The sequence below is a fragment of the Astatotilapia calliptera genome, chromosome 6 (genome assembly GCF_900246225.1).
Source record: "Astatotilapia calliptera chromosome 6, fAstCal1.2, whole genome shotgun sequence".
Classification (NCBI taxonomy): Eukaryota; Metazoa; Chordata; class Actinopteri; order Cichliformes; family Cichlidae; genus Astatotilapia; species Astatotilapia calliptera.
The window spans coordinates 14,426,615-14,658,426 of NC_039307.1; the positions used below are offsets into that span (position 1 = coordinate 14,426,615).

Genomic DNA, 231,812 nt, shown 5'->3' on the forward strand with positions numbered 1-231,812 from the left:
TGCGAGCCCCACAAGCAACAGAGATGTGCAAACACAACAACACAAACGAGCAAAATACAAGAATGGCCAACCTGAAACTAATAAATATATGTACAATATATAATAGTGTATGCATTTCTGGATGTGTATACTAAATATTTTCCTACGTGTGTGTGTGTGTGTGTGTGTACACATTTTTACAAATTAAATAGTAAAAAAATAAAATAATAATAATAATAATAATAATAAAATATATAAAATATACAGAGTTGAATATGTGCAAAAGAAGTGGCATTTATATACAGTGTGGAGTGCATAATGTTGAATCTCAACTTTTCCTCGCGTTTGTCTCCAAACAGCTCAACCTGAGCTGTTCCCTGATGTACTTTTTAATTTTTTAATTTTCAACTCAGCCCATTCTGCACACTCCCAACAAAAATCTTAACATCTTCAGCTCTGTCACCTATCTTTTAGTTAGTACCACCTTCTCCAAACCCTACATCACAGCAGGTCTCACATCTTGTAAACTTTCCCTTTCACTCTTGCTGTTGTCCTTCTCTCACAATGTTGGGAATATGTAAATCCTAAACACCTTGGAGCCCCATCACACCAACAAAACACATACACGTGATAAATCCCATGTAAATTCCATTAAATAAACACACTGTATCTAAGAATTCAGGCAAAAGAGTTTTAGAAAACAACATATTTCCAGTTACCCAAACATCATGCCAGTAAGAGATCACAGACTTGTTTTTGAATGTGGACCGTTTTAAAGGTTTGCATTATAAACATCTGTATATACTCAATTGCCAGGATCTTCGTTAGGTCTAATGGATGTAAAGGATGTCTAGTTTTTTTGGAAGGAGTGTAGTTTTTTTTTTTTACTTTATTCACTTTGGAGGAGGTAGTTGCACTACTGTTCAATTGTCATACACTTCTCAGAAAAATGCTTTTGAAAAATGCTTTTACTGATGTCAACGGGGCGGATAAAGGAAAGATAGAAAGAAAGCAAAGAAAGCAGGTTTGTATCAACTGTAGAAATAAACGTCACAGTCCTGAACGCGAACATAAAATAGTACCACAGCTAATACGAATGAAAAACGCGCATTGATACAAATGCTATCCGTCCCGTCTGACCTCGTTTCCGTCTCGGTAGACAGACTTTTGTCTGCCGGCATTTTCTTTTTATTTCGCCGGTGCGCTTTCAGCTCGTAGATTTTTTTCGCCTGTTTTATAGGCCGGCAGCTGATATTTCTTCTTATCCCATTTTTTTCACTGCAGTCTACAACACAATGCCAGGTTTTTCAGACAGAGATCGTGGCAGAGACCGAGGGTAAGTGTGGGTTTCCTTAATATTAGCAAAAAATGCCAAGTGTAGCATTCGGCCGTTGGCTGCAGCGTTGTCTTACGTATCAAAACAAATGTCACTGCGAGGGTTTCGTGGTTTATTGTCGCCTTTCTGTTAGTAAGTAAAGGCGTGTATTAGAATGTACGCTTGTTTCTATGCGGGCGGCGCCCTGTCAGTGTAATGTAATCCATTTCCTTGCCGTTTGGAGATAAAATGGCAGCGAACGGCGGCTCCGTGTCGGCGTTTGCACGTCAGCCTTCCCGTTACCGGAGCATGTGACGCAGAAGTGTCTTCTCTTGAGAGTGCAAGATTTATGTCGCTGAGGCCCAATTTATTACTAAAGAGTCGTTTTCTGTCACCGGAGGCAAAACGAAACCTCATAACAGCCCCGTTTAACCGTGTATTAACCGGGTCACGTCAGGCTCGGTGATGTGACATGTTATTGTTTATGCGGAAGCGGTATTCAAAGATGGCTCCGCATAAGCGGTTTGAACCTGTTCAGTCTGTACAGCATTCATAGTTGTATATGGGTTTTTAATGTTAGTAAACCTGGTGTTGTATACATATACTACAATAACATAAAGTTAAATATATACATATAATGTGGGACTGTTTATGAAACATTTTAATTACAATTTTTTTGTCATTATTTAGCGTTTGTTTTGGTTAAATGTACTTGTGAAATTACTGCAAAAGGCAAGTTATAGGCAGTTTCTCGGAAAATGACAATTAAATAAATGCCCATTTAAAAAAAAAAAAAAAAAAAGGAAAAAAAAAGCAGAACGGCAAAGGATTGAATTAAGCGGAAAGAACATAGAATATACTGAAAAGATGCAGCCTGGAGCTTTAGCCTATTCAGTACTAGGTTTCATCAAAAACGAAAGCTACAATGAATAAATATTCCTAAATAAAAAACATATATATATACATAAGTAAAAGCCATCGTTTCATAAAGATGATAATTACAGTTTCAAGTTTTATTTGCATAACACATTTTAAACCAAAGGACTTTAAAATTAAAATATTTTTTAAATGGTTTATGTGAGAGAGACAATCTTAACTGCTTTATCTAATTTTTTTTTAAAGTAAATTTCATATGTAATTATTAGCCTGTTATACGTATGCATTTGACATAACAGCTTCTTGTTGTTTGTTGGTTTCTGGTTGTCCTGACCACGCCTGTCTAAAAGATTAGCTTATTGACAGTTAAGGGTGTAGTTCTTAAATTTCTGCCATGCCCTACTTAAAAAGCTGAATTGTTCATATACCAATTTTTAAAATCAATTATTAAGTATTTAAAAAAGGGATCTAAATCTTATTTTGTTTAAATAGAGGTGCAATCATTAGATCGTAAGGTGGCATCTGGAAAAGTTTGTTTGTTTTTCCAAAGCACTGTATGTGATCTCCTTCGGCAAAAAGTCTGTCTTTGTTTGTTTGTTTTTACGCTGTCTGATTATTTAAGTTAAAAAAGTATATTATAATAATCTAAATTACACCATAAATACCAAAATGAGCTTAAAAAAATAACTTGTATTTCACAGTGCCAGTTTGTATTCTTTGGCTCTGGCTAAAACCTCTAAAAAAAAAAAGAAAGTGAAAGTGAAAAAAATTCAACCTACAAATGTTTGGTCCTAAACTTGTATTTATTCCATTTAATGAATTTCTTTGCTGTCATTTATTTCATCTATGGGTACTTTTTGGTGAATGCTGTTATTTTCAAAAACAAAATACAAAGCATATCTTCGATCATATCACTTTTCCGTTTTCCCGAAATTCCACAGGTGCTGATTTTCTGTAAAGTAAATATTTAAGTTTTACAAACTAAGTGGGCACAAATACCCTCTTCTTCCAGTAAATAAATACATGGAAAATGGATATAATAGAAAGATTGTGTTTTGTGTAACAAATGCCTTTATATTTATTTTACAAAGGCTGTTTCCTTATAGTGCTATAAAACTGTGGAGACAGGAAATACATCTAGCGCTGCGATTGAAGAAATTGACCAAACAGGCGAAAACCTCAGCAGTGATGCTGCGATTAACTTCATTCATAGCTTAAGCCAACCTGAAAAAGTCTAGACTGCAGTTATTTAAACAATTGCAGTGTTTCATTTTGCATCCTTAAGAATATTTCTATAGGAATGGCTGAGCAGTTAATTGTTATTTTAACAAAAGGGTACTTTGTTTTCTTTTTTTTTTTTTTTTATACGTGGCATCTTTTTTTCTTTTTCTTTTTTTTTCACAAGAAGATATGGCGGTGGGCCTCCTCGTTTTGGTGGTGGTGGAGGAGGCAATAGGGGTGGACCTCCTCCTGGAAAGTTCGGCAACCCTGGTGAGAGGCTGCGAAAGAAGCACTGGAACCTCGATGAGCTTCCCAAGTTTCAAAAGAACTTCTACCAGGAGCACCCAGATGTCACCCGCAGACCACTTGTAAGGCCTGATTTTGCATAATTTTCTCTATTTTTTTTTTAACTAGGAAAAAAAAAACATAAAATGTAAAGCTCTTAAAATTATACATGATTTCAGTGGGTATTGCTGCTTTAATGTGAACTTGTGTCTTTTTATTTCTTTTTGGAATTCCAGCAAGAGGTCGAACAGTACCGAAGAAGCAAAGAAGTGACGGTTAAAGGCAGAGATTGCCCCAAACCGATCGTAAAGTTCCACGAAGCTGCATTTCCAAGTGAGTACAAATTCATGCTGCTTAAATAATTAAGAACTGCCTGCCTGCTCTATTACCCTATGCTGATATTTCAACTTGCAGCTACTAAACTTGCATGTCTTGCTTCCTCAGGCTACGTTATGGATGTAATTGTCAAACAAAATTGGACTGAACCAACTCCAATCCAGTCTCAGGGGTGGCCCGTAGCCCTGAGTGGCAAAGACATGGTTGGAATCGCTCAGACTGGCTCTGGGAAGACCCTTGCAGTAAGTGTTATACAGTTAGATTTTTTTTTTTTTAAACCATTTCAGCCAAGATGGGGAATAAAATTAATGGTGCTATGTGGTTACTTTTGCTTTCCAAAGCATTTGAAAACATAATACAGTATAGAATTTTTTGCAGCATGATTGGCTAAATTCACCAAAGAGAAAAACATAATAAATTCTTTATTCTGTCATTTTGTATTATTTAGTACAGCCATTTAAGGCAAGGTAACCTTACTGCACCACTCACTAGGCAAAATTGAAAAAAAAATGTGTATAACACTGTTGATATTTTTTAAGGTGACAACAGTGAGTGTATACAAGTTTAAGAGTGGCTCCGTTGAGACTGACCAGATGCTATGAGTTGTAAAATATCCATTTTGGACAAAATGTTTTGAGTTAAAACTAGGTCTGGGCGATATGGCCTAAAATGCATATTGCGGTATAATTTGAAGCAGGTGCAGTAACGATATATTTCGCGATATATTCTTTTCTTCTGTATAACATATTTTCCACACTATAAGGCACACTTAAAATCCTTTAATTTTCTCAAAAATCGAGAGGGTGCCTTATGTATGAATTCTGGTTGTGCTTACTGACCTCGAACCGAAATTTGTTAAAAAATGTTTTAGTATAACTTTGGTAAGCTGCACTATACGGCTGCCGGAGTGAGGAGCTTTGTGGAGTAATCTGGATCCAAAACTCCGTCCCCTTCAGGTCCCAAAGTCAAACGAACACTGAGAGTTAAAAACGGTCTAAATTCTTTCATCTTTAATAAAATCATCAGCATTGCTGCTTTATCGGGTGTAACAATTAAGTTTAACATCCATGAAAACAGAAGTTATTAAATTTAAAGGAGTTACAAGTTAACAGGAAGTTAGCTCGCTAGTTTACACCTAAACATGACATACCATGTTCTGACTGAGAGATTTTTGAAACTAATTAAAATGCACAGCTCTGCTACCACTTCCAATATAAATGAAGACAGAAAACTAAACAGCAGTGGCGTTTGCAGGGTTACTGAAGTTGGACTAACTGGTATATAATGTTGTGCTACGTGATTGCTAGCGACACAGCTATGTTAGCATAACATTAGCACAGTGAAGCTGGAGGATGAACGCCAACTTTTTTTCCACTCGATAAAAGTTAACGTGAGGGATTCTGGTGGTCAGGGACAAATGCAATCGCATAGCAGGATGCTATACACGGGCCAAACTTCAGTCAGGAGAACAACTGAGATTATTCATCCACAATACGAGGTTAGTTATTAATATACTGCAACAATATGGGAATAGAACAGCTGCGAGAGAATTCAACATTAATGAATCAATGTTACGGAAGTGGAGGAAGCGCAGTTTTTGGCTTTCCCCATATTTCAAAAGTGCTTTATCTCTTTGCTATGACTGTCGCCCGCCATAATTTGCAGATGATAATGGTTTCGACCAAAACAGGCGCAGCTTGATGACATCATCAACATGCGATAGAGCGATGGAGTCAAAATCTCTATCGTTGGCCAAATTTATATCGTTTCTATCGTATATTGTTTATATCGCCCACCCTTAGTTAAAACCATGTTAACACTGCTGTCTTTTGTAAGAAATTCACAGCACTGATGTTATGGAGATATGGCAGACAACTCTTTATTCTTTCAAAACACTGATGTTACACTGTTATGTTAATAGTTGCATTACTTGCAAGATTCACTCCTTTTCGTCCTTTTTAGTACCTTCTGCCTGCAATTGTGCACATCCAACACCAGCCATTCTTGGAGCATGGAGATGGGCCTATTGTAAGTAAAAAATATATTCATGTTGTCTGTGTAAATATACAAATCTTGCTGTGTAAAACAGCCAATTCCATCCTTTTGACTGCCATTTTGAAATCTGAAAATCTTTCCTCCTTTGTGTTTTCAGTGATTCATTTATATATCTTGATGCCTTTTTACATCCTCATAGCCTCTGCAGTCTTTTAGTTTTTCCCATCTATTGACAAGGCACAAGTTTGACTTTAAAATGAAAAAATATTTATATTAAATATTTACATTTTAATTCAAACAGAAAATTAAAAAAAAATACATTTTCTTCCATTTATGACTTTTTGCTGCCCATCTACAGTACTTTCAAGACCCACACTTTTTGATATTTAATCTATAAACATGTGTCATCCATATTTGTTGTCATGTGGAAGAACAGCTGAAATGTTCAGACTTAAAAAGAATGTAAATCGTTTTTTTAGTGCTTGGTGCTGGCACCAACCCGTGAGCTGGCCCAGCAGGTGCAGCAAGTGGCGGCTGAATATGGCAGGGCCTCCCGTCTGAAGAGCACCTGCATCTATGGCGGGGCGCCCAAAGGGCCCCAAATCAGGGACCTTGAAAGAGGTATATATTCTTTAAAGTTTTTGTTTAAGGATTACAGTTTAATTGTATTGGTTTTAAGTTTAAAAACGCTATTTTCTCGGTTTTTGTTTAAGGTGTTGAGATTTGCATCGCCACTCCGGGTCGTCTCATTGATTTCCTGGAGTGCGGTAAGACTAATTTGCGTCGTTGCACCTATCTGGTGCTGGACGAAGCTGACCGCATGCTGGACATGGGGTTTGAACCTCAGATCCGCAAAATAGTGGACCAAATTCGGGTAGGTTGTTTCTGCTTTTGCTTTGCAGACAGTTAACATTATATTTCTAAGAATCTGTGTCAAAACAGGTTTTCATGCCACAAAGATGGCAGCTATTTTAGTGGTTTCTTATGATACGTAATTTGCATAGTCTTTTAAGGGCAAGGGCCTCAAAAATTTGATGAAGACCTAGAACTGAACCAGAATACATCAAGTAAACCTGTGTTGGTAAAATGTATTTTTTTCTGTTTTTTTTTTTTTTTTTTTTTTTTTTTGTTTGTTTGTTTTTCTCTACCAGCCAGACCGTCAGACCCTGATGTGGAGCGCCACCTGGCCTAAGGAAGTTCGTCAGCTGGCCGAGGACTTCCTGAAGGACTATGTCCAGATCAATATTGGAGCACTGCAGCTCAGTGCCAATCATAACATCCTGCAGATAGTTGATGTTTGCAATGACCTTGAGAAGGAGGACAAGTGAGTAAATGCTTTATACCACCCTTAACGAGTGCTTAAACATGAAAATCCATGTTCTATATTTAATTATGTACTGTAGATAAAGAAAAATGTCTTATTAAATCTAAAATGGCTCTAATCCTGTTGTGTTCATACCATCTTCATAGTATTTTACTTTAACCATTTAGACACAAAACGTAAATTTACGTGCTTTAAATTGGTAGAGAACTTTATTCAGCTAGTAGATGAATAATGAGTAGACTTTCTCTGTTGTCTGCTCTCTGTAAGACTGATCCGTTTGCTGGAAGAGATCATGAGTGAAAAGGAGAACAAGACCATTATTTTTGTGGAGACCAAAAGACGTTGTGATGAGCTCACCAGGAGGATGAGGAGAGATGGGTAAGGAGTCCATATCCTTAATTTTTTTTTAAATCGTATTTACAGTAGGGCTGTGCGATATGACCAAAATCTCATATCCCTATATTAAGACATCTATCGTCCGATAACGATATAAATCACAAAAATGTAACATTTTCTGTAAATTCTGTGAATCTTGGGCAGCTCGACTTGCGTGAAATGTTTCCAGCTGGGCGTCGCGTACCTGGAGTCGAGTGCATGAAACTACATTTTTAGACATAGGTTGTAACGGCCGCCGTTTTCTTTGTGAGTACTTATTACACGGCGTGCTGCGGGAAAAAGCCTGTTCTAATGTTTGAGTCTAAGGTTTTGAAAAGTCTCAACAGGATCTTGAGCTTTATTGTGAAAGGTTTATGTGGAACATAAACAAGCAGACACGCGATGGTTTTAACGTCGTTGTTGCTAACGACAATGCATAAAAACAAGCGCTTGTCCGTCTGTAGTGTGGTTATATTAAATATAAGAGAAAGAGAGAACTTTAAGAAATTAATATAGCCACTACAGTGACCATCAAAACGATGGAAAAAATATTGCCGTAAAGAGTTTATTTTGCGACACCACGAAACAAACGATAGCGTAAAATGAAACGATAGACGTTTTAATATCGTCATCAGATATATATCGTTATATCGAACAGCCCTAATTTACAGTCAAGTTCAGCAAATATTTGAAGCAACATGTGTCACATTTGCTGTAAATATACATGCAGGTTTTGACCCAGAAACACATAAAATTAAAGTTACTTTAGATAAAGGTTCATATTAACTGCCTAAGTAAGAGCCTATAGGCATTTCAAGATTGCTGCAACACATGCTCCTCAGTGGACTGACAGTGGACTAATCTAGGCTGACTGTGTGTGTGTGTGCGTGTGTGTGTGTGTGAGACAGGTGGCCTGCAATGGGAATCCATGGAGACAAGAGCCAACAGGAGAGAGACTGGGTCCTTAACGGTAAGATATATGATTTTGTGTTAATAAAATGGATCTGGGTTTTAATATTGAAACAATCATTGTTACTCTATATTTTACTCAATTTAGTCCCTTTCCTTCCAGAATTCAGATATGGCAAAGCGCCAATTCTCATTGCAACAGATGTGGCCTCCCGTGGCTTAGGTCAGTATGGCATTGAATAGTACTACTTTATTATCAGTGTTACACTTATTTTAAAGAAAGTGCTTTTGCTTTCTTTAACTTTTCTATGCATTTTCTGAGTTTTTCTCACCTTAAGGTGGAGTCTTTGTGGCAGGCGCTAGGCATGACAGTCCCAGGCCTCGAGAGGGAGCAGGATGACATATTGGAATTGCTCAACTGGCTTGCCACCCAGTGGGCCTAGAGAGGTGAAAGCTCTTGTGTGCCAGTGATCTTCAAAAGGCTGTGTGGCTAAGCCTTTGTCTCTGATATGTTGTTGAAAAACGCTCACATCTGTTCTCTGTCCATGGATTTCACCTGACAAATGCCATCCAGCTGTTTCCAACTCAAACGTTAAAAAACAGAGATATGCTTGATGCTGTGACTTTTGCCTTGCATGCTGTTGTGTTAGAGAGCGCTGTATTGCAAGTCACTTGTTTGAGATTTGGAACAATTGTTACCTTTCAGAGCTTGTATCACATAGCATGGGTGTGAGCTTGTCAAAGCTTTCAGTTGTTTTCTTTTGCCGTCAAAGTGCTGGATTCCTTGAAAATGGAGAGAGCAGTTTGAAATCATGTCTCTGAAAATTGAGGAGACCTGGCACATGTGTTTAGGGGGTAGTGGGAGCATCTAGTGAGTGGAAAAAGAGAGAGTCAGCTCAAACCAAAGTTCCTCCCTCGCCTGCGTTTTATAGTCATGTCGAGACCTGCCAACAAGAGACATTTTCTCAAGTGAACACTGGCTTCTTGGAAGATCTTGCCTTGATGATACTGATGAAGGGGGTGGGGGTGGTGGTAATTGTTCTGTGTTCGCTCAGGGGTCCCACAGGGTTCAATGTTTGGCTCTTTTTCATGGTTTTTGAAGCGGGCCCCTGTTTAAATTAGTACTCGGTCTATTTTGTCTTGGCAAGACGCGCAGTGCGGCCTTTAATAACAAGTTTCTTTTGAGAGTGTACTGGGAAAAGCCTGGACATGCAAAAATGTACCACTCAATGGTCCTATATTGGCACGAGGAGGCCCCAGTGCATATCGTGGCCCAACTGCGTAGAAGCTCCTGGATGTCACTTGACAATTTGTGGGGGATTTCGCTGCATTGGGAAAGGACTAGTGAATGCATACTCCTTAATGGTAAGACTTAAATTCATTTTTTTTTTCTCCCTTGGTTAACAAAAGGGAGAGTCATGTCTTTTGATTATGGTAAGCAACTGGAGTGTGCATCGTTTCTCTCTTCCCACAGTAGTATTCCCATGGAGTAGACTTGTACGCAATTCTGATGTTTTAACGTGTTTCCTCCACAGGCTAACAGTCGCCTTTCTTCCCCAGCCTTCCCAGTTGCTAATTTTTCCCTTTGATCTGGCTGTTGTGGTGTGCAAAATCTTTTGTGGCCTCCTTGTTTTGTTTTGCCACACTGCAACACTTTCACAGATGTGGAGGATGTGAAATTTGTCATCAATTATGACTACCCTAACTCTTCCGAGGATTATATCCACCGCATTGGACGCACAGCCCGAAGTCAAAAAACGGGCACAGCCTACACCTTCTTCACCCCCAACAACATGAAACAAGCCAGTGACCTGATCTCTGTGCTCCGCGAGGCCAACCAGGCCATTAACCCCAAGCTGATCCAGATGGCAGAGGACAGAGGAGGTAAAATGTCATTCTTATTTACATTAGGATTTAAACGTGAGCTAGACTTACTGACGAGTAGATACTCAGTTTTTGTTATTGATCAGTGATGTTATTAGAGAGGCGATTTAAAGTGAACCAATTAGTCTTTTCCAAAAAATGAGATCCAAGTATCAGGAGTTAGTCTCTAAATAAAAGTTAAATGGTTTAGACTGCTGTAAACACTCAGTTTTCGTTGTTCATGGACCTATACAAGAGACGGATATGCCTAATATGGTTATTTCAGGCATACGCTGGGACAGCTTCGCCAACACCTTAAGTTTTCTCTCTAGCATCTGGTTGGCACGTCTCCATTTTAGTTCTTTTTGACATTTCAGCATCAAAAATAGGTGATCAAGAATATATTTATTGTAATTATTATAATTTTTATTTCATATTTGGCCATTTAAAACTCAGTTATACAACTGAAGGTTAGAAAGTTTTTTGTTTTTTTCTTTTCATATTTTTAATATATTGATTGTAATTGACTTCTCTCATTCTCTCTCTCACCCCACCTTCCGTCACGGGGCTGCACCTACAATTTGTGTGTGTGTTTGTGGATAAGAGAGAAGTGTTATATTCAAGGAAAAGCATAGTAGTTCCACCTTAAATGTTGATACAGCATACAGGTGTAGCTACTCCAGTACAGTCCAAGAATGGATATTAAGAAAGGAAAATAACCATGAAATGTTGCTTATTATAATGTTCAAATCTGATTTTTTGGGGGGAAAATAAACTGACTTCAAAGTAGAGCACTAGATTTTTATTATCCTTACTGAACTTTGCAATTCGTTCTTCTATCAGTTATTAGGTGTTTTTCCTTATATTTAGATCTAATAAAGTAATTGTACTTTTTAATTGTGACTTGTCCATCCATCCATCCATCTTCATCCGCTTTATCCGGGGCCGGGTCGCGGGGGCAGCAGCCTAAGCAAAGAGGCCCAGACCTCCCTCTCCCCAGCCACCTCCTCCAGCTTATCCGGGGGAATACCAAGGCGTTCCCAGGCCAGCCGAGAGATAATCTCTCCAGCGTGTCCTGGGTCTGCCCCGGGGCCTCCTCCCGGTGGGACATACCTGGAACACCTCACCCAGGAGGCGCCCAGGGGGCATCCTTGTCAGATGCCCGAACCACCTCAGCTGGCTCCTTTCGATGTGGAGCAGCAGCTGCTCTACTCTGAGCCCCTCCCAGATGGCCGAACTTCTCACCCTATCTCTAAGGGAGAGGCCAGCCACCCTTCGGAGGAAGCTCATTTCTGCCGCTTGTATCCGCGATCTCGTTCTTTCGGTCACTACCCACAGCTCGTGGCCATAGGTGAGGGTAGGGACGTAGATCGACCGGTAAATTGAGAGCTTCGCTTTTACACTCAGCTCCCTCTTCACCACGACGGACCGGTGCAGCGTCCGCATTACTGCAGCTGCAGCCCCAATCCGTCTGTCGATCTCCGGCTCCCTTCTCCCATCACTCGCGAACAAGACCCCGAGATACTTGAACTCCTCCACTTGGGGCAGGAACCCCTCCCCCGACCCGGAGTGGGCACTCCACCCTTTTCCGGCTGAGAACCATGGCCTCAGATTTGGAGGTGCTGATCCTCATTCCCGCTGCTTCACACTCGGCTGCGAACCGTTCCAGTGCGAGCTGGAGGCCCTCACCCGATGAAGCCAACAGAACCACATCATCTGCAAAAATCAGAGATGAGATTCTGAGGCCCCCAAAGCGAAAGCCCTCCGCCACTTGGCTGCGCCTAGAAATTCTGTCCATAAAAATTATGAACAGAACCGGAGACAAAGGGCAGCCCTGGCGGAGCCCATCACCCACCGGGAACGAGTCCGACTTATTGCCGGCAATGCGAACCAAGCTCTTGCAACGGTTGTATAGGGATCGAATGGCCCATAGCAATGGGCCAGACACCCCATATTCCCGCAACACCTCCCACAGGACACCCCGAGGGACACGGTCGAATGCCTTCTCCAAGTCCACAAAACACATGTAGACTGGTTGGGCAAACTCCCATGCACCCTCAAGTATCCTGGAGAGGATAAAGAGCTGGTCCAGTGTTCCGCGACCAGGACGAAAACCGCATTGTTCCTCCTGTATCCGAGGTTCGACTAACGGACGAACTCTCCTTTCCAGCACCCTGGCATAGACTTTCCCAGGGAGGCTGAGGAGTGTGATCCCCCTGTAGTTGGAACACACCCTCCGGTCCCCCTTCTTAAAGATGGGGACCACCACCCCGGTCTGCCAGTCCACAGGTACTGCCCCTGATCTCCACGCAACATTGCAGAGGCGTGTCAACCAGGACAGCCCTACAACGTCCAGAGCCTTCAGGAACTCGGGGCGGACCTCATCAACACCAGGGGCTCTGTCACCAAGGAGTTGTTTAACTGCCTCAGTGACCTCGCCCCCGGAAATTGGCGGGTCATTCCCCTCATCCCCAGACTCTGCTTCCTCCTCGGAAGACGTGTCAGTGGGATTAAGGAGGTCCTCGAAGTATTCCTTCCACCGCCTGACAATTTTCTCAGTCGACGTCAGCAGCGCTCCGCCAGCACTATACACAGTGCAGGTAGAGCACCGCTTTCCCCTCCTGAGACGTCTGACGGTTTGCCAGAATCTCTTCGAGGCAGTCCGAAAGTCTTTTTCCATGGCCTCTCCGAACTCCTCCCACACCCGAGTTTTTGCTTCAGCCACTGCCCGAGCCGCATTCCGCTTGGCCTGTCGATACCTGTCGGCTGCCTCCGGAGTCCCACAGGCTAACCAAGCCCGATAGGACTCCTTCTTCAGCCTGGTGGCTCCCTTCACCTCTGGTGTCCACCATTTGGTTCGGGGATTACCACCACGGCAGGCACCAACCACCTTGCGGCCGCAGCTCAATGCAGCAGCTTCGGCAATGGAGACGCTGAACATGGTCCATTCGGACTCAATGTCCCCAGTCTCCCTCGGAATGCTGTTGAAGCTCTGCCGGAGGTGTGCGTTGAAGATCTCGCGGACTGGGGCCTCTGCTAGACGTTCCCAGCACACCCTTACTACGCGTTTAGGTGCACCAGGTCTGTCCAGCGTCCTCCCCCGCCACCTGATCCAACTCACCACCAGGTGGTGATCAGTTGACAGCTCAGCCCCTCTCTTTACCCGAGTGTCCAGAACATATGGTCGCAGGTCTGCTGATACGATTACAAAATCGATCATCGACCTACGGCCTAGAGCGTCCTGGTGCCACGTGCACTTATGGACACTCTTATGTTCGAACAGGGTGTTCGTTATGGCCAAACTGTGATTAGCACAGAAGTCCAATAACAAAGCACGGCTCGGGTTCAGATCAGGGAGGCCGTTCCTCCCAATCACGCCCCTCCAGGTCTCGCTGTCGTTACCCACGTGAGCATTGAAGTCTCCCAGCAGGACAACAGAGTCTCCAGGTGGAGCACCCTCCAGCACCCCCCCCCCCCCCAGGGACTCTAAGAAGGCTGGGTACTCTGAACTGCCACTCGGCGCATAAGCGCAGATGACAGTCAGGACCCGTTCCCCGACCCTAAGGCGCAGGGAACAAACCCTCTCGTCCACCGGGAAAAACCCCAACGTACCGGCAGCAAGCCATGGGGATATTAGAATACCCACCCCAGCCCGCCGCCTCTCACCAGGGGCAACTCCAGACTGAGACAGAGTCCAGCCCCTCTCCAGGAGACTGGTTCCAGAGCCCAAGCCATGCGTAGAGGTGAGCCCGACTATATCTAGCCAGTACCTCTCAACCTCACGCACTAACTCAGGCTCCTTCCCCACCAGAGAGGTGACATTCCATGTCCCTATTGCCAGTCTTGGCAGCCGGGGGTTACTCCGCCAGGGCCTCCGCTCCTGGCCGCCACCCGGCACACAATGCACCCGACCCCTATGGCGCCTCCTGCGGGTGGTGGGCCTGCGGGAGGATGGGCCCATGTCTCCTCTTCGGGCTGTGCCCGGCCGGGCCCCATGGACTAAGGCCCGGCCACCAGACGCTCGCCCTCGGGCACCCTCCCCGGGCCTGGCTCCAGGGCGGGGCCCCGGTAACCCTATCCCGGGCAGGGTAAACTGTTCCCTCGGTGTCCTTTTCATAAGGGTCTTATGAATCGCTCTTTGTCTGGTCCCTCACCCAGGGCCAGTTTGCCATGGGAGACCCTACCAGGGGGCAAAAGCCCCCAGACAACATAGCCCCTGGGATCCCTGGGACACACAATCCCCTCCACCACGATAAGGTAGCGATTCAAGGAGGGGAATTGTGACTTGTTTTGTTTGTTTGTTTGTTTTTTGTTGTTTTGGGGGGTTTTACGATCTCATAGCAGCCCTGATGCTGGTTTCTGTGTCTTGGTGCCACAGCCACGGTGTTTTAACCCACCCTTCCTTCTCTCTCCTTTGTCTCACACAGGTCGTGGAAGGGGGGGAAGAGGTGGCTACAAGGATGATCGCCGGGATAGGTATTCTGGGGGTGGGAGGAGTAACTTCAGTGGTAGTAGCTACAGGGACAGCGACAGAGGGTTTGGCAGTGGGCCGAAGAGCTCCTTTGGTGGCAGTAAGGCCCAAAATGGTGGCAACTATGGAGGCAATAGTGGTAACTCTAGTGGTAACTATGGTAGCAGCAATTACAGCAACAGCAATGGACAGGGTAATTTTGGCGCTCCTACAAACCAGGTGGGCGGCTTTGGTAACCAAAGCTTCCAGGGTCCCCCTCAGTTTGGGGGTATGCAGAGGGCCACTCAGAATGGTATGAACCACCCACCATTCCCATTCAACTCCCAGCCGCCGCCCCCACAGGCCCAGCAGCAGCCGCCACCACCACCAATGGTGCCCTACACCATGCCACCACCCTTCCCTCAGTAGATATGATATATGCACAATAAATGGAACCAACATGATTTTTGTTTCGTCCTGAAATCTTACAGTATGATGATCATTACTATTATTATTATTAATATTATTATCCTTTGTACTGTTTAACTTTGTTTTGCTTACAGCAGGGTTGGAATTATTCTGTAAACCCAGAGCATTACATGGAGTCATAAATACGTCTCCTATAGTGCAACCATGATTGCTGCACTTTTCCTTGACTATTTTTGGTTTTTTGTTTTGTTTGTTTGTTTTTTTTGTTACATTCCTCAGTAATTTATTTTTACTAGGTAATACAGTGTTTTCAGTTTGTGGTATGCCTAAAGTGATGTTATGGAGATCATCTATAAAAGGGGTGCGTGTGGCCCTTTTCAATAAAAATAAGAAAAGATGGTAACCTTGTGTGTCTGTGTTCTCTCTCTTTGGGGATTTTGTGGGGGTTTTTTTTTTTTTTTTTTGGTTTTTTTTTGGATGGTTGGGGGGGTAGATTTTGATACCTCTAAGTGGTGTTACAGGGAAGCTGGCAGAGCTCTGTTCTGCTGTTTTGGGGTTTTTTTGTCAATTTTCACCCGTGTGTCCATCCATTTTTCTGTTGATTATCTGGGTCACTGGGACAACACGTAATGCAAAGCTTTAAACCTTTTGCCAACCTGCAGCTCTTTCTAGGGAACACCAAAGAGTTCCCGAGCCAGCTGAGAGATGCAGTCTTTCAAAAATATTCTGGCCCTACCTGCCTTTTTTGTTTTTTGTTTTTTTTTTTTGGGGGGGGGGTATTATTATTATTATTATTTAATTATCGCAGAGAATAATGTCTATGGAAAGTAAAGTTTTATGGTGCAATTGATGATTTTAACTGGTAATACCCCAAAATAATACAGAGAAACCTCAGATATTCAGAAGACACCCTATGAGCAAGCACCTGGCGACATCTATGCAACGCACTTTCAACTGAAATCAAATGAAATACACATATTAAATATTTCACAGTAAAGGTCAAGGATTGGTTAAAGGTAAATCAGAGGTGTAGTCATTTCTATTAACTATATTATAATTTTTACAAGTACCCTTTTTTTTAATTTCATTTTTTGTAGTTTTATAATCATAGTGTACGCTATAATCAGATAAATGAACTTTAAAAAATCTATTTAAATTAAACTGCTATTTTTGTTTTTGTACAGTAATGAATACAGACTCAATCACCACCTCCATTCACTTCCGAATTAAGTTTAATCTGTGAGCCAGAAAAGCACTCATATCACTGAATCGGTGAAGGATGTAGATGTTTCCATTTTATTTTGAAAGTCTCCTTTACCCGGATATAAGGATTTAATTTCCGGATCACCCACCACATGTAACAGATACGTTGCTAACGCTGAAATATGCGTCTCCCATGAGATGTGAAGTGTGAGCAGCGGCTAATTGGACATTAGATGTGTGACAGCAGGGAAACCGTCCGACTCTTAAATGCACCGACAGCCGTCTGTATTTGTAGACGCTGCTTTTAGCAAGGTTCGCTAAAGTTAGCTTTCATTGGGAATTTAACACAGTGAGCCCAGTTCACATGTACTATTCAAACCACCGTATGCACTCATCTTTTCACTGCGGTATGCGGCCACTTAGGACCGTACACTTAGCGAATATTTTAAATCTACAGGATTTAAAGCTTGTTGTTTGCTAATGAAACTTTCTCTGAAGCGGGTTCTTCATCATGTTTACTCGGTGTGTAAGAAACATCCTGTCTAGAAGTGCATTCACTGTGACGCTGAAGCGGCACAGCTGGAGACGCTGCAGCACATCCCAGACTGAGACTGTGGACCAGGTCACTACGTTATTGCAGCTCTGCGTGGACAGGTTCTTCGTTTCTCCTGGTCACGCTAACGTGGAGCTGTTTCAGCGCGGGCTGTGCTGCAGCTATGGACCTCTGGGCATGGAGCTCAGGAGAAACCTGCTGGACCAGTGGTGGCATTCAGTGACTAGGTCCGGAGCTCAGGTTTTTGGGATTAACACCCTGAGCAGCAGTAGCAGCAGCAGCAGGGAAGCACCTACAGGTGGACAGGGCCAGCTGAGGATTGTTGAATGTGAACAGCTGAAACAGAGACTTGGGCAGAAGCAGCTAAGCAAGGGGCGGCTCGCTGAGGAGGTGCACATGCTCCTGCAGAGGTCCCCAAGTATGAGAACAAACTTACTGCAAGGTAAGTTGCCTCACACACCTGTAATAAATAATGATGATAATAGAGCATAACATACACGTTTTTATTTCTATACTGAGAGCTAGCATTAAACATGCACAGTAAAGTAATGACACCACAGATGATTTATAAACTACAAGCAAAGTCACCGTGTATACCAACTGTTTCACGTTATTGCTTTTATGATCTTCCATGTATTTCTTTTAATGGTTTATGAATACTTTTGATACTTGTTTGTCCAGTTTGATGCCAACACTGTGGTACTTTTGTTTGAGTAAGGTGAATGGAAACGAGCTGTTCTTGGAATATTATTTTCACACTGTAGTAAACTCAGTAAGCAAGAAAGATGATGGCAAGAGCTGAAATACCATGTTAAGGATACTGCCAGGACTTCAGTGTTGTGTGAAAGTGCTCATCAGCTTCAGAAACTCAGCTAGTAACATTTCTGTTTAACATGTCTCTGTCTTTTACATTGTTGTAAAACTAAAAAATAATTATTTTTTTCAAATTAGTCTTGATGGTTCACGCGTGTTGTTTTGTTTCCAGGTGCCTTGGAGCAGTTTGTCCCCTCGTTAGAGCTGGTGAACAGGAAGCTGCCGTTTGGTCTGGCTGAGACGGGTCTGTGCTTCCAGCCTGCAGAAGGCTCTGGTTGGTGAGGCTTCGTCTGTTGTTTCTTACCTGTGTGAGTGTCTGTGTGGATACACTTATGAAAAATAAAAATTCAAACAAACTTCACTGGGATTTTGTTTCTTTATATTGTTTATCTGAGCTAGACTTTTAATATTAATACAGTATTTCATGAGTTCACATTAACCTTTTTCAGACCTTATGAGGTAAGTATGTCATATTAACACACTGTATATTCTATTTTCTGTCAGCTCAGCTGAGGTCACGCAAACATCTCTAGTGTGGTTTTGCTCTCCTCGCACATCGTCCCAGTGGCTGGACCACTGGACACGACAGAGGCTGAAGTGGTGGAGAAAAGTGAGTCTTTGAGGAGGGAAACATCTCAGACAAATTTAAAACGGTGTGATGCACCAGTGCATAAATGTATTTTCCTGTAAGAACACTTTCCCAGCCTTATAAACTACAAACATTAATAACTCAGCTTTTCTCTTTGTTTCGTCCTGTTTATCCAGTTTGCCCTCTCCCCGTCCGACTTCAGCAGCAATGAAGTCCAGCAGGAGGAGCTCGAACAGGCGGCATCTCGCGGTGTGAGGATCATCTACAACTTCCCGTGGGGTCAGGAGGTCCTGGAGACACTGTGGAGTCGAGGAGATGCCGAGCTGCTGCACATACACAAAGGAGACCGGTCCAAACTGCAGGTCCGTCTGCTTCTTTTAGAGTGTGCTTTAAGTCGGGATCGAGATTCAGTCATGTTCCTAAGCTGCTATTGCAGAGGCTCTGGTTCTCTGACAATGTCTTAAAACAGGAAGTCAAATTGATATCAAAAATTCCCTTAGCTCCCAGCTGATAGAGGCTTTCAGAAATCTCAGTTGAACTAAACGGCTTTAGGAAGAAGAACCACCAGGTCTCATAAGAAACACGGGCAGCTGCTCGTCTGTTGCTGCTTTTCTTCAGTTTAATCACACGCAGTGTCATTTCTCTTACCTGACCTCTTTCAGCATCAAGATGGACGAAGGTCTATTCCTCATGTCGTCTCCGTTACCGCAAACATGGACCGTGGTGCGATGGCGTTTCTGTCCAACTCACTCCAGCAGCTGAAGAGAGAAGAGAGCAAGAAAAAGCTGCACCAGAGAAAGGTGATTGTGCTTAACAGCTCGCTGCACGTGCAGAAAAACTGTCAGTGGGTTTCCTATTTGTGGCGTGACTTTTATTTATGAGATTTGTTGCACTGTTGATTTCAGGTGCTGAAGCTGCATCCAGTGTTGGTTCCCATTAAAGTGGCTTTAAATATTGGTAGAGGAGCCACTGTGGAGCTGAGGCAGGTAATGATAACATGAAGTACATGTTGCATGCTTTTTCTTTGTGGAGTTTTTCTGTGCAAATACATATTTTTCACCTTAAAAGGATCTGATTGAATGTGTTCCTTCTGTGGACTTGCATCAAATTGCATTAAAAGTGTTTTAAATATATTTCTTCAGATTTGTGAAGGCCTTCTGCAGGAGTTCCTGGAAGCAAAGATCTCTGTGTGGCCTGGATATCTTGAAACTCTGCCAACATCAATGGAGCAGCTGAATGCCAAGTAAATGCCGTTAAATCAGCACATAATGCAAATTGAATTACGTTACCTTTCTTTAAACTCGTGCCTGTGTGTTTCTGTGTGGATGTAATGCAGATACGATGAGATGGGCGTTCTTTTCACCATCATCATCGGTGAGAACACGTTGGAAAGTGGCCTTCTTCAGGTCCGCAGCAGAGACACAACCATCAAAGAGACCATGCACATCTCGGAGATCAAAAACTTTCTATTCAGATACATTTCTGCAGCTGACAACATCTGAATGCCCCTGCTGTTTTTTCGAACACCTGCCTGAGTTTGCATTCCTTTTAAAAACAAAATTATGGTCAGGGATATGCTTGTGAAACATATTTCCTCAGAGCGGTCCAAAAATAAGAGACTTTTTGGGATAGAGGTGCACATGAACCCACTGTGTGTATACATGTACCCCAAGAGTTTGTATTCTTAACTTTGCTAACTCAGCTCTTACTGATCCTACAGTCTCTTCGCAGTACATTCAAGGCACTGACATGGTTATATCAGGTTTATTTATCTGTGCGTAATTGGTGGCTACATAGTGGTCACGGAGGAGGAAGCTTTTGGATTTGTCTCTACATTTCTATTAAAAGATATGGAATCCCTCTTTAATATTTATATTGTATTGTTTTTTCTGGTTGTTGATGGCAATTTTGATTCTTGTTTCCTGAAGGTTCAAAGACTGTTCACAATAATGGAACAAGCAGTTAAGAAAATAGTCTTACCGTATTAGTAAACTGTAGTTTAGTTCAAATATAAAGTTAAAATACAGCATGATACCACACAGGTACAGAGGACTGAAACTGCTATAATAAAACACAAATAAATTGGTCAGTACATTGGTGACTATCCCTTTATAACCTCTGAATATTATTAATGTTACTTGCTCTGTGGGAGGAAGCTAAAGGCAAAGAGGGGTGGTTTAATTTTATGATGATATAATTTATTCTAATTATAATTAATAGCAGTAGCTGTATTGATAATGATAATAAGAAGAATAAAAGTTTTTTTATTTTTAATTTATTTAGATTGTTTTTGTTTATTTGTTGTTCCGGGGGCGGTGGGGCGTATGAATCGACTGAATCATGAGGCACATCAGCAAAGTCTCGCGAAGTTTGCCCCTTTGCCCCTCCCTGCGCACTCATTGGTCCCTGGCTGCACCTCTGACTGGGCATGTGTGTATGTGTGCCGCTTAGCTGTTAGCGTGTAGAGATGGCCGCAGACAAGCAAAACGACGCTAAAGTTTCCCTAATGGAAGAAAATAAAGAAAACTTACCGGATGGAGGACTCGGACTGGAAAGTATCCTTAAGAACACGACACGTGCTCTTTGACGTTTTCCCTCTGCGAGCATGTTTCACGCTCTTAAGCTAACGTTAGCTTTTAGCTAACTCAGTTGGAAGATAAGCTAGCGGTTATTAGGCTACGTGTCATACTGAAGCAGGCTGTCAGTGGTAAATGGGGATTTTTATGTATTCACAATTTATTTTGGGGGTCTGAGGACATATTTTAAGATTGCTAGCTATTATGTGATGTCATCTTTGAGTTTCATTAGCGGTTACAATAGTTAAAACAGCCTGTCTTGGTGCTTGCATACAATAACTGCTATCAAAACTGAAACGTTCATGCTTGAAAATAAATGGTTAACTGCCCCTCAGAGTAACGTGTGTGATGGTTACATAAGGTTTGTACCTTAACGTTTAATCTCAGTCTTGCAAATCATCAAAGAATCCCAGCAGCAGCACGGCCTCAGGCATGGAGACTACCAGAGATACAGGTGAGCTGGCTCAGGTCATACATTACAGGGTGGAGATTTGTGTGTGGTGCAGCAGTTTTCCCACCCAATGTAAAGACACTGACATGAGACTTCTGTTCACAATGCTGGGCTCAGATTTATGGTTTAATGCAGTTAAATGGAACAGGTGTGGATTAAAGTTAAACTCAAAGCTTTTGATGTCCACCTATCTTCGCCACATTTTCATATTTGCGGAGTTTAAGATATAGTGATAGATAATTTATGTTCTTTGATCTTCCTGCATATTAAGTTTCGTGGTGACTTTTTTTGTCTATGTTGTATTTCATTTATTGTAATGTAGAATTTAAAAAATCCTTGTCTGTTTCCAGGGGCTACTGTTCCCGCAGGCTACGGCGCCTCCGCAAGACTCTTGGCTTCAAGATGGGAAACCGACACAAGTTTGTTGGGAAGAAAGTCACTGTGGAAATGCTTTCTGATAACAGGTTAGACTTAGATAATTTTAACTGGTCATTCACGTGTAGTTAACTGGCTGCTGGTTTGGGAACCTTTACATTAAGGAAATTCCAGTTTGAAACACTTAAACAGATCACTTTGCTTTGATGTGGAACAGTTCAGCGGCTTGATGCTTTCACATAAAAAAACAAACTGTTTATACAGCTATGCCACCTTTTTTCAGGTATCTTCTGCTGGTTTTGATGGAAGCAGAGCGTGCATGGAGCTACGCCATGCAGTTGAAGCAGGAGGCCAATACAGAACCACGTAAGCGCTTCCACCTGCTGTCACGACTACGTAAGGCTGCAAAGCACAGTGAGAAGCTGGAGAAGCTCTGCGAAAGCCCCCGTGTGGACGCCAAAACTAAACTGGAGGCACAGGTACACAGGTCAAATTCATCTTAACTGACCCGTGTAGGTGTGTGGAATAACAAGTGGATGTGCAGTGAGGTCCCAGCCTCAGAGATGAATAACTTTAACTTTTCGATTTGTTGTCTTTCAACTGTAAGATTTGAGAACTTCAAACACTGTTAATTAGAAAAACAGTGCAGAATATTTCATGACGATATTTTATCTACACAGGGACACCAAATATTGATATTTTAATCAATAAAATACTTTTGGAATACTTTGAACAAGAGGGCTGAAAGGTTGGAGGAGGCAGCCTTTCTGCAAACAGTTGCAGTGTGCCTTTGGATTGACTGCAGTTATTCAGGGAAATTGGCAGAGGATTGTGAATAGTTGCTTTCTCTAATCTATAAATGCAGACAGATTGTCAGCGGTCTGAATGACTCTGTGTCAGTGAGCACAACTTGAGGGGACTCAACTAAACTGGCTGCCAGCTGATTGTATTCTGGCTATATTCTTGTAGAAAAGAGGGTCATTTCTGTCTGCGTAGACAACAGATTTCCATGTATGTAACTGCCAACTTGACCCTGTTCCATCGCAGACTGATATCAGTTTCAAAGCAGACTGATTCTGTCTTATGGCAACTTCTACAGCAAACTTTAGTGACAGTGTTGTGTACTTATTTTGCAACAAAAGAAAAAAAATGAGTTTAACTGTAACTTTGGAGACATAATTTGGAGTTGAAAGAAGATGATAAATTGTAGTACTTGCTACTGCAGATATCACAAAAATGTTAAATCACAATAATATATCATGAGTGAAATAATGTGATAATATCATGGAGAGTCTTGGTGATTCCCACCTTTACTGTTGATGAAGTGTGGTGAGGGAATGAACAGAGGAGCTCCTCATCATGTGTTGTGGTGTTATTTCAGGCCTACACTGCATACCTGACTGGAATGGTGGAGTTTGAGCTGCAGGAGTGGAAACAAGCCATGGAGGCTTTCAACAAGTGCAAGTGAGCGTTAACATTACTGCACTCTGTTTTTTGTTTTTTAATTCTTCTTTTAATAATGGGAGGTTTTCTTGTTTGTTTTTCTTTCACTTTTTTTAAACCACTGATAAATACTTTTGTCTTGTCAGGACCATTTATGAGAAGCTGGCCAGTGCCTTCACTGAGGACCTGGCAGTTCTGTACCGCCAGCGTGTAGACGAGATATCGCCCAACATTCGCTACTGCGCTTACAATATTGGTCAGCATTGCTGTAGTCGTTCTTCTCAGTGTCATTGTTGATGCACAACACCGATCCTGAGTTCAGTCCTTCCTCTGCACACTGACAAACACACACTCACTCCCTGGTTGTATTTGATTTTAGGTGATCAGAATGCCATCAATGACCTGATGCAGATGAGGCTGACTGGTGGAGGAGGTGGCATGATGGCTGAGAAACTAGAGGTAAACACGAAGGGGTAAAACTTTTGTTAATCAGTCTGTAATTCATGATTAAACTGCTGGGGGGAGCATATACCAAACAAGAATATTACACAGCTGTGTAATCGTGTACTACATCCAGAAGGGTTTGTTTTGTTTCCCTCAAGGCACTGATTACTCAGGCGCGAACCAAGCAGGCGGCCACTATGAGTGAAGTGGAGTGGCGAGGACGCACGGTGCCTGTGAAGATTGACAAGGCTCGTGTCTTCCTGTTGGGTCTGGCAGACAACGAGGCCGCCATCGCTCAGGTCAGCCTCTCACACATTCCTTCTTTTTTAAGCATATAAACAAACTCAGTGGGAAACGCATGTTGTTGCACCTCCTAATGTTGGTTGTCCTTTCTATGTCTCTTGGGCTGCAAACAATGGAAACAACTGCAGAGACATTGACTCAAAGACAATAAGTGAATAGATTCCTTCTGTAGTACAAATATAATCGTGTTCATCACTGGTCATTACCCCTCCCTAGGGCTGCTCACTTAATCGAATTTTAATCACGATTACGATCTGGGCTTTCAACAATCATTAAAAATGACTGAGCCGATTATTAGCCCCTCCCTCGTGCTTTACTCTCCGTGTGGCAAATCAAGCGCACCTCTCTGCATTTCGAACACGTGTCACAACAATTAAGAGCAGCGGTCTCCAGCCCTTTTTTGCGCCACGGACCGGTTTATGCCCGACAATGTTTTTATGGACCGGCCTTTAAGGTGTCACGGATAAATACAACAAAATAAAACTAGTACCGGTACCGAAAAAAAGGCTTATTCATAACACACGTGAAAAGACCCAGGAAAACCGAGTATATGATAAAAACGATAACAAAATAACGCTGAAAACCGATAAAAACCCTGAAAACTATACATTTCACACCTGAGCCTCAACTCTCGCGGCCCGGTACCAAACGACTCACGGACCGGTACCGGTCCGAGGCCCGGGTGTTGGAGACCGCTGATTAAGAGGACCCGAGGGAAGCTCGGAAAGCTCGGAAAGCTAAGCAGAAGTTATTTGGAGAGGAGAGTGACTGCCGTTGGTTGAAAAGAGAGGTAAAAAAAAACTTCAGTGGTGTGGAAACATTATGGGTTCGTGGAGTCAGACGTGGATCAAGTAGACATAGTGTGTAAACTTTGCTACAGTGTCGTAGCTGCACCACAGAGCAACACTGCAAAGTTCACTAAACATAGATGTTTACATTTTTCATTTATTTTTTATATTGCAAACATTTGCACTGTTATCAGTATTTGCACACTATTTTATATTATTTTTGACAATCTTTAAAGTCATTATTCAACACATTGTTATTGTTAAATAAATATCGTCAAATAATCGAGATCTCAATTTCAGTGAAAATAATCGTGATTATCATTTTTGCCATAATCGAGCAGCCCTACCCCTCCTTATGTTTCCTGACTGCCTCATGCAGAGCTACTATCAGAGACTACCCAGTATGTATCACAACACTGATTCTGTGTGCTCATATGACCCATTTAGACTGCTTATAAATGCCAATGTTTTAATGTAATGAATTCAACCTTGTTTCTTATTCTCCGCTGCCACATGCCTTTTATATCCTTAGAAGGCGAGCCTGTTATTTTTGTTTTCACTTCCAAATTCAGGCCCACTTCTATATTTTCATTCTTAAATTGGGCCTTGATTTGAGTTTTAAGCTTATAAGGATTAATTGCATATAGATCAGGTAGTGACAAACATAATTCCTGGGTACAGACACTCCAGTCTTACCTGTTGGACTGACTTGGAAAATGTCTTAAGTGTTTTAACTATATTTTCATAAGTTTGGCAGCTTTTCCATCTGTTTAAGACCTCGTATGTGACCATTCATACTAAAACAACACAATTAAGTGATAGTTAAAGCAATTAAATGACTACTTTCACTATCTATAAGAGAAATAAAAGAAACTATGGTTCTTTTTCAGTGAATTCAGAGTAAAATTAAAATTTCTGTGAATTAACACTTTGTTTTATAACTTTTTGTAATTTTACATATTAATTTTCTGTAATTTAAGCCTAAAGAGTCGTGCTGACAGATTCTTTAATTTACTACAGCGGCATTTCTTTATCATGTACTGAAAACACTTTTTCTTTTATTAAGATGTCTCATTGATTAAATGTGTAGTTCCACTTGTTTACAATGACAGCAAGGGGAGTTTCACTTGTCCGCCTCGCTTAAGATCAAAGTATGTAAACAGATCACAATGTAAAATGAGTTTGACATCCCTGATATAGATGAGCTCGATATCCAAAACCTTTGCATGTTTTCAGTGACTGTCTGGTACAGTAAAAGTAGAGCTGGGCGATATGAGATTTTTTCATATCACGATATGTTTTTTTCATTTCAGGCGATAACGATATCTATCACGATATAAGCCAAATAACTATATTTGTAAGATTTAAATGTGCCGTTGCTCACAAGTAAAATGTGAAATAATCAGCAGCTTGTTTTTAAATATTTATTTCCCATAATAAGTTCAACAGGGTAGATGTACTTAAGGAACATGAGACTTTTTCAGATAAATAAAGGCAAATATTGCAAACTACACAAAAGGCAGCCGCTAAAGCGTTTAAGTTTCAAAATAGAACAAACGAAACAGACTAAATTGTCAATTCCACTTAGAAACAAAATATTAATTCTAAAAATAAATCTTAGTTTGTTTTACAGAAGAACAGACAAAACTGACTAACTTTTGTCAATATCAAATAAACTGAGAACTAAAAGGAAATTCTCAATCTCTCCTTGTTGTATAGCTGAGCTTTTCAAACAGTTTTAACAGTTACTTTAGTCTGACAAAAGCCGAATGACGAATTAGCGCTTCCAGTCAGAGACTGAGGCTACGTCCACACGTACACGGGTATTTTTGAAAACGGAGATTTTCCGTTTTCGTTTTAAAAAATAATCCCGTCCACACATAAAGGCAGAAATGAAGGAAAACGCTGCTATGAACATGCCAAAGCAGCAGGTGGCGCTAGATTCCTAACCGTGCAGAAATGTTGGCCAATCAGAAGTCTAGAAGCCTCGGTGGGAAAAAGTAAACAAAGCTGCGGCATAGAAGCAGAACCGAGTCGTATGTGTGGACGGACAGTAACTGTGTGTATATGTAAGCATTTAAACACTGCAGAGAGTAGAATTAACAGTATTGTAGAAATTCATTTCACCGAAACAATAACGCGGCGCACAGTGTGACGCATGCACCAGTTTATTGTATTTCCAGACTTGCTTTCGGCACAATTTACAGTGCGCGCTACTCTGTTTTTTGTCAGACTTGAAATAGCCGAAATACCTTCAAACTACGGAATTTCTATGGCTCTTCCGTTCGACAATCTCTCCGGCATTGGAACCATCATCTGTTTTCTCTTCGGTCACGCTCGGTTGATTTTTCTAGTCGGCACACTCATTTCCTCCATTATGCGCTGGCTGCTTCCCAAACAAACACACGTGCGGCTTGGCACTTGTGCTGTACGTAGCAAGTCACGCAACGGATCGGCTGACCTTTTTTTTTTTTTTTTTTTTTCTTCTTAAGAGGACAAGAGCGGCGAGGTCTATCGCGATAGCTTAATTTCTCTATCGAGTAAAAGTTATATCGCGATACATATCGTTATCGTTCTATCGCCCAGCTCTAAGTAAAAGTGAATATATGAGAGGAAATAAGTAAAAGCATAAAAGTCTCTTCTTAACTAAATAATCTTTCATCCTGCTGGAGGCTGTCGGGTACTCGTCAAGCATTAAAACGGTTTAATAAAACCATAAAACAACCCTGAGAGCACTCAGTGCAGTTCCATAAAATCTCAGTAGGTGGCACTCTGTTCTTGATAGTATCACATGTCCCCTCGCTGTCGCCACAGCTCATTACTTCTGTTTTGTGCCCGAGTACTCAGCACACCCTGCAGACACACCTGTCACACCCATTGCCACTCAGGTCTCAGGCATGCAGCTGCTCTCATCGCACAACTGCATTCTACGCATTTCACCTCGCACATGAATGCAGGGCTACACCCAGCAGCTCATTTTAGTTTCAGATGGAGCATTTTAGGTCTGACTGTCGCATAAAAGGCGGTTAAAGGTGGCTGTGAGTGACTGTGTGGAGAAGAACTGCAGCGCTGGCAGTTTTTATCACATTTGGCTTTTCTTATTGGTCACAATTAAAGGATTTTTGCATAGTATGCACATTATATTGTGTCACAGCTCTAGCACCTTTAGCTTCACAATGTGCACCTGTTCTTCTGCTTGTGGCCTCAGGGGACAGGAGACACTGTAGGGCCAAATGTCAACCCTAGTTGAAGGGCTGTTTCCTCCTCTAACCAGTGTATCCATCCAGCCCTCCTGCCGAACAGCACAGAATGCTCAACAGGTAGAACTGGCTGTTCTAGGCCTTATTAGGGTGTTGGCACAAGTGTGAAACGCGTAGCAGCATCACCTTTCTGGGTGGGAGAGAGAAGGCTTGTGAACAATCTGTTATCAGGTTTGCCACCACAAGGAATTGTTTTGTAACATTCCTCTACTGTGTTTTCTCAACTTTTCGCAACAACAGAGACACAGTAATGTAATCCACAAAATCTTTTAAATACTTAAAACTGATATTTTTATGAGTGATCAGTCCTTCTGTAATTGTTTTATTGCTCTCACTTTGCTTTTTTCCAGTGTTAGTAAAACCCATCCTGCATCTTTCTGAGACTATCTCAGTTTAACACAGGCCTGTTGTATTAGTGTGGTGATGAAAGACGGCTTAGATGATGAACAATCGTGTCATTCTTAAAGACCTGAACCCTGAAACTATACAGTGTCTTAACTGCTGATGAGTTATGTGCAGGAATGCATCAGCAGCCTGCCGGGCCACATACCTGCGTCTCTCCCCGAGTTTGTCAGTCGCATTCCTGCTTTAACTGTTGCTCTTTGTATCAAAGTACTAAAACTGTTACATGCATCAAATGTTTGCTTGATCGCGTTTTAAATGAGATACGTCTGCACAATCTGGTAGAAACCTTTTATGATCTGATCAAGTTTCAGCCAAATCTCATCAGTCTGGTTAAATGGCTGCTATCGCTGCGTAAATCTGCTTGGAAGTTATTCTACAAAAAGCATAAAAAGGATTTGTGAACATCTCCACTTTCAGTCTGCATGTTAAGAGGCGCGACTGCTTCCTCCCCTTCTCCGCTCTGCCTGTGTGTGCCTAGGATGGCCTCAGAGTATTGAGTGTTCTTTTAGCTGAAAGCAGTCTTTGTAGCTACAAGAAAGCAGAAGAAAAGCAACTGAAAGTGTTAAAGTATGTTCCTAGCTGACCTGTACAGAGAGCTGAATCGAAGTAAGGAGATACATGGAAGCCAAACTGGAGGCTGAAAAACTGCTTCAGTGCGTTCAGTGTGTCGTGTTACTGCTGAACCTGCATTTTTGATAGGTACTCTGTTTTTACTTTCCAGAGTCATCTATTGTACATCATCTCATCTTCAGCATGTGCCATCCTCACACATAGGCTTCACCCCCTGGGTTTTCCTCATTGTTGCCAACTTAGACGTTTAGTTGCATTAAATCTATGATGAAAAAATGTAAAGACCGTGCTGGTACGATCTGAGACGTTTCTCTGCTTAGAATGTGAAACACGCCCGTCTCCCTCCTTCTCTACTATTCAGTAAGTTCTACATTTATTTTTTTTCCTTTATCCTCATCTTTGGATCTGTTTGTGTCATTCAGGCAGCTAATGAGGAAACCAAAGAACATCTGTATGAGACCCTGCTGGCCGAGTGCAGAGACACCATCCAGGCAGTGAAAGAGGAGCTCAAGACTGAGGCGGTAAGATTCAGCAGGATGAAAAGCTGTGATGTTGACAAGAATGAGAGGTGGTGAAGATGTAGCTTGTAAATACCTGAAACTGGGAATACTAGAAGGTTCAACTAAAGAGCTTTTTTTTTTTTTTTTTTTTTTTTTCCTTTTTGTAAATCTATCAATTTTTTTATCACTGTAGAAACAGCGAGAGAGGAGCTCTGATGGTGACACTGGGAAGGTGTCCAACCTGCAGTACCTGCACAGGTAAAAAAGGAAGAAAAATGTACTTCGATTTTACTCCTGGTTCTGTTAAGTTAGTCAGTCATAGGATTATAGCTGCAGCTAAATGCTTTACCACTTATCTCAGTAAGTCAATAACACTTTGATCATTCCCCTCCTCGTCTCTTCATGCAGACAACACTGTAACACACAGATCTTCAGTTTATTGTGAAATTACAAACACATGTTCACTTTTGGGAGGATGAAATCGGAGAACATTTGGCTGTTTGGAAACATTACTAGCAACTTCTAACATCTTTTGATAGACAGACATGTATAAACCTGTCAGGTCGGGGCATCATTAGGCTGAACACGTGTCGGGTGAGTCTGGTTCAACTTGCAGAGCGCCTGTGAGGCATGTTAATGGTTCCTGACGATGTCTGCAGTTGATTCAGCCGAGGTTTACAGACCTGATGAGTTTAAAGGGATCGCATGCCGTAAGTGAATAATCACTGCTGCTCTTCTCTCCCAGCTACCTGACCTACATTAAGCTGTGTACACTGGTGAAGAGGAATGAGAGCATGGCTCATACTCTGCAGGCCAAACTGAAGGAGCCCGAGGCCGACGAGAACAAGAGGGGGCCCCGTCCACAGGATCTCATCCGCCTGTATGACATCATCCTGCAGGTGAATGTCCTGTTATCAAGTTCTGTCTCTAAGGTGTACAGCCTGATGTTTGTGTTACCATAGTTACATGATGTGCATCTTGTGTTTTTGTTTTGTTTTTTGTTTTTGTTTTGTTTTTTTCCCCCACCACCACCTCCTCCAACTATCCAGAGTCTGGCAGAGCTCTCCACCCTGCAGGGTCTGGAGGATGACCACGCCTTCCAAAAGGAGGTGTCCCTGAAGACCCTGGTCTACAAGGCCTACAGGTCAGTGTTTTTGTGCCTGGTTTTCAACATGTTCTGCATCAAACAATGCAGCTGAAATTCAAACAGTGCAACAAGTGTCGTATTTACAATCGCAAATACACCTGCGTCCTGATGTGAAAAGTATCTCTAAGCTTTGTTCCATTTCACATTTCCATGAAAGCTTCTGCAGTTCATAAACCCACATGTTGTTAATGAGCTGCTTTCTTTGGCCTCCTGCAGGTGTTTCTTTATAGCCCAGTCTTATGTGTTAGTGAAGAAGTGGAGTGAGGCGCTGGTGTTGTATGAAAGGGTGCTGAAATATGCCAAGGAAGTCCAATCTAAGGCCAAGAGCCTCAACAACAGCCTCAAGGTTGGTTTAACATGCAAGCAAACACACACACACACCTCAAACATGAGTCATGGCGTTACTCATTGTGGAGGCCTCTTTTCAAAGCCTCATCTTTATCTAGGTTGCCATTTTAGTTATTTACAACACATTATATTTAGACAAATAGATGTTATTAAAAAGCTTTATGGTAAAAAGCTTTATGGATCACAAAGATGCAGATGCCTGCTAATCTGTTCTAAGTAACACTAATAAATTGCTAGATTTTTAGTTAGTATAAGTAACTGTGCAGCAAACCATGTTGTTTGTTAGGGAAATGCAATGAGACCCGAACACACGGTACATCAAAGTTTAACAAAAATATCACTGCGCTACGTTAATTTACATTCATCATGAATTTCTGCAGGATCTCCCCGATGTCCAGGAGCTCATTGCTGAGGTCAACGCTGAAAAATACTCACTTCAAGCTGCTGCCATTTTAGGTGCGAGCCTCGAAGTTGTTAAACAGTTAAACCAGCAGTCGTCTTCTCTGTTGTACAGTCCTGAAGAGATGTGTTTGTGTTTCAGACACCGACGAGATAGTTGAAGTTCCTCAGCAGCTGGTGAAAGACAACACGGTAAGAGGAGGAAGCCTCAGGCTGCTCAACACTACAGCCGTACACAGACACATGGTTCTTGCACGTTTGTGTCTGTACGAATAAAATAAACGAGCTCTGTGGATTAATTACTTATCGGTCATATTACTCCTGAAGAGCCGAGGTGAAGCTTAATTTGTATATTTGCGTCTAACAAACTGCAACATAAAAACTTGAAAAGTGGTTTTGATGATGTCATTTAACGTTTATCTATTTTTGTGATAAAACTTAATTTTTAGGAATTTCAATAATAACTGGAATAAGTTTGAGTGGATCTGTCACAGTCTGCACTGCAGTAGCTTTAGTTGCATGAGTCAAAGTTCGAAATCTTATCTGTCATGCTGGCCTTGGCCTAACGCAAGCAATTTCTGCTCCTCTCGTGTCAGGCCAGCTTTCTTCTGATTGGTTGCCCATCACAGACACAATATTTGAAGAACAAAGGGCGGGGCTTGTGCTCTAACAGACAGAGCTGAGATTAGGGATATCCTCTTTTTGGAAAATGAGTGTTTGGAGCAGCAAGGGATTATTTGCACATATGCTAATCTCATCATTTTAATTTGTGTCCATGCTTAATGTGATCTGCCATTTTAACATTTATGACAAAAAATGCAGTTTGATGAGGTTGTCATCACTCCATTTTCTGCTGCTTTTTTATTTTATTTCTTCATTTAGCTGAACTTTCTGTTCCCTATGATTCCAGTGCTCTCATCTCCTCACTTCTTTTTCACGCAGCCCCTCTGTGACCACCTGGAGACCTTCCGCTTTGACCCCAGTCTCGTCGGAAAACAGCCCAGTCTGGTCCAGTTCCCACCCGACTTCCAGCCAATCCCCTGCAAGCCTCTGTTCTTTGACCTTGCTCTTAACCATGTGGCCTTCCCACCGCTGGATGACAAGGTGGAACAGAAGGGCAAGGGCGGTCTGACTGGCTACATCAAGGGCATTTTTGGCTTCGGCAGCTAAACCTAAACCCACACTTCAACCTCCATGTGAGAGCCACAGGGCCCAGAGTTTACTGCAACCAGCCAGAATTGGGTCAGCTGTTAGTTAGAATCATTTCAGTTTGTCTTTTATGTTTAATTTTTAGTGCCTATGTGCAGAGGGGTTGGAGTTGGCAGTTCTGAGGAAGACGGAGTCAATATAGTCTTCTCGGAAAGATTAATGAAATGGTAGCACTATGACCCAAGTCCACATCCAGCTTCAGTAATCGTATCAGCCTGCATGGCTTCACAGCATACAGGCTCCCTCCTTAAACTGAGCAATGGAGGTGTTGGCAACTTTTAAGACATTAATATGCCGTGGTTTTGATGAGTGAAGTCAAGCTGTCAATCTCACGGTAAAAGATTACATTTTTTCCCTCCTGTGTTTTAAATGCGCCTTCATATTGTGTTTTTTTTTCCTTTTGTAAATGGATTGTTCTGCATTTTTCTTAGCCCTCTAAAAACAAAAAGATATGTTTTGATCTCATCAGCCTCAACATTAATTACAAGACCTATAGCTGACCGAACTGTAATCATCTGTATGATTTCATCTGTCATCACAAACTAAAGTTTGTCCTCTTAATCTTTGCCCCTTGTTGCTTTGACGGCATAAAAATCCTCATAAACACTGTACAGCCACAAGACCTTGTGTTGGGACAAGAAATGTCAGCTTGCTCAGGTGCCTAAGAGTGTACTCGCACTGAGCTGCTCCTCCCAGTGTTCAGTTGTTTTGACCGGTGTGTAACTGTTAGAAGAAAACAGGTGGCCATGGGTCCGTAGCTGAAACGCTGCTTCAACATCTCAGTTATTAACCAATAAATCAGTGGTAAATAAAGAACAAGGTTTCACTGTAAGTGTGCCTGTCTTTAACTTTAAACTCTATAACGTGAACTGTAGCACGTGTCTCTGAGTGGAGAGGAGATGTTTGAATTTGGGTTTAAGGAAAAATTGGAAGAAAATCTTCAGAGCATAACCTCCAGAAACATACTCAGGCCTGAGTGCAAGCACACGAGGACAAGTGTGAGTACACCTTTAGTCCTTTAGTTGTTCCACTTGGTTGTGATTTAGTAGCGGCGAGGATCCGAACATGTACAACATCCAGTTCCTCCTAAGTGCCCTGTGGGTGGGCACCACATCATAACAAACAAAGCTGTCACTGTCAAAGGTGTAGGGCTGTCCCTCATCTGCAGACGTGATGTACTTTTAATAATCGCAAGAAGAAATTTTTCCAGTCTGTGGTTTTCTGTTTTTTTTCTTCTCTGTCGTCCTATGTCATTGCGCCAAAGCCTCTCGAAACCCAGCCTCTGAATTCAGGAAACTGGGACAGGGCTAGCATGACTAATGACAAAGCTATGAGTCACAGTTTGAAATGATCCTTTCTGAATAAAAGAAGCTGGATTGGCCAGTGTTTTTATTTCTTTGGTAGTTAGAGCCTAGACTCACCAGGCAGTTCATTAGATCCACTAACCAGCTAGAACTAAAGCAGTCACATACAACACACACTGTAGTAAGAGGCTGCTTATTTACAGTCATAATAATGGCGGGATTCCCTCCATGACAGTTGTATTATCCTGCTTTAGTTTTAGCTACTTGGTTTATTTGTACTTTGTTGCATTTTTCTTGCCCTCAAACTTGACGTCCTGTCAAAGGTCCAACTGCTTCAATAGCGTCGTCTCGCTGGAAGTAGAAAGCTCTTTAAAGGTCCCTCTGCTACATGTTTTCAAATGGTACCTGCTTGTTGACGGCAGGTTCAGCTCATGAGACTGTAATCTGTTACTGTAAAGCTTTTAATGGTGTGTATTTATCTACAAAGGACAGTGGCAGACATCAGGACACTGAAGGAGCTGTTAGCAACCTTTCATTCATCGCATTGCCAACACCACACCTCTGTCTGTCATGGGAAGGACTACAAAAATGTTTTCATCACCTTTGACATGTCTGTGGATTTTCTGTTTTACATATTTGTCGGGATGTATTGAAACCCCTGATCTTTATGTGATCTGGTTTGCCTGTGAGACTTGGTGAAACACTAGGAAAGGACAGTTTCAGTCTCACTAACATGTTTAACTTTTTTTTTTTTTCTTTTTTTTTGTTGCTTAATTTTGTCTTCACCCCCCCTCTTCCCTACTCATGTGTTTTTACGCTAAGTAAGATGGATGGGCTGGAACAGTTCCAGCACTTTACCTCGATTAGCCTGGAAAACAAAATAGCTATAATCTGTAGATGCTGGAAACGTTTGTGTGTGTGTGATGAGAGTAATGAAATGAGGGGATCGTATGATTTCATGTAGTTTCCAGCCTGGTAATTAAAGTATATTTGCACCAAATGCTGTTTTTGTCATTCTTCATTCACATTTTTCTTTTTGGCAATATTTATTTTGATCGGGCATAGTTTGATTGCTAAAGAACTGCTGTTAAACTGACGTGTTCTGAGGACAGTAGACATGGAGGTGTGTGTGTGTGTGTGTGTGTGTGTGTGTGTGTGTGTGTGTGTTCAGTTGCTCCTGTGTTAGGGTGTGGGAGTGCATTGGATGCCTGAGCAGGGTGTGAATGTTTAGCTTTACTTTGTTTGTGCACTGAAAAGTGAGAATAATGATATAGGTGTGTTTATTAACCTCGATCTGACATTAGTGGGTTTTGGGTTTTTTTGGGGTGGGGGGGTCTCCCCATCTTCTAACCAAGAATATTCCGTGGTAAAAAGTCCCCCCAACCTACACATGCGCACTGTTACTGTGGTATTTCAGAAATGTGTACTATTTAGAATAGACTGAAAATATTTAAGCCTTTATGGGGTGGAGATGAATGCTTATCTGCAGAACAAAACCAAAGGCTAAAACTGTTGAACAACATTCTGTGTTACTGTGTTACGCATTTTCCTCCAAGAGAGGTCCAGAATTTAGAATAACCATCAAAGTATGAGCAGACAGCTGTGCTGTGTGTAAGGTGAATGAAGAGGCTGGCACACCCTTGCAGTGTCTCTGCCTTTGTTGTTTCTTCTCTGTTCAGCTGTTTGGAATTTACAGGTATACAGATACATAGTTGCTACATTAATGTGGCTCAAAATGAGCTGCAGGATGTGTGTGAACTGCAGGTTTGACATCCGGAGAAACGCCTGACCTTTAATCCCGAAGAATCTTAATGATTGCTTTCCACGAGGTCTTGCATTTGTGGTGCAGACATTTGTCTCCCTGCTCAGGGGGCATTTGTCACTAAAAAACATGAGTGTTTTAAGGGGAGGGGTGCACACCAGCATTTTTCTTGTGTTTTTTGTTTGTTTTGTTTTTTCCCATCTTATACAGGTTTAAGTATATGTTTTCAAAAAACATACAAAATCAATAAAAACTTGAATGTAAAACATAAACACGAGTGTTGTCATGCTCTTCAGGCCGGTGTCCTGCAGGTTTCAGATATCACCCTGGGTAAACACACCTGTATCAAATGATTAGTTCATTGCCAGACAACTTCAAGGCAGGTTGAAGAGGTAATTTAGCCATTTAAATCAGCTGCGTTGGATCAAGGACACGTCTAAAACCTGCAGGACGCCGGCCCTTGAGGCCTGGAGTTCCCCACCCCTGATATAGAGGAAAATGACCCCTGTCTATGCGTCATTTTCAGCAGCTCACTTGAGGTTTAAGATGAAAGTATTGCTACAGTTTGTTACCTGGGTGCAACCACAATATATGTGAGCAAGTGAAAAAGTATGTTACTCCAGACACGTAGACCCACCCAGAGAGAAACGTTGTGTGACTGGACCAATGAGCACAGCGTGCTCTCGCTGTTGCAATGAAAGCTGCTTAGCTACATTTTTTCTCGTGATTTCCAATTGTTGCTATGCAGCAGAGAGACGCCCTGATCTGGAATAACTTCCACGTCTTTAGATGCTGCACACTAAACGTTCCAGTGTATGGGGCAACCTGTAATCAGTAGATTTATGGCATGTATGAAAGTGTTATGTAAATTACTTTCTGACCCTTTGGATGTTCCACTGTTGACTGTACACAGTGTCCCTCAGTGTTTGTGGCACAGGTCTGCTCCAAGCTTTGACTCAGGCTTAATAGTGAGGTGTCAGGGTGACATAGCCAAATGAGAACGACTTAATTTCCTTGTTATAAATTCAGGAAAAAAAGGCTCAAGGAAGAAAAAGGAAAAATCAGAAAGGGGAAAAAAAATTGATCTCACTGTGTAAACTATCGTCTCCTGAATATTCTCATTAATTTGGAGCTCTCAGATTGGGAATGCTGTGTTCTTTTTAGTTATGGTAGCAGAGAAATTTCTTGGATATACTAATGCATCAAGTTGCTATTGTCTGGCAGTAGATAGAGTTTTCCAGCATGCAAGACAGAAACCTATAAACGAAATTGTCCCAGCAGATGTCACCTTTAAATAAGTCAGTGCGATTTCTATGAGGTATTTAGTCTCTGTTTATGTTTCCTTCATGGTAGTGTGATTATTCTCCAGCACATTTCTTTCCGGGATAATAAATATATCCTTTATCTCTGATCCTAGGGACTTAACAGGATACAGAGGTAGAGAAATATGGGATAACATAAAGACCATTTGTTCTGCGTCCACTTATCACTCACACATGGAATCACTTCTTTCTTTGATTATTTTACTGCTGCTAATTATTTCTACACACGTCTTCCATATAAATTTTTAATGTTCTAATACTCAAGTAAAATGTAACTATAATAAAGGAAGGTGTGGTTGAAAGCAATTAGCTGTTACACATATATTTAGAATAATGGATGCTCATATAACATGAAGCAGGTTATTAGCAATGAGGTCAGCATGTAAACCAAATGCTCAGTTTCAGACAGATATCAGGCCGAGAGGATCATCTCGGGCACACAGCTCTGATGTGAACTCGTCTTTAGGTTTTAAAACAGGTTGTTTTAGAGGTCCAGTTTCAGTCCAGGGATAAGACAAATAATAACATAATAAAATAACAGTCCAAAAATAAAAACATTGAGCTGGAAATGAGGATAACCTTTTAATAATTATCGCACATTTTCTTTTTCACACAGCATGTCCTCATACTGGCTTCCTCCCCTCACCCCAACCAGTCACAGGACATGGCCGCCTCCCTGAGCCTGATTCTGCCAGAGGTTTAAACGTTTTTCCTTGCCACTGTCGCCAAAGCACTTGCTCAAAGAGGGGTCATATGACTGTTGGGGTTTTCTCTGTATTATTATAGGGTTTTTACCTTACAATAAAAGCACCTTGAGCCACTTGTCATTATGACAAAACCAAATTCAATTAATGACAGTCCAAAAAAGAGATTTAATCTACACTGGGAGAAAAAAAAATGTTAAAAATTGTAATTTTAAAAATGCCTTTCAGACCAATCAACAGTGAGCTGTTGTGCCAAAACTCCTCCTGTGCTACATATTTCAGATATTTCAGAGCTGTAACTGTCCTTCTTCAGAAGTAAAAATGTATTTACAATGCAAATTTTACATGCGATTAAAAAAGGAAACAAATTGCAAAGATTACACAAAAATAATATATTCTTTTTAAAAAATATGGATAAGTAAATAAAAAATATATTAGATGGGATAAAATAAATAAAAGGGGATAATGCTATATTGATTCTACATTAAATGTAATATTCATTAGCCGTATGCGTCACTTTACACAATGTGGATTACACATATGGCAAAACCTTGAAAATATATGTGTGGTTGTGTGTGTGTTTTGCCATGCTCACAAGGTTTCACCAACATAGGTATCAATAAAGGGGAATCTGGTGCCTCATGGGTTTATTATTAGAATATATGTCGGTTTTAAAAAAAAATTATTTCAATAGATATTTGATATCAGCGCTGCGCTGAGTTTGTTGGCAGAAACAGTATAACTGTTTAGCCTCAGTTTATTTATAATATGAATTGCTGTATGACTTTATGATGTAGTCCACAAATGTAACAGAAGTGGATCCAAAACTAAGCCCTGAGGGACCCCATATGATACACAAACTTTAAATAAGACAAGAGCAGCTCAGAAAACGTACCTCTAATGGGGGTGAGTTATGTAATCACCTAGGACAGACCAGATCAGACACTTTAGGGCTGTTTGATCCAATATTAACAATCATTAAGAATCACATGTGTAAAATATGGATACATCAGTGCTTTTTCAAATGGCCAGCAGTGGACAACTCCTCTGGTGGAAAAAAGAAATCAACTTATATAGAAACCTTTTAAAAGGGCAGTTCAGCTTCTCTTACAAACGGCTCAGTATCTTGGTCTCTATTTTTAAGGGTTTTGAGGTGTGCAGGACTTTACGGTGATGTTGCAGTGGTCATTTCAATCTTTTATCTACAGTTTATGCAAACAAGACTGTAAGGCCCAATTTCTGTGCTGCTACCTTTAAAACCAGACTGGTATTATTCTGGTATATTATTGGTATTATTCACTGAAGTCTTGAAAGGCCAGAATTATTATTTCTTTTTTGGGGTAAACGTGAAATCGAGTTGCCTAATATTATGTATCCTCTTATACGAATAACCTTGAGAGAAACCTTGTGACAAAACTCACCTATCCCTTTAAGGAATCAGATTTGCAGTTCAATACCATTTTGGGTTTGTAGCACTGGATCATTTTTCAGCTCTATAATTATCCCAAGGGATATAATCTTCACAATGCGTGTGACACACAGAGCCGAGTGAACAGTGCAGGAATGGAGCGTTTCCCTCTGGCTTTCTGAATTATGCATTCCTGCTTTGTTGGTAATTAAAAGACCTGTGCGAGTTTGGAGAGTGTGTCAGGGGCCCAATGAAAGGAAGGGCTGGCCTGAAGAAGGGAAGAAGAGAGGGAGAGTGCAGAGAACAGGTCGGTCCAGTCGTCCTCTGCAAGGTGGATGTTTGGGCGTTGACACACCTGTTAACCTGTTTGGGAGGAGCCACTGGCATTAAACACCGTGGTGACATGAGTGTGTGTGTGTGTTTGTATACTTCAGTGTGTTTGACAAGAACCAGAGAGAGCGGGAGTCAGAGACGAAGAAGGAGTGAGACAGAGAGAGAGTGAGAGTTTTTACTCAGGATCTCTGCTTGACATCCGCCAAGATGTTTAAGAAAAAGGAGAGCTCCAAGGACACTAAGAATGGTACACTCAAGGTCTCGGGGAAGATCAGCAAGTGAGTTATTCACTGTGGATTTTATGAATGCGTGTATGAGTGTGGTGACACTGTATCTCTGTCATGTTCCTCCTGTTCCTGTTCTTCTAAAGCCAAGAACTGTGTCATGTTTCCTGTGTGTTCTTGCTGCCCTCTTTCTCTGTGTGCGTCTGTTTTGTGGTTTATTATATTACAAGTTTAAATGAGGTTTTAATGCATGTTTTCCTAGGGAATTCCTTCACTGCTTTCAAGTGCTGAGTTATGTGAGAGTTAATCTTTTGGAAAAAGCGAAAGCTAAATACAAGCCAGGGGTCAAGTTTACTTTGTAAACACGATGTGCATCGGTGTCCTGCAAGAGGACGAGTGAAATGAGGGAATTACGACTAAAAGTGAAATTGAAAGATGTTGTCATCCTGATTATCAGGCAGAAATTTACCCTAAACCTAATTTATTGGTGTTACACCCTTGACAGGTGTCAGATCATTTGTATTAGTAATTTTATTGTACTGGAGAAAAAAAAATCATTCACAGAGAAACTTTCTGTCTGTGCAAAATGATTATTGGAGAGCTTTTGTTGCTTGAAGATGTAGGGAGTCCTATCAGGCTAGGCAGCTGTTCAGATCAGATATGGAAATATGACAGTCAGGTGGCACAGGTTTCAAACATTTACATAAAGCTGACAGCAACCTGCTTTAGAGGATTGCGAATAAAAATGAATTCCATTTGATGCATAATGTGGGTGAGGTCATTTTCATGTGCTAAATATAAAGAGAAGGCTCATGAAGAGCCACTGAATCTAACTCATGGCAAATCTGCCAAAAGTCTCCGGATCACAGATCAGAACGCCATTTAAGTCGCTGCATTCAAAGCGGCGAAGTGGGATGATCACCTTTTTAAGTAATGGATAGTATTGAGGATGGGTTTTCTTCAGGTTTCCTCAGGATCAGTTTCTATTCATAGAAAGAGCCCCACATTCAGCTGCAAAGCCGACCACTTCACCTTTTTGTTCCTGGGAGTAACAAAAGACCGCTGACGTGATCTCACCGTCAGGTGGTGTCCGGCTTGTGCCTTCACCTTGGCTCGGCTTCAGACATATTTTCTCTCTGCTGAGGCGTGATGAGGGCTGGGTTGTCCGTTTTGCTCAGCTGGTTTCTGCCTCTCATGCGGGCGTTGGTTTTTAACTGTACATTACAGAGTGACGCACAGGAAGTGCTGTTCATTTCATTCAGTCATTTCTATTGTCTGATAATTGTTTATTTATTAGTTTAAGAAAAATTTGTGAATCGCAATCAAAGATGATTCCTGGGTGTTTGTTGGAAATGACACGGACAGCTGGAGAGCTGCGATGTATGGATTTGTGCATTAGACATGGCACTGGGACGTTTTTTAATGTTTTTAAAATAAAGGTACAAATAAAGGTAAAAGTGGCAGCTAATGCTCGGGTCAGGCTGAGTCTCCAAGAAGTCGAAAAGCCCAAAGACGTCATGGAAAAATTTGTATTTGTGTGTGTTGAGTCTGGGCGGCTCTCAGACATTCATCTTGTTCTGCTGGTGCCTTTGGTTACATCACAGATTAGAGCGCTGGTTACGCAGGGATTTAATAATGACTCTGCTGACTGTAAAGCACAGATTCATTTCGGCATTCAACATCCATTTCTTTGCTCCAGTGGTCATGTTGTAAAATAACAATTCTTGAACCTAATTTTACTATGAAATCAGACCTTTTTTTTTACAATATGAGTTTAGCTTGAGGGGGAAATGAGGGTGTTTGTGCAGAAGATGTGAGATCTTACTATCATCTAAAAAATGCAGGCAAGCCCTTCTAAATTATGCAGATAATCCAGTTTAAACTGGTCTCATAGTAGTGTTTTCTGTAGCAGTCATTCATTTAATAATTTACTAAAAACCACCAACTGTTGAAGAAGAGCAGTTTAACGATTTCTTTAACCATTTTTTTTAAAATTGGCTAAAAGCTCAGCATGACCACACAAGCAGCCCGCACAAATACTTGATTCATGCTGAGGAAAGCATAAAGTTCCCCCAAAACACCTTATGAGAAACTCAAAGTATCACCTTACAAGACACTCCTGGAAAACCCTGCACAGCCACTCCTGCACAGGAATATCACACTGCTGCTTGATTAAAAAAAAAAAAAAAGCACACATTTGATGCAGATACTGTATGTGTCTACATCAATGTATGGGTGTGACCAGTAATTCTTATCTGCTATTAATAAAAGAATAAAGTGAATAAACCAAAGGTGACAGCTTTAAATAAAAGAGATCAGAAATCAGACCTTTATTCATTTCAGTCCCTACACAGTTCACCTTTATCAAGACAAACTCAGAACTAAATATCCGACATGTAGGAAAGTAAAAAAGTAAAATATAAAGATCTGTATATTACAGAAGACAAACTAGAGATTAAAGCCACTTTTAAAATTTACCTTTAAAAATCCAAATTGAGTGCAATTATTGGAAAAATGGCGCCATGCGTAGTATAGCGAGTGTTTGGTATGTTTGGCTCATGCTCCTCTGTCTGATGATCACAGACTCTTTTTTTTCATGTATTTATTTGATCATTTGTTTTTTTAGAGCAAAGAGGATAAATCTCTTCCACAGCCCACTGCACCTACTGTTTCTATAAACAATGGTAACTAAACAGGTTTTTCTTTGACTGCAAAGGTGGGAATGCATACCTGTCCCTCCTGCTGAGTGAGCAGGAACAGGGCAGTCGTTGTGACAGCAGCTGCAGAACCAGATTCTTTGATTTCGTTTTGCACATAAGTGTAATTTCAGCATCAGTGTGACCTTTCTCAGACTGAATCCTCGGCCCACTGGTCATTTCCTCTATAAGCAGTTTTCAAAAGCGCTGACTCTCTTTTAAAAAAGCAGTTTAAAATCGTTTAATTTTCTTGATTTCGTTTATTCTTTGTCTTGATCTTTGAGCTTGTTTTTATTATGTTTTTCACATTTAAATCTATTTTACTCTATTTTATGTGCAACACTTTGTGACTACTTATCTGTTAAAAGGGCTTCATAAGTAAACTTACTTACACTGGTTAATATAACCATGTTATTCTTTATAATAACATGGTTATTACCGGTGGGCAGATAGTGATTTTTCGTTTTTATGTTAACGGTATAAACAATGAAAGGTGGTGGATTGTCCAATGGTTGTGATCGACTCTGGGCTGGACCAATTACAATACATCCATGTTGAGGTGAAAAGCAAGCGATTTGTCCCATACTTCAGCTAGAATGAAAAAAAGACACAAAGCTGGAGTTATTCTGTGTATTTGTGTGTTTATTCTTCCTCTTCTTCTCTCATCCCTCATCGTCATAGAAATCATACATATATACCAACAAGACTGTGCATCACTGTCACAACAGCGTTTGTTTTCATTCAAAGGCTTTATGGTTTTTCCTATAATACTTGGTGGGCCGGTCTCTAGTCAAAATACCTGGGCTGATTTTTTGTCCCAGTCCAGCCCAGTCTGACAGCTTTTCATATCTCTTTTCTTAATGTTGACACTGACAGATACACCAAAAAATTGTGCTGCTAAGATTTTTTCATCTGTATTTTTTGAACTGTAGCTCTACTTTAGCAACATTTTTTAAACTTCAGAGACTGCTGTGCAATGTATCGCACATTTCATTACTAACAAAAGCAAAAGTGTAATATGTTGAAAGTTGCCATATTTAGAATGTGTGTGTGTGTGTGTGTGTGTGTGTGTGTGTGTGTGTGTGTGTGTGTGTGTGTGTGTGTGTGTGTGTGTGTGTGTGTGTGTGTGTGTGTGTGGAGGTGGTATACAGTTTTATACAGCTGTGTAAAATACATAAATCTCAGTTAATGAGGCAAAACCTGGATTTTAAAAAGTCTATTTTTAACACACACACACATTGCTGAACCAATTATACACAAACATATCTCCAAAACCCAGTTTGCAGTTTGCAAAAACTTTGATTTAATCTAATTTAACTTTTAACTGAGCTCTACCCCATGATTTATTCAGGCAGTAGATACAAAGCCTCTTAAATAAAACAAATACAATATTTGTCTCCAATCCCAAAGACTTCACCTTCATGGGTGTAGCTAATCTCTCAATGGAATGTCTTCCTCCTCCTCATTTTGACAATCTTAGTCATTGCTTTGCTTTACTCTGAGCAGCGACACAATCAACACAAACACTGACAGAGGGAGTGACAGTCAAAGTTCAAGAATGGGTAGAATTTAAGGAACGTTTTGGGTGTGGTGCGAAGGGTGGAAAAATCCTACTCCATCCTAAAAGATCTGGAAACTGTGCAGTTTGTGCAAAATAAAAAACACTGAATGGAAAAAATAAAAATAAAAACACCCTCACTGTGCAGATTTTTTTTATATAAAGGATGACCTGGGGATGTGAAGTTTGTCCACAAATATAAATAAGTCTTTGTTGGTAGTGAGAGTGCTCATAAAAATGCACACCATAAGGTTTGACTGTAATCAAGCTGTTAATTATTCAAAACTTCTGCGTGGGAGTACTCGTATACTTACCAATTCTGTATCATCCCTGAAATGATGTGTGCTGCTGTTCAACCTCTGACCTTTGTTGTCTGCTGCAGGTCACAGGCCACCGACTTGGCCTTGCTGATCACCCAGATGCAAAAAGATGCAGACTTGGTGGAGAAAAACGTCCTCAGGGCTGAGGAGCTGCTTGCTGTGGTAAGGACAAAACAAAACCTCTAATTTTATGAACGATTACCCTCATTGCTTTGTAAAAACGTCACCTTATCTGTTGTCTGCCTTTGACAGGATTTTGAAAATGACAAGAAAGAGCTCCCGTACCAGCATCAGAGGGAGATCTCAGATGAGCTGGGTGAAGCTGAGGGCCTGCTGAAGAAGCTCTTCATAGATGTTGACAAAGCCAAGAACCTAAAACATCCACAAGCCACAGACATAGAGAGCGAGTGAGTTCATGCAGAATAAATACAACACAGAAGATTTGCAGTATACCTGGTCCCTCCTCTGAGAACATACTGAGGATTTTAAAACATTTTAGCTGTTTAATATCATTAACTTTGAACTCATTGGAGCTCCACATTAACCACAGTTGTTTGTTTCTTTGTGTCTTTTCTGTCCTTTGATGACTCCAGTGTCCTTCATCTTCATGAGCGCTGGCTGAAGGACTGTACCGTCTACAGAGACATCTACGAGCAGATTGATGATGTGTCGCGGATGCCCTTAATTGACTGGGGGCCTGTTTTAAGTGAGAAGCAAGTAAGTACTGTTACACTGTCTGAACATCCACGTCAGTCTTTCATACTCTATTAAATATTAATGCTCTTATTGTCAACAAAAAGGACAAAAAACTGTTTTAAAACTGCTGCCACCAACAAGTATTTTCCTCTGTAGTCAGACGCTCTGTAACAAAAACTGTTCAAACTTTGAGTCGCACTGTTGCTTATTTGAGCATCGTAGAGAAATCAGACTCCTTTGACATGATGTCAGCAATCTGTAATTTCTATGTAATTCTATCTATAGTTCCCTTTTTGGCTAGCACTAGCCTGGCCACCCTTGCTGTTCTCCCTGCAAGCCACTTTGCAAACCCCCTCGACATCAAGTGTTTTGAAAAAAATCAAACTAAATATTTGCAGTCTTTTAAAAAGATTTAAGTCTCCATTAGGAACTACAGGGTGGGGAAAATGGCAGTCACCCTTTCACAGGATTGCTTAATAATAAATAACATTAACTGTATCCTTTAATCCTAATGTAATCTAAATGCACTTGTTTCTTTGTTTTACCGGCCTCACCCTGTCAGACCTGTCCTTTGATATCTCATCACTACATTTCCATGAACTGCTTTCTTCTGGTGTCTGTGCTTTCAGAAACTGGTGGATGTGGAGCAGTTTGGCCCTAGTATGGCTGATCTGGAGAAGCAGATTGCTGCTCACAACATCGTACACAAAGAGATTGACGCCTACAACACGCAGCTCTGCCTCGCTTCTGCTGGCAGCAAGGTCTGCATGCATGATTACACAAGAACACATGCTTGCATGATGTGTTCTACTTAAAACTGATTGCAGCTTGTGTCCTTTATTAAGCAAAAAGCATTTCAAACAGCCGCTCACATTCGCTGTCTTGTTTTTTAAGGAGAAATACGACGCTCTGAAAAAACAGTACAACAACTTATTGGTGAGTTGCTTCAGTCACTTAATGTTCAAAGATAAACACAAGTCTTATTTCACTTTTGGTTTTGGCAGTGTAAAAAGCTCTGAGGCAATTTTTCTATTTTTTGTTTTTTTCTTTGTTGGAGAAAAAATGAAAAATGTAAATTTCTGCTTAAAATTTCCCCCAAAAAAGTAAAAAAAAATTAAAAGAAATTAAAAAAATCAAAAGAAAGAAAGAAAGAAATAATAATTAATACATGAATAAATGAATAAAAAATTATTTTAGGGGTACTCATTTGTCTTTCCATTTTAATTTATTTCTCCTAAGGACAACTCCAAGTGGCGCCGTCACTACCTTAATAGCCTATACGAGTACATGCAGAGCTGCAACAAGGAGCTGAACTTCCTGGCAGAAGAGCAGAATAAGATCAAAAAGCAAGACTGGAGTGACCACATGTTGGACCCTCCTGACGTTCGGAGGCAGTATGAGGTTAGGATTAATGCGTTTTTAAGTCAGATGAAAAATAGAATTGAAAGGCTCACCAATCACGAGGTGTGGCCTGTCCAGTGTGACAGAAGTTGTTTTGGTTCTGTACCTGGATGAATTCACACATAAATACATCAATTTTGATTTGATCTCATTTAGAATTTCAAGAACAACAGTCTGCTGTCCCACGAGGCCGAGGTGAACAAACTCCAGGACGAAGGCGAGAGACTTGTTGAGATGAAGCACCCCGCAAGCGACACAATACAGGTACTTGAAAAGCCCGTTAACAACATCAGCTTCACTCTTTCATCCTGAATGCTGTTTAAAGGTATGTCAACTCCCTTCATTATATTTCCAGGCTCAAAGAGATGATGTACGAAATGAGTGGCAGAAATTCCTCAATCTCTGCATCTGTCAAGAGACGCACCTGGACAGCGTGGAGGATTTCAAAAGGGTGAGACAGAGTTCATCGCAATGCAGTGCTCAGTTTGCAACCTGTTCTGTCATCACCATTTGCAGATTTTATGCATAAACTCAAAACAAAACAAAAAGTGTGCTTTGTTCCGTTTTTCAGTACCAATATGACAGCGAGCAGCTGTCAGAGTCGCTGACCAAGCTCAACAGCACCCTGGACCCCAAGACTCTCAGCAAGAAGAGCAAAACTGAGAAACTGCTGCAGCTTGAGGTACGTCCAGCCACCAGTACTGCAACTCAGCACACATAAGAAATTCAGCTTGCACCCCTCTTTCAAGCTAGCAGTGAGGATTTTAAAAAAGTGAATGAGAAGGAGATTTGGATAGAAAATGAGGCACTGGGGCAGGCAAAGCTGGAGACAAGGAGACTCCAAAGTTCAAAAGTAAAACAGGGAAAGTCTCCAAAAGTTGATTCTGTTCAGTGGAAGCCTAAAAAGGGAAATTATAAAGTCTTTGAGTTATATTTATTGAATAATTCTCAAAGTTTTTTTATTTATTCATATGTAAATGGACATATATATGAGAAAATATAAGGTGCAAACACAGCAGACTGAAGGAAAACTGTTAATTTGCTGGGCAGGTCACATGAAACTTTACAGTCCTGCCAATATACACCAGAACTAACAAAAACAAATACATAAAATGAGTTAAAGGTGCTCACACACCTGGTTTGCCACCACCCACTGATTGAGATGTGTTATAGAGCAGTCTTTCATTGCCACGGTACTGAAATCAGGAAGAAACAGAGGTTCATTTTGTGGGATATTACACTAAGTTTGTTAAACCCAGCAGAAAAATTATGTGAAAAGATATGTTTGGAATCTTTTTTTAATCTTTGCGTGTTTTTCCTACCAGGCGGAGGAGAAAGATGTGCAGAAATGTGAACAGCTGCTGGCTGACCTGAGGAAACGCAGCACCACCATCGCTCCACTGAAACTGCGACGTACGACCCCCAGCAGAGCCATCACTGTGGAGTCCCTGTGCGACTGGGAAACAGGCACGGTGGGGAACAATTTTTGTCTAAATGTAAAACTCTAACTGCATGTGGCTGCAGTAAAAAACAACAACAACTTTGAAAAGTGACTTGTCTGACTGAATCAATCGTTATTTTTTAGGATTCTCTGCAAAGAGGAGACAAGTTCACCTTAAAATCAAACTCAGACGTTGCGAACTGGAATGTCATTTCCACTGATGGAAAAACTAAAAAATTCCCAGGAGTTTGCTTCCAGATCCCACCACCTGACTCAGAGGCCATTGATAAAGTGGACCTGTAAGTGCTGACAAGCTTTATTATTAAACAGCTCAAATGGCACATCCGACGTCTGCCCTTTCTTTGACTCCGCCCCTTTCTTTTTGTTCATTAGTTTGGGCCAGGAGCTTGCAGACATCAAGAAGAGAAGAGCCGCTCTGGCCGACTCCCTGAAGAATAACAAATCAGAAATCTCCAGGGCCCAGCAGTTAGGTTGTTGTCAATTAATTAAATGCATAAGTGTCCTCATTATATGCAATCACTGCATCTTTAAACCACAACTAAAGTGAGATCAACCATTTAAAAAGCTCTCCTTTTCCTCCTTCAGCCCCAGTGTCTTCTGCCCCCATGGACCCCAAAGTAGCAGCCCTCTCTCAGCAGCTGGACAAGCTGGACAATGACCTGGCCAAAGCTGAGGAGAGCATGCTGAGCCGTCTGCGAGCCCCGCTGAGCCGCAGTGATCCCGCTGGTGATCTGGCCAAAAGGATGAAGGAGCAGGAGGTGAGAAAAAACACAAACTAACATCAGCACCAGCTAAATATCATTCACCATGTGACACCAAGAAACTAAAACAAACCATATAAAAGCCATTATTTTGCTGTTATTATCCTCGTATGTGTGTGTATGCATTCATACCCTATACAGCATAAAGGGATTCTTCACTCCTGCAGACTGTCAGCATGAAATGATTATGCTGTGAATTATACTTATATCTCATGTTTAATGGAGGGTTGTATGGATGCTCTTTACAGCAAACTGCTCAGACACTACAGGCTCTACAGCAGCAGCAACAGGCTGCACAGGCTGGCATGCAGCCCCTGCTGGCTAAAGATCCCAACGGGACCTCTTCGGGACTGCCGCTCAAACTCAGTGCTGCCAGCAACAAGTCTGACAACCTTGCTGCACTTGCTGACCTTTACAATAAGAAGTAAGAGCTTGTTTTATGGCGGGGTTTGATTTTGGAACAACATTTTTAAAAACTTAAATCAGTTTTTCATTCTTCTATCCATCTTTGTTAAGTTGTGTTACTTGAGTAGATGATCTAGATAACAGATAACCTTAGTATATTTAGTAGTTTATTTATCTTCTTTTCTGCAGAGCAAATGCCTCACTTAACCTGGAGAAACAGATCAAGAAGGTGGATGGTCTCGTCTCCGGCTTTGAGAAAAGGCTGAGTGAAGATGGTCCGATCCCTAATGGCCCAAAAGCAATTGAAACCCGTGCTGAGGAAATTCAAGTAAGGAAGTCTTGACCATACAAATTTGAATTCTCTTGCATATCTCTAATGTTCACTTTGAATTGAACATCTCCTTTGTGGTGTTTAGAGCCAGCAAAAGTCTGTGGCAGCTGCTCAGAATGACATGAAGAAGCTCAGCAAGGATCTGGAGACCACAGAGCAGCTGTGCAGCTCTCTGCAGCAGGACTACCAGGAGTACTGCCCGGACATCCAGCGCCAGAAAACAGAGGTCAAGCAGCTACAAGCACGTTATACCAATGTTGCCAACCAGCTGAAGGAGAGGTGAGAGTCAGACTGTGAACACATCATCTCAGTCCCTTCAGCTTTATTAGAAAGACAGACTACAGTGGTTTTCCCTCATCAGCCTTTTAAATCACTTAAATCAAGCAACAAGGAAGTGAGAAGTACCTTTACGATTAGATCGGGTATTTGCAACCTGCAATGGGGTTCATCTGTACTTCATCTATAAATCTATATACATCTATATATAACCTATAAAAATGTGCTACTACACTACTAAAAGGTAAAACAGGTTTCATTACATAAGGCGTTTCTGTTGTCATAATGTACCTAATACACCAATACCTCATAATGTGCCTAATACCTCTCATATTCCTCTCAGAGAAAGCACCTTACTCGAAACTGCAGGAAAGAACCAGGAGTTCCAGAGCACATGTAAATCCCTGAACTCATTCTTGGACAACCTGCCAACAAACAAGATAAGCCCCAATGACGATCTGTCTCAGATTGCTGCTAAGAAGAGCTCTCAAGAGGTGAGACTGTCTTCTGATTATTTACCTTTAAGTATCACATAAGAATAAAATAACAACCTGGCTACCCACTCCACACATAATGTCTTTTTGATTTATGGATGTATAAACATTATTCTCAATATGAACCTGTAGAAATTCACTATGATTATGACAGGACAGTAACTTTAGGTGATTAATATTTCTATACCTACTCATTGCAGAGGGTGATGGACGACCTGACGCGGAAGGAAGCTGACATGGAAAAGGTGACAAGCCTCTCTCAAGACCTGCAGGAACTCCTCAATGTAAGACTCCTAACTTATAATAAATAATATAATACAATAATTTATGGAACCATGGTGTAGCGGTACAACCCTGGGAGGAAATGCTAATCCTGGGGCTAATGGGACTTCCCTCAGGAAGGGCATCCAGTGTAAAGACAAATGTGTTGAAAGTTAAAAAAGCATAGAATGCATAAATGCATTTTAGGCAACACAGAAAGTAAATTAATACATTTTAATTTTAACATTAGCAGACATGGCTCATACTTAAAGATTTTGAAATAGGCAACAAATGACATGAAACAATTCAAAGATTTTAAATCTTCACGTCTCTGCAGGAGTACGAGACCAACGTTGACACGTACAACAGTACGCTTGAGGACGCCGGCGCCACCGTTCCGAAGAAACCACGTATGCCCACACTGTCTGAGGCTATTCAGAAAGAGGTAATGTCTGTGTGTTTTTCAACATGATACACACTTCTCACATTTATTTATAGATCGAGGTGACATGAGGTTTGCTTATTACAGGAAAAGAGTCTGGTGAACCGCTACGCTGAAACAAAAGCTGAAAACACCCAGCGCCAAAAACAGATGGGCCTGGCTAAGAATCTCATATCACGAGTAAGAAAACAGTGAATGAATTTATTATCTTTTGTATGCATTTAGATTATGCTTTCCATAAAACTAAAGCTACATTGCAAATAATATTACTTTGAATAAATTTGCTTTTCCTGCTGCAGAATGAAGAGACAGTTCAAGCAGTGGCACAGCAGCAAGTGCGGTCTGAAAGGAGTGCTTTTGAGTTAGATGGTCTGGTAAAAGAGCTGGAGGAGGAGAAGGAGAGGAGGACTCATGCTGAGACAAACCTGAGAACATTCAAAGACAGGTTTTTGTCTTTGAAGAGTCGCCGTGGAGTTGAACGTGTCGAGGAGAAAGAAGTACTAAAGTACTACCGTGACCCAAAAGTGGAAAGTGATCTGAGGGCTCTGCAGCAGACGCTACATGAGGAAATCATGAAGCGCACCACCATACAAACTGAGGTTGAGGTTACAAACAAAAAAGTCACCACCCTGGCAGAAACCGTAAAGAGCGCTCCACCAAAACTGGTGACTAGAGAGGTGACAGAGTTTGAGAAAGATCCCCAGCTGGATACAGAGGCTGCTAAGCTGAGAGATCAAATAACGAAGATGAGAGAAGAAATTCGGATGAGGGATGGGGAGCATATTCAGATGAAGACAGAAGTAACAATTCTCCAGCAGAAGAGGCCAACAATCAAAGAGAGGGTGGTTAAGAAGGAAGTGGTTAAAGTGGAGAAAGACCCAGAGATGCTGAGAGCAGTGCGAACATTTGAGACAGAAATTTCTGACGAGAGCAAAAGGACCAAGCTCCTCAATGATGACATCTTCCAAACAAGGAGTCAGATAAATGCACTAGAGAGGCTGATTCCTAACATTGCGCCTAAGATAATCACTAAAGAAGTCAAAAAGATTGAACAAGACCAAGACCTAATCAACGAATCCCAGAATATTCGAACAAGCCTGGAGGAAGAGAGAATTGAAAACAACTCTCTGGTCAATGAATTGACGGTGCTCCACAACCGTTACAGAGAAGTTTACGAATGGAAACCCAGAGTTGAGGTGAAGGAAATTGTTAACGAGATCTACAGGATAGACCCAAACACAGAGGTGGAGATAATGCGGCTCCGCAAAGAGATACAAGACTGCAGCAAGCAGCGCTCTGACCTTGAAAGAGGGCTCACCAAGGTGACAACTGAACTCAACATCATTCAGTCAGAGAAGCCAAGAATTGAAACAAAAGAAGTTTTCCAAGAGGTGGTTAAAGAGGAAAGAAGCCCCGAAAATGAGAGAGAAATTCAGAGGCTAAATGACCAGGTGCATAATTTACACAGCAATTACGACTCCCTCCAAGACCAGCTGAGAATGCTCCGGCAAGAGAGAGATGAGTGGAAGGCTGAAAAGTCAAAGGTAGAGACCCAACTTGTCACCAGAGAAGTTATTAAGTATGAGCCCGATCCACTCCAAGAGAAAGAGTTTGACCGCTTGAGAAATAATGTGCGGGAAGAGACACAGATTCGGCGCACCATTGAAGAGATGGTGTTTGACCTGAAAAATAAATACATCCAGTTGGAGAGACAGAAACCAGAAGAGAAGGTGGTTCTCCAAGAGGTTGTTCGTTTGCAGAAAGACCCAAGGCAAATGGTCGAGCATGAAAGGCTTAGCAGGAACCTGGATGAAGAAGTAACGAACCGGCGTCAGTTTGAACTGGAGCTACAACAGTTAAGAACAAAGGTGGAAGAGAAAGAGAGGATCCTCAGAGAGAGTGTTGAACGCCAAAAGAGGATTCAAGCTGAGTCTGAAGTCAGAGAGATTAAACTGCGTATCTCACAGCTGGAAAATGCCCCACCACCTGTTGAGGAAAACATAGTTGTCGAGGAGGTGCTCAAGGTGGAGAGAGACCCGAAACTGGAGAGGCTGACAAGCAGTCTGCGGTCAGACATGGACAAGGAAACCAGTGATATTCTGAGACTGCAGAGAGAAATCCGTAACATCAACATAAAGCTTGAAATCTTGCAGAAAGAGAAGTCCAGTGAGAGGACAGTCTACAAAGAGGTTGTCCGTGTTGAAAAAGACCAGGCAGTTGAGGCTGAGAGGGATCGCCTGAGAGAACAGGTGTCTCAAAGTAAATTTGCCAGACAAGACCTCGAGGATGAACTTAGACGTTTCAATGACAAAATCCATTTCCTAATGAACAGCAAATCTGCTACTTCAAGAGAGGAGACAACCCTGATTATGAACCGAGATGCCTTACAGAGAGAGAAGGAAGACCTCACTCGTGAACTTAGATCCCTTGATGGCAAGAGGCACGATATCAGCCTGTCCTTCCAGCAGCAGAGCCGACTGATGAGTGAAAGAACACAGATGAGCAGACAGAGAAGCATTAAGATGGAGTCTGATGTCATGCGTTTGGAGAGGGATATCTTGGACGAAAAAGACAAGATCCATCAGCGAGATAGCATCATCCGTGAGCTTATACAGAACCTACAGAGAGAGGAGAGTGCAGAAACAAGAACCAAAGAGACCAATGTCTCTACAAAGATCACAATTTTGGACCCAGTTACCGGCAAAGACATGTCTCCTTATGATGCCTACCTTCAGGGCTTGATTGATCGTCCGCAGTACATTCACTTGCAAGAGCTTGAGTGTGACTGGGAGGAGATCACTTCATTGGGACCTGATGGGGAGATATCTTTACTCCAGGATCGCAAGAGTGGAAAGCAGTACTCCATCAAAGATGCGCTGAAGGACGGAAGATTGACAGAATATGATCTGCAACAGTACAAACAAGGAAAAATTCCCATCTCAGAATTTGCCTTGCTCGTCGCTGGTGACAACAAGAAGCAGTCCCAGTTCAATTCAATCACCCCAAAATCCACCACATCACTCAATTCAGCACCTATTAACCTATCTGCTGCCAAAGAAACCTACCCAGTTGCTGGAATAATAGATACAGACACTGACACCTGCTACACAATACGCAATGCCACCGTGAGTAAGCTAATTGATTCCACAACTGCCCAAAGACTTCTGGAGGCTCAGGCATCAACAGGAGGAATCATTGACATCAGCAATAAAGGGAGATACACGGTTCACAAGGCAGCAAACAGAGCCCTCATCGAGGATAGTCAAATCCAGAGACTGCTCAATGCACAGAAGGCTTTCACTGGAGTTGAAGACCCTGTGACCAAAGAGCGTTTGTCTGTGGGAAAGGCTGTTCAGAAAGGCTGGATGCCGAAGGACACTGCCATTCGCTTCATGGAGGCTCAGCACCTGACCGGAGGGCTGGTCGATCCAGATACCGGTCACAGAGTTAGCATCTTGGATGCCGTTGGGTCCAGAATGATTGACAACACAATAATGAGAGACCTGGAAACTGAGTCCGCCTACATCAAAGATATTATAGACCCAATCACAAAGGAGAAAATCAACTACAAGCAAGCTCTGAATCGCTGCAGGAAAGACCCAAATACAGGCTTACCAATGCTGCCTGCCTCTTCCAAAGGGTCTGGTTATAGTCCAGTGTACAATTCGACTAGATATGCAAGATTTTAGATATGTTTACTTTTTGGAGACATCTTTTCTATATGAAATCCATACATTACTTATAATGGACATTTTGACTCAGGAAAAGTCTTCTACTGCAAAGCTTTCTCTCTAGCCAAAATAACTGCTGCTGAGTTTTTTTGTTTACTAAAAATGTTTGATGTGGGCAGATTTTTCTTTTTTGGTTTAATTTAAAAACAGTATAAATGAAGTTTATCTTTAATATTAATGTGTTATTAGGGATACTGGGACATGGTGCAATGGTATTTGCCAAGATTAATTGATTCTGTATTACTCCTGGGTTTTCTTCAAAACTGTTCATTGAATTTTATCTTGTTTGATACCTTATAAAGAAACAAATATCAATAAAATAAATTATAATGGTTAAAGTGTATGGACTCTCATTTTCAATGCTGTGCAGTCTCTAAAGTAAAGAAAAATGCTATGAAAAAGTATTTACTTCATCTTGATTTCTTAGTTTTTTTTATATATGTCAAACTTAAATGTTTCAGATCATCAAACATCTTTTAATATTAGAAAAATATAATATAATCGTGTAATAGAGGTCATGCCAAAGTATCTCAACAAGATTAAATACAAGACTTTGACTTGGGCAGTCCAAAACCTTCTTTTTTATTTGCTTATTGAGATATTCAGAGGTAGACTTGCTGATGTGCTCTTAGTCGTTGTCCAAGTGAGCTTGGGCTTCAGTGAATGAACTGATCGTCCATGTCCTGAAACAGCAGGGGAGCCCCAGACCATCACACTACCACCACCATGTTTGACTGTTGGGTTGATGTTCTTTTTATGAAACAACTAGATGCAACAGGACACAACCCTTCCACCAAGTTTATCTTTTATCTCATCAATCCACAGAATACTTCCCCCAAAGTCTTGGGTATCAGTAAGATGTTTTTTTGGTAAATATGCAATGACTCTCTGTTATTTTTGTTCAGCGGTGGTTTTCATCTTGGAACTCTCCCATCTTTGTCCTGTATTTTTCCCGTTGTTGAATCAATAACACGGACCTTAACTGTTGTTCTGGGTTCTTTTGTGAAATCATGGATGAGTCGATGATGTGTTCTTGGAGTAATTTTGGTTGGCTGGCCACTCCTGGGAAGGATCACCACTGTTTCCTCCATTTGTGAATAAAGGCTCACAGGGTTGTTCACTGGAAACACTGCCTTAGATATATCTTTGTAACCATTTCCAGGTTGATAGATGTCAGTAACTTTGTTTCTCAGCCATTTCTTTAGACAGTGGCATGATGTGTTGCTTTGTGAGTTCTTTTAGGCCGCTTCACTTTATCAAACAGGTTCTATTTAAGTGGGGTTTTTTATTCTACTTGCCTGACAGTGATCAGGCTTGGGTATGGTTAGTGAACTAGAACCCAGCTTTCCAACAAAAAGTTTTCAATCACGGTTAATTCATGACTTAAAAAGTGGGGGGATTAGTTTTTGACATAGGGCCACGTAGGTTTGGATAGTTTTTTTCCTTAATAAATTAAATCATCAAATATTAAATAAATTAATCAATAAAACCTGTATTTTTAAATTTACTTGGGTGATCTTAGACTAATATTAAAATTGTTTTCATGAAACATTTAAGGCAAATGATAGATTCCAAAAAGGGGCTTAAAAGGAAGCCACTGATGACTCAAACAATCCTTTATTTCAATTTGTACAAAAATTTCTACATCTGATCATTTCTTAATATTAACTTCTGCTAAGAACACACTTGGCTGATAAAATTAATGGGACAGACAACATAAACCTGACCTAAACTTTAACAGTCAGATGAGATTTCCCAATATTACGTTTGGAAAGTTTTTAGGACGCAATTCAGTCTCAAAGTAGCAGACAACGCACAGTTACAGAAAGGGGGCACCAGCTTGAGGTGCAATGCATAATATTCACCAAAACTCTGCTGGCTTAACAGCTGCAGAATCCTAACCTCTTCTGGCACTGATGTTTCCATGGCCAAGCTGCTCCTGATGGCCCAGTATGTTTGGACATATAGTGAAGTTTTATCATATTACATGCATACGGATATTTGCTCATATCTTTAAAGCTGTGTCCATGCCGAATCATCACCTTGAGTCTTCAGAATCACAGACAAAACTAAAAATGTGACATATTTATGAGCCATAAACCCAAACCATCTGTTTGTAACTCTTTAATGACCCTACAAGAAAATCTAATAATGCCCCACTAATGCGGGGCTTTAGGTGTTTAAAAGCAATCCCTTGATCAAGTGCAGAAAAATCCCAGATCAGGACAGTCATTTAAACTCTCAGAAGTGAACCCGTGTCTTTTACGCAAATTTAGACAGTTATTAAGTTCACTGTTCAGACAGCACAGCAAGGGGCATCACTGCAGCTCTGATGACCAAAGAAACCACATGAATAAAGTCCCTGATCATGTTGCATCTGCAGGTTGTGCACCCAGTTTGCGCTCCCTCTCTGTGAAGAAGTTTCTTTGTTCAGTGATGGCTTTCTCCAGAAGGGCAATGTTTACACCGTCAACACAGTTCAGCACACGGGCACGGACCATTGCACCGACTCCTGTAGGACAAGAAGTTACAAACACAGGCAGGTGATAGCACTAAAACATCATCCCTGAATTAAATTTTTCAAAAGGCAGCATAAAGCTAAATAGAGTCAAAGAAATTTCACTGGTACTGAACTGCAATTTACATTTGCCCAAAATAATAATAATGGATTGGATTTATATAGTGCTTTTCAAGGCACCCAAAGCGCTTTACAATACCACTATTCATTCACTCTCACATTCACACACTGGTGGAGGCAAGTTGCAGTTGTAGCCACAGCTGCCCTGGGGCAGAAGCGAAGCTGCCATATCGCGCCATCGGCCCCTCTGGCCATCACCTGTAGGCGGAAGGGTAAAGTGTCTTGCCCAAGGACACAACGACCAGGACAGAGAGCCCGTGGATTGAACCAGTGACCTTCCGGTTACAGACGCTTCCCAACACTTCCCAACCCCCTGAGCCACGGTCGCTCCAAAACAAATGCAAACAAACAAACATAGCATTTAAAGCTGGCATCAGGTCAACCACACACAGGACAAACTGACACTTGCTTAATGTTTCCCATTTTTAAGTTATGTGAGGGTAAATTAACATCTGAACAGTCCCCTGCAACATTTTTGCACACTGTCTGTCTGTGTGAAATATTTCTCTTACTCTCATCATTTTCTATCTCACCCAGCACAGTGTACTGGGCTCCAATTATGGGGTTGAAGGGCTCCACAAACAAGGTGTGGACAACCACACGGTGCTCTTTAGAAGCATGCTGTGCTGACAGCGTAGCCCTGGACTCCTCAGGCTGATAGCATACAAGTCTGAAAAAAAATGAGTAAAACATTTTAAAGTGAATTTGGTTCATTTCCAGATCCATGGTTTAGTTATTGAGCTATACAAGAGTAACTTTGTATGATTTACAATTTAAATAATCATTTACACAACCGGTTCACAAAAGCTACCCTTCAATATTTTTTTTTAAAAAGTGTGTAAACAGGGCAGTACGGTCTAAATCTATGTAGAAGATATAATCGCTGCTCTGTGTATGTTTTAGTGGTTTAATGAACAGCCAATGGGGCCATAAAGTGTGAACAACACAGTAGCTTCTGTATGTTTAATCTGCTCCATTTGTTTTTTAAATTGATAGTAATAAGGCGAGGCAAGGCAAGGCAAGGCAAATTTATTTGTATAGCACAATTCAACAACAAGGTGATTCAAAGTGCTTTACAGAGACATTAGAAACAAAAACAAATAAAAAGTATGATTTAAAATTGATTAAAACAAGCAAACAAACAAACTAACTAAACACACACATTTCACACCTGTTCGCGCGATCTGAACCCTTATCGTAAGGGGAGCTACCAGTCCTTCTGTGGACGAGCTACTTTCTATTTTAAATTCCCTGAATTTAAAATACTCTCTAGACCCAGTCTAGACCCAGCTGGGGAGCTACCCAGAGCTCTAAACCCACTTAACAAACAAACAAACAAACAAACAAAACAGTATATTAAATTAAAACAGATAAAATCAGAACAGTAGATAAAATCAGTAGTTAATGTAAGTTTTGAAATTTAAGCTTAACAAACAAACAAAACAGTATATAAAATCAAAACAGATAAGATCAGTAGTTAGTGTAAGTTTTGAAATTTAAGCTTACAAGTGTGGATTTGGTGCTTTATTCAAATGCAGCTGAGAACAGGTGAGTCTTCAACCTGGATTTAAATAAACTGAGTGTTTCAGCTGATCTGAGGCTTTCTGGGAGTTTGTTCCACATATATGGAGCATAAAAGCTGAATGCAGCTTCTCCGTGTCTGGTTCTGACTCTGGGAACTGATAAAATCCAGATGACCTGAGGGATCTGGAAGGTTCATACTGGGTCAGGAGGTCACTGATGTATTTTGGTCCTAAACCATTCAGAGCTTTATAGACCAGCATCAGAACTTTAAAGTCTATCCTCTGACGGACAGGCAGCCAGTGTAAGGACCTCAGAGCTGGACTGATGTGGTCCACTTTTTTGGTCTTAGTGAGGACTCGAGCAGCAGAGTTCTGAATGAGCTGTAGTTGTCTGACTGATTTTTTAGGTAGACCTGTAAAGATGCTGTTACAGTAATCAAGCCTACTAAAAATGAATGCATGGACTAGTTTTTCCAGGTCCTGTTGAGACATCAGATCTTTTATCCTTGATATATTCTTGAGGTGATAGTAAGCTGATTTTGTTATTGTCTTAATGTGTTTTTCTAAGTTTAGGTCTGCATCCATCACTACACCCAAATTTCTCGCCTGGTTTGTGGTTTTTAGATGTATAGATTGAAGTTCTCTGGTGACCTGTAATCGTTTTTCTTTGGCGCCAAAGACTATTACTTCAGTTTTGTTTTTGTTTAGTTGGAGAAAATTGTGGCACAACCAGTCATTAATTTCCTCAATGCATTTACCAAGAGCCTGTACAGGGCCTCGGTCTCCTGGTGACATTGTGATATATATTTGTGTGTCATCTGCATAGCTGTGATAGTTTATTTTGTTGTTCTTTATAATCTGTGCCAGTGGGAGCATGTAAATGTTAAACAGAGGGGGTCCCAAGATGGAACCTTGGGGAACTCCACATGTGATACTTGTCTGCTCAGATGTGAAGTTACCTATTGATACAAAGTATTTCCTGTTTTCTAAGTATGTTTTGAACCAGTTTAGTACAGTTCCTGAAAGACCTGTCCAGTTCTCCAGTCGTTTGAGTAATATGTTGTGGTCAACTGTATCAAATGCTGCACTGAGATCCAGTAAAACTAGGACTGACATTTTTCCACTGTCTGTGTTCTGTCTGTGTTCAGACATATGTTTACTTTTTAATTATAAAAGTAAACTTTATAAATTACTTACGTTTTAGGTGACAAACAGGAGAATAGGGGATAACGATAAATAAAGGTGTATGAGCAGAGAAGCGCTATGAAATCATTAATGTCAGTTACACAGTCATTTCTGCCTGAGTCAACATCTACCACCCTCAGTGCTGCTGCCAGTCAGTGAAGACAGCAAAAATCCTAGAGTGCAGAGAAAGTTCATTTTCAAAGATTTTCATTTTTAAGAGGAAATTTTCAGAAACTGTATGGTTTTAATAACAGTTTTTCAGACTTTAACTATCTTACAAACACCTTTTACTTGTACTGCATCCTATTGCCTTAATTTGTGAAAGTATAATAAGTCTCTAACTGTAACACATGCAGTGAAAAACTAAGTACACCTCATGATTCAGTAACTTGAAGGTGGTTTGACCTTTAACAACAGTAACGTGAAGTAATTGTTTTCTGACAAATGACTTTATCGGTGTCTAATATCATTGTGGAGGAATTATGGCCCATAATGTTCGTGCTGACATGCTGCATTTGATTTGCCAAATGTGGTGCTGTTCATTATAGTCTAATATCTCCGCTTTGGTCTTGTTTTCTAATAGTATGATCATGAACTTTAATATTTAATAGGCTAACTGAAGCCTGTAGAGTTCAAGATACTTTGACAACTAACATTTTTTCTATTTCTCTGGCCATTAGACGGCTGACCTTTAGTTGAATTTGATGGGGCATGGACCTCTGGGAAGACTGTCAACGGTCTTGAATATTTTTCCACTTGTGAATAATTCACTATTGAACGATGGACTTTAGATTGGTTGGTCTTGTAATCCATCTCAGACAGATAAGCAGTGAAGATTGCTTTAATGATCAAAGATCATTGTTGATATTTTTCCTCCTTGGCACCATGTTAAAAGACATCTGAATGCTCCTAGCCAGAAAACTGTCAAAAGTTCACATTTTACCCATGGTCAATAGCTCAACTGCATTTGATTCTCAGCATCTGGTTGCTACTTACCCTCTTAATGCCTATGGAAGAATAAAGGTGTGTGGGCTAAATCAACAAACAGATGCTTTAGAAAATTTAAATTAAATATCGAATTTACTGAAATACAACCAAAAGTCGTAGCTCTACTAATATAAGTCTGATTCTGTCCTCTCTGACCACATTAGATCAGGTATATACAAGATATTATGCTTGTCACAACTGGCTGTTCGTGATCTCATTAACCACACACGGAAGATTTTTTTCTAGTTTGAAACAAAACCCACCTGCCAAATGTTCTGACTGATTGTCCTTCCTCCACGCTTCCAGAGTTTATTTCCCAGGGGAAATGAAAAACTGCAGCTAAGGGCAGCATCCCGATTTCTTAAAAAAAATGTTTGGTTTGTATGATTAAAATTTAAGAGTTGTTTAACTGAAGACGACTTGGTACTTCCGCGCTACATGTCACGTGGCTTACCTCCGCCTCTCTGCGCCTGCGTGGATAAGAGGCCGATTCAGGAGAAGCCGTCAGTTTGCAGGAGTTTTAGGATCTGGGTCGCTTCATAGTTTTAAGTAGTAAGTATTGTTTCCAGTCTGAGACGGAACCATGAATCCTGATATCGTTAAGGAAAGAAAAAATGCCACGTTTGACGTCGAAAAACTGACCTTTATTTTGGACGGTGGCCCAGAAAAGACCAGAAGAAGGCGAGAAATTGGTGAGATTGTAAATGTCTTCCTTGATCAAAACATGTTATTTTAACGCGTTTGGTGCTGCTGACTGTTTTGATTTAATACGATCATGGGACCTGTACTTGTATTTAAGTAAAAAACACTCACGTGAAGGTAAGAGAAGTTTAATGTTAGCACAGCCGTGTTTCCATCGGCTGTTAGCTAAGGTGTTAGCAGCTCTCATAACCTGCAGGTGACTTTTAGTGTCCGGGGTGCAACACACTTTTATATGTTTTAGATATCAGTCTCAGAATTATTAGTTTAAAGTGGCATTTCTGAAGGTGACTGTGCCACAATGATTTTTATGCGATCCGAATCTAAATTCGGCTTTAGTGTCATTTATATTTATGATTACGTTTCATGCGTTTCACTGTACTGAAGCAATGCACTTTAACCCACTTCTTTTTTTTTTATTTTTTATTGTGGACAGCGGTAGATGAACCCAAACTGCTGACACGTCCCGTGTAATGTTAGTTCAGCACGTACAACTTGAGGCGCATACTGATTACTATGGAGGTATATTTATGTACAGTGAAATCTTTCATCCGGTACTCCAATGTCCAAATTCAAGCTGGAATTTGGCATTGTGGAAATCAATAAACGGGCATTTGCAGTGTTTTTTTAGTAAAGGTTAATGTGTCTCTCATGTAAACTGATAAACTGCTAATGCCAAGCTAACGGAAGCTGTTTCTTGTGTCATCAGGGATCACAGGACAGGGGGGAACAATTAATTTTCCCAAGGGGCCACATGGGACTGGAGAATCACACCAATAACTTCATAAAGAGAAAGAATTAGTTATTGATATTAAGCAGAACTGAACTCAGCTTATGTGTAGAGTTACCTTTGCAGCAATCCCAGCTTCCCATGTGACCTCTTTTAGAAATGTAATTACTGTCTTTTACATAGGGGGGGGACACTAAAACCATTCTGCTAAGCGAATGACTTCTTTACAGTTTATTATAGGATGCTGAGTGGTTGTGTCCTACTCAATTCTGGTGAAACAGGCTTACTATGTGTTTGGCCTTGAGGTATTTGTGGGATTCATCCTTTTCAGCGTGCCATACCTGTTCAATTAGTAGCTGCCTTACTAATGCATGAATGTTTGAATTTCCACTGTAGAGTCACTCGTTTTCAGCGACCCAGACTTTAAGGAAGAAGACCCAAACTTCTTGTCCCGCAGTGAGCGCTATGACCAAGCCGTTAGAAAAAGTGCCCAAATGATCCTGAAGCTCAGAGAGTATGGTATTGCTGACCCAGAGGAGATCTACCACTATAAGAGGTATGTGGTAGAGGAATCTGCTCATAAAGCCAACTGTTAAAGTAAATGGGTTTGTTATTAAACAACAGCCTGCAAATGTTTAAATCCACTCGTTTGTGTGTAGATGCTGTTCATCTGTAGAAGTATAAGTGGGGAGGGGGGGCTTATCACACTCAGTGCATTTCAGCGTATACTCATAAAAAGGCTTAACGAAATGTTCTTATGAAGCAAATGATGTGAGGCTCAAAGGTAAAGTATCGTGTATGTGGTGTACGTTAATGTTACTACACCCCGACTGTACTTTGACAGTAATCAAATTATCCACCCACCTTCTCTGTCAGCTCGTGTGCGATATGCAAAGCAACGAAAACCAATGTTTGTTCCCGAGCAATAATCTCAAACAGTGTCACAGATGTTACATGAACGGCCCTAATATAGTTTTCTTAATTAACCTCCTAAGACCCGAACTCTTCCACGGCATGCATTTTTAATTTCTCTTTGATATTTGGGCTGATTGGAACCTGATGAATGTAAAAACAAAGAATTACTTAAAAAAAAAATAAAAAAAGTTTTACCTAATTTTTGTTTCTGAGAAAAATGAGAGCCACTTATGAGGATATTTGTTTAAAATTTCGATAGAACAGTAGCAGTATAATGTCCTCGTAAGTGGATATCAGGCCCTTGTAGAGCAAATTTTAGTATTTTGGTCTAAATAACCCAAAATGTGATGTTCACATATGTGGACGCCAGGTCCTAGGAGGTTAAGAGCCCCCCTCCCCCCTCCAAATTGAACCCAATCAAGTAGATTTTTTTTTTTAAACCAGTCTTGGCAACTAAGTCAACAACAAAAGCAGCTGGAGCAAAGTTCGCAAAAGATTAAAATTGTGTTAGAGGGCAGCAATCTGCCACGTATCGTGCGCTTTCTTCATGAGCTGTGTGCATTTACTTAAACTCAATTCTTCAAAGCTCTACCATGCAGTGCAGCTTCCACTGTAAACTGCACATATTCATACAAATCCTTTGAGTTGTCAAGACACATGTCCAGATTTATTAACAGTCAAAAATCCCCAAATGATCTGTAGCTCGTCACTGAGTTCTCACCCTGCATGTTTAGAGCTGAGCCCCACATTCTTCTGGTCCTCATATTACTGAAGACTATTGTCATATTTTGATGAGGAACAGTGAGCAGATGGGTTTGGAGTGTTTCAGGTTGAATGTCATATTTCTGCATAGAGATTGATCCACAATGAAAACTGCAAAGAGCACAAGAGCAACTCTGTGCCTTTTTCTCAGAGGTGCATACACACAGAGCTCTGCAACATGACACGTTACCTGTTTGTTTTAATTTTTAAATGTTTTAAAATTTCCCCACTACCACATAATGCATGCTGTACTGAAATGTCTGCCAAAATACAGCTTTTAATGGGGCTTTGGCTTGCAACATTGCATAACATACAGGGAAAAATGTTTCCACTTATTAAAAAAGCAGATGGGTCAGGATCTGACTGTAAGCAAAGTTCTTTGTTCATTATCTACACAATCGCTGTAATAGTTTGTCATGTATTTCACTTGAGCTGTTGGATCTGTCTAGAGATCGTACAGATTTATCTGCACACAGTCCCCAGCAATTTCTAAGAGGGTTGCCCCATTTTTAAAAAGAAAAAAGAAAAAAAGAAAACCAAACATTCCCTATTGGTTTTCCTTCCACTGCCTCCAGTTCATCTGAATTGTTAAATGCTTTTGTAGAGAAGCACATGTTTAAAATCTGCATTTCCATGCACACTAGGGCTGCCACGATTAGTCGACTAGTCACGATTACGTCGAATATCAAAATTGTCGACGACTGATTTAATAGTCGACGCGTCGTTTGAAGCTTTGTAAGATCACAAAAGACGCAGGAATATGTAGTAGGATTTAAGAGTGTAATAACGGATTGAAACAGAAGATGGCAGCACTGCATGTACAAGGATGCCAGCTGCCGTTAAACCCCGAAGAAGAAGCTGTGTCCCAGAATTCATAGCACGGCCCAGCTCAGTTTCCAACAATGGCGGCAGCTAGTTAGTTTTAATATTACTCTTATTCTTTCTGGGTCACAAAATAAACGTTTAACATATTTTCAGGCGGGAATGTAGCTGTGTAAACCTCAAATATCTGCTCAGTTTATCAAGACACCACATATTTTCAAAAGCGCTCCGACGTTTTTGGAGACGTCTGTTACCCACTAGCTCGATAGCTAGCCGGGGCTAGGCTAACTAGAGCCGTGAGAACACCGGACTCCCGGCAAATCGTTTTCAAACCCACCGCCGTCTTTCGCTACTCAGGTTAAACATATGAGTCACTTAGATAAATTAAAAATGTTATTGTTTGGCTTTTTTTTTCTTTTAGTATTTTATTTGTTCCTGAGTAAATCTGTTTGGCTGAGATTAAAGTTATAGTTTTTACACAGCTGAATAAACGTCAAGCAGACAACTGATTATCAGAAGTGTGAGATGCTCCAGAATATACTCCAGTGTCCTGTTATATTTTAGATAGCAAGGAGTTTATTAAACTTCACTGAAACGAACTATCATCTTGTCTTTATTTTTAGTTAGCACATACCTTAAACACTTAAAGCTGTAAGCTAATGCTAGTTGTATAAGAGCAGATGCTGCTGGTGCAATAAGCTGTACGTTTTACGTCCAATGGATGATGATCTGATTAGTCGACTAATCGCAAAAATAATCGGTGACTAGTCGACTATCAAAATAATCGTTTGTGGCAGCCCTAATGCACACACTGTTTTGGTTATTTACTGGGTTCATTGGGTATATTTATTTTTGACTGGCTAATTAGCACACTTTGTACATTAAAGTCCATGCATCTTTGTTTTAAAATGAGTACTGTTAGATCTCTTCACTTGCATTTTTGCTTTTTTTTTTGTGTGTGGGGGGGGGGGGGTTGCTCCACTTGGTAAAATCTGGCCAAACTGGTCACAGTCATTCTTGGATTTACTTTAAACTTATTGGCTTGACTATTTAAGACCCTTAGACACAACTTCATGATGCTGTGCTAAAATGCCTCAAATTTGCAACTTTTGAGAGTTTAATCGAAGTTATATTTTGGGGAAGACGAGACTATTTTGGGGTTGTTTTATTTTAGCAAAACTGGGAACTGTTGAACAGAGTGTCTCTCTCTTCTTGTATGTTTGACAGATCCAAACTTAATATCACTATATAGGAAATAAACTTGATGTCATAAAATAATGCAGTCATCTAACATTTGAGTTGATGGTAAATCTGACCTTGTATTCACCCAGTATGGTCAAAGGCAACATCCCTGAGGCTATGGGAATACATTTTGGGGTGTTCCTTCCAACCATGCACAGCCAGTGTGACTCTCAGCAAAAAAAGAAATGGTTGCCTCTGACAGAGTCCTTCCAGGTGGTGGGCACATATGCCCAAACTGAGATGGGTCACGGTCAGTCTTGGATTTAGCTTTTGACACAAATTAACTTAATTTTTCTGGAGTTCCTTAGACAAAACTTAATGATTCTGTGTTGAAACGCTTCAAATTTACAATTTTTATTTTTCCCCAAAAAAGTTTAATAAATGATCTCTAAGGCCAGGCAAAATGCCATTTTAAGCAGGATGGGAAAAGTGTTTAACACCAAGAATACCTCTGATTTCTTGTATGTGTTTGACAGATCCAAACTTGATGTATGTAGAAAACTTCCAATTGGATGTAATCAAATTATCCATGTCTAATATGCGAGTTAACATTGTCTGAACCACACTTGTGTACACTTCCCTTTACCCAGTATGGTCAAAGGCAACAATCAGGAGCCTTTGGGACTACACTTTGCCATGTTCATCCCATTCCTGCACAGCCAATGTGACCATCACCAAAAAAAGAAATGGTTGCCTTTGGCAGAGTCCTACCGGGTGATGGGCACTTATGCCCAAACTGAGATGGGTCACGGTCAGTCCTGGACTTAGCTTTGAACTTACTGAATGTTGATTAAGGCCCTTGGACAAAACTTTATCATCCTCTGCTGATAAATGATCAGCAGTCACATTTGAGCAAAAGAATAAAACATTTAAAACCATAACTCTAATTTCTTGTATGTGTTTGACAGAAGCAAAATATTGAGAAAATCCAAAGTAGTTGCATGTGTGTCCTTATGATTGTGTTTGCAGTTTGCATGCTTTTCTAAAAGACGCTACATGTAGATCTATCCATGCTATTAGCGTAGCTTCAGTAGAAGTTCCCATTTAGACCCTAAATATTAAACTAGTTTTATGTCATCAACACTTTCCCATAAGCAGTTTCTAAGTCTACTTCCTTCCCACTGACTCTTTCATTCCCCTTTCTATGTTGATAATGCCCTGATTATGAAGCTTGTGTATATTTTGATTGCTCCCCTGATTTGCACTTTTTTCTATGCATGATTTTAACAATTAAGACTGAATAACTGATCAGAGATGGCCTGTCTTTGTTTGGCCTGTGGATTTGAAATGATGGGAACTAGAAACATGAAACTAGTTCAGTTGTCTTTTTCATGAAGTCTTGAAAGAGTAAGAGAAGCAGCATTATAAGCTGCAGAAGTTTGTGGCTCACGAGTTCATAATGAGGCCTCTGAATGTCTCTTTGTAATCTGAGAAATTAGCAAATCTATGTGAGAGAGAATGTAGGCCAAGCAGCTATTGTTTGGTGGCTTTCTGTTAAAAAGCCTGGTGGATGTTATTTTGAATTTGTAAATCTGTCACAAAGCTGCACTTAATATTTACCCCTGTATTCACTCACCAGTTCAGTTTGGTTTGAGCCTACACTGGGTCAGTTAGAGAGAACACTTAGTTGTGGTCAAGGGTGCCTTAACACTCTTGTGAGGCTATTCCTAATATCAGACTGCTGGAATTTGCGATTTAGACCCCATATTCACTGAAAATGATGCAAAAAAATAATAAAAACTCTGCACTGTGTGTTGGCAACAGTTGCTCATTTTGAATTTGCTGCCTGCTACACTATTTTATTTAAGTTGGGGGTGGCACATTTTTGCTCCTTTGTTTAGGAACTAACTGCTTCTGTTTTGTTTTGGGTTTTTTTTTTGTTTGTTTGGTTTTGTTTATTTTTTTTCACGACACACTGAATCCTTTCAATGACTGGACTGTTTAATGTTCCTTCTCCTCTTTAGCCTGCAGGACACTCTAACCATGGGTTCCAAAAATCATTAAACAATTTTTGTCCATTGTAAATGATCTCAGGACCAAAGAAAGCACTATCCTTTTTTGTTTTGTTTTTGTAACTACAAAGTCATGTTAATAATTAAATGTTCCACTTTGGCTGCCCCATCCCAACTTGATTTCCCAACATGTGACTAGTATCATATTCAAAACGAGCATATAAATAACACTACCAGTTATCTCTTTAGACTTAATTAATATACATTCTGTCAGCGTTGTAACAAGCAGGTCCAGTTTACATCTATGTATCCGTTCAACTCCCCTAAACATTTTTGGTGGCTTTGAGTTGTTGCCAACTGAGCAACCCAAACTGAGAGTAGGCTAAAGTTCAAGTCTTGGTCATCCCTGTCAGTGGTATGGGTAAATGTGTAGATCCAGCTACTAAAGACAAACTTTTGGAAAATGGCATTTATGAAGTTTGAAGTTAGATTCTCACCACATGATCAAATCAGCAATTCCAATATGCATGTCATGCTGACAAATTGTTTTAATTTGTCTTTGTCACCTCTTTCTCTGCTGCTTGTGCACATGTCTTTTATTCTTGCATCACTATTTCAATTCCTGTAAATAATTCTTCCTGCGGATACAAAACTGCATCATTATCTTCTCATTCATCTCTGCTAACGTTGTCTTAAACTCTTCATAATCATTTCCACCATCTGCGTCCCTTCTCCTCGCCCTTTCTACATTACAACCTGCTTTTTTCCCCATTTCCCACTGCCTTGCGTGGCCAAGATGTGTGCACCCTGACAGGCCAGAGCCCCTGGATCTTCATCTCGGGATGTTCCTGCCCACACTACTCAACCAGGCCACCCCAGAGCAAATGGACCGTTTCTTCATGCCCGCCTGGACCCTAAAGATCATCGGCACCTACGCTCAGACTGAGATGGGCCACGGTAAAATGAAGTCCGAAACAGAGTAGGCCAGTTAGGAACACGATGCCATTTTTAATTTTATTGTCGATATTCCCACAAACTATTGAGTCAGGTTGGTTGCAATTTAAAGTAAGAAAGAACTTAGTGCTGCTTATTTTACACATGGCATTCAACACTGGTTTATTATTCAAATATGTATATTCACCAACCAAAATATGCGCTGGTGTACAAGTGGTTTATTTAAAGACACTTCAAGGAATTTAGGTAAATTTAGTCAACTAGAGAACTGCTGCAAACAAAGTAAGAGTTAAACCACTGTGCTACTTTAAGATTAGATGATGGTAAATGCACCCAGTATATCTCTAACAGTGGAAGTGTTTTCTTTGTTAAAGAGAAAAAAAATCTTGAAACTAATGATTCATTTACATAACATCTGTGTCCACGGGGCCACTGGACAAGTGTAAAGTTTTCCTTTCAGAACTTTAAAAAAAAAATGTAAACACAGAGAAACATTGAGTAGTTTCTCACTGGCTGTTCTACTCCCTGGCCACCCCTCCTGTTCCACAGTAGCTCTTCTTATCTGGTTTGTGTTTTTGTTTTGTTTTCTTGTCTTCACTAATAATCTTTACTATACTTTAACAGCATGGGCTGTTATGTCTTTAACTAAAAACCAGTAAAATCCAGCTTAAACAGCATAGAACTGAATCATCTTAAAATTGTGATTGAAAATTAAGATCTGTCAAACACCTACAAGCTTCTCTCGGAGAGAAGTGGATTCAGCTATTTTACTTAAGTAAATTTATACTGGATACTCCATTTTAAGTCTCAAGGGCCAAATGTGCTGTCAATTTATTATAAGTTTAAACTTAGATTTTTTTTTCCATCTCTGATGCTAAAGTTGTGTTCTGTAAATAAAAATCATCAGATCGACTGCTAATGTCTAACCAGCATTGTGATGCACTACTTTTGCTTTTTAACTGTGTTCTCTGCATGTGTGTCTGGTGGCCTTTGACATATTGAATCACTCCAGGCACACACCTTAGAGGGCTGGAGACCACAGCCACATATGATCCAGCCACTCAAGAGTTTGTCTTGAACAGTCCCACTGTGAGCTCCATCAAGTGGTGGCCCGGAGGACGTAAGTGTTTTGACTCCGTTAGGTCTGGGGTTTCATCATGAATAGCGTTTGTGGGGTTTTCTTGTTTTGCTTTTAACCATTTCACCCTCTCTTTCTAGTTGGGAAAACCTCCAACCATGCCATAGTGTTAGCACAGCTTTACACTCTTGGAAACTGCCATGGTCTGCATGCTTTCATCGTACCCATCAGAGATATGAACACACATTTACCCCTGCCAGGTAACCACAGTCTGTGATGACTTTCTGAATGTGATATTTGTAAAGTAAGTCCTCATCATCCTTTCTGTCCATCTCACTTTTTCTCTTACTAGCTTTGTTTGTCTTTCTCTCTCAGGTATTGTTGTTGGCGACATTGGCCCCAAGTTTGGCTTCAATGAGGTTGACAACGGCTTCCTGAAATTGGAGAACGTACGAATTCCACGGGAAAACATGCTGATGAAATACGCCAAGGTGAAATGAAAGTTTGTCTTTTTAACAGCAGTGATTCGCCATGAGTGGATTAATTTACCTCAGCTCTTTGTTTGTGATGTTTGGGAAGGGAATTGCTGATCTTGAAATTATACCCCGTTACTGCAATAATGCACAGTTATTGGTCATGTTTCAACCATTTCTTGTCCTTTTGCTCCTTGCAGATTATTTTATAATCAAGCGCCAATCTGTGCTAACAGTGGTGGTATAACTGATTAGTGTCAGAAATTGTCCTCATTGGGATTACATTTGCAAATGCCTTGCAAGAATTACTCAAAAAATACTTATTCAATTTGGTAATATGCATTGACACTTGGTGTTGTTGGTGGTTATATGGATACAGAATAAATACATTTCAAGTGGGGCTTCAATATGACTCTGTCCACCAGGTGGAGCCAGATGGAACCTATGTGAAACCACCAAGTACTAAGCTGACCTACGGCACCATGGTGTTCATCCGCTCCATGATTGTCGCCGAGTCAGCTCGAGCCCTTGCAAAGTCCTCCACCATTGCCATCCGCTACAGTGCCGTGCGTCACCAGTCTGAAATACGGCCAGGGTCAGTGGACAGTTGATCGCTGTCAATGCAAACATTTGCACAAACATCTCATGACTCAAAAGTAGTGAGTAAAAACTAATTTGTAGTTGAGCTGAAATAAATCAAGTGAACAGGCTGAACGTTACACTAGTACTTTAAAGTACTTCACTCTACTAGTGGTTCCTAGTTTGCCCGAATATCAGCATAAAGGAAAAATGAATCCCAGCGGTATGTGATGTGAAGTATACTGCAGTGCAAACAGCTAGGATTGACACATCTGCAACTTTTGCATAGGTGACTATAAAAAAAAGACCTGAGACATTAAACTCGGTGGTCTCGCTCGTCTGCGTCACTGTTTCAATCATGAAAAAAAAAAAAAAAAAAAAAAAGTTTTGTGTTTCTATTGCACAGAGAGCCAGAGCCTCAGATCCTCGACTATCAGACACAGCAGTACAAGCTGTTCCCTCTGCTGGCCACAGCCTATGCCTTCACTTTTGTTGGCCAGTACATGAGGCAGACCTACCACCGCATTACTGAAGACATCAACCAGGGAGACTTCAGCGAGATGCCTGAGGTACTGACCAGCCATCCTCATGTGGGGCAGCAAAGCTTAATTGCTCAATGGACAGATTAATCACATAACATTTAAAAACACTTTTTCTTTTTCTTTTTTTTTTTTTAAATAGATTTTTACACTTTACATTTTAAAAAACAAATCTGTTTGGAATTTTGAGCAAAATGTTAGAAAAGCAATTACCAGACATTTCTGAAGCATATCTGTGTGGCATATGGTTTTGTTTGATGGCACGGTTGCTGGTTTTTGGTGGAATGGTGGCCTGTCCTCTTTCTTTGGACAGACTGCTTTTTTTTTTTTTTTTTTCTTTCTTCCACTCACTTTCAGTCCAGCCTGTCTCAGAACCATATATTTGTTCCCATTTCTTAAGTTTAATTCATTCATAGCTATGAATTAATCTGTTTCACTTGCTTTGCTCTCTAATTCACAGCTCCATGCCTTGTCTGCGGGTTTGAAGGCCTTCACCTCATGGGAAGCGACCTCAGCCATCGAGGTGTGCCGCATGTCATGTGGTGGCCACGGTTACTCTCGAAGCAGTGCCTTGCCGGACATTTATGTTGAGTTTACCCCTACCTGCACCTACGAAGGAGAGAATACAGTCATGATGCTGCAGACTGCCAGGTAACGCAAAGTGACATTTAACACCACAAATTAGAGAACTACTGAAGCTGAATTATGTGTCAGTATTGGTGGTGTAACATATAAGCTCCGTTCATAAACTCACCTTCACACCGATGACTAAAACATGCAGTTAGTTGAAAAATGAAGATATGTTAACTTTTATTTCTAATAGGTACAGTAAATATTTCTGTAAAGCTTTCAATTGATAGAAACGCAGCTGCTAGCTATCTCGCGCATCTAACTGTTAAACTGAGCACTCGTGTCTGCAGATACCTGGTGAAGAGCTACAAACAGGCTAAGGCAGGCCAGCAGCTGAGCGGCATTGTGTCATACCTGAACGAAGCAGATGTGCGGAGGGTGCAGCCACAGCCCGTCGCTGCCAGGCCAACAGTGGTTGACATCAATGACCTGACTAGCCTGACGGAGGTCTACAAACTCCGAGCAGCCATGTAAGAAAGCAGTGGGAAAGATGATGACCTTGTTACATGAAATATTACCCGTTTCCTTTTATTTGCCCTTAATATTTATATATCTAGTAGAATTGTACAGGTTTTCTGGGTTCGTACATTAGAAAAGGTGGTGGAACTTGAACATTGGATTGCACACTGGGGAAATTCACGCTCCAGCAGCAAAAGGAAGAAGTCAGGAAGAAAAGTCAATTGGAGATATTAGAAAAATGAAAAACCATAAAAGAAGTTGTGTACAAAAAATTTTAAACTGTGTACAGAGAAGAAATCTGTGTATTTTACTGTGTATAGTAACATTTCTACACAGTAAAGTGCAGTCGGGGTGGTAAAATATGCCCTCTCCATGCTGCCACTTCTTTTTTTTCTTTTTTTTTTTCCTCTAAATGACATCAGAAACGGCAGTATGCGACATTACGTGATGGCAGAGCTTCAGTTCATCCTTTGTCTTTTTTTTTTTTTTTTTTTTAATAAATAGGACAGGGGGAATGAATGAGAGAGAGAGAGGGGGAGAGAAAGAAAGAAAGAAAACCAAAGGGGAGAAGAGACGGTGAGAGGGGGGGGAAGAGAGAGGAAAAAAAAAAAAAAACTCCTGGGTCACCTGTATGGAGAAAAAAAACAAACAAACAAACAAACAAAAACAAACAGAGGAGACAGCAAACAACAAAGAGCAACATAATAATAGAGAAAACAAAGCACCATCACAATAAACTAGCTAGTCATAGATATCAGTATTTACTAAGTAATAAACGATATTGTGCAGCACGCAAGATAGACAGCGCACAGTGTGCTTTGAGGCAGCAGCCAAGAAAGCTTTAGTCCGCGTCTGTGAATACCCATGTGTGCATACCTGTGTGGATCAGCATGCTTGCATTCCAAAGGTTTCTCCATGTAATGATCTGCTAGGGAGTGTGGGGGGGCCACAGCCCCGTCCTCCAGGGTGTGAAGCGGGTATGGAGGAGATCAAAACTCCAGACATCCAGAGGCCCCCAGAACACAAGAGACCATGGAAGACCAACAGAGGGGCAGCCGCGCCACTGTCCCAGTAAGAGCTGAGGAGAGTCCCAGATGAGGGCTCGCCCAGCAGCCGCGGAGCAGAAGTCAGGGGGAGTTGCAGTGACGCGCCCGTGAGCTCCGCCGGCCCCCAGCTGCGCCTGAGTGACCGAGCCCTAGGCCGAGAGGCCGGGGGCACCCCACCTCCAAAGGGGCCCGAGCGAGCCCCAGGCCCCAGGCCCCGACAAGCGGCCGCCAAGGAGTGAGCCGGTGTGTACCCGGACGCCCACCCCCAGACACAAAGAACCACCAACACACCGACACCTGAGGGAGTCCGCCACCGGCAGGGGAAGTGGTGGTGGGTGGAGATAGGCCTCCAAACCTTGGAGGGCCTGAGGTGTCCCCAGAGAGGTGGCGTCTGATACCCAACCTGACATATAGACACAGACATACAGGCACACACAGACACAAACATCCATTCCCACCCTCATGCTCTCATATGCACTTACTCCACACTCAACCAACCTGGAGACAGACATAAAGAGACGTTGTACACACAATCACACTCCCCAAGCATACTCTAAGAATCTAGGTACCCTTGCCCCTGGAGGGGGGAACTGCACCCAGACCCAGGTGGTGTTACCCTTTTCCCTGCGGTGGGGAGAGGCAGACCACCCCGACTCCGCAGCAGCAGGGAGGCCCCACACCCCAGACCGCAGTCGGACGGCCAACTCCTCCTACTAGCCCTCCCGCTCCAGCAGGCCGCAGAGAATGGGGGTGGGAGAAGACTCCAAACCTCCCTCCACCCGCTCATTGTAGTGTTGATGCATATGTGTTCTAAGGTGCAATTAAAACCCAGGAGGGCATGGAGCTACCTGCCAAGGAGCAGCAGGTAAGCGCATAGTCCCTCCTGCTAACCCTCAATGACTAAGCTGCCACTTCACAACTGAGAACCATGATCACGATGGTCTCTGACAAAGTTGCTTTTTGATTCCCATTCATATTTGGGAATGGGTTTCCACTGAGTGTTGTCCTTCCTTAAATGTTATACACCGTATTTTCTTTTTAAAAACAAGTTTTGCAGTCGTCACTACTGATCTCTTTAATAGTTCAGTTTGCTAGTGCAAGTCTGACTTACACCTGCAGTTGTTGGTCATTTCCTGCATGTGACATGATATGCAGCTGTCATTATCGAAACCCATCTGGCAAGGAGTGTCAACTGTGGTGGAAGTGTGGGTTTTTTTTTTAAATGTGGTCCAACTTTAAACATCAGAGGGTTAAAAGGCAAATATGCATTTATAATTGGGTGGTTTTTTTGTTTTTGTTTTTTTGTTTTTTTTTTTAATAGTATTAAGAAAATGATGCTTAAAGTATTGGGACTAAACAGATGAAAAGAAAGTAGTAAAAGGCTAGTTTTTCATAAGAGGAGTTGACATATCTGAAAAAACTAAATGAGTGTTATGGTGTCAAACACTGACTCTGTGTTGGCAGGTAGGTAAGGCTTGGGAGGGGTGAGGCTTTAGTCAAGAACCAGACTAAAAAGCTTGTTTGGTGTTTCTTAAAAATGGACTTGCACAGTCTGACGTTTGCTCAGTCGTACATTTCTGCCTGCTCTAACTAAGGCGATTGCAAGAGGGAGGATTAAAGCGTCTCTAAATTGAAGATTAAATAAATCCATCAGGGAGGCAGGTTTAACTTGGACTCAGCAGTGTTTGTCAGGGAGCGTAGGCAACTTCTCTCATCTCCCCTTTTTATCTTAATCCACGTGTTTCTGATTATTTGAGGCACCTGGAAGTTTCTCGTTTCATCCAAAGGGCGCACATACTGTATCGTTTCGGACTCAAACTAATTCAGTTAATTTGTGTTTAAGGTTGGTGGCTGCTCTGCCTCCCCAAGTTGTAAAATGCTCTCTTTGTACCCCTGCATTTGTTTTGTTTACCACCAAAGAAGAAACCGCTCTTACAGTATCTGTCATAACATCAGCAATGCCACAAAAACGTTTGTTTGTTTGTTTTTTTTATCATTATTTCACAGCATAAAACCTCATTTTTAGCTTACTTGCCTTAATCCAGGACTTCATAATCCCTGTCTAAGCCCAATTTTAGATGTATTCATTGAAGCTTGAATGTTGTAGGTTAACTAGTGTACTATCTTCCTCCAAGTCTTTGGTGTAAACCTGCTATTTATCTATTAAGTCTATTATGCAAACACTAGTTACTGTCATAGGAGGGGCTCATCTTTTTTTGTTTTCCATCACAAAAGGTTAAAAGTCAACTTTAGTGTGACATGAAACACTCTTTGATCTATAATTGTGAACGAAAAGGGAAGACTGATCGTACTCACATTTAGTTGTATTCAGTATGCAACTCTGTAGGTCAGTGCTAATCTTTAATGTTGATCCATTGAAGAGCATTCGGTACACATTTTAGTCTAGACATACTGGGATGGAAAACTGCAGCTTACCTACAACCACAAGGAGGTAATTCTGGCTTTGTTGCTTAATGCTTAATGTTTCTGTGTTTATAGTCTAGTGGAGCTGGCAGCGAAGAGCATCCAGCAGGAGCTGCAACGCAGGAAGAGTCAGGAGGATGCCTGGAACAACAGCGCCATTGACCTGGTCAGAGCCTCAAATGTAAGTTCAATTTTGCTTGATTGTCCTTTTTTATGAATAAATTATAACTAACCTTGGAAGGTTTTACTTGAAAAGAATATCTAAAACATCTGTCACCCTTTGAATATTGCCCTAAAGTTGGAGGTTGTTTGTTACTAGTCAGTATCTTCGGTTCTTCTGTTTCGTGTGTGTGTGTGTGTGTGTGTGTGTGTGTGTGTGTGTATGGTAAATGGCCTGTATTTATATAGCGCTTTTCTAGTCCCTAAGGACCCCAAAGCGCTTTACATATCCAGTCATCCACCCATTCACACACACATTCACACACTGGTGATGGCAAGCTACATTGTAGCCACAGCCACCCTGGGGCGCACTGACAGAGGCGAGGCTGCCGGACACTGGCGCCACCGGGCCCTCTGACCACCACCAGTAGGCAATGAGTGAAGTGTCTTGCCCAAGGACACAACGACCGAGACTGACCAAGCCGGGGCTCGAACCAGCAACCTTCCGATTACAAGGCGAAATCCCAACTCCTGAGCCACGATCGCCCCGTGTATGTGTGTGTATGTATGTATGTATGTATATATGTGTGTATATGTATATTCTTTTTTTTTTTCTCTCTTGTGTTCAGGCCCACTGTCACTATGTTGTAGTGAAACTCTTTACTGACAAGCTTGGGGAGGTTGCTGATACTGCAGTACACTCAGTGCTGTCAACCCTGGCTCTGCTCTACACCCTGTATGGCATCACAAAGAACTCTGGAGACTTCCTACAGGTAAGCAAAATCATCATGTGTGTGGTCAGCAGATAAGCACAACAGTGCTGTTTCAAGGCTCTTTCTACTGCTCAGCTTGGTCTGATCTAAGATCCAAATTTCTACAGCTGCTGGTGTTGTGGGTTTGGTTTTTTTGTTTTTTGTTTTTCTCAAATTCTTTTTCTAGGCCGGACTGCTGAGCGTGCCTCAGGTGATGCAGATTTCTAGTCGAATCAAGGAGCTGCTGGCTCAGCTGAGGCCCAACGCTGTGGCCCTGGCGGATGCCTTTGACATCCACGACAAGAAGCTGAATTCGGTCCTGGGACGATACGATGGGAATGTTTATGAGCACATGTTCGAGTGGGCTCGCAAATCCCCCCTCAATGCTACAGAGGTCAGTCGAGCCCACGAGGTTGTATGGTCACAGTGTTAATGCTAAGCTGCTCTTTGCATTTATCAGCAGCGTGGAACTCGAGTGTGTTTTATATGAAAATGAAGATGTTGGCAAATCCAACCTCACACTAAACCTGTTTGTGTGATCATTGTGTACAATGCAATGCATTATTTCAGCAACTTTTTTTTTCCCCCTCCCTACAGGTACACGAATCTTTCCACAAGTACCTGAAGCCTCTGCGGTCCAAACTGTGAACTGATCCATGAACCTCACCTCCTGGCCGGACCCTTTGACTCTGCAGGCTCAACAGTACTAATCTATCCCATGAGGCTTTTTACTAGCTACCAGCTGGTATATTTCAAATATTAGCCCTCTTAAGGCCATGGTAGATGGCGAACTAACCCTATAAGATAGTAGAGAGTGAGAGAAGGGAATTTAAAGTGAGTAGATGTGTCTTATGAAGGGAAATGGAAATGCAACCAAGACTGAAAATTGATAAAGTGAGCCCACTGAGAGACCTGAAGAATAGCTTTAACACTAACAATCACACATTTACAATTTTAGACTGACCTGCCTTTTGAACAGAACATCTACTGCAAAGTATTATTTGTGGTCAGTTTTTTTTTTTTTTCCCCTCAATTTCTTTGCTGCATGCCTGAAATTTCCTTTTTTCTTCTCCCTCTCTCTTCTAGCAAGTACAGAATGTCTGATTGTTACATAATGTGGGCAATCGGCTAATGGTAAAATCAGGGTGACAAACTGTTGTTCTTAATTATTTGAAGAGGCTTTTGTTTGTCCATAACATTTATCAATCATGGTACTGCTTAAGGAGTAGTTCCACATCAGTGATTCAACCAAGATTCAACCAATAACATGGCAGACTTCCGTTTGTTTCAGATACAATTTTCGATTGAAAAACTTTTTCATAAAGAGAGATTCTTCAGTCACTTATTGTAATAAAATGATCGTAAAAGTCACTGCTAACTGATGGCTCACTTGAAATCTGTGATTTTGTTTTAGTATCAAATGTTCAGCATCTGTACCCCAGAAATGTGGCCGTTTTTAACAGCATCTGCTGCAGTCGGCTGTAAACCCACGTCACCAGCTGTAGTCCCCACAAGCCTTTAACTGCCTAAATCCTCCAGTTGTCTTATTTCAGTCAAAAAGGTGAATCTGTCTGCCTCTTCTCTTATTTCTTATTCCGCATCTGTTCCCACACAATGACCAACATTATGTCACATGGCAAGTCCGCCGTATTGGTGCTCCATAAATAGGAGCTGAGCTCACTGGACAGCTGAGAGGCAGTGTGCACATTTGAGACGGTGGAAAAAATTTGGGGCTGAGAGAAGATCAAGTTCAGCACGCTAGGATTCTCAAAGCTTCAGTTTCTGACAGTATCGGCTCTGTATCTGTAAATGCTCAGCATGATTATGTTAAGGTCTGGATGGATTTTTTTTTTTGTTTTTTCATTTATTCTAACATATTTCAATCTAAGAAATCTAAATGAATTTGTTTACTAAAATGTTCCTTTTATCTCAGAGTGCAATTGTTTAAGTGATGCTGCAAAGCAGTAAAATTACTTTTTTTTTTTTTTTTTTTTTTTTTTTGTAAATGACTTGTTGGGCAGTGAGCTTAAATCTAAAACCTCGCTGTAGACGATGATGATTTGTATAATAATTATGTGCCTGACCATTAATTCAGAATGTTATCACATGACTCCTTCTGTTTCGATCCTGTATTTAATGGTTTGGGTCTGCTGTAAGTTCTGATGACAAAGTTGTTCGTAACACTGGTCTTCTAATTTGTGCAGTCATTGTGGGTGGGGAGGAGTTTTATTTTCTTCTTCTTGACTCTAATTCAGAATATTCTCACAAGTAATTGCATTTCATTTGTTTTGTTTTTTTCACAAAACTATTTTGATTTGTTAAACGGTCACAATGATCACTATATAAGAGTAAGCTGTTTGAGGTTTGTTTTTTGTTTTGTTTTTTTTCTTTTTTAAAAGCTAAAATAAAAACATGTTTCAATGAGTAAGAACAGTTTTTATGGTTGGCAAATAAAGACATGACCTGAAATATCACCATTGTGTGTGGGTTTGTTTGTTTTTTAAACCCACCAAAAAAGTCCACAAAAATCTGGAGAAATAAATTAATGAGTGACATGTATACAGTTCAGAATTTTCTGGCTTTGACCAACAGTATCTTATTTTTACTTCCAACTGTTTGGACACTAAAATCCTGGAGTTCCTTTAAATGAATATTCGCAAGTATTTGCAGAAATATTTTGGGAGAATAAGAAGCTTAACTTTGCTTTAGAGGCAAATTCTGTATTCACACTGATCTTTTGGTTTCTATATATTATTTTTCCCTAAGTGTTGAAAGGAATGTTTTTCGAGCTATATAGTAGGCAATGTTACACGAGTACCTGAAGTACTGCAAACCTACATGGAAAAACATTTACAGTTTACACGAACGAAAATTTAACATAATTGCAAAATAATAAAATAAAACTGATCAGACACATCCAGAAATGCAGGTGCGTCAGCTGCAGAATTACTCCTTACTACTTTGAAATTGGCAACAGCTTGATCTGTTAATGGTTAACAAATTACATAGTAATGAGAAATATTTCAGTAGTAAACTAGTCTTTGAACTTGTTGAATTACTATGCAAATATGACTTTGGTCCAAATACAAAGCAACTACTGCAAAATGTAGTTCACTACTCCTTAAGACTGATTTTTGAATGGGTACAAAGTAATGTACACACATTGCTATTAAAATCACAGGATTGTAATGTAGAATAAGCAGCTTGTTTGCTAATGAATAAGCTACCAGACAGTGCAATGAAGCATGCTGCATATTTGTGTAGGAGTTGGAGTAAATGACCTCTATGCATATGAGTGTGGTGAGGGGGCAATGGACAGCTGCAGTAATAATGTAATTTTACAATTACTCTATTCTGAGTACTTTACTGAAGTACAGTTTTAATGTACTAAAAGTTTTATAAGTGTTTCTAAATTCTGCTTGTAGCCCACTGTTATGTATCCACTATTATGTATTTCTTATTTGGTATTTTGGCTACGGTTAGGGTGCTATTGCACTCCAAAATATTTATTTCAAAGCTTTAGTTATTTATTATTTTTTACTTTATGATAAATAGATTTATGTCTATTTATATAATAAGCTATATTATAACATCCATTATTATGATGCACATGTAAGAGATGGATGTATTTTCTGGTTATAAAAAGTGAAGCTAATTCAGAAATACATTAAACCTGTATTCTTTTAATGGCCTGCAGGGGTCGATGTATGTAAATTAACCTTGAAGTTCATTTTGTAAATAATGGTCAGTCTAAGAGTTAGGAGGATTATTGAGAATTCAGTTGATTTAAACCTTGCTACTCACATCAGGTTTCAAAACACTATGATATTCATGGCTGCATGTGAGCACCACTATATTTATTTCTGATCAAGTAAATGATCTTTGTCACCCTCTGCCACCAAATGGTGATTGTATCACAACAAGCTCTAAATGTAAGCTAAAAGGTATGTTTGTATGGGACAAACATTAAATATGCACACACACAAAGTGTGACGTTTAATGGTTTGGCAGTAATCATGTGACGAACAAGAAAAATGTATTTGATTTGAATGACATCATCCCAACTCCCTTGTAAAGTAAATACAATAAGCATAAATGGAAGCTATTTTTTCTTTTTTGTAGGAGGGAATACCTTTTTCTATACCAGTAAATATCAAAACTCTTATTTAAGCTGTCATTTCATTAGGGACAGCTACATAGATAGTTGCCTCACAACAAGAAGGTCATGAATTCACATCCACCATCTGACTGGGGCTTTTTTCTGTGTGGAGTTAGCATGTCCTCTCCATCTCTATGTGACTATGTTTCAAAATTTAAGAAGTTCAGAAAAGAAACTATGACACAGGCTGAACTTCATAACATCCCAGCCTCAAGAAACACATGCAAAAGAATTGGTACATTGACCAAAGTTACAAGGAGTAAAACTAATTTCCATTTTTAAGGAACCAGTATTATTTCGGTTAGTTTTTGTGTATGTGGAGACTTTGACAAGAACACATATACTGACACCGCCCCTGCTTCTCGGGCTCCTGTTCTTTCAGGCCCGTGTCGGGGGGTCCTAGCTCCGCCCCTGGTTTCTTCAAGGATGTTGGAAGCAGAAAGAGGGAAGTAGTGACACGCTGTTGGACACTAACCCACAGTATCGTTGCATTTCGGATATATTCTCTCTGCTAATGAATTATAATCTAGGCATTTCTTCCTGGAGGTGAGTGGAATAGCACTCTACAGCTCTTTTATTTGTTTTTGTGACGCTGCAATCGCTAAAACTTAACTTAGGGTCGGGGGTCAACGGTCATTATTAATACGCTTTTAATATGAAAGCACCTAATAGCTCAGTATAAGGTGTACTAATGCTGTAATATTTACTGTTTTTTTGTATGCGATCCTAGATGAGTCAAAGCGTTTAAACAGGAACAAACAGCACTGCTAATAATGACATTTCCAGTGTCGGCGTTAGCTTCCAACGGTCGTTTACATCTAATGTTAGAGTAGCGGCTGAAAGCACGCCTCGGCAAGCCCTTTGTTGCTCTGCCTGTTGGGACAAGTGCATATGAATGCAATCAATCCTCTTGGATTTTCTCATGTTCTCCCTCTAAAGTTAATCGTAGTCGCCGTGTGCCGAAAAATTGAATTTGCCGTAAGCCTTACACCCCTCCCATTTATTTTTCGTGGAAGGTAAGAGGTGGGTTTGACACACCATGTTTCCCCGGAATGACAGGAACGGACGGTTTCACATGAAAGTATGACACAACTAACGTGAAACCATTTGTGTGTCACTGCTGATTTTGAAAATGTGTGTTTCCATTTGTTAGTTTTTACCAAAACAGAGGCAGGGCGGTGAGTTATTGAAATGCTGATTAGAAGTTAACCAAGTCACAACAGGTAGGAATAGTTGCGTTCAAGTGTCAGTGTACTTAAAGTTAAAACCAAAGACTGTATATAAAAGACGTTGCACACTGGTTTGGAGTCTTTTTGAAGGCTCAGCATTAAGCTGTGTTAATCTTTTGAAGCCACATGTGACCATATTTGGGAGAGATAGTGGCATGTTGCGGTATCCTCTAGCTAGCGGGCTTGGTTAGCAATCTGCATCTATTAACTGTACCACAGACTTGCAAATCTGCTGCCGCCAGACTAACAAAACTCTACAATTTCACGCACAGAGAAGCAGAAACTTTCTGGACAGTTTGCACAAACACTCAGAGGTTCAGTTTGTTGACCCAAAGCCTGCCAGACAGCAGCCAGCTTCAGTTTCCTGTGTTGGGACACCTGTCATTTAAAGTGGCTACACCTTTAACTCCAGCATTCAGTTGGACATGTTTAAAAGAGAAAAAAAAACACTATGGTTTTGTGTTTAGGTGGGAAACTGTCAGTAGAGGCCAAAACAGGCTTTATACCTCGCAGTAAGCATGGTTTTTAATGCTGTACAGTTGGACATGTTAATGTGGGAGTCTTTTGGGACGCTCTGCTGGAGCCAGCTGGATGTGCCCATTAAAGGAACCACAGTTTTTAGGACTTCCTGTGTTTTGTTTGTTTCCCTCCTTATGCACTGTAGAGCAGGGTCGTATTACAGGAAGCATGTTCAAAAAACTTTTTAAGAATAGACTTGAGAACCTTTGAGAACTTTCAGAAAGGCTAATCACAGATCAATCATCTTTGAGTATGACAAACTTTTTTTTTCCATCCGTGTGACCAAAAACAGCACAACAAATAAATAATCCTTAACCAGTAAGTTATTCTAAAGCTTTGACAGATAAGGTTGTTTTTAAAGAGTGATTGTTACAGTCCAAAAATATTTACAGTGGAGGGAAACTGGCTGACAGCTGCAGTACTGTCCATAGAGTCACATACTTAGAAACATGGAGGCAATTTATTCTGAGCTGATCATAAATCTGCTATGTAATTGCTTTCTCTGTCCATATAGACTGACAACTGAAGTATTGTAAAAGCGATCAGTTAAATATTTTAAAGAACGTTACGAATGAGAAAATGAATCGGAGGGTCAGTCAGCTGATTCGGGTGCAGCAGGAGGGGAGGAGTCAGAGAGAAACTTAGACTATGTTGACAAAAATCTGCCAGTGAGCAGATTTAGTTCGCAGAGTCTGTTACCTTGGTTACTAACTCAGAGTTTAAGTTAACTCTCTAGAACAGAAAATGTGGGTTTTCCATTAACTTATGGTTAACAAATTCAGAGTTGTTTGTTAAACCTACTTCCTGGAATTAAGTCCTGGGTTACCATAGGACACACAAAGCTCAGTGTGATCTCAAGTGGGCTAAAGCTATAATTTAATAACCTATATGGGGGGGGGGAGGAAACATATCCCTCTAAATTTCTTTGAGAACATTGTAAAGAAGTACAGGAACATCAATGGGGGGAAAACAGAGGCAGCTTTAAATAATAGATCTCAGGTTTTGACACATTCATTTACTGTCAATACATTTTTACTATGATATGTACACAGTGGAGCTATACAGGCACAAAATCTTCACATATAGTGGATTTGTAAATATTGAACAATAGCATTTTATGTCTTTATGTTTCAAATAATGTGTCTAGATCCAAAAATACTTTGTTACTTCTTTATAGTAATCCAGGCACCAACACTACGACAGAAATATCAGTTTTACTGAAAAACATGACATAATTAATGACTGAACACAATGCAGAGCCATCCATGGTGCTGAACTGGACCTTCTGGAGGGCTACGTGTTTGACATCGCTCTTGTAGAGAGTTGTCTACTCTGTTTTTGTTACTAAAAAGAGCATTGAACCTTCTCTGATTCACTGGTTGGAGGCAGAAAGCCGTGTAGACGCAAACACATATCAAGCACATGTTGATTAATGTCGAGACAAAAAAGTGTTGCAGATATACTTTAGTTATACTCAGTGGAGGTCTTCTCTTTCACCGCCTCTTACTGCATATTTGTTTAATGATGGTTTGCAAGTAGTTCGAAGCATCACGGTTACTTCAGGAGCTAATTTTAAAATTGAAATTTAGTGTAGCGTCATTGTCACCCACCCCTGATATGTGGGAGGGAGGTGGGTGATATGATCAAAATGATCACTGCAATAAGTATCACATCATCACACAGTTTGACTTTAAAGTCATGTAATGAAATCATTATGTTATATTGCTCACCCCAGCCTCACTGACATCACAGGATGAAACTGAAACCTGTATTATCTCTGCATCTCTGTGTACAACATGAAATAAAAAGAGAATTATTGCGGTATATGCTTATTACATTAACTTTCTACTAACTTTATGCAATCATGAAGGAAATTCAGAAAAAAGAGGAAATTCACTGGCACATAAACAGGCACAGAAGGCACGGTGTTTCCATGTAATGGCTAGCAAACAGCTGTTTCTGTGTGGTTGGAGTCATGTGATGTTTGCACCAGTTTCACATTTGTCACCTCTTTACAAAAGAAAACTGTAGTCTAGTTTCATTCAGAAAGTTCATCTTACTTGTTTGACAGCCTCCCACAGAAAAAAGCCAAAAATGTCACATGTCCCCGTTTTTATCAATCAGCAATAACACAAAAGGATCTAAGCTCAAGTTTAACAAGTCAAAGGTCAGCAAATTCGTTTATTTTACCTTCAGAAGTCATGCCATTAATCTGCTTAGCTTTACTTCTCAAAAAGTACACAGTTTTGTTGGACGTTATGGGATATGCGTTATCTGCGTGTTCTGCTTTTACTTGTTTGTCAAACTGATTTTAAAGGTTCTTAATTGATGACGTATTGATCCTATGTTGGGTGGCATATACTCCAGCCCTGAAAATAACATGTTTTAACACTTCAGACAAGGATCACTGTCAAACCAACTAACCTTAACCTGTTTCCACAGCGAGTAATCCAAACTACGCAGTGGCATTTTAATAACTGTCCTCGTGTTGTGGATGGTCTAATCTCAAAAGTTTTCTTGGTTCAGTTTTGTCTGTTTGGTTTCAGCCAGAGACACAAAAACTCTGCCAGCTCTGCCAAATTAACTTCTTTGTGACAAGGGAGCAATGAAAAGTAACTTCTTCTTTTAGCGTGACTGAGCAGTGTCGGAAGTTTTAACTTTTAGAAATAGTTCAGTTAGAAAATGAGATATCGTCTTTAGATGGAAACAAGCTGTTAGGTTCTACCTCCGTTGAACCTTACGGGGTTTCTTTTCATGTGAAACTGTGATTGTCAGATACATCTGCTCAGAGGTTTAAGTTTTCATTTTTTGTTACTTCCCCATTTGTCAAACCACAGTCCTCTTTTTCTCTCAACAACAAAGGCTGGAAAAGATACCATTCATTTCCATGCATTTATAGTGGTAAGTATGGAAAGCCCTCAGCTTGTCCTTTTGTTTTTTGGGGGTCTTCCATGATGTTATCTGTTTTCAGCTAAGAACACACCCAGAAAATGGTAAGCCCCTTTAAAAAAAAAAAAAAAACCCAAACAAACAAAAAAAAACCACCCACTTAAGTTACGGGAGTATCAAGCTACTGGCTCATATGCTGGGATTTTTTTTCCTCCATGCCAAACCTCATTCCACAATGCATGACATTTTATCTGAAAATATGGGAACGTTCTAGGAATGCATTGAAATCCAAAGACGCGTAAATCTGCAAAAAAGCTTTTTGTTGATAATGTAGAAGTCTTCAAAGTGCAGAGGAGTCCATGTCCACTTTGCATATTTATTGCGGCATTGAAAAGCTCATTTCCTTCCACATTTCATGCCAGTTTCGGAGGGGAGACAAAATGTCCTCACTCATATTCTGTCTCTGGCACTGCAGCAGCAGATTTGCGACTGCTTCATCTGTTTCGCTTTTTTTTTTAAAAAAGGCAAGCTGGGCTAGCTGAGAGGAATTTATCTGGCAAAAGCCTTACGCTAGCAGTTTTCTGAGTGTCGCGTTTCAACATTCACATGTGTCATGTGTTGTTTTGTGTAAGATTAGCTATTCATGTTAAGGATTGTAAGGAACTCATGGCGTGGGCCAAGGCTGTAGCTGCAGCATTGCAAAGCTTGCTGGTATGCAAGTTTGGGCATGAAGACTCTTGGAAAAGGTGCAGCGTTTTAGATGGGTTAGGTCACAGTCAAGGTGCTTCTCAAACATGCTTATCATCTTCTAATGGATCTGAAATGGAACGATTGATCTGTTTTAGCCACCAAAGTGCTATCATCGTCAGCCAAAGAAATGTAATGGTATTAGTAAAGATTTAAGGTTTTGTTTAGAGCCAGTCATCATCAAGAGGTATTGTGGTTGGAAGCGAAGAATGAGGGGGCAGTTTTGATTGTTGCTCTCACTCTTTGGAGACGTACAGACACCACTGAAACTCGCACACTCTCCTACGCCTTCAGTAGCACTCAACTGTTGTGCCTGCTGGCATAATGACTGTCGGCTCAGTCATGATGAGTTTTAACCCTACACACCTAGCAACAGTAACAATCAGACCTCTTCTATAAAAAAAAGCCAAGAGAATCTCACTTCAAAAGAGTCCTCTGCTTTAACATTACATTAAAGGTTTTTGTTAAAGCAGAGTACTCCTTTTTATTTTGACAGGTGCATTTATTAGACATTCAGAAGCACTGGGTGTGCACCATCCACTATGCTGAGCCACTTTAATGCCATCTGACTCTTTCGGTGCTTCTCCTTTTTTGGTTACATTTAGTAAGCTTATTTTATTTGTCTTCATTCCATTAAGTGATTTACTGAGGTCCCTTTTATTTTGTTCTACTTAATTTTCTTTCCCACATTATTCATTTTTATTTAAATTTTTTTTAAGGGTTTTGCACAGACTGCACTTTTCCCTGTCTTATTCCACATGACTGAATACTCTGGACTGGATTCTGGCTTTAACAGTGGAGTTTGGAAGGTCACTCTCTTGCTACATTTATATCTTCTCCCATCCACAGACATGTACGTGCTGCGGGACATAAACAAAACTCGATAATGATGAGGATAGATTGCAGCATGCACTGCAAGATTATGACTTCATTCTTTGCTAAGGATGCTGTAATCTACTATATTCCTTCTAGCATGTAGTTGTTTGTTTCTATATTAATATTCACGCTGTCACATATTATAAAACCTTTAAGGCAGCGGTCCCCAACCTTTTTTGGGCCACGGACCGGTTTATGCCCGACAATATTTTCACGGACCGGCCTTTAAGGTGTCGCGGATAAATACAACAAAATAAAACTAGTACCGGTACCGAAAAAAAAGATTTATTCATAACACACGTGAAAAGACCCAGGAAAACCGAGTTAACGATAAAAACGATAACAAAATAACGCTGAAAACCGATTAAAAACCCTGAAAACTATACATTTCACACCTGAGCCTCAACTCTCGCGGCCCGGTACCAAACGACTCACGGACCGGTCCGAGGCCCGGGGGTTGGAGACCGCTGCTTTAAGGTATGCTGCTGGCTGCTTGCCAGGTTGTTGTGAGTCTTTTTCACAGTCCTTTCGTTATCGTGTCTAGTCATTCGTTTACAGCACGGTGTTTCTTTGCCATCTCTGTTTGACCAGACACAAAGGCTCCATTAACAAGCCTAGATAGGATGGAAATATATTTTCATAAGCAGCATGTTCTTTTTTTATGAGTCCTTTACTTTGGATTCTTGATTGTTTGGAAGAATATTTAAAAACACTCTATATAGACTATAACAAGTCTATATAAATATGTGGCTGTGAATTTAGGAATCTAATCCCAAATAGCGTGTTGTTTAGAGTCATGTTTGCATACATCTGCCCAGCAGTATAGATGTGCTGATTGTGTAACTGAGTGGAGTAAAGAATATGACTGCTGCCGTTGATGTTCAGCACCTTTAACAGACAAAACTTTGTCCCATTTCTCCTTCCAGTTGCCTCAGCTTTCAGAAGTTAAAGGGCTGAAGTAATAACACCCCTGTATTTGCCATAAAATGTTGAATGGAAACCATTAAATGTGAGAATTAGAAGGCAAAGTTTGGACTGATAAAGGTCAGCCAGTGAGTCAGTCTCTTTCTGAGAAGTGAAGAACTGTTCTGACCTGATGAAATAATACTAATAATAACAGATGATGAATATATATACCACTGTACCATTTCTTGACGGTCAGATTATTGTCTGGTTTAGACACCAGGCCTGAGGTAACACTTGGACAGCACATGAATGTTTTTCTAACTATCTAGCCACATATTCTAGTTAACTGATTTCATACACACTGTTCTGTCTGAGCCATCACATATGGCTCAGGTGGTCAAGCGGGTCATATACCAATCAGTGGATTGATCCTTGGCTCCTCCTGTCCATGTGTTGAATTATCATTAGGCAAGATGCTGAACCCCAGGTTAAACCCAAAAGAGGTTTTGGCCATGCCCCAATGGACATTCACCAGATGTCTAAACTTTAAAATTGAGGTTTAATTTGCTAAAACCTAAAATAAATAAATAAAAAAGCCTAGAAATGACAGAAAAATGTTTATACTTCTGTTAAGTAAGGCAACAGAGACCCTGTGCCTTAACTTTATTCAGCTCAGTCATGACAACCCCAGTTGCTGGTTTTTACCAATGAAAAACATGAAATTGTGCTGAAACAAACCAGCCCGACGCCTAATTGCAGCTACCACCAGGCAAACAGTTGTTCTTTTGCGCTGTCAATGTGTATGTAGAAATGTTGGATGATGTCTGATTGCACCATATCAGCTAATGTAATAACATAAGATTCAGATGTAGTGTGCGTCGTTTTCTATCGGCATGTAATTATCTTTTTTACCCTGTTTTCATTTAGAGCTACAGCCAGCATAAATACACAATGTTAATGTTACAGTCCAGGCTTGCAGTGTTGGTGTAGACAAGTCCCACATACAAATTGGCACTTGGCAGAGTTGTCCACGCTCTTAATGATGATGTGAGACGTAGTCTGTGCGAGGGTGTGAACTTTTTTCTTTTTTTCTTCTTTGAGTTCAACCCTCAAAGCTGTTCTCAGCTTAATAATGAAATAAATTACAGTTTGCGTTATTATTCATTTCTCACTCCTCATTGTACCGATGTCTCATAATATGATTCACACTTGTTCTAAGCCTTTTAGTTCTTGCATGTGTGAAATTATGGATTTTAGATTTGTGTCCATGCATATTTATTCTTTTCTGATGTGTGTGGCATGTTGCAGAGGTTAAGGACTGTTCATTAGCAAACTGTAAGAGCTCACATTTCAGTGAACAGTTTTGCACCAGTGCACTCCTGTTTATTTGCAAGTATTCTGAAGACAAATGTGTTTAAGTAGAACAGTAGAATTGCTTTTTGCATGCGTGCCTGTCAAGTTTTACGTGCATGTGTAAGGCTTGATGTTAAAAAAGAACTTATGAGGCAGTAATGTGGGTTAGTTCCTCATTTAGCCTCCAAGTCAGTGCTGGGAACAGCAGCTGTTTCTTCTGCATGCTAATTTGACAATATAAGTGCAAATCATAAAATAACTCAATGTAAAGCATATAAGGCAGTTTTGGAGTAGGGTTTGTAATTAAAAAAAAAAACAGTGTCTTTATATAATAGAAGTAACAGAGAAGTAAATTCACAAGTCTTTATGACAAAAAGTAAAGCGTAATTGTGCATCTTAGGTCTTAACTCATGTTGGAAGCTCAACCATGTGACATGATCACTGGCTCACTCAAGGCTATTATCAAGATTAAATACTTTTCTGAGAATAATCACTCCTCCACTATCGTGCTTAGAGTTTTTCCTGCCTTAAATTGGAACTTGCCGTGTAAGCACCATTAGTCCAAATATAGTGAAGGCAGAGATAGGGAAAAAGACTAGTAGTATAGTTAGTACTTCGAGCCTTCGAGAAGGCTCACCAGCGCCTCTTCTTCTTGAGGACTCTGAGGAAGAACCACCTGTCCTCAGACATCCTGGTGAACTTCTATCGCTGCACCATCGAGAGCATCCTGACCAACTGTATAACAGTCTGGTACGGGAACTGCTCTGCCTCGGACCGGAAGGCGTTGCAGAGGGTCGTGAAAACTGCCCAGCGCATCGCCGGAGCACCACTTCCTGCCATAAAAGACATCTACAGGAAGCGGTGTCTGAAAAGGGCTGGGAAAATCATCAGAGACCCCAGTCACCCATCACATGGACTCTTCACCCTCCTGCCCTCTGGGAGGCGCTACAGGAGCCTCCGGACTAAGACCACCAGGTACCGGAACAGCTTCTTCCCCACAGCTGTCAGACTCCTGAACTCTGCCTCCTGACATCTGACCCACGTTAACTCATGGACTGAACATACACACACACACACAATGGACAACTGTACCCTCAAACACACAATAATAACATGGAGTGAACCACCACTCACAACCACTAGCACTTTATATAGCCTCTGTAGAAATTATCCACACCCTCACTTACCTTAACTGCACTACTGTATAGCTCTGTGTAAACAATCATTCTGTACATACGATAATTTTTAACCCTACAACTGTTTACAACTTGCATAGTTCCCATTTCTGTATAGCTGTATATCTCAGATTCCTGTAAAGTTATTTATTTCATATTCTGTATAGTTTTTCATATTTATATCCTGTCCATATCCTGTACATAGCTTGTACTCACTACAGCCTGTACATACTTATAGTTATAGAATATTCACAACATACTTCATACCGTGTACATTATAACATAATAGACCCATTTCTGTAATATACTTGCATATCTATATTATTGCTAATATATATTGTAATATATCTATATCACTAAGCACTTCTGGATGGATGCAAACTGCATTTCGTTGCCCTGTACCTGTGCATGTGCAATGACAATAAAGTTGAATTCTATTCTATTCTATTCTATTCTTCTTTAGTTCAGGCTACATTCACACATTCATACGGTGCTTTATTCCTTATTCTGGGGGCAACCAAGAACACTTGGAGGAATTGGTGATTGAAAGCCGTCTTCTGATTATTGCCATGCTCTTATGCTTGGTTACCTTACTTAACAAAAGTCAGCTACTGCGGCTGAGTAATCAGTCCTGTTATATTCAAGTAAAGTCAGGTTTAATTGCTGGTGCATTGTCTGTATTGAATTATCTCTACACACAAGTCCACATGGTTGCAAAAAAAATAAAATAAAAAATCAGACACATAGAGGTCAGGATGAAGCTTTACGATCTTTGTTCTGTTCTGTTTGTTTCTTGGACCCAAATGGACTTGAGCAGACCTGTGGACATGGAGACTATGACACGCCTTTTAAAACCATTTTGCACACCTGGTAGATATCACTGAACTGTATGATCAGAGACATTTGGAGGATTTATTGGCCAATAACTCACAAGGCTGAGTCTTTGAGTGGAATACAATTCAGTCAAATGATATATGCCTTGCACAGTCGATCTGAGCAGTGATGACACATATTCATTACAGTCTGCCTATTGTGCAGATAACATTATCAAGCTGTCTGCAGTCAGGAGCCAGCAGTCAACTCAGATTTCACATTTGTCTTTAGCTCATAGCTCCACTACTTGATTGGATGTAGTGGCATGGCACTCTGGTAACTCCTGCTGCTGTCAGTACTCACTATGTGCATCCATGAAGCAAATGTAAGGCTTGTGCAACTACTACTAAGTTCCTCTGGTTAGAATGCTTAAAATGGAAATGTAGAAAAACAATTCTGGGCTTGGTACTTGCAACATTGAAGTCAACCCAGTTCAGCAAGCTTCTGCTTTTTCTCCACACAGTAAACACCAAGAACATTGTTTTTACTGCTGTGGAGGCACACAGAATTGATTTTGTTTTTCCAACCATTCCCCTGCTTCAGATATGCCAAAAATACACACTGAGTTGCTGCCAAAACACGTAGTAGATATTTTGTTTTTGTGGTTTTATATTTTATATTATACATAGACTAATGTTTCCCTTTTGTTGTCCTCTTGTTGGCCAAGTGCAGTTACCTAAACATAATTTTTATATAAGTACACAATCTTCATAGAGAGCAATAGCAATGTTGCATTTTCCATCTTGCAATAATTTGGGTTTTTATTAGCTTGTTAAAACGTGTTTCCATATGTTCACAGTCATCAGGGGATGTAAGTGCATGCACACACATGCATCTTTCAGGGAGACTTGAGCAGACTTGAAATAGTGTAATTGGAAGGACTATTATGCACAGCTGTCCTGTTGCACATCCAAAACCAAGTATAATTCCATTCGAAGTCAGCAGACTAGCTGATGAGCTCCCAAATTACAGCAATAGACTCACAGGAGCAGATGAAGTTGAACTAACTCCTACTTACAGCACATTGAGAATGCTAACAGGTTTGCAAGCATGGGTTTCGGGTTTGACTTTTGGGTCACCTCCAAACCTCAAAATCAGGAAGAAGTACCTGAAAATCTCCTGAGGCTGACTTTAGTGTGGTGGGAACCACAGCCTTTGTGATGCATAGTAATTTGAGACACTGGATCCAGCGTGGGCAATGCCTTAACTAGAAGGTCAGCAGTTTGCTCTCTTTCTCCCTCTCTTATCTGTACCAGTAGTGCAGTCTAGGTTTTTGGGTCTTTGCCATAGTCCGATCATCCTGTCAACCCCCCTGTGCGATTTCCAGTAAATGATACTACAGAATTGCTGCCAGGTCAGAGAATGGGACTGAGGTGGATGCTGCATGGCCCAAATACAGAAAACACAACACTGGTGAGAGAGCACACAGTGGGAGTTTATTTCTCACTTCCAGAGAGAGAACGTAGACTCCACGTGAGAGCGTTGTGTAATAGTAACTATAAGTGGACAGATATAGCCTGAGCAGCTAAAATGGCATTCATTAATAATATTTAACCTGACTCTTAACTTCTGTCTTTTGTCCTGTAGTTATTTTTCAGTCCCCTCCTATATTAAAAAAATGCTTGCCTTCCATCCCACTTTCACCTTCACCAGTTCTATTAAGGTCTAATTTGTAATCAGAATAACAGACAGATACTGGCTCTTTCGGTTTTCTTATGATGGTCATGATAATAGATGACTCATGCATTTCATTTTCAGTGCAGGGGTAATGACATAAACTTGCGTGTGTGGCCAGACAGTTCTGTGTTGCAAGAGTCTTTGCATGCATATGTGCCATGGATGTCAACATGAAACCATAGTGAGGTTAATTCAAATGAATATAAATCTAGTACTGATAGAGTTGCAACATAAATTGGTAGATGATGAATTATATTTTTTATTTATTTAAGTAATAACCAGTATGACTTATTAGTATTAGACTAGTCTAAGAGTCAAGTGGCTTAAAGTCCCATTGGACGCTTAGGAAACCAATCCTTGGTTTCTGTTTAGTTTTTTTGATTTTGTTTGTTTGTTCTGATCATTGGTGGGGAACTCTGGTTAAATATCAATTTGACTTGCCAGCTATTGCTGATTGGTGACCATTGTTGATCACTGAGATCAGTGGAATCGCTAAGTTGCTGTGCAAAGCGAGTGTGGCATAAAATGAAACTCATCATCTTTCCTCATGTGGACCATGAATGAGATCAGTGGGTTTGATCAGTGGTTGTTGATCAATGGTCGTGACAATTTGCATATTAATGATCAAGAAACTGACCTCACAGCCTATTGTTTACTCAGTGGGCTACGTTCAGTCATTGTGCAAATGTAGTGTTTATAAGGTTGGGGAAACCTGCAGTCAGCTGAGAATGAAGAAGTCACTTGGATGACTGACAAAATGTTTCTCCCACTGAAAACGCTACGTCCAGATGAAGAGAATCATCCTTTTGGGATTTACTTACCTGGATGATTGCACATGCATTAAGATGCTGTGAATGAGGTTTAACAGGTAGAGAGAGTGTGCCTTGTGTGCGTCTGCAGCCCATACATGTTGCTAAAACTAGACAGTGTACCAAGAATACGCGGAGGACAGGCCTTACACTGGGGGAAACTGAACCATGATGACACCCCTTCAGAGGACCATGTGACATCACTCACATGCACATTCATCCCTGCTGGTCAATGGTCAAGTAGGGAGCAGTTAGGTGAGGCATTGAATTATTAGACCCTAGAGAGGCAAAGATGTGTCAGTACTTTCCATATCATGTGACAAACTGCTGATTATGTCATTGTGGTCATTGTCCTTTCCTCAGCGAATCTACTCCCCCTCCAGTTGTCTTTCTTGTGGTTTATTCTTGTTGTTCTGTGGAAGCAAACAGTTTTATCTTACATCTTACTTGTTTCTTATTCAGTTCCAACCTGAACAGCTGGCTTTTGATTTGTATCACTGTTTCAATTTTTATAGAAACATATCTGCAACATGAAAGAAGGAATGCACATGGATTTGAAAGGGAGGCTTCTCGGTGCTTTAGAAAATATGCTCTGATGTCATTGCTTCTGGTTAGAGATGGACCGATCCGATATTACGTATCGGTATCGGTCCGATACTGACCTAAATTACTGGATCGGATATCGGAGAAAAATAAAAAATGTAATCCGATCCATTAAATATCACGAAAGCACCTCACAAAACTTGCAACACACCGTAACTCACCTCAGGTTAGCACGTCGGAGCAGTATGCATCACGTGATAGAGCGGCTGTGGCATGCGGGACCTGTCGGTGGTCTGGATAGCATTTGGAGCTTCGCTAGCAACCCGGCATTTCATCTCCGACAAAGTTATCCCGAGAGAAGTAAAGCAAGTGTGTAAGTCCATCTCTGAATGTTTGTAAAGCATTCCTGCGTTAAGCTTAACAAGCGACTGCCTCTTCTTGCTGCTACTTCAATCATGAAACTGCTTAACGATCAGCTGATCGGCTTTTCTGTCGCGAGTCCGTGTCTCTTGTTTGCTTTTGGCCCACTTTGCACCAGAAAGAGGAAACCAGCGGCTGAACAACAGCAGCACGTTTAAGCTTGATAAGCTGTTGTTAGAATGTATTTAATATTACTTTCTACTCGAGGATCTTTTTCTACGTAGCTGACGGCTGGTAACTGTGCAGGGCCGATAGGGCATTAACAGGGAAAAGGGGGCACAAAGACATACTTTTCTTTCTTATTCTCATTTAAAATGTCTAGCTTTTAATAAATAATTATCTGACAGCCAAAGTTTTAATTTGATGCAAAATGAATAGAAGTCCATTACTGTATATAGTAACTATTAAGTCTAATATATATACCCTAGTAAGCTATACTACTTTTTCCTTTGGGAAGGTACCATCTGTGCAGTCTGCAATTTTGTTGAAGAAAGATGTTGAATCTATTTAATATTTCTTGAAAAATAATTGATTTCTGTGCATTTTTCTTTCACACTGCATCAAATTAAGGTTGATTACGGCGATTAAGCATCATGAGGTGGAGCGTGAGGGGTGGTTCCCTATTTTTTATTTATTTATTTTTGTTGTTGCTGGGAGTTGGAACCCTATTAGTTAGGTTGCTTAATATTTATGCTAAGTACTCTTTAAAATACCAGAATAGGGAGGATGGTGTAGGTTTAAGTTTATTAGATTGATCAGTATTGCTGTACTATGAAATATTTTTTTTTGCATACAGGTATAACAGAATAGCTTTAGTGTAGTTGTTGTTTAAAATGCAGCAAGATATTTAAAAAACAGTTTTGTTGATTAAAAAACACCATATCGGATTCATATCGGTATCGGCAGATATCCAAATTTATGATATCGGTATCGGTATCGGACATAAAAAAGTGGTATCGTGCCATCTCTACTTCTGGTTGAGGTAAAGGCTTTCACACAGCTAGAGAAGATCATAGGGTTTCATAACGTGACTAAATTAGTTTCATATATGATCTTTTTTTTTCTCACATGGTCACATTCATATGACTTTGTTAGCGTTCCTGGTGCTCTCTGACAGGCAGAGAGCACAATAACCATGGTGTTAACCAATCTATTTCTAGTAATACACCAGTTAAAATAAATTTTGATAAATCATCAAAAATGGCATATTGGTTGATGTCTTCATAGATAGATCTTTACATTTGACTTTTACTTTCATGCTCATTAACCTTCCTTTTCTATGGGAATAAAGGCAGAATAGAACCAGCTGGCAGCCAGTTGGGTCAAGTCCCCTCGAGTTGTGCTCATTGACAAAGACTCATTCAGACTGATGACAACATGCTGGCAATCTGTTTGCATTTGCATGAAGTTACAGAAGAACAAACAAGAATGCCTTTTGACATTTTGTTGAACAGGATCCGGACTTGTTTTCTTTGTTTTCCAAATTTCTTTAAAAAAAAAAAAATTGACCAACTTGAAAAGTTGGATGCCAGGATCCTTTTCTTGCTGTTGATTTCAGCTGTCATACCAACATTTCTTAACAATTGACACGGCTGTGTTATGTTCTGTTATCATAACAGAAGCTAAAATACATCTTTGTTAAATTAGCTTAAAATGATGCTCAATTGTAAAATAATGCATGTAGAGTTGCAACATAAAGTGGTGGATAATGCATTATACTTGTATTAGAGTTAGACTAGTCTAAGGCTGACGTGGCTTAAAGTCCCACTGAAGTGGCTTAAAGGACGCTTAGGAAACAAATCCTTGGTTTCTGTTTCGTTTTTTCATTTTGGTTTTTTGTGTATTTGTTTGTTTTTATATCACTATTTTTATATCACAGAGACACATCATTATAATTGAAGTTCAAGTAAATCTGCTCTCTCTGTGTGAAAGGTCCAGGGTTCAAAAAATGTTGTCAAGTGAGCTTTCAAAATGAGTGTGAAGGGTGAGTGATAGTTTCAGATTTAAAAAAATACAAATGGAGTAAAAATAAACACAAAAATTAATTGGATAACAGTTATTATTACCTTGGCAGCAAGTAAAGTGTATGTGGGGGGGAAACATTGCAAAAATTAATACAATTCTTGTGTTTCTATTCTTTATATGTCGCTGTTATCCTTCTACAATCTGTACCCATATGTTTTCTAGTATGGACCCTAACAACTGCCTGCATACATTGATAAACTTGGTTAGACCCGAGTACTCCATCCATTAGCTAAATTCCTAGCTATTTCATTATCTGAGTGATTTCCAGCCCCTGCCCACTACTCTACTGAACCAGAGGCTGGATTGCCAGTAACCTCTTCTGTCTCTGGAGGGCTGAACCAGGCATTCTGTCTAAGCTTCAAATATTTAGCACACCTAATTGAGATCCGTGTTGAAATGTACACTCGTAATAACATAAAGGTATTTTAGAAATGGTGTTTTTTGTTTGTATGTGGACAGAGTAAGTGTTGCCTACACTATGGTTAGCCCTGCGCAGCCATTCCTCAGCTCTGTAGTGGAAACTAGGCCGAGCTGGTGTCAGGTTTCCATGTTGCAGCCGTTCCTGTCCCAGACACTCAGGGACTCGCATTGATTTTATAAACCACAACTCCAGGACAGCATTCAGGGCTCTGAACACCATAATGACATAATGGATGTTTTGGCCAAGCCAAGCAAAATGACATTATGTTCAGTGTGGTGTTTTATGTCTGCAATGCCTTGAATTTCTCTGGAAATGCACTGTGTAATGCTATGTGAAACACTCTGAGCTCCAGGAATAGACTGGCTGCTTGCTACACCATTAACTGAGATTTGTAAAGACAGGGAGACAAAGATAAGTAAGTTTGACGGTATAATTCAGTCCCTGTGTAGACAATAATGAGTCCTATTTCACCAGCTCCGTTCCATCAACTTGGCTAACGAAGTTGAGGATATGTCATTTATGTCATCCGCGCAATGCAATTCAATAAATACGATTTGTTGTTAGTAAACACTGACAGTGAGACAAAGTGATATTAAAAGGAGTCATCCTGTTGGTCCTTTGAGTATTTTTCTACAGTGTGGTGTGGAGCTTTATTGATATAAGCACATAATCTCCACAGCTTACATTAACAGAAACTGTAAGTAGTGTAAATGGTTGAAGCGGCAGCTCAAAGTGACTTTCACGTTTGTTTGTTTTTGTCTGAACTAAAGTCAGAAATCAGAAATGATTCACTTTGAGACTGGCAGAAACAGCACTGCATGATTGAAAACTTTATATTGCTATTGCTTAGTCTTAATTCACATTATTTAAATTGTAAAAAAGTGTTAATTGTAGTTTGTTTTGTTTGTTTTTACATATAAAACTGAGATTGACATTTTAGAACTTGAAAATTAACTAAAGTGCATTGATTTGAAAATATCAAGTTTCTAATTATTTAGCTGTGTGTGCTGCTCTTACAACTGACAAAATTGCAATTGCATTATAAAAATATAAATACAGGTATTTGTTTTATTCTTTAATGCATGCATTAGTAGGAGAAGCTTAAGCTATTAGATCACCATTATTACATTCAATCAATAAAATAAGCTGAGAAAACAATAGCGATTACTCACCACCTCGAATGTATCATGATTAACGGAGACTATTGATCACCGTTATGTGACATCATTGTTTATCAGCTGCTTTTTCATTCGAAGTCAAAGATCTTTAATTCTTTTAGAGTCTCCTTATTGAGCAGAGTCACAGTATGACTGATTTTCTTGTGTGGTGGAGCTATCCCTCTAACTGTTTAAAAATCAATGAGCAGGGCTGCCTGTGGTCTCATAATTACATCATTTTTGCATCACTTAGTTAAAATATTTAGGTATTTAATTGTCCAAACTTTTCACTAGTGCTGTATTTCCATTTCTTTTTTCGCATTCAGTTGTTTTTGATAAATAACTCATTCATGATGTTGTATATTTCCAGAAAAGATATACACTCAACAAAAATATAAACGCAACACCTTTGTTACTGCTCCCATTCCCCATGGGATGGACGTAGAGACCTAAAATTCATTCCAGATACACAATATAACCATCCCTCCCAAACAGTGGTCACAAATCAGTCCAAATGTGTGGTAGTGGGCACATCTGCCATATTGAGATAATCCATCCCACCTCACAGGTGTGCCACATCAGGATGCTGATCTGACATCATGAGTAGTGCACAGGTGTACCTCAGACTGCCCACAACAAAAGGCCACCCTGGAATGTGCAGTTTTTTGCGCTATTGGGGGTCTGGGGACCCAGAACCGGTCAGTATCTGGTGTGACCACCATTTGCCTCATGCAGTGCAACACATCGTCGCATGGAGTCTATCAGATTGTCAATTGTGGCCTGTGGAATGTTGGTCCACTCCACTTCAATGGCTGTGCGAGGTTGTTGGATAGTCGTGGGAACTGGTACACGCTGTCGTATACGCCGGTCAAGCACATCCCGAACATGCTCAATGGGTGACATGTCCGGTGAGTATGCTGGCCATGCAAGAACTGGGACATTCTCAGCTGCCATCTGCCCTGAACAATGTGAACCATGATTCATCCGTGAAGCGCACACCTCTCCAACGTGCCAGACGCCATCGGATGTGAGCATTTGCCCACACAAGTCTGTTACGGCGACGAGCTGGAGTCAGGTCAAGACCCCGATGAGGACGACGGGCATGCAGTTGAGCGTCCCTGAGACGGTTTCTGACAGTTTGTGCAGAAATTGTTTGGTTGTGCAAACCAATTGTTCCAGCAGCTGTCTGGGTGGCTGGTCTCAGACGATCTTGGAGGTGAACCTGCTGGATGTGGAGGTCCTGGGCTGGTGTGGTTACACGAGGTCTGCGGTTGTGAGGCCGGTTGGATGTGCTGCCATATTCTCTGAAACGCCTGTGGAGACGGCTTATGGTTGAGAAATGAACATTCAATGCACGGGCGACAGATCTGGTTGACATTCCTGCTGTCAGCATGCCAATTGTACGTTCCCTCATTGCTTGTGGCATCTGTGGCATTTTGCTGTGAGACAAAACTGCACATTCCAGGGTGGCCTTTTGTTGTGGGCAGTCTGAGGTACACCTGTGCACTACTCATGATGTCAGATCAGCATCCTGATGTGGCACACCTGTGAGGTGGGATGGATTATCTCAATATAGCAGATGTGCCCACTACCACACATTTGGACTGATTTGTGACCACTGTTTGGGAGGGATGGTTATATTGTGTATCTGGACTGAATTTTAGGTCTCTACGTCCATCCCATGGGGAATGGGAGCAGTAACAAAGGTGTTGCGTTTATATTTTTGTTGAGTGTAGTATCACATGTATCACCTTCTTACAAAGAGATTTTACTAATAAAATGAATATTTATAACTATAAACTTAAACAAATATATTGCTTTATTTGATGTTTTGGCTAAATACATGTAATTGAAACACCCGGGAGATGTATCATTCTGCCCTGTTTTCCTCATCCTTTAAAATTACATAAGCATAAGTGACCTGAACACTTTGATGTAAGAGAAGGTTTCTCTTCTTAATACAGCACAATTTCTGTGCAAAGCCTTAAAGAATCACTTAAGAAATTGCCTTGAATCAAAAAGCAAGGAAAGCAAAAGCAAAGAAAGTTGGCAGTGTTTTTTTTCCCCTTTTAGTAGCAGATGGAACTGGAAGGGAGCCAGTTGCTGTTAGAGGCTGATTGTTTGGATAGACTGTAATGGTTTCCTTTTTTCGGTTATTGTTGGCTGTAGGAAGGAAGGCATTAGGTCCACTGCCACAGCAGAGACCTGATATAAATGCAAACAAAAGCATTTCATTTTCTAAATATGACATTTTTATTCTCTTTCTTTATGTGTCCTTCTTCTTTCTTTTTCTTCTTGACCTTACCTGGGAGGGAAAAAAAATAAATAAATAAATAAATATATATTATGCATGCTCATAAATCCAGTTTAAATAAAGACTCTGCTAGAGCATTCAATATTCTTTCGATATATTTCAGTACAACATTTTGTAAGTAAGCATTAATCACTATATTTATGAACAGTAATACTGAAGCCTACAGTACTGTGCCACACCTCATTATTTTATATTTTACTTCCAAGGAGCCTGACTTTCTAATTATTTTTATTTTATTTTTTATTTTTGAAGTGTTCCCCAGACTTTCTTGAAGTTTTCAGAGATTTTCTGTGGACTTTGGCTGCTTTTACATTCATTGTCAGTCCAGTCTTGTACTATTTTTGGAGCAACCTGGGTTTGTTTTTTTAATTGCACTACTTAACACTGACCTATGAATAATTCAAACATAAAAAATGAATATGCTGAGGAGGTAAGGAGAGAGGCTAACCATTAATGTCTGCAGCTATCTGTAAAACATGGTGGATACTCTGGCATGGTTTGTGGCTACATTTCAGCCAGTGGTGTTGTGGATGTTGTCAAAATTGATGGAATTATGAACACCTTCATTTTTCAACATGACAATGATCCCAAACACACTGCCAATGCAGTAAAAGCAGACCTGGACAGACAAAAACAGTGGAGCAGTATCAGTCATGGATTAGCCTCTCCCAGAGTCCGGACTTCAACGTGTTTGTCTTACACTGTATTTCCATTTATGTTTTAACCTGCCAGTAAGTCTCTGCACCTACTGGAGGTTTGATGTATGGAGACTCACCGTAGACATGCATATATGCAGATTATCAAATAATAATACAAACTTTGTTTTGTCATGATTTTTTCAGCTCCAGCACTCTGACAGGATGGCATCACACGAAGGGGAGGAGCCTCCTCCGTACCAGGGCCGAACAGATAGTCGTTTAAAGAGCAAGAAGCCACCCAGCCTTGTAATAGCCATCCCTCCACCAGAAGCAGTGATGTCCCAGGTAGGCTGGTTGTGTTTTTTTTTTTACCTGACCCTGTCCTTCACTGCTTGGTATCATGCAACAGTTATTTAAATGTGTTGTCACATAACACGTAGGGTTGACATGGACCCTAACTCTGAAAATATAGACTGACTCATGAGCAGGTCTGTGCTTCTGTTGTCTCTGAAGTTTGCTGCTCTCTGTGGATTTAACACAATGAATTCTACAAGATATTAGTACATGCTAAATGAACTATCATGGATGCCTTCCGGTGGCTAGCCACTAAAAAAACCGAAGTAAAAGTGTAATTTGCTAAGTGATACTGAAGAGCGTTACTGGCTGAAATCCAAATTGATGACTACTACATCTGAGCTGACGTTGATCACGGACACTACAGTCTGTCCTGCACTAGGTTAACATGGTCTACAATACTGCAAACTACCCACAAAGTGTGGTGATTTTCTTATTAGCACAGACTGGCAAACATAATACTGATATACTCTTTATGTTGTCAAAGGGTTTAAAAGGGTTTTTTTTCTCTCAATTATACAATTTTAAAATAACTTGTTTTTTCTCCCCAGAAAAATGTGTGAAAATATTTACAAATGTCTTCTCTACTCTACCATTATTTAGCTTTTGTTTTCTTGTGCTACTACTACTAGTGGCCTGTCAAGCTCCATACTCTCTCACATCACATGTAATGTAGCGAAATCTAAAAAGTGACCTGTAAAATAACTCATTGTGAATCACTCACTCCTGCGTATAGCACAAAGTTCTTCATTTAAACGGAGATAAGCAAAGATCAGCTCAATGAACACAGAATTAAAACAGAGCCAAAAAAAGCCCGAGTGTTGTGATTGTTACTGAACAAATTTCTTCAAAGAAAGGCTTTTTATTCATTTTGTGTTAGTAAAGAGCACATTCCTCTCAATCTGCTTCATAAACATGGTCCAAAAAACATGTCTGGATATTTTGTGGGTAGCTCACATGGAGGTTCAGATCAATTTTCGGTTTCACTCACTGTGCGATTATGAAAATTAATGGATGGATTAATGGGCTGATGGACTACTTCATAAATGGTTTGTAATAATCATTTGACTCAGGATGCACAGTAGAAGAAAATAAACGATTATGGGCAGTACTTTACTTTTAAGAGTTTACAACACATTAAAGCAGCACAGTGTTCCTCGATGCCTCTGTAATTGCCACTTGCTCTCGCAAGCAGGCTGTTGGCACAACTATCTGGCAGTTTGTGTAGCCCATATATTTGTAACGGCGGGCCTCATGCTAGCAACACAAACAAAGGCATTTTAGCTACACAAATTAGTTGGTGCTCAGAGTTCAACTGAGCATGTCACATTTAAACTGTTCTAAAAGGCAAGCAGTGTAATAAACATGTAAATTTGTGCTGTGGCTTTGCACTGCAGGTATTTATGCTACTAGCTTTTCCATTACAAAGACAATTTTAGATCATCCTAAATTTGGTACTGATTTGCTGCATCATGTGCCATAGTTAATACTTAATCAGGATGTGTGAGGCAGTGTTATTATTCTGAACTAAAACTGAAAACAAAAACTACATATGAAAAGCATTTTAGTTAAGTAGAGTAATAACAACTAGATCTTAAGAAAAAATGATTACAGAGGAAGTCTTATACGTTTTTGTCATTGGAGTCAGTCAATGTTACCATTGGAGCCTGCTCAACAAGGCTTTGTTTCAGAAGGTGTGTGTGTGTGTTTTTTTTTGTTTGTTTGTTTTTTTTTGGGGGGGGGGGGGGGGGGGGGTTATTGGAGCTAGAAACGGGGAGTTTAATGCCTTTTTAAATTGTTGATGTTAAAAATTGTCACGTGGGGCACAAACATTTTTGGAGCATTGAACTGAATAACATTTAAGAGCCACTGGTGTAAAAGAGGGCATTTGTCCTCACTCCTCTGGAAGGAGATTGAGCATGGCCTAATTATGAAGGTACTTGCAACCTGATCGTTTGACAGGCTTTCCCCCTGCACAGGCAATATTATTTAGTTTTTATAGCTTATATATTTTATAGCAGCAAAGATTTCTGATGACAACATTTTCTTCGCTTCCTTTCTTCTGGTCAGCCACCACGACAATCCCTGAAAAAAACCCCAAGTGCTCAAGCGACCGGTTCTGTGTCAGAGAGCGTCGATGGACATAGAGATGGAGAATTTTCAGCAAGAGAAAGACGGGAGAAGTTTAGCAGACAAACATCGCTCTCACAAAGCATCCGAAAGTAAGCTCTGCTGCTGCTTCTGCTGTTGTTTTTGTCTCAGAGTCAAGTGTGACTCCACCTACAGTGGAGGCATAAGTAGCTTTGGGAGACAGAAAAAAATCAAATGTATGTAAGCATTCTCCCCTAAAGTGTATTTCAAAGAAGTCTGGGTGTTGTTCCCTGCAGTTCATTCACCTAAAACTATCAAGCACACACAATTCATTCATCCAGAAATCTCCTCTTCATAATCCTAATCCTAATTGCAGTCATTTAATTACTCCCATTTATCAACTACATGTCCTAATAGTCCAGTCATTGAGCGTGCAGCAAGCGTCAAGACATTTAATGTTTGGTAATAAAGTGCACTAATGTCTTTAAGAATGCACAGTACGTGACTTTTGACTTCCCTTATATGAAAGTTATCCAAGCTACATCAGCTTGAACAAAGCTGCATTGTGTAATTTGGTGTCAAAATGTAACTGTTTATTTTTTTCTTTTGTGGTAGTATCTACTCTCTTCATATAAGGTGAAAAACAAGACTCGGATGTTTCGTTTCATTTCTTGTTTATGTAGCTTTTAAGAATAGGTATATGCTAAACATTTCAGGTCATTTTTGTGAATATCTTCTTTTAGCTGAACAATCTTTCTGTCCCTCCAGGAGTACAGCCCAGTGGTTCGGTGTGGGCGAAGACTGTGAGACTAATCAGCAGGTCTGGCACCGGAAGAGCCTGCGCCACTGCAGCCAGCGCTATGGCAAGCTGAAGCCCCAGTACAGAGAGCCCGAGACGGCCACCAGCATCGACCAGAGCCTGGATTCACCAGCTGCCCACAGGATGCCCAGGGTATAATACCGTCATACAAAGACAGCGTCACTTAGTGTGTTATCCTACTGTTAGGATGCTACAGTTTTATTTAAATGTCTACCTTATCGGTAATTTTAACTTGAGTGGAGAACATCATCCAGGAAACATGATGCACTTTCTGTTTAATATTCTGATACTTTTGTAAGAAAAGAAAAACTTTTTGTTCTGAAGGAAACTAAACAGAATGACACACAGCAGGCTCCATGTGTAGCTACTAAGACTTTCCATTTCTAAACTGCCAAGAAGCTCAACTTTTTTTCTTTGTTCTCCACCTGCATTTTTTCACTTGATGAAGTGGAGAGATTTCTCAAGAAGACACTGTATTAAAGTGCTGCATAGTTACAGACGTGGACCATCTGTGCTGCAGCCGAATCATGTCTCTCTTTCAGTCTGTGCCAGACAGTTCTGCTCCACTCATCCAATATTTTGTTCATCTTTTTGTTCTCTGTCCTCATCTACACACACCTACCATCATTCCCTCTTTGCTACATATATGTACGTTTACACAAACACATAAAGCAGTTCTCTCTCTCCCAGTGTCAGCACTGTGAAGTTTGTAAGTTATAAATATGATCCTGTCATGCTCACCCACAGAGTGCTTCTTCTTCAACGTCGGCACAGTAGGAATATGTAAAGATGCTTACCAGTTCAAATTCACGTGACTGTCACAGTGAAGTATTTTTATCAGGCTGACCCTAATCTCTCTTTCTGCTAGATTGTGGACCCCCTGGCACGAGGGCGAGCCTTCCGCTGCCAGGATGAGTTGGACAGCCGCTCTCCAAGAACACCTCAAACAGCTCAAGGGGGTCCGGTCACACCAGGCGTCGCTTCACTCATCTCCTTCACCAGCCAGCGCTCCGGGTACAGTCGCTTCCCCAAACGAAAGCGAGAGTCCGTCGCGCGCATGAGCATCAGAGCTGCGTCCAACCTGTTGAGGGTGGGTGGAAATGAAAAGCAGAGTGGCAAGAGCACTGGTTCGAATCCCGGCCTTTAATGTTTCCTCTGTGTTTGCATGCTTTTTAGCCATCCCTTTGAATAAAATGACAGTAAATGCCAGCATTTATTGTTTTTATCATTATTAGCATCATTAAAATCTCTCCTTTTTTATGCACTTGAAGAACCGCATGTCATGTGGCGTGTTTGTTGTTCAGGGTCGCAGCAGCTTGGCAGGCCCACAGGCTGGTCGCAGTTTCCCCAGGAAGAGCTTTGTCAGGCCCAGCTGGATGGACGAGGACACTGTGGATTCTGCAGATGCATCCGAGTCGCTCTTCTTCAGTAAGGTCAGCAGCAGCTCTCGCAGCCACCCGTTTGGCACCCGGATCTTTGCAGCAGTTTCTTTCCTTGCTTTTACTCTGTTTGACAAAATTCTATGTTTTCATTCGATTGTCATTGTTTACCTGCTTCTTCTCTCAGCCTCCATTTTTTTCTGTGACTGTATTTTTCTTTTTTTGTCCTCCTGTCTTCCTCGCTGTTTGTGTGTCCCATACAGCAACACATAACATGTGACTACACGTTAATTACTGCCCTCTCTTTTTGTCCTCTGTGTCCTGCATTACCTCTGTACAGGGTGATGTCCGTGATGAGTTATATTCCATGGCCGATGATGTCTTTGAGTCGCCTCCCTTGTCTGCCTCTTTTGCTCCCTGCGAGCAACCTTCCAGCCTGTGAGTAAATATAAATACTCAACCAAAGTCTCTGAATTGCACACATTGTGTTTTGTTTTTTTTCCTTTTTAACCCTAATTCTTTCTCTGTCTTGCATACCTGTCTTCCTCTCAGTCCCAGTAAGGATTTATCACAGGCTCCTAAAATGCCAACACTATTCCACGAAATGGCTCAACCACGTCGCGGACGTCGCATTGCCTCCCAAGTGAAGCACTTTGCGTTTGACAAGCAAAAACGTCAGTATGGTTTGGGAGTTGTGGGGAAATGGCTAAACCGACAGTATCGACGAAGCATTAGCAGCAACGTCCAGAAGCAGCTGGACGACTTCCACAGCCACAGGTTGGGAATGAGCACTGTGCATATATACAAGTGAATTATTTGCTTGATTTAAATCAACATAACACAATTCAGAGAGAGATAATTAATTAGGCTGACAAAGTGCTGAAAGTATTTATTGGTTAGTCTTTGTTTTAGCTGTTACTCGATTCACAGCACTGTTTTGTGGTGTGCATGATTTCAGACCCTACTTTACCTACTGGATTACATTTGTCCACATCGTTATCACATTGCTGGCCTGCTGCACGTATGGGTTTGCCCCTGTTGGGTTTGCACAACATTCGACAACTGAGCTGGTAAGTATATATCTCACAGATTAATTTGGAGCAATATTTAAAAATAGAAAATATACTTTTTGACATGACAGGTTTCATATCAGTGTGAAAATTGAAGGTTAACATTTCGTAGTGTAACTCAGTATTGAAATTAGAATTCCTTTTTTTGCTCTTGAACACTCAATGTAAATATATTACCAACTTTTTAGTAGCTGTATTTGTGTCCTAAAACTCACAGAAAGAGATGCGTATTACTGTGCAAGCTAATACTCACAAGTCCTTGATCAGACTCATTTGTAAACTGTGATGCTCTGCTGCCCTCTGTAGGTGCTGAAGAACAAAGGCATTTATGAGAGTGTTAAGTATGTCCAACAACAGAACTTCTGGATTGGTCCAAGCTCTGTAAGTTTAGCTGTATTATTAATGTGCTTAGAACGGCTTTGGATGTTTGTCTAGATGTGCAAAACCTAAGGGAACAGCTCCCAAAAATGGTCGATATGGTAAAATGAACACAGCCAGAATGTATGATACTAGCACAGCTAAAGGGAGCTCACATTTGGTGTGAAGTTTAGGTTTGCTGTGTTTTCAGGTGGGACACTTCTGCCCTCCTCCAGTGCATTTACTTTATTTTCTCACTTCATGTTTTATCAGTGATGATTTACTGCATTTATTAAGTTACAAGCCTAAAAATGTCAATTTATTTTCTGCATTTAAAATTGATCGTTTCAGTTGTGAGAGTAAATTGTTTAAATGGAGGCTGAGCTGACCGGTTTTAGTAATTTATTAAGAAAAATAACGGAACTTCTATGTTTGAATGCATGAGCACATACACTATGTTGCCAAAAGTATCCACTCGTCTGCCTTCACACCCTTATGAACTTGGGTTGAGATTAAGACAGTCAGTCTCTTCTACACTTGCTCATCCATGACTTTATGGACCTTTCTTAGTAATGACAATAACATTATCATCCTTCCAACAGACAAGGATAAGTGCAAGGAAGAATATCATGAGAAAAATTTTGTCACTGCTCAGTGACAAAAATAAGATAAGATAAGACTTTATTGATCCCACAACGGGGAAATTATTGCGTCACCTCAGCTCAGGTACAGATATCAGAAGGAAATGCAAAAATACAAATAAGTGCAATCAATGAAAAAAAGTAAGATAATACACTATATACAATGGTAGCATACACAGTATGTGATTATGGATATAGTTGGAAATATGGAAGACATAAACTATATAGCTTGATATAGCTATTGTACCACTGCTATTCCTATTTATAGACATGTACACACTAAATATACATATGTATACATATACAGACATATATACCTGCACATGTCCATATACATGGAAGGTCCATTATGCATGAAGTGGTGACCGTGGATGTTCACAGTGTCCAGTGACTTATGACATCGTGATATGTAATTTGTAAATACTTACAAACCCCTGAAACGAGACCCAGGAAGTGGTTACAGGAAGAGGGTGATAGATTGTCTGATGCAGTTAGAATGAGACAATGGTATTGACGGGACCTCATACCACAGGTTTTACCCAGGCGAATCTACACAAAGTCTGTATGGTTTACCCAAGATAAATAAACAGGGTTTACCTTTAAGACTAATTGTCTGTATGATCAACTCGGTCACCTATAACATCTCAAAGTTTCTGGCTTTGATCTCCTCAACCCGCTTGTAGACAGCTCTGAACACCACATCCAGAACACCTTGGATTTTGTTGAGAAAGTGAGAGATGTCATTATGGAGGTTTGAGTCAAGGAGGCCATTTACGTAAAAAGGGAAAGACCATCTCTGAATCGAGGAGGGGGGCATCTTCACCTTCTTACAATGCTGTGATTGCAGCCATTTCCCAACTTTCTGTGAATGGTACTCATGGCCTTTGATCAGTGGTCCTTGATCAATGATCAGTGGTCTTTGATCAACAGGATTTGATCAGTGGTTGTTGATCAATGGTCATGACAATTTGCATATTAATGATCAAGGAACTGACCTCACAGCCCATTGTTCCCTCAGTGGTGCTACGTTCAGTCATTGTGCAAATTTGCTGTTTATAAGGTTGAGGGAACCTGCAGTCAGCTGAGACTGAAAAAGTCACTTGGATGAGTGATGAAACGTCTCCCCCACTAAAAACGCTACGTCCAGATGAACAGAGCCAACATCAACATTTGGATACAGGAGTAAATACCTTTGGGGAAAATTGTGTATTTAAAAGATAGACAGGCACCAGTTTATTTCTTTATCATCTTAATCTGTGTTTAGCATGTGTGTTACCACATTTTTTTTGATCTTTAAAATCATTTCCATCAATTTTTAGGAAGACCTCATCCACCTGGGGGCAAAATTCTCCCCCTGCATCCGTCGGGATGCACAAATCGTCAGCCTGATCGAGAAGGCCAGAGAGCTCGAGAAAGATTCTGGCTGCTGCGTTCAGAATGACAACTCCGGATGTGTGCAGACCCTCAGCTCCGGCTGCTCTGTACGTGATAATATACACATACCTGTGCACATGAGTTTATAATCTTTAAGCATATAATCACTTAAACGCTCGTGCTAATCATTCACAGTGTCTTTGCTGTACTCTTGAACTTTTCCCCTTTAGATGCAGATTTTGGGTGTGCAGTAAAAAAGAAACATAATCCGTTTTTCATTTCTTTGCTGTGCTTGGTAAATGAGAAAGAAAACTGTGTCTTAAATATTTATAATAATATAAATGTATAATAACTTCATGCAGGAGACGCTGGCCACCTTTATTAAATGGGACAATGAACAAATGGAAAACATCAGTAGGTCGTCCGGTTCTGTCTGTCACCAGGACCCCAGGTGAGGATATGAAGCTTAATTAAAGTGTGTCATTAAAGACTCAGCAGCGTTTCACCACTTTGATGCTTTTCTTGTTGTGAACAGAATATGTGAGGAGCCTGCCTCTGCAGAGCCTCATTTATGGAAGGATGACATCACCACGTGGCCGGTGAGGGGCCACCGCTGCCTCGTTCATTCTTCATTTTTCTGTTGCTACTCTGTGTTCACTTGCATCTGAACCACATTTTATATTAATTTTCCTTTTTCTTTTTTTTTTCCTTTTTTTTTGGTTTTACCTGTGCTGCTGTCAGATCTGTACATATCCAAAGAAGTGGAGTCACACAGGCTACAGACACATGGACTGTAACATCAAAGGACGGCCCTGCTGCATAGGAACTAAGGGCAGGTGCGAAACATGTGTTTGCTAAAGCGCTTTGCTACTCTGAGGTCATCTGTTTTAAATAAATAAATAAAATTTTATTTATTTATGTATTTATTTGTAGATGTGAAATCGCAACCAGAGAGTATTGCACTTTCATGCATGGTTACTTCCACGAGGAAGCCACCCTCTGCTCACAGGTATTGTGTGTGCATGATGATGAGTGTGTGTGTCTTTTTCTTTAGTATGTTTCTGACTGCAGTGTTGTTACACAGGTCCACTGTCTGGATGATGTGTGCGGCTTGCTGCCCTTCCTTAATCCTGACGTTCCCGATCAAGTCTACCGTCTCTGGCTCTCTCTCTTCCTACATGCTGGGTACGCACTTCCCCCTGCAGCAACGTCCTAAGACAAAGATTTATTTTTCCTGTGGTCATGTTTTATGGCTATGTTGCACAGATCTTTTAATTTCTGACACGTCTATCTATGAATGAGCTATTTCAGCTGAATGTAGCATTGATGATATATTGTGAGACTGTGTAATATGCCATGACAAAGCCTTTTACACAGTCAATGAACTGTTTCATTAATTTGCTATGAGTGATTACTTAATGCAGTTTCACTGTGTCAGCATCCTTGAGGATTCAAAACTAATGAAACATTTCTAATTGAGGACCCAGTGCTCGTGAGACGTTCGCTCACATGAGAACTGTAATATTAATACCAGGCAGGCACAAGGGATTTCCCTCAGATGTAACCCTTTAAAAGCAGGCGAGCAAACAAGCCAAAGGAGCTTAATGGGGGAAAAAAAAAAATCCTAAATGCATATTTGTGATAATGCAGTGGTGGAAAGGAGTTTTAGTTACCAGTGATAACCTTTGTTTGTGTGTGTGTGTGTGTGTGTGTGTAGGCTTTTACACTGCGTGGTGTCCGTAGTGTTCCAGATGACCATACTGAGGGACCTGGAGAAGCTGGCAGGTTGGCTTCGCATCTCCATCATTTACATGTTGAGTGGGATCACTGGTAACCTCGCCTCTGCCCTCTTCCTGCCCTACAGAGCCGAGGTGAGTTCGTCACATATATGTAAATACACATTAATACACTTTTTTTTTTCTCTGAAAGTTTCAAGGCACACAGGATGTGAAGTTTTGTGCACTTAAGCTTTTTAAATTCATTTGTCTGAAAGTTTATGTTAAACCTTCAGTTAAGTGTCCTTGGTAAGTGAATATTCCAGTCGCATCCGCTATAAGGAAACTCTGTTTAATCTGTTAAGTCTGTATATGTGGGGCACTTGGGGCTCAGGAGCAAATCGCCCACTAAATAGAAGGTCTGGTTCGATCCAGCCCACATGCCAGTGTGTCCTTGGACACGATGCTGAAGAAAGAAAAAACAGCTTTTCACACACTTTGTTCTAAACACCAACATATCTGAGTTGCAGTGACTTTTGACAGGATTGGATGTACTTCTGTTGATTAAGCACTCACACTTGACACACACAGGTACTTTCACACTGTCAAATTTCTGCGATGTAAAATCAGACATTGTATATACTTATGTGCTTTCTTCCTCATTTACCCCCTAAATTATCTAAAGGGAGAAACCGTCATGCTGTTTCACTTCATGTATTTCTCGCTACACTATAATCTGAGTTCAGGTCTAAATGTCACCTGTGTGAGCTCCAGCTCTCGTTAGTTTTGTGTTACATTCTTATTTGAATTGCAGTTTCTGTGCCTGCTGTCTAAACTCTGTGGCTTAGCTCAGCTTAGTTGAGTTCACTCACTGGACGAGGGTTTCTCCTGTTGGGGATTATTGGAGCAGAATTGACCATCTTAGTCTAGAGGTTTAGAGGGGTGCAGGAAACACTTGTGGTATTAACTGTGGAAGTGCCTGGAGAAACCGAACTTGGGTTAACAGCACATGAGACAACTTTACTGCGAAAGCAGCAGCCCCACCAAACCGAGCGTAAAGCATCCAAGAAAGACGTGTCACAGCACTCCCAACATTTCAGTGACCGGTAACAGCACAGCAACCAGCAGGGTAATCAGTTATGACTGTGCAGGGATAAAGAAAGAAAGGTGACCTGTTATTCACAGTTCTGTTGCATATAACCGTACTGCTGGATGTGCTGAAGGAAAGTTGAGGCAATCCTCACACAAGATCAAGTGTGAGATAGAAAATAGTTGCTGAATCAGCTGCAGCTACATGCTATGTTAACTGATGTCTGTATGTCGTTTTAAAAGGCTCTAAATAGTTGATGCTGTTCCTTTGTTGTCTGCCTTGTCTGCATTATTGTTTGTAAAAAAACAACAACAACAAAAAAAAAAAAAAAAAAAAAACTCACCAGAAAATATTAGATTAAATCAGCCGATGTGGTTGAATTTCATACACGTAAATATTTACAAGGAGGAAAGCAGATCTCGCCTGAAGCAGTAGTGTTTCACTCTTTTTCTTTTTTTTTTTTAAAGAGTAACACTACTATGGTCACTACTTTAAGTGATTCATTGTCATTTTTGCAAAAACAAACCCCAACAACAAATGAATAAACGTTGGGGGGGGGGGGCTTTTTACCAGCAAGCCTGCTTTCTTCTGAATGTATCTATATAGTCCAGTTTCCCCTTTAAGAGATTAGCCTAATGCCATTGTGCGGGTTAACAAAGGCCACTGCTGTGGTACTTAGTGAATGGGATTTCATGTTTTTCCTTTTAAACAAAGACGATTGTTGCAGAGACCAGACCTGGTCCACACGTTCCTGAACAGGTCCAGGTCCAGACACACACACACACACACACACACACACACACACACACACACACACACACACACACACACACGAAACAGTTCCTCACTGATAGAGGGGACAGTTTTAATGTATAAAGAGACCAACATGTAACACATTTACGTACACGATGGCTTGATTTTATAAGCGAGCTCCAGTTGTTTTTACCTGACAATTACTGTAGTTCTAAATATCAGTGACCAGCTCACATGTCTTCACGCACCAGGAATAACCAGAGGAAGCACATGCAGTGAGGCCACTTAAGGAGGCGATTTAAGTGGATTATCCCTTTACTGTTGAATTAAGGAGCCCCTGTGGCTTTAGCAAAAATGGCTCAAACAGCAGCTGTGGCTGGAAATAATAGTTTTCACAAGTAAAGGAGCTCTACGGATTTGTGAAGGAACAACTTTAGTTTCAGTTCATTAAGCTCTGCAGAGAGACGAGCAAGCATGAATATTTATTATTTGATAATGTCAGTCAAACGTCTCTTTGCTAACCACCAGTGCAGGGTACGCTAAATGTAAAAGTGCTGCATACAACATAAAGTATGCTGACCATACCTTCCTCCTCCTTTCACATTTACAACCACAACATTTTTTTTCTTAGGAGCCAGAAAACATCTTCAAGCAGTTTAAGTTACATTAAAAGGCTTTGATATACTTCAGGAGGTGCACCTGCTCAGGTTGGATGCTTTAAAAAATCAGTTCTCGACCCGACTTTCATGTTTTGGGGTTTGGTGTCTTTAAAACGGATAACTTTTTAAAACGATGTTTTTATTGCTTTTACTGTAACAAATAGAGTCAGCTTGACTAATATTATGTCCACTGTTTATATATTATCTTGAGTTTTTGTTTCAGTTTTAAACTTTTGTTTGGCTCCGTTTTAGGTGCTTCCTGTCCTGCTGCTTAACAGTATAGAAGTAATTCACTGTGGAGTTATTACAACACATTTACCTGCCTTCAGTTAGATTAAAGCTGTTCACGCTCAGAGACTTTAATAGACTTGACATTTTAGAATTAATTAAATCCTGACACTGTGAGAATGTGAAACCTAAAAGCTTTAAACAACAGGAAAAACAATCCAAACAGTGCAAAAGTCAGCGTGTTGACAGTGAGACGTCGGTGAGTTTTCTTCTTTATCTTGGTATTTGAGTGAAAGAATTTGAAGAGTGGTTTCTGGAGAAATATAAAGGGATACCTGGAGATTATATACGTTACTTTCAAGGAGAAATTGGAGAGGAGTGTCTGTCTGTCAGAACACTTCTTAATATAATTCATTAGATTATTTGTACAAAAACATTTAGGTGATTATGAGAGAGTCATACGGGAACACACAAAGCTTCTGATTCAGTTTGAGAGCAGTGAGCAGGTTACTTCTGAATGAGGGGTTTAATAGTGACGACGACTCGTGTGAGGAGCGTGTCAGCCTGCGTGTGTGGGGTGTGTGGGTGGACTGCCGTGCACTTTTTTTTCTTTTTTTTTAAAAATGTTTGTGGGTGTTTAATGTCTTTGCCGATTAGCCATCTGCCTCTCACCAGGCCAAGCTTTGACGTCACCTTAATCTGCTCACCTTTACTGCGTGACCCTGGGCTCATACTGCACATCTTCCCCAGAACTGGATCTTTAACATAAGATAATCTGTGCACAACTAAACCTGCATTACGGTTAGAAAGCTTCAGTATGGATGCACTGAGAGTCGCTTAGAAACTTCTCTGAACCTCTGTCTGCTTTGCTTTAAAGAATAATTTATGAGAGATGCTGGTGAGTTTTTATCCTTACCTTACTTGCAGTAACTACAGTTTACACTGCATTAAGCCTCTTAGTGTCACTCATAATGAGTCGATTTAAATAATTGTTACTTAAAATACTATCCTGGTACTTGCTGCCAGGATTCGGTAATCAGGTTAAATCTTTGCTCCTCTGGGCCTAAACGGCGCGTCTGCCTGGTCTGTCTGTCAGCGAGCTAACTGGTTGTTGCACTTTATTTGCTGTTGTTAAATCACTGATTAATTCAGAGACCTGGTTCGCATTTAAACAAACACAGTTCACTTTAATGGTTTCCTCTGCAAATAACACAGTTCGACAAATCATCTTATTAAAATGTGTTTTTATTTTTTTAAAAATAAATTAAATTTTACAGTTCTGACAACTCCTGGAAAGTTGTTCCAGGAGTTGTCCCCCCCTCTCCCACCCATCACCACCACTACTACCACCATGTGTGAGCCTGTGTAATGTGCCAATTAAGTGGAGCAGTTAGTCACCCTGACATCCTGTTTGCCCCCTAACAGGACACACTAAAAGCACCTGATGCTTATCATGCGTTGGTCCAGTGCGTCAGGCGTTTAGGTTTTCTGTGCACACTGTGTGAAGCAGCGTGCATGCTGCAGGAATCCTCTTTAGTTCCTGTGTAACTTGGCTTTTTTTCTCTCTCTCTCTCTCCTGACAGGTGGGTCCAGCGGGGTCTCAGTTTGGGCTCCTCGCTTGCCTCTTTGTTGAGCTGTTTCAGGGTTGGCAGATGCTGGAGAAGCCCTGGAAAGCCTTTTCTAAACTGTCGTGCATCATGCTCTTCCTCTTCCTGTGCGGCCTTCTGCCGTGGATCGACAACATCGCCCACATCTTCGGTTTCCTCAGCGGCCTGCTGCTCTCGTTTGCCTTCTTGCCCTACGTCACCTTCGGGACATTCGACAAGTACCGGAAACGTATCCTCATCGCCGTCTCGCTATTGGCCTACGTTGGACTGTTCGCTTCCCTCATCGTTTGGTTTTATATTCGCCGAATTAACTTGCACTGGCTGGAGCATCTGACCTGCTTACCGATCACAAACAAGTTTTGTGAAAAATACGACATAGACCACGACATCGAACATGTGGTGAACTAGTCTGGAGGCCACAGATGACATCTAAATTATCAAACTGCCTGTGCTGACGGCCTACTAGCAATGATGTGATCAGTCATTTGGGTGGGAACTTTTAAATCTCTCTCTCTTTTTTTATTTTATTTTTTTTATTGTTTTCTACTCAAACTCCATGCAACCAGAACTGGATCACTTCCTCCTCAAAAGTCAGGTGACTTTCCTCCTTCCATAAAACATATCCAGTCCTTTTTTAGTCCTCTGTGTCTGGTACGACCTGCAATGTTAATTTGCTAACTGATGAACATAAAAAAGGAAAAGGCACTCAGGACATTAAAACTGCAAAGAGCTGATGGATCCAAAAGATCTACGGAGTGAGAGACTCCTTCAGTGTATATGAAGAGTCGTGTTGAAGTAAAGAAGCCGAGTCAAAGAAGGAGGTTTGAACGACTCTGTCTGACAGTCGTTTCCCTTTAACTCTGTGGACGACGATACCACAGCGGGTCATCAAGCATCTTGTAGCCCATTTCAGATGCTTCCTTGTTTTCGGTAACACTGGATTAACACTACAGACGCCGTCTGCTGCTGTATTTTTTTTTTTGTTTTTGTATTTGCCCATTGCGCGTATGCACTTGGCATGTCGATAGTCTCCGGAGCAGTGAAATGTTATGCTAAAGTTAATGATGTGATCCAAGTACTAACAGCAGTTAAGGCACGGTTCAGTCTACAGCACCTAGTTGCCTTAAACAGAGGCATTTGTTATACTTTGAATACTGCTTGTAATCAACTTTGTAAATAATGAGACATTTTTTGACCCTCAGCTACCAAAGCAAGTTGTCATGCTGCTTTTATGAGCTCGTGTATGCATGATCTTTTTACAGCCACTTCTCCGTATGCCAATGCCACGAACAAATTTTTACTTGAGCTCTACTTTTTAATCACTATTTGATCGTATGTGTCTGGTAACACAGCGGTGCCTAAACTGTATGTTTTTTTTGGGGTTTTTTTTGTTTTTTTTTTAATTTAATCTGTGAAAAAAAATGGACACAAGAAAACGGTATTTGTTTAGCAGTGATCTCACGGGCTGCTTTTCTCAGATCAAATTAAGATTTGTACTACATTTCCAACTCTGTGAAACAGTCAGACTCACGGGATCACCTCCATGTTTCGCCCAGGTACTGAAATGTTGGTGAAATGCACCGTAAAATGCGTCGCCCTCTCCATTTTCACTCGGTAATGTTCTGAAATGATTTCAAACCTGGACAAACTTCTCTGCACACATACAAGCAGATTTGGAAACGACATGTTTCAGAGGCCCGACAGCCTGAAGTGAAACTGATTCCCCATCACGGGTGTTGTTGTTGTTCGGGGTTGTTGTTTGAGTTGACCCGGACTGTTAGAACCACAATATTGACCGTTGTGTGGAGGATTATGTGAGTTTAGTTACTGAGTGATTATCACATTACGTGAGTTAGTCTATAGGACTGACTGACGGATAATCCTGCGTTTAAGACAACACAAAAACATCCAGAGTAGGTCTCTTGTTGGATGCTTCAGATGTTTTGAGTTTTTGTGTCACTGTTTTTTGCATTGCTGGAGCCACAGGACTCATACAGACGTGCCCTCGTGCATTTGGCGGGTAAAGTGTGAACAAAGACATCCACCTCTCTTCTTTCTTCTTCTTCTTCTTTTTGTTAAGGAAACCTTTACTGTGCCTTTTGACGTGTGCGCATCTGAATGTTTAACATGAAACACAACAAGCCATTTCCACCATCATGTCTGTATGCAGCAGCTGTACGGCCAGCTGCATGTGCATCGGGACCAAATAATGTCACCCCCCCCCCCTATTTACTGGAACAAAAGGGGAATGCTAAAATTAATTAGAGGAGATGTTCACGGTACTGTTATATGTGAAATTATGTGTATTGAAGCAACCATGTGAAAATACATTACACTGTCAACAATACGTTTGTGAGTAGTTTGATTTCATGTTTTCCCAAACCTGACTGCACTTACTCCCCAGCAATACACCCATCATATGATGAACTGCTGTAGATGTGGAGAAAAGGAAGACTTATAGAGATCACTTGATTTTTTTATTTTTATATATTAGTGCAGGGGGACAGTATTGGCCTGGCAAAGACTCCAATCCGGCCTGCAGGACAGCTTTGGAAAATATGAAGGAGAGTGTACATTTTTGGACCTTTTTTAACTGTAATTTTTATACATTTTACATCTTTTTCTACTGATAGACCTCCCCCACAGCCATTTAAACTACAACTAAGTAATAGATTAACAATTAAATAAGAGAAAATTCCGGTTGTTTAAGATATCACAGAGATTAAATGTGTAGTTAAGTATCTTTACACTGACAAAGCGGAGTTTCGGTCGTCACTTGGTTGTATATGGCCTTTGTCGTAAAATGAGTTTGACATTTATTGAAGGCTGAAAGCTTCAGATATGTTTCCTCGGTTGCTGTTTTCTTCGGTCAAGAACAAACTTTAAATGTCAGTTTTTCCAGACACTTCGGTCCTCAGCAAGCCCAGAAAAATAGAAAAATGTCAAAATGAACATCCCCCTTTCATGTTCAGCAGTAATTAAAAATGTAAATAACATATGAAGACAGAGAGGTTAGAAAATAAAATTTTTATTAGAACAAAACAGTGTAAAAATGAGTTTGTCTTGATTTAAGACTCCGAGGCAAAAATGGAGGCTGTCTACAAGAAAAAGTTGACAAGACCATAAAGAAGACAGACTTTTAAAGTGCCACACGTCCGATTTATAAACGGTCAGTCACGGGATCACTGAAGTCTTAATAGAAGTTCAATGTTAATATTTAGCCTTGCTGATATCCCTCCTTTGTCATTTTAACTGCTGTTACATATTATTGGAGAATTACTAAAGGAATTAGTTTTATTTAAACGTGTCCTCACTGTTTAAAAAAATAAAAGAAATAAAGAAGGCAGCAGTTCTGTTGGACACAAATGTCCAGCGTTTATCAAAATAAAGATTTGGGATTTTGGTTTTTGTGTAACGAACTCACTACAATGCAAATCAAATCTTGCTTTCAGGACACTTTTGCAAACCACTGCTGTCGACATCTCTCTGTTTTTGGCTCTCTGCAGACTCCGGGTCAGAATTCACACGTCACTTCCTGCCAAACAAACAGGCTTCACTCACAGACAGCGATGATCACAAACACTCACTGCACCGCTCATCACGTGCCCCCTGTACCCCGTTTCTCAGGGGTCTTCACCTCCTTTCACAGCTATAGAGAATCCACATCAAGTCTGTGTCTTCAGCAGCCACTGTTGCGCCGCATGAAGGCGTGGCCCCTCACGGGGTAGAACATTTCTGTGAAGTTAAGGGGCCCCACCGTGATGTTGCTGGGGCCTAGCATTTTAAAGCCTGACTTCTGGTAGAAGGGGACCAAGAAGTCCTCACACATGAGCACGGCACGGCGGACGTAGGGCAGGCAGCGGAGGTACTGCAGGTAACGCCACATCAGGATGGAGCCTTTTCCCTGCTGGCGGAAGGTCCGGTGGACGGCCAAAACGTGGATGTGAACGGTGGTCCCGTGAGGCTTGTGTAGCGTAAGGGCGTCCTGGAGAGGAAGAGGAGAGCTGTCAGTAGAAGTAAAACATCCTGCTGGGTACCCACAGAAATATTTAAAGCTTAAAAGACCCCCAAAAACCATCTTTAATAATTAAAGCTAAATGAAGGGCTCAAGTTTAAATGACTCTGGTTTCATTAAAAATAATTTCATATTGGAGTTAAAATGACGTCAGCAGGATTCATCATCATAACTTTTAGTTGAATGAAAAGTATGAGAATTAAAAGATGGTGAATAAACTCTTGCATGATAATGATGATTGTATTTGGGATTAAAAGCTGCATATTTTGAAAATATATCAGCTACATGTTGACTCCAGCCTGCAGTCCTCGAATATTAAATGTTTATAGCAAACAGTCTTTCATTCTTGGTTGGATTCGCATAACTGCGTCATCATGAAGAAATTTAAGATCTGATTTTTTTTTTTATTGTTTCTGCTAGGTGGAAACTTAAAACTCGTACAGCTGCAGGCTTAAAAGAAATTGTCAGGCAGCTTCCATGATTATTGTTGTTCTCTCTTCGGTTGGCACTAAACTCGTATGTCGGCAAGATTTATCACCATCCACTGAATTTTATGCACTTGAAGCGCCTCTCTTAATCTGTGTTGAATCTTTGCTCGACTCTCAACCGGAGATAAATCACTGTCCAGGTGTCTTCCGCTCCGTCTTACCGTGGTAAGCCTCTCCTGGTCCCACAGTGAGCCGATGATAAAAGCCACCAGCCGTCCCTCCTCGAACCAGCCAAGAGACAGCTCAGGACACAGAGTAAGGAAGTGACGCACCTCGTCCAGGTGGAGAGGACACTCACCGGAGACAGAGATGAAAGCTGTGTGAGGAGGAGGAGGAGGAGGAGGAGGAAGAAGATAAGGGTCACGGTTGCCACAATCAGACAGTTTTATTAGTTGTGCAGGATGTTAAAGAAGCTGAGCGTAATGTTCCCAAATGTACTGACTGCTAAGCACAAGGAAAGTGTACAGGACAGTTAACTGAAGAGAATCTGCCCGTGAATAAAATCAGTGATGGCTCAGGTTTGTAGAGAGCTTTCTATTCAGTCGGAGAACATAAATAAAATTGTGTTTTTAGCTGAGAATCTCTCCCCGCAGTTTTCTTAAAAGACGCTTGGCGTGCGTAAATCTGCATAAATACGCGCGTCCTCTGAAGAAATTCAGGCAGGTATTTAAAAGCACCGTTGCTCTGTAACGTAAGTTCAAAGAGTCTGCTTACCTTCTCTTTCAATCTCGAATACACTGATGGCATCTTCCGGGCTGAGGGAGCGGAACTCGCTGGCCGGCAGCGTGTGGCGGCGGCCCTGAGGCACCGGAGAGCGCATGGGGAGAGGCTTCAGGAAAGGCACTGCGCTCACCACAGACATAGTCCTGATTATTCCCAGAAAGTTTCGCAGGAAAACTAAGAGTGCTGCGCTGACAATTTCCTGTCTGATTTCGTGTCAGTCTCTTTTTAAACAACGAGATGAAACTTGTCTGGCTGTCCGTGATCCGCGCGTAACTGTACAGCGAGAACTGGCGCAGACTGAACAGAGTGGAGCGCTTCCAGTATTTATACCGTTTGTAATCCTGAAGTGAGCTGTATGGATAAACCCTTTACTCCCCGTGAGTAAACTGAACCATAAACATATTTACAGGAGGGATAATCGTCTTGCCTCCATCAGACCAACCGATTTGGATTTGCTTAGTTCCTACACCAAACTCGTGTTCGCCTGCTGTAAAGTCAGGTTTAAGTTTCATAAAGTGACGCGACTGGGTTGGAATAAACACAATAACGTAGGTATAGATATTTGGAAAATTATTTTCTGGCTGGTTAATCATCAGAACGTCAGTGATGATTAATTGTCACACTGAGGAGATTGCGTGTTTCTTAACTGGGCCAACTTAAGGGCTCGACTTACCACTCTTCATGTGATTTCTCTGAAGGAGACTTTTGTCTATCCATAGCCGCTTTAAGCAGAGTTCACGATTTTTCCATGGGTTATTTTTCCAGTTCTGTAAGAGGATTAGGCTACAGGATGTGTAGGAGCTTGTTTGTCACCTGGTGGGGTTTTAAGCTCCCTGAAGAATTTATCCTCTCCAAACAAACTTTTACCCTCATGAGATGAAATCATAAAATAATTTACTGCATTTGATCGCTTTTAGAGGGCATTTCCCAACAAATTAATGCAAACTGACACCGAGAGCAGGATATACAATGCTTAACAAATTTATTAAAACACCACCTAAATGTGAGGTTTATGCCACAGTTACACTAAATTAACAATACTGATGATTAGCAAAATGACTTATGTTTGTCTAATAGTAAATTCACCAGTGTGCTTATTTAATGCGAAACGATAATTATTGTTGTCATCCTTGAATTTACAAAAAAAGCTTTTTATTAAGATAACAAATGAAAGCTATTTATTTGCAGTGCTGAAGAGAAAAATTAGTTTCAGTGGTTGACTTTTGTGCTCATGTTTATAGGTCAGGTGATGTAATAAATGTAATGGGGACACCTCCTTTTCTGACACTAAACACTTCTATCCCCACGTTCTTCCTAAAAGACAAATTTTACATGTTCTTGTTTGCAAAACTGCAACTGTGCTGAAGATGTTGAGACAGTCGCAACAGTGCTGTTCAGCAAAGGAAATATAAATAATCTGTTATCTGTGTTTTCTCCTGTGTCTTTAGGTATGAGACGGTTTTAAATATTGTTAATGCCGTGTTTTTTCCCCCCCTGTGTTTTTGTAGCTTGTTTTTGGATACAATGTCTTCGTCACAAAGACATGCCTGGGTTGGGTTATTTGGTGGCTGTAGGTGTCAATGGTTGTCTTTCTCTACGTGTGAATCTTGTGATAATCTAGTAACCTGTTCAAAGTATTCCCTGCCTCTCAATCTGTCTGAGATAGGTAACCCTGAATGAGATAAGTAGAAGAGGATGGAATATTCAAGTCACATCAAGAATATTTCCTGGTTTTCAGTCTTCACAAATTTATAGACCTGTTCCTTTAAAAACAGATTAAACTGTCACATATTCTGTCTCCTGTACACTAATGGGGTTTACTTTGTAAATTTCTTTGAGAACTTGGAAACTGAGAAGATTATCATAAAAATCCCCACAAAAACCAAATCTAAAACAAAACAGATATATCCTTAAAGCAAACAACTGATGTTTAATTATGGGGCACTGAAAATTAATAAACTCAGGCTACTTCAGATGTATATTTGTGGAAAGATGTTAAATAATAAATAAAGGAAAACTTTTTTTTATTGTTAACTGAGCTGCATGTTTATTTGTATAGCGTTCACTGTGCAACAATATTAAATCATTTAGGTAAGATCCACAAAGGATCACACACACACACACACACACACACACACACACACACACACACACACACACACACACACACACACACACACACACACACACACAGAGAGAGAGATGTCTTTTTTAACTATCGTTACTTAGGAAAATATAATTTAAAAGGGAACATAGCTAAATATGATGAAATTTATAATAATAAATATTAGTAATTTACAGCAGAAAACGAAATGTAACCATTAAAATATTGGCGTAAAATAAAAATGTACACAATTAGAGTAAGTTAGAGAGTCTCCCATCAGCAGATTACGAATCATACTTTACGTACAGCCTGCGGTCTTTCTCGGTGGCTCCTGTTTCTGGCTCTCGGCGCCCCTCAGTGGTGACAGCGGGTACTGCGTGATGACGCTGCCACACTGCGCTTCATACGTAGCCCGCGTAGCTACGTAAACACGTGCGCTTCGCTGCTTCCAGGTTACAGTTTTTTTTATTCCACCGTCATCCTCGCGCTCCAGCATCGCTCCCTGACAACAGCGGCGATGGCGGAGCCCGTAGCATCGGATGCAGCGGCCAAGACAGACGCAGCAGCAGCGGCATCATCACCCACACCGGGCCCCTCTCCCGTAGCCAGCCCGGGCTCCGAGCCTCCTTCCATGGCTCTCTCCCCCACCGCGGACGGCTCACAGCGGCTGCTCTTCTCCCACGACCTGGTCTCCGGACGATATCGCGGCTCAGTCCGGTTTGGCCTCGTACGGATGATCCACGGCGAGGAGGATTTTAACTCAGACTCGGACCTCGACGATGGCGGAGGGAGAGGCGGAGACGGCGGCGGCGGTGGAGGAGGCGGACGAGTACCGTGCGGTTCGGACACTGAGAGCGCCGTGGACACCCCAAGTCGGCCTCTCGGGAGGGGATTTGTCCGCGTCCAGTGGTACCCCGAAGGTGCGAAGCAGGACATCAGGGAGACAAAGGTACCACACAGCTGCTAACGTGCTTACTGTTTACCCCGGCAGTCGGTGGTTATCTCAGCCTGACGTCAGGACTGCTTTGTTTCACCTGCCTGTTGTGGTTTTTTGGAGAGGGGGGTGATTGGCGGACTTGTTACCCAAGCAGTCATCAGCTTCACCTGATCCATCAGACTAAAACCTGCAGCCTAGCTCGCTAATTGGCTAGCATTCAAGCACACAAGCTAGCTAGCAGTTTAGCTCGTAGCCTCATGTATTTCAGCTGGTCCCGGCAGGTTGAGCAGGGTTGATCCACCTGACTGCAGCCAGCTCGCTGCTAGTACACCAAACACACACACACACCACTGACCGGACAGGTAGGGTCTTGCACAGGTCCTGTCAGGTGCACCTCCCTGCTTAGACACCTTACACCTATTGATTAGCTCATCCTTGACTCAGTGTAGATCCTCAGCTGGGTGTGACCTGGCCTGAGACCAAGCTTTGTGTGTGATAGAAGATCTCTTATTATTATATAAACATACATATCTGAGTTGAACCTGATCCCAAGCACCGAGGTCAGACCAGGAGAACGAGGCTGTAATCGTTGCCCTGTCCCCTCTATCAGCTGCAGATGTTTTCCAGCTCAGTCACAATGAATGAGTTAGTTGAACAGCAGGGATTTAATTTGAAATTTTTAATTTCTTTAGAGCACATTTACTTTTCATTGCGTTTATTATTTACCTTAATTAGTTCAGAACATTGAAACCAAACTCGTGCTGCTTCTTTTGCATCATTGTGAGCATATTTTTGCAGTTTTTTTTTTTTAGTTTTTTTTTTATGGCTGCTGGTCATTTTAATATTTTAATATAATTTTGATAGTGCAGATATGCTGAACTGAGAATTTATAGTCTATGGCTGATAATTTCTAATGCTCCTCTATAGCAGGGTTTTACATATCTAACACTAACAATAATTGCTTCCACCCAATTATCTGCTCGATCTACCTCCATGCCTTGGGGTTCTGTAGTGTCCTTTTAGTCATTTGAATCCAAATCTTGTTGATTACTGTGCTTTGTATTTTCTCTGTCGTTTCAAATGTCGGGAACATTACCAAGAAGATTTGAATTAGTTTTTTGCATTAGTTCACACAGACCTAGAGACTGGATGGAGAGTGGTTGCTGGAGGTTGCTGTCTTTTGCAAACTGTATGCTGCGCCAATAACCTCCTTGTGGTTGCTGCAGTCGCCTGTAGTTTGCATGGAAGGTGTCAACTTGCCCGTATTTGCCAACAAACCATTGAGCACTAGTGAAATTTACACTGCTCACCTTTAATGTAAGAGTTGTACCTTACTGCTGAAACCACCATGTTTCAAAAGGCGTAACTCTTTACTTTGAAGGCAAACATTAGCTATTAACACACAAGTGTTGCACTCTTCAGTTTCACTGCCACTTGGCGAATAAAGAAGTCAGTCTTCTCTGCAAAGGACGAGTGACCACAGCAATCACAAAGAGCTTTTTGGTGCAGCACCCTGTCTGGGCATCAGCGCCTGGAGATTCGATTAATTCATAGTTTCGGATCATCCTTAAGGACACTAAACCTAGTGTAGGTTATATTTTTTGGGAGGGGCTGTTAAGTGAAGAGGGTACAAAAAGGGTACAAAGATCAGGGAAGACTGTGCAAATGTCCTCAGGCAGATTTGATATGGGTCAGGTGCTTTACCCATGAGCTAAACCAGCACCCAAGAATTTAGACTCTTGCATCCCAAATAGTACAGTTGACATTATTTTAACTTTAATTAATTACATCACTCGTTGGTGGTGGTTGGACACTGTGAACCTGTATGTTAAAAATTCAGCTGTCATTGTTGATCAGTAGTTTGTTGATACTACCAGTATGTTCAACACTGGGGCGATTATGTGGAGTGCAACCAATATGAATCAATACCTTTTAACTGAGATATCAAGGTGATTGATTAAAATTCTGAAGGCTATTGAGGTATGAAATATAGATTTAGACTCCTGGACGCCATTCATTTGTTTTGAAGTTTAAAGTCTGCATTTATAAAGTAGACAGCAAATATTTGCAAACCTCTGGCGATTTCTCTGAGTGATTGCAGTCAGTCCAAATCAGACTGCAACAGCTTGTAGAAAGATTGCCACCCATCAGGTAGGTTGAACCCCCTGGGTCGTAATATTCCCAAAGTATTTGTATTTAATGTATTTATTTAACGAAATATTCATATTTGGCGCCCCTGTATCGAAACAATATAACAATGCAAAAATACACTGACACTATGCTGTATTGATTTTTTTCTTTTTTTTCCTTTTTCTCACTCATAATAATTAACAGAGTACCACACAAAAGCATGAATGCTGGTAACAGTGCCAGACACTCAGATTTTAAGCTCTACAAAAATTGACCAGAGGAATCTAAATGGTCCGTAACACTTTGACTGTCTGGTGCAGTCAGCTGCTGCCTGTATTTGTCTAAGTGGCCACGCCCTGAACTCTAGCATCCTTTCTTCTTCTACTTTCAGCTGCTCCCTATATGGGTCTTCACATCTGCCTCCATCACACTCTATCCCTAGCATCCTCTTCTGTCTCATCAGCCCTCTGCATGTCCTCCTTCACTACATCCATGAAACCTCCTCAACATCCTTTGTCATATATATTCACTATCCCTCCTCTGCACATGGTCCAACCATCTCAGCCCTGCCTCTCTAACCTCTTCTCCAAAACCGTAACCAGAGCCGTCCCTCTGATAGCCTTATTTCTTCTGAGCATCTTCAACTCTGCCACCTCCAGGTTGACTCCCTTTATTTCTCTCCTCACAGCCATCTTTGAAACCTTCCCTTTTGCTTTAGCCACTATTCTTCTGTCACAAATCACCTGCGACACTCGTCTCCACCCACTCCACCCTGGATGAATTATAAAAAAAAATCAGAGATTAAAACCATTTTTCTCCTGGGCAGTTAACATGCTTTTTAATGCTGTACATTTGAACATTTTAACATGGAAGTCTGTAGTGACTGGATTTTGGAGCCAGCCTCGAGGAACAGCAGTGTGGAGCGCTTCAGCATCAGACCTTGAATTCAGTCGAATCTGGACAGCACATATGTGATGTTGGTACAGAAAGTCGCTAACCTGCATCGGTATAAACTACAGTCTCAGCCTTCTAAAACCTCTTGTCAGCTTCAGTTCAGTTAGACATGTAAATTGCTGCGTACATCTTTGTGTAGTTTTACCATTTTACCACCAGATAATGAAGACGTTTTAGCAGGTGCAGACTTTGCAAACCTGTTGTTCTGTGCATCCTCTAAGCTTCTCTGGGGTTCTCCTGGGCTTTGTGGAAAAGGGTCACAGAGTTTAAAGGAGGACAGGCCTGGAACAAGCTCACACAGACTCATTTCAGAGACAGGATGCGACCAGAAGAAGCCTATTTTAGAGCCCAGCGCTGCCTTGCTTTGTCTTTCCAGTTAAATGAGAAAAGTTCTGGTCTGAGTGTCATTCAGACCTCAGTCAGAACAAAGGCAGAACGACGCGCCCCTTAAACAATGACGCTGATGTTTACGCAGCACCATGTCCTCTGTGTCGATGTGCACATGTATGGGTTTCATTGTGTGTCGTATTCGTGATTTCTCCTGTGCTTATCTGCACGCCCAGTCTCAGCAAGCTCATTTTGCATAAATCCTGAGAGTACAGTTTTACATCCTAATCAATCATTCATGATCACATCCTGCAGTATGCAAAGTTGCACATCTTCAAGGTGCTGTTTGCACAAAATTTCAACTTTTTATTTATTTATTTTTTTCTGCAGGCTGCACCTCATTTTCACTTCACGTTTTCTCTCAGGAGCGATCAGTGGAGAGAAAAGTGATGCTTAGAGTTACTCTCGGGTTTCATAAAGCAGACATTTTCACAGCGAAATAAGATTTTGGACATTGCGACCATTATGTGCAAACTCTAAATGATACAAGGCGATCAGTCTAATGTAGTTTCTTTGTTGCTTCATTTTAGCGCATGAAAGTGAAACCGTTCAAAGTTAAAATGATTGAAATGCTAAAATCTCTGCTTGCACAACGAGGAAGCCTCGCAAAGATTTAAAATGTACACAAACGTAGTGTTGCCAGAAACAGTATGAGATTAAACAAAGTGGTCAGTTTAATGAAGATCTGCCAGCAGGCGTGGTGCCCCATCGAGCAGCCTCGTACGCCACTGGTATTACTTTTGATATAAAAAACTATCAACGACTATGAGCTTATCTGCATGTTGCAGACTCTTTAAAAACTCTATCTGGGCTTTGTGGTCACCCTCCTGACTGACGTTACAACACGGTCCCATTGATTTTTAGTATAACGCACATCGAGGAAGGAACAGTGAAAATGAAACGGCAAGCTTGCTGAGCTTGTGGTGTGAACATGCATCGTGTACGACATGTTCGGTGTTACTTTGTTTATTTAAAAATGCACCAGCGACATCAGTGTACATTTAAATAGCTATTTGGCGGTGCGCTAAACATCTGAGAACATCCGTGTTTACTTTTAAGCCTGCCCAATATCTAATATGGTGAAGGGTGGGGACAATATGAGAAGCTGTGCTGCTGATGTTAAAGAGGTTGTCGCGGTCAGAGCGTTAGCAGCGGTCAGAGCGTTAGCAGCTCTCGACGCCATAAACTTTGAGTTGTTGTGCAATGTCAAGCCAATAAAACCATTCAATTGCACAAGAAAAACAACTGTTGTTATATGATTTAATTTATGATTACTTTTATGTGATTGTCAGTTTATGTATCACTCACAGATGTTAAATTACCGGTACCGTATTTTTCGGGCCATAAGGCGCACAGGATTATAAGGGGCATTAAGTGAAACAAAACGGTCAGATAAGTCAAACTTTACGAAACTCATTCTTCTTGCTTCCTCCACTTCCGTACCATTGATTAATTAATGTGGAATTCTCTCGCAGCTGCTCTATTCCCATGTTGTTGCAGTATATTAATCACTAACCTCGTATTGTGGATGGATTATCTCAGTTGTTCTCCTGACTGAAGTTTACAGCATCCTGCCATGCGATTGCATTTGTCCCCAACCATTGGATCGAGTGGAAAAAAGTTAGCGTTCATCTTCTAGCTTCACTGTGTTTGTTATGCTAACATAGCTGTGACGCTGGTAATCACGTAGCACATCATTATATACCAGCTAGCCCAACTTCAGTAACCCTAAAAAGCCACTGCTGTTTAGTTTTTGGTCTTCATTTATGTTGGAAGTGATAGCAGAGCTGTACGTTTTAATTTTTTCAGAAATCTCTGTCAGGACATGGTATATCATGTTTAGGTGGAAACTAGCGAGCTAACTTCCTGCTAACTTTTAACTCCGTTAAATTTAATAAATTCTGTTTTCATGGATGCCTGGATGTTATACTTAATTGTTACACCTGGTAAAGCAGCAACACTGATCATTTTATTACAGATGAAAGAATTTAGACAGTTTTTAACTTTCAAAGATGCGGCAGTGTTCGTTCGACTTCAGGACCTGAAGCGGATGGAGTTTTGGACCCTGATTACTCTGCGAGGCTCCTGATTACGGTAGCTCCGACAATCCATCAAGCGGTGCGGCTTCCTATCTTACCAAAGTCGCACTAAAACATTTGCTGACAGATTTTTGTACCACATAAAATCGGTTCGAGGTCAGTAAGCACAACCAGAATTCATACATAAGGAAAATTAAAGGATTTTAAGTGCCTCATAGTGCAGAAAATACCCTATGTCCTAAAACATAACAATAGCAATAATTGACCTAAATAATGGATGACCTCATCTTCCGTGTTGTCAAACCTATGACACCATATACCAACTATACATACCTGACCACATCACCACCACCAGGTGGTGCTTTTTGAGTGTTTCCGCCAAGACCGTCTCTCTGGACATGTCGGAAGACACAAACTCTACTGGCGATTACAGTTTTTGGTCTCCTGACCATTCAAACAGAGCCGGGATGTTCAGGAACGTGCTTGAATCTGAAAATCAGCAGGAAATTCCAACAAACTGCAGTCCAGCAGCTCTGGGAAATGTAAGCAATGGATATGATGTATCCATCCAAGAGCACCAACCAAAACTTGTGCTTTCTGATCTTTGGTGACTTTTAATTCAGGTAGGTGGAATTGTTCTCTCTGAGGAAGGAAATGGCATTTCCCTTTTCGTGGCGCTAAAACTTCATACGATGGAGTCTGCTTCCACTTTCAGACAGCGTGCTGAATTTTTGTCATGGGTCATTAATTAACATCAGCCCATCATGCTCAGACCAACCTCACTGAAATAGTGAATTACACCATGAGAAAGTGAATTTTAAAAAAAATAAAAATGTTGACTGGAAATGAGACATGCTGACAGTTTAGTCCCAGGTGGCTGTTGTGGTAATGTGCAGGCTTTTTCTGTACCCTGGGAATGGTTTCATCCCACCTTCTGCTCTCAGAGTCAGTTGAATTGTCAGGGCTTTCTTGGCGTGCTGTCATATGATGAGCTCCCACTTTCGCTGCTCTTGCCCGTTACAATGCCCTCGAGTTAGCAGCATTATGCATTCATTAAGGTTCACTGCTCTGAATACAAATCAGACTGATCTGATTTGTGATTAATAAATTCCACTCGGCTGCTCGCAGTGCTTGACCCCACGGTGAAATGAGGAAATAAAACATTAGCATTTTGTCGCTTATGCTAAGCCATTATCGTTATGTTGCAACTGAAACAGGAAGTTCTGGATCAATAGACATAAATAAATCCCGGTGAATAGGGAGACTCCAGGTCTTACTGCATTTATTTTTGCCTTTTCATCGTGCTGGAAGGTTTTTCTTTTTTTCTGTTTGTTTTAAAGGCACTGCTGAGCAAGTTATTTAGGGAAGCTTGATGCTGCGTTTATATGGGAACCTTTTCTTTGGATTGTCCTTCAACTCAAAGTGCTCTCAAATTACTGAATAGTTTTGGTAGACTTGTGACTTGCACACAGAACCTTTTGGCAGCTGTAGCAGTCCGTCTGTGCAGGTTTCTTCTGTTTGGTCTACGGGGGGAACAGTTCTGCAGTTTTGTACCACAACTCCAATTTTCCTGTACCACAGTCACTATGTGGTGCTGTTAAAACACGCCAGTCTGGTGAAACCTGGAATTTTGAAAAATCGTGCAGGTCCTGAGTGAATAGCAATTTTTAACAAAGTACATGAAAAGGAATAAGTGTACATATCCCAACATACAGTACATTCAAGCATGTTTAGCATGGGTTCAAGCCTGATAATGTAGAGCTTAGTTTGTAATTAATAAAATTAAAAATTTTGGATCTCACTGGAAAAGATCTGCTGATCTGACTCCTGCTAGTTTATAGCAGATTTGTGTTACGTCATACTAGCTGCTGGATGGAAGAAAATGCAAATGTATAAGAGAAATCATAGTTACATAAGCTATTTGTTTTTTGTTTTGTTTTTTTGATAATAAGATGACTATTTTGTTATTAGGAAATCATGAACACCCCTACATGGGCGGGGGTTATATTCACTGTATGCTATCCTTAGCATGGAAACAGTGATGGCAGCCATCAGTCTGTTTGTCTCTCAGGCTTGTAGTTTAATTAGTTTAAATTCTTGTGTGAACAACAGGTTTATTGCTCTTGTTTGCAGCAAATGGGGGGAAAATCCATCAAAATTTCAAGTGGGAGGAAGAGCTGAATGCTGTAACCGCAGGGTGACTCCCATCTGTCAACCTGGCCCTCCACCCTGCCCCCATCCATCCAGCTACACAAGTGTGGTCAACCCCCCCAGCTGACCTACACAATAGAAACATGTCTTTCACTGTGTGGGCTGACTGCTGATTTACACTCGGGCCACTGCACCACACGGTTTTCTTTCACCTCTTATCCATCTTCTGGTCATGATCACATACATTGCTTTTAGTCCCATCGAGCCCTCGCCTCTTCAAAAGCATTTTAGCTGCAGCGCTGCCGAGCACTTGAAGAGATCATCTTACTGCTGAAATGCGTTTAAAACACGAGGTCGGGCTGTATTTTTATTTTTTTATTTCTGGTTCTTCTGTTAAACACGTGGAGGCTAAACAAAGTGACTGTAAATTAGGGCTGCCACGATTAGTCGACTAGTCACGATTACGTCGACTATCAAAATCGTCGACGACTGATTTAATAGTCGACGCGTCATTTGAAGCTTTGTAAGATCCCAAAAGCAGGAATAAGTAGCAGGATTTAAGAGTGTAATAACGGACTGAAACAGAAGATGGCAGCACTGCATGTACAAGGATGCCAGCTGCCGTTAAACCCCGAAGAAGAAGAAACTGTGTCCCAGAATTCATAGCGCGGCCCAGCGCAGTTGTCAACAATGGCGGCAGCTAGTTAGTTTTAATATTACTCTTATTATTCTTTCTGGGTCACAAAATAAACGTTTAACATATTTTCAGGCGAGAATGTAGCTGTGTAAACCTCAAATATCTGCTCAGTTTATCAAGACACCACATATTTTCAAAAGCGCTCCGACGTTTTCGGAGGCGTCTGTTACCCACTAGCTCGATAGCTAGCCGGGGGCCATGAGAGCACCGGACTCCCGGCAGATCGTTTTCAAACCCACCGCCCTACTCAGGTTAAACATATACAAGTCACTTAGATAACTTAAAAATGTTATTGTTTGGCTTTTTTCAGTATTTTATTTGTTCCTGAGTAAATCGGCTGAGTTTATTAAACTCCACCGAAACAATCTGCACATTTAATTAGAATTCAATTAACTATCATCTTGTCTTTATTTTTAGTTAGCACAGACCTTAAACACTTAAAGCTGTAAGCTAATGATAGTTATATAAGAGCAGATGCTGCTGGTGCAATAAGCTGTACTTTTACGTTCAATGGATGATGATCTGATTAGTCGACTAATCGCAAAAATAATCGGTGACTAGTCGACTATCAAAATAATCGTTTGTGGCAGCCCTACTGTAAATCGATCACCGAGGACAGTATTTCAAGAAATGCACAGAGTAATCTGACCGAGTAGAATAGGTGTGATTAGCTTTAGGGGTGGGAATTAGCAATGTAATGATACAAATTATACAAACACTCATTACATGGCAAGCAAGCAGTAATGTTTGTGGCTAAAAATGACGCCAGTGGTGGAGGTCTGAATGAGAGGGTCCATGTTCTAGTCTTTACCACAGTTCTATCACTTTATAACAGCTGTACGAAGAGGCTTGAAATTTTATTCCTGGGGTGTGGCTGCTCTGACTGACAGGTCGATGGACAGCCTGTGTGTGTTTGGCTTCACCTCTGCTTATTCAAGTTACCAAACTTGTGGTGCATTTTTAGCTCAGTTATCTAACGATAACATGGCTTGCATTCATAGACTGTATATAAAGGATGGCTCTAACTAAAGGGTCTGAAAAGTGGAGATGGTGCAAAGTGTCTTACATTTGCATTTTTCCTAAGCAGGCCAGCAGACAACGACTCCTGTGGTTGCAGGAAGGGGTTTGTGTGGATGCCTCCCTGTTTGTTTCTTACATAGCCGAAAATGACACTGTGTTGGATTACACAAATATTTTAAGTCCAGTCTGACTGCAGGATGATCGCGCAATACATCACAGTACACACAAAGGAAAAATTGAGTGTTCATTCACTTCGCTGTGGTGTCAGACTGCGTGTGTCGTCCTTATTGATTAAGCTTGATTAGTTGATAAAGCAGCAAACACAGTTACTGTCTGGACTGAGCGGATGATATTAATCACATTGCTTATCTCCACTTGTTTAGTCTGCTCAGCTTGTTTAAAACCTAAATCATTTATTCTGCCAGTTCCTCTGTGTTTAACCTGCCGCAATTCAAGTTGGATTTAATCAAACGTTTTTGTTTTTAAAAATTAAAAAAGTAGGATCAGTAGAATTTGATTAAGTCCTTCAGAGCTGTGGTCTTATGTCTTTTAAAGGTCACCTGAGTGTTGCCGATTGTCAAAACAGCTACTCGGATGTCGCACACTGCTCAGCACTAATACCCATCAGATGACTGTATGCATCCGTCAGTGGAGTTTGCTCAGAAGCCTCCCGCAGGTGCTCGTGGTAGGCTGGCAGACGTTGGCGTAATCTGGGACACGAAGCTGTTGCCAAGGCCCGCCCAACGGAGCTTTGGAGCCCAGAGCCTTGGTTATGGTTTGTGCAGGTGCCAGGCAGGGAAACAAACAGACGAGGGGCAGGGCACCAGCCACCGTACTGTACGCTTCCTCGAAGAACAGTGAAGCAGCTGCAGCGCTGCACTGCAGCTGCTCATCACACCTGAAGAAATCCTCCTAAAATTGCATGAAGTTCTTTTTCTTTAATGCTGACTGTACATGCTGCAGCAGGTAGCTGCAAAAGTCTGTGAATAGTGGATGCAAACATCTGTTTTGTGTTCATCCCTCAAGAAAATGTTCAGGTTAAAGTTATTTATTTGTCTTCTTGGAGATGGTTTCTGACTGGTAAAACACAAGCTTCACGACTAGAATAGTTATGCAGTGTTTAGACCTATTTTTATTGGATCAGGAGAAAATCTGAAAATGTTGCTCGTCAACATTAAATCATGTTTAGTCAACTTGCTGTCTTGTTTGAATTGTTCGGGGAAAAATAAATCAGAAACTTCTCATTTTTTTTCTTTGAAACTGTCATTTTGTGCGTTACTGTTACACTAAAGTAGTTCAAGTTTATTACGTTTATTCACAAGCACATTTTAAAATGAACAAAGTGCTGTGCATGCTGAAGGAAAGACAACTTAACTGTATGATAACAGGGGGAAGAAAATGGGGAAAAACTTCTAACCAGTTTTAAATAAAATGCAAATCAGTCCGTGTACTATTGCGTCGAAACGTCAAAAATAAATAGACACGAAGCAATAACTTTGAGGACTCCTCGGCTGCTGTTTTCAACCATCAATTACCCATAAACACACGAGCAGCGAGTGCAGCTCATGCTGTACTGAGTGTGTGATAGTTTATTGATTTGACAGCATTTGATGGTGCTCTAGACGGCACACGACTACGATGCTGCTAAATGCGCGGTGACTTTGCTTTGTTGTCTTATCCATCAGAGCAATCATGAAAACGCAGACAGACATGGAGGATGTCTAGGTAGGTTGTGATGAAGCTGCTCAGCAGGTAAAGGAAGGATATGTCTGATGTTTTTCTTTTTCACCTTTTAGACCTCCTCCTCGGGGGTCATGGCTTTTAGAGTGCAACCAGTTTGTTGTTAAAGTGTGAAATGGACGGGACAAGCTGTGAATCTGCTGTGCTCTCTGAAGACTTCAGGCCTCGTGGATCATCTTGCTCTGTTATCCTCCTTCCATTTAAGCTACATCCAAGTTGTTACAGACTGTATGAGGGTTTGGGCAATTTAGTTTTTTTTTTTTTTTTTTTAAATCGACCTTTTAAAATGTGGGTAAACATTGGTGCTGTGTTAATTTGCAGACTTTGGCTAATCGTGGCACCAGCAGCCATCTGTTCCTGCTGGTTAAAGTCCATGTTGCCTGTTGGGAATTTGGTTACACATTGCTCTGGTGCAGTGCCAGTTTATTCTGACACAGCCTACATTAAACTTCATTTTCACTGAGATGTTGTCAGACCGAGCTGGTTAAACTAGATGTCCAGCAGGTATTCAGACCTGCCCACGACCAGGACAGGGAGTAAAATCAGACTAGCTCACTAGTCTAAAGTCATGAAACAGTCAAACCTGAGTAGTCTAATGGATGAGGTTAAACACTGTCTGTACTAATATGGTGTAAATCAAAGAACCGTTTAAGCCGTTGGTTACATTCGGTTTTAACTGAAGTCTGATCTCAGATTAGTTTGAGTGGGGCTAACGTTAGCCTTCTCTGCTGCTTGGTTAACAGATGCATAGAACACCAACTGATGTGTAATGTATGAGGTCACGGTTTTCTTACTGTAACCCGGGAGATGAATTTTGTTTCCTGTCTGCCGTGTCTACAGTGAGCAGACATGCTTGCACGAGAGACGAGCGCAGACAGGAACCTTAATCCCTGCATTAATTCCACTGTTGTCAGCACCGCGTTCAAACTTGAAAGTGAAACATGCGTGTTCCTCATCACGACTTGTCAGACTTGTCGTTCAAGCTTTTACAGAAAAGTGACTAAAGTGTTCATTTAGACATAAAATCATCAGTTCTGATGATTTTAAAGGATAAAAGGTGCCTGTTGTGTCTGAGAGTTGTTTTTTTTTTTTTGTTTTCTTTTTCTTTTTTCAAACGTGTCTTTATCTCCATCCCACCCTTCTTCATTTCTCTCGCTCCCCTGCGTTCTCCTCATCTCCCCCACCTCCCACCACCTCCTTCACCTTCTCCACCTTCTCATTAACAGCAGCTGCATTCACAGCTTTTTCATTCTGAATAAAATCAGCTGTTGTGGGATGTGATTTTCATATAATCTGGTGTTTACATGCTCTGACGCAGTTAAATGGACAGAATAACGTCATGTTCACTGCAGCGCTTGTTATTGTGACTCATTTCTTTCATTTTTTTTAAGGTAGAGCTAATGTGCTTCTCTCTGATTTCAGCCTCACTTGTATGGTTACTCATATTGATACGAAGTAGTTTAATTATTAGTGCGTGTTCAACTATGCGCTAAAAGCTCAGACTTTTTAAATTCTTTTTTTTTTTTTTTATATGTATGATGTCAAGAGTGGATGTCCTCATACCCACCAAACGTTCTGTTTCATTAGGGGCAGCCAATCAGTGAGGGCTGATTATGGAGACTGACTGTAAAGGCAGAGAAGCTAAAAGGGTTTGTTCTAAAAGGCTCAAAATAAGACAAATGAGGAGTATTTTGATTTGTGAATCATGCAAAGCTACTCTTACTGAGTCCAAGAAACCCCCTGGAAATATACACCAAAGGTCCACTTCAAGGGTTTGTAATAAAAGTCAGAGTAATTTTAGTCTAGTTTTTAGACTACCACACTAGTTTCTTTACATTTTTAATATGTTTTGGACCTGTTCGCTCTTTATTATTTTTGTTTAAATTTTGTATCGATATTTCTTTTCCTTCATACAGCCGTAGCCAGCGTCCTGACAGAGACGTGTTAGAGACTGTTGATGTAATGTGGTGCTGACTGGATGGGATAATGGAACACACACACACACACACACACACACACACACACACACACACACACACACACACACACACACACACACACACACACACACACACACACACACACAGGAATAGCTGCACTCTGAGGTGACTTGCCTTGCTTAAGGAGCCAGCCTCCTTTCCTCCTCACTCTCTCTCCCTCCTTCATCTTCCCATCCTCTCTGTTTTCCTCTGCAGTGTTGGTCCTGCCCAGTGGGGAGACAGTCTACTTTCTCCCGCTCGCTCTTCCCCTTTGTATTTCCATTTTACTATCTGCTGTTTTTGCTGCACTCTTGTCTATTTCTGGCTCCTGCTTTTTCTGGTTTCCTCACTCTCTGTCTCTCTCCTGGGACTTGTCTCGATCTCCCACTTGTTGGGCTGGCTGCTTTCTCGTCTGTACCACGTTCACAGCTCATCCTCATTTTCTCCCCATCACACCCTGTCTCCAGCTCCTTGCGCCCTCCTCCCCTTCGGCATCTTCTCTCCTGACGTTTTTTTCTTTTCTTTTTCCCCACATCCATTTCTTTGTCTTAATGATTGACTCTCGAGTATCCTCCACCACCCTCTTCCTGTCTCCATCTTCTATTCTCCACCTTTTTGTGACTGCATTTTCTTCTTTTTCTTTTTGCTACTCATTTCCCTGCTGATATACAGTACAGTGCTGTCTTGCGGCTCTTAGTGCTCCTTGTTGGGTTTTTTTTTTGTTTCATCTCTCAAATTACACAGCAAGGAGATTGCTCTATAATAGATACTGTGCTATTAGTCCTTCTGTCGATCCCCTGTGGTCTTCATCGGTAAAAGGATTTGTGCCTTCTCTGTTTTTAATAGAGCCGTGCACCCTTCCTGTGTCCAAATCAATAGGCTTCAGCTAGGCTGTCCTGCAGCAGCAAGAAGGGTTATCAGGGTGTGAGGATTTATTGGTGATGCAGTTTATTGCCTTATAAACAAAACTGCAAAGACTAATCATTGATCTGTTTTTTTTTTTTTTTTTTTTTTTTTTTTTTTTTGCTTCATCACTTTTAAATAAACTCAGGATTACTGTATTTACTTTATTTTAAGATCACCATCCTTGCAGAATCAGTGTCTGATGTGAGAACCTCATTGTGCAGCATCAGACAGCCAATCACAAAGCTGTGACAGCAGTTCTTCAGACTAGTGTGAGAGCGAGAGGCTTTAATGTGTACAAACCAACCCACACAAGTTCAAAGGGTCTCCTAACGGTATTGTAATTAGTGCTGAATTAGTAGCAGCCTGTGTAGTGTTTAGCAGTTAGTTGGTGTGTATCACAGTTATTATTAGAATTCTTTTCATAGCCCCTTTACATACGCCAGCTGTCAAGTTAATGTCTGCAGAGCTGTTTTAACTTTTAACACATTCGCAAAGTTATTATAAGCCTCATTCACGCACAATCGCATGCATTCATACAAGCCTAAGATTCACATACCCACACTCTGATGGATGCATCAGGGGCAACTCGGGGTTCAGCATCTTACCCAAGGATACTTCGACATGGGGATTAAACTATCAACCTTTTGATTAGTAGACAACGTGGTGGAGCAGGACATTAGCTAATGCTATGTCTGTGGCTACTTCATTAGGAGGACATCACAAAATATTTACATAAATGTAAAATGAGTGGAAATTTATCATAATGTTTTTTCTGAGTCCTATGAGATTTTAATCAGTGGCGTTGATGAAAATGAAACCAGTGATCCCACGCTGACTCATCGTGTCATTATGTTTAGATGCTTAATAGAGACGCGCTTGGCAGAAGAACTGGCAAACTGTGTCAAAGATTAAGGTACTTTGTCTTTGCTGAAAGATAAAAACAAATAGAATTTGGTGACTGTTATAACAGCACAGAATGAAATTGGCTTTTAAAAGACACAAAAATGGTAGGAAAACTGTCAGTGTAACGCAATGGTTACAGTCACAAAACCGTAGTGTATACAAACATTGGCTTGTTGTTATGGCAACAGGTTTGATGATCAGTAAATCATTGGGATCACAGTAATCTGTAAGTCATTGGGAACCAAAGTTGTAATTGAAGGTGAAAACAGATTAAATGCTCAGCCCTAGTTATGAACATAAACCATCAGGCTCTGAAAAGATGCTACAAACAACATCTAAAATGTTTTATATGACCCTGTTTCCTTTGAGACGGTTACATCAGTCGCTTCTACACCACACATATCTGATCCAGAGGCTGTTCACATTAACTCAACACGGACACGTTTCAGTTTTATCCATAATCAGCTTCAGCAGACCCACAGTGCAGAGTCTGACATTGTTCCATTCTACTGTGAAGTCTTAATTAATTACTAATTAATTAATAAATTATATAAACTAACGATCAGTTTTTGAAAGTGGACAAATGCTGTTGGTGCACTGTTAAATGCAACAAGTGAGAAAAGACTGCAGCACCACTCAAAGACTGACTGTGATGAGTCAGCTCAACATCATGAAACTACTCACAACACAGCTCGTGTTTTTATGCATTTAATTTTTGATTGAATTGTAAAACTTTTGATATATGAGCTAATTTAGCTTTTGATTCAGCTACTGCATGGGGCGAAGCTCTGCCCGTGCATGTAGGTCTGTTATTATCAGGGCGACCTGCTTAGCAAAGTCATTTAAGTATTTTTGAGTCACAAATAAATAAAACTTTCAATACATTTTTTTTTTTATTTTAATTAGCTTGCACATGTAATTTACATCGTCCTGACGGACCTACTGTACATTTGCATCTGAGTGTACTGGCTTTACCTGAAACGTTTTTAACTTGCATGGATGTGGATTTGCATCAGTTCACCTCTTTAGTTCACGTCGTGTTTGATGTGAACGAGCTTAGTCTTTCTCAATGGTCATCCCAACCTTTACGTGAGGTTTTGGTGTATCTGGTTTGTTTGATACTTGGATGTCTACATGATTGAGAAAAGTTAATACCTCTTCTGGACTTCTGAAATCTTGCTGCTCACAAATAGTCCAGCATGCAGTGAGGTAATAATCCCATTGAGATTCCACATAGGGATTCTGATTACGAGCCATAATATTTTAAGCATCCAAAGCAGACTCCCCCTCACTCCCCCTCACCCCCCGGAAAAGTCGCGGAAAAGAACTACCGTGCCCACAGTCCTAAATTGAAACCACATCTGTGATTGGTGGAAGTCTCTGTTACCATGGAAATGTTTCTACCTGTGAAGACAGGTAGCTTAATAAACGGTAAACTTCAGAAATGGCGAGAGTGGTGATTGCTGTAGAGCATGAAGCACTGTGCTACATTGATAACAAGGATAAAATATATACAAAAAAATTATACAACAACGGGATGATTAATAGGTTCAAATTCAAGAAGTTCATCCAGAGTGAGTGTCTGCGTATGTCTAGAATTGCAATGCATTCTGGGATGAGCAGTTTTTAACTGTGGAAAAAAAAAAAAAAAGTAGTTCTTCACACAGTCTTGTACCTTGTACCTATCTAGCTCAGAACAAGCAGGAACTATGAAATGTGAACCTATAGTAGCTCTGCAACAGATTACCTGAATTGTAGAACTTGGCTTACTCAGTTACTGAGTATGCTAACACACTGCTTTTAAACCAGTTTCAGCCAACTCTTTGTGCACTTACAAATCATTGAAGTCATTCACATAAAAACAACTCGGCAGCCACCCAGAGCGCAGTTCTCACAGGATCCACGTAACCCAGAAGGCCTCACTTGCTCTTTTACAGTTTTTGTCTCTTCTTTCAAAACTGCAAATTACTTTTTTCGATTTTTCTCCCAAACGCCACTGAGCTGAAGCATAGTTTGCCTGTGGCTGAAGGCGGAGGTGCAGGATGTAGCTGTGCTACGTCGCACCTTCATTATCACAGATTTTTAGCAGCATCTGTGGGTGGAATTTCACCTTCTGGCTTCATATTCAGTGAAGTTAGCCGTGTGTGGAGAGAAATGTTACCTGTTACTACTGAATGCGCCCGTGTTTGTGGCTCGGGTGTCTTCTTTGTATGGACAACAGAGTGAAGGAGAAGTGAGCCCGGTATAGAAAGCTGTCTGTCAGAGAGCAGGCGTGGCCCCCAAGCTGCAGTTCTCTGCAGCATCCATCTTCCTCTCCATCTTTGTGCCGCACCTGAATAATGACTCGTGCAAATCAGGCTGGAAAATCAAAGCCTCCATCGATTCTTGTTATCAATCTGGCCACTTCTGCCCTAAAAGCATGGATGAAGAGACAACCAAGGTTGCTGCTCTTCTTTTTTCCGAGGCAAGTACCACACACAAACATTTTTTATTTATTTATTTATTTTTTCCCTTTTTGTTGTCGGAGTCTGTGCCCACCACCTCATCATACCGCCTCCCTCCTCCTCATCTCTATATGAGCCATAGCAACAGTCAAGTGCTTTGCTGTGACCCATCGGTGTAGCAGGGTAATCAGCCGTATGTGTGTGTGTGTGTGTTACCGGTAATGTCAAGAGATATGCGATTCACTCAGCGTGTCAAAGTCCAGTTTTAATTAGTGCGCATGTGTGTGTGAACCTGTGGCTTTGGAAGAAATGCATAAATCACCACAGCAGCAGTGGTGCAGAGACACAGCTTTGATTTCAAGGTGCCTCGAGGAGTTGTGTGCATCATGTGAGTAACGAGGAGGAACCTTCCTCCTTCATCTGCTTTCAGATTCAGATTTCACAAAGTCACAGCGCTGCCTCATTTTAATTTGACCTCCAAACAAACCTTAAAGCTGTCAAACTCTTTCTGCTCCTTAAGGAGATATCATCGCTTCACTGCTAATGTGGAGGATTTCTTTAAGGTTTTTTTTTTTTTTTTTTTTGTTCGTTTGTTTGTTTTTTGTGCTAAATTAATGCTCACCAGATTGCTCTGCAGAAAAATCAGATGTGAGAGTAAATTCACAAACCTGAGCAAATTGTGCTTAAAACTTAAAAGTTGTCTTTTACTTTTTTGCGAACATCAGTATTTCTGCAAGGGTCACGTTTTTCTATCAACATCCAAGTTTAATAATGTTTTTTTTTCAACCTACTGTGCACTGGAATCATCTTAATTCTGCATCATTAGTTTAGTAGCTGTGACCTTTCATTAGTACTTGGCTTCTGACTTATTTTAAGGTCAAGGTCAAGTTTATTTATATAGCACATTTCAAACAGCGATTGTGATTTAAATTGCTCAAGTGTTTGTGCAGATCTAATATTTAGGGGGAGACTATTCCGAAGTCTGGGACCTGCCACGGAGAAGGCTCTATCACCACGAGATTTGAGATTAGTCTGTGGGATAGACAGCATCAATTTTGAGCTAGACCTCATGGTTTTTCCTGGAGCATAAGCAGAGAGGAGCTCAGACAGGTAAGGAGGGGCTCGGGCGTTAAGTGACTTAAAAACAAAAAGTAAAAGTTTAAATTGTAGGAGACAGGAAGCCAGTGTAAAGAAGCTAAAAGCATTTTGGACCATCTGAATACGATGGATGATGGCCTGGTCTAGACCAAAATACAATGAATTGCAGTAGTCCAATCTGCAAGTAAGGAAAAGGTGAATAACACGTTCAAAGACGTTAGCTGGGAGGTATGGCTTTACCTTGGCTAGCTGTCTTAACTGAAAGAAGCAGGACTGAACTACTGCACTCACCTGCTTATTCAATTTAAAAGAACCATCAATGTAGACACCGAGGTTTTTTACATGTGTTTTACAATAGGAGGAAAGGGGGCCCAGAGTGCTATCGATGTGATTGAAGTTGCCAAAAATGACAACTTCAGTTTTATTTTCATTTAGCTTCACTATTTATCACACAGATACATAACACACAAACTCCTCTGATTCCACTGATTTCAGTTTCTGCTGTTAGTCTGAGCAGTGACGTCCTGACCTTTCCTGCAGGACACTGATGCGATCCCAAGCTCTCTGAGAGACAAAGTCCTTCCATCGTGTTTTGGCTCTGTCCCCAGATCCCCTCCAGGACACACCCAAAACACCTCATCTACTGGCCCCAGTAGCTGTGTTGTTAGGGGTTGCTTGGTCTATGTAGGGTTTTCCAAGGAAAGGTAAGGGGCTAGGCCAGGTATGGCTCAAATAACTGTGAAGACAAAATCTAGATACTTGGAGCGGGGATACCAGGCTGTCCAGTGTTTACTGTATATGATTCTCCTCGTCTTTTCTCTTTCTCTGTCCTCGCTGTTTTGCCCCTTCCCCTACCTCCCTTTAAGTCTTTCTCTTTCTTACACACATGGTAAAAGAGAGTAAGTAATGCAAAGGTCAACCAAGACACTGCTGGATGAAACAAGAGCACTTAAGATCAGCCAAAAAAAGGTGTAATATATGGTTTTTTATTTTTTATCTCCCTTTAGTTCCTCAATTACTGCCTAAATCACTCATTTAGGCAGTAAGAGACGTAGACTGTAAGATGGTGACCATTTGTATTTTTAGACATCAGTACAACTCACGCATTTTAAATAAAAAAAGGAACTCGAAGGTTTAGGTTTCTAATGTTTCATGTGTGTTGATGCTGAACACAGACATACAGTTAAATCAAGGGTAAGACAAAACTGGGTGCATGTAGCTCATTGGTGGTTAAAGCAGCTTCTACCAGAGCTGTAAGCCCAGGCGATCCTCTCTGCTGAGAGATAACAGTATCAGGAGGGGAAAATGTTTTTGCTTTATCACTTTTGTAACGCGATGGGATGGCAGCGCCGTCCCTCCTCCTCAACTTCACCTCTTCCTGGAGAGTCGTCGCTACCACCGCGGGGGCATGCAGCTCCCTAGCAGAATTAAGGAACAGAGTGTAAATGACATAATCCAGTTACAAGGTGTACGGTGGATTAAAATTACAGTTACACATGTTAAGTGGATTATACTTTGATACCAACAGGACACTTTTAACAGCTGCCTGACCAGCGCGTTCGCACTCGGTGGTTATGTTTCTGTACCTGTGCTTTAAACGCAGCGTTTCTGACTACAGCAGCGCACTGCAGCACAAAGCACTGAAAGAATATTAATGAAGAAGAGCTGCATTTGTGGGTCTGTCCAAAAAAAGCTCTTCTCTCGGCTAAAAGCTTCAGATAAGTAGGGACAGAAGTTGGTGTGTGTACATGCTCTAATCCTGAGCTGCAGAGAAATGAGGAGATGACAAGCTGATGTTTAATCGAGTACAAGGGAACATGGCGACCTATCGATTATATCCCCTCCACACAGTCACACACACACTCAGTGGCTCCTCTCCCAGAAACCAGAGGAGTTGGGTTACAGTGTAAGATAAAGCTGAAGAGCTGGTGTGTGTGTGTGTGTGTGTGTGTGTGTGTGTGTGTGTGTGTGTGTGTGCTTGCAGGCGCTTTTCATACTGTCCTCAACAGGATGTTTGGGCATCTTTACTCATACAAACTGCAGCCATACAGTCTTCACTGTTATCTCCAGCACCTTCTTGTTGCTGTGCTCATTTCTAGTCCAACTCTTTGCAGTAAAATGAAAAATGTATTTCCAAACATTGAAGAGTTGTGTGCTGATTGTCCTGATGCAGAGTTTAGCCCTGTTTCTGAATCTCTGCTGTGCAGGCATAAAATGACCCAGAAGGTCCACACTTATCAGAAACGTTTAACATTATTGAAATGCTTGAATTTTCCTTTAGGTCAAGAGAGATGCATAATACTAAATAATAATGTAGTTGAGCTCGTTGTCACATGTATAGTAAGTTTAGGAGCCGGGAAAGCCTGGTACCATTTAGTTCCTCGTTTAACTAATTATTGTTTTAATTGGCTGAAATTATCTTTCAGCCAATTAAAACATGCTGCTATGCTTTACTGTGGAATGTATTACTTTTTTTTTTTTTTTTCCCCATTTTTATTTTATTTGGGCAGCACAGTGGTCCTGTGGGGTCCTGGGTTCTAGTCAGCCGGCTGTATTCCCTGTTCTCCCTGTAGATGTGTGGGTTCTCTGCAGGTACTCGAGCTTCCTCTCAGTCCAAAGACAGGAGTGATGTTTTGTTAATTAGTGACTCTGGCTGCAGGTGTGAGTGGCCTTCTCTCTGTGTTAGCCCAACAGTGGCGACCTGTCCAGGGTCTGGCCTCGCTATGACCCTGAAGTGGATAAGCAGTTAACAAACTAAATGGATGGATTGTGTTGATTAGTATTCTGATCAGTCAGCTCATCAGCTGATTGTTTCAGCTCTAATAATAGCAGTATTACCTGCTTACCTACACATGAGTCTGATATAAGTATATATTCCTGTTTTTCTCCATCCCCATTAGAGCAGGGCGATATGACCCAAAATATTTATCACGATATACATTTGAAAATTTGCGATAACGATATAACTGACGATATAATTGACACTAGACAAAATTCTTTACAACTCAACTTTATTAGTGCAAACAAAAAAACCATCAATGTATTTGCACTTAATGCACTTTAAAAAAGCTGCTTGTTTAAAGTTATATAAAAATTCAACAGTGCAAATGCAAATTCCTTGCTGACAGTTTAACCAAAAGGCATTTCCAGTGGCAATTGGCCGACATATCCTCAGCATAACCATTTTATTCGATTTCTACTCTCTCCTCTACTTCCATCTGCATCTGTCCAAACTCTGGTTTTTTGCCTGGTGGTTCGCTGCCACTTCTCTTCCTGCCAGTAAAGCCATCTTTTCCACTCGCCTATAGTGAAAATAGGCCCTCCCACAGGTCACCTTTTTACAGCAGGGGTTTTCAAAGTTTTCATCACTGAGTGCCAGTTTGGGAGCCAGCACCTGATTGAGTGCTGCATAGGAATGTTAAACTCTGTTGCGAGGGTGGTGGTATTTAGTGCTGGTGTTTCTTCATTTCATTCAGTCACTTTTCTCGCTTGTATGTTTTTGGACACACGGTTTAGTTGTCTAGGAACAGAGGAGGTGGTTGTCTTGAAATTAGTTGCTCATCCTGTCCATGCCTATCGTTATCCAGGGTAACTCCCGCCTTTCATTAAGGCTGTAAAATTAAAAAATGAGGCTACAAGATGGCAGCGATCAAACTGAGGACCTAACAAATGCAAAGTGAATTTGCTTTAAGCCTGAAATTCACTTTTTTATTTTCACGCAGCTCATTGTTGTTGTTTAGAGCTTCTTCATTCAGGTGAACGACTTCATGAAAGTCCGATTTTTATCACAGCAGTGTACCGTTCAGAGTTCACCTCTCATAACGCTCGGTTAACATTTACATGAGCTGTACTATTTGTGTGTCTCTGTGAATTGTGTGTCATCTTTAGAGTTTAAAAGAAGGCAAATAGGCTTTTTTTAGGTTTATTTGAAGATGTTTCACCTCTCAAGATGCTTCTTTGGGTCTAGAACTGATGGAAAGTCCCAGGTAATGAACCCCTTGTGGGGGCTGTGTTATCCTTGTTCCTTTCAAGGGTGGTTCAGTGTATTTCGTCCTAAAGGAGAATGAAAGAAGCACTCAAACACCTTCTTTTCATATTTAGAGAATCTGAAGAGCTACTTCTGGGTCACTTCCCCCATTTAGAGTCCTGTGTCTTCAGCAACGGTCCACGTCTTACAGTCTCACGTTGGTGCACTTTTGTGTTTCTGCCCTGACTGGACTCTTAACACCTAATGTAGCAATCTGAGGCATTAAAACCTCGCTCTTGCACATTTTGGTGATTTTGGACCCTGAACGTTTTCCCCCCTCAGCCGTAAAAGTCTGATGGGGTATTGTTTTGACCCTGCCGGGCACGCAAGCCGGGCACGCAAGCGACATGATCACATTCACAAACTTGTGAATGTGATCACAAAGTCACATTCACAATCACAGATCACAGAGTCGAGGTGTCACATTCACAAGTTTGTGAATGTGACACCTCGACTCTACTAAAAATCTCAAATAAGTTTGAGTCTCAGTGACCTTGACCTCAAGGTTAGAAGTCAAAGGTCAAGTTTTCTAAAAAACTTCAGAACACAGTCACGTAGCATTTTGAAATTCATGCTGTAGGTGTCTCTACTAGGAGGCTAAAGGGTACTACTGGTCACCGCCAGTATTTTTGTAGATGAATTTTTGGTAACAGCAGGTGGTGTTTTTGTCCTCTCGGGTGTAGTGCGTGGTGTTTATGCACAAACTGAACAGCGCCTGCCTCCGTGGGATTCAAAGTTTTGTTTTTGTTTATTTTTGCAGTTTGTTCCATGTAAAGGCATCAACAGCCCAACAACAACTGAGTTAGCTAGCATTATACCATTTAGTCAAGCATAACTACTGGCACTATGGAGGTAACAAAAATACTTCTAATTGTGATTATTCTACTTTTAATGATTAAAAGTAGAGTAAACTTAACATTTAAGTACAGTAAAGCAGCGGTCCCCAACCCCCGGGCCTCGGACCGGTACCGGTCCATGAGTCGTTTGGTACCGGGTCGCGAGAGTTGAGGCTCAGGTGTGAAATGTATGAGTTTCAGGGTTTTTATCGGTTTTCAGCGTTATTTTGTTATTGTTTTGATCATTAACTCGGTTTTCCTGGGTCTTTTCACGTGTGTTATGAATAAATCTTCTTTTTTTCGGTACCGGTACTAGTTTTATTTTGTTGTATTTCTCCGTGACACATTAAAGGCCGGTCCATGAAAATATTGTCGGGCATAAACCGGTCCGTGGTGCAAAAAAGGTTGGGGACCACTGCAGTAAAGCGTTTTACCGTATCTGTCAAATAAGAAATTAAAGGAATTTCCCAAGTTTGGGATAAATGAATCGTATCTTAAAGGAAGCGGTATACATATGAAAAACACAAATACAGGGAGTGCAGAATTATTAGGCAAGTTGTATTTTTGAGGAATAATTTTATTATTGAACAACAACCATGTTCTCAATGAACCCAAAATACTCATTAATATCAAAGCTGAATGTTTTTGGAAGTAGTTTTTAGTTTGTTTTTAGTTTTAGCTATTTTAGGGGGGTATCTGTGTGTGCAGGTGACTATTACTGTGCATAATTATTAGGCAACTAAACAAAAAACAAATATATACCCATTTCAATTATTTATTTTTACCAGTGAAACCAATATAACATCTCCACATTCACAAATATACATTTCTGACATTCAAAAACAAAACAAAAACAAATCAGCGACCAATATAGCCACCTTTCTTTGCAAGGACACTCAAAAGCCTGCCATCCATGGATTCTGTCAGTGTTTTGATCTGTTCACCATCAACATTGCGTGCAGCAGCAACCACAGCCTCCCAGACACTGTTCAGAGAGGTGTACTGTTTTCCCTCCTTGTAAATCTCACATTTGATGATGGACCACAGGTTCTCAATGGGGTTCAGATCAGGTGAACAAGGAGGCCATGTCATTAGTTTTTCTTGTTTATACCCTTTCTTGCCAGCCACGCTGTGGAGTACTTGGACGCGTGTGATGGAGCATTGTCCTGCATGAAAATCATGTTTTTCTTGAAGGATGCAGACTTCTTCCTGTACCACTGCTTGAAGAAGGTGTCTTCCAGAAACTGGCAGTAGGACTGGGAGTCGAGCTTGACTCCATCCTCAACCCGAAAAGGCCCCACAAGCTCATCTTTGATGATACCAGCCCAAACCAGTACTCCACCTCCACCTTGCTGGCGTCTGAGTCGGACTGGAGCTCTCTGCCCTTTACCAATCCAGCCACGGGCCCATCCATCTGGCCCATCAAGACTCACTCTCATTTCATCAGTCCATAAAACCTTAGAAAAACCAGTCTTGAGATGTTTCTTGGCCCAGTCTTGACGTTTCAGCTTGTGTGTCTTGTTCAGTGGTGGTCGTCTTTCAGCCTTTCTTACCTTGGCCATGTCTCTGAGTATTGCACACCTTGTGCTTTTGGGCACTCCAGTGATGTTGCAGCTCTGAAATATGGCCAAACTGGTGGCAAGTGGCATCTTGGCAGCTGCACGCTTGACTTTTCTCAGTTCATGGGCAGTTATTTTGTGCCTTGGTTTTTCCACACGCTTCTTGCGACCCTGTTGACTATTTTGAATGAAACGCTTGATTGTTCGATGATCACGCTTCAGAAGCTTTGCAATTTTGAGACTGCTGCATCCCTCTGCAAGATATCTCACTATTTTTGACTTTTCTGAGCCCGTCAAGTCCTTCTTTTGACCCATTTTGCCAAAGGAAAGGACGTTGCCTAATAATTATGCACACCTGATATAGGGTGTTGATGTCATTAGACCACACCCCTTCTCATTACAGAGATGCACATCACCTAATATGCTTAATTGGTAGTAGGCTTTCGAGCTACACAGCTTGGAGTAAGACAACATGCATGAAGAGGATGATGTGGACAAAATACTCATTTGCCTAATAATTCTGCACTCCCTGTATGACCTTGAACTAAACTAGCTGTTCACTGGTGTTTCATCTGTTTCATGTATGAACTCATGAAGTCCTGCATGCTGTGGTTTAAAGGTGAAGGAAATGCACAGCAAGGATGTGAGCCGGAGTTGTTTTTGGTGTTTTTGTTTTTTTGGGTTTTTTTTTTTTTTTTTAAAGGAGAAACCAAGATATCCATATAAGTGAAATAAAATCCACAGTAAAGGGCAGGGTCTATTCCTTTATCAAGGAGAAAAACTGCGATGTACAGTTGAAATGAAGACATCATTAAGACATCTCAGGGGTTAAATACGCAGCAAAACTTCTTTACATGGGCAGAAAGGGCAGTCTTCAGTAGTCCAGGCCACTTCAGCTCATGTTGCCCATGATGTCAAATTAATTTGACATCCTTTATGTAGTTTGTGTACATGATCTAGTCATATTTGGAGATCAGGCCAGCAGTTAATGGATTTTTAAAAACGTTTTAAAACGTATCCTCTCTAAAGAAAAACCCATGTGTGAACAGAGAAGGTGTATATCTATCATGGAAACTGAATTTGGACGCGGGCTGTAAATCAGTCTGATAACGGGGAGCTCACACTCCTGGTAGAACATGAGGAGTGCGTTTTATGCCGTTTACCTGCTGATCGTTTTTTAATGTTGTTCTCTAAGCATTAATTATAAACCATCTGTGTGTTGGCATCCAAAAAGCATTGAAACTCTCTATAGCTGCTGCTCAGCCATTGTTCATTACAGCAGGCATGTTTTTGTTTAGTTTTTTAATTAATTTACTGCAGGCCTGTTTTCAGTCTGGATTCCTGCGCACAGGCATGGCGTGACACAGCAGAATTCAGTTCACAGGAACAATGTTTCCCTCTGAGAGTTGATCCGATGCCAAGTTTAGTCCAACAGCTTCTGTTTTCTGCCCTCTCCGATCGCTGCAAGCTGTGACTTTGTCCGCCCCTCAGACTATCCACAAACCATTTCAGTTTTACTGGATCTGTATTCTTTTATTTCAGTGTTTTGATTAGCAATTGAAAGTGAAATTGTGTTTGCTGACTCGTCCGGTGCTGAATAAACACTCCTGCTGGCCGGCTCAGTGAAATGCGTCTCTTTGTTTGGACAGCAGAGTCGTTTATCTGCTCTCAGAGGGCGTTGCAGCTCTGCCGAGTGGTCGTGTGGGTGAGGACGGGATGCCCGTGTGACAAATTGCATAAGTAGCGCTCTTATGGTCCGAGTGCGAATAGATTTCATTGCTGGTTAATTTCCAGCTCTGTGTCCAGGCTCCATTAGAGTTATTGATGTGCAGCGTTCTCCTCTGCTGTAAGGGTTATTATAAGAAGATGATGATCCAATTTCAGTGTCACACACTCAGCAGCTTCTGTGAGCATTGAGATGTCTTAACCATGAAGTCACTCAGCTGCGTTAGCCACCATTTTCTCAAACCGTTTGCTCTTTCTCTTGCAGTTAAAACTTGAAGATCGATCGATCGTCATCAGAGACTTCGTGCGAAGAAACAACTCTAATGTGAGTGCGGCCCTCCGCCTGTTTGGAACTCTTTCACCTTCTCTCTGTCTGCGCCGCTCTCTCGTTTTCCCTCTGACAGTCACGTCACTGTTCATCACTCTGTTTCATTTGCTGCATCAGGCATGACTCGAATATTACTGCAGGTCTGCTCGTGTAGAGGACTGAAAGGAGACTCTTACCTCGTGTAACACGCAGTCTGAATACAAATGAAACATTAAGCTCTGAGGTTTTCTTCACAGTGCGAGGTCTTGTGCATGCAAAAAACTCCTAAAAGGTCTGAGGTGCTAACAGGCTGATGTGCGTCTCTGTTGTGTTTCAGGATAACCAGTGTGGCTCCGTGACCAACATGAACATCGAGTGTGCAGTGAAATTAGTTGGAACCAACTGCGTTCTGTATCCAGTCAACAGCAAAGACCTGCAGCACATCTGGGTAAGAAGATGAGCCGAAAGACCAAATTTACTAAGATTCAGTTCAGCGTGAGAACCTCTGCCCTGCTTTGCTTTAAGCTAAATTAGTTTCTCTGCTTTGCTTTCTTTTAACGTTTGTGGATGTTTGACGTGAGGAGAATTCAACTTAAGCACTCAGTGACACGTTCTTGCCTTAAACAGTCCTATATAAATAATCTATACTTTACTCAAGTTAACTGCTTTTCTTACTGCAAGCAAAGGCTTCTAATAACAGGGAAGGTGGTCCTGGTCAGAACAACTTTCCTAAATTGACCTCTAGAGACTCTGTAGCTTCATATGGGGACATTGCATTTTGGCTTTTCTGCACTTTATACTTGCCTCTGCTGTGTTAGGCTCTTAAGCAAGCCTATAACAAACTAAAAATAATTACTTTCAGAAACGATACTTACCAGGTTTGACTAATCCCAGTTAGCTGGGAGAAACAGTGAAAGTGGAAATGCTGAGACCAGTGAAATAAAAGTCCTGTTTGAGACCTCTCGCGTGATGTTTACACACCTTTGAATTATGTAACACATAAAGATATAAAGCATGCACGACCACCTTAAATGTGTTTTACATCAGCCGCATTTGAGGAGTAAGAAAAAAGCTCTTTTTCACACTAACCGGTATGTGTGTGCTATTATTATTATTATTATTATTATTAATAAAAGCATTTTATGCACCTACAAATCTTTTTATAATAAAAATGCAGGAAGTGTGTTTAGTTTTAGTCTTCAGTCAGATTCATCCACACGTCCGACCTGATGGAAACAGTGGTGCAAAAGTTTGACATTTGACCTTCTTAGAGTGGAGTATCTCTCCAGTATCTCTGCTGTTCTAAGCATCTTCCTAATAGGACCTGTAACGTATTAATAAGAAAACACACACATGAATAGAAACGGCATTAAAAGGAAACATTTTTAAACAGGCCGACAGGAGCAAACCAGCTCTGGAAACAAACTGATGTTAAACTGAATGGAAAACGCAAAGCTGGAACTCACAGTGCGAGTCTGGCTCATAGCTGCTAACTAGCCTTTGCTCTCACACACAGATGCTTTCACAGCACTGCATGGGTTTAGTCTTTATTTCCTTTTCTGAGATCAAATGCGGTGCACAGCACTCCTGTAGCTGTTTTACCGACTGTTGGATTCGTCTACAAACCTTACAGCTGATTTCAGTAACATAATCACTGCTGTCCTGTCAGCTGCACTTCACAGGGACAGCAGAGAGTCACTCACTTCCCACAACAAGTGCTAACGAGGCGATCTTCTTAAAAAGGTCACCGTCCGCGCACGTTTGTTGTGCACATTGCAGAAATTTAAGCACTGAAGTGCAGAAATAAATTCTAATACTTTGACATTTAAATCAGATTTCGTTACCTCAAACTGTGCCTTTGAGGGGGTGACCATACATTTAACTCTGATTGGTCCAAATATACAGTGTTTTTCAAGCTTATAAGACCACTAACCAATGTAAGGTTTATGCCACAGCTGCCCAGAGGTTTCTTGTTTTTATGAGTAATTGTTGAGTAAATTAAACCCTATCTTAAGGAAATTTAAAGGGATTGAAAGCACATTTTAAAAGTGATTTTTCCTTTATTGAAAGGCCAGAACATCTTTGGTGGAAGACAAATGTTTGTATGTGCAGGAAAACCCAGATGAATATCAACAAATGTGGATGGAAACTACTCTAAAGATCATTTCTGGCATCAGTCATTAAGAGGATTAAATGCACCTTTTGTTACGTTTGAGTAAACGATGGACACAAAATGATGTAATTGGATGTTGTTATCCAAAGTTGTCCTCATATTGTTGGATTTTAGATACATTTACTATATTCAGTTTCTCTTAAGCAGTCAGGTTACACCGAGGAGCAGAATGTAGTCGAGTCGAGAAGAAAAAGCCCTTCATAAGTTAATTCTCTGACACAGTGTGAAGCTGATGTGCTCCTGCTGTTGTTGCTTTCAGTCTTTCATGTACGGCGACTACATCGCCTACGACTTCTGGCTGGGGAAAGTGTACGACCTGACCAATCACATCATCCTCAAGCTGTCCAATGGAGCCAGGTAAAGCGTGCGTGCGTGCGTGTGCAGGCAGTGTGTACTGTGACCATGTGACGGTCTGTTGGATCGCGTGAACGTACGTCGATCGGTGCCACATCCAGTGAATGTCTCGTCTCGCTCCCTCCAGGTGCTCCATGAGCGTGGAAGACGGTGCCAAGCTTTATGATGTCTGTCCACACGTCAGTGATTCGGTACGTAGCCACCGGCTCTGATCTGTCACTTCAGGTACATTCGCTTTGTTCGTGTGTTGTCCCGGCTGCTGCTCAGAGGTCATAGCCCCCACAGAGGCTGAAATTTAAGTGACAGCTGTCTGTTCACCATTTTTTTTTTTTTTTTTGTGTGTGTGAAATTGTTAAAATTAAGTTTGAACATGCTCTGATAATGCTGTCCCTCTCCACTCGTGCTGCTCCCGTCTTTGTATTTTATTTCTTCTGGTGCTCGCTGTTATTTGAGGATCAGTCCTCAGCTTCAGGTGTCCAGGAGCCTGTACTATGGAGCAGAATTTTAGGCTTAGTAGATAACTTCAGATTTAATCCCGGGCTTACCCTGACACGAAGGTGCCGCAGGTCCAAACTGCTCTGTGGAGGGTTATGTTTGAGATAAAAGAAGCACACATAAAAGCAGCACATACAGTGGGGCAAAAAAGTATTTAGTCAGCCACCGATTGCGCAAGTTCCCCCACTTAAAATGATGACAGAGGTCAGTAATTTGCACCAGAGGTACACTTCAACTGTGAGAGACAGAATGTGAAAAAAAAATCCATGAATCCACATGGTAGGATTTGTAAAGAATTTATTCGTAAATCAGGGTGGAAAATAAGTATTTGGTCACCTCAAACAAGGAAAATCTCTGGCTCTCACAGACCTGTAACGTCTTCTGTAAGAAGCTTTTCTGTCCCCCACTCGTTACCTGTATGAATGGCACCTGTTTGAACTCATCATCTGTATAAAAGACACCTGTCCACAGCCTCAAACAGTCAGACTCCAAACTCCGCCATGGCCAAGACCAAAGAGCTTTCGAAGGACACCAGGAAAAGTATTGTAGACCTGCACCAGACTGGGAAGAGTGAATCTACAATAGGCAAGCAGCTTGGTGTGAAAAAATCAACTGTAGGAGCAATCATCAGAAAATGGAAGACATACAAGACCACTGATAATCTCCCTCGATCTGGGGCTCCACGCAAGATCTCATCCCGTGGGGTCAAAATGATCATGAGAACGGTGAGCAAAGATCCCAGAACCACACGGGGGGACCTGGTGAATGACCTGCAGAGAGCTGGGACCAAAGTAACAAAGGTCACCATCAGTAACACACTACAACGGCAGGGAATCAAATCCCGCAGTGCCAGACGTGTTCCGCTGCTGAAGCCAGTGCATGTCCAGGCCCGTCTGAAGTTTGCCAGAGAGCACATGGATGATACAGCAGAGGATTGGGAGAATGTCATGTGGTCAGATGAAACCAAAGTAGAACTTTTTGGTATAAACTCAACTCGTCGTGTTTGGAGGAAGAAGAATACTGAGTTGCATCCCAAGAACACCATACCTACTGTGAAGCATGGGGGTGGAAACATCATGCTATGGGGCTGTTTTTCTGCCAAGGGGACAGGACGACTGATCCGTGTTAAGGACAGAATGAATGGGGCCATGTATCGTGAGATTTTGAGCCAAAACCTCCTTCCATCAGTGAGAACTTTGAAGATGAAACGAGGCTGGGTCTTCCAACATGACAATGATCCAAAACACACCGCCCGGGCAACAAAGGAGTGGCTCCGTAAGAAGCATTTGAAAGTCCTGGAGTGGCCTAGCCAGTCTCCAGACCTCAACCCCATAGAAAATCTGTGGTGGGAGTTGAAAGTCCGTGTTGCTCGGCGACAGCCCCAAAACATCACTGCTCTCGAGAAGATCTGCATGGAGGAATGGGCCAAAATACCAGCTACTGTGTGTGCAAACCTGGTAAAAACCTATAGTAAACGTTTGACCTCTGTTATTGCCAACAAAGGTTATGTTACAAAGTATTGATTTGTATTTTTGTTATTGACCAAATACTTATTTTCCACCCTGATTTACGAATAAATTCTTTACAAATCCTACCATGTGGATTCATGGATTTTTTTTTTCACATTCTGTCTCTCACAGTTGAAGTGTACCTCTGGTGCAAATTACTGACCTCTGTCATCATTTTAGGTGGGGGAACTTGCACAATCGGTGGCTGACTAAATACTTTTTTGCCCCACTGTACTAATGCTGGCATTTCCAGGAAAGATGATGAGGATGAGAGGGTCTGCGCTTTCAGAGGCCCAAAGTTTTAGTCTTTCCCTGATGAGCATCATTATGAAGTATAGATCATTCATCCCATTGCTGACTTTTTTTCTTTCCTCACGGTTTTGTGCAGCTTCAAGAAAAACAAATTAAAAATGTACTTGGCATTGTGTGTTTAATAAAAGTTACATTGATGAAGCTTCATACATGTACTTGTATCTTTGTTATGTTGCGCTCTCACTTCTTGGTTTTGTGACGTTCTTGTTGTTTTTGGGATCCAGGGTCTGTTCTTTGACGAGGCGTACGGCTTTTACCCGGGACAGGTCCTGATTGGTCCCGCCAAAGTTTTCTCCAATGTCCAGTGGCTGTCAGGGGTCAAACCTGTGCTCAGCAGGAAGTGCAAGTTCAGGGTGGTGGTAGAAGAGGTACACAATCTTTTCTTTTATGCAGCAGCCACATTATGTGAGATGGAAAGCAACTCGTTTAGGGTTCGTTGGTTATTATATAAGTTTGTTATGCCTTGAAACTTTTCTCCTTTGAATAATAAGCGACTGAATTTAAATTAAAATCTTTGGATGAACATTTTGAATTCTTCCCTTCTGTATAAAATAAGAAAATGCTCTTTGATTTTAATCACACCAACAGCTGTTGGACCACCTGGGGCCCTTTCTAAAAAAATGGGAAGAAACAGTAAAACCATTAAGTGAATTATTTATCTTAATTTAAGCCTTTTGGGGATTTTTTTGTAATTAAAATGTTTATTTACTTTTACAGCGAAAGCTAGCGATCACTCGAGAGATGAATTCAGGCAGATGGAACAATATTCTTTTAATTAACACGTTCAGTTGTTTTTAATGAATTGGAGTCTATGTGTAAATGTACTTCTTCATGAATGTAAACACTCACTTGGATGTCATCTTGCTTCCTTCAGGTGAAGGTGGTGGAGCTGAAAGTGACGTGGATCACCAAGAGCTACTCGCCCAAAGGTTCTGACAGCGTTTATCCGCCTGCCTCCACCATCACACAGGAAAACCTCTGCAGGTCAGTGCAGTGACTCATCCACACGTGCCCACTGCAGCTACGTCTGCCTCCGTACACAAGCTGCTCTTGTTACCGTTGCTTATTGGGTGCAGTTTGCATCGTGTATTGATATCGTTTAGATTTTAAGTTAAAGTCATTCTCCCGTTTGGATTTAGGGTGAGGCGTCTGGGCTACTACGACCACACCCAGAGGCAGCTGGGAGAGAGGGCCCTCTACGTATTCCCGGCCAAAGGTGATGCCACACGCATCACCTGTGATGGACCTGAGGGCGCCCCTGTTTTGCCTGAAGACCCTGTTGCCAGAAAGGTGTGGATAAACTTGCACTGGTCTTTTCATGTGTTCTTAATTGGTTGTTTCCTTCTGTAAAGAGCTATTTTTTTTCCCCAGAGAAGCACATTAGCACCTTAAACCAGCTGCTTTACACAAGAGCGGGGACGATCTCTGATGCTGGTGTATTTTCAGAGTGTTGCTCTCGAATGTTTGTTAACACTCAGTGTTAGAAGGACTGATAGCACCTAAAAACACTCTTTGATCATCTTCAAGCCTTTGCTCTATCTCACTGCTTGTGTGTGTGTGTGTGTGTGCGTGTGCGTGTGCGCAGTTGAAAAGGATGTTCAAGAAGGATTCTGGGAAGAAGACAGAGAACGCCGAATTACAAGGTGCCAAAACATCCAGAAGATCATAAAACACACACCCAGTAATACAGCATGTATCAAAAAGAGATCAGATTCAGAGAACTTTAAGAGGTGGAAGGATTCAGTCCCTTTTAATTTAAAAAAACATTTTTTTAAGGAGAATATTCTTGAGTCTATAATCTCCCCACCTCCTTATATTGTTTATTTCCAGTGGCTCTTATATACAATTCTAGCGTATATAAATAACCAGGTTTTGTACTATAGAGCCTCACCTGGTTTACAGAACCATAACTTCTTTGTTGCTAATTAAATTCTTTCTCAAATAGAATTTTGATGATTTTTCCTTTTGACTGGATGAATGTAAATAATCCTTTTTTAAATGTATTTATTTTTTTACTTTGTTTCTCCCTGTAGGCGAGCACAGATCTGAACAGACCGACTCGAATCATCCCAACAACAACAACGGTCCCGCGGTTCCCGTTCAGAACGCTCCGGACTCGCAGAACGACGCCTCGGCTGAACACGGCGAGCAGGACGCTGATGACGAGGCTGCAGAGGAAACCGACGACACCAGGTCAGGGTCCTAGTTATTACCCTTTACAAAAACATTTATGCTGTCTAATTTATCTATAAGCAATTCTAAAATGCTCTAATATAATTTATTATAGCTTTGAGTCATTTTTATTCAAATTTAAGAAATTAAAAACTTGACACAATCCTTGTCAGTTTCCTTTAATAATAAGAAAAGTATCATTTATAATGTAAGGCATGTTTGAATGAATTCTGTGTTATGGTTTGGTAGAATCTCAACGATGTCTTTTTTTTTTTTTTTCATCTTTTATTTCTGTGCTTTTAAAACAAACATCTATACAAACCGCTTCTTTGTAGATGTAAATAATTTTAAAATTCATAGTTAATTCGTGTGATATTTAATTTTTTTTTGAAAACATAAGTGAGGGCTTACCATTTTGGTCTAAAACTAAATGGAGGAGAATTAGGTTGACAGTAGGAAACGCTTTTAATATATATTTGTGATGATCCTCGTGAGTGGTTCAGTTAGATTACAGAGGTTACAGAGGGGGTTTTTTTGCATTAGGAAATAAAAAGTCAGCTTTCTGTTATGTCAGAGTTGCTGCTAATTATTCTGCTTATTGTAATTAATCAGCTGAGATGCCCGGCAGATGTTTAGGTTCAGTGTACATCATTAATACAGCTGAGCTGCTTGTTAATTAAAATCAGTCGTGTGTGTGTGTGTGTGTGTGTGTGTTTACATATCTTTGTGGGGACCAAAAATTGTAAGTTTACTATGCTTGTGGGACCAACAGCCCTTATGGGGACAAAATCCAGGTCCCACGAGTTTGAAGGCATTTTGAGACTCAAAATGTGGTTTCAGTGTCAGGGTTGCAATAAGGTTATGGGTAGGTTTAGGCTAAGTGGCTAGAAAAAGCATTATGTCAATTATGTCCCCACAAAGATATGAAAACACAGCGTAAGTGTGAGATTCTGGGGAAAGTGAGATATCGGACAGCTCTACACATTTTAACTCTGTATTATATTAAACTGAAAGGGATGTAAATGTGTTTTGTTGGAAACCAGAGAGACTAAAGCCTGGTTTAGAGAAAGTAACAGTTCAGCTGAATCATCGTGTCTCGAACCAAAGACGGTCCCAGGACATGCATGTTGGGTTAATTGGTGACTCTAAATTGGTCATGGACATGAAGACTAAATGCTTAGAGTGCACAAAATAAAGTGCTGTATGCGCGTGTGAGTAAACAGTCCAAAGTGGAAATTTGAGCGGGAAAAACTGCTCTAAATGTGACTTCAACATCACGTGGAGCTTAAAAGCTTCATAAATGTGGGATTTATTGCAGATCTGTTGCACAGTTGTGTCTAAAATGTTTCCTGTATGTGTTGAGCGCATAAATTTATTGTTAAACACTGGACCCACTTTGTTTCTCATCATTTTATTACAGTTCAGACCAAAGACATCACTCAGTAAACCTAATACTGAGGGGAAAAATGAGTTTTTGCATGCTTAATACACAGAAAATTGCATTTGCATAAAGAACTTGTTTCCCTCGCTGCAGCTCTTTAACGTCATCAGCGAGCTCCACAGCCTCCTCTCAGAGCGGCGGTCTGGGAACCAACCGCAAGAAGAGCATCCCGCTCTCCATCCGCAACCTGAAGAGGAAGCACAAGAAGAAGAGGACAAAGTTCTCCCGCGAATTCAAGCCCGGAGACCGGTGGGTTAAAATCACAAACGCCGGCACACGAGAGTAAATTCCATCTAGTTTCTTCTGTTTGTCACCAGAGTTAGCAGTCCACTGTTTATGTTTTTAGAGTTGTCTGTAAAAGACGTGGGAATGACACCTGTTCCTGTTAAATTTGCAGCTGCTTTCTCGGAAAGACCTGCCATCTCTCGCTTTGACTGCATGTCTGTCCATCCAGCTCTCATTTGTCTAAGGGTTTGCGACTCGATTCGTCAAGTCTTTCAGTAATGGTGTCATTTCCTCAACCACACAGACACACTCATACTCTGCTCACACGCTGCATTTGAGGTTAAGTGTAAGAGTGTTCCACTTTTGTACTGCACACTGTTATCACAATGGATGCAGCAGGACCAGACGGATGGCAGTGAAGCAGGATAAAAGTCATCTGAGGAAAACTGAGAAATCGGAGAGAAGATTGAGGTCTCTGCTGTCTTTTTCTTCTTTTTTTTTTTTTTTTTTTTTTTTGCAGAGTGGCAGTGGAAGTCGTATCCACGAATACCACGGCTGATGTGATGTGGAAGGACGGCCGGGTGGAGAAGGGGATCCGATCGAACGACCTCTACCCCATCCAGCACCTGGACAGCCACGAGTTTTGCCCCGGCGACTTTGTAGTAGATAAACGACGTAAGGAAAAGCTTTTATCTCAGATTTGATCTCAGATTGGTGGGTATTTTTGTGTATGGGCCTCTCTGCCACTTAGTACCTGCAGTATGTAGGTCATTTTCTGTAACTGTGCCAAAGCGTCTCTGTAAAATGGACTGAATACACCGGGATTAACATCACAATGGTGATGTTACAGTCATGTACGGTAGTGCCATTCGGCAAATGAAAATGTTTTTATGTAGAATCCATAGAGGTTAACTTCACATCATAATATTCTTTAAAACGGGAATCCAAAAAGTACAGATATTTGTGTTTTACAGAGTTTACTTTGATCTCTAAGCTATGCATGTGTGCTCACCTCAGCCCAAGCGCTGCAGGACCCCGGGGTGTACGGCATGATCCAGTCTGGCGATCACAAAGGCAGAACGTGTGTGGTGAAATGGATCAAACTGAACTCCACCAGTGACGACGTGGAGGTCAGTCAGGAGGAAAAACAGCGATTGTGATTTAAAGCTTGTGAAAATCACAAGCTTTAATGTTTGAATGTTTGTGGGCGACAGAGGTACGAGGAGAAACAGGCCATAAACGTTTGTTTCTGTGTTGTTTAGGTCATCGGTTTGGAGGAGGATGTCAGTGTCTACGACATCGCTGATCATCCGGACTTTCACTTCCGCACGACCGACATCGTCATCAGAATATGGAACTCGGAAAACGGACAGAACGACTGTGAAAATGAGGTAAAGTGATGCGACCGACCGCCCAACACACGAAACACTCAGTTTTGTTTTATTTTTTTGTTTTTTTTAAGAGTCATGAAAATGACGCGTGTCTTTCTCCTGGACTGTAAAGGTTATGAGAACTCAAATCCAGACAAATCAAGTCCACTTGTTAAGCCCACCTTCTTTGTAAGTTGAGGGCCTTCAGGGCTTCATTCATCAAGTTGTTATACAGAAAAATCGTAACGGCTGATTCTGAGGAGGTCAGGTGGAAATTTCTTTTCAGATTTGGGTGATTTTTACATGGAGTGAACCTCTACTGATTCCCAGCCTCGAAACAGTTTGCTTCTTTTGCACCTCTCCGTGGGGAAAAGTCAATATCAAATCCTAAAAAGGCTTTTTAGGCAGTACTTCACACACTAGCTGCTGCACTTTTGTCCCTCTTAGTCTTCATATTGTATTGTTGCTGATAATCGTCCCTATATTTGCCTCCTTTCAGACGTCAGTCGGTCAGGTGTACAGGGTGGATGTAAGCAGCAAAGTAGAGGTGGTGTGGGCAGACAATTCGAGGACCATTGTCCTGCCACAGGTAAGCAATTGAAGCTCATTGTGATGTCTGCGTAATCGCAGGTGAAACGTTTGTTTCTGACCCCCGATCGCTCTTGCAGCACCTCTACAACGTGGAATCGGAGATCGAGGAGACGGACTACGACTCGGTGGAAGAAACGAGCAGCGTTCTGTCGACCGAGGAGTGGGAGGACGAGAGCGACAGCTGGGAGACAGACAACGGTCTGACCCCAGAGGACGACAGCCACGTGAACAACGCGGATGCCACGGATACTGCAACGCCGACCCCGACGCCCACTGGCTCCACGACATTCATCATCCCACCGCAGGAGGGCAGCAAAGCCGGGGTTACCAGCCCCACCAAAGGAGTCTCAGGAGAGGAGGGCGAAGCGTCTATGGCGAGTCCTGCTTCTGGTGGAGGTAGGAACTCATTGGAAGAAGTTTCATCCACACAAAAAAAATATTAGTCTGGTCTTACGAGCTTATTTCAGACAGCTGTCATCAACAGCTGCAGAAAAAAGCTGCTGGTTGCAGCTGGATGGAGCTGTAACCAGTCAGCCATTAAATGGACCATGTGACGAACCACAGAGAAACAAGAAACCAACAGATGTTGGTTTATGAGCTCTCAGATACATCTGCCATCAAACTTTATAGTGCAGTTCATGTCTTTAGGCAAGTATTATGTATTCCAGTCACACGCTGCTCTAAAATTCTGCAAAACATCTCAGTATTTATCTTGATGGCATTTTCCTATATTATATTTCTCGCCTCTAGTTGTAGTTCACTATGACTCATCCACCGTCCTGCTGCCTTAAATACTTGTTAGATCAGCATGTTTGTTTATTAATCTGAAAATAACCCTCAACATGTTCAAATTTTCTTCTTTTTTGAATACTGGATGCTAAAAACTATGATACCTGGCTGTTTAAAAAAAAAAAGAAATTAACCTATAAACTGAAGACTCGTGGATGTTTTTCATGCAAAGAGTGAAGATATTAAAAAATATATAATGTGACGTCGTTTCTGGTATTTTGGTGGAATTTGTTGACCACATTTTATGGATTTATTTGCATTTATTTTGACTAGTTTGTGTATATAAAACAGTATATTTAAACCCCTTATAAAAAAATAAAAATAAGTCAAATGGAGCAAAAACAATAAAAAAAAATTTGATGCAGTCAATAATCAAAATCACACGGTGCTTTCGCATCAAAGAAACAGTTTCTGTCTTTTGCTGTAAACTGCTTTTGTGGTCATTTTGTCGGCTTGTGTCTGAACCGCTGCAGGAGGAGCTGTGAACGGAGCGGAGAAACCCGGTAAGGATGGAGCCTCTCGGGGCTTCAGGGAGTTGAAAGAGGCGCTGAAGATCCTGGAGAGCTTGAAGAATATGACTGTGGAGCAGCTCTGGACCGGTGGCTCCCCAACCTCCCCGACCTCCGTCGAACCCGCTTCCATGACTAACGTGGCGAGTTCGGTGACGCCGACGACCCAAGAAAAACCGACCAAGGAGAAACGCTTCCTAGACGATATCAAGAAGCTCCAGGAAAACCTGAGGAAGACTCTGGACAACGTGGCCATCGTGGAGGAGGAGAAGATGGAAGCTGTGGTGGAGGCAGTGGGGAGTGTGGGAGCAGGGATGGAGGCGGGTGTTAAACAGGTGTGTACAATCATTTTGCTCTTACCTCGTTTAGATATCTCCGCTCATTAGACCGCGTCTTACCTGTCGCTGCGTTACAGGCAGAGAGAGCTGGAGATGAAAAGCCCCAGCAGGAGGCGCAGACACCCGTAGGTCAGCAGGAGTGGCCCAGTGAGATTCTCAGTGACACGCCGGTACTGTGCCAGCAGAGCGGCGGCAAACCCGGTGTGACATTTACCAGTGCCAAGGGGGAGGTGTTCTCGGTGCTAGAGTGGGCACCAGGTAAGACATTCAGATGTGTAACCTGTGACTCTCTTCCCCTCCCACGCTTGTTGTCTTTGTTTTACACCATCTATCCTCCTCCAGATCTCCTTTGGTTTTATTTTTCCAGTGTCTTGATCTTTACTGAACCTTGCTCGACTGTCTGAGGCAGGAATTTCTGTCTGTTAACTTTACAAAGAAAAAGTACTGACAAACCACATAAATGCGCTGAGATGTTGCTGTTGGTTTTTCTCCAGAGCTGAAAAATGAAGTAAACTTGAAATGTTAAAAAATAGAGACAACAGAAGTTTATTTACAGCCTGCAGGAAAACCGTTATGGCCTCTGCGGATGGTTTCCCAAACTCGCCGTAGCTGATAACTAAACACCCCGCCCCCTCATCCAAATATGGTCAATTTTGGCTCCAAAACACAAACACAGCTGCGGCCAAAACACAGATGTTGAGTCCATGTTTGCTTTATATGGTTTATGGGCACAATCGGGTGGTTTACATCATCGGTGTAGCTGAACCTGTAAGTCCAGTAGAGACCTGCTCAGTTAATTGTGTAGATTTCTTTCTTACTGTGGTCGTGTTCAGTCATCATTCGTCGCCGTCCTCCTTTCTGTCTCTCACAGAAACTCACTCGTTTAAGAAAATGGAGTTCCAGCCTGCGGAGGCGAAGAAGTTCTTCAGCACGGTGAGGAAGGAAATGGCTCTGCTAGCGACATCGCTGCCTGATGGCATCATGGTCAAAACCTTTGAGGACCGCATGGTGGGTTTCCTGTCATTAATGCCGGGAAAGTAAAGCAGTGCATGCTTTTATTGTCATTTTTCAGAATTAAACTTTTCTGCTTTTCCTGATTTTCCACCTTTGGTTTCTTCTCGGAAACAGAAAGTTTGTGAGCGTGTCTGAAGGCTTAAAAGGGGAGGAGCTAAATTGTCTTGTTTACAGTGTAGATTAATTGAAGAGCTGAGTTGAAGGTTGCGTAAAAGCTGAGGATTATTTTGAACTGTAGGTTATGCAAAGCTAGTGTAGTGGAGTCAAAGAGTAAAAATATGGAGCAGGAAATGATCCCAATCATTAAACAGATTATTCTTCTTTAGTAATATGCTCCAAATTTGGACGGTTTCATTTAATGCTGGAAAATCTGTAGATTTACTAAAAGACACTAAACAAGGACACAAATTTACCACCACCTTCATATTTAGGTGAAATCAACCATTTGTAGATATGTAGTAATTCAAAAGCCTTTGTTTTTCTCCGCTGTATTAAAAAAATGCCTTCAGCAGAGATTCAAGGCCACAAATGTGCAGAAAATATTTTCATTCCTTTTACACAACTTACATTTTTAAGTTGGAAAAAGTCGTTTTGACAGCATAAAATTAAATTGCTAGTTCTTAAAAGCCTCATGATCACTAATGGGCCTTTTTCAAACCCAAATGCCAGCATGAGGTTTAAAAGTATTAATAAAAGAATAAATATTTAAAAAATTACAGGGAATGAAAGGTAGAAGCAGCCAGGCTTTACTCTTACGTCTGCTGCGCTGTACTTTGTTCTGCTATCTCATATGTATTCTCCTGCAGACGCCTGAACATCGGCCTCCTTTAGATTACAACATCAAACATGTACTTCTCTTTTGTCGCTCCACCACAGGACCTGTTCTCGGCTCTGATCAAAGGGCCGACTCGTACGCCCTACGAGGACGGTGTGTTCCTGTTTGACATCCAGCTGCCTAACATCTACCCAGCTGTGCCGCCTCTGTTTCGATACCTGTCCCAGTGCAGCGGCCGCCTCAATCCCAACCTCTACGACAACGGCAAGGTCTGCGTCAGCCTGCTGGGCACCTGGATAGGCAAGGTGAGTGCCGGAGGTGTGGACAGCCTCAAGATGGTCTTTGTAGCCCGAGCACATGATTCAGAGTATTCTCAGTGGACTTTTATCAGGTCACTGCAGTACGGTGTTCACCAATCTGTCCCTCTTCTTCATCACCCAATCATAAACAACATCAGTGAAGTGTGTTTCTCCAAACTTCAGCCTGAAAGATTCAGTTGATCACCCTGAAGTGTTTTTGTTAAACCAGTTTAAACTTTTAAATTAATTGGACTTGGCAGTCAGTAGAGTCTTTCTGGTGTGTCTGATGTACGAGGTGTCACATTTCAGATTTTCCTGATTGTAGTAGGTTGGTTTTTTGTTTTGTTTTTTTCCACTGTTGCTTCAGTGTGGCTGATTCAACCACTATGGATGATTAGAGTGGTGTGGATTTCAGGGTGGATATATGACTCTTGGCAAGAGGGGGAAGGAAAAACTCCCTTTTAACAGGAAGAAACCTCCTACAGAACCAGGCTCAGGGAAGAGAAGAGGGAGACAAGATAGCTGGAGACACGGAGAATAACACACATTTCTTTCACCTTTAATGAAAAGAATAGAGGACTAACTTAGAAACAGCACTGTAACTGTAACCAACCAGGTTATAGTTACAGTTAAACTCTCAACATATGAACCTAAAGTACGAATTGTATAACTGCTGAATGTTTTGGGGTTTAAAGTGTCCAGGCTGCACACACACAGTACCTTTGGATGTTTTATTGTAATCTAATGTGAGAAAAGTGTAATCTGGGGACGACTTTACTTTAGCTTATTGTAGCGTTAAGTGAACTGTTCACTAGTCAGAGACGTCAGTGCTGAGCTGTTTTAATGCTGCTGTGATCTGCAGGGCACTGAGAGATGGACCAGCAAGTCCAGCCTGTTGCAAGTCCTCATCTCGATACAAGGTTAGTGCAATCACACACCCACACACACAGATTGTGCATCCATCACTACAGAGGACCTCACACTGACTCACTTTCATTTCCTGCAGATTTTCTCTCACCCTGGTCTAACCTTTACTTACTCTGACCTCTAAAGCTTGCATTCCTAACTTAACAAAGTACATTGTCCTCACAAGGAAGACACGTCCCCACAATGTGAACATGAAACTGATGTAGGTCCCCAGATTGCTGTAATACCAAGCACACACACACACACTGCTGCTTCTCTTCTCTGCAGCTGAAAATGTTTTATTCATGTTTTCATTTGCTCAGAAGTTACTCAACTAAATATATCTGCCTCACACACAGACATGACACCATGTCCATACAACATCTGCAGCCTGCCAGACTAACAGAATCCAGGTTTTAAATCTCGGATATCTTTTAGCTTCAAATGTTGCAGTTGAATTAGCAGATTTCACAGTCTTGAGCTATTTTTCTGTTTTTCACAAATCCTGATTCGATGTGTGCCTGCAGGCCTTATCCTCGTAAATGAGCCTTACTACAACGAGGCCGGCTTCGACAGTGACCGAGGCCTCCAGGAGGGATACGAGAACAGTCGCTGCTACAATGAGATGGCTCTGATCAAGATGGTGCAGTCTATGACGCAACTCCTCCAGAATCCCATTGAGGTCTTCAAGCAGGAGATCCAGGAGCACTTTGTTTCTAATGGCTGGCGGCTCGTCCACCGGCTGGAGTCGTGGCTGGAGCTGCACGACTCTGCGGAGCGAGGGCAGGCCGCACACCCGTACTCCAGGGCTCAGCACTCCAAGGACCGACCTTCATCTGTGGAGCCTCTGGATGAGCAGCTGGCCCTGGGATCGTTGCCCGTGGCGGTGGCCCACAGCAGCCCCGGTAAGGCGGGGGAGGAGGGATACACGGGAGCAGGCGTCACCAGTATTATGGAGGAGGAGCTGGAGGATTCAGGACTGAGTCCCTCCACCACAGCAGCCTCTCAGCAGGAGCTGGGCAACAACTCAGACTGCGACAGCAACCTGGGGAACAGCTCTCTGGGCAGTGAAAACAGGGGCAGCGCTGCGGGGCCCGGCTCCGTAAGCCGCACCGGGACGTCCGAGTTGGGTTCTGCCGCAGCGAGCGCAGGAGGGGCGGGCTCCTCGGGGAGCCAGCCAGTGGTGAGACCAAAGAAAAGGAGAAAGAGCTACCGAAGCTTCCTCCCGGAGGGCAGCGGTTACCCCGACATCGGCTTCCCGCTCTTCCCGCTTTCAAAGGGATTCGTGAAGAGCGTCCGAGGCGTGCTGCAGCAGTACCGAGCTGCGCTGGCAGCCGCAGGCATCCCCGAGCACACAGAGGACAAGTAAGTGCCTCCTCATCCTTTCCCAGTATGCCACTGCACTGTTCCCTGCTCCTTTTCCTCCTCTTCTTCTACCTTTTCATCCGCCTCAAGCCGTCGAGGAGGATCCATTACTTGTTGTCTGGGAGAGGGGGGCTACAGCTTTCTGTCTGCTGTACCCCTGTCCAGAGCTGCACTAAGCCCCCAGCACTGCCCACATTTTTAACCTTTACCTCCATTTCTTAGTCTTTACTGCTCCTGCTGCCCTGAACTCCACAACATTCTGCCTTTTCTTGCCCCCATAATCGAACCACGATTGCAAGAGAGCCGCACCTTTGATCGGGAGCGTGAGCGGGCTCTGCTCGGGACGACGATTTGATCATGTTTTTGTTTCCTTCAGTGTCCCTGCAGACGAGTGCGAAGCATAAAGAGCGACTCACCCACCTGCACACACACCTGAGGGAGCTGCCTCGTCATTCACACACTGTCATCTTTTCATGGACGCAGGTTAAAAAAAAAAAAAAAAACAGAAAAGGGGGAAAAAAAGTGGCGCCAGTAAGAACTGTGGTGGCGTGGATGCAAAAAGAAAAAAAAAAAAAAGAGTGAGATGAGGAATCGGTGCCATGTCCTCTCCTACACCCCCTCTCATGATCCCACTAGCCTCCAGCATCCTCTGCCGTATTGGGGGGGGGGGGATTTGCCGGATGAAGAAGTAACTGGGTACCACTGGAAAAACTGCACAGCCCAGCTCCCGGTCAGCGACGGGTCGACTGCAGCTATCTGTAGCACTACTGATGTTATCACTGTACCATCCTGCACTACAACGAGCGAACGAACGAAAGGACAATCAAGTTTGGGAGAGGCGACGCGCATAAAACCACTTTTTCTCACCGGTTGTTACGCTTTCTGCCAAATTCTCTCTGTTCACACACTCACGCGAATCTTCACAGAAGAACAGGCCGAACGTCAGTAAAACTGCCAACCACAGACCACTTCTACCACCACACGCTCGCTGGCATCTTCCTTCGCTCATCACCGGAGCACGCGGCGAACATCGAGTGGCAAAGTTTACATACGAATCAACCTCCGGAGGTTTGGAGCTGTTTGGTGTGCGTGCAGAGGAGCACGCGGTGCGGCCAGTCGGGCGAGTGTATGTGGCGCAGTTTAGTCGGAGGATTTATCAAGGCGGTTCGTACGCCAACGTCGAACTTTTGATCCATTGATCCTACACTGAACTGTAGTCAACCCCACATCACTGCAGATGACACAACTTAAACAATGAAAAACGACAACAAAAAAAATCCACACGGCATCCATTCCGCCATCTCATGTCAACATGTTGCCTTACTTGAATTGTTCTTAATGATCTCTTGTGTACAGAGCTGCTTGTGTCTTGCTTTACTCATTAACCCACGCAGGCCTGGACACGCATTAAAAACCACTAAAATCCTGCTCCAGTGTTTTTTGTTTTTTTCCCTTCTCTCATTCCCCTTCCCACCGCTGCCGTGTTCTGATTCGTTCCCCCTCCAAACTGCACGTGCCCAGTTGAATTAGATCAGAACGTAAACTGCAGTCGAGTATGAATGTTGATGATATAATTAATCTGCCTAATTGTTCATTTTTAGTTAGTTTTCTGATTCAAGTGGCCAATGGGATGACGCCTCTACAGTAAATATCTTACATTTGGATGAAAGGAGAAAAAAAAGGGGTTTTAGCTACAAAGTTTCCACAAAGCTGTGAAACTCAAACCTTTGGGTCCAATCGTGCTTCCTGAGGAAAATCTGCATTCTGTGTTTACAACTTTTGAAAGAATTGCATTCGTTATTCTTATTCTACTAAATATTATTAGTAATTATTATTATTGGACAGGTCAGACATGCCCTGTGATGCTTTAATAGCGCTGCCTGTGCTGATCTGTGATGCTGAGAAGTGTTTGTGGATGAGAAAGCAGTAACAGAAGAGTATGAAAGTATAGAAACAACAAGCCAAGAGCCGCTGCGTTTAGAGACTTATAATAATTAATAAACGAATAAACATGAGGGTATTTTTTGTTTTGTATTGTCTTCCATTTTTTTTTACCCCCCCCTTTCTTTTTCTTCTTTTCTTCCCCCTGTATCAGATGTGGAAATCAGGCATCCGTGATTTGTTTTCCTCTTCTCAGATTTTACTTTGTTCATGATTTCACTGCCTTTACTGCTGCCTCTAGCATCGTTTCCCTCCTTTCTTTTTTTTTTTTTCTTTTTTTTACCTCCTGTCATCATGCTGCTGTTCGTAAAATGTCGCACATCTCAAGAGGAGCGTGTTTCCCTCCCCGGCTCCACCGAGAACCAGGAGGTGACATTACTCCCGCCATCTTCATCTTTCGCCCTCGTCCTCATTTATCAACAGAAGCATTAACAGAAAATGTGAATCCATCTCTAGATCTCAAAATAAAAGTCCGACAGGATATCAAGCCCATGACGCTTTGTATAATTTTCTGTGTATGTGTGTATATTCTTCAGATTGAAACTATTATTATTATTATTATTATTATTATTATTATTATTATTAATGCGAGAGGTTTGTTTTACAGCCAAAGCATGTAACATTGTTGCTTTAAGCCTTTCAAATGGGCTACACACAAGACTTGACTGTACGATGTCTACATTTCCACAGTGGCCTGTTATTGATATAATATTTAAAAAAACAAACAAAAAAAAGGAACTCAGTTATAATTTGTAGCCTGATTCCCTCTGTACAGACATCATGACTATATTGAAATATATGAATACATACAGTATATATTTAACACAAACTTGAGTTGTGATGAGTCGGGGCGTAGAGTATGTACAAAATGCTGAGTGTGTATTGTACTTATTGTTTCATCTTTTTAATGGTTTACTTTTGTTGCTTTAAGACGACTGTACAGTGATGTATTAAACTTTGCAAGCATTACCATAGAAGCTTTGTGGCTTTATTTGTGCCGGATACAAAAATAATAAGAAGGAAATCACCTGAAAAGTACAAACTCGGTAATGAATGAATGTTATTAAAGGCGACCTGCTCCACTTTTAACCTGTTTCTCTGTCAGATACAAGCTCTTACAGTGACTTTTTATTTTTTTGTACCTGTATGATGTCAGAAAGAAGGGAGGTCCTGAATATCATTATCTTAGGCACAGAAGCTCCACCCACCTGCTGTTCAAACCTTCTGTTTGCAAGTTGCAGTCAATCAGAAAAAAGTTGGGTTAAAGGGGGAGGAGCTAAAAGGTCCAGTGTGAATCAAGCCTGCTGCTGTAGTGGAGGACATGCTGGAAATGAACAGGTTCAATTACCTGTGTATCCAAACCCTGATGCAGCTGTGAACGGGAAAGAAAAACAAAGTATGCAGGTGTACGGAGCGGCACATGAGCACGGATGATCGTTTTCTTAATGCTGGATTATCAACCTGTCCGGAGGGAACTTTGCTTCTTGTCCATTGTTTGGATGAGCTCCAGCCTCACCTGTTATCCTACTTGGACAGGTGATTAGGAAGTTGGTGGTTGAATGCACTGGTCTGACTGTTTAAGAAATTGGTCCCTTTTCATTGGGTTGAATTAAAGAGTTATGGCTGCTGTAGAGATGAATATGGCAAAGCCTCGGGGCTAGTTCAGCTACACTGCCTCAAACACACGAATGGTTTGAAACATTGAGAGATGCTGTGTTGTAGTTTTTTTTTGTTTTTCCCTCCAGATGATGAAGCTGAAATGCTCTCAGACCGGGTCGAGGTCAAAATGAAGGCGCCAGCGTCTCCAGGTGTTTAAACCAAAATAAATCCGTATCTGTGAAACTGAGATTTCGAGTCAGCAGAGGCAGAAAATTTAATAAAACAAATTGATTTTCCTGCAGCCCATCAGCTGAGATTGTCATATGAACATCATGGGCATGAATGTCATAATTTTGGGCTCTTGATGAGTTCTTTTTTCTAGGGTTGGGATGATTGTACAGCATCTTTAATCATTTTAAAAAACAAGAATTAGGTGTGCTAGTTTGAATTTATGTTGGATTTTCTCTAATCCACCCAGGGCTAAAATGTATCCGCCTTTATCTACTTTTAAAAAAAATAATAATTGTGTGTTCGGCATCATTAGTGTGTTGGAAGATCTGTGTCCACGTTTCAACTGTCTAGCTCTTGATTTGAGGGGAAGCTGAAGAATTTGGAGGGGTAGTCTTTCTTTATTATTCCACCACTTTGTGTCATGTACCAGTACCACAGGCAGCAAAACGGCCCAAAAGCATGATTCTACCACCACCATGCTTGACAACTGGTACAGTGTTCTTTGAAAGCCTCACATTTACTCCTCTAACCAAAAAGCTCAGTCTTTTCTCCTGAAGGCGTTTGGCTTGTGTGGGCAGCCGAGTCGAGCTTGAAGATGATGATTTTGGAGTAGGGGCTTCTTTCTTGGTTGGCACCCTCTAATAACTCCTTGAGCTTCAGTGGCTCCTGGGTTGTTCCTGAACAACCAAACCAGCTTCCTCTCATCTGAGGATGGCAGTCCAGGTCTTCTTCCAGATCTTGGTAAAGTGGAGACATGAGCTCCACAATTTCAACAACTATTTAATTATCATATTTACTCAAGATTAATATAACTTTTTATCAAAAGCCCTGAATGTGGAACATTTGTCCTCAATAATCCTCCCTAGGGTGGATTTGAGTTGGACACATCCCTCATTAACACACCAGATCAGAGGTTTGCAGCGCTGCATACCTACCCACTCATTTTGGTCCAATGTCAGAAATTGTAAAGCAACTTGAACATTTAATCTTAAAGAACTGCGTTGCAGGTTTCCTGTCAGTGATAGATTATGTCTTCAGGTGTAGTTTTGAAGCAGTAACACACCTGAGAGTAAACCTGCAAAATCACCCTGTGATGCAGCTAGATGCAGGATGCATGACCCAGTCATGACTTAAACTTTTCTCCTTTGAGTTTTCTGTCCTTGTGCAGGTGATGATGATGATATCTTCCTCCTTTGTATTCAGGCCACGTGGACGCAATTACTGTGTCCCTGACCTACATATAAGATAAGCTGTGCAGGCAAACCTTTCAGTGAACATCTGATTTTTGGAGAAGTTCATCCTGACAGCAGGAAGGAGGAGGACACAGCCAGCGTTTCACAAACCAAACACTAGTTTGTCTTTTTTGTCATAATTCAATTTATTTGTTTCAGTCAAAAGCACGTCAGTAGAGTGATTTGATTAGTTTAGAAAACTTACATTCATCTAAATGGAAAAATAGATCTCTCTTAGAATAAAGAATCAATCATTCAATAATCAGCATGACTGAAAAATAAAATAAAATAAAAACAACTCGTCTTCCCTTCACCGTAAACTTTGAAACACAGAAGATGACAGCGGTTCAGAAGCAGCAGATAAAGACAAACAGCAAATTGTCAGGTCCTTCATCGCCCTATCACTCGGATTTTCAGTCACATCGACCTACAGAGGAAAACTGGTCTGACTCTCCATGTATGGGCTCAAATTGTGATCATAAATATTTTGTACATACTTTGTATGACAGCCAAACCCATCTGTTCTCTGATTGGATTGTTAAATTTGTGATTGACGTGACATTGGCCAATCAGATGAAAGGAAGAAAAATGGGGTCAGCACGTGTCAGAGCTAATCCATTTCTCGCATATTTTTAATTTTCATAATAAAATATTTTCATCGGTGTCTCTAAATGTGTCCAAAAAAAACAAATGAGCATTTCTTCAGTTGACCCAAAAGCAGCAAGTTAACTGCACTGCCACACTTAAACCACCGGGGGGCAGCACAATCAAGGCACACTACCACAGGACATAAAACATTTGACTGCACTGAAAAAAAAATTAAAAATAAAAGATGTAAGTGCTCTAATGGACTCTGCATTAGAAAAAAAATTAAATGTTACATAATGTTTGCTTTTTCAGACAGAGCAGAAAACCTGCTGCTGCTTAAGAGCAGGTTTATTTTTCTTCTAAATTTAGTCAAATTTCCAGATAATTGAACATCATCATAGCAGGTTGATCCTGCTTCATCCCCCAGCTGGACCGAGCAGGTTTCCAGCACGATTGCACAAACTTAAATTAGGGCCCGTGATTCACTTATACTATGGAAGCACAACCTCGACGTCCCACGAAGGCTTTAACGTGGCGTTGGCAACAAGCGTACATTGTGCAAAAAACACGGAAGAGGGAACAAATTTTGGTCTCTAACGATTGAGCCTTTGCAGATTCAAACAGTCGTTGGCGTGTTGAATAAAACATGGAAACATCAGCATGTTTACTGCGACTCTGTAGGCACATCGAAGCTCCACAACTTTCCTTCGTATGTGGACTTAAAGATCACCGTCGCCTCTCCCCTCCCTCATTTTACTGCTCAGCTTGAAGTGAAACACGTCCTCCTCTGACTCACTGCATCTGGACAGTCTACTAATGTTCCCCAATGATTTCCCGGGGTGAGGGGGAAGGAACACAACACCGCCCACCTCATGCAGCATTTAACAAGTCAATATCTCCCCCTTCTCCTCCTCCATGTCCACTCCCTCACACTCTGTGTAACCAGCTCCACCCAAAACCCCTGTTTAAGGCTCCTCAGTGTTCACAAACATTTTGAAATCTGCAGCCATTTTTCTGTGATTTAAAGCTCAATGCTAAGGACACCTCGGTGATGATAAATCTGCCACTGTGTGTGCGCGCTGTGACTGCTCTGCAGTGGCACCAAAAGCAACAAATAGATGGCTGAAAGCAGAAGAAGATGATGGGTGCTATGGTGAGAATGACGGGATGGCAGAGAGCGAGGCAAGGAAAAAAAAATACAAACTGAAGCATCACGTAAGTGAGGAGGAGCAGAGCCACAGCTGTTTGAGGGAGAAACTCCACCCGCGAGCACTTAAACACTTGCTGGAGGTGTAGTGGTTTTTCTAAACGGGCAAAGAGCTCTGCAGCTTTTAAGGTCCGGCATGCAGCACGACGACACGGCTGAGGGAGTTTTGTTTGTTGCGAGTGTAAAAACAAATCGGGCTTAATCAGAATTCACATCCACACAAAATGTGCCTGTGAACATTTTTCACTGGAGCGGTTTCATCCTGCGAAACCAAAAAAAACAGACACAAAAACTGAAAACTGTCGCAAGTGAAGATGGAAGCGCAGCAATCGCCTCGCAGATTTCACACCCTGTTTATGTCAACAAAACCTCTAACGAATTTTCCTCCTCTGATGTTTTCCTGCCGCTTTATGAAAATCTCGTGCCAAAAGAAAGTCTGAGTCACGAGGGAAATATGAACGTGAAAACGGTGCCAAAGCTGTGTGAGATTTCTGTGGGTGTGACCGCTTGTTTACTGTGTTTTAAGGTGGATTGCTTCTTTACATTCACTCTCACCCGTCGCCATCAGTGACCCCAACTCTAACCCGTGATTCACTTAAACGATGGAATACATATTCGTATTTGTAATCTATTAAATTTGGCAATCAGGGAACCTCTCTCGCCCAGACAAGTCTGGATCCACTGATGCCAGGCAGCAGCTTCCACAGCTGAAACTCAATTTCCCAACGTTCCAGTAGGACTTCTACTTAAATTTTGGTGTGATTCACTTGCTGAGGCCCACACAGCCTCTAGGCTGGATGAAGATATGTTGAACACAATTCTGCTTGGACAAGTTAACGTGGCTGGTTTAAAAATCGGGAACTGGGGAGGCGCTACTGAATGTGTGAAATACCCTTTAGTGCTTTTAAGAAACAGGATCAAGTTAACGAGTTTAAGGCAACAATGAGAAACTCTTCAGAGAGCGAAACAACGTGACGGCCTCTGATCAGAAACCAGGAACGCTGGTGCAGGAGCGCCCCACGAAGCTCTGATACATGATAAAATAAATATAAATAAATTAAATATAAATACTTATATCTAATGATTATTTATACAATGTGCTTAGCTGCGGTTCACTTTAAGATACCATGAAGAAACAGACGTTTTCCTGCCTTGGCGTCGCCCGTGACACAGACGAGCACCTTCCCTCCTGAAGGTCAGGTCCATAAAGGCTTTCATTTACGAGTTTCAGCCTCTCTCACACAAACAGACACAAACACGCTGCACTGCAGAGGAGTGTAAAGGCCAGAGAAAACTAATCCCCCGTCGTTGCATAAGATGCTGTAATTCTGGCTGATGTGTTTGCTGCGACGCAGACAAACGTCGCTGTCCGTGCAGCCGCGATGAAACGAGACGCCGGGAAAAAGATGGTGATGGATTTTCGTTCTCCGGAGGCTGAACGTTTGATGAATGGATGATGAAACGTGTGGGTCTTTATGTGTTTGTGTTTTAGCTCAAATGAGGCAGGACTGCCGTCAGTTCACACAGTCATGGCTTCGGAGTGTTCAGTATTAAATTAACAGTCACATTAAATAATCAGAATTAAAAACCTAATGATGCTTAATACTTTTAAATGAAATCTTTTCACAATAACAGCCTGTTACATCAGATCTTTTTGAATTGTATGTGCTGCTAAATTAATGTTTATTTCCTCTTTTTTCAAATGTTGTAAAACAAAACAAAAACCATTAAAGAAACATATTCACAGACTTCAGGAAATGAGGAAAAACTGAGCTGAACACTCAGTTTGAGACATTTGTTTCTCTACTCTTGAATCTTTCTGATGTCGTCGAGCAGTTTTAAGGGAAGGGAAGCTAACTGTGAATAATAAAAAGGTCAGTTTTGGCTGTTCCCAAATTTCACACAGGGCTTTACGCATGTTTAGAGATTTGTGTCTCTTCCTGGAATTAGAACTGGGGCGTGTAAACCACTACACTGTGGAGCCACTGATGTTACTCTAGTATGGAGCTTGAAATGAGCCAATTGCATCAACTTTGAACGGACTCAGTTTGTGTTGATTTACAGGTCAAAATATCTGTGCTAAAATCTCTTATTGTGAAAAGAATGTTTAATAATAAAACCTAAGCTTGAAAAAAAGTCATTTTTAGTGTAATTGATGGCATTATTTGGAGTTTGTTTCATTATTTGTCTAATACTGAACACTCCGCTCATTTTAATGTAATAACATCAGGAGGCTTGAATCCGCTGCTTTGCTCCTGCAGCTGCACAGCTCCTGATGCGACAGGTGAAACACATTTATTGTTAAACGCCGTCACAGAGCAGAGATGAAAGCGGGCAGTCGAGATTGTTCAGTCTCATCCAGTGATTAACCTCGACAGGCCTCTGTGCACCGCGGCCTGTACTGGGCCGTACTCCACCACCTCTCCGTCTACTGTAATTATTCCTTTGGGCGAGTACGGCTCCAGCCTGAGCGCCCGCACCTTAGTGTACACCAGATGTTGGCAGTTAGTAGTCAGATGTGCACCCTTCTCCATAGCTAGGAACAGCCTCAGCAGCGCGGTGGGCGATATCCCCGCTCTAACGTAAAAAAGATGAATGACGCCGTCGTCCGGGGTGGCCTCTGGTGCCGCCAGGAGATCCTCCGCCAGGTGGGATTGGTACATGGCCAGCATGAGGACAAAGTCTTCCTCCGGCACCACCACCCAGTCGTCGGGCAGCGGCTGATCCAGAGGTGGCAGCAGGGAATCGTGTGGGCCGGGGAGGGCTTTGGTGACGCTTCGGGAAGGCGTGCTCTCCACCCGCCTCACTTTGAGGGAGTTGTTGGAGTGGCAGGAGTTGTGGAAGGAGGAGTCTCTTACAGCAGGTAGTGTCACGGGGGGGACCCGATCCTTGCAGAGCATTGTGTTACTCCTCAAAGCCTCCTCGCTGTTGTGGTCCCTGGTGGCGGGCAGGTAAGCCAGCCTGCCCTTATAGACACGGAGAGAGGCCAGCCGCACCAGCGTGCCAATGGTGAAGCGGACGGCGCCAAAGTGACGGTACTTCTCGCTCTCTATATCGACGTCGGCTACAAAGCCCCAGGCCAGAGACAGGAAGGAGAAGAGACGGGGGCTGGAGCAGAGATGGACGGAGACCATATCCATGTGGGACACCAGACCTTTGCAGAGCAGGAAGCCACAGCTGACCAGGAGCTCCTCGCTGGTCACAGGAGAGGCTCTGCAGGAGGAGAGGGGACATTTAAACACTTCATGGCAGCTCCTGCTTTCAGACACGACCACAGTTAGGCTGAAACAACCACATGAATAAATTATAAGTGATTTGCAAGTAAATTATTTAGGATGTATTGTGGTGATTAATTAATGTCGTTGTTAACTGTACATCTTCAGCTGTTGGATAAATGTGATTTTTAAAAATAACAACTCACAACAATATATCAGTTAATCAAGAAAGCAGTGTGCATATTATTAAATAATCAGAATATTCAGCCTTAAAGTAAATATACGACAAGATTTTGAAACGTTGACATGTAAATATGCAAGTTAGACATTTAAAAACCCAAAGACCACTTATATTTATTTTATTGCTACAGCTTAATTTAGAAATCACCTCTACAGGCCACATTCTCCTTGTGTTTTTTGTTCTGTACAAGCACATTTATGCATTTCCTGCTGCACACTCAGTCACATGGGAGGGGAGCAGGTTTAAGGGTTCAGCATTTTGCCCAAGGACACGTCAACATGCAAACTGTGGAGGTGGAGATCTCCTCCACAGACTTACTGCGAAATGACCTGCTCTACCTCCTGATCCACAATCCAAGCTTTATTTATAAAAAGAGAAACATCCACCTCAGAACAGCTTCCATTCTGGTTCCATTTAATCATTATTTGCAATGAAATCTATTTAAAAGTGAGCGACGGGCTTTTGTAATGTAAAGCAGAGGCGTCTGATCCAAACTGGAAACATATCTAGACCCTCAACTAAACTAAAGCTGATTTTCAGTGTTGATTTATGTTTCAGTTCATAAAATATCAACAACAAATCATTTGAGACTCTGCAGACAGAGTTTCCCCTCATCAGTCTGGCAGGAGGAGGCAGTTAAAAAATCTGGTTTCAAACACAAGATAAAGACACCAAAATATAACAGAAAGGCTCCTTCTGTATTTTTAGGAAGTGGGTCAAGGCATCCTTGTGTTTTTGTAAGTGAACTTTAAAAAGTGGCGTTATACAATACAGGGCTAACGGTGACCTTGTTGTGCTATCTGAAATCACTGAGGTGGGGGAGAGAAGAGGTGGAGCCCCTACAAAGCTCAGAGGGTGGGGGTGTAGGCGAAGGACAGTGTGGGCCTTCAGATAACAAAGACGACCCCATCTGGGAGAACGGATACAGAGGTGGAAGGTCACGTTAACACGCACCCACAGATTTGCCGGCTGTTACAGCCAACGGCCAATTACAGCGAGGAATGGACGTCTCAGCGGAGCTCAGATATCTCCATATTCAACATCCTGAATTTATTCATCAGTCTAGCTTTCCAAACAAACTCATCTACATTTTCACAGCTCTGTTACTGTATAAACACGCTCTGGTAAAAAGGTCAAGAAATAATCTGATTATAAGGCGATTTCCAGCTCATCCTGCTTTGCCTCTCAGTTTTATGTGTTAAAGGTATTAATTCAATTTATAGAGCACCGAACCACAACATGATTTATAGACGTGCTCTTGGATTGTTTGGGGTAATAAAGAGCAAAGAAATAAACCTTTGTGAGCAGCGTGCAACTGTGTGCAGATTTCAGCAACATTTACTTTCAGAGAGATAGTTCTGTCAATGTCAGAAGAAAGAGCAAGACGCGATCAGAGAGCAGCAGGATGCTGTTTGTGGCATAAAAATGTCAAACATTTAGCAACATGTTAGCAACAATGAGGTGAAATAAAGCAGGTTAACAAGAGAGATTCAAATACCCAAAATGAAAAACTGAATGCCTACCCAACGAACAAATATTGAATAGTCAAATATTTGGCCAATCATGGTACACGATCTTAAGTTTAGTGATTTACCTAACAAAAGAAAGCTCACCGGTTTGATCCCAGGAGGAGACACAAATCCCTTTGGGGTTGTGCCAGAAAGGCCATCTGATGTCAAAAAAACAAAAACAGAACATGTGGAGCTACCTGCCTACCTTGTGAATAGGGAACCAGCCAAAAGTAGCTCTTCATTGTACAATACCTTAAAGTATAGAGTAAGTGCACAGCAACAATGTGGAGGAGAAGCTCGGTGTTAACAGAAAAAAGCTTCAGATGGAGGCTCAAGAACGGCAGCCATCTTCCTTTGACTGATGTCCACCGATGAAAAGCAAAGTGTCTTAAAGGTGTTTAGCACATAAGTCATCGCTTGAGTTTAATCTGAGAACTACTGTTTCTGTGGTGTCGTGCGCAGCCGTATTCACTGTGTGTGAAGTGGACAGGAACATGAATGAGAACAGAGGGGGTCCCAGTATGCAGCCTTGAGGAACACCGAGGTTAAACTGCATTTATTGTCCACATTTCAATGCACTAATTTCTCTCCTATATTAAACATGCAGTGACATTAACTATAACACACACTCTTCTGCTCACTGATGATGCATCAAGGTCTATTTGTGGGTCTCACTCATGGATAAGAACATATAAAAATGACCTCCTGGATCACTTGACCTGTGTAAACATTTTCTAATTGCTTTAGGTTCTCAATCACTAGTTTAAAATCTCATTGATTACAACTAATAGATTAGATTAGAGTCCAAAAGAAGGATAAAAGTACAACTGCACTAAAAATGTGCTTTATCCTCTTAGACTTTGACTTACATATTTATTCACATTTTACAACACAAACATCCCACTGTATTCAACAACTAACTCATCAGGAAAGTGTGAAATTAAGTCATGGATAGAGGGAGCCAATGGGCCGTTTTCCATATCTATCCATCTTTTATTTACAGTCAGTAGGTCTGAATGTTAGTGTAGCTCACTGAAGTGGTTGGTCTCTTTCAAACTGGAATAATGGTGGTAGCTTTGAAGCATTGGGAGACTACAGCCTGTGACAGACACATATTGAAGCTGCTGGTGTTAGTTAAGCGGCGAAGCCTTGCTGCACCCATCCAGGACTCCTGTCAGGGCCTGCCGCTTCCGCGGAGTCTTCTGTCATGTGTCCACAGCATCAGTGGTGCGCCTGGCGCTGTGGGCTTTGCTCTCTGTCATTTCCTTGTTATTCCTGTCTGAGTGGGCAATAAATCTGTTGCTCTCCTGATGGGATGACGGATGTGGTGGGGGTGGTACCGTTGTGACAAGCGATATAGAACTGTATGGCTTGCCATTGATGGTTGGATGACGTTGTAGCTCCTGCTCAGAAGCAAATTAGACCCTCAGCCAGCAAACCTGCACACTGCCAGTGTTTTGCATAACACCAAATACATTCTAGCTGTCGCTCGTTTGATCCACGTAGCCTCGGTGAACCCGACATTCAGCTGGGAATAATACCAAATACAATCTGGCCAGGGCTACTGCAGGACAGAGAGGGAGAGATTTTCTGGATGCCCCGGGACTGTGAGAGGAGAGTAAACAATGCAGAATCTGGTCCCTTCCTCCCATTGTTGCTGCCGCTCTCACTGGAAGACTATTGTTTGAGATGAGAAGCTGATTGGCAGATGAAAGAATAAACCACCAGTGAGAGGTGTTTTCTTCAGTTTGACTATATTCACTTTAACTTTTATTCAGTCTGGAATCCCCCCCCCCCCCCCCCCCCATTATTATTTTTTTAAATCCAAGACAGCAGGACAAAAAACTGCTTGACTACAAAAAACACCCGCCGAAAAAAACAACACTTGAGTGAAAAATTATTTAATTAAATAAAACAGCGAGGCGCTCAGATAAAGCTCATGTGACCTACAAAAAAAGAAGCAGGAAGCGCCTCAAAGCACTTAAACAAGCTTTTTTCCCCATTTCCCACATGGTGACTTTAGAGTATAAAGAGCAGAATATCTAAACACACAAATAGAAGCCACAGTTCAAAAGCTGTTTACATAGAGGGACGCAAATTTGTATAGAAATGGACCAAGAAGCCACATCTTTATGAAACAAACCAACCACCTGTAAGAAAATTAACTGCGTGTCACATGTTTTGGTACCAAACGAAGGGATGATTTAGGCACGTACACTCTCCAGTGGTGTGAGCTGCCTATTAGTGGAAATAAATACCAGTAAGAAGAACTGAGAACACCTGACACGAGCCACTTAAACAGAGATGCAAGTCCTTAACCAAGAAACAATTGTAGGCAATGGCTGTTGGAGACCAACTGCAAGTAGCTACAGTGACCAACTGGTCAACTTAACCAGCAACACCCTGAGGGCAACATGTTGCAATCAATCAATCAGTCTGTGTTGATTTGTGCAACTTGTCTGTAAAACATCTCTTTGCAATTGGGGCCTCGACTGGTTTGCAACTGGTTGCACTCTTGTTATATTCCTACATAAAATCAAGGCTGTGTTTGTTAATCATGTTTCAAATCTTCAAATCCAGTTGCTTTGAAGATGGCAACTGACTGCGAGTCGCCCATACCTGGTTCTTTCTTTGACTTGACCATTTAAAAGATTGTTGTCAAGACTGTTTCGTTCACTGCACACAAATGCAATAATTTGGACGTGCCCCAGTGTCCATCCACTGTTTTCTCTAATGTGACTGCAGCATCATGTTAAGATGCAACAGAAACGGCCGCACAAAGTGATGATTTGGCATCGTGCCCTGCTAAGAGTGACAGTCCTGTTTTATGCTTCTGGTAATTACAAGGAAGTATGAGTGCATAAAGAGTCCTGACACATCAAGAAGATGATTTAGGAGTCACTGGCCCAGCATGTGAAGGCAATGAGTAAATTATGTCATGTAACCAATAAATGGTTCAGTATTTACTGCAAACTGGAAAAAAATACAACAAAAAACAAGGTATGCTTCTTCTTCTTCTCATCATCATCATCATCATCATCATCATCATCATCATCATCATTATTATTGCACAGATAATTAAAAAAAGGAAAACATAACATCTGCTGCCACTGACCTTTTAAATAACAGCTTTTAATGTTAATATTTTATTCCAGATGTTTCCGTGTTATGATGTTATATTTATTGCATTTAACTGTTTGGTTGATGGTTGAGTGACTTCTGCTGATTGTAGCCCTCAGGGATCATTACGATGTCCTTGACCCCTGATGTACTGCAGGTTTCAGACTCAAACCGATGACACTGTACTTCATAAACAACGCCACTGGTCTTTTTCTTTTTAGACAGTAGTTAGTAACAGTTTATGCTACATGAACATTTACAGATAAACGTGGTCTGATACATATGCTGATATCAGCTGAGGACAGCTTTATTATTAGGTGATATGTGGTTAACTGATTTTTAAACTCCTCCCATCAACTGTGTTCTGAGTGTTTGAGTTTCCCACTAACTACAGACCAAACTGTGTCACTGCAGGGATAGTGTGTGATACGCGAGTAAGCTGCTTGTATGTATTTGTGTTATAATAAATGTCACTGCATGTATAGAGTAAACGAGTTCCTTTATCTTCTGTCCCTCTGACTTCTTCTTTCTGTCCTGTGTTCAGGCTGAATGATCTCCAAACAATAACCCATTTGAATGAGTCATGAATAATTAATTCAGATGAGAGGAGTGCATTTTACAACGAAAAGCACCAAAAGGAGTCAGGACCATGTGTGTCTGAGGTTCAGCTGTGCAAAAGATGCTGTATCTACAGCAACGCTGCACATAAATACGTCCTATTGATTTCTGTAACATGTCCACAACATTTTACAGAAAAAGCTGTTGTTATATGACTGATGAGAAACAGAAGGTTCAACAGGCCCCACTGAACCACACTTAAAGGGATCAGAGCCACGATTCAGAGTCCTTGTCTGCAGATCTTTGTTCTTACGTGAGAATAAAAATAGACAGACCTCCTCCTGCTACAATCACTTGCTAAGAAAGTAATTACTAATGACAGCTACTGTTTGGTTGAAACTACACACTGCATGTGATTTAAATCACTTAACCACAGGTATGTGCATGCTGCTCGTGTAATGGTGTGGCTCAGGCTGGTATGTTCACAGACTGGCTGGACTGGTTTCGGTGGAGCTCTACACCAGGGGTTCATCATGAGAAACGAATCATTTTTTACTACCGATTAATCTGCTCATTAATTATTAGCGTAATTTTAAAATTGCAAAACCAAAAGATCTTTATTTTTAAGATGATGTTTTACTTTATCTATCCAACAGTCCAAAACTGGAAAAAAAAAGGTTCAAGGTTTTGAGGTTTCTACAGAGTGCTGATGACTGATTTGTGCATGTGTGTGCGTGCCTCACCCAGAGTAATGATGTATGGATGCAGCCAAGGCGTTGCCTGATCCACCAGGAAGGATACCCAGCGGTGTCCGGATGGCCTCCTCCCAATCTGGCCTCTCTAGCAGACCATTTATCACCTGACGCACACAGAAAATACAGCCTCAGTAAGGTGGCCTGAAAAATTTACTGTGTCAGCTAGCCAGTGACAGATATACACTGTATGGACCAAAGTACGGGGCCACCTGCACATCAAACCAGCAGGAGCTGGTGACCGTGGAAAGCCATGCAATTAAGATTTTGCGCTGATGTTAATGCAAGAGGAGGTTTGGAACTGTAAGGCTGAGGTTCTGTGGTCCCCACACACTTCCACTTTGCAATAATAGCACTTAGAGCTGATCATAGAATATTTAGGAGGGAAGAAATTTCATAAACTGACTTGCTGCAGCAGCGGTATCCTGTTACAGTCACACGCTTGACTTCAGTGAGCTCTTTAGAATGATTCTTTTCACAAGGTGTTTGATGAAAGCAGCTACATTCAGATATCAAGAGAAAGTGTGGCCCAATTTTGTCCATAGTTTACTTGCATTTACAATGTATTTTTTGCTGAAAGTACAGTAATGCAGGTTGTAAATATTGATATCATATCAACAGTTTATGATACTCTTAGAAACACCTGCAGTGCATGCAGCAGTGCAGCAGAGTCGAATGGCATCTGCACAGCAAGTTTCCAACCACCAATCCATCCATACACTTTTTTAACTGCTTGTCCAATTCAGGGTCGTGGGGGCCTAGAGCCTATCCCAGTTGTCATAGGAGAAAAGGAAGGGTACACCTGAGACATGATGCCAGTTTATCACAGGGTTAACATAAATTAATCACCAATCAACCGAATACGCACGTCTTTGGACCGTGGGAAGAAACCAAAGACCTGAACAAAATCCATGCAGGCAGGGGAGAAAACACAGAAAAGCTCCTGCTGGCTGAAATGTTCAAACTAGGAAACCTCTGTGTGGGCTGACAACGCTAACCAATGCTACACTGTGTTGCTGAAATTTCTAGCATTGTATATATTCTATGTAGCAAGTATTTTATGAAATACTGTGGTGGGGAGAAACAATAACCCATGATTTTTCCCATTTCAACTCTAACACGTCATTGTCATCAGCTCCAAAAGTCCGGTATTGGTCAGGCTCCAACAGTCAGCATCCAGCCTGGTAGCACAATCTTTTGTAGTACTGTGGAGTGCTAATATTCATGTGCTCACAGAGAGAATAGAAAACTAGTGTGTTTACGCCATTGTACTCACTCATTTTACCTTTTAGGAATGCAATTTTAACCATTTTAGACCGAAATAACCCAGGCAGAGCCTATGTACATTTAACCTAAAACTGTCTGTGTGATGGATGACTGTGAGGTGAATTTGGTGGGTTGAGTAGCTGACTGCTGTTTCTACTGGCCTGCTCTTTTTTGATTGGCAGGCTACATTTTTAGTTATTTGTCTAATAAATGTCAGAAATTGCCCATGTCTTTAAAAAATGACCATACAATCAAAACATTTATGCCCAAAAATGCTGATTTCACATAATTTGCTTTTATGTAAAACGATGTAAAACATTATTTTTAATAGAATCTGGCCAAATGAAACATACTTGACTGTCATACATACAGTTTATAAAAAGTATATTTGAATAAATAAACAGCTGAGTTCATATATTCCAGCTGGATTGGTTTTGAGATTACGGTGGTGTTTTTGGTTATGAACATAGTGCACGTGTGTGTCTTTACCTCATACAGAAGTCCGTCTCCTGACATGATGACTAAAGCGTCCCACTGCGACAGGTCGGCCTCTTTCACCATCTCCCGAGCGTGATTCTGCCGCTCTGCAAGACAAACAGAGAAAATATGTAAAGTATGTTGACTCATGCAGGTTTGTCTTTCCTGGAAGAGAAATCTGAAAAGGGGGACACCTTCTCAAAATGTCAGCTTCATTCCTCCTCAGAGGAAGGTCATGGTTGGCCCTCAGAGGTGTAGCTACTTGTGTTACAGCTGAATAGCATAGCTGTGCGAGGACGGCCAAAAGACAGCAACATGACACAAACACGAACATCTGAGGCAGTCTGAGTAGATCCCTGCTCCTCCTGTAGTTTTAGTCTTCCTTCCCTTCAGTTTCCAAATTAAAGTATCACCGTGGGAGGGAAAGTTGATATATGCTCTTAAATGAAGCGCCTGTCACACCGCCAATTAGATTGAGAGAGCTAAATTACTCAGGAGCACTCTGTCAAATTACTCCGAGAATGAATAATCTGATGCGCGTCTGTCGCTAATGGGCCAGCTGCTTGGAAGGTACAGGAGTAAACTTTTCTACTTTTCTACTTTTTGGTGTTCATGATTAAAGCTTAGACTTTAAAATGAGGAGAAAAAATCCAGATGGGTACAAAGCAGGTACACGTGTACAAAAGTTCAGAAAAAGGGTGACAAATCCCCCCAAAAACTAATTATTGTGGACATACCAACAAACCACAACATCAAAACCACGAGTATTTAGAAGGTTTTGTGTTTGTAAGGCTGTCACACGTGTAGGGCTGTGCGACATGACCAAAATCTCATATCCCGATATAAGAATTCTATCGTCCCGATAACAATATAAATCACAAAAATGTAACATTTTCTGTAAATTCTGTGAATCTCGGGCAGCTCGACTTGCGGGAAGTGTTTCCAGCTGCGCGTCATGTAGCTGGAGTCCAGTGTTTTAACAGATGTATGAAACTTTACATTTTTAGACATAAGTTGTAACGGCCACCGTTTTCTTTGTGAGTATTTATTAAATGGTAAATGGCCTGTATTTATATAGCGCTTTACTAGTCCCTAAGGACCCCAAAGCGCTTTACATATCCAGTCATTCACCCATTCACACACACATTCACACACTGGTGATGGCAAGCTACATTGCAGCCACAGCCACCCTGGGGCGCACTGACAGAGGCGAGGCTGCCGGACACTGGCGCCACCGGGCCCTCTGACCACCACCAGTAGGCAACGGGTGAAGTGTCTTGCCCAAGGACACAACGACCGAGACTGTCCAAGCCGGGGCTCAAACCGGCGACCTTCCGATTACAAGGCGAACTCCCAACTCTTGAGCCACGATTGCCCACATTACATATTACACAGCGTGCTGCGGGGAAAAGCCTGTCCTAACGTTTGAGTCTAAGGTCTATTTTTTAGCACCTGGCGGCTCTTTTTTTACTTCTCATCCGTAAATAATCTGCTCTTTCACGTGATTCAGTTTATTTTGAAAAGTCTCAACAGGATCTTGAGCTTTATTGTGAAAGGTTTATGTGGAACATAAACAAGCGGACACGCAATGGTTTTACCGTCGTTGTTGCTAACCACAACACATAAAAACAGGCGCTTGTCCGTCCTTAGTGTGGTTATATAAAATATAAGAGACAGAGAGAACTTTAAGAAATTAACGATGGAAAAATATTGCCGTAAAAAGTTTATTTTGCGACACCACGAAACAAACGATAACGTAAAATAAAACATAGACGTTTTTATATCGTCATCCGATATATATCGTTATATCGAACAGCCCTACACACGCGTGTCACATCTGAACATTTTATTGCACAAGCCTCGTGAGTTTTCTTAATCAGGTTTTTGAATATTCCATTCGCGTTTGTCTGCTCTTGTAGGAATCCTCTGTATCGCTCTTTCACTGTCAGAGTCTCCTTCTCAACAGTTTCAAGGTTAAAGGGCAGAAGAAGTGCTCTGAGGTGTAAAACACACACTCACACACACAGCAGCACCACTGGTTTGTGTTTCTGTGTTTCATATTTCTTATTTTTTCTTTACAAAGCAGCAATCATTCTCTCATTTGATTAGATAAGAAAAAAAATTAAGGTAACGATGAAGCATTTCAGTAAAGTTGGACTTTAGGTTGTTGAAATAATGGAATCACTGGATTTCTCACTGTATCCCCACTAAAAGTATCAAGTATTTAGACATTTAGTATTACATATTCAACATGGTGCTTATATTTCATACTTACAAAAGCTATTAAGAAGCTATTAAGAACAACTTTTTTTTTTTTAATACCACCACGCACTGCTTTGTTGAAGATGGGTTTGGTTTTTTTTTTTAAATAGGAACACAGAAACCAGACACTGCTCTCATTCAGCAGCCTGTTAGTTATGCTAATACACTAATACGCCTCCAGTGCCGTTGCGAGCCAGTTTGGTCCTGGTGTCTTTTCGGACCAGACCACATTTTCACAGCTCTGAGAACCGATCATTACATACCATAAATAGCAGAACGTGAAATATGAAGAAATATGAAGTAATTCATTACTGGGTTACTTCTGTAAAAATGCCTAAAGTTCTGATTTTAATGCAAAGATACATGCAGATTCCATGCATTAATTAACCCAGCACACAGACACACATGCACTTCTCTCTAGTGACGGATCTATTTTTTTCTTCCTTTCTTTCTACTTCCTCTTCCCTGAATCCCACAGAATGAAGGGATCAATTCCTCCTCATCAGTCCAGTCACATCACATTTAGTTATTTGCGCAGAGTCTGAACACTGAAAAGGTTTAAAAGGCCTCCAATCAGCAACAAAGCTGCAGAGCAGCAACACTGCGGTGTGGCTGAAGGATAGCTCCTCACATCGGTCAAACCATTAGGGGATGGTGGAACTGCTTGTTATGGTTTTTATAGTAGTTGCTGCAGTGGAGAGGAGACAAAATCAAGTGCTGTTGAACTTTTGTGTTTCTAGCTTTGAACAGGTACTTAACAGCAATGTACCGACTGCAATTTCATGTTGAGCAACATTTGACTGACTCTGGAACTGATTGGCACAGATTGGCAGAGCTGTGAAAACGAGGGCAGCAGATGGCTACAACAGAAGATTACAGGCCACTGTGAGAGGATCACGATGAAGACAGATTCCAGCCCATAATCAAATACATGCTGTTTCACAGAAAACATTGTAGTAAAAGTCAACATCCTGTGTGATTTTCTTTTCTGCACTGCATGCTGTCACCAAACCACAAACTTTTCAATTGTTTGTTAAAACCCGATGGTCAGTGATATGATATATGCAGTTTTTAGGTCCCTTTGAATATTGAAATTAGAGTTGAGAGACTCCACATTCATTTACAAATGGGCCTGCAGGCATTACTATAATGGCTGAGAAGTGGTAAGACTTACTTTTATAAAGACTTTATCATCAATCTCAGCCTACTGGCTTACAGTAAAATCCTGCCACCAGCTGACTGACCGGCCCATCTGTGGCACTGAAGCATCAGCTCCTGCAAGGGCTTGAACAGCTGCAAGAGCACAGTGTCACTTGAAAATAAACAAATCCTGTTTGGGTGCACTTCCTTAAATGCCATTCTTCTTGAGATGACAGCCTCACAAATGACATTACAGTTCTCCACATATCAAATTCCTCTGTTGTGATGGTTTAAGTGCATGTAAGGTAACAGAAAGCCTCGTCCTCCTGTCGACCTTAATCTTCCAGCTAAAGGCAGCTTAATAAACCTCCACCTTGCTTTTTACGTTTCCTGCCCGCAGCAATCTTTAAGCAGCTGCACTCCTCCAGCAACATGACAGCAGGTGATGACAGTTAAACAGCACAACATACCGAGTGTGTGTGTGTGTGTGTGTGTGTGTGTGTGTGTGTGTGTGTGTGTGTGTGTGTGTGTGTGTGTGTGTGTGTGTGTGTGTGTGTATAGAGCAGGAAACACTAAACACTGCGACAGCTTTCTCAGCTGCCGGGAGCGGCCTGACGGTGAAGCCACCCAAAGTTTGTACACACACAATTGTAAAAATTATATCCCCCTCCCTCTCTCACACACGCACACTCTGTTTAATTCTTGGCTTTCACTCCACTGACCCAGCACTTCTGAGGTTGTAGTAACAGTAACAGAAAAACATCTCATCGCAGATCCATGGAGACACAGATGGGCTGACAGACATTTCCCGCCCTCAGTTCGGCCTCAAGCAAGATCAGCCAACAGGAGTTTAAACACCACCGCCCTCTTCTCCGTGTGTCCGAGGAAAACGTACCTCGACTCAGTGACAGTAAAGCCGTGGACCAACTTTACAAGTTAGTTGCAGCTTAACACAAACTATGTGGTGGTTAAGTGGAAACCTCCATATCAAACAAGTATTCCCACAATTGTTATCTACACTGGCTACGCAGCTCTCAAAGCCTAAAAATGAGTGCCTCCATGAACGCTAGAGTATAGAGGATAAAGTATCGACATAGACAAAGTATAGTTTTCTTAACTGATTTTCAGAGTATTTCAGTATTCCAGATTAACAGTCTGATAATATTAGATTGGTTGTGGTTTAGGAGACATGAGTAAAGCAGTAAAAACCTAAATAAATTGCACAAGACATTTTTAAGACCAAAAAGAAGAAGAAACAAGCAAATGAATATTTTTACATTTGTCAGACAAACTACTTTTCTGTCAGTTATTTCATCGTTCAGGCTTTAAAGGGTTCATTTCTGGTCCCTCCTGAGAGTCGCCACAAAATATGGACTGTCAAACACTGTAATATGTATCTTCATGTGTAAAATTGGCAGCACTCCCCTTTAAGCATCACTGCCCAGCCAATTTTGTACCCGGGTATGCTGTGTTATCTCCCAGGATTTCTGGCATTTGAGATCAATGTCTCCTTACTATTTTGAGCCTTTTACTTGTCTACAGCAGCTGTCAAAATGTCACTCGCTTTGTGCAGCTTTATTGCACAGCTCCAGTGTGATTTCCTGGATTCCTGCTTAACAGGAGGCTGCGATAGATTTTTAAACAGTTTCCTTTCAACATTTTGTGAGATCTAGGAAAATTCCTGCTCTCTCGTTGCCCTTTCTTCTAGTGTTCATGCAATAAATGTTTTAACATCCTCACGTGGGTCACAACAGAGAATAAGAGCTCCGAGATGTACAGCAGATTTCAAAAGAGCATGACGAGTGCTGTCATAAATGAAAGAACAAAAGACTGAACAAGAAAGACAGCAACGGAGCAGTTTCAGGGAATAGCCATCTCTTCTGGTAAATATTTGTAGTCTGTATTGAGTTTATGAGCCGGAGCAGAAAAGCATGACATTGTTTAATTAATACTGTCTGACAGTCATCTCAGAGTGCCTGTGAGGAATCAGCAGGCCTTCTTCACATGTGCACTAACAAGAACACAACCACAGACAGAACAACACACTCTCTCCTCTACACTGGACCCCCACAGCAGTGCAGTCATCCTTCATCCATCCTCCACCCCTGGCAGTGCCCGCAGCTGCCACACAGCAAGATTCAATAATGACTCTGTCCACTTTTGTTAATATCCGCTTACAAGAGCATCCACAAACGCTTCCAGCCGTATGCTTCATACAGATGCCACGAACACACAGGAGCAGACAAACATGCTGTTACAAAGTAAGGGTGCCAAAAAACACATTATAAAGCATATTTTTCACAGGCAATGAGCTAACACATGGGTATAAACAACTTAAATTGACCACTTTTTAATTCCTTCTCAAATGACAGGAAAACATATAATAATACAAAATAGTCACAGGTAGTGGAGGAGCTCTAATGTAATGACTGGAACTAGTGGATGAGGCTTAGCAGAGTCCAGAGGCCAGTACAGTATTTCGCACCAGGCTGTCATCATGCTTTTTAATGCAGCAGAGTGGGATATTTTAACATGGGAATCTGTGGTGATCGACTCTTTTGAAACCAGCCTCAAGTTGCCACAAGAGGAGCTGCAGTTTTTGGCACTTTTGTTTTGGTTTCATCTTTCGACTCGGACGCTGCACCTTAGTTAACACTCTTTTTCGGTTTTTCTTTCTTTCTTTTTTAAAAAAACAAAACAAAAAAACAGCAGATTAGCAGTTGTTGTATTCCAGTGATCTTTGAACTAGGACTGTGCCATATCATATCGCAAAGAGGCATAAATATATGAATAATGTAAAAATGTCAGACAAACAAAGAGACACACCCAGGAATGAGCAAGAATCACACGTCAGGCACAGGTAAGGTGTGGACCAAATGTAAATAAATGACTCAACTGAGCGTCAGTAGTTGCATTCCATATGAGAGGAAAGGCAAGCAGTAAGTCCATATTACTGACGTGGTTACATGGTCGTAAAGGATGGCTTTAAGGGATATTACGATCTAATATTGAGGTCATATCGTGCCCCCTTACTTTGAACTTAAAGTTAAAGTAACTCAAACATGAGTTTCGGTCACTGCTCGTTCACTGTGATGTTCCACCTTGAGTGTGCAAAATTAAGTATGTTCAGAGTTTGAAAACACTGATTTTACGTTCACCTGCAGAAAAATCATAAACGGTTCACAAAGTACACAAAAAACTGTGAATGCCAGTGTACAGATACTACAACAGGAATGCAGATCTTTAAAGCAGAAAAAAGGCTTGTGCTACTTTTTGCACTTTAAACTGGACTGACTACACCTTGGTTAGGAAAGCATCACGTTTGTAAATCACCTGTAAAACTACCCACAGTGCTATTTGGGGATCGTGCTCACACACTATTTTGCCCTGTTTAATGACGTTTTGTCTTTAACCACCTGACCTCTGGTCTCTGAACATGCCTGGTGGAGATATTTAGTACTGAGACATAATTCTAGGCTATTTGAGAGAGATTAGAGAGAAACATTTATTTCAGAAGTTGATCAGATTGTCCATCGCTGTTGTAATCAAGTTCTCCTGTCAGTGGCCATGCTGTTACATAGATGTAGATTTGAGGATTAATCTATTCTTATTCGTTCTCCGGGATTAACTTGTCTAAAAGTACATCTCTGAAATCATAAAAAGTCTTTTGTCTTTTCGACATTCTCTGCACGGCACCGTAAGAGGATTTCTTCTTCTTTCTTCCTGACTGTGATTTGTTCTCCCTCTGCCCTCCTTTCTTTCTTGGTGCACCGCCGACTGTGATGAAAACCACTTTTTTTTGCCTGTTAACCTACACGACACTGATTCACGAACAAACACAGACACTCAAAGAAAAAAAAAACTCCACTGATTTGATGAATTATCTGTCTGCCATGATACAGTTTTAGATGAGTTTCTAACAACGCACTATAAGATCATTACTATCCAGAGTAGATTACAGAGTCAACGGTGAACATGTCAGAATTGGGGCCCGTGAGATTATATCAAAGCACATTACAGCTAAAGGGGATTTTGTGTGAATGTGTGTGTGTTTATGATGGACCTGTTTTTATCCATATGTGTATTTGAGTGTGTGCACACAAAGTTATTACATAACAGCACAGCATGCTTACGGTTCAGAGGCAGTTGGTCAACATAATGGTGGCAGCAGCATGAAAACAAGAGGATTTGGGCAGCAGTAGATAGAGAGACAGAGAGAGGGAAAGAAAAGCAGATCCATGAATGGAGGTGTGGCCTTTGCTGAGCTGTGTGTGTTGGTTGGTGTCATCATTGACTCATCCTGCTAGTGGGAGGTTGACTTGTAAGTATGCACTGCTACAATATGAGGTGTGATTAAAAAATTACAGCAATACATCCATAAAAATTACAAACCTGGCCTGTTTAAGATCATTGACTCACCCTCCTCCGGACCGATATCAGTGCATCTGCTATTTTTAGATTCCTCCCTGGAAATCCTATTATGACCACTCGCAATGTTCCCTCGCAATGTGATTTCACCACAAACTTTAAGCATCCACTTCTCTTTTAAAATGATCAAACCCACGTCTAAGGCCTAAGCATAAATTCAGCGTCTCAGCTAAAAAGAGATGCCAAGACAAATCTGCTTATCATTTTTTTAATACACTGACTATGTTTTGCTCCATGAATTAGTCCTCCAATTCACTGCAGTTTCTTTAAGGTGCTGAGGATGAACATTTAGCGTGTCACTGTAACTTTTCTGGCCACACCAACATCATTGCTGCTCACTACCTGCCTAATCACCAGCTGTGTCTCCCTGTAACTTTATCCACTTACTGAAAATTAAGCTAAAGAATAACGGTTCTGACACACTGGAGTCAAGGGAAGAGAATGGAACTTCCTTTTAAAAAACCCACCAGATCTGAAGGTGGTCCAAACATATAAAATAATATTATCAGCCCATAAACATCAAAACCCACACCTGATAACCCCCTTGTACAGTGCTGTGAAAAAGTATTTGCCACTCTTAAATCAGGAATTAACTGTGATTAACGCAGTTTTTAGGAAAGCTGATTCATTTTCAGTAGTCAAATTCAGGTCTGATTAGTGCCAGATTCAAGAAATCACTTCAAAGAGCGACACATCTGACAAAGAGCAACACATCATGCAAAGAAACAGCTGAGAAACAAAGTCATTGGAATCAGTCTGGAAAGGTCTACAAAGCAATTTCTAAGGCTTTGGGACTCCAGCGAACCATGGTGAGAGCCATTATCCACAAATGGAACAGTGATGAACCTTCCTGGGGGGGCTGGCCTTCCAAAATTACTCTAAGACTGCATGCCCGCATCAATGACTTATCCAGGAGGTTACAAAAGAACCCAGGACAACATCTAAAAACTGCAGGCCTCACTTGCCTCGGTTAAGGTCAGAGTTCATGATTCAACAGCAAGAACGATCTGGGCAAAGATGGCATCCAAGCCACGGCTGACCAAAAAGAACAAAAAGCTCGCCAATTTAGACTCGCCAATAATCCTCATACACAACATCTTTTTAACTGTGGGAGGAAGAACATGTAAACTCTGTGCAGAAAGCCACCAGCTGACTGTGAATCTTTAAGCTAACCACATAAACGTTCCCAATTCAGTGTCTTTTTATTCCGTTATTTTATTAAGCACTCAGTCAACTGAGCCAGCAATTCAAATATCCCAGAAGATGATTTGATTCATGTATAATAGATGATTTCTTTCAGTTCTGTGGAGCAAACAGAGATCTTACTCAAGGACTTTTTCCTCCTTGGATGGATTCATTAAATATTACCAATTTATCTTAAAAGTCAGATACTCATCAATCCATCAGGCACAAATCAAGTGTCTGTCTCGTTTTTCAAATGAGGGTAAATCAGACAAAAATAGAGTGAATATTAATTTACATTTTCAAGTCTTTTTCAGACTTGAATGAATTAATTACAGTTATTGAATTCTCTGGGAATAAAAAGCTTGACTGATTTGTTTTGTTTGTTTGCAGCTCTGCTCTCAAAGTGCACATGTGAAGTTCTTTTTAATAAACATCTATTAAAAATCAAACCAAAATGAGCGTAGAATATGTGCCTGCGACTCACCCGTGATAACCAGAGTGTGTTTAATGCCGGCTTCATTCAGCATTCGTTGGATGTGGTTGTTGTACAGCGTGAGTGCTTGTCCTTTCCCACTCTGTGGGTTCACCAGCAGCATCATCTGGCACGGGCGGGACATTTGGCTCATCAACACCCCTACAATGCAGAGGAAAGAAAATGTAACTAAAGGAATCCACAAATATGATCAGAATAAGTACGACGGGTTTGAAGATACACCACAAATTGTATACTGGGAAACTGAAACTTGACTGCTTCTTTGAGAAATGATTTAAAGAAAATATATATATTATATATTATATCGGATATTTTTCATACTGCACACGTCTCTGTGTTATACTATATCTTTGATAGACCATCATAATTCTCGCCTTGTTTTCTTTAGTGTTTTGTGCCCCTTCAGCACCAGTGGGAGGACGGCCTGGCAGGATGATGTATGTGTTCTGTAGTGCCATAAAAAAAATGCTTGTGAATAAAATGAAAAAACAGAGATGGAGAGATGAATAGTTTTTGTTTTATTTTTATTTTTTTATGCACACACGATGCAAGGTTAATCAGGGTAATGTGTTTACATCCACTGTGCCAAGCTGAAATGCAAATTTGCATTGAGTTGGCTAATAATAAGGTCACCCCCTAGCATTTAGACATTTCAGTAAGGGTACACACATTGTACCAAGAAAGGAAGTAGTTTTTGTTGAAATGTCATAAAATATTAAACACAAAAGACACAGCACTAAATGTTCCTACATAAGAAAAGCCAGAAGCCAGGACACCTGGGAATCTGCACACTGGTATATTTGGAGATGCATGCACAAACAGTAGCCTTATCTCTCCTAACCAGCTTTGGCCTCGTGTAAAGGAGAGGATGGAGGTGCAAAACGATTGTTACTGCTAAAATATTTCATTAATACCGCAACAGGAAGGAACCGATGGAGTGCAAGCCTGAATCGCCTGCATAGACCCAGCGGGATAAAAGGTCATGATAATGAATGCCTTCAGCGACAGAAACATGGGCCATACACAGAAACACTTCCAGCATGAACTAGAACCTTGAATGTTCTGCACATTAATGTGAACTGATTTTTGGCTGATGCATGCATGTGTTGACCCACTGTTTTTGGTATTTTTTCTGCATCAGCTGATCTTTTGCAAATTTTGTGCATTCTTTTAATGTGATAAATGTACTTTATTTAATCTGAATTTAATTTTGTGATATTACCTGTAATGTACCTGCAGCTGCTATGAAATACAGCTCATTTACTTAAGAACCCACTGATAAGGAGACTTTGTGCACAGACCTGACAGAAAAATTTGTGGACGCAAGCAGAAACAAAGGTCAGTGGCACACACTAACTTAGTCCAATGACACAGCTTGCATCTCAAGATGAATGTGCACAGCTCTGAGCTCTTTGCTAAATTTTTAACTGCGGGGTTGATGCAAATTAGGGATTGAAACAGTTATCAGAGGGTTACAAAGATCTCACAGTGATCTTTTTAACACAGTGAAGAAGACTGGGTGTGGGGGCTTAACAAAAACAGAGAAGAACTGCTGCTGGCCTTCTGTTCCTCTGAGGAGGACTAATTAGGTACAGCAATCCTGAATGCAATCTTTTCAGAGTGCTCTTTCAGTCAGTTTTTAAAACTCGAATCCTCGTGATGGAAGTGAGAGGGGACGTCCTTTTGAAGAGCTCTGACTCTAATCAGAGCAGCAGCATCCACCTGCAGTTCTTATGAAGGGGCGCCCAGTTAAAGGAACGCTGACTTAAAGGGAAAGAACTGACTGACTGGATTTTGTATTTACCAGTATAAGGTAAATAAGTGCTCATTTTAATATAAAAATTACACATTAGCCTAAAAGGTCCATTTTATCTGAAAGATTATTACTTAATATGCAAAGTACGATACGAGCTCTGAGAGAGAAACGAAAGATGATATCATGGTGATATCTCAAATGTTTTAGAAAGTTATAGAAAGAACATTTCTTGCCTCCCCACACAAAACCTATAAGCAAACTACTTCATGAATTTTCCATCTCATTCCTCCTCTCCCTTTCAGTGTGTTTTTGTTGGAGGTCAGATGGGAAATATTTAAAATAAAAGGCAAAAAAAAAGCTCTGGTGAAGTTATCCGCTACATTTGACAAGCTGCAGCTAAGGGATCATTTTACAAACAGGTACAGGGGGGGGAATAAACTCTTCTAAAAATAGTGTGATCCAATAAAAAAAGTCTGGGTGTCATGCTATATTGTTTCAACTCAATATCCAAAAACCCTACAGTGATATTCCTGAGAATTCTCACAGTTGATTCTTGCAGTTGATTGGATTTTCATCCTAGCACGTCTGACAGCTGAACAACTGAAATGCTTTAGTGATGAGTGTGTCTAACTGGTTAAAAACCTAATTGACAGTGATACCGCTGGAATGCAGAGAAACCGGTCGGAAAGAGGTTTACACGTTACGGCACCTTAACAGTTTGACCTGAGGTGAACTCTTCAGGCGTTAAGTCTTTTTTCAGTAATCCTGAACTGAACCATTGCCATAACTTTATACACACTGCTGCCACTTTATTAGCACTATCTAAGTAATATTGCAGCATCTGTGGATTAAACCGGTAATTCTGGAATCTGGACTATGTGGTGCAAAGCTCGATCTTTGCTCGTGCTTTAGAGCCAATAGACACACCTGAGTATATTTGCTTGTTTAATTTATTCTCATTTGTTATCTCATTATTAGTTTGCTGGAATAACTCAGAAGGGAACAGCAAATAAAGGAAAAATACAAGTGTCACAATGCTCAGCTACATTTAAATCACAGTATAATAAATCAACATGAATCAGAATCCCCAAAGTGAGTAATTTTAAATATATTAAAGTATTTTAGTGACAAATAAAACTTTATCCATTAATAGAGGACAACCCACACTATCCCCACTATTATTTTCCTGTATAAGGTCATCAGTGCTCTAGACACTAAGGAGAGGTTGGGGACTTGATTTAAGAAGTAATATGATGTGGTTTTCTGTATATTTTCACTTCAAGTATGCAATTTCATTTTAATTACTTCTCATTTTTCCCAAGAATTCAATTTTTTCCTTTTATTTCAGTAAAGCAGAAGAACTGGTAAGTATTACTCAATACCCGTGTCCTTGATTGTAGTAATTCCAGGAATACATGCACAGGTTCCTCTATTTTGTTAATCGACCAGACTCTCTATCCTTCCTCTGACCTGCTGACTCCTCGTCCTCTCTGTGCAAACTGACGAGGCTTCTGCTGAAAATACACCCAGGACTACTCTGACCGGTGTGAGAGCAGTTTCTGTGTCACTTCAGAAATGAGCCACACCACATTTTGGTGGAATTGCAAGATAATGCTTGCAATTCCACCAAAGCATTGGTACAATAAGCTCCAACTCAATTCAATTCAATTTATATAGCGCCAAATCACAACAACAGTCGCCTCAAGGCGCTCCAGTGGCCAAGGCCGAGCCTGAACAAGTGAACTGTGCACAATTAAGTGCAGGGTTTCCCCTGAGCTGATGCTTTGTGGGATGGATGGATCCAGGAAACAGGAATACTTTTTTCTTACTCTCTCCGTTGTTTTATTACCTTCACAGTAACATAACCTAAAGTAATTAAGGTTATCTTCACTTCACTGGGCTCTGCTTCATGTATCTGAGAAGAGGGTTTACATATGCAGACACACATACAGGGAGGGAAACTATTGTGACTAAATGAAAGCAAAACATATCAGCCTATCACTCTGAGCTCATATAAAATGAGAGCATATAAATTAAAAACAAAACAAAACAAAACATTTACACTTTTCTTTTTTCTTTTTCGGGTTAGCAGAAGGTCCTTCGGGTAACGGTAATGGCAGGTAAAACCTGTATGTAACGGTACACAATAATCACATTAGTCTATAAACTGGCATTCAAGAAAGGCTGGTTATGTCTTTTTATAAATGCAGAGCGTTAACGTCACATTTCCTTGTATCATTCAGATGCAGTAATCTCAAAATCATAGCGACTGGACTCCTGAGGGAAAGACAAGAAAGTGCCCTCATGAATCAGCTGCACGACAGCTGGCACCGAACGCCCTGACCTTGGTCTGGGTCTGTGTCTGTGTGTGTGTGTGTGTGTGCGCGTGCATCCCAACACCCACACAGCAGTTCTTGCTGGCTAAACCCAGTCCTATGCCACTTCCTGTGTGGCACCCCTCCTCTTCTAAATGGTAAATGGTAAATGGCCTGTATTTATATAGCGCTTTTCTACAAACATTCCAGAGGACACTATCTTCTCGTCTGTCTGTCCACGCTCTGGGTTTCCTCCTCTATCATTAACTCTGCTGCAGCAGCAACATGGCACTGAGCCAAAACATCTAATATAAGATGCAAAAGACTGTAGCAAATATATATATATATATTTTTTTTTCTAAACAGTCTACTGGTTGGAGTTTTATGACAGCAGATAAGCGTCGTGTTTGTTTATTTGCTGATGATCTGTATAGTCCTGATGAAAGCCCTGCTGACGCAAATGCCAATCAATTTATCATAAAAAATAAAGCATAAAAAAATAATAATAACAATTGCAGCAGAAGTCAAACTGGAACATCTTCACACAATTGGTGAAAATTGGTAAAAACAAGAAACTCAGCATCTTGGATGAGGCGATTAAGGGAACTGTGTAAATTAAAAAGTAACCTCACAAACAACAATCAAGATACAAAATGACAGGAAACTTCCAACAACAAAGCTATGCTCTGCGCCTCAACTACGTTTACTTGATCTGTGATTACAGACGTCTCATCTCCTCTCTTCAAACCAACAGCATTGGAACCGTCCCAGATCTTAATGGAATAATCACTACTGAGCTATTCGCCACAGGAAATAACAACCTAAATGAAAGGGAAAACCCAGGAGCAGTAAAAAAAGAAAAGAAAAAACATTAAAAAAAAAAAAAAAAAAACACATTTTCTGGGAAGGTTTCTTATAGTAGCTTTCTGGGTGCATATATAGTGTGAGAACAGACAGCTTCCTTTTTCTTTTTCCTGCTGTATCTGCTTGTATAAACCAGACACAGACATGAATGTCTCATGGTAAACTTCAAATGCACTTATTCCAATTTTTTTGTGAAAACTTCTCCAGTCTTTTTAATACTCTTTTTAATTGAAGTTATATAAATTCAGTGTTTGTATTTAGGAAGGGACACAGGGATATTCATCAAGCTGCATCTTCATTATTTCTATGACCTTACATGGTCACTGTTTCTGTTTGAAGTGTGATCACTGCTCTACGACTCAGTCTGACTAACAGTGATGACTTGCACTCATCAGTCAGTAGTTCCGGTATCTCAGTTCCCCTTCAGCAGTGAAGTATGACAAAGCATCAACCGTCTGTGATTAGGAAATTATAATGTTGCAATTTTTGATGAAAAATTCCGAGCTTTTCATTACGCTTTGCTGAGCCCGCATCTCGGCCAGCATAAATCTGCAGATGGGACCAGTCAAACTGTCAAAACTCAGTGAAAACTGGGGATTTAAAGAGAGAGATGAGACATCGGGTTATATTTTGCTCTAAGTCTTAATGTCCGTTTCACATATAGGAAAAGATGACCATGATTCAGACAATGATTACAACTAGCCAAGAAGTTAAAAAAAAAAATTATAATTCAAAACTAAGAGATAGGTAACTACATATATTTACATATATTTGTGTTAAATTAACCCACAGAAGAGTCTATGAAATCCCAGACAACATTACATGACCTTTTTTGGTAGCTAATATTATTGCATAAAATTCACCTAAAGAACATGTAGAAGGAAAGACAGATACACCACAGGCTGTGCTCACACTTCTGCCTGTTGCTCAGTGCAGATTTGCACTCTAAGCCTTGACAACACCCATTAGGAAGGAATCCAGTTTCCACATTTAAGAGATTATTGGATTAACATCTATTTCGTACTGTATTTGACACAATACGTGCTCTTCCAGCTCTGCGCAATGTGACAGATTCAATGAGTTAAACTATTTCAAAATCAGTAATTCTCTTATGTCGCTCTAATGGGTTTTTTATTTTAACGTAGCCTACCAAAAACATGAGGTGAAACAAAAATTAAATAAATAGTGGAAGCCACTTTAGTGATTACATCTGAGAGAAATGTTTCTAGGGTTCTACAACTAATTGAATTTTAATCTCATTCATGATTTTGGCTTCCCACAATTAAATGAGCATGATGGAGCGAAATTTAAAATGCACCTACTTCTACATGAAACGCAAAGCAATAGAAACTCAAGCGTTTTCTAAATCAGAATGTGACAATCACAGCTGTTCCTGGACTAGTCTAGATAAGTAAGAACAAATTAAAAGACAGATATACAAACAGAACAACAGGGCTTGACAAGCTTGTTTGGAAATACTTCAGATTAGATAGAACCACCTGAAAACATACCACAAACTGCACTGTAATTAATGCATGAAGCCCAAGAAAAACAATGAAGTGGTTGCTACCATTAATCAACTACCATCACCTCAGACATCCATCAAAATAAGCCTGTGTAGGTTTTGAAAATACATGCTCAATCATCCAGGTAAGGAAATCCCAGAAAGTTTATTCTGGTCACTGAAGTCATCACAAGGACGAGTGACAAAATGTTTCTCCCACTGAAAACGCTACCTGCAGGTGAACAGACTCAACTGACTGGCAAACCAGAGCAGTGCATCCGTGTATCCATCCAGATCGCAAAGATGCACTGAATCCGCCAACCAATCGCACCCATTTGCCCAAGAGATGTGTTTTCCAACAAACACATACCTTCGCCAAAACATCTATCCATCTACCTACCTAAGAAGCTATGTGAATAAAGATGACCATTTTTTTAAATACAAAATTTAGATGTGAAGACGTGAGAGCAGTGTTCTGTTTACATGAGATGTCATTAAAATCAATAAATAGTCATGATAAATAAACGTGATCTCAATACTGAACAAAATGAGAGCCTTAATGAAAAGGGTGCAAAAATCACCATATTTTCCATGTTGCCATTAATTATGTTTTTGCAGTCAAATCAACGTGCAAAATTCTTTAAGTATACTTATTAGGATCCTATAAATTCATTACAAGACAAACTGTGGAGCATAATAAGCTAATAAACTGTTAGGACATTGAGTTTGTTGCATGTATATGGTATGGTTTATAATCCCAGCTGAACTGTGGGCTCCATCGTGGGAACAGTTCCTCAACTATTTGTCTTCTTTAGAAAGTTAACTTTGGATAAGTGTTAAATGACATATCGTGCAGACGAGCTTCCGATACCAAACCTAAACTAGATTTTCTTCTTTGTTGGAATTCCAAACACTTGGTTTTGCATATTTTACTACAATACATTCCATTTGAGTTTGTTATTGTTTGTGTCTTTGTGACGTTGATCACACTATTGCATGCTTGCTGCTGCTTTCCTATTGGCTGGTTAGCAGCTGTAGGTCATAGTGGCAGTCACATTGTGAGTTGATCATCCCAAATTTCTGCCATTGTTTAAAATTCTTTTTGTAGAAAGATCGACCTCATACAGGAGACTGTGTGAGTTTCGAAGCCACGACAAACAGTATCTTTCACGCTAGTCATCTTTCATCAGCACAGTGTATACTCAGCTTTACCATCTGTGTTTACCAATTTAAATAAATGAAACTTTCCATGCTTCAGAAAACAAAGTGTCCATTAAAGGCCCTGACAGAGTATTTTAAAGTGATATTTTAGGTTAAGACTTTCCTTTTGAAACTGAATCATAGGCTCTGCCTTTAAAGAAACCACATCTCGTCTGACTGGAGCTAACTGCAGGAGCACTTAGCTGCACTGAGGTGATAACTCTTCAAGCGGTTTGTAAATCAAAGAGTGGAAGCTCCTCAAGCTCACAAGCAAATTTCTGCTGAGCCAGAACCACAAAGGGTGTGGAAGGCTGAGGAGCAGGAGGAGGTGGCAGTGGTTAGCCTTCTGTAAATCTATATTAAGTAAGGCAGAGAGTTTACGACACTGAGGTTTGAATTGAAATCACCCTGCATGTATATTACGCAGTTGCCCTTACTGTATCCTGAGCTAAGAGATAAATGGAAAGGTTGTGAAAGGAGAAAGAGGATTTAATAGCTGTCTGTCTGTGTATTTTAGGCCCTAGAGTGAGATTGGGGAAGGGAGGTTAGAAAACAACCAACAAGTAAGATACTTAACGTTATCCAAACTGGCCTTTAGTTCAAATTTATTTTTTTATTTTTTATTTTTTTTACGTAAAGTCACAAGACAAGAGCACAAAAAACAAAACTAAAATGCAGCAATATACAAGAAAAAGTGTACACTGCTGCTGTTTGGAAGAAATGTAAATGTTTTCCACCTTAAAAAAAACCCATAACCACATTTTTTTTTTAAACTAGGAAAGACTGACTTACTCTTAGGTGTAGCAGCTGCTCTACTGTAGCCTGAATGGACTGTGGTTGCTGCTGTCGGCGTATCAAAGAATGACTTGAGAAGCCTTTTCTGAGAATAGAAATCTGGCGAAGCACAGAAAACTTTCTGCACTCACTGCTATAATGTACAGAGAGTCATCTTCTTGTTTTGTATTCAGCTCCTGCATCTATATCCAAGTCTCACAGGGTTTCTTTGAAATGTATTGTACTGTTTGCATTTTTTCATAGTTAGACAGAGAGGGGCATTACGGACACAAAGCTGCAGCGAGCCTCAGTACCTACAGTGAGCTCCGGTGAGAGAACGAGACACTGAACTCGAGCTACAGACAGCACATCAAGTTCTATTGCTGCGTATGTTGGGTAAGGTCCACTGGGAGAAAACTGCTGCTGCCACTGCTGTCTGACTGCACACACCAATGCCTCCAACGCTGCAGTGAGAACTCATGAAGCTCTGCTTATTGTAGACTTCTCTTTTGATCCTGTACAACACAGACAACCTGCTATGAATAAAATATGTAGGTTCACTTCCAAGAATTGAGAAGCGTTATTACTACTGACAGTTCACGACCGATTCATCAGAAGAGTGTGAACCTAAATTAAACATGCTTCTAAATGTGAGAAAAACCACACCCGGGTTGTTGTTCTGAACTTCTTCAATCTGACTAAACAAATGCCACGATTGAAGAACAGTAAAACTGCACTATACTGCCCAAACTATTCACTCATCAATCTAAATCAGGTGCTCAAATCGCTTCCATGGCCACGGGTTTATAAAGTCAAGCACCTGAATGCTTAAGCATATCAAAACAATTTGGACAATTTCACGCTCCCCTCCTTATTTGAACAATTTGTCATTATTCCAACATGACTGCACACCAGGTCCATAAAGACACGGATGAGTGAGATTGATGTGGAAGAATTTGGTTGGCCAAAAAGAACAGATAATCTTTGGGATGAATTACAGTGGAGACTGTGGCTACGACAATAATAATGCAGAGCTTATTTAGTGAGCGTAACTTATCTTATTTTTTGTAGCTACAATTTACAGATGCCCATTAAACATACAAGAAAACACAGAGTTACTGTTCTAAATATAGGACAGCTATAACGATAAACTTGCTGAATGTGTGTGTGTGTGTGTGTGTGTGTGTGTGTGTGTGTTCGATGTGTGACTGCATCTGTTCAAAACGTAGACGTGCAGGATGGGCAGACTGCAGTCTGCAGCTTTCTCGAGAACCGCTCATCTAAAAATGAATGAATGACTGAACTCATTTGTCACAGGAAACCAAAGACAAACATAGAACGCGTGTAACTACATTCCTATAAAGTAATGCAAATATGCCTTTTTAAGGGTTAAGACTTGGTGTTAGGGTTATGCTGAGAACATCATATTTAGGGGTGACATGCTTGAAAATGATGCATTAAATTAGTGTCACCAAAAAGCCTGCCTAGCCTGTGTGTCTAGGTATGCTTCCCCTCCACAAACAGGGTGGAGAAGGTAGTGGTTAATTTAGGGGAAAGACTGGTTACAGTACATAACTTTTAGTTCAAATATGACCATCCCAAAAAAAAAAAAAAAAAAAGTCAAAGAAATGAGTGCACTTTCTCAAACGACTTGCAATAGACAAACCAAAGTTGACAAAGGCAAAAATCAGATGAAAACATAAATTTCTTGAAATACAAATACATGTATTTGTAAAATAATGGCACCTGCTCTTTTTTGTGTCTAATTATCAAATGTACTTATTGTGTTTGCATATGCACCCACACTTTTTGTACTTTGTGTTTACTGTGTACGTATTTACTACATTATAAAAAAGATCTGCGTTTTAAAATATGTATTTTTAAAATACAGGTCTTATGATGTAATGAACCCAAATTTGAAAATTTTGGTATGCAGGAGAAGTACAGCAGTGAATGTCTACAGCCAATTGTAAAAAAAAACAAAAAAAACAACAACAACAACGATGGATCCAGCCTCTGTCAGAGTTTGAGCCTCCATTTCAGCAAGTGGTGTTGCAGATCTTGCCAAAAATGACGATAAACTGACTAAGAATTTACAAGAAAGCTTGGGTGAGAGAGTTCAGACTATGTTGAAGAATAAAGGTGATCATACTAAATATAGACTTTCAAGCTTCTTAGCATTGTTCAAACTCTGTTTCTGCCTTTTATACAGTCATTCCATGTATGTTTGCACATTTTAATAAACTACTACCCATGTCCCATTTTCCTACCAAATCATAAAGAAATGAGAGGTGACTCAAGATTTTACAGTAGCACAATGCTGTACGTGATTTTAACTATGAAAAGTATCCTGTGAGCACTCCCTGGTAGTCAAATACCTCTAAACGTTTGGTTTCTGACAGATGGTTTCTACTCTTCTCTTTTCCTTAATGCAGTCATCTCAAATACACAGCTCCACCCACCTGCTGTTCAAACCTTCTGTTTGTAATGGGCAGCCAATTAGAAGAAAGCTGGCTTAAATGGAGAGGAGTTAATACTGCTTATTTCATACAGTGATTGAACGGGAGTGCAGCACCAAGACCCAGTTTAAGACAAATAAGCATTATTTACAGATGTGAATCTCTGGTACAGTCCAAGAATAAAAACATTGAGTTTGCTAATAAGAACAAATGGTCGCTTCTAAAGATTGATCACTTGTTCATATAACATAGAACTCTACTTTGCACTTATAAACTATTGCAGCAGGACAAAAACCAGTGTCCCAGCTTCAACTTTCTCAGCCTGAGGTAACGTGTTAGTAACGGCATCGACTGGCTGAGAGAGGCCTGGATTTTGCAGCTAAAAGAAGCCATGCCAGTCCCCTCGAGAACGTCAGATAAGATCCTTCAGAGCCATTTGCATTGTTTCACACTCATATTCAGTTACACTGCATTAGCACAAATCATTATCCCTGTAGTGACTCAAAACATTACCTTCAGTGTATCACTACAGTACTACCTGAACAAAACCCTTACTCATGATTTCAGTTACAGAGATAAATAATAACAGTCACAGCAGTGTTGTTTGTTCTATACACACAATACCTAAATTATCGTCCAAATAACGAAGGCTGTAAAGGAAAACTAGAAATTGGGGTCATGGCTGTAGCAGATGCTGAAATTCAAAAACGTCTGATGGTAAAAACACACACAAGCAAAATCATCCAGACAATGAGGAACTACAAGTGACAATGACATTGTCTCAAGAGGCCAAACAATGACACCGCTCTGCCCTGGAGTTCAACTCTGCACTGATGTTGACTGACTACAAAACCCATACTAAAAAAATATATATATATTATATTAATTAATTAAAATAAATGTAGTAGTGGTAGGACTGCAACTCTAAACTAAATGTTAGAAAAATTCAATGGCTGATGTTGTTGTTCTACAAATTAGTGCAAAATCCTAGTGACAATCTTAGTGACTGCATGATGCTAAGCAAAAAGTGTCTCTTTCTACACAAACAGCACATCATTCTACAGTTGACACTGAGCCACCAACATCACGAAAAACAAGCTGCTCCCATATTATCATCCATCTAGTATCATCACGTTTTCATTTTTTTGTTTGTTCCTCAAGGACACACTATTCAGGTTTACAATGTGCCCCATTCAGTCATCCCTGTGAATAAACAGTTTGCTTGTTTGGTTTTGCTAATATGGTCGATTTGTTCCAAAACCCTTTATCACACTACACTATATTATACTGTTACAGCCATTCAAACTATGTCCACAGCAATATACTTGGGACCAAACACACAAGGAAGTTTTTCCCAACCAATTGGAATATATATTTTTTCCTAGCAACTGGTGGTAGCTGGTGGTTCAAGTCGCAGTCATGCATGACTTTAGCGATCCTTTTGCCAAAGACTGCCATTAACCTCCACCAATTACACACAGCCAGTTGGGGAATGATCATTTTTCCCCTCATGACTGATAGTTACTAAATGATTGCGTACAGGTCTCTCAACCTGTGTGAACAAAGTGACTTATGTCTGCAAAATCTCACTAAAGATGCTAAACAAATGGACAGAACCATCTGCTGTGACAATACGGAGGGGAATAGAGTTTCTTTGAGTTTAGCTATTGTCCCTTTAATTTCCCTGTTTACCATTATTATGATTTGCTCTGCTAATATAAATGGCAATGGTAAATGAACTTGTTTTTATATAACGCAAGATACATGGGCATGTAGACTGGAGCAACCACAGGGCTACAGCTACACCACCTGGTTGAGATCTCTGTAATTTGATTGGGTCAGTTTGCTGAGCTAAGGTTTTTGTATCCTTAAGCAGCATTTTTGAATAGCACACTGTTCTCTTTCACGGGCCCATTTTTTCTGAGAAATAGCCTGTTTTCATTGTCATTTCTTTGTGTTTCATCATTTTTGTCTAATTTTAAAGCTCTCATAGATGTGTGTTGTTGTGTCACACAATCTTCAGGTTTTTATGCCATTTTTGGAAATTTGTGTAGCCACCAGTAACATTTTCGTTCACAGAGTAAATGGAATTACAATAACTGCTGATTACACTTCCACTATATACACTGCACTGCAGTGCTGCAGTTCATTATCATTTGACATCAGCAACCACATGCTCGAGCGAGATGACAATATATTCTGTCGGGTTTAATCAATACTTGTAACCTCTCTGTCTGATACCATCGCCTTCCTTAAGATCATAATGCTGTCAACAAGTGAATTCAGTCTTTTCATTCAAATTTTATGTTTGTAACCTCAGGACAATACCATTAAGAAAAAAAAAAACACAGGTAATGCAGCTGAGGTGTCAGTTGTAATTTCCAAAGAAGGAATGTATCAGTCTTTTTTGGCGCCATCGTGGCGAGTTGTTGACTCATCTGTCACCTCGTGTCATTTTTTTTCAAAGGTTTCACATCATCACACCACAGAGCTAACCGACAGCTGGTAATGACCTGCAATGTATTGTTCACTTCCTTTTTCTGAGCAAGCAACGCTGTGTTCAATGTCTCTCAATGAAAATACTTTAATTGGAATACAACAGTGAGAATAAGTACGACAGACTATTTCATTGCATAATTACAGCGGTATCATGATCAGCCTGTGACCTAACCAATTCTCTAAGCCACAAAAAAAGCACCAAGTGGTGGTTTCAGTCATGCCTCTAACAGATGTTTGGATAAATGATCATTATCATGCAAACTAGTATGTGTGATCTAAAGTGCAGCTGACTCAGTGTCAACCATTAGAGCAGAGAAGCAATACTGGACAAGTTGAGCAGACATGAAATATGCCTATATAAGCTATCTCACAAGGAAACAAACACAAGGAAAATGAGTGTATAGAAAATAGATGTTTTCTGAATAACTCTTTGAGCACACCTGACATTAAGCCAATGACACAAGCATCAATACTGATGGAGAGGTCAGAAAGGATTGCATTGACCTCATTTAGAGTAATGGTTTGGATGCAGAGCTCCTGAACATGATTTAGTATGGTTCATGAGGCCTCGGGCACAATGAGTAACTAACTGGAGACACCCTTTCAGGCTGCAATCATATTAGCCTGTTCCAAAGATACCAAAGACCCTGCAGCTACAATGAGGTTTGAAATTACCACAACTGACTGTGAAAATGTTCAGAAATCTAACACATCAGCAGGTAGCGCTGAAATAGACTCATTTTCAGCTGATATTTTATTCTCAGTACTTCTATTTGATTCTTTATCCTACAAAACCCAGACAGGTGACAATAATTGAAAATCAGCATTCAGGTGATTTCATCGAGGAGTCATTAATCTTTTATTATTACTACAACTATCAAATATAAGAGGAACACTTCCTCACTCCAATGTTTCTAGACCCCCAAATCAGTAACTAGCAACTAAAATTAAAATATCAACAATTTATTATAATATAAGGTACCAATAAACCAACTGACTAAAAAATTACCCCAGCAAATCATATATAGCATAAACACAGTTTGCCACAATCAACCTGTCTATTTTTCCACATTTGAAGTGGTGTGAATGTAAAAACAATACTTCGTGCATACTATTTTTTACTGCTTGTCAGTGTAATGAACAGTTTCCAACTCACACAGAAAGTAAGAAAGGAATATACATACTGTAAGTCTGTAACAGCTCCAGCTAACTAGTTTGCAACCAACAGTAGCAACCAAAGCATAGCATCCAGATCTAACCTCAGCAGGGAGTATATCCCTAGTAAGCATACATAATGCAGCAGAAAAGCTGGCCATGGACGCAGACCGAGAATCCCAACTGCACGCAAAAACAGCCAAGGAAAGAGGCAATCAAGATCAACTGGAAAATGTATAAGAATCAAGAACAATATTCAGTGTTTGTTATCTTAACTTCATCCATCTTCAATGGAGCTGGAGTCTACCCCACCTGTGAGACAGGTTGCCAGTCTGTCACAGGGCTAACACAGATTTATTCACGCTCACACCTATGGCCAATTTACAGTAAACCAAACACGCAATTATCCTAATAATTAACCTAACATGCATGTCTTTGGACTGTGGAGAAGTGGAGACCATGCCAACTCCACACAGAGAGGCCCCAGCTGTGAGGTGATGGTGCTACTGAACAATTACTGAACAATAATAATAACAATAACAACAACAACAATAAAAGAAGAAGAATTCCAAAAATAGGAAAGTTTTTGACTATGTAAAACCTATGTATTTGGTAGTCAAGGTAAGTGTAAGAGATTAGAAAAAACTCAGCAACTCTTTTATCTGGTTTACACATCAACGCCTCTTACAAACATGTGAGATAAATTTAATCTTTATCAAAAAACTCTTTATCTAACAAAGCTTTTCCCATCTCTTTTGTATTATTATGTAAAACATCCTTAGGTTTCTTGAAAGGCACAATACAGATCTAAGTTATTATTATCATCATCATCATCATCATCATCATTATTATTATCATTATTATATTATAAATCAAATCTATTGTTTCACAAAACACCTCATGCAAACATGAAAAAAAAAAAAAACTACAAGTACTACAACCAAAAAGAAATAGCATTCAGTGGAACTTCAAAATGATTTATCTCCTTTTCTTTACTTTTGCTTGAAACTGAGCAACCATCATTGCAACAATGACACTTGATGTGTTAAATTAGTCAGTAGTATACAGCGTGAGAAGCAAAAACTAGGCCAAAAACAAAGCATTGGTCTGAATAAACCAGTAATAAGAGAGGCAGAGCTAGATCAGGTGAAGTCATTGAGCCTCTTTTATTTGGGTTGCTGTCCCAACCTGGGACACTCATTCAGTCACTGTATCGGATTACAACCCGTGCACTTATATTACAAGACATTTCAAAGCAAATGAAACTTTCCAGAGCTACTAAAAGTCTACTCTCTTCTCTTCTGGCAATGACAGGCAGAGCAGAATTGCAGTATATTTTGTCTTGTTAAAAATAAATTTTGTGGAAAATGCTAACTGGGTCACAGTGCTCTGTGTGAAGGAAATAATATGTATGACAGAAAATGGAAAAAGTGTTTTGGATTTTTGTTTTTTAAGGACAAATAATTTCTTTACTTATCTTTAGTATAATCGTGGGTTATAGAATAGCTCCCACTGGAATGATCATACGTCTCAGCATTACGTTAACAAAAGAAGCAATCAATATTGTCTCATGTTTCTCAGGTGTGTTTTTATGTCAAGTGGGTTTGTTTGCAGGAGGCTGAAAATACTGAACTGAAAAGTGACTCTCCATAACACACCAGGACAATTGTTTTATCCATGTAAGCAGGAGGTTAAATATGATGAAGCAGAACTGATAGTAAGGACTCTGTACAAGACATACCTCTTCACTGGACCTTAACTCAATAGCAGCAATAATCCCTTGTGGTTTTTTTCAGGTTTCTTAAAAGATCCTGAAACACGACTCTGTTTAGACTGGCTCTTTTGTTTTATTAATCCAAGGAGCAGTTTAAAGGTATTCGGGAGAGATCTGACAAAGTGCCAAGAAACCTGTTTGGTATAGGAAATGAATAAGGATACTAACAGCTAAGTAACAGTGGTGCTTCGGGGAAAAATTTAGTGATACAAGAATAAGCCAAGAAAGAAAAACCAGTGGGCCCTGTATAGTAAACATTACTTTACAATTTCATAGAACCTGAAAAGTGAGAAATGCATTTTAAAAAAAGGAAGACAAAGGTGAAGTTTTAAGGTGATGACTCATCAATGGTACATTGCATTGCTTTTAATAACCACTTAAGGCTTTAACAATCTAACAGAAACTGAACAGAAATAAAAGCCACCTTATATTTAATCATGCTTCTGGTATTTGTGTAATTGTGTTAAAAAAAAAAACAACAACAACAAAGAACAGACTTAGTGATTCATCACCTTTTTTAATCATAGGGTAAAAGCAGTTAAAGCTCCTCCCACTACAATCCATGACCATAAATAACACAGTATGACTGTAACAAGATAATAAGCTACTCTGAGTAAAATTAATTTTAAATCAATTAATTTTCAAAAATGTTCAACATTTTAAGGTCAAAGCTTCCAGCTTGTGAGGATGCACCGCTTTTCTTTTTCATATGACAGCAAACTTCTAACTTTTTGGACTGTTTAACATTTTACAGACCACAAATATGTTTGAGCTTACCTTTAAACACAGTGCACTGTGTGCCACTAAAAGCCTTTATATGCTGGATTAAAAGAAGATGTAGGTCAACACCTACATAGATTTTGAAGTAGGTTAAATAGTGTGTGTGTGTGTGTGTGTGGGGGGGGGGGGTGTAATTAACTGAAATAGAAGAAATAGAAATAGAAGGTGACTTACACGATGTTTTGCACTTACAAAACGAAGAAACGAAGTAAAAGAGAATAAAATATTAAAAAGTGTCTTGTTTTAGTCTTTTTTTTAAATTATATCAGCAAAACGAGGCGAGGACAACTGAGCATACTGATTTTAGATTAAGCCTAGCTTTTAACATGTTAGCATTTTGCTTATACGCAAACTGCCTACTTTTTGATAAAATATACATAAAAAAGGCGGCACCTTTCTCGTTTCACTAACCTTTCTCTTTCACCAGTGAGCAAAGGTGTGGGTTAACAGTCATTTGGTGACGACTGAAACTCATATTTGCCTCAGTATCACAGTGGTATACTCATTCAGAGATGAATGTAATTGCAGCGTGGGATCCTGCTTCTATCACTACCTGCAAACTTTCCGCTGTCGTTGCTATCCAACACTCACCGTTTCTAGGGAACTGTTGCCGGGCAGAGCGCTCTCGGACAGCGCGAGCCCACTTCTCTGCCTCCTCCAGGTTAGCTTGCGGGTCCTGGAGCGAGGCGAGCCGAAAGCCCTGCTCCACTCTCTGCCGCGATACCTTGGAACTCATCCACCGCCGTTTGAGCGGGTAAAAGTAGGCGACTAAGTACGCTGCCTTATCCGCACTGTCATTTCCCCGGTAAGCCCGGCAGCCGACACAGTCCTTCAGACTGAGCACCACCTTGTTCCGTCCGACAGGTGCCGACGTGAGCCTCTGGACGACGAGGTCCTTCTCGGTCAGGATGACGGCACACCTGCCTTTTCGGTTACTGGTCCCCGTAAATTCCCCGTACAGCTTCACCAGACTGGTGGACTCCAGTTTAGCTCTGCATTGATCCATCCTGAACAGACGCCGGACCGGAGAGACCGGGACGCAGAGGGGGTCCGGGAAGCAGAAGAAGCAGCCACACAGTCACATAGCTAACGTGAATGATGCGAGCAAAGTAGACCGGAGGACTGACAGGCTGCTCCGGACCGCTGTGAAGGCTGACGGAATCAAACGCTACATATCCGGTGACATTTCAAAATAAGAGCCCCAACACTGAAAGCGTTGCAGCTCCTTGTGGGACGCTGCCTAAGGTTTCAAGTTATAGTTATTTAGGAATTGCCAGGGTTTAGTCAATGGCTTATAGTCAGAAAATAAAAACGTAGATATTTCACGCAGTCACAATATTAATATAAATAAAATTATTTAACACTACAAAAATGTAAGTTTGTTGTTTTGTTGTGGAGCCATTTCTGGTATTTCATGGATCATATGACTAAATGAAATCCAAATTTTAAAAGTATTTTCAAACTACTAACAGGATAAAGATAAAATAACTAATTGATGACTGAAAGTTTAATTAAGAAAAAAACAATTAAATATCTCTAAAAAGTAAGATATTCCAATAAAATGTTATTTCTTTTTCCTTTATTGCCAGCTAAAAACAAGTTTCTGCTATAGGAGAATCAGTCAACTTAACATTGCTTAATCGACTTAAATCAAAAACCTTATATTTTTTGTTTTGTGTTTACCGAGTTTTTATTTATGCGATTTCATAGATAATGGCATTTACAGTCCTGGTGAAATCAAAACCTGTTTTCCTTTAGCTTTATTCAGGTCCGTGAAACATGCACATTTATTTATTTATTTACAGATATACCCTCATCATCCGCTGTATGTGATTTGTATTACGCAAAATCCAGCTTTTATTTTTAATTCATCCCCACATTTGTCGGTGTTTTTCTTTGTCTGTCGCTGGCTTCATATTCAGTTTTCACTGAACTTTGCTGTGCAGTAGTTTTCTCCGGCTGCAAAAGTCGCAGTATGCTGCCCCCTAGTGTTTATGAGAGTGGAGTAACTGTGTAAAATTAAAAAAAAAAAAAAAAGTCCCTGAACAAATAAAACTGAACTGAGTAACAATTACGAACAAAACACAAACATAGAACAGATGCGCGCCTGTCATCACTGTCATCACAGCAGAAAACCACTGACCACTGAGGCATTCAGTAATGCAGGTTTTTAAACAAGCACATGAAGAATAACTTAAGAGTTAAAAAAGAAACTACCTGCACAACTTACTTGTCCTGAACACACCTATAGAGAAATGTTTAACATGTTTTTTATGTTTCCTTTGGAGGCGGCTGTGCACTGTAAAAAATCGTCTACAAATTTTATATCAAGTTACTGTAAAACATTTATAGTATTTCTACTGAATTTTAATATATAGTATTATTACTTTATTTTATATACCTTTCCAGGATGTAAAAAAAACCCCAAAACAATAAATAAATATAAACATCATATAGCTTGCCAATAAAATAGTTAAGGACATCACTGCTTTAAGTGGCAGCTTGTAAAATACCTACATTTTAAAAAATACATCTTTCTTACAACCTGGCTTATTTCATTGATGTTTGCGGACATTCATTCATGCACAGTTCTCTTACGGTCCTGCCACAGCATTTCAGTCAGATTAAAGTCTTTACTTTCACTGGGCCATTTAAATACCTTGAGGTATTTTAGCCAGTCTGTTGTAATTTTGCTGTTGTGATTGCAATTGTTTCCTTTACCTGACCCAGTTTTGGCCTCACAATTGACCCGTAGAATACTTTAGTATGTAGATAAGTTCATGATCTCCATGACTGCAAGGTGTCCAGATCCCGTGGATGCAAAACAAGCCCAAATCCTTACCGTTATACCACCGTGCTTGGTGTGTGTTTGTGCTGATATGCTGTGTTTGGTTTACCTAACATGGCGCTGTTCAAACAGCATTCCCACTTTGTTTTCTTATCTGAAATGGAAATGAATGGATGGATTTAAAAAAATGAGTTTAGCTCAAATATCTCTTTGTGGGCTGGAAAACAGAAACAGAGAGGAGGAGTCTAATTTCATCTGAGACCACTTGTTAAGAAAAACGATGAATAATTATTGTGGATTAAGGATGCCCTTTTCTGATAATCGCTTGTGGGGCCATTTGGGCCAAGCAAAATTTTGTTGTGACCACAGACCTGTTGAAAGTGGGTCTCACGTGATGTGATGCTTTACACACATCGTTTCATTTGTTGTTGTTTTTGTTTGTTTGTTTTCTGCGCTCTACATACTCAAAAGGGAAATATTTGTCTCTTTTGCTGCTGCACCCTTTTAAACTGCCTGTCTTTGTGTCTGTTTTATGGTCAGTGAGAAGCAGGCAGTCCATAGATCTACTGAAACCTTCTGGGGAATGCACATTTGTAAAAACGTTAAGAGAAAACCTGAGAGTGGATTCCCAACATGAAGAAAAAGCTACGATCATAGTATTTTTTTTATTGTCCTTGGGCAAGACACTTTACCCTACCGCCTACTGGTGTTGGCCAGAGGGGCCGATGGCACGATATGGCAGCCTCGCTTTTGCCAGTCTGCCCCAGGGCAGCTGTGGCTACTACTGTAGCTTGCCTCCACCAGTGATCCGGCGACCGCACAGGCCACTGCATGACAGAATAACAGCTCACTGCTTCTTCTCTAAATAGTTCCTGCATAGTTTGGAGCTGTGCTTTGGGTCATTGTCCTGTTGTTTGAGAAAACTGTCTCCAACAAAGTGGCAGCCACAGTGTTTTGGCAAAGGTTTGCAAAATGGAATGACAGACTTTATTGTTCAAGATCAATTTTATCCTGTGCATAACTCGCACTTTACCACCAAACATTTCCTCCATCACCCTCATCAAATGGAGTCCAGCACTCGTCCAGTATCCGTTTATGTTTTTCCACATTTTGACCCAAACACCTCCAACTTTTATCAAAGATCCTCTCTCCAGCGTCTGTGTTCTTTAACTAGCTTAATTCTTTCCAATCTCAGATATGGCCCATTTTGCAACGTTACAAGTCCAGCATCCAGAACCCATTTCATCAGTGCTGACTTTGAGTCATCATTCACAGGACAAGGACACAAAAGAAGACTCTGGAGACAAGTAGAATTAACAAAAAGTGAGCAAACTGTGAGTTTGATGAGACGGCTTGTAAAAGTCCACAAGGGAATGACATGACTGTGACACTCACTCACTCACTCACTCACTCACACTGAGGGCTAATCAATAGAATGAGATGCTGAGGAAACAAGACAAAGGTGAAACTAATGAGGATAACGGCACAGAGGAAGTAAAAATAAGTGCAAAACACAGGAGATACACGACTACCAAAATAAAACAGGAAATAAGAAACAAAAACTGAAACAGGTGTTCACAGAGACTTTACAGAATGGATGACTACAGATGAAGGACTGAAAGAACGAATAAACTCAAACTGCTAACAGAGAAAAAACACCCAGAACATAAAAGTAAGAGAATACAAGTGAAAAAGCTTGAAATCACACTTACACAATAAACAACATTAAGGACAAGACACCCTGAAATCCAAAAACAGACAATAATTCTGTTTTTGGATTCATACATTTCTAAAACGAATAAAACCTCAGATTCAAATCCCAGAATCATGACACTTTGATGGGTATTTTATGTATTGAAGCTTTTGGCTGAGAACTTGTTAGGTCACCTGTTTCTTTAACTGGAGATGCACTTGTTTGTCTGTTTTGTACTATGGGCTTCCTCTTCTCTTTCTACTGTAGTTAGAGATACTTTGTGCTTTTATGAGTCCACACTTTTGTATGTGTTCGCTTTTGGTCGCCAGCCTGTCACAGCTCAACTAACTATACTTATTCTTTTTAATGACCCACGGTGTTAATGAATTGGAAAAGTTCTTGTTATACATGTATAACAACAAAAGTCAAAGTCAAAGTCAAAGTCAACTTTATTTGTCAATTCTGCCACATGTACAGGACATACAGAGAATAGAAATTTCGTTACTCTCAAACCCTAGATGAAATAGCAAATGAACATTTAAATATAAGAGAGTGATTAAAAAAATGCAAATAAAATAATTAAAAAGTAAAAATTTAAATAAATACAATACAAATTAACAAGAAAGCTATGCAATATACAATATACAATATTCAGGTAAGGGTAAATGACATTGAGTGTAAACCAGGCAGAGTAGTGCAACAAACTATTCTAAAACATGAATAGTTAAACGAGCATGAAATAAAAATGTAACAAAAAGGAATTAGAATAGAATATTGCATAAACATGTACCAGAGACCCAAAAGTTTTGAACTGTGTCATTTGGGGATTACATTATCTTCTCATTTACAGCATAATGGCTGGTGTAATGATAGGCTGTCCATTTAAAAAAATATAAAGAACTCTAAACGTTTGGCTTTTACTTGATGAGGCTAGTAGCAAATATACAGAAGTGTGCTTCTATTTTAGCTGTATTTACTGAAACGTGCAAACATGCATGGAAATGCAGCATGAAAAGAAAAACCAGAGTTTGCACAGTTTTGTAAGTGTGTTTGGGATCATGGTCATGCTGAAGAGTACACCAATCAGACGCTTTCCAGGTAATATTGCATGGTGGTACTTTTTTGTGTTCATAACTCCATCAATTTGAACAAGATCTCCATCACTACCGGCTTAAATGAAGCCCAGAAAAAAACTCAACACAGCCTCCACAGAGTTTTACAGATGGCTGTAGACACTCACTCTGGTGCCTCTCTGTTGACCTTCTCCTCATATTTCCATCAGACTTGTTTCCACTAATTTTCAGTCCAGTTTCAGTCCTGTTTCCCTTCCTTAAGAACGGCTGCTCAACAGGTGCCATTTCTTTCTTGAATGCAACACCTGTGGATTAATTTGCATTATTATCTTTAGTCTCCTTTCTTTTCATCTCTGCAGGTACAATAAAAATGTTGTATTCAATCTTTCTTATCATATGAATACAGCAGCTGCTTCAGATGGCCAACAGATGGCAGTGTTAGCCTTAGAAAAAGACAGTTGATGGCCACAAAAGATGGTTTAAAGTACACAGACTTTTAAATGTGACTATCACCAAGCAACATGAAAAACTGAACAAAATTTCTGAGCTGTGCAAATGAACATATTTTTTATTTCGTTTTTCACAAATGATATCTGGAAACCTCAAAGGCAGTTGTTTCAGGTATGTTTTCTAGCACTGGCGGTTTACCTGATTACCTTCCACACAACAAATGCACCTCGTATGATGCATTTGTTGTGCACAACAAATGCATCATACGAGGTGCATTTGTTGTGCAAAAGATCACTTTCAGTACATGAGTTTATTACTTTTCAGTGTGCAGTGCATAATGTATTTTGTCATCGGCGCTGCTATAATACATTTCTGTCAACATACGTTATGTCTTATTATTGCAGGAGAAAGATGAGAAGATAATAAGAAGTTGCCTGATTTCTCCTTGGTCAAATCAAAGTCGTTCTCACATTTTGCTCCCGGCACTGGCACATCATCCACAGAGGGAAGGAGGGGAGTGGGAGGAGGAGGAGGTAAACATATAGCTATACAGATGGGAGTTAGTGGTCCCAGTAAACACCTGGAGCCAGAGGGGAAATGAGATGATCTTATTCACATGCAAGTCTTGTGCTGCTAAAATTGCACAGCTTTTCATCCACTTCACACCAGAAGATAGGCAGGCATCACCTTTATTGCTGCTTTAGCTGTGAATAATTTTTTTTCCCCTCTCTGCTGACATTCAGGGTTCACTATGAACATGAACATATTATGTAATTTACTGCAAGGGGAAAAGAAAATGCCTCTGAAAAACGTACAACGCAAAATCATTACTCACACTCTGGGCTTCACAACAAAAGAGCCTTTTCAATCCAAACTGCAGGGTAGATGCTTATTTCCTAAAAGCTATTGATTGAAAATGGCACAGCTGAGGAGCGGCACAGGAGCCGTGAATGGAGACAGTAGAGTCTCACTTCCAGCCTTCTCCAGCTGTGAGCACTATTGCCGCTTGGTATTGAAGGAGGGGAAGAGGGCCGTCCCTGCACACGGTGTTTTTCATGCCACTTGTGAGACACTGCTGTCACTCCCACAAGAGATTGAGCATATAGTTTCGAGAGGTTTCCTTTCAAAAAGGCCAATGAACACGACCGTGTCTTCGCTGTATGCTTCCACGTGTCCTGGTTTGATGTAATTGCCATCACTAGCTATCCACACCATCTGGTTTCATCTCCTGAGCATGAACCCATTGGCACAAGCTTAATAACTGATAAGCAGCCATTATCTGTTGTTAGGGCAACTCGGTGCAGATGTCAGCTTAGTGCATATCAATACAGTCGATACATTACCCTCATTATTGCTTATATAACGTGCAACTCAGAGAGCTACTCTGCCCTACCACCACCCCACACCCTTGACGCGCACACAAACACAGTGACAGATAACTGAGTGGGAGGAAGGAATGTCATATACCTCAGAATTTAGTTTGCATTGGCATCCAACATGACAGATTCCCTGTCTGGGTTGCTTAGCACTGATGGCTCGCAGAAAGGTTTTGCCTGTCTGCCTGACTCTCCTTCAGTTGCCCCTTAATTCTGCTCTGTTTCTTCGGATGCCCACCCTCCCCTTTGTCAAGGAGATGCCATAATTATGTAAGACTTATGTAAAGCTGTCGCTTGCTGGCAAACAATGAAATATTTCTAGCTCTGAAATCATAGGTTTAATGGTGATAACAATGAGAAATGTACACCCACGCATTGTGAAATGTATCATTTAAAACTAATAAAGTTGTCATTGGCTGTGTGCTTCATGGAAAGTTAAATATATATGCCTGTGTAGTGTTAGCAGCTCAGTGAAGCTGCAGGGACTCTGTTGTGCTTTGATGCCAGCATGTTAACATAAGGGGGCAGTTGCAGTGGAGGCTGCTGTGACACCCTTAATAGAAACGAAGTAGAGTGGTGACAATTACTCTGCACATGCTCAGTTGCACTCTGTCGCTGCCTGTGGAGCAGCAGCAGGATCATTTTTACCGTGGGAGATTTCAGAAGTCTTTTAAAGTGTTTTAATTATTAGATTGACAGTTTTTTTCCCCTCCTCTCGGAATTTTTCATGTGTTTAAATTCTAATGTCAGCAAGTATGCAAGATGACATGGCTGCAACACTGGGGTACATGGTTGAGCTCTTTGTCTGTCTGTGCTGATACATATTTCTGCTATACCAAAAAATAATGCATATTTTATGGTTTCAAACTGTATTAGAAATAGAAGATGCTAATTATGCTAATCATATTGCATTAGCCCAGTCAATTAGGAGACATGGTCAAGATGAGCTGCTGAAGTTCTAAACAAAGGGTCAAAACTTAGAAAAAAGGTGACTTGAGTGATTCTGAATGTGGTATGGTTGCTGGTGCCATATCAGCTACTCTGCGTACTTCAGAATATTTATGTGCTGATCTGCTGGGATTTTTCCACTGAACCATCTCTAGGCTTTATGAAGGTGGGGTCCAACAAAGAGAAAATATCCAGTGGGCGGCAGTTCTCTGGGAGAAATGTCAGAGGTCAGAGGAGAATGGCCAGACTGCTTCAAGCTGATAGCACAACTGTAACTGAAATAATCCCTTGTTCCAACCAACAAACGAAGCAGATGGGCTCCAGTAGCAGAAGACCACACCTGTCAGCCAAGGACAGGAAATCGAAGCTACACAGGTTCAGTAAAATTGAACAGTAGAAGTTTGGAAAAATGTTGCGTGGTCTGATCAGTCTTGAGTCTTTCTGCTGCAACATTCAAATGGCACAGTCAGAAATTAGCAGAGGATGGTTTCATCCTGCCTTATATTCAGTGTTGGGACTAACGCATTATTAAGTAACGCGTTACAGTAACTACGTTATTATTGTGGTAACGAGCACAGTAACTAGTTATTATGCCAAAATCAGGAACGCGTTACTCGTTACTGGGATTTAGATAGGCTCGTTATTCATTACTTCGTGTGGTGGCTATCGCGGAGCTTCCACAGATTCAGTAACATTAGCAAGTGGTGGAGGCCAGCAGGTGGATGAAGGAAAAGGGACGCAGAAGGAAAAGAGACCCGAGGCGGCCGCCGGGCCAAGTGTGAACTGAACTTCAGGTAAGAAGTTCTGACCTGCAGTCTCTTTGGGTCAGATATGAACCAAGTTTAGGTGGAGTTTATTTTCGTTATCCTGACTTTTTCCATACTGCGTGCTAGCTAGCATGACGGAGTTTCTATACAGCTGGGTGGTGCTATGAAGTTAATGATGCTGAACTTTATTTTGTTCATAAGTTATTAGAGTTGCCAACCGTCCCGTCTGGTATTCAGAGAAAATATTACGCGTTTCTTATTGAGGTGAAAAGGAACAGTTTGTCCCGTAATTCAGCTACAATGAAAAAGGCACAAAGCTGGAGTTATTCTGTGTCTTTACGCTGCACAGCTGCCTCTTCTTCTTTCATTCTCTCCCCCTCCCTCTCCCGTTTCTACTTCAATCATGAAAACTGATCAATGATCAGCTGATCGGCTCTCTTGTTTGTTTATCGCTCACTCACTCGCGCTAAACAACAGCAGCACGTTTAAGCTTGATCAGCTATTGTTAGAATTTATTTAATATTAATTTCTAGTATCAGCTAATGTTTGCTGGAGCCACAGCTGCAAAAAAGCTGATGGTCATGATATGGTTTGGTTATCTGGTGAGAGGGAAACATGAAGATGAAACCAGGAGATGTCCTTACTGAATCATCAGAGCTGAACAGGTGATGGAGAAACAGGTTTACCTTTTAGGTGACATGAATGAGTTGAAGGGAAGTTATGAACGGTTTCTGAGAGACAAATAACACCAGGATCCTTTTTTAGGTAGCTGACAGCTGGTAACTGTGCAGGGGCGGATCTAGCAAAGTGTTGCCAGGGGGGCAGGTAGGGCATTAACGGGGAATGGGGGGCACAAAGAAATACTTTTCTTTCTTATTCTCATTTAAAATGTCTAGCTTTTAAAAAAATTATTATCTGAATCTTACAACAAACAATTGATAGATTGATGCATATATACCATCAAAACAGTGTACATCACTGTCACAACAGTGTTTATTTTCATTCAAAGGCTTTATGATTTTTCCTATAATGGTGGGCCGGTCTCTAGTCAAAATGCCCGGGACGATTTTTTTGTCCCAGTCCAGCCCTGTATGCAGCTCATCTGCAGTCTGGTGTTACCTACATCTTCCTATTCAGAAGGCAGAATTTCCGAGTTCTGAGTACAATCGAAAGCACCACGACTGCAGTTTTTGTGTTGGATGTAAAAGGCGCACATGACGCTGTGACGTAGGCTAGAATCATGGCAGCAGTCAATGACGGTCCAGGCGTGGGATTTCTCTCGTGGAAATATACACATTATTTTTCCTTTCTATTGGTAGGTGGCACAGTGCACTGTGGCAAGTAAGCAAGCTAGAAGACTGGCAAAGTTATGGAAGAAACACATTAACAAGAGAATTCTGAGTAAAACCAAAGTTACTTTCCCTAGTAACTAGTTACTTTGAAAGTAACGAGTAACTTGAAGTAACTGAGTTACTTTTGAGAGAAGTAACTAGTAATGTAACTAAATTACTATTTTAAAGTAACTTACCCAACACTGCTTATATTAATGGTTAAGGCTGGTGGTGCTTTGACGTGTGGGGGATATTTTCTCAGCACACATTGGGTCCCTAAGTACCAAATGAACATCTTTTAAACATCAGAGCCTACCTGAATATTGCTATTGGCCATGTCCATCCCTTTATGACCACAGTGTACCCACCTATTGATGGCTCTTTCCAGCTGCTCCATATCACAAAGTTCAAGTCTTCTGAAAGTGGTTTCTTGAGCATAGCATCCAAGGTTATCCAGATGTGGTGAAACAGGACATTCACATCATGGAAGAGGAGCTGTGTGACACTGTCAGGAAGGCAAAAGGGGGTCCAACCTGGTACCAGCAAGGTTTACAGTATCTAATGTCTGGTGAGTGTATATTACATCATTAAATATATATATAAACTCAGTTTTTGATACTTCAGTCTGAACCGCAGTTGTGGATCAGGCAGACACTGCTTTCCCCTCAAGCATGGCAGAAAACCAACAAGCAACTGCAGCGAGCAGACAGCGACAGCACAACCTGCACAACGCTAAAACCGGCAAAGTTTAATTTCTCTCTCTGTCTGACTGGTTTTGCTGCCTTGTTTTCCTTTCTTGTTTCTCTTTGTCTTGATTATGATTAATTATTGTTACCTCATCCGTCCTACCATCCACTTTTCATTGTTTTACACATGTATTGTTTTCACTTAACTGCACAAATAAAAAGGCTCTCATTGTCCGCTAACAGTGAGTGTTTGTTGCTGTTTGGCTGATAATTCAACGTTAAATCTGTGGAAACGCTGCTGCTGCTTCATTATGCTTGCCTGCACTAATAATAGACTAATTAATCAGCCAATGATGCACTCTATTATTTCTTATTCAATAAAATGTCAAACAATAGCAATGGTTCTCGCAATCTCTCAAAGTCCAAATTAAATCTATTTGTTATGTCAAAATGACAAGTAATTCGTTTCTCTAATACCATTTTATGTTTTAATGGGTTTAAATATATCAAGTAGCTCTCATGTGGGAGATGCTTGTGTTATTTCTTCTCAGAGGTTTGTTTGACTTAAAACACAACCAGCAACAAATTGAGTTTAGCTCAGCTTGAGCTGCCTCCCGGCTGCCACGGGGCATCCAGAGGGCTGAGTCACTCGGTGAACTGAAGTTATGCCAAGAGGAGCAGACAGGGGGAAAGCCCAGGCCTCTTCCTCTGCAGTGGGGGAATCACTCCTTGTTAAATGTGGACGTGGTTTATTGGGTCACCTCCATTCTCGTGGCCTGATTAGTGGAGCATGGTCATGCAGATTTGAGCAGAGGCAGCTGGATTAGCATGATGCTCCAAGCACTGATACATTTTGTGTCTCAGGGGTGAAATGCAGGCTTGCAAAATGACTGAATCTATTTGTCTGGGGTTATCAGAGGGAGCTCTTCAGATTCAGTGAATATCTTGGCCAGTGGGCATTACTGACAAGCCCTGGGGGTGTGTTTACTGAGATGTGATGTGGGCTGCAGAGGGCGAAATGTGATGGCTGGCAGGAGTCAAATCTTCAGATTAAAGCATAAAGCTTACGTCAGTCCCGCTGTAGGTGTACAAATCAAAGGCACGCCATATTTATGCTCATGTTTCTAAAAAAAAAAATCAGTCATGGATCAAAATTCTGTTTTTTATTTATTTTTAGCTTATTTGAAAGTATATCTGACCTCAGCTCTGTCCAGCTCCTTTGCCACGATCGTGTCTTGTGGTTGTTGTTGTTGTTTTTTTTCTTTAATTTTCCAGTTTTGTCCTCGGCTTCTTCTTTTAAAGCCATCCATGTGCAATCCAGTCTCATTCTTAGGTGTTACATAATATTGTCAGTTGCCACCGAACCTCACCATTCTGCTCAAGGTGCACTTTTTCACCCATCCTTGAAACACTTGCTGCATCAATATTAGCTATCATTTTAGAGTTTTAGCCACCTACAGCGCCTACAGCATCCGCAAGTGTAGGTTAAGTGAGTGGAGGTGATGTAAGTTGTAGGTTTATGATCCAGGAGACAGTGGTGGTCGACTTCCTGCTGGTATCTTGATGTTTTCCACTTTGAAATTTGTGGTTTAGAAACCTACAAGCAGCTCAGTTTAGGGAAAGATTATTGACACACCATCATATTTCCTGTCCCCAGGAACAGCTGGGCATATTTATGTTATCTAACTTTTATTTATACAAGTTGTCCCATTGAGACTAAATGTCTTATTTACAAAAGACCCTTTTCAGACAAACACATTGAAATTACAACAATTAAAGTTACTTCATATTTCAAACCATAGGGAGCACACATGAATCCAACTGTGGTGCGTTATTCTTTTAGTTACTTATATTTTATACAATCCCAATTCCAAAAAAGTTGGGCTGTGTAAAATGTAAATAAAACAGAATATAATGATTTGAAAATCTCAGTGTGGTAGAAACAGAAGAAAGGGGTGGGGCTAAATAAGCTTCTTCCTAATCTTTTTTGAACATGACGAGTTATGATTTATTAGGATTATTTTGTTTTCCCTATGTTTTGTGTTTGATTGATTTTTTTTTAATATCAAATAGCAAGTTTGACCTTAGACCTCTAACTTCTTCTATAAGTTCAAATAAGGTCAAACTTTCATAAAATGCCTTTTATTTTTAAAACTTTGCCTAAAATTCTCATGCCTTTGTTTGTATTGGCCCGCAATGCATGGTATATGGGTATTATAAATATCGCATTATAATTGGCATGTCAGATTTGACCTCTGACCTCACTTTTATATTTCATATCTGCCAACGGGGCAAATAATAAAAGCCAAACATTGCACTTGTTTTTACTGCACTACAAACTTATAAAATTATTCTTTAAAAGGACAAATAAAATAAATACACACAAAATACAAACTATTCTCTTGAAAGTAAATCCTGCCCAGAGTGTGAACTGCCTCGTGATTTTTTTTTTATTCACATTTTGTATCAGATTTGGGGTCATATGTGGACTTAGGTTTTCACTTATGTTTAATTTATGGATTGTCACACATGACATACACTGCCTATGGCACAGGTTAGGGTGGTGTGTGCGTTGCTGACAGAGTCTCCAGAATCAGAGCTCACGCTCCTGATGTTTTTGGAAATTTACCTGTTTCTAAGCATTCGCTGATTTCGTGGTGCAGGAGAAAACTCCCATAGCTCTGAGAAAGTCATTTACTGTGGTGATATTCTGAGTGATTCAAAGACAGAAGCTCTGCAAACATTTTCGCCATTTTCAGTGTTCAACCTTAGATTTTTAGCCTACAGAATATTTTAATGCTTTTAGATAGTTATATTCTCTAGACACAGTTTAAAGAAGGTCACCATGACAATGCCCACATACACACAGCTGAGTGGCTTACGAAGAGCCCTGACCTCACACCATCCGAAACCACTGGGATGATCTATGACACAAGCCTCAACACGACTACTGATGCAAATCCCACAAACGGGCTCCAAAAAGTAGATTTAATCAGTCGTGTGGAGCTCTGCCTTTGACAGTGGTTTATGGGATTTTGGTTAGTTTCATTAAAATATTATTAAGGGTTATAGGCTACATGTTTTTCATTATTTCTTGCAAAGTTTTGTTCGTGGTCTGAGTCTTTAACAGGCTATATTGCTTTTTTCTGGCTTTGATGAGTATGAGGCAGCCAGCCCACTGCTGTGGTTCCCTGTCACCTCTCTTCCTCCTGCCACAGGGTCAGCTCTCATGATGCTTAGATGCGACCCTTTGGAAGTAGCTCTCCTGTATATTGCCCCTCATGGCCTGAAGTGGTACCTCGGTGGTGCTGAGAGAAGAAAGCATGCTGGTTGAGCAGACATCATGCTATTCTCATAACCTCTCCATCCCACTCAAACCCCCCTGTGACAAAACCACAACCTATACAACCCCAGAGGAACAGCGAAAGAGTGTTTGCATGCAGGTGTTTCGATGAGAGTTTGAAGGGCGGTTATTGCTGCTGTTCTGTGCTAATTGTGTCTGAATGACATTTGATCAGACTTTTATTTTACAGTCTCCACCTGTGGCTGGTTATCAGGTGAGGATTACAGGAGCAAATGTGAGCAAGAAAAAAATTGCACTGCTGTTTTATTTGAGATTCTTCTTTTATTCTGTGTGGACATCATTTTGATTGCAGTGGATTATCCTCTACGATGGCACATAATCACTGAGAATGCCCCTGTGAAGACAACTGGAGATGCAGGCTTCTTAACATGCAGTAAGACTGCGGAAAGAGCTTTTTCTAAAACCGAAGGAGTACTTTTTCTGCTTAAACCCATCCATGTTTTTTCCCTATACCTGTGACTGTAGGCAGACCGAGCAGTCAAACTCATGTCATGGCCCCTTGTTTTGTTACGTTTGTTATTTTGCCCCTGCTATATATGTGTTCCCCTGTTTAGTCTGTATGTTACGATACAGTTTTCTAATGTCTCATTAGTTTCACCAGCATTAAATTGTTTCCACCTGTGTCTCATTTCCAATGAACAAGCTATAGACAATGTTCTGTCTTCACTCATCAAGGCCCTGACCTCTGACAGGTTCAACATACCCAAACTTTTTTTTTTTAAATCTGGATTCACTTAACCTATCATCAGTACTCAGGATAACAGTCGCACGGAGCGATATCAGCATATTGTTAAGGTAACCCAGGTATTCACCTGCATGTTTGCATTAAAGGGGCAACATTAGCAGTATCTGCCCAATCACAACAATGGATAAATAAACTGGTAGAAGAGTGACGAATGCTACAGAGGAAGAAAAATAGTTGATACAAGAAAAATTCTTCCTACTGCTTTTTCTCTCTCTCTTGGATCCAGTTTTGTCTTCTTTGCCCTTTTGTGGGTTTAGAGTGTTTTCTATCACCTGGTAAAGTTTAGCGACTTTAGCTCAGAGGTTCAAAACTGAACTGAAAAATAAAAAAAAAAAGAGAAGGAAAACCTAGGATCATCTGAATAGAAGCATGAACGATGTCCTTGGTCAGCCTGGACAAGAGGACGTGAGGTGAAAACTGCATCTATCCACTGCAGCCACATCCTCGCGGTACTGTCACCTGATACCAGTGCAGATTCACGTTCATTTTGCCTCCTATACCAACCAAACAGTCAATAATAACCAGAAAGTTTTTAACCCACTAAAAAAGTAATGTACTGATTCAGTAATCCACCACATGTCAAAGGTTTTTTGCTTTTTCTTACAGTTTGCATTCTTAACTGTTCGAACGTTCGGTGCATACCTCTTTGCATACATTTGCAGTTATTTTGCCAGCCTCACAAGAATAAAGACCGATTAATTCATAGACACCTTACTCTCAGGCTAACTGAAGACCAAAAACTGATGTTGCCATGGTAGCAATATGTGACACCTGCTTCGACTTGTGACACTCGACAACAACAACACAAAAAAGAGGAAATGGTGGCTTGTAATTTGAGGGTTTTTTTATTATTAAGGAAGCGATGAGATGCAGTTTTTAGAGAACCCATTGAAAATGAAGAGCAGTGAGGTCATCGTCAGCCATGTTTGCCGGAGGTAAGCACCCGCATGAAAAATTAACAAGTCACGTTAAGAAGCCGGAGCATCCAGGCCCTGCTGTGGGTTTGCACAGCTACTGCTTTCTGTCACTGCATTTGTTTCCCAGTAAAACGTCATCATAACCGTTGAATTCTTCCCAAATACAAACATTTTCGACCACGGTAAATAGAGCTGGGTGTTTAGATACTGTCACTCAGCCGTGTTCTTGTTATTTGAAAAAAAGTGTCTAAACTTGTCCTGCCTAACATGTCTAAGACTAAACTTCTTTGTGCAGCAGATGAATCGATGTGAAAGTCCATCTTTGTGATGTCTGACCTTGTGGTGAATAGGAGGATGTTTAAGAAACTACTCGATATTATGGACAATGCATCTCAACCGCTGCACTCCACACGTTAGCCATAGACACACTCCCCTTCTCATTTCCACTGCACATCCATGACTCCTCTCCTCACATTGCAGTCCCAGAGCAGAGGAGGTGAGGAAAAGGGGTATTTAACAAAATGATCCTCCTCACCTTGCTTTAAAGTTACAACTGTGGAAAATGTTTCACACTTGCACGTATAACATCTTCCAAAAACTTTTATATTAGATAAGAATAACCATACTAAATGTAAAATGCAGTTTTTAAATGCTGATTTGATTTTTTTTAAGACAAAGTTTATCCTTTGTGGAAATAGTTAATTAATATTGTAACTGCGATTAACCACATTTCTTTGTGGCTGAGTTCACTTTCACTGGCCATTCCTAGGCCGGCTTACTGCCAGGCCTGTTGAATCACAAAATAAAAATCTGTCTGACAAAGTGAAGCAGGCTAAAATATCTCAAAAATAAACAGAGCATGTCATGATCCACAGAAACATCTATCGTCTATCATTCTGAAAAGGGTTACAAAGACATTTTTAAGGCTTTGGGACTCCAGTGAACCAAAGTGAGAGCCATTATCCACAAATGGAAACAACTTGGAACAGTGGTGAATGTTCACAGGAGATCAACGACTGATCCAGGAGGTCAGAACCCAGAACAACGTCTAAGGAACTCTGTTCCTTGTCTTGGTTAAGGTCAGAGTTCATGAGACTGGGCAAAAACAGCATCCATGGGAGATCCAAGGAGAAAACCACTGCTGACCAAAAAGAACACCAAGACTCGTCTCACATTTGGCAAGAGAGAAAGATAAGAACATCTCGACAATCTTGATGATCCTCAAGACTTTTCAGAAAATATTCAGTGGACTGATGAGACAGAGGATGAACTTTTTTGGATGTTTTGAGTGTTGTTACACGTGTTATAAATTAACACAGCATTTCATTTAAAAAACAACAACAACAAAGACCAACAGTCAAACATGGTGGTGGTAATGTGATGGTCTGGGGTTGCTTTGCTGCTTCAGGACGACTTACTGTAACTGATGGAAACATCAATTCTCTCTACCAGAAAGACCTGAAGGAGGACGTCTCTCCATCAGCTCATGCCCTGAAGTTCAAGCTCAGTCAGGTTATGTGCCAGGACAATTATCCGAAACACATCATTAAGTCAACCCTTTAATGTCTTTTTTATATTTATGGACAATTTTAATTAAATTAAAAATACATAGAAACAGTAATCGACAGAAAATCCTTCTGTAAAAGGATACACGTGTGTATCCTCCGTTATCGTTCTTCTAGCGAAGCCGCCGCTCCGCTCCGACCTGCAGATGTATTTTTAGGAGCTGAGACACGTCTAACAACATGGTGTACTGAGATTGATTTCCAGGTCACACACAGGAGGAGGCACAAATTAGTGAAACAGGACAACCGACGTGAATACGAAACACAACCATCAGTCTTTATAACCTCTCCGATGTCAGCGTGCTGGGCCGTTGACTCAGCATTTTGAGTGCATTTTGTATTTTTGATCCCTTTTTGCTATTTTGGGGAAATGTTTAACTTCTAGTGTTTACAGTTTGCATAGAGTTTAGACCTGGTTAGGTTGTAAGTTTAATTAGAATTATGATCCATGTTTTCTTGTTGATGTGTATGTATATGTTCGTTATGTCTGTGTCTCCCTCCGTGTCTCCGCTCGCTTTTCTGTTCCCATGTTTCATGTCATGTCTCCCCAGCCCTTCATCTCCCTCCGTTTCCATGTTCTCCTGTTCTTTCCCGGTCCCAGTGTCAAGTCTGTGTGTCTTAGTCTGCGCGATTCCTGTTTTATTTTGATATCTCGTGCTCAGTTTTGCTTCCTCTTGTGTCATTAGGCCTATTCATCCCAGCTGCGTTCCTCGTGTGTTTCCACTTCCCTCGTCACCCTCATGTGCATTTATTGCGGGAGTTTCCCTGTGTTCATCATCAGGTTGTCTGCGCACCTCTCCTTGTGTGTCCAGGATTCATGGTTTCTTAGGTTCTTAGTAGTTTTCCCAGTTTATGTTACAGGTTTGGGTTACATTCTGTTTTTTTCGTTATTTTGTGTCTTAGTATAAAACCTAAAAAGGTTCACAAATTTAAGTTTGTTTCCACACCCCGTTTTGTCTGCGTTTGGGTCCTCACCTCAAACTCCAAGAGTCTGCAGCAGCAGGCTGTAGCATCCCATTTCAAAATCAGCTAAAACATTAACACTTAAAACAGTATCAGTGCAGAACGACTCTGAACAGGTCTGATTGCTTAAATGCTCTGTGTCCTTAACATGCACGACTATCATCAGCATCTCTTGATTCCTCTCCTGCTTTTGCAGCAGCATCTGAGTTTGGAGCGCGCAGGAAAAACAGGTTTGAGTCTCCATGTGTACCTTTCTTCCAGCTTCTCTCTCAGGCAATTATGAACCATGGCTCTCTCCCCTTCATTAGATTATCTCCCATGGTCTACCAGAGTGTTCAGGAAGACCATAGTCATTACCCAAGCTACTCCACGTTACCGGCAGCACAAAAACCCCGCTTTCACCTAGTAATTTGAGTCAGACAGACTCATCAGGGCAGGAGACAACAGTGAGATATGGAAGTACTACTGCCACTATCTGCAGATATCCATGTCCTGCACCGCCTTGATTACACAGGAGGATTTAGAGTGCACACTTGGCAGAGGCGACGTTCCTGGGGACATATTAGGCTCATTAGTTCCCCGGGCTTCTGCCAGTGGAGTACTTCAGCCGGAGGGATTTGTTGTACACAGTTGTCAGAGTGACAAACAGGGATATTCACAATAATGGAGTTCTTAATAGAGTAGATGCATAACAGTCGGCCATATTCCCGCCACAGAGGCGGTTTTGGTCCCTTTTCGAAAATAACTTAGCGGTCTGTCGCTCCCACTGGAACGT

At 41.0% G+C, this 231,812-nt stretch overlaps 10 protein-coding genes across 18 annotated transcripts; 7 read left to right on the plus strand and 3 right to left on the minus strand.

Annotated features, from left to right (window-relative positions):
- The first annotated feature begins 1,086 nt into the window (after positions 1–1,086).
- LOC113023961 (probable ATP-dependent RNA helicase DDX5) lies at positions 1,087–15,760 on the plus strand. 2 transcript variants are annotated; one of them, XM_026170462.1, is made up of 13 exons: positions 1,087–1,315; positions 3,576–3,759; positions 3,913–4,009; positions 4,121–4,254; positions 5,975–6,040; positions 6,487–6,628; positions 6,721–6,881; positions 7,159–7,331; positions 7,599–7,709; positions 8,615–8,676; positions 8,779–8,838; positions 10,278–10,499; positions 14,906–15,760. In XM_026170462.1, exons 1-13 carry the CDS (start codon positions 1,275–1,277, stop codon positions 15,355–15,357), a joined length of 1,905 nt encoding a protein of 634 aa, XP_026026247.1. In that variant the 5' UTR covers positions 1,087–1,274; the 3' UTR covers positions 15,358–15,760. The 2 variants fall into 2 exon arrangements, with proteins under 2 accessions (XP_026026247.1, XP_026026248.1); XM_026170463.1 differs by having other exon boundaries at positions 3,579–3,759.
- Positions 15,761–16,657: 897 nt separating this feature from the next.
- Positions 16,658–20,388, plus strand: polg2 (polymerase (DNA directed), gamma 2, accessory subunit). The gene is made up of 8 exons (XM_026169281.1): positions 16,658–17,555; positions 18,099–18,204; positions 18,431–18,536; positions 18,692–18,877; positions 19,178–19,315; positions 19,421–19,501; positions 19,658–19,758; positions 19,852–20,388. The coding sequence occupies exons 1-8, from the start codon at positions 17,072–17,074 to the stop codon at positions 20,015–20,017; spliced, it is 1,368 nt and encodes a 455-aa protein (XP_026025066.1). The 5' UTR covers positions 16,658–17,071; the 3' UTR covers positions 20,018–20,388.
- Positions 20,389–20,868: 480 nt separating this feature from the next.
- Positions 20,869–35,037, plus strand: srp68 (signal recognition particle 68). Its single transcript, XM_026170464.1, has 16 exons — positions 20,869–21,070; positions 21,479–21,545; positions 21,893–22,006; positions 22,201–22,396; positions 23,299–23,381; positions 23,507–23,616; positions 23,740–23,819; positions 23,963–24,103; positions 29,553–29,651; positions 29,824–29,888; positions 30,376–30,529; positions 30,680–30,774; positions 30,994–31,123; positions 31,506–31,581; positions 31,667–31,716; positions 32,467–35,037. Exons 1-16 carry the CDS (start codon positions 20,983–20,985, stop codon positions 32,692–32,694), a joined length of 1,776 nt encoding a protein of 591 aa, XP_026026249.1. The 5' UTR covers positions 20,869–20,982; the 3' UTR covers positions 32,695–35,037.
- A 4,629-nt stretch (positions 35,038–39,666) lies between these two features.
- On the plus strand, positions 39,667–54,962 carry evpla (envoplakin a). The gene is made up of 22 exons (XM_026170465.1): positions 39,667–39,844; positions 44,427–44,526; positions 44,617–44,771; positions 44,958–45,081; positions 45,690–45,821; positions 45,955–45,996; positions 46,300–46,461; positions 46,618–46,725; positions 46,817–46,912; positions 47,033–47,143; positions 47,787–47,933; positions 48,047–48,201; positions 48,296–48,393; positions 48,509–48,681; positions 48,933–49,108; positions 49,279–49,417; positions 49,506–49,699; positions 50,040–50,190; positions 50,391–50,474; positions 50,789–50,896; positions 50,981–51,073; positions 51,193–54,962. Exons 1-22 carry the CDS (start codon positions 39,774–39,776, stop codon positions 54,580–54,582), a joined length of 6,009 nt encoding a protein of 2,002 aa, XP_026026250.1. The 5' UTR covers positions 39,667–39,773; the 3' UTR covers positions 54,583–54,962.
- A 1,263-nt stretch (positions 54,963–56,225) lies between these two features.
- On the minus strand, positions 56,226–61,465 carry ten1 (TEN1 subunit of CST complex). Of its 3 annotated transcripts, XM_026170471.1 has the most exons (4): positions 61,412–61,465; positions 61,221–61,317; positions 57,775–57,932; positions 56,226–57,136 (listed from the first exon to the last, which is right to left on the minus strand). In XM_026170471.1, the coding sequence occupies exons 2-4, from the start codon at positions 61,307–61,309 to the stop codon at positions 56,991–56,993; spliced, it is 393 nt and encodes a 130-aa protein (XP_026026256.1). In that variant the 5' UTR covers positions 61,310–61,317; positions 61,412–61,465; the 3' UTR covers positions 56,226–56,990. The 3 variants fall into 3 exon arrangements, with proteins under 3 accessions (XP_026026256.1, XP_026026257.1, XP_026026255.1); XM_026170472.1 differs by lacking the exon at positions 61,412–61,465 and having other exon boundaries at positions 57,796–57,932; positions 61,221–61,405; XM_026170470.1 differs by lacking the exon at positions 61,412–61,465 and having other exon boundaries at positions 61,221–61,405.
- acox1 (acyl-CoA oxidase 1, palmitoyl) lies at positions 61,447–79,646 on the plus strand. Of its 4 annotated transcripts, none has more exons than XM_026170468.1 (14): positions 61,447–61,649; positions 62,783–62,942; positions 66,217–66,377; positions 70,046–70,153; positions 70,252–70,371; positions 70,487–70,602; positions 71,010–71,179; positions 71,570–71,732; positions 72,163–72,353; positions 72,623–72,802; positions 76,337–76,442; positions 77,050–77,193; positions 77,360–77,566; positions 77,770–79,646. In XM_026170468.1, exons 1-14 carry the CDS (start codon positions 61,541–61,543, stop codon positions 77,818–77,820), a joined length of 1,986 nt encoding a protein of 661 aa, XP_026026253.1. In that variant the 5' UTR covers positions 61,447–61,540; the 3' UTR covers positions 77,821–79,646. The 4 variants fall into 4 exon arrangements, with proteins under 4 accessions (XP_026026253.1, XP_026026252.1, XP_026026251.1 ...); XM_026170467.1 differs by lacking the exon at positions 66,217–66,377 and adding an exon at positions 66,718–66,878 and having other exon boundaries at positions 61,448–61,649; XM_026170466.1 differs by lacking the exon at positions 66,217–66,377 and adding an exon at positions 68,876–69,036 and having other exon boundaries at positions 61,449–61,649.
- Positions 79,647–81,710: 2,064 nt separating this feature from the next.
- On the plus strand, positions 81,711–118,387 carry LOC113023967 (inactive rhomboid protein 2). The gene is made up of 18 exons (XM_026170473.1): positions 81,711–81,877; positions 102,107–102,247; positions 104,327–104,478; positions 105,116–105,299; positions 106,036–106,257; positions 106,472–106,600; positions 106,887–106,984; positions 107,099–107,323; positions 107,505–107,616; positions 107,923–107,997; positions 109,934–110,095; positions 110,351–110,439; positions 110,524–110,587; positions 110,730–110,824; positions 110,922–110,997; positions 111,073–111,173; positions 111,706–111,859; positions 116,017–118,387. The coding sequence occupies exons 2-18, from the start codon at positions 102,125–102,127 to the stop codon at positions 116,446–116,448; spliced, it is 2,493 nt and encodes an 830-aa protein (XP_026026258.1). The 5' UTR covers positions 81,711–81,877; positions 102,107–102,124; the 3' UTR covers positions 116,449–118,387.
- Positions 118,388–119,051: 664 nt separating this feature from the next.
- On the minus strand, positions 119,052–122,239 carry aanat1 (arylalkylamine N-acetyltransferase 1). Its single transcript, XM_026170474.1, has 3 exons — positions 121,258–122,239; positions 120,705–120,859; positions 119,052–120,025 (listed from the first exon to the last, which is right to left on the minus strand). The coding sequence occupies exons 1-3, from the start codon at positions 121,403–121,405 to the stop codon at positions 119,720–119,722; spliced, it is 609 nt and encodes a 202-aa protein (XP_026026259.1). The 5' UTR covers positions 121,406–122,239; the 3' UTR covers positions 119,052–119,719.
- A 1,579-nt stretch (positions 122,240–123,818) lies between these two features.
- Positions 123,819–168,313, plus strand: ube2o (ubiquitin-conjugating enzyme E2O). 2 transcript variants are annotated; one of them, XM_026170475.1, is made up of 23 exons: positions 123,819–124,319; positions 151,168–151,227; positions 151,547–151,657; positions 153,642–153,739; positions 153,864–153,927; positions 156,276–156,419; positions 156,926–157,035; positions 157,191–157,341; positions 157,637–157,694; positions 158,085–158,244; positions 159,758–159,913; positions 160,410–160,564; positions 160,907–161,019; positions 161,152–161,280; positions 161,759–161,848; positions 161,928–162,246; positions 163,113–163,483; positions 163,564–163,744; positions 164,358–164,494; positions 165,377–165,580; positions 166,437–166,494; positions 167,008–167,845; positions 168,222–168,313. In XM_026170475.1, the coding sequence occupies exons 1-23, from the start codon at positions 123,888–123,890 to the stop codon at positions 168,247–168,249; spliced, it is 4,167 nt and encodes a 1,388-aa protein (XP_026026260.1). In that variant the 5' UTR covers positions 123,819–123,887; the 3' UTR covers positions 168,250–168,313. The 2 variants fall into 2 exon arrangements, with proteins under 2 accessions (XP_026026260.1, XP_026026262.1); XM_026170477.1 differs by lacking the exon at positions 168,222–168,313 and having other exon boundaries at positions 167,008–168,192.
- Positions 168,314–173,567: 5,254 nt separating this feature from the next.
- Positions 173,568–213,699, minus strand: LOC113023970 (sphingosine kinase 1). 2 transcript variants are annotated; one of them, XM_026170478.1, is made up of 5 exons: positions 212,963–213,699; positions 195,283–195,432; positions 185,796–185,890; positions 184,032–184,147; positions 173,568–177,856 (listed from the first exon to the last, which is right to left on the minus strand). In XM_026170478.1, the coding sequence occupies exons 1-5, from the start codon at positions 213,375–213,377 to the stop codon at positions 176,998–177,000; spliced, it is 1,635 nt and encodes a 544-aa protein (XP_026026263.1). In that variant the 5' UTR covers positions 213,378–213,699; the 3' UTR covers positions 173,568–176,997. The 2 variants fall into 2 exon arrangements, with proteins under 2 accessions (XP_026026263.1, XP_026026264.1); XM_026170479.1 differs by lacking the exon at positions 212,963–213,699 and adding an exon at positions 212,783–212,861.
- Positions 213,700–231,812: the final 18,113 nt, after the last annotated feature.

Coding starts and splice junctions, on each gene's coding strand:
- LOC113023961 (XM_026170462.1), top strand. CDS start 1,275: ATGCCAGGTTTTTCAGACAGAGATCGTGGCAGAGACCGAGG. Junction 3,760..3,912: donor ATGTCACCCGCAGACCACTT/GTAAGGCCTGAT, acceptor TTGGAATTCCAG/CAAGAGGTCGAACAGTACCG. Junction 6,629..6,720: donor AATCAGGGACCTTGAAAGAG/GTATATATTCTT, acceptor TTTTTGTTTAAG/GTGTTGAGATTTGCATCGCC.
- polg2 (XM_026169281.1), top strand. CDS start 17,072: ATGTTTACTCGGTGTGTAAGAAACATCCTGTCTAGAAGTGCATTCACT. Junction 18,537..18,691: donor GGCTGAAGTGGTGGAGAAAA/GTGAGTCTTTGA, acceptor CTGTTTATCCAG/TTTGCCCTCTCCCCGTCCGA. Junction 19,759..19,851: donor ATGGAGCAGCTGAATGCCAA/GTAAATGCCGTT, acceptor GATGTAATGCAG/ATACGATGAGATGGGCGTTC.
- LOC113023967 (XM_026170473.1), top strand. CDS start 102,125: ATGGCATCACACGAAGGGGAGGAGCCTCCTCCGTACCAGGGCCGAACA. Junction 104,479..105,115: donor CTCTCACAAAGCATCCGAAA/GTAAGCTCTGCT, acceptor CTGTCCCTCCAG/GAGTACAGCCCAGTGGTTCG. Junction 110,440..110,523: donor GTCTGTCACCAGGACCCCAG/GTGAGGATATGA, acceptor TGTTGTGAACAG/AATATGTGAGGAGCCTGCCT.
- ube2o (XM_026170475.1), top strand. CDS start 123,888: ATGGCGGAGCCCGTAGCATCGGATGCAGCGGCCAAGACAGACGCAGCA. Junction 153,928..156,275: donor GTCCACACGTCAGTGATTCG/GTACGTAGCCAC, acceptor TTTGGGATCCAG/GGTCTGTTCTTTGACGAGGC. Junction 161,849..161,927: donor GGACCATTGTCCTGCCACAG/GTAAGCAATTGA, acceptor TCGCTCTTGCAG/CACCTCTACAACGTGGAATC.
- srp68 (XM_026170464.1), top strand. CDS start 20,983: ATGGCCGCAGACAAGCAAAACGACGCTAAAGTTTCCCTAATGGAAGAA. Junction 23,820..23,962: donor TGATGGCTGAGAAACTAGAG/GTAAACACGAAG, acceptor GTTTCCCTCAAG/GCACTGATTACTCAGGCGCG. Junction 29,652..29,823: donor AGGAGCTCAAGACTGAGGCG/GTAAGATTCAGC, acceptor TTATCACTGTAG/AAACAGCGAGAGAGGAGCTC.
- aanat1 (XM_026170474.1), bottom strand. CDS start 121,405: ATGTCTGTGGTGAGCGCAGTGCCTTTCCTGAAGCCTCTCCCCATGCGC. Junction 120,860..121,257: donor ATTCGAGATTGAAAGAGAAG/GTAAGCAGACTC, acceptor CTCCTCACACAG/CTTTCATCTCTGTCTCCGGT. Junction 120,026..120,704: donor ACCAGGAGAGGCTTACCACG/GTAAGACGGAGC, acceptor CTTCCTCTCCAG/GACGCCCTTACGCTACACAA.
- evpla (XM_026170465.1), top strand. CDS start 39,774: ATGTTTAAGAAAAAGGAGAGCTCCAAGGACACTAAGAATGGTACACTC. Junction 45,997..46,299: donor AACAGTACAACAACTTATTG/GTGAGTTGCTTC, acceptor ATTTCTCCTAAG/GACAACTCCAAGTGGCGCCG. Junction 47,934..48,046: donor GCGACTGGGAAACAGGCACG/GTGGGGAACAAT, acceptor GTTATTTTTTAG/GATTCTCTGCAAAGAGGAGA.
- acox1 (XM_026170468.1), top strand. CDS start 61,541: ATGAATCCTGATATCGTTAAGGAAAGAAAAAATGCCACGTTTGACGTC. Junction 61,650..62,782: donor CAGAAGAAGGCGAGAAATTG/GTGAGATTGTAA, acceptor TTTCCACTGTAG/AGTCACTCGTTTTCAGCGAC. Junction 71,180..71,569: donor CAGTCTGAAATACGGCCAGG/GTCAGTGGACAG, acceptor TCTATTGCACAG/AGAGCCAGAGCCTCAGATCC.
- LOC113023970 (XM_026170478.1), bottom strand. CDS start 213,377: ATGGATCAATGCAGAGCTAAACTGGAGTCCACCAGTCTGGTGAAGCTG. Junction 195,433..212,962: donor GCAACAGTTCCCTAGAAACG/GTGAGTGTTGGA, acceptor TCTGCATTGTAG/GGGTGTTGATGAGCCAAATG. Junction 185,891..195,282: donor ACACACTCTGGTTATCACGG/GTGAGTCGCAGG, acceptor TTTGTCTTGCAG/AGCGGCAGAATCACGCTCGG.
- ten1 (XM_026170471.1), bottom strand. CDS start 61,309: ATGCTGCCCTTAGCTGCAGTTTTTCATTTCCCCTGGGAAATAAACTCT. Junction 57,933..61,220: donor TCAGTCAGAACATTTGGCAG/GTGGGTTTTGTT, acceptor ATTTTTTTTCAG/ACTTGTATGCTATCAGCCTG. Junction 57,137..57,774: donor TGAGATAGAAAATGATGAGA/GTAAGAGAAATA, acceptor CTTGTCCTACAG/GAGTCGGTGCAATGGTCCGT.